General features: G+C 37.4%; 1 protein-coding gene across 2 annotated transcripts; it reads right to left on the bottom strand.

Moving 5' to 3' along the window:
- Nucleotides 1-1,850: 1,850 nt before the first annotated feature.
- On the bottom strand, nucleotides 1,851-230,622 carry EYA2 (EYA transcriptional coactivator and phosphatase 2). 2 transcript variants are annotated; one of them, XM_051976529.1, is made up of 16 exons: nucleotides 230,524-230,622; nucleotides 145,238-145,356; nucleotides 136,316-136,361; nucleotides 134,551-134,693; nucleotides 121,556-121,672; nucleotides 84,395-84,462; nucleotides 81,314-81,491; nucleotides 74,313-74,458; nucleotides 72,008-72,091; nucleotides 42,091-42,180; nucleotides 24,478-24,536; nucleotides 19,329-19,489; nucleotides 15,728-15,842; nucleotides 14,727-14,848; nucleotides 13,891-13,991; nucleotides 1,851-2,719 (listed from the first exon to the last, which is right to left on the bottom strand). In XM_051976529.1, exons 2-16 carry the CDS (start codon nucleotides 145,344-145,346, stop codon nucleotides 2,639-2,641), a joined length of 1,620 nt encoding a protein of 539 aa, XP_051832489.1. In that variant the 5' UTR covers nucleotides 145,347-145,356; nucleotides 230,524-230,622; the 3' UTR covers nucleotides 1,851-2,638. The 2 variants fall into 2 exon arrangements, with proteins under 2 accessions (XP_051832489.1, XP_051832490.1); XM_051976530.1 differs by lacking the exon at nucleotides 230,524-230,622 and adding an exon at nucleotides 229,664-230,418.
- Between the last annotated feature and the right edge of the window lie 5,483 nt (nucleotides 230,623-236,105).

The raw sequence follows: 236,105 nt of genomic DNA, 5'->3' as shown, positions 1-236,105 counted from the left end.
TTTGAGATCCCTCTCTCTGTTTCCTGCCCTAGAATTCCTCCATTTCTATGGTTATGGCTAATGCAGCCCGGAGAGTGAAAGCCTACAGAGGTGGAAGGCAGCGTGTCTTCAGCTCAGCAGAGCCCCTCTGAAACCTGGGTGGGCAGGGCGATCTCACAGGGGTAGCAGCCACTTGGGTGAGAGAGGACAGGGGCGGATGTGAACCAATGAGGCTCTTCCACACTAGCTCAGAAAAGTTGTGAAAAAATTCCGTTATGGTAAAATATTTAAGCGAGAGACTTTCCTTTTTTGAGCCTCAGTACCCTTAGGCAAAATGAAGGGAGTACACTGATCCCACCTGTTGGGTCTGGTGGTTGTGTGTAAACCAGGAGTCCCTACGGAGAGAAAGGGGAGCTGCTGGGATCGCTGGGTTATGTTGCCCCTTCCCAGGGTTCTCAGCAGAGTAGGTGCTGTGCTCTGTGAGCAAAGCAGACCTGGATTAGCTCAGAAGAAACGCAAGATGCGCAAAGTTAGAGAAGCCCCCCAATGTTCACATGGAGTGTTTGTGTTGGACCTGCGCAGAGCATTCTGAGCTGGTATTGGTCTGATCAGCCATGACTCTAACACGGAAATGTCACTCTCGTCATCTTTGAGAAAGAAGGACAACTAACCAACCAATCAGGGGCAGCCTCTCTCAGACTCCTAGGCAGGAGCCATTATGTCCCTTGCCAATCTTTCCCCCCAGCCCAATTACCGCCCCGCTCCCGTACCTTAGTACTCCTCCTTTTGTTTCATCAAAGAAATCTAAAACGTGGACAGCTAGAGATGTGCAAAGCCCTCTAATAACTAACCTGGGTGAAGTGCAAAGAGCCGTTTTAGAGAGGCTGCTTCAGGTATCTGTCATCAACCCTTTGGGAATGATATCTGTTTCAGAGTAAATTAGATTTGGCTCAGAGGCTTCTGCCTGAGTTAAAGAGGGGGATTAGATGGCTAGCTCATAATTTCATGGTGAAGGGGGGAAACTCATCTATCCCTTTCCTACAAATGCGCCCTTTCCCATGTCTCAAATTCCACCTTACTTTAGAGCTACATTTTATTGGTAGTAGATGGAAGGCCTCCCACAGAGTCGGAAAGTTCTCTGACATACTGACCACAGGCAAGTTATTTAATTTTTCATTATTCAAGGCAACCTAAAATTTCAGAGAAGATGGTGACTTGCATTGAGAAAGTATCTTACTCAAGACCCCCTGACTCAGATAAAATCACCAGGCCAGTCGCCATCCGCTAGGCAGACTAGGGCATAAGCTAAAGTTTGCCATAAATGCAAACTGCTCTCAGTCATTCCAAGCACTGGGTGAATAAACAACCCAACCTTCTCAGAGAGTTGATTCTGGTGATAGGATGAGGAAGAGGAAAGAGAAAGGGGAGGATAATGGCTCCCAAGCACCTTCTGTCCCACTCCCTAATCTTATCATGGTTGCCTTTTTTTTAATTGCTCCCCTCTCTTCTGCCAATCCTGGTCAACTGCCCAAGTGAAAACTCCCAAGTTTATTTTGAAAACAAAACAAAACATTTGAACCAGGGAATTCTTGTGTCAAAGTATTAGCGTGTGTTCTATCAAAGGGTCCCTACTCTTTTTCTCTCTAGGCTCACAGCTACATGCTCTTGTGTTTCCCTAAGTACTAGTCAACTGGTCACTCTTTCCCATGACTAATGCCAATGGGGTGCTACCTCCAGTCTTTTAACATAGATCTAGTCCTCCTGGGTCCCCCTGTGGATCAGCAGAAGTCAGACAGGTCTTGGGGTTCTTAAGGATCTCTGCTCCCCGAAAACCTCAAGCCTGAAGAAGGAACAAAGTACTTACTCTTACCTCAAAATGTAAACGTGGTTTTATTCAATGTCATTCAGTCTCACATGGTACAGCTTCCCCTCACCTTTTTCCTCCCCCCAACCCCAAAACAAAATGGCCACATAAGGCACCGTGCACTGTTCACACGTCATCAGGAGACTTTTCCAAGAACAAAAATAAGCTCTAGGTCTTCTTGATGACCCTGAATGTCCTCACTTACTAATTTACAAAGTGTGATTGTCCCTCAGAGTACAACTTGAAGAAGAGATCTCTTTAAGTTAGATCTGTAAGTCCCCACTCCCTCCCTAACCCCATCCCAAAGAGAGTTTAAAAAACAAAACCAGCAACAAAGAAATCCGCCATCACAGGTATGAGAGCATAATACCAGAGTAATGAGATTAGTTCATAAATTAAAAAAATTAGCCTGCCTGCTCCTCCTTATATCAATGATTTCTTGCTTCCCTTCAGTGAGTCCTGCAGAAGGTCCCGGTCATTGAGCCCCTATCAGTTTTGGGCCACATCCCTGCCTTTCACTTCCATCTTCATCCCCAAAGTCAGATCCTCCCCAGCTGCCTCTTGGAGGGCTCCCAGTTCAACCTTTGAGATGTAGCTTTGTCTCCTCCTCTCAGAGGTCCTTGGCTCCCAAGGAAGTGGTCCCCACTGCAGGGCAACTGCTCAGTCTCTGTTCCTTCCAAATCCTCAAAGTCTGAAGTGGGGAGGCAGGAAGAAAAGAGAGCTGCAGGGTCATGGGGTGGGAACTGTGCAGCCAAGCTCAGGGCCACTCCCGGGTAGGACCTCCCTGTGGCTCTGCTATAAGTATTCCAGCTCCAGGGCATGCCTCAGGGCCTCCAAGTCTGCATGGCAGGAGATTCTCCAAAAGGGCATGTTGTGCTGCAAAAGAACAACAGAAGAGCTCTGGTAGGTAGTACGGTACAGGACAGGAGCAGATGTTATCTTTTCCATTCTGCAATCTCTCATTCTGCAATGAGTTCGATGGAGTTCAAGGTCACTTGGACACAAGGTCACGATTCAATTTGGACTTTCTAACATTAATTCCAAGATTCTTTCTGTCACATCAAGCTACCATTCAAAATAATCCATACTTTATGCATTTAGGCCCCCAACATCCTTGCTCAATGTCTAAGGGAAACTGAAATCCTTGGGATGTAGAGATGACCGTGGATTTTTGTTGTCTACCATTCAAAAATAAGTTAAACTAAGTGCTTATCACTTCTCCACTAACAGTGCAGAGAGAGATTATCATTTGTGTAGGTGGTATTCTACCTATAAAGATGAAATCACGAATTGTTTCAAAATTTAAGTAATAAATTCTTCTTCTTTTCCCTTCTCCCATACCCTCAACACACATAAGGGTTGCCTCTGATCTTTATTAAAAGTAGTTCTTAGCCTCTTTCAAATCAAATGAATTTCAGACCTGGAAGGCAATAATTAATTATATCTAGGTTGAGAGCATGGAGTCAGAGGATGATAGAGTTAAGAGAAGATATCCTAGAACTCATCTGGGCAATCTCTTCATTTTACAGATGAGAAAACTGAGGTTTAAATGACTTGTCCAAGGCCATATAGATTGCAAAGCTGATATGTGAACCGTGGTCTTCTGACTCCAAATCTATGCTCTTTCCCCAGACTACAATGTCCTGATAACCATTCAACCCTTCAACCAAGGTCCAACAAAAGGGAAGTGACATGCCTAAAGCTATGAGTAAGGAAATAAACGCCTTTGGAGAACAGGTCAGTCATCCAGAACTGCCACCTATGGGGCAGGCTATCTTCAGACTCTGCTAGAGACAGCCCAGGACCCCAAATCCAAGAAAGAGCCTTGGGAACCATAATGTTCCCGAAGCACTGGCCCTGCTTTCAAGCATCACCAAAGACCCCCTCAAAACAGCAGAAGACCCAGAAAAGAAAATTCATGCCATCAAAGTTCTTCGCACTGCCAAATGACTCAAAATCAGAAACTGATATCAACTAATCAAACAATATTCATTAAAGTCTACTATAAGCCCAAGATGTGATTTTTATCAGTAGAAATGAGATTAAAGACGTTATTATCATGGCCTGCCTTGGAACCTTTTTGTCTTGTAGCTAAAATCTATTTTCTCATTGGAATTTGAGTTCTTTGAGAACAAGGACAGGCTTACTTTTCTCTTCATATCTCTGGAACTTGTCCAATGTTTTAAAATTTAATTTATTTTAAAAAAAATATTTTATTTTTTCCAACTACATGTAAAAACAATTTTTTAAGCATTCTTTTAAAAAAGATTTTGAGTTTCATTCCCCCTACCTGCATGAAAAGGCAAGTAATTTGATATAGATCATATATGTAGCATAGTCTTTTACACATAGTAAAAGTGTTTAATAAATGCTTTTTCATCCATCCATCTATTCATTTTTTGTACCAAATGGTTTTTGTATTCTATCACTCATTGATTTACTTCTAAGTCATTCTGGACAGAATTTACAAAGGTTAGAAAGAAACATCCTGTCTCCAGAAGGACAGACATAAAGATGGGGAAGAGGATGAGTAGTTCTTTACAAGGGGTGTGGGTGTGTGTGTGTGTGTGTGTGTGTGTGTGTGTGTGTGTGTGTGTGTGTTTTGGGGGATGTATGAGGGGAAAGATAGAAATTTAAATCATTAATGCAATTGTACAGCCAAGAGCCCAAGGACAGGACCACAATATAAGGAATTTAGAGGAGAGGCAGGTATAATCCTTCAAGGAGTGTACAAATCTAGGTGGGATTCTTTTTTTAAAATCTCTGATTTCTGATACAACAGGCTTGGATCATTATAATTCTAGATCCAGCCAGAAATATGTGAGGAACTGTAACTATCCCAGACGTGAAAAAAGCCAGGGCAGCTGTGTTGACGGGCCCTTTGGTTATTTTTTTCTGCCATGTGAAAAGGAGAACATAACCATTGCTGATGATATTAATAATAATAATAGGAGAAATAAGGCTAAAAAAGAACAGGGAGGCCCCCATAATCCTGACTGAAAACAAAGACAGGGTTAGCTCACTAAATGGCTTATGCCAAGCAAGCTGCTGGCCAGGCCCTGGGGACCAATGGACAGATGGAGCCTGCTGGGTCCTGAGCCGGAGGGGGGAGGGACAAGAAAGCATCCAGGCGTCATCACCCTCCCTGGAGACCTCCTCAAAACTTCCCTTAAAGAGGGATTTTTTTCTCTCTCACAAACACATACATCTATTTATTTATTTTTGGCAAGAGGTGACAGAGGGGAAGAGGGAAGCAGTGGGGCTGAGCAACCCCCTCGGCCTGAGAAGTGACACATTTTAGATGAGAGGCTGGAGCCCATCTAGAGAAAGAATGGGGAAGGAGATGCGAATGAAGGCACATTTGGATCGCGGACCAGATGACTCTTAAAGTCGCTAAAGCTTTTAAATCTGTGGTCTTTGAGAGACGGACCAATTTGGAGAAGAAGAGTTTTAGGCAAGGGATGATATTTGTCCTCAAATAGCAGAAATGTCACAGAGAAATGTTCTGTTTGTTTTCAGAAAGGAGAAAGAGTAAGTATCAGTGGGCGAGTAGAAGTTACAAGGAGAAAGATTTCATATCAACAGAAAGAAAAGCATCTTAATAATTATTTACAGCTGTCCCAAAGTGAAATTTTAGATTTTAGCTAGAATAAAGTAAATTTTAAGTTTGTATTGGGCAAGGGGCAGCCAGGAGGCGCAGTGGATAGAGCAACAAGCCTGGAGGCAGGAAGATTCATTTTTCTGATTTCAAATTCAACTTTAGACACTTGGCAGCTATGTAATCCTGGGCAATCCACTTCATCCTGTTTGCCTCAGTTTCCTCATCTGTAATATGAGATAAAGAAGGAGAAGGCAAATCACTCCTGTATTTTTGCCAAGAAAACACCAAATGGGGTCACAGAATTGGACATGACTGAACAATAACACATTTTTATAGTGCTTCTCTGTTTAGGAAATACTTCTTTTACAATTACTCTGTGAGATGAATAGAGTAACAATTCCCATTCTGCAGTGGAGAAATTAAGGTCAGACCATGATATTTGTTAGACCTCTCACTGCTACGTATGTGGCAGAGCTAAGAACTCAGACCCTGTTCTTCATGTCCACTGTTCTCACTGATAGCATTCTGCTCCTCCTTGTGCCATGAGGCAGCTAAATAGGTCAGTTTGGGGGCTGGAATTGGAAAGACCTGAATTCAAATTCAACCTCAGACACTTAGACAGGTCAACCTTTTAAAAATCTCATTTAGACTGGGGCTATCTTCTTAAAATGTCATTTGACCTTTGCCTGCTTCAGTTTCCTCCACTGTAAAAAGGGAACAACAAGCATCTTCCTCCTAGGGGCACTGGGAGGATCAAAGGAGAAACAATTGTGTATAGCACTTTGCAAACTTTAATGTTCATATACAAGCTCCTTATTATTATGGACTTAAATTTTTTCATGGACTTTTTTGTCCTCAGAACAATTAAAACAAGAAGCAGGTTGAGTAATTATCAGGAAGCTGGAGATGAGATTCAATCTTCAGGTATGTAAGTTGGACTAGTTGACTTTTATGTCCCTTCAAGCTCCTGATTTTTTTATCCCCTCCCAAGTAAAGCAATACTGCACTGTGCAAAGAATTTTAGATGTCACTTACTGTGTAAAGTCAGGCAAATCCCTTCCCCTCTGGATTCATGCTGTATCTTGTATTTGTTGTTCAGTCATTTCAATTGTCTGACTCTGTGACCTCATTTGGAGTTTTCCTGGCAGAGATGCTCTAATGGTTTGTCATTTTCTTCTCTAGCCCATTTTACAAATGAGGAAACTGGGGCAAATAGGGTTAAGTAACACCCAGGGTTACACAGCTAGTCAGCATCTGAGACCAGATTTGGACTCAGGAAGATGGACTCCAGGCCTGGCACTCTGTGCACTATGGTGCCATCTAATTTCCCTTTCATACTTTATTTTATCTCTAAAATTAGAGGAGGATTTTGGGACCTCTAATAACCTTTTTTTAGGCCTAAAACTGAATGTATAATCCCTCAGACAGTGGCACATGAAGTCTGGGGAAACCTGTTAGACTCATTTTCAACAGAAAGTTTTGTTTTTTTCTATCAAGAGATCGCATGTTTTCCAATACTGCTGATAATCCCAGTTTAGTTTGTAGGAAGAAATAAGAAATCCTTTTTTTTCCCCAGAGGGGAGCAACAACTGCAGTTTGGCCCCATCCAGATCTTTCCTGTTTGAACAGTGACTTAACTCTACAACAATCAGATAAATCCAGGGAATGCCGGCGAGGATGACGAATCGTGTGCTTATTAACTGCTATCCCCTTACCTCACCATGCTGTGTCTCATTAAATCCGGGGAAATGGCTTATGTGCCCTGAGAGGCTACTGGGGCCTGTGGCATATAGATGTGTCTAGGTATATATATTAACATGCAGGGCTATATATACATGTCTAAATGAAGGAAAACACAGAAACTGAGAAACAAGCAGTGCATATTACACCGAGCCTGGCTGTTTGTGAGAAGACTCTGGCTGGGGACCCAACTGAATAATAAAATCACTAATAAATGTTAATCCTTTTCCTTTGATTCAAATCATTCTCTCCAGTGGATACAGGTGGATACAGGGCAACAAAAACTAGAATGTTTTAAAGTCGAAGGGGCAGCCTGGAGGGAGCTCTTTCCCTCCACCCCTTGGGAAAAACATTTGCCATGGTTTGGCCAAGTTGACTATCTTTCTAGCGTCACAATGATGGTCCTGGAAGGATTCTAAAAAAGTTCTGGGTCAGTGGTGGGGTGGGTAGGAAAGACAGGAAAGGGGAGAAAGGGGGAAGGATCATACTTCCAATTTCTATTTAAATTCTGACTTGGTGGCCTGTCTCCTGTTAGGATTGCCTAACCAGATGCTGCTCGGGCTCTGAGCAAATGCTGATTTTTCTGGCTGCACTGAACCTCACCTCGCTTAAGTTCCTGCAAGGCAAATGTTCATTATTTTTCCTTTTTTCTTCTATACATCCACAGTGAGCTTTTGGACTTTGTGGATGGTTCACGCAGTGGTCTGAAATAAAGCCTGAAAGCAGAATGGGGAATGTGAGGTGAGGTTCTGTGATTCCTTCCCAGAAAGAAAACTTCCTATGTGTACCCTTCTGAGCTAAGAAATGGAGGTGACAAACTGTCATCTCCTCCCAGTAATGTCCATTTGGCCTTTATATTAATATTATTTTGATCCTAATAAGCCCAAGTAGATTCTAGATGAGACCAAGGAACTTTCCAGGAAGCATTATCCACAGAGGTCTGAATGCCATGCTGGACATGTATAATTATCACACTCCATTTCCCATTTCCATGCTTTTGCATGCAGTATCCTCCCATCCCTCCCCACATCTACCTCTCAGTTCTGCTCTAAAACCATCCCTAGCTGAGTCTTTTCTGACCCTCCCCCTCCCAACCACCTCATAATTATGCATAATTTGCATACACTTGAATTACTTGCTGAGTTTATCAATAAACTCATTAATGACTGCTGAGAGCACGGTATTAATCAGTCTGAGATGAAGGGGATCCATTCTTGGTTTGGATTCCTATTGGGGCGTAACTTATTGGGCTCACTCACAATGCAAAACTGTCTTTACTGTTAGAAAAATTGCCCAAAGTACAGGGATGCTTCTCTAACACAGGAAGAAAAGAGAAAATAGGCGCTGGTGTTGAGACTTTTTGAGAGGTTCAGGAGGGGAGTTGAGGGAAGCTTCCATATAGTCTCAATCTTTTCAGGGTTATAGGAAACAGAGTCATTTGCTAGAAATTCATTAAAATCTCTGGATATTTTTTTTTCACTTAAAAAAAGGAAAGAAAAATTGCCCAAAGATAATTCTTAGTGATGGTGGGTCAATATTGTTCTGTGTAGGTATAAGTGATAACTATATCTTTTTGTAGGAAGGGCTCTATGGCACAGTCAGTGCATGGGCATCTGGGCTCAGAGCCAGGAAGACACGAGTTCAAGTTTCAAGTTATTAGGCTCAAAATAATATTAACATAAAGGCTGAGTGGACATCACTGGGAGGAGATATGTGGCTGAGAAGGCCAATGTCCTGACTGCCCTTTTCCAAAAGCACAGTTTGTCACCTCCATTTCCTAGCTCAGAAGGGTCCACATAGGAAATTCTCTTTCTGGGAAGGAATCACAGAAGCCCACTTGCTTTCAGGCCTTGTTTCAGACCACTCTGCTGCATGCTGGCTGTATAACCTGGGCAAACTACTTAATTTTCTTTTAAGAATGTAAGCTGCTGGGAAGGTACTAGTAGAAGGGGTTTCCCATTTAGGAGTCCCTTCACACTAAAGAAATCACAGGTTCAGTCCTTTACCCTGGTCCTTTTCTTTAGGGCCTCCTAGTATAAACAAACATGACAAAAAGTGATTATCTATATGCCTTCTATCCATCCTTTCCCCGCTCATTCCCTCTCTCCCTCCTCAAGTGCTAGCTCCTCCATTAAGAGCAGGCAATCGAGTAGATGGACAGTTCTGTGCTCCTGGCCCTTCAGACTATTGTGACAACTCCAGGCTCCTCCAGGAAAACTACAATTCATCAATTCCAGTCAGTGAACACAGCCATTACGCAGTATTCCAATTAGAAAGCCATTTGAATTCCCCATTTAGAGATATTTCCTTGTTGTTGTTGGGGGTGGTGGTGAAGGTGGGCAGAGAAGAGGATGGAGAAAGCCCCTCCCTCTGCAGCCTTGGTTCCTTGATGGCTCTTGAACCTGGGCAGATTTATCACTTGTGGAGAGGGGGAGAAAAATGACCCACTAAAATTGAGATATTATCAATGCTGTCAGCAGAAACACTGCAAGCCTCTCTTCCTTTCCTCATATTTTATACAGCTCAGGTGTACAGCAGCTTGAACTAATGACTCCCATCAATCACAAGGCAATGGCAGCCCCTTGCAAGTAGCATTTCCTGGTAATGGGGCAAAGCGCTTCATTGGAGAGGCAGTGGAAGTAAAAAGGGCTCTTGGTGGAATCAAGGTTCTGTTGCCCTGCAGGATTTGCCCCCTGCTAGCAGTGGGGCTTTGATGCTGCTCCTGAAGCCCAGGTCTGGGACCAACTGCTCTGCTTTCACAATGTGTGTGTGTGTGTGTGTGTGTGTGTGTGTGTGTGTGTGTGTGTGTGTGAGAGAGAGAGAGAGAGAGAGAGAGAGAGAGAGAAGAGAGAGAGAGAGAGAGAGAGAATGAGAGTGTAGTGAGGGAGAAAAGGGGGGAGGGAGGGAAAGAAAAGAGAGGGAGGAGGAGAAAGGGGAAGGAAGAGAGGAAAAAGAGAGACAGAGACAGAAGAGGCTGATTTTTAGGGGTCTGTGATAGAACTTTCCCCACTCCAACATTTCACTTCCTATTTTCCTCTCTCCTAACCTCCCTACTCCAAAATATACACATTATCCCAACAGCCAAAATATGCCCCTTCCCACTGGGCCAGGGCAGCCTGGAACCCTCTCCCTGATGAGGTGTGTAACAAGCCAGAAACACCAAGAAATGAGCTTCAAAGTTTAAGAACATGGCCTTAATAGCCATAGATTTTTCTTAATGACCCACTATCAGCCAGGGATTTATTTATCCTAGCAATTCTTGCATGTATTTTAGAGAAGCTGTGAGCTTGAATGGGGAGAAAATTTCTGTTTTTATTTTCATTAAACTTTGTAACCCTGAATGCTTTTATTTTGTGCATTTACAAACATTACTCTGAGAAGGGGTCTTTAGCATCCACTAGATTTGACCAAAAGTCCTTGACACATACAAGGATGAGAATGTTTGCTTGCTCTGGATCCCATTGAATCTTGCAGATTTTTGGCTCTTCTTGTCTTTCAGAAAAACAACCACTATTACATTTAGTCCAAAGAAAGATTTTCTTTTGACTTCCTAAGACTATCCCTTCCAATCTGTCGAGCGAGTCTCATTTTAGGAGCCTTTGCTAAGGGCTTCACTTTTGGGACTGGGTTGCATTCTAATTTACTTTCTATTCATCAAATGCCATGAGTCTCCTCACATATACCCTTCTTGAGAGCAGGATTTCTCACTTGGGTATTGGTAACCCTGACAGAGCTTAATAAATGCCTGGTGACTGATGTAATAATTAAAGCCCTGCTTCCAGAGCTAACTTGACTCAGCTAATGATGGTGACCAGACCAGCCGCAGAATTAGCACAGAGAATTGTTCCAGAGGGCCTCTGAAGTTTTCCTTTTGAGGCAGTGATTTAGATAGCACAATGGATAGGAAGCTGGACCTGGAGTCAGGAAGACCCCTGAATTCCAATCTTGCCTCAAGTACTTAGTAGCTGTGTGATCCTTTTTAGCTTCTTTATCCTTCTCTGTAAAATGGGGACAATGGTAACTGCACTACCTACTGTAGAGGGTCATTACATAGAAAGTACTTTGCAAGCCTTAAAATGCTTTTCAGATACATGATATACTGGGCAATAATAATATTTCTAGTAGCTATAATATATAAAATATATTATAACATGTACATGTTATATACTATATATACGATAACAACAGTAGCATTTCTCTAGGCCTTAAATAATATTTTATTTTACAAATATTACTTCTGTAACAGTCTTGGGAAGCAAGTGGTATTATTTTTCCATTTAACTGATAACAAAACTGAGCCTGAAAGATATTAAATGACTTGCCTAAGGTCATACAATTAATGTCTGACATTGGATTTGAACTTAGGTCTTAGGGACCCCAGGTTCAGCATGTCATCTAGCTGCTTAAGAAAGGTAGAACTAGAGGCAGCTAGATGATGAAATGGATAGATTACTGTCCCTGGGGTCAGAAGGAGTTGAGTTCAAATCTGTGTGACCCTGGACAAGTCACTTAATCCTAACTACCTTGCCAAAAGAAAAAAAAAAGATTAAACAAAAAGAAAGGTAGAATTAGGAATCATGCTGGAAGAGAAGGAAATCAAGAGGAAGTACAGCTTTTGGAAAGAATGCTGCAAGGAGAGAATGAGTACTTAGGTTTCATTCTCAGTTCTGCTACTTGCTACCTGTGCAACCTGCCTATAGGTAGACAAGCTTCACTTTTCTTTCTCTGCATCTGGAAAAATGAAGATGTTAGAACAGATGAATAATTATGTCCCTATCCAGTTCTAAGCACACAAATTTTTGAGTGCAAAGGACATCTGTGGCTATCAATTACAATGCCCCATTATATAGATAAGGAATCGGGCCAGTGGAGGTCAATGGCTTACTTGGGGAAGTAGCAGAAGTGGACTCTGAGGATCCTAAGTATTAAATTCTGTCCCCAAAGGCAGACACAGGTGATCTGAGACTTGAACTAGACCCACTTCTGTTGAGTCAGGGGGGATATCTCTGTCTCTGTATGAGTGCACACAGGTAGTGAGAGGCTTTATCCCTACAGTTCTCACTGCAAAAAGTTGCCCAATCCAGGAATGAACGGGTTGCCTGGGTTCTTAGGCATGTGTAAGGGATTGTCCAGAGTAGGGAGAAGGGTGGGTACGTTCCCATGAGTTAAGGTGAACTCTGTTCCTTAAACTGGCACAGCCTCTTTTTGTTCTTGTTCAGTCATGTCCTACTCTCCATGACCCCTTTTGGGATTTTCTTGGCAAAGATACCGGAGTAGTCGGCCATTTCTTTCTCTAGCTCATTTTATAGATCAGGAACTAAGGCAAACATGGTTAAGGAACCTGCCCACTCATGCAGCTAGTGGTTCACCATTTCCTTCTCCAGCTCATTTTACAGATGAGGAAACTGAGGCAAACAAGGTTAAGTGACTTGCCCAGAATCACACAGCTAATAAGTATCTGAAGCTGGATTTGAATTCTGGGAAAGGAGCATTCCTGACTCCAGGCACACTATCCACTACGCCATGAAGCTGCCCTGAGCAGCCTCTTTATAATAACTTAATTCTCTATTTCCAGTGTTTCCCCAGTGCTGGCCCCTTTGGGCTATGCAAGCAAAGAGTCATTTCTTGTTTGGGATTTCCTTTATTTCAATAAACTGCCCATTGCAGGGAGCAGAGACTTGAAGGTGAAAAACAACCAGGCCTTGTTATTAAGCTCCATGGCATTGGCAGTAATATTTCCCAGCCTTGACTGGGGCAGGCAGAGGGAGGGGGAGACTTGGCTGTTATGGCTGAGACTCTGGGAATTCAGCTGTCGTTTTTTTTCCTTCTAAGAACTCGGCAGCCCCCCATATCTCCCTTACTTGGTAGTCTGAGATCACAGAAATGGGATTTTACTTTTTCATGAGCTTAATGCTGTCTTTATTAACTGGGAACAGTCCCTGGAACAAGTGATATATGAAAAGGAAGCCCACCCCCAACAAAGCAGAGCTGAGCTCTAGGGGGAGGCATTCCTCAACCAGACCAGTGGTTATCAGGGGAGGTGGCGGCCAGTGTCCTGGAGAAGGGATTTAGAATAGGAAATTACTCAGGATGCTTCAACGATTTACAAATGGGAAAAGAATGGTGAGCCAAGAGCCTGGGAAAGAGAGAGCCAAACCATGCCTGAGTGAGAGGAAGTCAGTGCAGTGAATGAAGTCTGAGCACACAGCCGAGGAGGAAAAGCCCCCCAACCCCATACAAACATATGCACACACATATATAATCAGAGACACAGCAATGAAAGGGACAGTAGAGTCCGACCTCCTCATTTTACAGTTGGGATTCAAGTCTAGGTTGCTTGACTTCAGACTCAGATTTCTTTCCACTATATGATGTTGTCCATCATTTTCCCCTAGACACAGACACACACACACTTTTTGTGTGATCCATGAATATCGTTTGCTCCTTCTTCTCCCTCTCCCCTTTTCCTTCTCTTTCTTCTCTCTCTCTCCTCTATCTGTCTGTCTGTCTGTCTCTCCATCTACCCCCTTCTCCCAACACACATCCACTCCCTCTTAGAGAGAAATAATAACAGCTGAATTCTCAGGGTCCCAATTATTCTGGTTGCGCCTCCTTCTTAAACGCCCTACGCCACTAAGGTCTGAGAAACATTACTGCCATGGAAGAGGGGTGAAATGTAGAGAAAAAGAAGATGTTTTACAAGTACCTTCTTGGCTCCTTGCTCTTCTTCCACACCGTCTCCTATTACAACATAGACCGCTTTCCTTCCAAACCTCTGCATTATCCTTTCAAAACAGCTCTCCTTTCCTGCAGACCAAGAAGTCAGTTAGTGCCAAGAATTGGACTTAGAGGCCTTTCCTTCTCCTACGCTGGGTGACAGCTCTTTCCTGGTTCTCCAGCTTCTGGAATGTTTGGGAGGGTCAGAATGAGCCCTGGACTATCTCACCCAGGTGGATGCACTACAATAGGGGCCTGTTTTCCTCTGCACTTGCCAGGCCTGAATTCTAGGCAGGACACCTTGGTTCTACTCCTACCTGCAGCTATGCTCACTGTGTGACCTTAGCCAAGGTATCTGGGCTCTAAAATGAGGCACTTGGACTTGCCCATCTCTAAGGCTCATTACACATAATGACAATCTTAGTCTGAGTCAATACAATAGGCTGAGAGGCAGGCATCCTGAATTTCATTCTCAAGTCATACCCCAGCCTGACAATCATCTCATCTCCTTGTTCTTCTGGCTCCCTAAGAGAGCAACTCACAGTCACCACTTTCTTGGCAGCGTGTACTGTCCTCCAGATCTACTCTGTACTACAAGTTCATAACAAATGTGACTTTTGGATACCAACAAATAACCCCCCCTAGAAAAATGGGTGAGGAATTAATTAGCAGTCTGTGTCTGACAGGAACAGAATCAGTCTTTTATCTCTGCCTTTAAGGAATCTCTAGTTTTTATCTCGTCCCCTTCCCTTAGCAATGCTATGCCAGGATGAGCTGCCTAGCACTTCTGTCACTGAGGAATCCTAACTTTCTGCTTGCTCTGACCTGTCTTGGTTGCACTGTAGATGTTCTCGATAGGAAAGACTGTGCCCAATCCGTACAGCAAGACTTTAGCTAGGGCAGGGATTAGCTGAGTGGTGGTAACCAGCACATTGACACAATTAGGCCTGGAAAATAAGCAAAAACAGGGGTTAAAAAAATCGAAGAGACCGAGACTGGATTATTGTCCACTGAAACATCAAGTCAAGGTGGGGAGAAGGGAGTAAGTACAGGGCATTCTGGAGAAGTACCCCCAAATATGAGGTTGAATATAGCCTGAGTAACAAGTTCTAGCATCTAGTGAGCCTGATGTTATAGGCTATTTGACATGGGGGTCAAGTGTGCTGGAGCCAGCTTGTATCAGCATGAAAGCTGATTAATAAATTGTTAGTATGAGCACTTAAACCCTGGAAATCAACAATGGTTACACATAACAGCCTGACTTTTTATTTTGTTGATTGTTTAGACTTAAGAAATTGATGGTAAAATTGTTAATAATGAAGATTAACCTTAAAAGTGAGTCTTAGACACATTTTTTACTGAAAATTGGTTTTTAAAACACTGACCAAGATACCTCTGGATCAGTCTAACACCAAGAGTATTTCAATCCTTCTAGATGTCTGGGATTTCATCAGTGCGATGCTTCCTCCACTGATGCACACTTTCATTCATTCATTTATTTATTTTTGCTAACAGGTTTTTGTCTTGTTGGGCATATACATGTATGTATATGCACAAGTACACAAACTCATAATTGCATATGTACATACAAGATACATACTCTCTTCATCTGCCTTCACTGGCTGACGGAATGGCTAAGAAAGTTAATTACCCAGCAGCCAAGCCAGCTCTTTCAGAATGAATGTCTCCAAACTTCGTTATTTCCAGCCTCTTATACATTCAGCTGGTCAAGTTCTAATCTAGGAGCTCTAATCCAGAGCTCTGAGGAAGCTCTGGAGGCATAAAGAACAGAGGAAGCCCTCTGGTCATTTTCCCACTGTACTTACCGGGAATGTATTAAATTCAATGCCTTGAGGGCATGTGTCAACCAGAGGTCTGTCAAGGCCTCAAGTTCTGCTCTTAGCTGTAGCCAAGTTTCTCTCTTGGGAGCTCCTATCAAACCTGGGGGCAAAGGGAAAAAAAAGGCACGGATGTCATTAATCATTTTGGGGAAACCCCAGGTTCTGGGGACAAGGGGAAACAGATTGGCCTGACCCTGAGAAGATTAAACAAAAATGAGCCCCAAAGTTCCTTTCAGCTTTATAGTGCTAAAATTCTATCCCTCTGCTCCTGGCTGCTCAACTTTCAGTCTCTAACTGAATTTTCCCATATTGGAGTCCAGTGGGACAAGGATGCTACTTTCTCTTTCAACCTTATGGACCTTATTCTCTGTGACTCATAACTATCCCATCTTCCTTTCTTTCTTTTTAAGATCATTTTTAATAGCTTTTTATTTACAAGATATATGCATGGGTAATTTTTCAGCATTGACAATCACAAAGCCTTTTATTCCAATTTTTCCTCTCCTTCCCCCCTCTCCCCCAGATGGCAGGTTGACCAATACATATAAAATATGTTAAAGTATAAGTTAAATACAATATAAGTATACATGTCCATACAGTTATTTTGCTGTACAAAAACAATCGGACTTTGAAATAGTGTACAATTAACCTGTGAAGTAAATAGAAAATGCAGGCGGACAAAAATAGGAGGATTGGGAATTCTATGTAGTGGTTCATAGTCTTCTCCCAGAGTTCTTTCGCTGGGCGTAGCTGGTTCAATTCATTACTGCTCTATTGGAACTGACTATCCCTTCTTTTTACAGAGCCATGGGATTTTGGAGTGAGAAGTATCCTTAGAGTCTAAATCTCCCTCTTCCCCCAATTTTTTACAAATGAGGAAACTAAGGATTGAGAGGCAAAATGATTTTGTTCAGGGTCGCATCGTGAATTTTATGGTAGAGCTAGGATTAAAATCCAGCCTCTCCTTATTCCAAAACTTAATTAGGCTGATTAAGTTCCTGCAGAACAGGGGCCATGCTGTGTTAACATTATAGATTTACCCACTCTTTCATTTTCCTGAAGATCTAAATTTGAGAGCAGTGAAGAGCTCATAGTCACATAATTAAGCCAAATCTTTTGAGCTCAGGTCCAGTGCTTCCAGTACACCATAATGTTTCCCTCTTGAACTCAATTTCCTTTGTGCTGTCTTAAGGCATTCTCTCCAAGGCTCTTACACAAAGTAGATACCTAGTACAAGTTGTAATGACTTGAGCCCCTACTGTTCCAGACATGCTCTCAGGCCTCCATTTCCTTGCCTACTCACCTACCCACCTAAAGTTTCTTCAAGTCTTTCTGCTTCTTGTCTTGGCCCTTTCCTTCTCTCCTTCCATCATACCTCTGACTCACTTCCTCCCAAAGGTGTGTTTTTAAGCCTCTTCTATTATTCTCCAGCACAGGCATACTTTCCTTTCTCCTCCCAGATGTCTGTTCCTTCTGATGTATGAAAACAGCCTGTCTTGCCCAGGGGCTCCCAGTGACCCACAGGAGCTTTCTCCTACTCTTGACCCCACTCCCCACTGCTGACACACTGGCCAGAATATAGGCCTGCCTGCTCAACTCTGCATCCCATCAGTTGTTAACAATACCCATGGCCCAAGAATGACACCTCTGGTAATTTCCCCTCAGCTTATGTGAAAATTAAGGGATGCTGACAGAGGCCCAGGGTATTTCCTGGAGCTTAGGGAACCTCCTGGGAGGACCCAGTGGTTCGAGGCAAAACAGTTCATGGCAACTAACAAATTCCAGAATCCTTCTCTCCACTCTCCTAGTCTATCCCCTCACCAGGATAGGAGCAGAGAGCTGGAAGGAGCCTGAAAGGTCATCTGGTCTATTTCCTATTCAAAGTATAGAGTATAAAGCCTCATCCATCCTCTTCTTAAACATCATTAAAGAACTCACTGAACAAATCCATTTCATTAGCAGGCATCTCTGATTGCCAGAAAGTTATAATAGATGCTTATTGATTGATTGGCTAGAACATTTACCACCCCCTTTGGCAATTCACTTAGTTTCATTTTGCCTTATCTGTAAAATGGGAGTGATAACTGTTCACACCTGCCAGGGTGGTTGTGGAGATAAAAAAAGGTAATAGTAATATTTATAATATGCTTTACCAACTTTAAAGCATTATCTAAGTGCTAGTTGTTATTGTTATTGTTTGATAAATGAGGAAAATGAAACTCTAAGAAGATAAAAGATTTATGCAAGCATGGTGGGATTCATCCAGGTCTTCTGATCACAGATCCAAAGGGTTTTTCACTAAACTTTGCTATCTTAAGCAATCCTCCTAGGATATGGTCTTAAGTCTCCTGCCACCCTCAGCTGGACTTCCTTGAGCTATTAATGTTCGTCCTAATACTCAGGACTCAGAATGGATAAAATATAAAGCGAAGTCTTTTAAAAACTTGGCCTTGCAGCCAAGGATAAGAATTCTCCAAGGTTGGCAAAAGTTCTATGATTCCAGCTGCATCTACATCTAGTTACTTGATTCATGTGTCTAAAACTGCCTCTATTCAGTCTCGTCATGTGGGGCTAACTGGCAGGGCTGGCTGAGAAGGTGGCACCATTTTCTCTCCCTAATCTATTGCTAATCCTGAAAAATCCACTATTCAAGTCTCATTCCTAGGATCATGGGATTTGAGAACCTTAGAGGTCATCTGGTTCAATGTCTTAATATCACAGATAAAGAAACTGAGGGAGGGAAAGTAGAGCACAAATGTATTAACTGATTTCAAGCCCAATTTTATCAGTTAGCATCTTTTGGTAAGGATAGATAAGTGCACATTTAGGGTCATTATACAACAAAGACTCCTCCCTTCTTGCAGTCTCTCTCAGCTCCCCACTCCAGGAGGATCAGGTTAATTTTTTGACTGAAAGATCATGCTGGGAACTTGATTGGCCTGAGGATATAAGGTCCAGACCATGAAAAGAAAGGTGTTTGATGGGTGAAAGACAAGTTTCTTTTGGAAAAGTTTTGGTGTTCCCTTCCTCAAATGTTTGATGTTTAAAATCAGCCAAACAGGTGATGATATTAGTTAGGTCTCCAGCCAAAAACATCCCTAAACATCATTAGGAAGTGGATTATAAGAAATTTCATGATAGATGTCCTGTAGAATCATCTATTGAGAATCTCCCTCTCTCTTAAATTTACTAGCCCAAAGGCTCCCTATGAATTGGGACAGTCCCATATCCAAACTCTGTCTTTCCCCCAGCACCTAGCATAGTGCTCTAGATCCAGTAAGTGCTTAATGAACATTTGCCAAATTTATGAATAATAAGGAAAGCTGGAACATCTCTTTTCTTATGAGAAACAACAAATCCTTTTAGTACTTTAAACTTTTCAAAGTAGCATTTTCACATACCTTTGGTCTTAATGTAAGGAAAGCAGAATAGATGATCTCTCCCCATTTAATAGAAGAAGAGACAGACTAAGAAGAGTGGATTGATTCCCAATATGAGTCAGTGGAAGAACAGATAGGATTGAATCTCCTCCTCCAAGTTTCTATCAAGGCAAACTGAGCCTCCCTCTAACCCCGGGTTCACTCACCCCCAACATTATTCTTGTATGTGTTGTACATCTCCTTCACTCGTCGATAGCGGAATGCCAACTTTCTCATCCAGTCGACTCCCCCATGAACTCCAGAGCCCAGACACAGGTTGGCCCCTGCCGCTGAACTATGAAAACCGTCTGCTGAGAAGTTATATGTACTGTGGAGAGGAAGGGGAAAGCACATGAGCTTGAGAGAGCAAAAAGAAGTGGAAAGGAGGTGAAGATGGAGATTAATGTGAACAGCCTCCAAAGGTCTGAAAAAGCTGAACTATGCCCCCAGTTCCTTGGCAATCTGATAGTCTATAAACCCCCTTCTCAGCATAAATGATTCTATGTTTTTAAATTATTGAAGGAAAGACTAAATTTTAGTTAGAAACTACTGAAAATAAAGATGTAATTTTTTTCTTTTCTCATCTAAGTCTTTTTCATTTCTTTTTTTCATCTACATTTTTAAATTTATGGAATGAGGAGTTTGCAAAATCTATTCATGGACCCTAAGTTAAGAAGTGGGCTCTAGGAACAATTAAGCAGGAAAAATGAAAATAACAATTAAGTTGCAGCTGTAGCTCTAAAGCGAGAAGGGAAGACTCTTCCCAAGAAGCAAGGAGTCTCTTTTCTTCTCTCCATTACCCTTGGGTTTATTTTTGTAAAGAGGACAATGTTCATTGTACCAGATTCTCTAGGGGATAAAAAATAATCTTTCCTTCATACCTTATTCTCCCATCAAGGTATAATGTGAGTGTAACAGATTTGGGGCCCAGAACCAATGATACAGCCCCTCCAGCTTAATTCCTTTCTTGCTCAAGAGGACGATCATGAATTTATTGAGCGTGAACAATGAAATCAGTTTCCCTGTGAAATTGGCGGACACTGGCTGGCAAGCAGCATGCATGCTCCTACCAACATTCCCTGCACATGGTTAGTGTTACTCTGAACAGAGACACAGACCTCTTGGCTGGAGCTTTCTCTGGGAAGAAGCCTTGGTGATGGATGTTAACAAGCCAAGGAACAGGCTGACATATGGCTGGTGGAGCAATGAGCTCGCTGTAGGGACACCTGAAGTCCAGAGTATGACAATTGGATATTTTAAACCAGTCACTGATTTTGCTCCTGGATATAAACTTTGGGTTTCTGAGACTACAGCAAAATCTAAGTCAAGGAGGTTAAAGGTGGATATGATGAAATCCAGAAGGAAAAGTTCTAAAGAGTGAGGTTAAATCATGGTTTTTGTTTTGTGATAATTACAGTCACAGAATGTCAGGGCCAGAAGGGACCTAGGAGGGCTCTTCTACGTGTTTGTGTCATGGACTACCCTACCCTGGGCAGTCTGATGGAGCCTGTAAGGTCTCCTTCCTAGAATAAGTTATAAAATACATCAGATTATAAAGAAAACCAATTATATTGAAATAAAATTATAATAAAGTTCTAATATTAAAGCTCCTCTACTTCTTGGTCTAACAATTTCCCCACCACACTACACTGCACTACATTGCCAAATAAGTTTTAAAAAGTAAAGCAAAAAGTAAGTTGTTTCTCCTCCTCCCTTCCACTAAACTCTGTGATGACTTTATAAATAAATAATGCTGTGAAGTGTGGCTTAACTAGACCATCAGGACAATACCTCCTCCTACCCACTCTTGCTCAATCCTCCTGTGGTATCTCTCACAATATGAGAAGAATCCTAATTCTTACAAACTACAAGGAGACTGTAAGAATAAGTTTAGCTTAAATCACAGATACTCCAAAAACTTAGTTTAACTAATGATTTCTAGTATCTTCACTTAACCCCCAGAGGCATTAACCAAGTATCCAGATTGATGGAGAAAGAATTTTGCCTCTCTTTGCTTATGGTAAGAATGGTAAAAAGTGAAAACAAAAGCAAAAAAACTAATCTAAGAAGAAAAGAACTTAGAGACTCTGAATAATTAGATCTTGCTGAATGTAATGGCAATAATGATAATAATAATAGGTAATATTTATATGTCTTATTATGAACTAAGCACTGTGCCTTTAAAATTAATCAAAATTTAATTAAAATATAAAAAACTAATTAAAAATATTTTAAAATAGCATTTTAAAAATATTCTCTCATTTGATCCTCACAACAACTCTGAGAGTTTGGTGCTATTATTATTCCCATTTTACAGATGAGGAAACTGAGGCAAACAGAGCCTAGAATCAGACAATGGTAATGGTTTGAGGTTGTATTTAAATTCAGATCTTCTTGATTATAGGCTCAGCCCTCTATCCACTGTGCCACTCAGGTGCCAAGATTATCAGATTAATGGGATGAGTGGCAACCAGAATAGTCATAAAATTTTATGAAATTTTAACTTAAATGAAAGAGATTCAAACATTGAAAAGAATCTTATTGGGGTGGGGAGAATGTCCTGTGCATTTCATAAATAACATAAATTATATTTTATTGGAAAATGGGTCATTAAATTGTGCTATGTACTTTAGAGAGGGCTGTGTTAAACTAAATCATTCATTAGAGATTAAATCAGATATTATATGGTATCCCCAAAGCCTTAGGGCAGTTCTAAGCTATTAGGTCCAAACTGTCCAAAGATTTTTGGAACATCCTGAACAAATAAAGCATTTTGCAAACTTAAAACCACTGCTATTGTTGCTACTGTTTTTAGTCTGAGACCTGCTTCTAATAACAACTACTTCTACTGTTGCTCCTAGTCTTCCTCCCATTTTATGGTGCTTTACTATTTACAAAGTGATTTCCACAGAACAACTCCATGAGGTAGGTGATTGTTGGAGAATTACCCACATTATACAGAAGAGGAAACAGATTCAGAAAGAAGGGATTCCTCCAAGTTCACAAGGCAGAACGAGGCCCCAAACACAAGTCTTCCAAAGCCAAGTCTTTGCTTTTCTTAAAAAGTACTTTGTCTATAACAGTTCTGGCAAATCCATACAAAGCAGGTATTATGACCCCCATTTTACAGATGAGGAGACTGTATGGAAAAGATGAATGTTTCTTTATTTAATTCTACAAGTTTGGAGGTCATTGGCTTGCTCAGTCCTTTTGGCATAGTGACCAGGTCTTATTTCTTGCCAGGTCTTAATTTTGGAAAGGCTGGTGTTGGAGAATAAATATTTGAAGGGTTGATTAAATTTTAGCTGGTAAGTCCTTGCATCACTTCTACATGTGGGGTCCTTTGCAAAGATTCACAGGGCCCTATGCCCATTGCTTTGCTTTCTTGGTGAAAATCATAAAATTCTTGATTGCCAGAGGTTTAAAGGGTTTCCCCATCACCTAGTATAACTCCTTCACTTTATATATGGGGAAATTGGGGCTCAGAATGGGAGAGTGACTTATCCAAGGTCACACAATAGGGGAAAATAGGATTAGAATCCAGTTCCCTGACTCAAGTTATTTCTACTACAGTATTCTGTAGGGAGAAGCAACCTAGAACTACACTCTACTTAATCATATAGGAAAGTCTCCCATGCTTAAACAGCTTGGGACCAAATCTACTTTGTAAGAAAACATTTAAGGCATGGGCTTGCAGAGGTTGGCTACATCTTGAATCTCTTAGCTGGTGGTGGCTGTAAAAAAAAAATTCTCTCCAACTTACTTCCCAGCAGCCTAGTTCTTCCATTTCTTTTACAGAGGTCTATAAACTATGACCTACTGTGGCCTACTTTTGTATGGAGATTTGGGGGCTAAGAATTTTTTCATATCATAAAATGAAGTTTTATTACATTTAGAAATGAAAATAAGCTATTCTTAGTTTGAGAGTGCACAAAAGAGGTAGGTAAGAATCTGGCTGGCAGATCATAATTTTCAAACTCTTCCTGATTTTGGATAAATTGCAAATTCAGTAATGTCTCTTTAAAGTTTTGGTTCAATTGTAACTGATGTTGGCATTAGTGAAGATAATGAAGAATGCTTCATTCTTATCCTTTAATATTGGGGATTTTAAATTTGGAATTTAAAAATCTGCCAATAAAGTTAAATCAGGAGAGCTATAGCAACCAATGAATTCTCAGGGCCATCCTGTCTATAACCCTTCACGGGGGCAGTACTAATTTTCTCAAAGCAGCTGTTGGTATAATACAGAAGAATACCTGAGTTCTAATCATGGCTTTGCTACTTACTAGCTGTATTCATAAGAGCACAGATATAGATCTGGAAAGGTTTTAGATTTAATCCATACCATTTTACAAATGAGGAAACTGAACAACAGCCAAAGGCACAGAGGTAAGTGGAAGAGTTGGGGGTTTGAATCCACGTTAACTCCAAGCTCAGAACTCTTTCTACTCTACCCATGCAACCACAGATAAGTCTTTTGAAACCTCAGTATTCTTATCTATAAAATTAAGATAGTACTTTATACTACCAACCTCAAAGAGATGTCATGAAGAAAGCACTGACGGGACTGTAATGCTCTATGGAAATATGAGTTACTGTTGTCACTATTATTATTATGGTTTTAAATCAACATTTCGATGTCCCTTTAACTGGTTTGATCATCCAATACTCTATGACCCAGGGACATGGACCTCTTTGCAATTCCTTTTTCAAGATAGTCCCTCCATTCTGGGCATTTTCTATGGCTCTCTCCCCTCCCTGGAATTCTTTCCCTTCTTATCTTCCTTCCTTGGTTTCCTTGGCTCCTTCTAGCCTCACCCAAATTCACAGAACCTGCAAGAAGCCCCTCCTAATCTACCTTAATTCTAGTGTTTTCTCTTTTTTGATTTTCTCTAATTTATCCTATATGTATCTTGTTTGTACACAGTTGCATACATATTGTCTCCTCCATTCAACTATGTGCTTCTTAAAAGCAGGGACTGTCTTTTGTCTTCCTTTGTATCCCCAGCATTTAGCATAATGTTTAGCACCCAGTAGGTGCTTAATTGACATTTGCTGACTGACTAAACTGAAGTACAAAAGTAATGTCAAGTAATGGTTCTTGGGAGGAGAGGGCCAGTAACAATCCTCCTGATTTCTAAGCTAGATGAGGCAGAAGTCATATTATTTTCTGTATGATCACAAAAGAAAGAGAAATAACACATTTCCAGATTACTGTCCTTATTTCCATCCCTACAGATTGCCTTTCAGGAACAAGGTGCACAATTAAGAGGGAGTGGGGAAGGGAGGAGGGATCTTTCCCCTCAGATTCCCCACCTCAAATCCTGGCCATTGTCATCCGACGAGACATCATCAACATGGATCTGGTCACAGTCCTGAGAAGCATTTGGCCAAAGAGAAGAGAGAAAAGGGATGGGGGAGAGTGGTAGGAAAAAAGGAAACAAGAAACATCACTTTTTAATTCGAGATAATTGTTGGGAGCAGGTTTCCTATGCTCTAATGACCATATTTGTGCCAATAACTGATATTAAGAAAGATACTAGGATTTTCACATAGGGCTTCTATTCCTAAGCAAATTCTTTGCTTTAGACAACAAGGTTACCAGGACCTGACTAGGTCTGTTGTGCAGAAGCCAGGATGGTCAGAGTCAGAATAACAGCCACATGGTGCTGTAGGAGGAGAGCCATGCAAACAGCAGGCTCAATCCCCAGCCAAGACTAAAGGGAGAAAGGATGGAGCCAAAATAAATTCATTCCATCTCTGTCCAACAGGCTGGCAGTGCTGAGTACGCATGCAGAATAAGAATGGTAGACCTCAGAGTCCTTGGCAATGCAACTGAATGTCACAATTTGAGGGCAATAAGGTGCGGGGAACACCTTGAGCTCTAAAGCAAGGAATCTCAGACTTTTTTTGTTCCCAGTGAGAAATAAAGGCTGACTAGTCTGTGTTACCATTTGCTTATGTAAGTATAAGTGTACCTTTCTATGGAATTGGAATCTTTGTTAGTATATACCCTTGCCAGTAGCTTTTAGAATAACAGCTTTGTTGAAAAGGACCTTATGCAAGAATGAATCAAGACATTATGGAAACAATGGAGTTAGAAGGAAATTTTAGGGTTCATTTTAATCCAGTTCCCTTACTTTACAGAAGAGGAAACCAAGAACCAGATACAATTTGCCTAAAATCACATGGGGAGTTGATGGCAAAGCTGGGACTAAAATCTTGATCTCTTATTGTCAGTTTAGGACTCGCCTCACTGAACCATGTTTCATTCACTGAAGTACTCACCTGGGGTATGTAAACTTGCTCTAGCATGATAGGACAAACTACCACATTGATGCTAGTAGCATCTATGAGATAGATGAATCCTACCTCCTCTTTGGATAGTTCACATAAGACCTTATCTGACATTTTCAATATTCCTTTGTATTTCCCACTTGTTCCCCTCTCTTTTTCATATTGCTTGTGATCTCATTGTCATAGTATTATTTCTGGTATTTTGTGAGTTCCGGTATAATTCTGTATGACATTTTAATAAAGCTGCAGGGCAGGATGCATCATAGGAGTGTAGATTTTAAACCCAAAAGAGATCTCAGAGGTCATCTAATCCAATTTCCTCATTTTATATGGGAGCAAACTATATCACAATATAGTTTCAAACAAATAAATCAAATGAATCACACAAATTCACACCAAAGTAATAAAGGAGAGAGATAGAATTTGAACCCACATCCTGTCTCCAAATCCAGCACCCTTTATAAGTATACCATGTTATCTGGCACCTTCTAGGAAATAAATTAACCATAGAAACAGACCTAAAAGGGAAGTAAATTGACAATCTCTGTTTTACCTGGATTAGTTAATAATAATTCACATGTCTACAGTGCTTTAAGGGTCTCAAATTATCTTATTCGGTACTCACAACAGTCCCATGAATTAAGTAATGTGTCTGGATATATGGCAGATGAGGAAATCAATGGAAATTCAACAATGGTTTAGTGACTTGGTCCAGGTCACATGGCAAGAAAATGGCAGCACTGGAGCAAAGAACCAATATCTCTTAACTCCAAAGACTAGCATCCTTTCTTTCTAGCACATTGTGCTTGCAGATAAATTCCCAAAGTCCTCCCATCCCTATCTTGCTCAGCTGTACCTTCCCCATGCACCATACCAAAACACTGCCAAGGCTCTCTGGGCATGGGCTAATTGGGTATCAGAACACCACAGTTCCCCATGTTCCACTTGAGCTCATCAATACTATTTATGTTCAGTGAAAAAAGAAATAGTAGAAACAGTAACTGAATGAATGGGCAGGCAAGGCCTGTAGCAATTATGTGCTCCAGATCTTATCTGTAGACTCCTTCTTTTTTCAAAGAATGCTTTTACCTCAAAAAAAGCCCTAAACCTTATTCTTCTCTTTCATTATGACATTATGATTTTTTTTGGATTTCTAGACATCACCCTCTTTTGTCCTTCATCTATCTGATGAGAAAACATCTTTTTTTAAGGGGATTTTTAAGGCTCACAATTTAGATTAGTAGATTAAAAGTCAAAGGATTTAGATTCAAATTATGGTCTGCTATCTATGAACTTAGTATGGGAAAATTACTTAACAACTTTGGGCTTCAGTTTCTTCAACTGTAAAATGATAGTCCCTTCTGAATCTAAAATCCATATCTTATGAAAAAAGTTCACACTACTGATTTTTGACTAAATTATGAAAATCTTATATCCAAAGAGACTAAATGGACAATTTTCCTCTTAGTCTACTTTGTCAATATGTACAAAATATGACTAACTATAAAGGGATAAAACTGAATTTAAAACCATAACATTAGAACTTAGCGATTTAATTGAGTGGAGCTTACTGAACAGTCACCATCCTGTGCATTCTTTTGACCAGGTTGCACAAAATACTCACCACATTTGTAAAATGGTCTTCAAGAACAAATTACCTAAGAAAGCCACTTGTTACTTTAAAGTCACACTTCATTAAAAAAAATAAAACACGAGTTTTACATCTTTTGAGTGGGAAGGAAGCCTAGAGATCATTTAGGTCAATACTCTAAGGGGGTGACATTGGAGCTTCTAGATGAAATGATTTGTCCAAAGTTGCATGGTGTTGAAACAAGAACCACAACACTCTAGACTCTTAATCTAGAGCTCTTTATTTCTATTATTTATCTTTTCTGAACATTAGTGGCCACTAAAGTCCTCTGATGAGAAGATCCCTATGCATCATGGTGGAGATGCAGGACAAGGGGGGGATTTGGGTTGCATTTCAGAGCAGCTCTACTTGTTTATTCCAGAAGGGGCCCTGAGTAACCAGTGGAATTATAGGTCAGTTTGCTCCACTCCAACACAGTATTGGATGGGGTCAAATTTTTCTCCTCTCCCCAAATCTATCTTAATGAATTTAAGCTCCTTTACCATCCTGGCTATCCCCTTGACATTACAGGTTGCTCATTGAGCAGATCACCCTCTTCCTCAACTCCTATGCCAGAAGCAAGGCTGGACCTAGGCCAGCCTTCAGGGGTAGGGCACAAAATAGAGCCCCCCTCAGCATTTCCTCTAATGCCCTTTGTTGATCCACAGAAAACTACAGTGGCAAGTTGAGTCCTGGTCCCTCATCTCTTGCTGTTATTGAAAATAGTATTTTAAAACCAACACTGATTTTACAGACCTTGGCTTTGCTGAAAATAAAATTAATAGCAGATTTCCCTTCAGCACATCACCCTGTCTGAAATTACAAAAACACTCCCCCATAGCAGTTGCAAGCTTAGAAAGCCACACTGGGATAATATTGTCCCAGCCTGCTTAGCTTCGTCTATACTGAGCCGTGTGTGATGTAAAGGCAAAGGCATCTGTGGAAGACCTGCTTTTCTCATTTGCGAGGGAATTGTTCTGGGCGCTAAAGTGTGACAACAGTAGCTATCACATTTCTGACTTAATAAAATACCGTGACACTTAGTGAGACACTACCTCATAGTCCACTGGCCGACCCTATCACATTACCTACTAAGCTACCCCAAGAAGCTAGGCAAAGCAAAAGTGGGAGGACTAGGTTTTACTGCTTGGGAAACCAGACTGATTTTTCATTTTCACAGAAACTAGCTTTTGAGACTTGAGTAAACTGAGGGGGTAATGGGAAGGAAGAGATGCAGAGGAATGTCCATTTAAGCTGAACTTGATGTTCTTAGAGATAACCCTGGAGTGTTTTTTCCTACTCTGCTTCAGCAGTCAGCAGGGCTCAGAATTATAAAATGTCAAAGCTGGAAGGGAAATTAGAATATAGAATATTATAGGTAGAAGGAACCTTAGAGCTGGAAGAGACTTTAGAACAGAAACGTGAGAACAGAAAGGGACTTTATATTCCATGTACTTCACCCTTTTGAAGGAACAAAAGAGATCTGAACAGCAGAATTGAGGAAGAAGTTCATTCTACATTTGTGTTGAAGGATGGAAGTGGAAGGCAGTGTAGACTGAATTTAGAGAACTAGTAATCTTAGTTTGCTTTAAATATATAGTGAATCAAATATAATACTGTGAAAGAAGTCCTGTAACTCCAAATCTAATACTTTTCCCATCATCCCATGGTGCTTTAGTTAAATGAAGATATACTTCTGATTCATGTGGGCATGATCCAAACATTTTAGTTGGATGCAAACATTCAAAAGCTAACACAACATTCTATGATGAGATCTGAACTGTGGGTGTTATAAGAATAACGTCTGCTTTCAAGGTCCTGACAATCTTATTAGGAAGACAAGAGTTGATACATGAAACAAATGCCCAGAAAAAGGAGAGATGAATATATGGAAGTATTTGAAAAGACCTTTCAGAGGAAATGAGACTTGAAGAAGTAAACAGGAGAAAAAAAGGATTACTGAGAGAGGGGAGCCTTTGCTCAGAGCCAAGGTATCAAACTCAGAACCAGATTAAAATGTATTTGGGAAATATTTAATAAAATAAATAAAATACAATAGAACATAGACAACATTATTTGGTCTTTCAAGTCAATATGTGGCCCATTGAGACAATTATGTATGGTTTAGTAGCCCTTGCTTCTGTTTGAGTTTGACATCACTGGCTTTGAGGAAGGTCACTTCCTGTTCAGGTGATGTAGGGTCATAGGATTTTGAACTAGAAAGAAATGAGGTGAAAATCAGATGAGATGATCAAAGTTTCAAAGTGCACAGACTCATGAATGGAATGGAGATAATCAGTGACTGAGTCACCAAATCCTTGAAGATGAGACATACTGGAGAAGGTTCTCCTTGAATCTTGAAAGACCTAGATGAAACAGATTTAAAAAGGGATTGTTTAGTTTAGTGGATGACAGGGTGAGGTAAGTTGGGAGTTATTGCCTTTGGGCATACATTATGGAGGTTATTCCTGTCTTCCACAGAATGCTCTTTGGCATTCCTGGTTGGAGAGAAAATGATGAGTATGATCCAAAGTGACATTTGGTAGGTGTTAGTGTCCTTGTAGAAATATGTATTATATCACGGTAGAAAGAACATTGGCTTCTGAAGTCAGAATACTTGGGTCCTGTTTCTGACAATTATTATCTTGTATGATATGTTAAACAAGTCATTCAAATCTCCTTGGACCTCAGTTTATTCATTTTAAAAACAAGAGACTTGAGAAAGATGACCTCTGAAGTTCCTTTCAAGTCCAAGTTTATGATACTAAGATTCATCCCCAGTGAATTTCTCTTGGCCATGAGTAGCAGCAACAGTTCCCATTGGGTATGGGGCACTAATACCATGAAGGAATATATAGCAGAAAGATTTGGCAAACAAAGCTGGCAATTCAGATTTTCAACTTCTGATACTCTATTGCTATTCTCTAGTTCACATGATTCTTTTAGAGAAAGATTGTATCTGTTAGTTTCTCTATCTTGCTATACCATGAAATGACCAGTCCTCTATGAGATGCTTAATTTGCCATAGTTTTCTATAGTAGGATCACATTCATGAGCTCTGATGATAAAAAAATAGATTGCAAGCTGCTTAAGAATGATGGCTTTGTGTTGTGCTAAAAGAAAAGAGAAAAAGACAGTTTAAGAGAGTTTTGGGAAGACTTGTATTAACTGATGCAGGATGAATCAGAACTAGAAGAATATTTTATACTATAATATCAATACAATAAAAATGAACAATTCTGAAAGACTGGATATAATCAATACCGTGATCAACCATGATTCAAGAGAACTGATAAAGAAAAACATTTTTTTATTCTTCCTTCCTTCCTTTCCACCAAGCATGTTGAAAATAAAAGGACTTAAGAAGTCTCTCCCCTCTTCAAAAATAATAAAAGACCAATGGCAAAACAAAGGATTTCTCTGGCTTAAGAAGTTATGCAGTTATAAATTTAAGAAAATATAAGAACTAGAGAGGTTCATGACCTTTCATCCAATTCTTCAAAGCATTATTGAAATCTAGCTCTTGATTCTTTAAAAAAAAAATCTCTTTTTGCTAGACAGAGGAATGGGTGAATTGATTTCAAAGGATCTTTTCTTGAACATATTCTAGCCATTCTGGTTTGGCCAACATATTACAATATTAACGAATCATAGTTAACATTTAGGTAGTGTCTACTATGTGCCAGATACTGTGCTAAACACTTTACAAATATGATTTCTTTTGATGCTCACAACCATGCTGAGTGAAAAGTGCTATTATTATTCCCATTTCATATATGAGGAAACTGAGGCTGACAGCAGTTAAGAGACTAGCCCAGGGTCACAAAGCTAGTAAGCATATAAGGCTGGATTTGAATTGAGGTCTTCCTGATTCCATGTCTGATGCTCTATCCACTCTGCCATCCAGCTGCTCCCAATATACAGGATACAATGTTGGACTTGGAGTCTGGAAGACTTTCACTTTTCACACTTATTTGTAATATGACCACTCAAATTAGATTTTGAGAGCCTCAGAATTTCTTAATCTGCCAAATGAAACTCATAAAACCTTTAGTACATACCTTACAGTATTATTGTTATACTCAAAGGAAATAAGGTATATAGTCTCCTTTATAGTACACTATGCTGCATAAATATCAATGATTATTATCTCAGAGTCTCATGAACGTTCCATGTTCATGTTTGTTTCTGTGCCTTTGCTCATGCTACTATAGAAATAGAAAACCAGGCATAAAGGTTAGTTTATTAATGTTTTCTAATTTTTTCCCATAAGGTCTGAGATGTTTCCCTCTACACATTTGGCACCTATTCTTTCTCTTAATACTTTGTGAACTATCTCTCAATGTCTTCATAACTGTGTCCCCTCCAACCCAGATTTTTATGACATTTGGTCCAATCAGGCTGCTTCTCCCATCTTTGTTTTCATCATAGTCATTTCAACTTTCTCTTTCTAAGATTGTGCTGTCAGGACCTAAGTGGGGCATTTATACTTTTGTGAATTAAAAACAGTTCATTAGGAGAATCTTTTGCAGAGCTTTTCCATTTTTGCTTATCTTCTTTTCATTTTTACATTTCCTTGGGATAATTTTGCTTAGTTAAGTCTCTGACCAATCTTTTTTGAATAATGAAAATTATTTATTAAGCCAATAATATGTGCTAGAAACTGTACGTTTATAAAACAGGGAAAGTCTCCACTTTAAATGAGCTTATCTTCAAATGAGAGAAACAATACATATAGGGAAATCATGGCCAGGAAAGAGGTTTTTGGAATAATTTCCCCAAGTCCTATAGCTTCCAACAATTCTACCTTTTCCAGGTTGTTATTTTCCTTTCTCTAAATTCCTCAGCAGCTTACAATCCACTGTATTCTACTTTTATATTTATACTTACCTGCATACAATTCTGTATTTTAGGTATTCTACATGTGTCAGTCTTGTTTCTTAATTAGAATGCGAACTCTTCTGGGGTATATGCGATGTGCTGGGCTTGCTATTAATATTTAGTCATATGACCTTGGGAAAATCATATTAATCTTTCAAAGCCAGTTTCCTCATCTGAAATGTGGACAATAATATTTGTACTATCTGCCTCTTAGGACTGTTGTTAAGGATCAAATGAGCTGTATAAATACACTTTATGAACCTTGAAGCTATTATCATACTCTTGCCTCTCCCCCACATGCTTGTCCTAGGGTGAACACAAAGAATAAGCTCACTAAATGTCTTTGTGATTATATGGGGGGAAATCTGTGAGTGATTCTACTTCTGTTACCTTGATAGAGGATAACTTTTATTAGTGGAAAATAAGTGGCATGCTTCAAACTTCATGGATATTTCCAGGATACCACACAGTACAGGTTAATGTCAGAAGACCTGGTTTGAATGAATGCTGTCACAGATGTGTTAGATAGTCTTAGGCAAATCATGTGTCCTATCTAAGGATAAGAAGGTTTGTGGATAATATTAGGGGCTTACATTAGATAATCTTTAGGATCTCTTTCATCTCTAAATCTTTTGATCCTAAAATCAGAATGTCTCTGTGTGGTAGGGTTTTAGAATTTTAGAGCAGAAGAGATCTAACAGAACATGTAATTCATCTCCTTAATTTCATAGAAGAGGAAAATGAAGCCCACAAAAGGGAAGTGTCTAGCTCAAGAGGAACTCAAACAGTATATCTGTAGAACAACAGTGAAGAGGTTCCTAAAGGTACTTGGGACTATCTTCTGGTGGTGTTTCCGCCTGATCTGTAATCAACGACAACAGTAATCCTGCCATTTGCTACCTGCCAAATCTTTGGCTGCAGTCAAAATGCCAAAGTTGTGGCTGAGCAGGTGCCAATTCTTTCCTGAGTAGCCACTTGAGGCCATTAATCCTGCTATCTTTTGCTCCCGGCTTGACTACAATCACTAAAGAAAAATAAAGGACGTTGTTGACAAATCTGCTTCTGGAAAATGACTCCCTTCAGGGGCTAGGCAAGCCAGTCTGCCTTCATTTTTCCTGTGAGATACATTTTTCAAATGAGCTTGTTGAATGCTTCCTCTACATTAATAGGATAACACATTACCCAGAAAGAAAATGCTAACACTTTTTTGCACTGTCAAAATGTTTAACTTTTCTGAAGGACGATAAAGATGTTTCACCTACCACTGGATAAACTGCTAGCCAGGCAGAAGCTCTTTGTAAGCAGACCAACATTGACGTGTGAAATATTATTCTTTTCAAAAACCCCTACAATCTGAAAATTAGACATTTAGCAGCAAGATCAGCATTAGGACAGCTGTGTCCTAATCTGATTTCAGAAGCAACTTGGTACAGTCACCTTCCTTTCCATACCATCTTTCCTACCAGATAGATATGGAGTACTTCAGCAAGTATGGGCAAGTTGGCCTTTTCTGAATGTGTCCCCTAATCTCACTGGTCAAAAAGCTGAAGGTTCACTTATCTGTCCTGTTCAGTTTTGTCTGGCCAAATTCAGATTTCAGCTCAAACCTCTTTCTTTCATGAAGTCTTTTCTGACTAACCCTATTAACTCCAAACATTCCATTAAGCATGTTCCCTTAGATATTAAATACTTAGATTTTTTGTCAACATTTTAATTTACAAGAGTCACCTTTTTAAGGTATTATAAAGTCTTGTCTAAATATTTGTCCTTTATTCCTATCAGGTGACATGATTCAGCTGCTTTGGTTTAGTGAATCAGAACTAAGGATTAAAAACAAGTCTGAGTCAAAAACACTCAGGCAAATCACCAAGCCAAGGGGACAGTTAGTGTCTGAGGCATTTAAAGACAATATGTATACACTAAACCACTGGTGAGGGTTTTTTGGTTTGTTTGTTTTAGTATAAATGGGAGTGAAATGATGGTTTTCTTTGGGTTTGCATTTACGTCTGTAGTTTTAAGGGAAGAACAAATTAATCAGGAGACCAGGGTGGGGTTCAAAGAGGGAACCAGTTCTAGTGAATAGGATTTGGGGCCAAAGACAAAGTCCAGGAATGGATTCCCAAACCAAAAATAGGAATGCAAAAAAAACCCCAAAACAAAACAAAACAAAAAAAAAAAAAACCAAAAAACCCAACAAAAAAACAACAGTCAAATTTACTAAATCTTAAGTCAGTGAAACAGGGATTGGAATAGAGTTGGGCCAGAGAGGCAAATTGCTCATCCTCAGGGTGAAGAGGATCTGAGAGTCTTCATATCTGTGCCTTTGTTGATGAGCTAATTTCTCCTCTGCCCTGTCTGTTACATAGGATTCTAAAAATTACTTATCTCATTCTTCTCTTTAAAACCCTCCCTACTCCCTTACTAACACTCCTAGGAGCTTTAGGCAGTATAAGGCAGAAGGAAGCAAAACATGATCCAGAGTCAAAGAATTTGAATCCCTTACTAACACCCCTAGGATCTTTGGGCATTATAAGGCAGAAGGAAGAAAAGACATGATCCAGAGTCAAAGATTTTGCAGTTTACTATCTCTGTGACTCTAGACAATCACATCTCTTTTTCTCTGGCTCTGGTGCTCTCATCTATAAAAGGAGTAGTTAAGGCTATGTGCCATTTACAGTGCCTTCCAGCCCTGTGATCATGAATTTTTCACCCTATTGGCCTCCCAGCTTCTAGATTACAGCTTGAAAGTTGAGGACTGAACATGGGGTCACTCATCTTCCACTTTCCCCTGCTAGTCTCTCTAGGATACTAGCACATGCCATCTCCAAGACTTGTTTTCTTTAAAAACATACCAATAAGGGTTGTTTGCACCAGCAGAGAAGATCCATCTGATGGCAGAGCATGTATACTAATTCAACCACAGGCTTACATTGTAGACCTTCAGAAAGCAGCAGTGATCATACAAACTGATCATTAATATTCCCAAACCAGAGAATCACTTTCAGTTTTCTCATCACAGCCTAATTTCTCTTCTTGACTCAATATATGTTTTCTGATCTGCAGGATACTTTTGTCTCTAAACAAAGAACCTGCTTCTCTCCCCCTTCCCCCCAGCTCCCCACAGAGATTCAAGCTGACTTGGAATGCTACAATGTTAAGATCTTACTTATTATTTTGGTCTGCCTGTCCTACTTTCGTGGCCATTTTGTGGATGAAGAAGCTGATGGCTAAGGAAATTAATTACTTAGGGTATCACACAGTGTATTAATGGTGGGAGAGAGAATGGAAATCATTTCTCTTGTTTTATTCTATTCAGAGGATCATAGGCTTAGATTTGGAAGGGATGTTAGAATCTAGTCAAAACACTGCTCATTTTACGAAGAAGAATCTGAGGAATCAGGGAGGTCAAGTCAATTGCCTGAGGTCACACAGGTACTTAAAAGCAGAATTTCAACAGAGGTTCTCTGATTCCAAATCTGCTGCTCCTTCCTCTGACTCACTGACTCCCACTCTGGGAATCATCAATAACTAAGTACAATGTGGCCGCTGAGGCTGCCTCTGGATACAGTTACTGTACCACTTGATGGTGCTACTGTCTCTCTCATCCAGAGAAGTTCAGAAAGGAAATCAGCCCAGACTTGTCTTTCTTCCTGTTCCTAATGAAACACAAAAAACTGCTCTACTAAGAAGACAAAATGCTCTGCTGAATCTGGAGACATTTCCCAGCTGGTAAGGGCTCTAGTTACTCCACTTGTAGAAACAAACTTTGTCCTACTAAATAGAGGATTTTTTTTTAAGATAGTCTAATGAAGTTGTTTCCTAATTTCTAATGGGGTTTTCTAGGGGTTAGAGGGTTTCCTTGAAGGTGGTTACATTTTCTAGAAACAACAGGGTCCAAGGGAGACATTGTGGACCCAGGAAGTGCACTCCTGAATTCTAATCAGAGGTATAGCTTCTGAATTCTAATTAGAGGTGCATGACAAGTGTATTCAACTGCCCTTCAGAAGATATAGATTTTAGTTTTGGCTCTATCAATTATTGGCTAGGTGAAATCCTAGTCTCAGTTTTTCCATCTTTAAAATAGAAGTGGTTGAGGAGAGATAATTGGATGACTAGGGTCCCATCCAGCTTTAACAATCTCTTCTAGTCTAGTTTCAGTGAACTCGTTCTGATACCAATGAAGGTCTGGTGCTTCTTAGATTAATATTTTTAAATGCATAAAATAAAATACATAGAACTGTCAAAGAAGTCAAGTTTATATTTAAATAGTTTTATCAAAATATTAAGATATTAAAATAAAAGTTCAGAAACTCCAGGTTAAGAATTCCTAGTCTAGGGTATCCCCCTGTAACATGGCAGAGGATAGCTCCCTTATGTTTTAGCAGGAAGCTATTGGAAAATGCTATAGAGAATGTTTCATTCCTTGGTGGCCAGACCTGTGCCAATGAAACTCCCTTCACTCTGGCAACAGAGCCATCACACTCAAGCATTTTCTTTCTGGCTGTCTCAGACTTGCCAGAGCCCAGGTCACCTCTATGCCATGAAGGAGAAGGCAATGGAATACTTGAGTACAGAAAAGAATGAACTGAAATCAATCAGTCTGCCAGCTAAATTAAAAAAAAAAGTGATATTTTTAAAAGTGATTTTCACTTTTCTTCTGTACCAGGGACATTCGGTCTCTTAACAGCTGAGCCAAAACAATGATTTGGGGGTTAAATTCCTTCATCTTTTCTGGCACTTCTTTGTTCCCAAACCGAGTAGCCAAAAATGAAACGGACACTATCCTTTCGAAGTCTGGAGAAACTAACTCTCCCATTTCCCTCAGTCATTCAAAATCAGACAGAAAGAGAAAGGGGACATTGCCAGTTGCAGGGGTATTAATTTGGGCAGATTCTGTCCCAGGATGTAAGCAGCAGGTGGGCAAGCTTTTGCTTCTGCCATACTATTAAACTTGCTGCTTATTACCTTCTCTCTCCACTTCATGTCCCTCTCTTCAGCTCGCTGATACCACTACCTTCAGCTTCCTTTTCCCTCTCCTAATCTATGTCCATCCTCAGATCCCCACTCCTCCCAAAAAAATTTCTTGGCACAATTGCATCTTATTGGGGCAGAATGTTCTTTTCAGAAAATCTTTCCTTCTTCCTTCTCTCTGTCCCTTGATTTCTGACTTTCAGGTTGGGGGCATGACTTCTTGTGGTTTAGTACTGTGCCTAGCACAGAGTAAGTGCTTAATAAATGCTGTTGACTGTCATTTGTGGCTGTGTTTTACACAGAGATGGGAGCTTAATGAAATCCCCAAACTAACTGCCTACATCAGAGCTGGAAGAGACTTCAAAGGTCATTTGATCCAATCACCTTATTTTATTTATTTTGCCCACTGAGGAGAAGTGATTTACCCATATAGTTAGTGGCAGATCCTATCCTAGACCTCGGGCCTCCTGACTTTTCCATTCAGTCCCCTCCTCCATCATACAACACTACTATCAGCCCCATCCATACCCATGAATATGGTCTTGATTTAAATCTCCCTTCCCAGGCTAGTATGCAAGGAGAAGCTACATGTGGCTCCCGTCTGAATTCCAATGGGGGCTACATGGCGCTGGTTGTGGATTGCTGGGCCTTAAAAAATGTGTTTTTCGTTGTGTATGTTTTAACTTTTAAATAACATTATGCGGTTTCAATTCTGTGTAGATGCCCCTAGGGCTTGTTGGCAGTGAGGACATTTTTTTTAAAGTTCAGAAAATAAAAACAAACAACCTTCACAGCACAGTACCAATAGCCAATCTGGACCTTTTAAAGAAGGTGTTTGAAATTCATTCTAAAGAGGAATTACAAAGTCCTCCTGTGACTACTTATACTTAATGGTCCCGGTTCTCTGGTTTACCTCTAAACTCCAAAAAGATCAACGATTTAATAGATGTGTCTTCATTGACTCTGTTGGCAATCTTTCCAAGGTCATTGAGGACTGCTGCAGTCGACTATCTAGTGATGCTCCTCTCTGCATTGTTAGACTAGTGCCTAGAAGATTGAAAGAAAGTCTGCGCTTGGCCTGCAGCCAAAATCTTCCTGGCTTGTTTGAGCCTGTTGCAACTTGGTTCTTTGCTGATATGGCCTGCAAGGAGTCAAGGTCACCTCTAAAGCCACAACAAGGCATCAGAGGAGGACTTCAGGTGAGAATCCATATCTTCCTTCAAGGCTCAGCACAAGAGATACCTCACCCAGAAATACTTTCCTGGTATTATTAGGTGCCAGTGCTTCTTCCTGAAATTATCTTTCATATTCTTTATATGTATGTTACATCTGTTTATGTGTGTAGATACTGTTTCCCCCATATGCTCCTTGGGATCAAGGGATAATTTCATTTTTTTATCTTTATAGATCCTTAGTATCTAATATAAAGCCTAGCATACAGTGGGTGATTAATAAATGTTTCTTGATTGATTGAATGCTTATTAGTATAGTAGTTAGACTACTGGATGCTTCTAACACTTCCTAGTTATGTGATGCTGGGCAAAGTACTTAACCTGTCTGATCTCAGGTTTCATATGTGTAAAAGAGGGATAAAGGATTGTGAGGTTCCAGTCTAATTTTATATATATATACACACACACATACATACATAGTAACACTTTGCAAAGCTTAAATTGCTATATAAATGTCACTGTTGTTAACAACAATATGGTAATAATATAGTATATTACAACTATAATTATAGTTATCAGCAGTTTGCCATTTGCAGAAGTTTTCCAGTTTATAGAATTTATTTTACTTAAACCTTACACTGAAAATTTAAGGTATATATTATCAGGATTATTATCCCCATTTTCTAGAGGAGGATTGAAGCAATTTGACCAAAGTTGCCCAGACTGTTAGTTGGCAGAATTGAAGGTCAGTTTTTTAACTGTCCATTTTCAAAGCAGGTTAGGTTGTTGGTTCAGGCCAGCACAAATATGAACTGAAGAAGCTTCTCTTTGCCTTGAGGTCAGAGGTCATGGTAGAGAGGTGGGAACCATTCTTTTCATTTTGTTTCTGGCATCTACTATAGTATCTGTTCAAAATGGGCACCCACTGAGCTCCAGGCTCATATGATTTGGCCCAAGAATGAATGAAGAACCTCTTCTCATCTCTCATGACCATAGATAGCTTTTCCATATTTGTAACTTGTGGTTTACAGGCCAACCTGAAAAGTCACCAACTTCCACACTTTACTGGTGTCAGGGGAAACTTTTCTGTCCAGAACCAGGCTTAGATAGATATTCCTTAGCTTCTTACCCTCCTGGGTAGGAGATACTGCACAAATTAAAACTCTCTCTTCCTAATATCCATAATGTGTAGCCCTAAGTGCAACCTGACTGTACCCTCCCTCTCTGTTTCTGCCATCTTTTTATTTGAAAAATAAAGTTTTTTTCCTTCCTCACAGGCATTTGAAAAAAAAAAACTATAATACTGTAATTATAGATGGTTCTTCCCTTTGCCTCCTGCCTAGAAAGGAATAGTTCTATAGGACCTAGAGCTAGAAAGGACTCAAGGGATACCCAGTTCCATCTGTTCATCTTAAACATTTGGGTATCAAAACCAAGAGACAAGAATGATTTGCCTGAGTAAGAAACAATGACTCTGGTCTTCTAATTCCATAACTAAATGCCTTTCCACTGCCCAAAGCTGCTCCTTTTATTCTGTTCTCTCAAATTCTTATCCATTCTCCAAGATGGGACGACGAGAATGTGTCAAAAGGAGGACTCAGCTTGGAGTCAAATCCCAGTGTCCAGCAATGTGTGTGTGCCCTAAGCAAGTCACTTTATTTATTTCCAGTGAAGTGGAAAGGGTTGGGCTGGGGACTCACAGCTTCTTGTCTTGGTTCTTTCCTGAACTTCTGTGGTCCTGACTAAGTAAGTCACTTCCCTTTTCTGGGTTTTTGTAAGTTCACTGACAAGATCAGAGAGGAGGGATTGAATTTAATAATCTCTAACAGGGGTCCTCAAACTATGGCCCATGGGCCAGATGCAGCAGTTGAGGACGTTTATCCCCCTCACCCAAGGCTATGAAGTTTCTTTATTTAAAGGCCCACAAAACAAAGTTTTTGTTTTTACTATAGTCCGGCCCTCCAACAGTCTGAGGGACAGTGAACTGGCCCCCTATTTAAAAAGTTTGAGGACCCCTGCAGTCTAAGGTCTTCTCTAGCTCCAGTTCCAGGGACTCTCTGTATATCAGTTTCCTTTTTGGAAAACAGGGGAAATTAGATCTATTCTTATAAGCTTGTAGGAAAAATTAAGAGAAATAATGTAGGTGAGAGAGCATTGTAGAATGTAAAGTACTGGACAGCAACAGAAGGATTATTGTGCTAAATCATCATATCACATCACCTTTACCACCATTCAATATCACCATTCAGCTCAAATTGTTCTTCCTCCAGGAAATCTCAAACTCATCACCAACAAAAATTCCCTGCTGCTGATCCAGATTAAAATGCAATAGGGAAATGTTTTGTAAAACAAATAAAAATACAATACATCACAATGTTAATTTGTGGCTTTCTAAGTCAATATTCTTCCTAAAGGGATAATTTCTATAAGAGTTTGATATCTTTGCTCTATGCCTCAATAAACTCTTCATCCTAGAAATGTCCCCCACAGTTGATGTTTTCTATATGCCATTTTGGCACACTTTTATGTTTAAACTAAAGGGATCTTAAATAAGGAAATTTATGTAAAATCATACAAATCTATATGATATATCTAAATAAATAGTTATTATATTATCTATAATCAGTAGTATAACAATCATCAAATATTTATAAAGTACTTTTCAGTTTACTAAGTGCTTTCCTTCCAACAAGCCCCTAACCTGGTGACTATGAAAATTATTATTCATTGAGATCTGAGAAGATGTCCCAAATCATAAAGCTAATAAGTATCTGAGGGAGGATTTGAATTCAGGATTTTTGATTCCAAGTTAGCACTCCAAGTCATGACTACTTTAAGCCCTTATTGCTTTTTCTTGAGCTCAACTGGTCACTAATGGGACCCTTGTCTCACCTTTTCTAACAGAACATAAATTATCAAGGAGCAATAGTATTCATTTTTGGTTACCCTGGAACACTGAACATACAAAGGACCTGCATGGAGTAGGGACTTAATAAGTATTTATTGAATGAAGTAATTAATCATACACTTCCTATGCTGCTCATTGTAACAGGAAGAACGTTGGACTTGGAGTCAGAAAAAACCAAGGTTCAAATTCTGTCTTCAATATTTATTAGACAAATAATTTAAATCCTATAATAATAGCTATGGGTATGCTTCACATGGCAATTGTGAGAATCAAATAAGATGAAAATACTTTCTAAATATAAAGTGCCATGCAAATGCAAATAAAAGTCAGTGGGTCTGTCTTATTTTAACCATCTCATATAATAATTCAGCCATATTACTTCTGGGATCTTGGGCAAGTTACTTATACTTCTTGGGCTTCAGTATTCCTAAAATAGGGAGATTAAACTAGATGGCTTCTGACATATCTTTCAACTCTGGAACTATTGTCTTCAGATCCCTATGCCTCACAAAAACTTAAGATTTTTACTGGGTGTTATCCTACCTTTATTTAAAAATCCTCTTTTCCTTTCTTCCCTATCACCCTATAACATTTCTCAGGGGTCAGACAGACTATAAGACTAATACGTTAAGTGAATATTTTTCTCTTTTTGTTCCTTGTTCTTGCCTATAGAACATGTTGTAGACAATAATGAAGACTTGTTTTTAAAAGCTTCCATCCTGGCCCCACAGCTAATTATTTCTGATCTGGGAGGATCTGCACTAATTTAGTTTAATAAACTTATTAAACAGCAAATTTCAGGAGGAAGAGCTATGTTGCTATTATTAGATTAGCTAGACTGCCCATTGACATTGATGCCTTGCACACCGGAGAGAGCCATTAATGGAACGAGGAAGTCCGGGAGATAATCTGGCAAAGTGTGTTTCCAATAAGCCATCCCTGGCTGTCATTAAGTGTCTTCTTGGGGGTCGCTGGCAAAAGTTTCAGGCCCCCCAAAAGCAGCATCTTTTCCCAAACCAGATGGAGGTGATTAAATATCCAAATATTAAATAGAATAAGCAGCTACCAACCTCCAGGTCATTAAAAAACAGATGTGTATCTGCAAGGTTGAAGATCATCTCTTCCATCATCAGGCCGATCCTCACTGAAGTGGTGGTATCCTATTAGAAAGAAGTGGGGGGGGGAGGGGGAGAAACACATATAATACACAGGTGGAGTCTTCAGCAATCTGAATTTTTTCCTTTCCCCCACTCCCTTCTGAAAGCTCATTTGTGGTTTCTCTTAATCTGCACGATTCAAGCATAGCCTAAACCAGTTTCCTGTCAGGATCAAAGTGATAATATTGTACAAGTTCTAGTGTCTCAGAACTGCTTTTTACCCTCCCCTTTTTTGTTTTCACTTTCTTTCTTTTTTTAAAAAAAATAACAGCTTTTTATTTGCTATTATATATGATAGCTATATGTAAAACATAACATTGTTATATATAATAGCTTCATGCAAAGATAGTTTTCAACATTCACTCCTGCGAAACCTCATGCATCAAATTTTTCTCCCTCCCCCAACATCCCTCCCTTAGACAGCAAGTAATCCAATATAGGTTAAACATGTGCAATTCTTCTAAATATATTTCCACATTTATCATGTTGCGCAAGAAAAATCAGATCAAAAAAGAAAAAAAAATGAGAAAGAAAAAAAGACAAGCAAACAACAAAAAAGGTGAAAATACTGTGTTGTGATTCACATTCAGTCCCCATTAGTCCCCTTTCTGGATGCAGATGGCTCTATCACAGTCTTTTGGAATTAAGTTACCACATTGTTGAAAAGAGCCACATCCATCACAGGTGAGCATTATATAATTTTGTTGTTGTTGAGTACAATGTTCTTCTGGTTCTACTCATTTCACTTAGCATCAGTTTATGTAAATCTCTCCATGCCTTTCTGACATCATGTTGATCGTTTCTTTTAAAACAATAATATTCCATAGTATTAATATACAACAACTTACTCAGCCATTCCCCAACTGATGGGCATCTACTCAGTTTCTAATTCCTTGCCACCACAAAAAGGCTGCTACAAACATTTTTGTACATGTTAACCCTTTCTTTTCATCCTCTTTGCTATCTGTATCTCTCCAAGAATGCTCTTGGCTTCTTACTTGCTCCCAAGAATGAAGCTGTCAAAGAATTTTTCATGAAAGAAAGCCCTTTTAACCAACCCTTTCCACAACCTCTTGTCATTCTTTATATCTTAAGATCAGATGATCACAAATTTAGATCTGGAAGGATTTAAATTCAACCTCCTCTTTTTTATTTTTTATATATTTATTTTTACAGATGAAGGAACTGAAATGTAAAAGAAGGGGTGATCTATCTAGTATCTGAGGCAGAATTTGTGTTTTTTTTTTTTAGGATATACATACATACATATATATATATGTATACATATGTATACATATATATATATATATATATATATATATATATATATATATACACATATATACATATATATATATATATATATATAGACAGAATCCATGCCTGGGTAATTTTTTTACAGCATTATCCCTTGTACTCACTTCTGCTCCGATTTTTCCCTTCCCCCCCTTCACTCCCTCCCCCAGATGGCAAGCAGTTCTTTACATGTTAAATAGGTTACAGTATAACCTAGATACAATATATATGTGCAGAAACGAACAGTTCTCTTGTTGCACAGGGAGAATTGGATTCAGAAGGTATAAATAACCCGGGAAGAATAACAAAAATGCAAGCAGTTTATATTCATTTCCCAGTGTTCTTTCTTTGGGTGTAGCTGCTTCTGTCCATCCTTGATCAATTGAAACTGAATTAGCTCTCTTTATTGAAGAGATCCACCTGAGGTAGAATTTGAATGTAGGTTTTCCTGATTCCAAGGCCAAATTCACTCATTGTACAACCTAGCTTATGTGGTTTTACTCAACTCAACAAGGACACAAGACGTGCAGAGCACACTGTAAGTCTCTGGGTAATTCAAAGGAAAGATAAATCAAAAAGTTCCTGCCCTCAAGGAGTTTACATATTAATTTAGGGATGCAACATGTTCATATATAAGAAAACACAAGATAAACAGAGGAAGAAGAACTACTGAGTGGTGGTTGGGGTGGGGAGGAGAAAGATTCTGAATAGGGGATGTACAAACCGAGCTGAGTCTTAAAGGAAGCTGAATGAAATGGGAGGCAGTGATATTGTCATTCCAAGTGAATCATCTCCTTTATCATGCTCTCTCTTCCCCATTCAATCCCTCTCTTCCTAGGTCCTGGTTTTTCCCCCTCTTCAAATATATGTGTAAACTTGATTTCACACACTTAGGCTGCAAAGAAGCATCTCCAGAGGATACCTATTATACAAAAGACCACATGTAGACAAATACAGGCAGAGCTTGTATTCATCCTGACTTCTTCTAGTCCAAAAGTGGGGAGAAAAGAGAAGGAAAAAGGGAAATGAAGAAAGTTTTTGTTATTGGGAAAAGGTTCTAGGCCCTGGAAAAAGATCATCTGTATTCCGGGGAAAGGTCTGAGAGCATTTTAACAAAGAAGAGCAGTTCTTACCCTGGTACCCATGAAATTTTTTAAAAGTAAGTTTTAAAGAATATAATTCTTTATAATATAATTGCTCTCCCTAGTAATCTTGTATATTTTATTCTGTGCATTTAAAAACATGATTCTAAGAAGGAATTTATAGAGCTCACCAGACTCCCAAAGGAGTCCTTGACACACAAAAAAGATTAATACATCCTGCGTTAGAGAATCAAACCAATTATCCTTTCCTCAAGCACAATTTCTTTTGGATGAGTGCATGTACCTGTAAATATTCCCCTTACCCATATCCAGCAGAATACTTCTTGGGTGTTTTCTAGCCCAGGACTTTTTGCCAAAAGGGACAGAGGAAAATTAACACAGGCCAGTGGAAAGCATATTTCAGTGTGGATTCTAAGATTTGGGTTTGGTTCCTGCCTTTGCTTTGTCAGCAGCATAGATTTGTGCTATTTACTTCCTCTGTATGAGCCTCAATTTTCTTCCTGCTCTGCAAAATAGGAATAATATCTTGAATTTTCTACTTTTCAAGATTGTTGTAAGGAAAATACTCTGAAAAGATCAAAGCACTGGAGAAACATGAGTTATTATGGCAATGGTAATGACAAAAAAGTCAAGGAATGAGATGGATTTTTTCCTAGGAATAAAACTAAACTCTAAAAGCCAAGCCTAGAGTCATGAAAATTCATATTTGTGAGTCCAAGTCTCTGGCCTAAGATACTTCCTAACTATGTGACTCTGGGCAAGTCACTTAATTCTATTTGCCTCCGTTTTCTCATTTGTAAATTGAGCAGGAGAAGGAAATGGCAGACCACTTCAGTATCTTTGTCAAGAAAACCCCAAATTGGGTCATAAAGAATCAGACATGACTGAAAAATGTCCAAACACAATCACCACCCACAAAAGTAAATTCCAGTTTGAGTACTGGGTGCAGTTCATACACTTAATCAAACTTCCCAGACCTGCTTCATTTCTGGTCGTATAATGGTCACTGATACTATGAACAAAAATAGTTTATAGAGTGAATTCCTCATAGCCCTGTGAAGTAAGGCAGAGTGGATATTATCATCTTCATTTTCCAGGTGAGGAAGCTGAAGCTCAGAAATTAAGGGACTTTCTGATTTTTATATGTAGCATCAAGAGACCATAAACTCAGATTTTAGAAACCCTTTAAAGGAAGGGACCTTTAAACCAGAGAAAAACAAGGTAATGAAAAGTTAAATGACTTGCCAAAGTCACACAGTCGGTAGGTATCTGAGGCAGGAGCTAAATCTAAATCTTCATCACTCAATATCCAGTGGAGTCTATTGTATTATCGAGTGGTTCTTTCACTTTATGATCTGAGGACTTGGAAATCCTGCAGGTCCTTGAGTAAGCATCGATTAAATGCTTACTATGTTGCCAGACATAGAAGTAAGGATTCAAAGACAGACATGGAATGCTCCTCTTCCTTAAAAAGCTTACATTCTATGAATGCTTTTTAAAAAACTTGTTATATAATTTCCTGATAGCTCAAATCTTCCCCTACCCTCCCAAAAAACTTCTCCTGACAAATCAGTACAATTAAGCAAAAAAGTCACACTGGACATGTGTGACAGCACATATCTCATTTCCTACCTGAGGCAGCTAGATGCCCACAGAAGATAGAGTGTTACAATTCAGGAAGGCTTGAATTCAAATCCTATCTCAGACACTTACCAGCTGGGTGATACCAGGTAAGTCACTTAACCTTTAGCTGCCTCAATTACATCATCTGTAAAATTGGGATAATCTCATCTACTTCTCAGGGTTGTTATGAGGACAAATTGGGATGACACGGGGTGTGTCAAAAATCTTCATGCAGTTTCAAGCTCTAATAATTTAAATAGTTTATTGAACGGAGACATTTGAGACTCCCTGCATTTGTAAAACACTTTAGTATTATAGGAGCAGAAAGAATCTGAACTGGGGCAAAAGGTAGAGATCATAAAGGAAGGAATCCATGTCAGGAACCAAGAACAGACCAAACAAAGGTGGGAGAGGACAAAGTGAGATAACCACCTAAAATGCCTTCAGAGAAGACCTACAATAAAGGCACAAGTTTCACTTTTCACTGGTGGCCAGGCATGCATGGCCTGTAATAGTGCCCAGAGTACACAGCTGCCCACTGTTGAAAAAGATCCCTAATGTAGTTCTTTAGTTTGATAAATGGACAGTTCACAAACCTCTGTCCTGACCTTAGATAAATTGACCATATAGTTCTAAGGGAGATAATCCTCTCTCTGATCTAGTACTTGTCCTAGTCAAATAAAAATTAAAATAACATCCTTCTGCATTTTTTTCCCTATGATTAATGAATGGAAGATAATTTTCACTACCCCCACTCTAGAAAAAAAATCAACATTATCCCCCAACTCAAGCCTGTTTTTCCAGCACCCTTAAACATCACAAACCGTATTTCAACAAACCTAGCCTAGGAGCCAAGAATCAGAAGCCGCAAGAATGGTTTAAGATGCCACTCACATGAAAACTATTTTCTTAATCATTAAATATTTTTCAGCTACAAAAAAATTGCAGTGGTTAATTTCATAAGATGAACCAACAGAGCTTGATTGCCATCCATCCCCCCTCTCTTTTTAAACCAATTTAAACCAGAACAGAGCTAGGAAGAGAATTTCCACAACAGGCTTTAATTTGTAATTCATCCTTCCAAGGATGGGGGGAAAGCTCATCTTTGTTTTGCCTGAGTGCATGTGGGTGGCTCTCTCCCAGGGAAGGTATAAATCATGCTAAGACATTGTAGATTTGGTAGACTTTCCTCTAATTTTCTGCAGATTTCTGCAGAGTCCTGTTTTTGCAATGGTATGGTCAGTAATGCATTAGTGTAAGAGGGCTAACTAGAAAGCCCAATTGCTGAGAGCGGAGTTCATCTCAATCAACCTTCATGGCAGATGCTGCTGACATGAACGGCATACTGCACACTAACCTAATTATTACGCATTCTTTCTAAAGTTCTCTTTAATTAAAGGAGAATGGCTGTGGCCTCTACCATATGGACCATGCCAAGACTCTGAATCGAGAAAAGGGTACATGATGGTGTAACATGTGGTTTGGTAGAGTAGAGAAGTTGTAGCTAAGTATTTGGTGACTGAAAGGATTCAAAGGGGGAAAGATATTTTCTCAATTTGTTTTTGTTTTTAAAAAACCTCATACAAAGCAAAAAATTTTAACACATAAAATGAGTGATTTCTAAAAGCTTTAAGTGTTTTCTTTATCTCTTTTGAAAAAAGAATGCTTTTCTGAAAAATTTCAATACAGCTGTAGCAGTGTCCCAGTTCTTCCATTTATTAACCTACTACTCTATGCTGCAATTTTCTTATATGTAAAATGTCTTCCCTTCTATTGCTAAATCTTGTAATCCCTTATAAGCATCATGTCTGGAAGGCAACTACATGGGGCAGTAGGTAGAATGAGTGTCTCATATTTTCTTGCTGTGTCATCCTGGGCAAGCCACTTAACTTGTCTGTTCAGTTTTCTAATCTGTAAAATGGGATAGCACTTACCTCCTGGGGTTGTAATGAGGAACAAATGAGATAATAATTGTAAATCACTTAACAGTAACTGACACATAGTAAATGTTAGATAAGTGCTAACTACTATTATGAGACAAAAGGAAAAAGGAAACAAAAAAAGATTTGTGGATTTTACAGATAGCTCAAATTCTGATCATGTTATAAATTTGTACCATAAAACAGATAGGTTAGAGAAAAATTATTAGTTCTTGCATATTAGGCCTAGAATGTGCCTGAGAACAACATAAAACTTAAAATATTAGAACTGGAAAGGATCTTAGGACCTAGAATATCAGAAATGGAAGAGATCTTAGGAGATAAAAAGGCCAATACTTTTATGTTACAGTTAAGGAAACAGACTGAGACAGGAGGTGACTTGTTCTGTTGTATTGGGTTGTTGATGAAAATCCACAGCAAACTTCCATATGTTGTAAAAACGGGAGTCTGTCCTCCTCTTCCTCTATTAAAACCTCCTTTTGATGTTTCACTTAGGCATGAAGATTATACTGAGTTCTCAAAAGCTAAATCACCAGAGCATGAGCTTTATTCTATCCTACCAAGCTGAGAAGACTTCAAGTACAAGCAGCTTGGCAACCAAACTGATCTGTCATCCAGATTAACTCAATTTATTCTGGGATTGTCCATGGGATGATGACTCTCTTGGCTGCGGCAACTTTTGAAGATGATCCATCAAGTCACAGAAGGGTTGTGGTTGGAATGGGTTGGACAAGCATCCACACGATGAAATAATGGATCTCTGAGTATGAATGTATTGTTATTATAATTATCCAGCTCAGACAGTTGTGTGTGGGCACAGGTGGGACTTAGACTTTGATTGCCTGGACTTAATCCAAGGACAATTTTATCCTATCATGCTGGCTTTCTTAGAATTTATTAATCAAAAAAAAAGTTTCCTATTTTGCCAAGACATTCGCTGTGGGATAGCTTCCTTGGTAATTTATACATATATACATTACACGTACACATGTATAAATATACATAAATGAGACACAGCATGTTCTAGTAGATAGAGATCTGGCCTTGGAACAAGGAGAACCTGGATTTAAGTCCTATCTCTGAAGGTAACTTTGGACAAGTCATTTAATATCTCAATATACTATGTCACTCATGTCAAACTCAAGGGGCACAAAAACCATTATCAACTTTATGTTCTATTGTATTTTTATTTATTTTGTTAAACATTTTTTCTTTCTATATTCTTTTCTAAGCAACACTGTAAAATTACAGGCATCAGTGTGCATTGATAGGTAGGGAGTTCTCTATTTTAGTGACATTATAGGCATAGGTCTAGTCTGTGTGTGTGTGTGTGTGTGTGTGTGTGTGTGTGTGTGTGTGTCTGTCTATTTTTTTCCTTTTTGTCTCTTTCTCCCTCCCTCTGTTTGTCTCTGATTTTTTTCTATTTTTCTTCCCCACCAACATCCATCCTCTCTTCCTTCTGTCTCTCTTCTCAATCTTCTCTCCAGTTTCTCTGTTTCTTCCCATCCATCCAGGTATATATGTATCAATCATTATTCAGTTGTTTCCCAAAATGTGATTTACACATCACCTTTCAGGGACAGAGAAACATGGCATAGTTTAAAGAACTATAAAGAACTGGCCACAGAACCAGGAAGACCTGGGTTCAAGTCTTGCCTCTATCCTAGAACAGCTATAACCCAGACAAGTCATTTAAACTCTCAGTGCTTTAGGTAAGACTCCCAGATTTTTAAGTTGGAGAAAAGAAATCCCACTTGCAAAGGTAAAGGACAGTTTCTTTTGTCTCCTCTTTTCTGGAAGGTCTCTATAACACTGAAATATCACAGGTCTTGGCCCTGTCCCTTTTAGGGAAATACCTATTGTGTTCAGTGAGGTGTGTTGCTATTCTATCTCAAGATAAGCACAGACTAGGATTGCTTTTTTCTTTCTTTTTCCTTCTCCGGCCACCTCCCTCCATTCTAGTTACATGATCCTAGTATTTGGGTCCTCTAGGAAGTTCTAGTTGAAGGGAATTGGGCCAATTGAGACTTTGCTGTACAGATGAATTGAGCCTGAGGCTCCCTTACATGCAGTCTTGAGATGGCCAAGGAAGCCTGAAGCTCTCTCAGAAACATGCAATTCTAAGCAAATATCCTCAGACTTTTATGACATCCAATTGTCCTTAATGGAGCTAAGTTGTTCCATTCATGTTTGGAATCACTGGTAGTAAAAGCCAGACAGGCAGCTTCTAATCAGGCATCTTTAACCCACCCCAAGTCAACAGCTTATACTTCTTTAAGCTTGTATAGTTTACAAATGCTTTCTCCTCAACATCTCTGTGAGGCTTGTAATGAAAGCAGTGTAATCCTGGTTGGTCTTTTTGCTTCCCATTTCTCCCCACTCCCATCTATCCTCCACTTTGCTGCCGAAGTGCAGGTATCTTCCTATTGGATAAATGCCAGTGGTTCCTTGTTACCTCCAGGATGACATAGAAGATTCTGACATTTAAATCATTTCCTAACGTGGTTCCTTTCTACTTTCCAGACTTCTTTATATTTCCCTCTGTCTACTCTCTGATTCAGCAGCAGTTGCCACCTTGCTGTTCCTTAAACATGACACTTTATTTCCTGACTCTGACCATCCCCATACTTGGGACACCTGGCTTTCTTCAAGACTCAGCTCAAATTCCACTTTCTGCAGAATGCCCTTCCGGGTCTTCACTGCCACCCCTTTTATCCTTGACTCTTTGCCTTCCCTTGGAGACTGCCTTTCACTTTCCCTGCATATACCTTGTATATATGTTTTTTTTTTTTTTGCATGTTGTCTACACCACTAAAATGTAAGCTCTTTGTGGGCAAGGATGATTTTTTTTTGGTCTTTCTCTGTATCCAGTGCTTTACTTAAGAAATGCTTGACTATGTTGTTTTAGGAACTAAAGTCTTAAACTGTCATATAGCTGAGTCAAAACTTGAATCCAGATCTTTTCATTCCCAGTTCTGTGGCTCTTTTTCAAACAAAGACTTCAATTTAACATGAAAGAAACCTATCTAAAGCAAGGACTTTGATAGAACCAAACCAACACCCAAATACTATGCTTATAATTTCTTTGGGAAAATATTATGAATGAGAGCTGGCATAAGGATCCTCAGGATTGCATATGTAAAACAGGGGAGGGGGAAAGGGAAGGGATCTGCAACCTAGGCCTTAAAGCTAAGACTTGTTCTTATGTTAAAACAACCCTTTTATTTAATAAAGGGTTATTTAATAAAATTATTTAATAATGTGAAAACCCCCTATCATATCTGTATACAGGCAGAGGGCAGCCTTTGTTGACCTCTGAACAAGATGATCTCTGAGGTTCCAAGTAGCTCTAAGACTTTTTGATAAAAACAGCTGCATATCCTATAACATCTTTGGTTACTCGAATCCGTTTTATTAAGAGATAATCTCTCTATACTACTGCTTTATAGAAATAAGATCCAAATAGGTTTTAATTTCCTTTATAAAAAAAATCATTCTATTCCTTGTTATCAATTGTTATCCAATTTCTTTTGAAAATGCATTCTTATCACATATATGGTTTATTCCTCCCATCTGCCACTGAGTGCAAAAATGCACTTAATTTAAATTTAATTTTTTCCCTTGTACTTTAAGTAAAACTGAAAGAAAGAACCCAATGGGGCACGATGTGTGAGTGAAAAAACAATGTTTGGAAATAGTGTGCATTTTCAGCTACTATGGATAGATGTCTTCTACTACTCAAAATAAATTGTGCATTGCACCAGAATGGCTGATACAAAATGAGGTCTGTGTGCAGACTCATTAACATCATTAGTGTTTTATTTATACTTTTAAAATTTGGTTAGACTATTGCTTGGAAGTGATAACAACAATAACAACAACAATAATAATAGCTGACATTTATATATAGAACTTTTTGGTTTGTAAAGTCCCTATTATCTCATTTAATCATCAGCCTGTGAAGTAAGCCCCACTTCATCTTTGGACAGCTGACGTCACAAAGGTTTTCTCTTGTCCTTGCAGGGTTTTTCACTCCCTCTTCAGAAATAATTGAGATTTTCTGCATGGTGATTCTTTGGAGTTCTGTCTTCTATTTGCAATATATAGTAATCATCCCTTCTGGTTCATTTATTAGTCATTCACAAATATTTGGTAAGTGCTCACTACATGGAAAGCAATACAATGTGGGAGACACTGAGCTCTTTTCACTTTGCTTCTCAGCCTTATTTCATCTGCTTTGAAGGACTCAAATGTTTTTTCTTTCCCTCTTCTCATTAGATTGCTTTGAAATACAAATCATTATTATATTGCCTGACTGAATAGGAAAATAAGACTGATGTAAAGGAAAGAATCCTAGGTTTTCGAGTCAGGAGGCTTAATTACTTTATTTCCTTTTCTGATCCAGCCTTTCAATCTTCCTTCCTTCCTGCAATTGGGATAGATTGACTTGTCCAAAGCCACATAGTTAGTAAATCTTTGAGGCTGAATTTGAACTCAGGTCCTCCTATTTCCAAAGCTGGTTCTCTCCACTGTGCCCCCTAGCTGTCCCTGAATCTTAGTTTCAACCTCTGTAAAATGGAGGTAGGTATGAGACTAGATTATCTCAAAATTTCCCCCCAGCCCTTATTGTAACATCCTATATTCTAAGGTCCCTCCTAGCTTTAACATTCAATGGTGCTATGAATCTGTTATTTTTAATCAAAGACTCAAAGAATGATAGATTTAGAGCTTTGAAGTCCATCAAGCCCTCTGTCTTCTTTCACCATATTAAACATTTTGGCTTAAAGTATACATAGGTGAAGTAGGTTCAGAACTCCCCATATTATTTTGGAAGATCTACCATTATTTTGGTAGATGATTAGCAAAAAACTGATTCCTAAGCAGTAGCAATTTGAAGCCCCCATGCGCGTGTGCATATAAATACAAATACACACAATCTCTCTCTCTCTCTCTCTCTCTAAGACAAATGAACTGTCAAAAGACCTAAATTTAATGAACAAGTCCTTATTCTATTATAAAATGTTTTGTAAACTTTAGGAACCTATATTTTTAGGAGCAGGATTTTTGTAATCTCTAGGCCTTCCAAGGTTTTCAACGTAATATTCAATTAATTTATCCATGCCCTCTATAAATTAGACTAATGAACTTTTCCAGCCTTTCCCTTCAATTACTCTGGTCCAGCTCAACTTGACTATTTAAAATCACATCATGGAGAGTTAAAAGAGTATTTATAAGACACCTGATCCAAGCCCTTCCTTTTATACAGGAAGGAATTGAACCCCAGAGCAATGAAATGATTTGCCAGTCACTAGATGGTAAAGAGATAGCATTTGAATCCAAGTCTTCTGATTCCAAATGAATTGAATTTATGTTCTATACCTTCATTCTTCCAGCTGGTTCTAGAACTGGACACTTTTCCTGACTCTTCATTTGCTAAGTCATTTCCTTTTCCTGAAATACCCATTTTTTTCTTTTGCCAACTGAAATTCTACTCCTACAAAACTTAATCTCAAATCCTGCTTCCTCTCTAAAACCTTTGGTGATAATCATGAGATCATAGTACTTCAGAGGCTGTCTCGTCAAACTCCCTTAATATACAGATGAGGAAACTGTAAGTTAAGCTTTAGAGGTAAGATCTGAACCTAGTCTGACTCATAAAACCATTTACTTAGTTTTCTAATAGCAATCTTTGTCTCTCTCCTCTCCCCCTCTCCTTGTTATATATCAACAAGTCTTATTCTTATCAGATTATAATCTCATAGATAAATATTGACTGAATGAATAATAATGTAAAGTGCTAGATCTGCAGTCAGAGCACCTGAGTTTTGATACCTGCCACTTGTCTGCCTTTGGGCAAGTCATTTAACCTCTAGAAAATGAATGAATGAATGAATGAATGTGGGAATTAATTAAAAAGCTGCACAGGTACTTGCTGGGGATATCTTAAGAATCCTTAATTGAGGGGGGAGGCTCTATGAACTTAATTTTATTTTTGCTTACTATTTCAAAATAATTAGTTGCCTTTGATTACTACATATTTTATTTTATACATTTAAAACCAACATTCTGAGGAAGTCCATAAGTATTACCACACTGCCAAAGAGATCCATGAAACAAACAAAAAAAATTAAAGAACCTCTGGCTTATCTCTATGATCTCTTTCACCTCAAAAACTGCCATTCCATAATTTGTAGCAGCGCTTGCTGTCATTCCTCCTCCCTCTCCCTATTAGTTTGCTTTGTCAATTCAGGTCTCTAAGGCTCTGGGGAAGACTATATTTAGAGATAATTCCTACTTCTTTAAATCTTTAAAACTTATAGGAATTATCTAGTTATTTAAGGTTAATTACTTAGCTTGTTGAGGGATAATTGCTGGGGGCTATGGAGTATGTGTGGGTCTAATGCAAAAAGCAATAAAGAACAACTGAGTCTAAGGAGTCAGTTTCCAACACTGATTTTACCCCCTCCCCTTCTGAGACTCCTTTTTCACTAAACAAAGGTTAAGCCAGCCCATTCTGATTTTTTTTTTAACTTTCAGACTTCAAATTTCCAGTTTCACCACTTCATTGCTGCTTGTAAGCATCACACTCTCCAGTTGACTGGATCTTCACAGATGCCAGCTGCTACCCGATGGAAAGTTGAAAGGGAGAAGAAGAGACAGACGTTCCCCTTGGCAGCCTCTCAACCACCAATCATTTTCTTCCATCTCTGGATCTGGACTGCTAAGAACTCTAAAGCTTCTGCCTTTCAGGGACCCTGTTGGGGCTTGCAGACTTTTAAGCAAAGAGAAGAACTGACTACTCTTGAGATGTTTAACAAATAAAGACAGCCTGCATTTGTCTCCTTCTTTCTTCTGTGTCAATTACCTTGACATTCAAAACCCAAGGACAATGTGTTTCTACACCTCTTCAGAATTGGGATTTTAAGAAAGTAAATATACACATACATAAAACTCCTCACCATTCAAACTAATAAAATCTTCAAAAATCACTGCCAAGTAGCTGTTTACAGGCTGAACAAATAATTACTCTGCCACAAAGAAGAAAGTATTAATTAAAGCTATTCATTAAATCAGCCTCCTATTCTATGGGGTTTATCTATTGGAAGTGTCAGCCAGAGGTTAGAGACGGATTAACACACAACGGAGCATTTTGCCAGTGAAATCTCCTCCTTGTGGTTTGCTCTTAATAATAAAGTTGTCATTAAAAGAAAGAATTTAATGGTTTTAATTGGGTTTAATTACTTGGAAACTCCTGGAAAACAGATCAGTCTGTTAAAAAGGGGGGGGGGAATGTAAAGAAAGACAAGAAAATGAAGGTTGTGAAGAAAAAAGTCCAGAGCCACATGTTTTAACAGCAAAGTTCTGAAAGTTTCATTCTTCTGAGGTTTCGTCTATTAAAGGGAATATGAAGGCTGAAAATCACTTCCTAGCTTAGGACAGAATAAATAATGATGATTCAAAGTAACAGCAAATAGATCCCCTTGTACCTACCAAAAGATCTGCTGGCTAACACCATAGTAAATCCTTCTCTCACCACTGCTTGGCTAAAGCAGTCAAGCAGACTACAAATCTAAAAATCAGATGAGAATCAAAGGAAAAAGCTAGAGATATTTGAGGTCTTTTTCCTTTTGATGTTTTATGCAACTGACCTGTCTCCTAAATTTCCAATCCATTTCTGAAATTTCTTCCAGCTGAACTGTAAAGCATTTTACTATGACACAAATTCAGGGCAAAAATTTTTTAAAAAAGGAACTACTATTGAATATGATTTCAATGCATTAAGGTACATTTAGAGAGCAAAGGAGAAAAAAAAAGAAAATAGACCTTGGGGATGAAGGGTTTGGACTAGGTATTCTCAAAGGACCTTTCCATCTTTAACTTTCTGTATTATATATTCTAAAAGTTCATCCACTTCAAACACTGGTTAATCAAAGGTTTCTTTCCAGAAAGGTCCGTATGTAGTAAACTTCTAATTCTGAAACTGATTCTAAAACTAGTGACTTTATTAGGAAGCCAAATAAACTTTGATTTTTATTATGGCCAAGCTCTTCTATTGAGTCTACTATGACTTTAGAGTTTGCAAAGTTGTTGATTATAAATTATCTCGTTTGAGCCTCATTAGACAAAGCCCTGTGTTTCCTCTGACTATTGAGGGAACCACCATTCTCCCAATCAACCAAGCTGTCAATCCCAGCATCATCCTAAACTCTTCACTTTTGCTCTTTCCTCATATCTAATCAGTTGTCAAGTCCTTTTGATTCTACTACAACCTCTCTGACTTTCTTTCCTCTGATACCACCATGACCATAATGGCATAAGCCCTAATCATTTTGCTCCCAAACTACAATAATAGTTTTTTGGTTCATCTCCTTGTTTCACATCTCTACTCACTCTAGTCCATCCTCCTCTCAGCTGTCCTAAAGTACAGATCTGACCATATTAACTATAACTATCATTAGTCAATGTCATTTCACCCCATCTCCTTTCAGTAAACTCCAGGAATGGGCTCCCTGTTACCTCCAAAATCAAATATAAAATTTTGCTTGGCTTTTAAAGCCCTTTATAACTTTCCTACCTTCCTAGTCTTCTTACACTTAATTCTTTTCCACGTGTTCTATACTTTATGATACTTCCCTCTTTCCTGTTCCTCAAACCAAGACATTCCATTGTGCATTTTCTATATTTTCACTGGCTTTCTTTCATTCATAGAATGCTCTCCCTTTTCATCTCTGCCTCTGGTTTCCTTCAAGTTTCAGTTAAAAATTCTACTTTCTTCAAGAAGCTTTTCTTAATCTACCTTAATGCTGGCTAGTATCTTCCCCGCCAAGAAAGTCTCCAATTTATTCTGTATATTTCTCATTTAAGTTGTTTGCATGTTGTCTCCTCCTCTTGAGAACTCTGTAGCTTTTTCTTTGTAGCTCTAATATTTAACTCCTGCCTGGTTCTTTGGAGGCACTTAAGAAATGCTTGTTGATTTGATTTAACTTTGTGAGATGTTACTATTTTCATTTTACAAATAAGGAAACTGAGATTCAGTTAATAATTATCAGAGGCAGCACTTAAATCTGGGCTTTCCTGATCTCAAGTCTAGCAATCTATACACCATGCTCTACTGTCCGACATGTTCTTGGAAGTTTTTCGAAAGAAAACAAAAAACAACAATAAACTAATGATTTTTGTTCATGGTTAGGAAATGAGGCATTTGGTGTCAAGTCATCCCTCAGTGTCATTTAAGATTAGAGAGAACTATTTTAAAAACATTTTGAGATAGTACATCCTGGTGACAAGGATTAATGAGAGTTCTAGAGCTGCCCCAAAGCTGAAATACAAAGACAGAGCAGAATAGAAACAAAAATACTGTCCTCTTCTACAACAGAGGAAACATTCTCCTATTAAATGGATTCCGGAGCTTAAAAGGATCTAGTGGGATACTCTGGCAATCTGTTTGCCATGTGCCTTCTTGCTGTACTTTCCCCACATTTCCTGCATCTTGCTCTAGGAATCACCACTCAATCAAAATTGCCCTGGAAACTGTAACGAACAAGCCAATCAGCATCCTACGGGCTCCTTCTTACACTCTCCCCATAAAGGGCCACCACTTCCCCTATATATGAGAGTTCCCTGAAGGCAAGGACTGTTTTGTCTTTGCATGCAGTAAACAATAAGTTTCTACTTATTGTCAATAGTCAGAGATAAATTTAGGCTTGACATCAGAAAAGCTTGCTAACAATCATTATCGTCCCAAAGTAGTATGGGCTACCTCGGGATGTGGTATGTTCTCCCTCCTTGGATGCCTTCAAGAAGAGGTTGGATGTTTATTATGTTATAATGGAGACCTCTTTTGGATAGGGGTTGGACTAGATATTTGTTAGGTCTCTTTCAGCTCTAAATTCTGCAATTCTATGATGGTGTTTCCATAGCAAGGGCTTTATGCAGATGAAAACAAATCCTATTATTAATGTAGAGGCTTTAGATATGAAGATTAAAAAGTTACATAAATCATTGCTATTAAGAAGTTTCCATTTCATTCTATGGACACTGGGCTCTTCATCAGGAGCAGCAGCACCCAGAATTTCCTGTGTGCTTTCCATGTATAGGTTATGATGTTTGATGTTAGTGATACAAATATATGGTGTCTCTGTCCTTGAAGGACTTCCACTCTAGTTTAGAAATTAGCTAGTACAAAGCAATGCACACTATGTGCCAAATTAATGGCATAATAATGATGATATGGGGATAAGGTTTAGACTTGTGATTTCACTGATACAAGAAATTCCCTGATAAGGAACTCTCTACCAATGCAAGTTGGTCTCCTTTGCACAACTTATAGTCTTAGAGGGTTGCCTGGAACACTGAGGGGTTATGTGACTTGTCTAGGGTCACACAGTTTATATGAGTCAGAGATGGGATAAGGATCCAGATCTTTCTGGCTTGAAGGACAGATCTATCCATTATGTCATGTTGCCTTTTAAATGAAGATGATGATGCTCAAGTATAAAAAATATTTTTACACAAAATATAAAATATATTTTTAAATAGAAAAGAGTAATAGTAGGCTAGTGACTTGTGCTAGGATTATTTCTACTTGAATTCCACAGAAAAAGATGAGAAGATAATCAATAATAATCTGATATTTCTAAAATGCTTTAGGTTGCAAAATACTTTCCAAACATTATTTTATTGGAATTTCACAAAAAACCACCATGATTGTAAGTACTTGCAGGTATTAATATTCCCATGTGATAGATAAAGAAACTGACTCTAAGCTATTAAGGAATTGCTTATTGGCACACATAGGAAGCAGAGGGCAGGATCTGATGAACCCAGGCTTTCCAGACTAAGTCTAGCATTTTATCCATTTTATTTCTATGATTTTCAATTTGCACTTGAGAAATTTGGAAGAAGAAAGGATCGCTGAATTTTGCAGCAATCAGAGGAAGATTGAATGGGCATTAAAAGAAATAATGAAAAAAAGAATAGAGGACAATCCAAGTGTGGGGAATGGTGAGATCAAAGATATGATGATTGAAATAGGAATGGTGTATTTGGAGACTGAATAGATCAGTGATATGGAAACACTGGGTTCATTATCAAGGAGGGGATAAATCTAAAATAAGAACAATACATTGGGGGACAGACTAAATGACCCTGGATTCTAGGACAAGAGATTTGGCTTTTTTTGGAAGATGTCTCATAAAATGTACAATCTAGATAGTAGGGCTAACTACTAGAGATAGGAAGACTAGTAAAGAAATTATTACAAGTCTAAGCACAAGGTAATAAAGAACTAGAATAGAATAGGATATAAAGGGAGGGATGAATTGGAAATGTTGTGGCATTCCAGCATTATAGATCAAGGACAAGATCTTGTTCAATCAAAATTTGTGCCATTTATGCAATTTTAGCAATTAAGCTGAGCTTACAGTTAGCTTACCTGATTAGGGTCCAGATTAGGAAGAAATGGAACTTCAGTTTACCAATTGAGGAAATTTCCTGATGAGGAAACTGAGACCCTGAGAGCCTTACTCAAGGCTACACCAGACAGGTAGTATTAATCTTGGTTCTGGAAAAATGTTCAGTGTTTCTTTTCCTACTATACCAGATGAGGAAAGAAGAACTGTTTCTTTCTCAAAGATACTTTTAGGATGATATCTTACTTTAAGGTCAAACCCCAGATGTTTTCAGACAATACATTTATTAGTTAGATTTCTACTATTTTCACTGTGATTCCAGCCTAGAAACAAGGGACAGATAAGAGAAGCTCCTTGAAGCTCTCTGACTTTGCAATGAAAATGGGATGAAAATCCTTAAGTCAGATAGGAAATGCCAGGGGGGACAAAACATTTCCACTGTCAACATCAGACCCTAAAGCAGATCTGTTCCCATCCTCCTGCCATTAAGTAGGCAGACTGTGATACTATAACCACCCAATCTTCATGGGAATTCAAAATATCTTTGGGCAAAACCAAGAAATCTATTGTTCAAAAATAACTACCGTAAAAAAAAGTACAGGCAGGGAATGAGGGGGAGTGATAGGATGAGTGACAGCTTCTAAACCTGCTATTTAGGTACAACGGGGAATTATTTCAATTATTTAGGTATGCAAGTTGTAGGAGTTGATTTTTTTTAAATGATCATCATTATGACTGGCAAGCCCTATATTTACAGAACACAAAAGGGCTCCCAGCTCTACTAAAGGGCCAATTTGTTGCAGGGTTTTGATGGGAGATTAAAATCACTTTTATTAATCTTTAGAGGCCTTTTGACATTAATTGAAAGGTACAGAGTGGAAGAAAAACTTGGCAGAGGAAAACTAGGGTTCCAATTGGAATTTGTTAAATTAGTGAAAGGATAATTAGTAGTAATCTGGAGTTTTAGGATTACTCCCACCCCCAATCTACTGCAATAAGAAATTCTGCAGTTTCTTAAATGAGGTTTATCTCCCCTTTCCAAAAGAAAAGGGACAGGAGAAACCTGCCCTGAAAACAATAAAATGTCAAGGAGGGAACTCTGCCCCTTCTGCCCCAAACTGAAAGGGCTTCAGAGATGCTCTTTAAGCAAACTTTTAATGTACACCTGATGTGATGATCCAAAAACCATTTCCAAAATTTATTTTATGTTGGGAATAATCCTTTAATACTCCTAAATGCCAGGCATATATGCTCTGCTAGGAGAGCTCTTGGCTCACCTCAGCTCTACTAAAAGAGATTAAACCTATAAAGCTTCCCCATAGTATCTCTTCAGCCTACATGGGAGCCTTTAAGGTCTAGTCTCAGTTTTTTTTTTTGGCAAATTTCTCTTCTCCCTACCCCTGCAAGAAAAAAAAAAACCAATAAAAAATGACAAATACAGATGTCTACTTTCTGAACACTCACTGGAGATAATTAAACGATCAGCCTTATTAACCATGTTCTCCCTTCATTCCCACAAGAAAATAAGCATTGATACAAGGACCCGATTAAAAGATCCTTTCTTTTATTAAGGAAGCAGACAAACACTTTTATTTAGGCCAAATGAGAGAGTATGAGAAAAGTTTAAGTCCCAGGTTTAACCCCCAGTGGGTAAAAAAAAATCTCCAACTTCCTCAGAAAATCCTTTCCAAATTGTATTCATCTTGACTTAATCCACATCTACTGAGTGAATTAGGCTGTATTTATTTTGAAAATCTATTTTATAGAGTTCCAAGGACTCTGTTTTCCTTAGGAAGGGCTCATTCTACATTTCAGAGCTGGATGCCGCAAGAAGGTCTCAGACCAGGCCTCTGAAGGCCTTTAAAGTCCCAAGGTGCCCAGCACACATGACTAACAAAATGTAAATAAACACAGCTGAGCCAGGAAGAAATTGGAAGGTTTTCTCATTAAAGAAATAAAATAAACAGATGTCCTTAAGCACTTTGGCTCGTGTGTGTCAAAGGAATGGAAAACTCTTAGATGTCTGAATGGCAGGAATGATATAGAGCCACATCTCAGGCTGAAAAAGGGGGGAAAAGGGTCTGTGGCACTTTGAATTAACTAATAGTCCTCAAGGGAGCGCACTTGTGATTTGAACCTTAGCAACTTCTACAAATAGTTTTTAACTGCGAGGTAATAAAACGGGGTTTTATTCCTTCTCAGTTTGTAAAGTAGTAAAGGACAGGCTAAGCCATTAGGAGCATGAATCACCAATGGACCTGATTGAATCCTGATGGCATGTTTTTGGGTACTGGATTAAGGAATCAGAGGAGGACTTGGGTAATACATCCATCAGGCAATGGGGAAAGGAATGCAGTGGGGCAGAGGCAGCTAACTCAGAAGCTTAGCAAAGGTGTAGCCAAGTTCTCTATGACCAGAACCTCTTGCATCTGAATTTGCAGGCACAGCTCCTTAAAAAAAGGCAAATTAGGCAAATTTTACAAACCAAATCCAGTTTTTTTATTATACAGCTTGAGCAGTGACTGGCCCTGTTCCATTCTTGTAACAACCATAGAACCAAAGAAATGAAGGTGTAAATTTAGACTTGGGAGTACCTGATTCTTTTCTACAAAGGAACTAGCCAATGAGTTGGAAAACTTACTGGGTCAGCAAGGCTGTGGAATGGGTTTATTATATGTAAGAACTTTCTTTGGACTCAGCTTCCTCATCTATAAAATGAAGGGGTTGGACTGGGCACAGTGGATGATGTAAACAATGCTTTGTATACAGGAGGTGCTTAATCAGTGTTTATTGGATGACTAAAACAATGTATAAAAAAAGGCCATACTTTGGAGAAACCGTCTAGTTTGAGAGAAAGCCACATATAAAGAATGGTAGCAATATGGCAGCCAGTGTTAAGAGCTGGATAAGTAGTCCAGACAATAAGAGATATAGAAATTCATGGGAGGGGGAGATCACTGTTGAAATTGAAGGAAATGTAAGATTTAGATATACACCAAAAAATGGAGAAAACACTCTAGCTGAGAGACTGACCTATGTAAAGGTGGAAAATGAAAGCTGGGTGATGGGATCAATGAACAGACCAGTCCAATTAAAGGACATGGCTTGTACAAGGGAAGAAAAAAAGGAATCAAGAGTAAAGAAACCAAAAGATGAGTAGATGATAGAAAACTAGGATAATTCTAAAATATTTCTTTGCTAATGGAAAAAAAATCGTAGTGTGAAGGCATGACTCAAAATTCATTTATGTTTGACTCAAATAATAAAAGAATTCCCCCTAAAGGATGAACAGTTCTAATAGTTTTTTCTGTAAATGGAGCACCCATAACAGTTTCATGCATAAGGTAGTTGTTCCATATGGAAAAGGCATTTATATTAACAAAGATAACATTTCTTTTGTGAACAATAAATTATTTTTGCCAGAATAAGTTTTGAGAATGTATTTCTGTCACATGTAATTCACAAAAATAGGAAAATCAAGAGCTGACTGAAGAGAAAAAAGAAGTGATAAATAACTCACTGCCCATATAATGAAATTTTTATTGAAATTGCATATAAAGTCCACTTTGTTGGATCAACCTCCTTGAAAGGGGAAGAGCTACTCTTCATTTCTCAAAAGTTTTAAGAGCGTAGTGGTTGTGGTAGTACTAATGGTAGTTGCTATCTGTGGCCTTGGGAAGAAAAACAAGACATCAGACAAATCTCTCTCCCAAAACGGGACTGGACCATGATACCCCCGGACCATCTTTTCACTTTTGGCACAACGGCCTTCACATGCAAGTATAGAAAGCCTCCATTCCTATAGCTATTGATTACTAAGTTTTTCTCCAACTTCCTTTTGAAAAGCCATTATGCTCTCTTTGAACCCATACTAACCCATGATGTCTCAGAACTCCTCTCCTCTTTGTCCTTCCATTCAAGTGTCTCCCCTATTTTTATATATTGCCTTTCCTTACTAAAACTTAACTTCCTGAAGACAAGTACTATCTTTCTTCTTTTACTTGATTTGTATTCCTAAGGACTTAACACATTGCCTTGCATACTGTAAGTGCTTAATAATTGCTTTATCTCTCTATTAGCAATACCCATGAACTTCCAGGAAGGGAATGTATAAACCAATTCTGAGATTAGCCAAATTGGGTTCCAGATCAACTGGTTGATCTTAATTGGTTAGAAAGGTCTGACCTATTGGGGAAAATTAAACAAACAAACAAATTGGGGGCTGGCAATTGGGAAATGTAACTTTGGGTCTTATGTATACCACTGACTGGAAGTACTAACTGACATAAATGGAAAGATTTGGAACTCAGGTTTTAAATCCTGACTTTACTTTGCTTTAAAGCATGATCTAAGACAGACTACTTAACTCTTTGGGCCTCAGTTTCCCCATCAGTGAATACAAAAGCAGTCCTCTAAAATCTAGTTCTAAACCTAAAATACTAGGACAAACTCCCTTTTCCTGTATCACCTATGGTACCTTATTGTCAGTTATAAATTGAGAATAACAAAATTTTAGATCTAGAAGGGCTTTTAGAGATTATCTAATTTAATCTTCCTATCCTACAGATAAAAAGTGAAGTTATTTGTTTAAACACTTGGCAGAGGGCAGATAATGATCCAGGTATGATTCCCAAATTCATATGTGAAAAACTTTACTTTGAGGAGAGGAAGATTTAATGCTAGAAGAAAAAACACTCAAATGCCTCCTTTTTACTAACCTGACCTTTACTCTCCCTCAAAGACATGAAGTAGGTCAAGTGAAGAAATTAAATGGTAATTTTCTAACAAAAGTGGAATTTGGGGAATGGGTTCCAATTAAACCTTCTGGGTTTTGCTATCACGTCTCAACACCAGAAAGGCAACTATTCTCACATTCTAAGGTGCTATCTACTTAGTATGCCTTCTCCATTCTCAGCCTCCAACTCTGTGAGAAATTCTCAGAATGCCATTAACAGTCACTGCTGTTCAAATTTTCATCTTTGTAAGATTCCCAAATACAGCATCTGATTTTTCTATTACCTTTCCCATGAATCTCCTGATTGCCAGAAATGTTCATTGACCTTTTCCTTATGATCCTGGAACATGGTCATTTTTTTTTGAAGATAACATCTTATATTTGGAAATCATCTTTCAATATGGCATGTGGTATACTGGAAAATAGAACTGGGCCAGGAGTCAAGGGCTCAGGAATCTTGTTCTGGCTATGCCACTAATTTATGTGACCTTTCTCAGAGTGACTTCTCTTGGACTCTGTTTTCCCTTTTATAAAAGGAGTGGGTTAGACTCGACTAGAAGTGTCTAACACAGGGCTCAAAGGCTACATATATAGCCTACAACTTCTGACTGTGGCCTGAATGAGATTAAAATATAATCAAGAAATATTTAACAAAATAAATAAAAATAATAAAACCTAATTACACTTTAAAGCCAAGTCAATATATGGCCAACAGTGACCCTTAAGTATGGACTAATGGTCTCCATCTGAGTCTGACATCACTGGACTAAATGATCTTACTGTTTCAGTATTTTATGAATCTATAGTTTAAGCAATATTGGGTAATATTGCCTTGCTAGTTTATGTTTTAAATTTATTATCTGTCAACTTATTTTTTTTAATAGAAGTACTTTGTTTCATCCCAACATTTAAAAAATTTGTTTTGCTTCCTAATTGATTTTCAAGAAGTCAGATTTACATCTAGTCTTATCTTTAAGATTTTCTTTGCTCTAGGAAGATATATAATATCTTAGTAGGGAAGAAGTAGGAAGAAACCATTTTTTTTGGTTAAAGGTTTGGAAATGCTTAAATAACCCAAGCACATACAGAAAGGCATTTAACAACAGCAGAAATTTTTTAAAAAGCAGAAAATTCAATATGCAGTGAATGAAAAATATCAAAAGCCACACCAATATCTAAAGTATTAAAAAAAAAAGCATGGAAAAATGCCAATTATTTGAAATCTTCAATAGATACACAAATTAATTCCCCACAAAAAAATAGAAAAACGTATATCCAGTTGATTGGCCCTCCCGGAGACATTTCCAAATATCTTTGGAATATTTGGCCTTAAACTAGACTCCTTTGGGAAGAAATATTTGGGGACACAGATTAATATAGTTCTGCCTAAGAGTCAATTATAAAATTAGGGAGAAAACACATACTTTCAATAGATATCAGGTAATACTTTTAATTTTGATTGTTTCTCTATAAAAAGGGGAGGACAGAATCCCTCCCTCTTCCCCATAGGACTGCCCTTCTTTCTGCTGGTAGAATCAGGCAGTTACTACCCCTAACCCTTTTCACAGATGACTTGCATACATTTAACAGAGCTTATTATTTACTAGTTAGAGGATATCCCAGATAGCCAAATCATAACTAGTACTGGTCAAGTAGGGCTTTGCCCCAGAGTACTGATATGGAAGCTGGGGCAGAATCCTCTCTGTGGCAGTGCCTGTCCTCAAGTTTTGCCTCAGAATCCTACTTAGGACCATGTTGTCCTGTGGCATAATTGTCTTGGAAGGGTAGAGGCAGATGAATATTTTGGTACTCAAAATAATCCTATGAAGGAAGTAAAACAATTACTATTCACATTTTACTGACAAAGAAATAGCCACTGGAGGGGTTCATCGTGAGGTTGAATGACCTCAGGGATATTACAGATTAGATTCTTGTTCAAGTACAATTAGGTGATCTCTGAGGGTCTTTCCACCTAATATTTAAAGGCCTCAGAAGGTTAAACAATTTGTCCAAGATCTCAAAGCTACTAATTAATCAAGCTCCCAGCTCAGTTTTTCTTTCCATGAAGCATGTCTCTTTTTGTCTCAGATGTGACAGCAATCTAGCTAGAGTCAGGAAACTTTCATGAGAACCAAAGCTCTGGAAAATGTTCAGCTCAATTTTAATTAGGCATTAGAGGAAATTTTTCTTATAAAAAACGTGAATCCAGGCAATCAATGTCAGGCTAAAATGGTTTCCAAATTGTTGGTTTGCGTTGTGAAAATGTGAACAATTTTTTGAAAAGGCAGTGGTTTCTCTCAAGCTGGCATGCTAAGTGACAGGATGGACATCTCACATTGCCTGTATCAATCCTGGAATGCTTCTCCCAGGAGGAATTCAAATTGCTATCTTGCCAAGACATGTTTATTCTTCAAAGTTTATGTAGCTCAGTTTCTCCATAAAGCCTCTTTACCACTATAACCATGAGATCTACCAGTTCTATAAGCTAAGAGCCTTGGTTTTGGAGATAGCAACCTGTATTTGCGATCCAATTCTCTTACTTAATAATAATTTCCCCATTTGACCCTGGGCAATTAAGTTCCTTCCTCTGACTCAGTCTTTTTCTTTGAAAAATGGGAATAACACCACAGAGCTATTGTGTATGGATAGTAACAAAAATTTTGAGTTATTATTATTATTATTATTATTAGTAGTACTTCTAGCATTCATTATATAGTATGTGAAATTCTTTTATACTTTTATACTGTCAAAATTAGATTAAATTCAACTTTAAGCCCTTAATGGGCAAGGACCATATCTCAGAGTATTCTATCTTTCCCTGTTCTCCCTCTCAACTCTATCCAACCCTTGCTGCCCAAAAGAATGACTGAGACAAGTAGTCTACATTTCTATAACATTTAACTGTACTTTCTTCACAATAACTCTGTGAAGTAAAGGAGGTAATGATTCTCATTTTGCAGATGGGGAAATTAAGGTTCAGACAGTTAAGATGATTTATCCAACCTCACCCTACTTAAATAAGTGGTAGAGCTAAGAACTCCATGGTCATTACACTTCCCACTGATACCACTTGGTTCTTTGTGTTATGAGGCAGCTAAAGGACACAGTGGACAAAGCACTGAATATGGAGTTAGGAAGACCTGAATTCAAATTCAGCCTTAGACACTTGTTAGCTGTGTGACTCTGGGTAAGTCTGCTTGCTTCATACTCAGTTGTAAAATGGGGATATTAATAATACCTCAATCTCTCAGAGTTGGTGTAAATATCAAATTAGATAATTATAAAATGTTTAGCACAATGTCTAGTATATACTGAGTGCTTAATAAATGGTTTCTTCTTTTCTTCCACTGTCCAAAGTCACTCTAACAAGAATGGTGAGGTGGAGAGAGAGCCTAAGCTCCCATTCTGTGGACCAAATCCTCAGCCAGGACAATAGGCTCCCAAAGATTTTCTCTATAGTAAATACTCTGCCTCTTCAATCTCAAGAGGATCCTGAAGAACAGGTTTTGGAAGTTGTCTGGAGGAGCACAAGATTTCAGCAGAGACCCAAAGAGGCTTGGCTTTCCCTAAGTATACTCTAAAATTTTCCTGCTGAGAGATGAGGGGAAGAGATTCTTCTCTTTTCATTTTCTCTCTCCAAGACCCTTCCTACTCCCACCCTATGTTTTGGTGAAAATGAGGATCTCCAAACTCATTAAGTATTAGGGGAGAAGTTTTGTTGATATGAAAACTCAGCTGAGGAATTTTTTTTTGTCGCCATAGGAATGGGGAAAAATTCTCTGGAAAATATATCTGTCCTAACAGGCTTTTCTGGGGACTTAGTCTTCAATATCCTGTTTTAATCTCTCAACAACTTAGCTGATTGCCTACCATGTTCCTCAAGGATGCTGGGCAGCAATAGACTCTTTAAAGGTAGCACCACTGGTACTTAGGAGTTTTCTTGGCAAAGATGCTGGAATGGTTTACCATTTCCTTCTCTAGCTCATTTTACAGATGAGGAAACTAAGGTAAACAGAGCTAAGTGATTTGAGCTAAGTGATTTGCCCAGGGTCTCATAAATAAGTGTCTGAAGTCAGACTGAATTCATGAAGATGAGTCTTTCCACTTCCAAGCCTAGCATTCTATCCACTGTGCTACCTAGCTGCCTGTAACGTATAGCAGGTGCCTAAATCTTTCACTAGGTGATTGATGCTGATATGTAAGACCATTCTACAGTGCCCAAAGAAATCACAGGATGTCACGAAGATCTTAGAGAGAGATCATCTGATTCTATAGGGAATCTTAGCAAATTTTTTCTAATGCCTATTCTGCATCAATCCTATTGCAATTTAATACAATACACCCCAAATTTTTAGAACACTTTTATATAGAATCACTTATAAAATACATTTTGTAAATATTATGCCCCACCAGCAGAAATGATAGGAAATCTCAAAAATAGAGAGGTTGGAGATACACACACACACACATAACTGGCTTTGGAGTCAGGCAGACCAAATTCCACTTTTAACATATATTGACTATATGACCTAGGTAACTCACCTATTTCTCAGTGTCCTAGATAACTCACTGAGACTATTCAGATACAGAGCACTGTAAAGCTCTACTAGGGGAGAGTATTTTCTCACTGACAGCTCCTTATCAGTGAGATCACAGGACTTGAATCCTTCCCACAGCTTTGATGCTCCCATCTATTTCAACTATCAATCAGGAAACATTTATTAAGTGCCCATTATGTTCCAAGCACTGTTATACAAAAAGAGTCAAAAGGCATACTCTCCCCCAAAAGATCTTATAATCTAATGGATAACAATAGATGGTAACCTCAATAAAATCTAGTTGCACTTGGAGGCAACCTGGATGTGCTCTAAAAACAAAACAAAACAAACCCCAAACAAATGGAATTTAGGAGACTAGAATCCTAACCCCCACTTTGTCATTTGCTAGCCACTTTGTGCTGGTTAGTCACATCCCTTCCTAGGCTTCAGTTTCCTTCTCTGTAAAACTGGATGATCTCTAATGGGTCCTCTCTAGTTTTAAAATCCAGTGATTTTATGAACTGTGCTCCTTCTAACAACAGTTAACTTGGTGAATCAGAAATAAGATTTGTAGACTTGTCTATCCCATCTCCTTGGACTGAACTGTCCTTGACACTAGGCCTGGGCCAGCAACAGTTATCTTAACTTTTGTCTCTTCCCTGGACTTTGATGACTTTGGAGGAGAGTGTGAGGCTGATAATTGAGCTCTATCTCAATTAAATTCAATTCACGCGCAAGTTAAGATATCACAAGCATCAGCAACAACAACAATAAAGTTCTAGACTAAGCTGCCTCCAAGTAGAAGACAAATCCTTTATCCAGGTTTGTGTTTACATCTCAGAATCTGATATTGTTTCAAGATTCTGTAGCTACCTCAGCAGGCAGGGTCACTGGCTGAGTTCACTGACCATATTATGTGGACATGTGGTAGATCGAGTAGTCAAGATTCAAAGTAGGTCACAGCTAAGATTCCAAACAGACCACGAATTCACAGCCCAGGGATCTGGGAAATCCCCAAGGGGAGATCCATGACCACAGAGTGTCAGAAATAGATTCACAAGCACTTTTGGCCAGGAGAGCCACAAAATGACCCCAAGGCCGACTCTTCATCTTGCAGAAAAAGCTAATGAGGGAGTGGAAAGAAGAGTCTCATAATGGGAAAGAGCCAAAGATGGATCCAAGAATATCTTATAGTTCTCCCTCAAGGACTCAACTTTTTTTCAGTTCTTCATTACTTGTCCCTTCAGCACGTACATTCAATCAATCAAACAGCAAGCACTGATTGCCCTTAAGGGGCTTACAGTCCAGTTTGAGAAATGAAGAGAAAGACTACTAATGTTGCAAGGCAGCCTATGATTAATGGCCAAATGTGCTATAAAGATAGGAGTTTGGAGAAGGGAGAGGTTGCTGTGGGCAGGAATAAATGGGGAAGGATTCATGGAGGAGGTGGGACTGAGCTAGATTGTTCAGGGAAGACACTGGATATCCAGAGCACATTGAGTAGAACTTACTATATTTTTCCCCCCTGAGAATAGGGATTGTTTCATTTTTGTAGCTGTTACACCAATGCCTGACTCATAGTAGGTATTTAACAAAGGCTTGATGATTGATTCTTTTCATAAGAGTTCATAAGAAGCCTGGTCTGAGTTCATCTAGTTTAAGCCTTCATTAAGGGAACAGGGGTAACTAGTAGTTTAGTAGATAGAAGGCTGGGCCTGGAATCAGGAGGATCTGGAATCAGGAGGACCTGAGTTCAAATTCAAATTCAAATACTAGTTTGTGATCCAGGGCAAGTCACTTAAGTCAGTTTGCTTCAGTTTCCTTATCTGTGTAATGAACTGGAGAAGGAAACGACAAACCATTCCAATATCTTTGCCAAGGCAATGCAAATCAAAGAATCAAAAGTGACTGATTCAACAATGTAAACAACAACAACAAGGGAATGAAGGTCCACTGACTTGCCAAAGGTCACTCAGTGATTTAGTGGCAAAGTTAGGACTAGAAACTAGGTCTCCTGGCCCCTAGATTCCAGTGATCTTTTCCATTATACTGTTTTCTACAGTTGGCACATGGACTGTCCATCTGCTGCAGAATGTTTCGAGTCCATTGTTTTCAGCCAAGTTAGATTCTCACCTGAACAGACTACAGTTCAGAAGTGAGTACTGGATTTCTAGGAGGCACTGCTAGACATATTAACAGAATTCCATCTCAGCAACAGATTTCTACACCACCAACACCATTTTTATATCCTTTACAACATAATGGCAGACAATAAATCTATCTTGCTAATTATACATCCAGCTTGTTAGGACCCTCGTAAAACATGTCCAGCTGCAAAAGCTATGAGATGATGTCAAATCATATTCCTGTTCTCTAAACAGAAACAGGATTATTTTCCAGTTTCTGATGAAGCTACGGTGTTCTAACCCATATGTGGAAACAGCTGCCAAACAGGTCACCCACCTCTAATGAGACGATAACAGCATTGTCTTTCCCTTATTCCCTCCCACCTATTAAGAATACAGATGTTTCTTCAGCCAGTATTCCATTTAAATAAAATCTATGGAACTAACTAAAAGAACTTGTCAAGGTAAGGTTTCTTAACAGCCATATATATTTTGCATCATTACATCTATTTCTATGTTTTCCTGGGTATTCATTTGTTTTTAAGGTGTTCACCCAGATTTCTAATTTGATGTTTCTCTAGAATGAGTTGTGGATAAAGCATCTGTAAAACTGTCATTAAGATATTGGGCAGCCAACAATGTTTCCCTCTTCTTTCAAAAAAAATATAGAAGAAAAGGAAGCTCATTTGTCTGAGATTCTTTAGGTAAACAATAGCCAGTATGTTACATTATTTCAAGCTAGGATAATCCCTTTTTGGCCACAAAGTTACCCTATTTTTCCTTGGAGAAAGACAGTTAAAGAATAACAGTGCTATGTCCTATGGAGCAATAGTTGAACGACACACAAACTTTTAAAGAAAAGGAGATGGAGACAATAGGAAAGCAAACTAATTTGATTTTCATATGTTAGAGGAAAATTCCAGAGGAGTTTTTAAAGAATTTGGTCTGACCAGAATAGACAGCATCTGTCTGAGAAGCTGCCATATTAACTGCCCCCACAGTTCTCAATGCAATTTGGCTGGACAAACATTAATGTTAAAAAAGATGAACAGGCTTACCTTTCCATACCGAGATGCAAAAGTTCCCGTGAGTAAGGAGTGAAAAATAATTATTGTCTCATCCAAGTCCCACACGAACACACGCTGTGATGAAAGAAATTAAGCAAATGGAGACAAATTGGCTCACATCTTCAAGTTTATGGGAATTCATTCTAGTGGAGGTGGGGAGGAGGAGGCATAGAGGAACTTATTGAGTTACCAATAAGTAACATAACATTTAAGGCACACAGATCATGTATCTAGTCTGAAATACCCCACCTAAATACATATATATTTCAAAACATCAACAGGTCAGTGAGTCACAATTGTTAACCTTTAGTTCTCCATGCTATCAATCATATGTCTGTGCCCCTGTTTTCCTGATATGCACAGAAAAGTCCGCAAGAAGAGGCACCTACTACAACAATAAATTACCAGAAAGAACTGCAGAATAAAGTCAGGTCCTTATATATTCAGAAGATAAAAAATGGTACCTGTTCTAAACTTTTTGGAAATCGGTATTTTGGGTTTCTTTTTTAATTGCTGTTTTGACATTTCCTTTGTATGAATAGTGTGGTATCCAGAGGATTGAAAAAAGAAGTCACACTTAGATTTTATAGGATTAGGACTTAGACCCATGGATGGAGTTAGAAGGGATCTTAGAAATTACTCAGTTAAATACCCTCATTTTCCAGATAAGAAAAACTGAGATCTAATGAGAGGAAGTTGATTTGCTCAAGGGGGCATGCAGCAAGTTAGTGGCAGAACTGGGACTCAGAACTTAGGTTTCCTAGTCTTTGAATCTGAAGGATCATAAATTTCCTTTGATGTCTGGTAAAAGAAGCAGTCAAGCTCAAACTGATAGTAATGTGAATTTCAGATTATTAAAAAAATAAAACTCTAATCATCAATTTATATTTAGTAGAGACTGGATTCACACACAGTGGAGAGTACATGAGACTTAGAGTTCAAGAAACTGGGTTTGAATATGGAATCAACTGTTTCATTACCTGTGTGATCTGGAAGTAGTCACTTCCCACTTTTAGGTCTTAGTTCTCTCATCAGTAAGATATATAAGTAAAATATAAATGTTCTATGAGATTTCTTCCAAATCTAATATTCTATGTTTCTCATATTTTTCTCTCTTTCAAATCTTTTTCATCCAACACCTTTTCTTCCTTTATGTAATTTCTTTCCTGAGAGCAATTGTCATTATTTCTTCTAAACAGGAAAGGAATGATAAGAATAGCTAAAGAAATGTAAAATAGGTAAATTCTCTTTAGCTTTAATACACAGAATTAAAATACTATCCCTTTCTATTTGTTTGTTCTTATTGGGTTTTCAAAAGTTCCACTCAGAAAGGGATCATTACTCAAGGCTGCAAAGTTGATCAATACCATATTATAATCTCTCCTTTTCTTTTTTCCTCTCTCTTGATCAAAGAATCTGTTATCCTACTCACCTTGTCCCACAAAAGTGGGATGCAGTAGGAGAGATATTGCCATCATAAGTCCAATGTCCTAAGCTACTACACAATAATAATAATAATGTAATGGAACTTCATAGCATGAACTGAGACTCAGTCAATATTGTTTGTAGAAACCAATAAAAAAGGCACATTTGAATGAGACAATAGTTATCCTCACAAAAGTAACATAAATAGAACCTAGATTGATGGATTTTCTAAACTACTCTTTGTAATTGTGGACTTTAGTACTTATCTTTAGCCATCACCATCTCCCTTTCTCCCATTACATCAACTGTCACATTGAAAGTTGACATTTCTGACAAGTGTTCTTATCCAAATATGCCACATGGTAGAAAATATCAGCATATGGCCAATAATCCCTGAGATAGTTTATGTATTTGAGAATACATCTTAAAATAATAACAGTGACAGAAATATAAGAGATATTAAGTGAGCTCTACTCCAATCTTCTTCATTTAGGCAAGTGAATAATTAAACCATCCAGGAAAGAGATTTTTCTACTTTATTTTTGAACATCTCCAGCCTGAGAGATAACAATCTCCATTGTTTATCCTTTTTAAAATATCTAACATTAAGTTTTTCTTTTTGTTAAACTGAAATATCTCCTTTTTAAAATCATAAATCCATTTCCTTTTCACTTTGTCCCTCATGGATGCTGCAATTATCTAGTCTTTCTTGTTGACAACCTCCATGTGTCTGAAATTGATCAACCATGAACCATGGTTTGATTTGAACCATGAACAAAATCTAAGTCTATTAGTGCCATAAAATAGTATAGTCCCCTAGCAATGCCTCCTGATTGGATTCACTAATTCAGGGAGAATGATCTTGTGTTACCTCAATTTCATTATCCACTGTAGGGGAGGGGTCATTACTTCGTTTTGATCGGCCACGAAGCTTTCCATCAGAGCCCCGATGTTGCCTGTCTGTGTCTCCATCTTTTGCTGGTGTTGAAGGTCCATTGTGTGTACTGTACTCGAGTACTGCAAGAAAAGAGAGGTCAAGTCAAGAGCTTGGCCATTAATTTTATCTCACAGAACTACTTACACGAAGAATATAAACTGTGAAAAAATGTCCCTGGGAGTACAGGAATAGCTTCTTGAAGACTGACTTTCCCAGAATTTTCCCCAAAGGTCTTCTTTTCTTTTCTATTGCCAACTGTTTATCCAAAACTGAATCTGTATATCTCTCTAGATTTTATTGGGTCTCATGAAATAATCCCAGTTCTGCTACTTATCCCCTTTGTGACCTTGGGCAAGTTCTTTCTGGGTTTTACTTATGAAATGAAGAGGTTGAAAGCCTGATGATCCCTATAGTACCTTCTAATAACAAACCTTAGGATATTTGAGCTGAGTCACTTTGCTCACATAAAGTTGAATGGAAGAACATAATTAGATCTTTGTGACTAAAGTTTTCTGTCTTCCATATATCCATCTTGTTTCATTTTACTTTTATATATAATTACTTAATGGGAACAGAAATACCAATAAGAACCAGGCCCCTGATTTTGTTAGTATATGAAATTCCAAGAGGGAAAACTTCCTCTCTCAATAGTGGCCCCTTTCTCTGCAACTGAGAGTCTTGCAGAGCTGCATAGACCACTAAAAAGTTAAGTAACTAGTCCAGAATCACACAGCTAGTATGTGTCAGAGGTGGCATTTGAAGCTGAATCCTCCAGGTTTCAAGTCTGGCTATTTTAGATATTAAAACATCATATCATCTTAAATGAATTAAGGGAAGTAACATTTTTTTCAGCATTTGGTCCAATGATTTGTTCAGAAAGGGTTTGGGAGAGCAGTATATTCAAATTCATGGAGATATTTCTAGTAGGGATGTGACAGTAAGCAAGAGAGAAAGGAAAAAAAAACTCTTTTAGAAGAAACTTTACAGTTTGACTGCAGAATGCATTCCCTGCTGCAAAAGGCTGTTCCTTTATTTATCCTGCTAAGTGGAAGCCCCTATCTAATGCTAGGTATTCAGGGTATAAGGATTGGAGGGTTTTTTTTTAAGTGTACATACATAGGTACATACCCACATACATTTCTATCATATTCATTTAAAATTATTTATTTTAGCATTAAAATTAATTTATTTTAAAATTGAATTACAAATGTTCTCTCTCCTTCCAGTCCCTCCCCCACTCATTGAGAAGGTAAGCAATATGATACCTATTACACATGTGAAAATATGCAAAACATTTCTATTATTACCCATATTTTTTTTAAAAAGCAAGAAAAATAAAAACAAAGTGAAAAAATACTTTAATCTGCATTCAGAATTTATCAGTTCCCTTTCTGGAGGTGGAGGACATTTTTCATCATAAGTCCTTTGGAATTTCTGTGGATCATTTAATTGATCAGAGTGGCTAAGTATAAAGATTGCCTCAAAACAGACCTTGTTTATTATAATCTTATAATTTAATGGGCAGCAGCGAGAGTGCTTAGCATATTAAGTATCTAAGTACCATGCAGCTGTGCTAGAGATACAGAGACAAAAATGAAGGCATTCTGGTCCTCAGAGAGCATAGTTTTCTGGTAGAAGGGCCCTCTACCTAATTTTTTTGTAAAAGGAATCCCTTTCACAGTCCAGTGACAATGGGCCCCTGTCAAAGAAGAATACTTTTACTCAATTCAAGAAAATGATAAATTTTAGTTACAGACTTATGAAAATAAAGATTTTTTCCCCCTCAATCAAATTGATGGATTCTTTGAAACTTATGCATGGACCCAAGTTAGCGCACCCCTATCAGGAAGACATACATATATGAGAATGACAAGGCAATCTGAGGTAGGAAAGAATACTAACTCCTAGGGGATGAACAAAAAAAAGAAGGAAAGGCTTCACAGATGAGCTAGTAGGAGCTAGTCTGAAGGAAGTTGAAGGTTCTAAGAGTCAGTTGAGAAGGAATGCATTTCCAGGCAAGAGAGATAGGGTATATAAATGGGAGAGGGAATGCCCAGTTCATGAACAACTTAGTAGGCCAGTTTGGCTACAACACGAAAGCAAGTAATATAAATTAAATCTAGAAAGTCAATTTTTTTCTAGTGGTGACAAAGTATTTATTTTATGACAAGTACTGTTTTTCATCAGTTTACTTTTTTTTTAAATGACATTCTCCTGTCACCTATTTGTCCAAAAGTTTTACATATTCACAATAATTACTGTACATGTTTCTCATACCAAAATCATTTTTGCTGCAGCATATATACAATATCTTGCATCGAGACAGCACAGAAATCAAGTTAAAAAGCATTTCAGGGACTAAATTTCATTACACAAAATGAGTATTAAAATTGTAATTGTCAACTTCTTCTGTTATCCACACACAAAGACTTTTTTTTCCTCTAGCGCTGATTTTTTTTTTTTTTTTACCTGAGAAAGCCAGAATTTAAAATCCCAGAGTGAATAGTTTGTAATTTATGCTAGAGGGAGCCATAGAAAGTTTTTGTGACTGGGGAGGAACATAGTCAGATTTTTTTTTTTGGAGAAAGATAATTTTGGCATTTTGTGGAGGACAGATGGAGAATGGGGAAGATTGAAATTAGAGAGACCAATTAGGAAACTATTGTAACAGTTCAGGTGAAAGGTAATAAGGCATTGAAATAAAACCATGCAAGTAAAAGGGGAGGTGTATGAGTCAGTTCAAGTTTTAACCATTGCTTCTCTAGATCTGTCCCACTGCCACACCCTTAGAACTTCTGGGCTTTTCTATCCACTGAATTACTGACTTTATGTATTGCCTCTCCCAATTAAAGTCTGAGCTCCTTGAGAGCAAGGGCTGTCTAGCCTTTTCTTTTGTGGCACTAGCACTTGGGCATTCATTCATTCTTCCCATCTGTAATCTTTCAATCATATGCTTGAATAAACTTCTTAAGAAGCTTCTTTCTAAAATCTTTCTTTCAGTTCACTAACTTTTGAATAGCAATCTAAGTTCCTTAGCTTGACATGTACAATTAATCTTTCTTAACCTTGTATTAGTCTATTTTCCAGATTTCTCTTACAGTAATTCCCTTTATATACTCTTTCTCTGGTCATTCTAGATTACTAGCTGTCCCTCATCCATGTCCCACATTTTCTATGCTAATATATTTGCTCACATCATTATCTCTAGAAATTTTTGTTTTCTTTCTCCTTCCTTTTAACCCACCCTCACCAAATTTCACCTGCTGAAAATTCTTCCAAACCTTGATAAACATCTATCCTTCCATGAAGCCTTCTCTGATGATTTCTTTAAAATGAGAACATATCAGAAGGTCTTTTCCTTTCTCTGAGCCTGACCTTCCACATATCTCTTGATTTGTATCTTAAGTATTTATACACTATTTTCTATTACAGCATGCATGTGTGAGTATGTGTGTATGTGTGTTGATGTGTATGTGTCTTTTCTCCATATTAGATTAACTAAAAGATTTCTAAGGCAGTGACTATTTAATTTTTGCTCTGCTGTCCTTATATTGTACCTACCTTCCTTCTTTCCTTCATTTTTTTTTTTTTTTTTTTTTGCTGAGGCAACTGGGATTAAGTGAGTTGTCCAGGGTCACACAGCTAGGAAATGTTAAATGTCTGATATCAGATTTCAACTCAGGTCCTCCTGACTTCAGGACTGGTGCTCTATCCACTGCACCACCTAGTTGCCCCTTATACTGTACTTTTCACATGGTAGATATTTAATAAATGTTTGTTGAATTGAAACAAGAAAATCCTTCAACTCCTTTTAGAGATTTTGTGATCATACTTTTTAAAAAAACCCCAAATATTAGTTTTGAGTAATGTCAGATGTTCAGGTTTTGTACTCTAAATCAGCAGACCATCCAATTGAAGTATGCTGCAATCAGCTGCAAATTGTGTGGTATTTTATATAAATGTTATCACATGCCAATGAAAACTACAGTGGGGAGGGGAAGAATAACATCTGAATATCGTATTCGACCAATAAAAGGAGGATAATGATCTGTCAGTAATGCTATAAACCATTTGCGTCTTCAGAACTTCGAAACTAACCACTCAAGGAGATTCTGGATAATTTTAAAAGTACTGGAGCTTTTTATGAGAAATTTCTAAGAGACACTAACTCTCTGTGTATATGTGTGTTTTAAAATAGACAGACAAGAGGGCTGAAGAAATAATAAGAAAGCTCAGCTATAAATGACTTAATTATCCATGCCATTAGATTTTATGTACATTTGTTAGATGCACAGTAAAAGCCATCCCAACCACTTATCTTGGTGTCACACAATCATAGAAAAATGGGAAACAGAGGAAGACAATTCCAAAAAATTCATCAAAGGAACATATTGTTCTTTTCTGTTATGTTGGAAGTCATTCCCAGTTAAGCCACATTCTTATGTGCCTTTATCATCAAGGCCTGAGGTTTATATATTATTGGATTGGGAATAGAATGCTAACTGATGATTGTTCTCTTCCTTTACATTCGTTGACACATTAATTTTCTCATTGATTTCCTAGTCTTTTTTTCTCTCTGAAAAAATATTTTTTGGAGATACTAAAATATAAAAAATTGAGTACCAGTGAAAATCCAGCTTTCTTGAACTATGAAATGAAAATGAGGAAAAGGACCATCTTTGAACATTTGAAATATAGAGACCTGGACCAACAGTTAAAAACTTCTGGACTCAAGATCTAACTCTGCTACTGCCTAACTGAGTGACCTTAGGTAAACAAACCAGCTCCATTAAGCCTCAGTACATTTGGGATGGTGATAATATTTGTTCTGCTAATCTTGGACTACTGTGAGGATGAAATAAAAGTACATGTGAAAGAACTTTGTAAACTTTAAAATACAGAATAAATGTAAGGAATATTATTCTGATTAAAAGATATATAAATACACAACTCTATTATTAATATTTTTTTTGACCACAGGCAAACTATTACTTTATTCTACTGTTCCAGGCTCTAAACCTCATTAAGAAATAGAACTCATGAATGAGTCAATTTATGTAGTATTCAAGGGAACTCATAAACTATTGGTTCTCTCATTATATCTGAAAGATGAAATCACCCTTGCTGGTGGTAAAAGTAGAAGATGAAATCAATTTTCCAAAGCCACTAAGAATTCTACTCAGGAAGGAAGCAGATATTAGAGGTGATCCACATTACCAATCCATCAATTTGTTAAGGGAATATTAAGGACCTGCCTTCATACCTGATGTTGTGGGATACAAAACAAATAATGGGGATGGTGGTGCAAGAGAGGGAGAACATCATTGTCCTCAAGGGGCTTATCAGCTTATGGAGCTAAAGAATATAAGATGGCGCCTAATCAAAAGGTTGTGAGATTATACTGTCTAAACTAAAAGACGCTGGGAGTTCAAAGAAGGAATGAACTGAACATAGTTATATTAGTGGTGTAGATAATAGTGCTTCAGAAAATTGTGGAAGAACTCTGAAGGTTATAGAAAGACTGGCAATCAAAAATTCCTCACAATATTTTTTAAAAATAAAGCTTTTAAGCCACCAAAAGCACATGATTTTAGCAACCATCAATATTTCATTAAAGAGATGCTACTTTTAAGGGACTTTACTCCTTATATGAGAGAGAAAAGATATGATTTCAAAAAAACTTAATTACATATGGGAGCTCAGCATTTAAAACAATAAACTATAAATATTTCAAAATACTGTTTAGAGAAAAAGAGAATAGTTGGGGAAATATTAATTACTCATGGAAAAGTTGAGTTAATATAATAAAACAATGACACTTTCTAAATTAATTCAATTATTCAGTATCTTTCCTCTTACTACATACTCTAGCATTCCTTCATTCTTGTGCCAGGTGATCTCATACCTAAGGCTTTCCTTTCTCTTTCACTATCACTTCCCTACATCTCTGCCTATTGAAACCCTACTTATACTTCAAAGCTCAGCTTAACTAACAACCTCCTCCAGGAAGACTCCTGATTCTCTCAGTCAATGACAATAATAGACATTTATATTTATATAATGCTTTAATACTTGCAAAGTGCTTTTCTCCTAAGAACTCTATGAAGTAGGCAGTACTGAACTGAAATGAGATAATGTAAGTAAAAGCCTTGCAAACTTTTAAGCACTTACTATGTATTATTGTTATTTGTATGTCAGTTCTTAAAGGGCAATTGTTTCATCTTATTTATCTTTGTACCCCTTCCCTGACGCATCGCCCCCCCCCCCAATCCATGGAGTAGAATATAAGCCATATAGTAGGTGTTGATATAAATTTATTTTATTACATACCTTCATACTTGATCCTCTTAGAAATTCTATGAGGATTTGTAGGAAATATAGGAAGTTTATTTGATGAATGAGTAAATGCTAAGGGAAATAGGAATGGAGAAAAAATGGCAAACCACTGTAGTGTCTTTGCCAAGAAAACCCCATGGACAGTATTGGCTTGCTAATTGTTCAGAGGGTCAAGAAGATTTGGACATGCCTGAATGACTGAACAACAACAAAAGAAAAAGAGAATCGAGATGTTTTCGTTTTTAAATTAAAATAAAATCTGGAATCTAAATTCTCATTTCAGCTCTATGCATTGAGGGCAGGCTCTGTATCTTTCATTTGCTGTGTGCCAAGAACAGTGCCATGAACAGCTACAATGGTCTACTAAATACCCATGAGAATAGCTTGGTGTAATGGGTACAGCACTTGGGTTCAGGAAAACTTGGTTTCAAATCTCATCAGACTCCACCAGTGTGACCCTGGGCTAAATGACTTCACTTCCCCATTTCCTTGTCTGTAAAATAAAGGGGCTGATCATGATAATCTCTAAGATCCCTTCCAGATTTCAATCTATGAGTCTGTCAACTCTACTCTTCCTTTTCATGATACAGTATACTTACCAGAAAGTGACTCTGAGCTCTGACTGGTAACATTGTGTGAAGACTCCTGAAGTGCATATGTGGATGTGGAAAGAGGTGAAGGACTGATGCTGTTGGCAGACACATATGGAGAGTTGTAGGAAGAGCTGTAATACTGGGAGTATTGGCTCTGAGTAAAGCCTGGGTAGGATGGATATTCCTTAGAAAACATAAAAAGACAAAGGTAGGAAATAAAACATCATTTCTTACCCTCCCATTACCCTTCCATTTCAGCCATGATTTGGGGTCTAGAGAATGAGAAGAGTCACAAAATTGCATAGTTGGAACTAAATTTGATGTTTACTTTGTACAGACTCTATGCAAATAATGAATACTCCATGTGAATCATGAGCTGGTCATACAACATCCCTGATAAGTGGTAACCAGACCCGCTTCTGCTTGAAGGAAGAAGGCTCTAGAATGTACTATCCCATAAGGCAAATTCATTTTACTTTTCAAGGCTCTAGGTTTAAAAAAAAATCAGAGATTTAGGAGGGAAAGATTTACTGAGGAACTATCAGGACATAATGGAATACAGCAAATGAATGATTGCTTTTTGTTTAATTATATATTTGATTTACACTTGAAAACCTAAATTGAAGCAAAAAAATACATGAGCAAAGCTAGTGTTAGGAGTGGGAGTAGGCACTGATGTTTGTTGTAGTTATGAAAAATTTTAAAACTATCTTTAGTTACAACAGCAGTGCTCACTAATCTCCATACTCTCTTTGTGGGTGTTAATATAATACCCTTGAACACATCTCTAACAAGAGAGATAGGACATATTCTCCCATATTATTTCATGTGGTTCTCCACAATTGGAATTTCATGAAGAATACTGCTTATGTTATTCATCATTTTTTGTTATGTTTTGCCAAAGGATTTATGTAATTAAAATCCCCCACATTATTTATTTATAACATCCTTTTCTTTTCAAATTTTGAGTTCCAAATTTTATCCCTTCCTATCATCCTTCTCCTTTTAATTGAGAAGGCAAGCAAAATGATATTAATTATACATGTAAAATCATGCAAAACATTTCGATATTAGCCATATTGTAAAGAAAGAAAAAAGGGGAAAAAAAGCAAGAAAATCATACTTTTATTTCCATTCAGAGTTCATTAATTCTCTTGCTAGAGATGCATAGTATTTTTTCATGAGTTCTTCGGAATTGAATTGAAACATTGTATTAATCAGAATAGTCAAGTCTTTCCCAGTTGAAGGTCATTACAACATTGCTATTACTCTGCACAAAGATCTCCTAGTTCTTTTCACTTCACTTTGCATCAGTTCATATAGCTCTTGCTATGCTTTTTAATCTATTTAATTTAAATTTTCTTTTTCTTATGACCTAGAAACCACCTCCTTGTAATTGTAAAATTATAAATTTAAATTTAGAATTGTAAAATTACAAAAATACAATCCTTGTAAAAAACCCAGTGATTTCAGTTCTGTTCTCTAAAGCTAAATGAAATAAGTTTGACCAAAAATGTCAATGATATGCCTTAATATACTAAGAGCCATCTCCTTCCCTTGCAACAAAACCTTCTCTTCTCTGGGCTAACCATCACTAGTTCCTATAGACACTTTTTATATGGTATGCTTCTTTGTTCTCCCACTATCTTAGCTGTCTTTTCTTTATTGATCCTACTAAAATACTGTGTTCAGTCAATCTCAATGAAATTGAATCATCTCAATTAGTGAACTGATAAGGAAAAACTTACTCTCAGTAAAAGACTAGTACTGTTGTTTGTGGAATGTAGTATAAACAGTCAGAGGCAACAGCACAATATAAATAGGAAAGACAAGACTGTTCCTTTTGGAGTTGGATTGGTGGACTTAGGTTCAAATATTTAATACTATGTGGCTTTGGTAGTCTCCTGATTTCATTCATAAAACTGAGGGGATTGTACTAGTGGGCCTTCAAGATCTCTGGTTCAATATCTTATGAGATGAAGTTGCTAATGTGGGATGGCTTTGTTTTTTCTTTGTTTCAAGGAAAATGACTATTGTCAACAAACTTAAAAATAGTAAAATATTGTTGATGGGACCAGAGTTTAGAGCGACAGAACATATAAAGCAATTTTCAGAGATAGCTTTTACTTCCCTTTAATTTTAGAGCAAAAGGCCTTTAGAGATCTTTTGGTTCAATTTCCCAGACTGATAGATTAGGAAACTAAGAATCAGAAAGAAAAAAAAATTTGCTTGTTCCTTTAATATTATGTCCAGCTATGGGTTTGGTAGTCTTTGAAACCTCATTTACAGATGGCAAACACACTTCAATCCTTTTATAACATTCTGGGGATACCTATTTGGGAAGTGGGAAATGTCCACTCTTTGCCAGGCACTGTGCTAAATGCTTTACACATATTATCTTGTTTGATTTTCACAATAACCCTAAAAGCAATAATCCTATTATTGTCTCCAATTTACAGTTGAGGAAACTGAGGCAAACAGAAGTTAAATAAATTGTCCGTGGTCAAAAGCTACTAAGTGTCAGGTCTTCCTAACTTCAGTCCCAAAACTCTATCCAATGTACCCTATAGCCTCCTCAGCTAGAGTGTTACTCAATGCAGGGAGGGCTAACACTTGATAATGCAGCCAAAGCCATTTATTATTAGGATTTAATTGGATTCATCAAGTGTGTTTAATAATGGAAAGAATGCTAACTTGGAGTCAGGAGACCTAGATTTGAATCTCATCATTGACATTTATTAGCTTTGTTATAATTTCTGATAAGTTATAATTTCTCAGTTTCAGCTTCTTCATCTGTCAAATGGGGATTACCTGTCTTAGCCAAAGAGAAATAACTTTGCTAAACAAGGTTTATTACAAGGATAATTTGTAAAGTGCCACACAAAATGAGAGTGAGGATTGTGATAATATTTCTAGCATTAAGCTCTAACCCAAATCATAGCCAAATCCAAGCAAAAATAAAAAGAGCATATGAAAAAATTATTTAAGACTGTACCAGTAGTTTGCCCAAATGCTGATTTTAAGCTAATATTTTGCTTTAATAAGGAAAAAGATGCCCCCTCCAATCTATCACTAATGGCTCTGTACCTGATGCATGGTTCCAAATCCTGCTGAGTTGGTTAAGCCATTTGCCCCTTGATAAATCCCTGAGGCACCTGCAGAAAGGAAAAAGATATACACTGATATTAGATTTCTTATCCTGTGGGAGAAGGAATAGGAGATAGGGACAAGAAGAACTCATCACATTAAGTGATGGGCAATAATCAGGTAGCCAGTGTAGACTTTTGGGGCATGTGGGTTTTGAAATGTTACTGCTTTTTGTAGAGTTAGTTCTGATTTCTGCCTATAAAATGAAAGGCAATAAATCACCCAAGCAAGGGGCCTACTTATAACACAAGGACTAGGATAGGACAATATATCACGTATTGAAAGGCATTTTAAAAACAACCATTAAGCCCAGTCAAAATAAAAGCCCATAAGAGAACTGAGAAAAAGCAGATCCAGCCTCAGCTGGGAAACAAGGCACCCGGCCAGTCAGCTTTTTATTCTATTTTTTTAAGGTAATTTCAAGATTTTTGCAACTTCCCCCTAGATGTGTAGTTATGTGCATAAAAATTGGAAATTCTGGCATATTAACATCTGAAATGACAGCAACTGAGGGAGTTAGATGAAATATAAGATGATTCACAGGAAAATATTAAGACCTAAATTGTAATCTATGCTCTACCATGAACTTATTATGTGACCTTGGGCAAACTATATTCTCCTTCCTGAACAGTTAATCAACTGTTAATACTTCAGTGGACATTCATAATTGAAGAATATCCACAGGAAGGTTATTAAGATAGTGAAAGTTAAAAGAACTAGGAATGTTTAACCTAGAGAAGAGAAGATATGTGTATGAGGGGAGGAAAGGTCATGATATTTGTCTTTAAAAGGGCTGTCATATGGAAGAGATTAGACTTGTTTTGTGAGGTTAGGAAAAACTTCCTAACCTAGTTATCAAAGAGTAGAATGTATTGCTTTGAGAAGTAGCGGATCCTTTATCATTTAAGGTCTTTAAGTAGAGAGTAAGTAAGTGCTCACTTGTGAGAAGATTAGCTTCTTGAGGGCAAGAAAAGTTCCTTTTTTTTTTTTTTTTAAAATCTTTGGGTACCCATTACCTAGAAATACCTGGCCATAGTAAGTAATTTTATTTTTACTTACATAGTAAGTAATCTATTCATCTCATAAATTCTTTTTAGCGGCTCCTCTAGATCAAAAAAATTCATGAGTACCAGTGATGATGCCTTCCTCTCATTCTCCTAAAATACCCGATTTCTCCTCTCCTTTTCTATTTCCTGGATGATGCTTTTTAAAATTATTTTTTTCTATTTTCAAACTTTTTTTTTCCAGTTTCTCCTACTAGAAAAAAAAAACCCAAAATCCTTGTAATGGTATGTACGGTGAAGCAGTACAAATTTCCATATTGGCCATGTCCAAAAATATATCTCATTCTACATATTAGCTTATCACCTTTGCCAGTTAGACAGATAGCATTCTTTATTATCAGTTCTCTATAATCATGACTAATTATTGTGGTAAATCTTTCAAAATTGTGATTTTTAAAAAAATAATGTTATCTACATTACCACAACTTATTCAGTCATTCCAACTGATGAGCATCTACTCTTTTTCAGTTATTTGTGACCACAAAAAGAGCTGCTACAAACATTTTTTTTTTTGCACATTGTAGGTCCTTTCCCTCCTTTATGATTTTCTTGGGATATAGACTCAGCAATGGCACTGCTGGGTCAAAGGGTATGCACAGTTTTATAACCTTTTGGACATAGTTTCAAATTGCTCTCCAGAATGGTTGGATTATTTCACACCACCAACAATGTATCAATGTCCCAGTTTTCCCACATCCCCTCCAACATTTATCATTATCTTTTCCTGTCATCTTAGCCAATCTGAGAGGTGTGAGATAGTACCTCAGAATTATTTTAATTTGCATTTCTCTAATTAACAGTGATTTTCCTGTCTGTGGTTGTCAAAAGGCTAACTTTACAAATCCCAGACAAGTATTTATTAGATACTTGTTGTGTCCCCTTGCCACATGTAAGATACAAAATAAGCAAATTATCCTTGTCCTTTGGAAATCTATAATCTCAAATGAATATTTGTTTTGTTCAGTTGTGTTCAATTCAGTTCATGATCCCATGGGAGGTTTTCTTGGCCAAGATACTAAAGTGATTTCCCATTTCCTTTTCCAGCTCATTTTACAGATGAGGAAATGATGCAAGTAGGGTTAAGTGACTTGCCCAGTCACACAACCAGTAAGTTTCTGAGGTCAGACTTAAACTCATAAAGATGATCCTTCTGATTCCAAACCAGGCATTCTATTCACTGAATAGCTTACCTGAACAAATATTTACTGATATGAAATTATAAGATACTCATAGAATATAAATTAGAAATCATCACATATAACCCTCTCATTTTATAGATGGAGAAACTAAGACAAAGAGAAGGTAAAGATCTTGTCTCAGGTCACATGGGGAATCAGTGAGAAAGACAGTATCGCAACACAATTCTCTTTATTCCCATCCTTGGGTCTTTTCAATGTCACTATTATTATTTTAATCATTATCAGATCAGTAGGATTCCCGCTAACCTTTCCTATCAGGAAGGATATGGCCAAAAGATTTAAAAAATGTGGTAAGAAGGTACCTATATTTCTTGGCAAGTATCTGATGGTGGCTGCACATCCCATTCAAGTCAGAAGATTCTTCAGGAATAGAAGCTCCATCCACAGGTAATCTTCCTAGGGCTCAAACAGGAGCCCTGAACATGACACTGACTCCTCTCCTACTTCCTGGAATGAGCACTTCAAGTTGGGGGACAACCCACAGAATTCTTCCATTGTAACAAAGCATGCTGGGGGACCATACTACACTCTGTGGGTTGCCCAGGCATGTTGGCTAGAAGGAATGTGCCAGTCCCTTCAGTTCAAAGTTGGCTGGCTCTAGCCTAGTCACTATGGAAACTAGTTGCCCCCCCCTCCGCCTTTTTTTTTTTTTTTTTTTTGACAAAGCAGCGATCTTCCCATCTTGTTTCCTTGGGTCAGGGACCCAAAGAGAAGAGATGCAGATATGAACATGCCTTATCTGTTTCAATGACTCTTTCTGTCCTTTACTAGATTCATTTTCTTTCTAAAAGAAAGAAAAGGACCAGCTCTATTTAGAGCTGCTTAGCCAGGGTTTAGAAACAAATAATCCTCAGTGTCTTCACTTGGTATCCTTTCTCCAAAGTATCCTCTTGTTTGTTTTTATTTTAAGATGCTGGATTAGTTGGGGAATGGACAGCTGAACAAACTTCAGTTAGCCAAGTGCAGTCACAAAACACATGCAGTGAGAAATATATCTCGTGCCAAAGACAAACAAGGGGGTGGGGACAGAGGAGACAACCCCAGAACTAATTTGCCACCACATGTGGCCTTTTAAGCATTTTTTTTGAAAGAGGTCAGTCCACTGCTTTGAGGACTCTTCTGAATACCAAATACTGGCAACCCTCTTTATCTCCATCTATGTTTCTATCCCCCTTATGATGGGCAGAGTACACAAAAGGGGCTGGAGATTCTGAGGGCTGGTATTAAAGAAACCAATTCCTCAGATCCTAAAAACAAACAAAAATCACACTCTGGGTCCCAACAGACTGAATGACAGAAACTCAATTGCTGATTGATCCTCAGCTTTCTTATTTATAAAATAAGGAGACAAGACAAGACAGTCTCTCAGGATCCTTCTATTGTCATTAATTTATATTCTAAGGTATTTCCTTGCAGTTAGAAAATTCTATGATGAATTCACAGACTTCCTCTTTGAATACCGATTAGAAAAGTAAAGTTTAAAGCTTTGGGCAATTTAAGATCTTGTTCTCTCTCACAGATCTTGCTCTCGCCTTCTGCCTCCATCATTTGCTCTATGAGGCCTGGTTTAGAGCTACACAAGTGTCAAAGCTTCCTTGAAATACCAGAATTGTACTTGTAGTTGGGTAAACATTTCTTGCCCCTTCAAGTTCTATCTCCTTTTTTGTTCCTTCTAAATCTGTTTTCCCTTTGTATGCAATTTAGCAATCTAATACTATACAGGTTGGATAGAATCCTGAAGAAGTCTTTTCTAAACAGAGGGAAAAATAATAGAGCCCCATTGCTTACAGGCAAATACTAACAACTTTCTGAGAACACATACGGCTCTTGTATACTGATGCTGAAAACAATACGGATGGGAATTTTCGATCCTTCTACCCTGTCAGTTTGAAAAGATCCATCATCTTTTATTAAAGCTGTCAGGAGGGGGCCGGGGTCCCCCGGGGGGACACTCTATGTGTAAATTGGGAAGAGAACATGTTTATTGCGCCGATTCTTGCACATGATACTATGTCTTCCTGTTTTCCAAACGATTAGAGATAATTACATAAAAGACGAAGAACCTGCAATATTGGAATGAACTCACAGTGAACTTTGTACCAGCTGTGTAATCATAGAGGGCAACTTCACAGTCTCCTAGCAAATTCAAGACCAGATTCTACATGGTGGATTAAATAGCTCAAAAAATATCTATATTAAAAAAAAAAAAAGAGCAAATGAGCAGGCAAGCTTTAAGGAGGTAACTTTCCTTTCCGGGAAACTTGGCTTTAAAAGTTTCTTGCAACAGAATGTGCCCCAATTCTCTGCCAGGGTTATATGACTTGGTTTCTTTTTTTCCCTGTTTTTTCTTCACTTTGTAAATACTTAAGAGAAGGTGGCTGAGTCAGGGATTAGGAGGGGAGGCAAAGGAAAGAAGTGTTTATTAATCCTCTGGATTCATGCCTCCCTTGAATACAGGGTAACTGCCGTATTCAGTCTTTGTGGCCAGCCTTTCCCCTTTCCAAAAAGTATAATATAGTAGCAGTAAGCATGAAACATTTTGGGACACTTTCCAGAGGCCTGGAAGCTAAGTGGTGTAGTAGATAGAGAGCTAGACCTTAAAAAAAATCAAGAAGACCTGAGTTCAAATCTAGTCTCAGACACTTATTAGCTGTATGATGCTGAACAAGTCTCCTCAACTATTATTGGGGGATAATAATAGCACTACTCCACAGGATATCTAGGATCAAATGAGATAATATTTGTAAAAGTACTTAGTGCAGTTCTGGCACATAGTAGATGCTTAATAAATGCTTATTCAATTCCTCTTTCCCTTCCTCTATCCAATCCAATTATCCTGACCTATGTCTTGCCACTGGATCCAGAAGACTCTAGAGAGGAAGGCTGATGAATTTGCTCAGCCCTTCCTCATTTAAATCCAATTCACTTACAAGCCACCTTCCTGATATCATTGGTCCTCTGTGAGAAGGAAGGATGGACAACAACATGTGAGTAACAGCAATTGCCTCACTGGGGACCCAATTGGCCAATTTCAGTTGGGCAATACTGTTCCCTCCCTCTTTTCCTTCCTTCATCCACATGGGGAAGCATAACCTTACTTATGGATGCTCTGCCAAAAAGAATATAAATTTCTTGAAATAGCACTCTAAAAAACCAGACTTTGATAAAGCCCGTTGGGATTCAAATGGAGCTTCCTGACCATGCCTTAAACCTAAATCACTCTGACTCTTGTTGATTGGGGCAATAATAAACAGGTCACAGTCAAAGGCTCAGTTGGTTACTGTTTGGATTTTGTAGGCTCAGAGAGAATGTAAATAACAATTTTTTTCCTGTTCTGACCAGAAACCCTGAAGCACATCTTCCCTTCCAAGATTGATCCCCCCCCCTTTTCTTGAGTAGGTAAAAGAGGCCATTTTTTTTCTCATTTCTTACCCCTCGAATCACTGAATGGGTGTTGCTTCAAACAAACCGAGACCTGGGAAAGATCTTAGCTTAAAAAGGCCAAGGTCTCTCATTGTCAGGAGCCATCTGCAGTCATCTTGACCTATGTTTACCACTGGACCCCAATGACTCCGGAGGAGAGAGTGAGGCTGATGACTTTGCACAGTTGTGCCTCACTTAAATCCAATCCATGAGTATGTCAAGACAGTACCTTCCTGATATCATTGGTCCTCTTTGAGAACAACAACAACAGCTTCCATCAAAACCCAAACTGGCCTTTACTAGTACAATTGAAACTTCTGATGAACACAACTTCACAAAGTAGAATGGAAAACATTTAAACTCCTTTTGATTATATGTGTTTAACAGAGGGAGAGAAGTTTCACAGGTAATCTGAAAGAGAAGATACTTTTAAAATCATCTGTTTGGCTTTGGAATGACTTACATCAATTTTTCTCATTCATTCCATAAACAATTACAATAATAATAATAACAATTGACATTTATGCACTGCTTTGTCATTTACAAAATGATCTCTGAACAACTACTCTTCAAGGGAGGAAAGCTATATGTATTGTTCTTTTAACGCTGCAGATGAGTTAACTGAGGTAAATTAAGATAAATTACTTTCCAGGTTTGACATGGAAGCAAAGTCAGGATTAAAAACTCAGGTCTTTAAACTTCAAATTCAGCAATCTTTTGATTATACTCCAGCACAATTATTTACAGTCTTGGGCTCACAGTAGACATACAACAAACAATTACTGGTTGATTTTGCTTGAGTTTATAATATTCAAATGATTTGAGGATAGCAATATAATTCAATGCAATAAACATTTATTAGTGTCAGGAACTAGGCTAAAATGCTGGAGATTGAACTAAGAGAAAGCAACAAATCCTGTCTTCAAGGAACTTACAACAATACACAAAAGAAAGCTATAACAGTGAATATGTTGTAGCTGACAGATGGAAGGAGAAAGGTCTTCTAGCATTGTAATAGATTTCATAGAATTTTTCCTATCTGGGAGAGAACTGAGAGGGTATTTAGACCAATGCACTCATTCAACAGACTTCGAAACCAAAGTGCAGACAGGAGAACTGACTTTGTCTAAGGTCATAGGATGACTTGAACAGCTAAATGGCACAGCTAAGAGTACCCAGACTCAGGAAAACCTGAATTCAAATCTGTCCTTAGACACTTACTAGATGTGTGATTCCGGGCAAGTCAGTTAACTCTCTTTGTCTCAGTTTCCTCAAATGGTCAAATGATCTGGAGAAGGAAATAGCAAACCACTTCCGTGCGTTGGTCAAGAACTCCCCAAATGGATCACCAACAAACATGACTGAAAGGACTCAACAACAAATGACATAGGGCCTTAGCAGAGGTAGGACTAGAATTCAAGTATGCTAATTGCCAGTTCAGTGACCTTTCCATTATATTGTGATGTCTTTTTTGAACAATCTTTTTTGGAAATCTTCTTCATTTAGAATGCTTTCTTTTCATCTTACTCTTATTGTGATAATCAAGATTTATCGTAGTAAATATGTAGATAGGCAGAATAATTATTTTGGTGGAGAGAATACAGGAGAACTGGGCTCAAAGTCCATCTCAGACATTTGCCCTCATGGCAAATTACCAAAATTTGGGAGCACCAGCTTCCTCATCTGACCCAGAGGTAGTGAGAAAAAGAATAGGAAAAAACTTGACAATTATACACATGGGAGTTATTATTACTCCCCAGTTTCATGAAGGATGTGATGAACAGAGAAGGTAAGTGAATTATACAGGGACATGAAGCAAAGCAACAAAGAAAACTCCTTATCACCATCCTAAGCCTCAGCCTTGAGATGCTCATAGAGCTGTACTATAAGCATATCACTAACCATGTGATGTGGCAGTGCTTTTGGGAGGGCTGTGCTACCTAGTTTGCCTCAGACGCCTGCTTCTAACATCAGAAACACAAAATAAGTCTCCCAAATCTTCTCCATAGACAAGCCTGGGAGACATCTGCCTTTAATCACATCAACTGCTAAATGTCATGACAGCCTCATTCACAGGTAGCTTAATGAATATTTGATTGGTAATAAAACAATCTGAATGCTAGGAAAAGCCATTTCAGATACACTGGACTATATAAACCTTGTTCTGCCACGCAGGGTCACAGGCATACCATATTCTACATGTACATACCCAGATGAATAGTCACATACACAATGGAGACCAAGAACAGAGAGTCTGGGTCCCTCTTCGGTATGGGATGCCCTTCCAGTCATGTCCCTCCTATATAAGACCAGGCTGAGGAATATTCACATACTCTTTACTCCTCTCTCCCACTTCTGGTTTTTCCTTCTATGGCTCTCACTCACTTGTGTCTCACTGCATGTATCTGGATCAATTAGTCCATAGCCTGGTTGCAGTTATTTGACAGGTTCTCAGTTCATTCTCTCTCCTTTCTCAAAAAGTTATTAGCACCTGGATCACAGGCTTCTTCTCCACCTCAATCCCAATCACATCCCTACTTGTGAATTTCTAAACGCACATACATATACACATACAAACACAACACAACACACGCACATATATACATAAACACATTTATTTTCTCAAACCCTCGGCCTTTTAATTTCTCTGTCCCTTTGATTCCCATGGCTTGCACTTTGCCTCTATCTTATTTGTCCACATGGATAATCACACTTTTGATGGAGGAAGGAAGCAAAGGAAGAAAGAATGGGAGAGGACATCTAGAGGCTTTGAGATATCGAGTAGGGGAGGAGAGGGAGGCATCAAGAGAGCCTCTATTTTCCCAGCAGAAGTAGTCGGGGCCTCTTTTGAGCCCAGAATGTTAGAGGCTTGAGTAGAAAAGAGAAAGTCTGAAACATCTATTGAGTGGAGTTTAACTGAAAGTCAGAGAAGCATAAGAGGATTACTGTGTATCAGTGAAAGTCTGGGTAACATGATGAAAATACATATACATCAATTTCCAGTAGACTCAGTCAGTCTGGTTAAGTGATTTCTCCTCAGTGCTCAGTGACTTGTAAATGGGAGCAGACAGGGTAGCTGCTTACATTGGTACATTTTCAACTTGTGTTTTTGCCTCTCTTATAAAGGTCTGAAATTCCTTCCTCTGAACAAACCTCCTAAATGTCATCTCTCTTTCTTCTTTACTTCTCTTAAACCTATTCTTACCCCTCACTCTACTTGCTACTCACTCCCCCGTAAATCAATCAACAAGTATTTATAAAGGCCTACTATGTGCTAAGTACAAACATATCGAAGGATCCAAATTCAGAGAATAAAACAATCCCAACTCAGAAAGGCTTATATTTTAATAGAGGACTAGAGTGTGTGGATGTATATGTGTACATGCACATCATGCATGTATGCACACATATAAAATATAAAAATGTGTACATTACACATATGTATATAAATGTATGTAAATAAAATTAATAAAAACACACAAAGTGAATAAATGAAAAGTAATTGAGGTGGGAGGGCACTAGCAATTGGGAGGAAATCAAAAAAGAATTCATTGAGAAGACAGTGCCTAGAATATATCTAAAAGGAAAAGAAGGACTTTATAAGGGGGAAGGAACAAGGGGGTACATTCCAGGTATGGAGAACAATCAGTTCAAAGTCTCTTTCTCTCTCCACACACATAAATACACACGTACATATGCACACACACATGCATACACACATATGTATGTGTATACACACACACACACACACACTCTCTCTCTCTCTCTCTCTCTCAGTCCATTTTCCATACTCTAGGTTTACTTTTTTCCATTTGTAGTCTTGACCCCAAGGTGTCACTTTAATAAAATACTGGCATGTTGAAGTAAATAGAGCTGGCTTTGAAATCAGGAAAATTTGTATTCAAGTCTGACAAATACTGACACTACATCACTTGACCTTTTGATATCTTAGGCTATAATCTAAGACTATGAACCTTAGAACAAGGGTCCTCAAACTTTTTAAAATAGGGGGCCAGTTCACTGTCCCTCAGACTGTTGGAGAGCTGGACTAAAGTAAAAACAAAAACTTTGTTTTGTGGGCCTTTAAATAAAGAAACTTCACAGCCCTGGGTGAGGGGGAAAAACATCCTCAGCTGCTGCATCTGGCCCGTGGGCTGTAGTTTGAGGATTCCTGCTAGAACATGTGATAATCTGTATTGGGAGAGGGCATTTCTTCATCTGAGAGTCCCCAATAACAATGAAATCTCAGGAACAATCCCTATGTCTGGCCTTGTCTCCTAGTTCTATCACTCTTCTTGGCTTGCTAGATCCCAACTTTAAATGACTCTCAACAACCTCTCCTTGTACACCCATTTTCATTTTGTGGAAAACTGCTAAAGGACTCATACAACATTCTGACTGGGTCTACTACAAATTGATCCTTCAAGTTCAAGTTGGAAGCATCTAAGGTGGCACAGTAGATAAACTACTTGGCTTAGAATCAGGAAGACTCATCCTCATGGGTTCAAATCTAGCCTCAGACACTCATTAATTGTGTGACTCTGGGTGAATCAGTTTTTCCTCATCTGTGAAATAAGCTAGAAATGGAAATGGCAAACCACTCCAATATTTCTGCCAAGAAACCCCAATGGGGTTAATGAAGAATCAGACACAACTGAAAAATGACTCAGTAACAAAAACCTCAAGTTGATTCTCACTTATTCGTGGCAATCCTTTCCTTTTCTCTGGAGAACACTTTATTGCACTCTACATAGCAAATATTTCAGAGCCTTTTTCTCTTTAAGCTTCCTAAAAATCATACTTACAAGAGAATATAAACATCTTTTTTACAAGAAAATATGTTCTCCATCATAGGTTCTCCCTTTCTTTTTACCCTATACTTTGAAGCCCCTGACGTCACCTTCCATTCACTCTTCCTTTATTCTCTCTCTGGCACAGATAGGATTTTTATCCATGATAAGCCCAACTCCTCTAATTGTACCCTTGATCTTAAATCCTCTGGTAGCTTTCCTCTTCCATCATTAACATTTCTCCCTCCATTCATTATCTCCCTATTTTATTGGCTCTTCTTTGTTTCCCTCTACCACAAAACAACCTGAGTAAGTTTTCTTAGCCCTGTCTTCATCCAAATCAGTGGGAGGTTTCTTTCATCTTAAACACACACACACACACACACACACACACACACACACACACACATAAATTTGTCCCATTATCACATCAGGTTCTCATCCTCTCTCTCTTTCCTTTCGTAATCAAAAGTCTAGTATAAGCTATCTGTCCTAACTGCCCCTACTTCGTCATTTTCCCCTCACTTCTCAGCCTTCTGCAATAGTTTCTGACCTAATGACTTAACTGAAATTCCTCTCTACTGTTTGCTGTGATTGCTTTTCTCAGACCTCATTTTTCTTGATCATGTCCCTTCTAGATACTCACTTCTGTCTCAACTTTTGTCGTTCCCCATGTCTTAACCTTAAAGGAGGTGTTTACCAGGGCTTCTGTTCTGGCATCTTTTCTTTTTTCTCTCTCTACATCCTTTTTTTAGTGATCATATAAGATCCAATGCATTCAATTATTATCTCAATGCAAATGACTCCCAGATTTAATTATCTTGCTTGTCTCTTTCTTGAATTCTGATCTAAAACTTCCAGTTTTTGGCTAGACATTTCTACTTGGTATCTCATGCTTGGTATGTCCAAAACAATGGTCATAATCTTTTCTCCCTCTCCTTCCCTCAGTTCCCTAGTTCCACTGAGATCACTTGGCATCCTTTTGCTCACTCAGGTACATAATCTTAAAACCATCCTAAGTTCTTCACATTTTCCTTAACTCATTTATATTCAGTCATCTGTTAAGTCCTACTGATTCTTCCTTCTGATATCCATCCTCTTCTGTCTGCTCACATGACCAATTCAATTCAGGTCCTACTGGCCTCCCACTTGGGCTGTTTGTTGTAAGAGCTTCCAAATAAGTTTCCCTTTTTCAAGTTTTTTACCACTCCAATCCATCCTCCAAATAGTTGTCAAAATAACCTTGCTAAAATATGTAATTCCATTGCTTAAAAAGGAGGGATTCCCAATGACTACGGGTATAAAATATAAATACTTCTAGATTTATTTCATATTGTCATTACGCAGTTGTATTTTATCCTTTATGATTCCAAATAAGATTATCTTGGTAAAGATACTAGAATGATTTTCCACAACCTTCTCCTGTGAATTAAGGCAAACAAGTGGCCTAAGTCACATAGCGAATGAGTGTCTGAAGTCAGATAGTGTTCCAATCAGTTTTTCCTATACATACAAAATACTCCATTTTCCACTTCCATGTCTTTACAAAGACTGTCCCCCATGCTAGAATATGTTCTCTCCTCAATTCTATTTAGAATAGCTTTCTCAAAAGCTCAATTTAAGCACCATCTCTCCATGAGAACAGTACTGACTCTCTTCAAAGCTACTTGAAGTCAGTCTTTACAAGTATCCCAGATCCTAGCAGGGTATCTGGCACACAGTGGATCAATTATAAGTGATTGCTGATTGCCTGATTGGACTGTATGGATCATTCCCCAAGAAAGGTTCTCCCTTTTCTCTGTACCTCTTAGAATTTAGCTTCTTTCAAGGTTTTGCTCAAGTGACACGTCTTTACAAGTCCTTTTCTTTTGCCTCTCCCTCCTGAAGTTACTTTGTATTTACTCATTTGGGTGCATATTTTATCTCCCTCTCCCACAGTGGAATGTAAGTGGCTTCAATTTTAACCTTATGTTTTCAAGTCCCAGAAGAGGACCTCACTTATAGTATGTGCTTATTTAACATTTCCTGAATTAGACAAACTACCTTCTTAAACTGCCGTTGGTAGTCAAGGGCCTTTACAGAATCCTGGGACAATGCTAGAGATACGAAAGCCCCTTTACCATCTGACTATGCTGTGTTAGAATCTGACACAAATGGTGGCTTCTGAGCTCCCTACTCTGAATTCCTGAAATCACCTCCACTCCCACCCCACAATCCCCGGGACTTTCTGGAGAAAACCTTCTGTTCTTGATTCCTCTGAACATAGGCTACATATGTCTCTGGATCTTCTCTAGTCACACTGGAACTTGTTTGGTTGTGTTGGCAGTCCCCTTTTCTATAGTCTGTGAGTTCTGATTCTTTTTGAGCACTTCTAGAGAGAAATTCTAATTTCTCAATGGACTCCTTAATTATTATTTGCTCCAGTTGAGTACTATATACGGGTTTGATTATGTATCTGCACCTGCGCAGGCAACCATCTTGGCTGGATCATATATGACATTTTACATTTGCAAAACACTTTAGATGATCTCATTTGATTCATACAACAATCCTGTGAGGTAATTGCCATCAATATATTTATATAGTTGAAACTGAGGCTAAGAGATAATATAGATGAGAAAATTCCCATTTTCTAAGTGACAAAGCTAAGGCTAAAATTGATTAAGGACATGCCCAGAGGTGCACAGCTAACAAGTGCAAGATCAGGTCTTCTGGACTCCAAAGCCAGTGCTCTCTCCGCTATACCATCCAACTACTCTCTAATTTTGCCACTTCCTTTCCCCTCCTTCTATCCCCTCCCACCCAGTTATAGAACATATAGCCAAAGAACCTCCAAATGTGAAGGGAGCTCTGAGGTTATCTGCTCCAACAATACCTGAACAAGAATCTCTATTACAACATCCCAGGTGGTCATCCAGCCTCTGTTTGAAGAACTCTAATGAGAGAGTACTACTCCCTTTCTCTGAAGAAAGTATTTCATTAGCAGCTACACCCAGAGAAAGAACACTGGGAGATGAATATAAACTGCTTGCATTTTTGTTTTTCTTCCCGGGTTATTTATACCTTCTGAATTCAATTCTCCCTGTGCAACAAGAAAACTGTTCGGTTCTGCACACATATATTGTATCTAGGATATACTGTAACCCATTCAACATGTAAAGGACTGCTTGCCATCTGAGGGATGGGGTGGAGGGAGGGAGGGGAAAAATCGGAACAGAAGTGAATGCAAGGGATAATGCTGTAAAAAATTACCCTGGCATGCGTTCTATCAATGAAAAGTTATTTAAAAAATAAAATTAAAAAAATAAAATATATCAGAAAATAAAAAAATGAAAGTATTTCATTTACTCTTCCATACACCACTAAATAGTTTCAGTTCTAACATTCTATAATTCTAAAGTAACCACATGAAAGGGAGTCAACATCATGAAATAGTAAAAAAGTAGGCAAAAGAAATCACAAAATCTGGGATTATTAGACCTATTGATTAAAAAAAATCCCAAACTTCATTGATGTAAGTCAAAGGCTCTTTCTTCAGGATCTCTCAGTTCTTATGTCTTCATCCCTTAACTCTTTCATTCCAACATTAAGTAAAATATAAAACTTCACAGCCAGTGAGACATGGTATGGATTAACGATATATAAAACCATTGGGAAAATGGGAGGCAAATGGGAGGGAAATGGGTATCAGCTAGCAGGTCCAAGACACTGTATTGCTAAGCTCCAAAAGGAACGCTTATGAGTTCGTCATTGATGCCTGGCTCCAGAATAAGAAAAATAAGGCTAAGCCAAAAGATGCTAGAAACTTGCATTTGATGGGGAAGCAGAATGGTGAAGAATATAGGCAAAAGGAAGAGGAGATGGAATGAAGAATAGCAAAAGAAATTGCAGAATTTTGAGAGTTAGAAGGGACCACAGTAGTCTAAGCCATATCCAAAAGAATCCTCACAACAATGGTACAAACAATCACCCATCCAACGCTTGCAGGTCTCCTTAGGGGAGGAGCCCTCCATTCCAGTAAGTCCGTTCCACTTGTGAAAAGCTATGACTGGCAGGAAGTTTTCCTGATCTTAAGCCTAAAGTGGTTTCTCTATAAATGCTCCTGTTTTTGTCCTCTGGAGCCAAGCAGAACAAGTCTATTTCTTCCTTCACAGAAAAGCCCTTCAAATATTTGAGGAAAGCCATCAAGCCTTCCCCTTAATCTTTTCTACTCTAGGCTAAACATCTCCAATTCTTTCAAAGTCTTTTATCACCCTGGCAACCCTCCTCTGAATGCTTGCCAATTTATTCATATTCTTCTTAAATTATAATGTCAAGAATAGATGTCAAATTTTCAGATAAGATGGTATGAGGGGAAAATACACAAGGATTATTTGTAGTCTTAGAAGCTACACTTCTCTTAATGCAGCAACACAAGATTACTAGAGCTTTTTTGGCTGCTGCCTCACCCTGACATATTGAGCTTGCAATTTACTAAGACCTCAAAATCTTTTTTTTTCTCTTTCCAGACAAATGTTGTTTAACCATGCCTTTCTCTCAATCTCCCCTTGTTCTCTAAGACTGATTTTTAAAAATATAAGTGTAAGAATTTATATTTATCTCAATTGAATTTCATCTTATCAGATTTAGCCCAATGCTCTAGACTACCAAATTCTTCCTAGATGTCAACTCTGTTACCCAATGTGTTTTTAAATCTGAGCTTAGCATCATATGAAACTTTAATGCCTTCTATGCCTTTATTCATATAACTCATAAAAATATTAAATAACATGGGTTTAAGCACAGATCTGAAGGATGGGGTACTCCATGACATTGAATCATGGATAAATACTCAGAATGCAACTATTTAATGCATTCTAATTCCATTTAATCATCTTACGGTATAGTCCACTCCTCTCTATCTTATCCACAAGAATAGTATGAAATACTATTATGTTAGTTAAGTTTTGTTAAAATCTATATGATTCCTCTCATCTATCAAAGTAGCAAGCCTGTCAAAATGGAAATAAAGTTAGTCTAACAAGACCAATTTTTGATGAAGATTCATACAGACTTTTGGTATTCATCATCTTCCTTTCTAGATATTCTTTATGACTTCTTTTAGAATTCTCTCAGTAGCCTTTTTTATTAGACTGTGGCACACCATTTTAGTTATTCTCTTTTGTTAGGAACCTAGTTTTACTTTCATCTTCTGTATATATTTTTTTACAATCTAAATTTTATAAGATCTATGACAGAGGACAATTTAGTCAATTCTCATTTCCTCTTCTTCTTAGAAGCAAAAGAAAATGAATGATGGAATCTTGCTATTTGTGTGATACTTTTATTATAAAAATAGGATGAATGTCTTACATGTTTTATCACTGAAAATTTTTGATGGCGGCAGATGCCACTTTGTCAAAAAACGGAAAGATTTCATGGAGTGGGTAGAGACTGGACTAAATGACTCCTCAATTTTCTTACCAATTCAGCCCATTGATAAGAAAATAGAAATCAGAGCAAAAGAATATGATTTCAAATCTCAGCTCTTTTACTAGCTGTGTGACCTTGAATACACAATTTTCATTTTCTGTTCTCAGTTTCCTCATCTGAAAAATCAGAGTTGAGTCCAACTCAGATAACCTCTGGATTTCCTTCTATTTCTAAACTTATGAACCAATTAAATTAACATTTGTTATGTGTCTGCTATATACCAGACATTGTAATAGACACTGGAGCTATGAATGAAAAATGGCTCCTACACTTCAAAAGCTTATATTACATTCTAGTAAGAGTAACAGATGAGAACAGGACACAGAACATATAAACCATGTTCTATCCATATAAGGCCATTTGAGTAGGAAATGAGTACTGATGATTGTTGTTGCAGAAATACCACATGAACTGAGCCTTAAAATAAGCTAGGGATTCTATAGGATGGAGAGAGAAAGGGGTATAGAAATGGGTAGATGGAGAGAGAAAAAAGGAGGAAGAGGAAGTAAAGGAAATGGGGAGGGGGAGGAAAAGAATTCAAAAAGCAGCTTCATGTAAAGGCACTGGAGGTGGGCTACATAATGCTAAATTCAAAGAAGAACCATTAAGCCATTTTTGCTAGAATAAGGAGATTGTGAAGAGAGAGGGGGTCAAGGAAGAAATAAGAATATAAAGGTGGGTTTGCAGCCAGATCACACAGGAGTTTAAAGTTCCCAAACTGAGGAATCTGTATTTTTTTCCTGGAGGTAGTAGGGAACCTTTGAAATTTCTTGGGCAGGATTGTGATAGTCAGGCTTGTGCTTTAGGAACATTAGTTGGGCAGATGTATGAATGATCAACTGGAGAGGGAAGAGCTTGTTGTAGTAGTCTCAAAGCTATGGCAGGGACCATTTTTCACTATATCTTCGTGTCTCTATTCTTATTACAATATCTAGTGCATATAGCAGGGACATAATAAATGCTCATTTAATTGAATTTAGAAGTAGAAGGGAGTCCAGGTCATCTAGCCCAACCCTCTGTACAAATGAGGGAACTGAAGCCATAAAAGTGAAATAGTTAGGGTATCCAAGATCACACAGGTAATAAGGGGCACAGTTGTGATTTGAACTAGATTCTGTGATTTCAAGGTGAACTTTCTTGTCAATAGACTGAACTAGAGGGAATTGGGGAGAGGGATATCAAGTCTAGCCTCGGCTCACTCTATGAAACCTCCCTACATTTTGAAAAGAGGTGAACCAGGATGGTTTCATTCCAGATCATATCTCATGACTATTATTAATAGATTAGTTTCCCAAATTAGCCTCTGGTTTACCACTATCACCTAAAGTATTGGTAATTTCTTTGGTCAAATGGGATTCCCTTCTTCTTGTGCTGGGAAAGAGTGGTCTTTCATACCAAAGAGAGTTGGCATTTGGAACTCATTATCTTGGAAAATTTCAAGAGGATGGATGTCACTTCTTTAATTCACTTTTAGAGCTACCTAATTACAGATGAACTTGAACACAGCCAAAATGCAGAGATCATCCTTTCCATAGCTTCATTCTTGCCTTTGTATGTGCACAGATAGTTCCCCTAATTCCTTAATAGCATTTCAATTTTCTTAAGGCAAAAAAGAATCACCAGAAGAAGATTTGCTCAGTGCTTTGCCATTCACCTATTGCAATGATGAGTCACTTGGGTGATTGGTCTCTATAAGAGGCAATGGCCACTGGTAGAAAAAAACCATGCAAATGAAAATTTGCTTGAGGTCATATTCTAGGGACCACGGTAAATGGCCAACATCTGGTTTTTGACTGGGGTGGTCATCCAAAAAGTCTTTACAGTCTTTAGTCTAAAGTTTCCTGGTAATAAATATTACCTTCTCCAAATTGATACTTTTTCAGATAGAGAGGTCAAGTGCTCACCAAAGTGACCTCCCACAAGCAATACTCTAGTGCCTCATAAGGTTCCCAATCCTACAACATCTGCTGGCATTTACTGGGCAAGGAACCTAATAAAAAGTTACATTGTTGTCAGGCATTTCTACTGGATATCTTGGCTTGCTCAGAGAGAATATAAACTTAACCCATATGCCTACAGACTTATCTGTCTTAACTGTTTGCCATTAGGCGTAATGGTTCCATCCAGAGACCAGTAAATTCTCACTGGCTGGCCCATGTACACCAGAGACATAGAAAAATTCCCAGTAGTAACTCATTTAGGAGAGTACACTACTTCCCTTGTTTCCCCAGAATTTTCAGATCAAAGCCACCTTGTTTCCTTGGTCCTACAATTCATAATGCACTCCACGCTCACCTGATCTTTAAAAGCATCATGAAGTGTGTGGTACTGGACAGTTGCAATATCCAATAAACTCTTCTATTCCATATAGTTAAAAAAAAAAGAAATGATAATGACTTTTAAAGTGGTGATGGAGAGGCGGAAAGGTCACAGCAATCCAGATCTATGATTTCCACTACCTCTAGACTTGCAATATAGAATCGCAAATATTGATCTGAAAAAAATATTCTAGAAGTCATGTAGTTCAAATTCCCTCATTTTATAGATGAGGAAAACAAAAGCCCTGAAAAGTTCAATAACTTGCCTGAGGTTCCACAAGTGATAAGTGGCTGAGCTCAAATTAGAACTTGGGTCCTTAAAATCAAGGGGACATTGAATTTTCAGTATGAGCATTTACATCTTAGAAATGGGCAAAGCCTTGGTCTGTGATTTCACTGATCTCTGGACTTAAGAAGTAATAGAAAAAAAAGTTAATAGTGTTTTGTTACTGTTGTTTAGTTGTCTGACTTTCCGTGAACCCATTTAGGATTTTCTTGACAAAAAAACACACTGGAGTGGTTTGCCATTTCGTTCTCTAGCACATTTTATAGATGAGGAAACTGAGGCAGACAGATTTATCAGAGGTCGCACAGATAGAAAGTATCTGAGACAATATCGGAACTCATGAAGCTAAGTCTTCCTGATTCCAAGCCCAGTGCTCTATCTACTGTGCCAATCAGTTGCCCCTATTAATAACGCAGATTAAACTTAAATGTGTGCCGAGTGTAAATGCTCTCCCTATTCCTGCCTGGTTGCTGAATATTTGCTAGAGGACCCCTACTTGGAGTCCAACTCCTCTTCTCTCTTCACTGAACCAAACTGTCTCATCTAACTTAAGAATCTAGAGGTATAGAGAGAATAAAGTGGTTCATCCATGGTCTCACAGCTGTTATGGGTCAGAACCTGCATTTGAATGCAGATTCTCCCTGAATCCATTCACTATGCCAGGTTCCTATTAGTTATTGTCAGAGTTCAAAAGTTCCTGCATCTAATACTAATGTCACCTTGAAGTTAAGACAAATAAAAAACACCTCTCTTCTCATTGCTCTTCCTAAGGTGGATTCAGCTTCATTCTGTCTTACAGAGTCCTAACCAATAGCACAATCGTTCTTCTGAACAACTCAGCTCACTTCAATCCTCTGCACGTAGCCAGGAGCAGGTTTGATGCTGGCAAATCTTGCACAGGAGTGGCCCTGGGTTAGCATGCTCCAGATTATGGCTGTCCAGAGACAGGTTTCAAGCAGCGAAAAGGACAGCTCCTGATGAATCAAGCTGAGCTTTTAAACGGTTCTCAAAGATTGTGGTGAGATCTTAGAACCACTCCATCTTCAAAGCTCAGCCCCCATCTCTGCCCTTTAACAGGTCTGCATCCATCATTTCAGAAAAGGTGGTAACATGATTCCTGCAGGCCAAGAGGTCCATGACAGCTGCCATAACCCTGCAGTAGTGGCTCCCAACTAATGATAACAATAACAAAAGCTAGCATTTAGATAGTGCTTTAAGAGTTGCAAAGTGGGTCACATCAATTACTTCTTTTGATCCTCAGAACAATCTAATGAGGTAGGGAATTATCCTCAGATAAAGAAAATGGGGCACAGGAATTAATTCACTTGCTCTGGGACACCCAGCTAGAAAGTGTCTAGGCAGGACTTTAACTCAGCTCTTCCTGACTTTTAAGTCCAAAAGTTCATCCATTATGACACCTGGCTGCCTCAAAGTTGCCCTAAACTGAGTATCCCTCCCCTCCTCTGATTGACTCTAAACCTCTACCTCTCACCCCCACCAAACAAAGTTAAACACTGGCAGGATTTCGTGCTGCAAAGGAAAAGATCCTTTATTTTAAAGAATTTGGCTTCTCACAGGAAAAGACTCCACATGGTTCTCTTATGGTGGAAGAATTCCAACAGAGCTACATATATTTACTTTATCTACTTTTCCTAACTATTTCTTTTCTACTCATTTTAGAAATAGTATTTTGCAGCATGCAAGATCTTTTTATGAGGTCAAATTCATCCATTTTGTCTCTATTGATTTCCCTTATTTTACCGATGAAAATAAAAATGGCTCTCCTTTTTATAATTGAGACAAATTCATTATTCATTTTTTCCTAATGTTTTTGTGTTTTGAAAAATAGATTGCTTAAAGAATTCATTATGTTATTTGATGTGAGGTGTGGATCCAAACCCAATTTTGGGGGTCATAAAGCTATTCCAATTTTCCTAGCATCTTTTCTTAAATTTTATTCCTCAATGAATTTTTAAAGAATGGGTTTATCAAGCACCAATCTTTTACATTCACCATGACTTTCAGATATGACTTCAGATAAACCATGGACTACCACCTTTGAGAAACTTCTCAAAGCTAGCCTTCTAACCAGAGGAAGTGATAACTTCCCCAACACTGCACAAGCTGGTGTCTGCCTGAGCCCATCTTTCATGAAAGGGATGGCTTTCTACTTGGAGTAGTTTTTTTCCTCAAGACCGAGAGATGAGGGTTTTGCTTCATATGTTTAGTGTTGTGCTGGAAACACACATTCAAGTGTTTCTTTGAGCTTCCATTTCCCTGAAATAACCTTGCCAGGAAAAACAGAAACAGCTTGAAAATGTAGAGATTCATGTAGAAGCACTTTGTAGAGTTAAGTACAATATTCGCCCTCAAGCATGATGCTGTGATAAGATATGATGGGGATCAGGGGTAGCCATAGCTGGGTTGAGTTTTTATGCTTTCATGAAGAAACCATGAGTTCTTCTTGAAAAAGGGTCTCTCAGAACAATAATCACAGAATTCTAGAAATCTATTTCAATTATAGCATTCTGTTCCATGTTTCAAGTTCTTTATCGATGCAACGTGAGGCAAAATAGATGTACATGAGCCCAGATCAGAATTGCTGACTCTTAAGAGCTGGAAGAAACTTTAAATGTCAACTTGTCCTTCCCTTATCGCATGCATCTCCTAGCATAACATGGTTTGGCACATGGGCCAATTGTTCTGTGGCACGTAGACTGGTTACTGTCATCAAAATCCTCCCTCCCTGCTCTCTTCCCACACCCAACTATTTGGAACAGCTGCCAGCCAGAACAGGAATCAGCCACCACTTTATCCCACCACAAGAGTCAATCTTTTTCACCTATCACACTCTCCCCTCTAGCACAGTTGTTTGCATAACATTAGATTAGATTCCTTGAGAGCAAAACCTATGTTGTAGATCAACTACTTTTGTATTCCTACAGCTCAGCAAAAAGTAGGTGCTTAATATATGTTTGCTGAATTGAAATGATATATCCAGAATGCCCCTCTCCTTACCTTCCTCCATCTATTCCCATGAAGCACACAGAAGAAAAGGGATTAGAATATAAGCAAATCACACCGCAAAGCTTTCTGGTTTTGGTGTGTGTATATATACGTACATATATATATATATATATATGTATATATATACACACACACACACACATATACATACACACATACACACACACACACACACACACATATATATATATATACATACATACATATATAAAATGTTGGTATGAGTTGCCAGTTCACCATTTGAATACTAGAATATTTAATGTTTAAATAACATATACTCTAAGTCAAAGAATACGCAGTACTTTCATGTGAATAAATGTCACTTTGCTATATGTTAACAACAAATAGAGTTCAGACCTTTAACTGGGAGACAATGAGAAGCCGAGGGCACTTAGATAGCAGAGTGGATAGAGTTCTGAGACTGGAGTCAGGAAGAATCATCTTCCTGAGGTCAAGTCTGGCCTCAGACTTTTACTAGTTGTATGACCTGAGGCAAGTCACTTAACCCAGTTTGCCTCAGTTTCCTTATCTGTCAAATGAGCTTGAAGAAGGAAATGGCAAACCACTACAGTATTTTTTGGTCAAGAAAATCCCAAATGGGGTCACAGAGAATCGGACACAACCAAAACAAGTAAACAAGAATGGGAAGCATCAATAGTAACCTTGAGTTTAGATACTTAAGGCATTATTAACATTTTACAGATAGAGATTGAGTGACTTGCCCACAGTCCCATCAAAGGTGAGATTCAAGTTTTCTTGATTCTAGAATCCATAATTTTAGTTTTATCATTAATGAAAATCTATACAAAAGCAGCTTCAAAATAATTTTTGATGTGTTACGTTATAACCAAACAAATAGGAGGATATCTCTTGCTCATAGATTCATCAGGCAAATATAATAAGAACAGAATATTTCTCAAATTAAGAAATTTTACACCAATCATAACTTAAAATATAAAAAATTCCAGAAAAGGTTATTTCAGAAAATAAAATAAATTCATTATAAAATTCTTATAAAAATGGACAAGCAAGAATATCAAGAATAACTATGGAATAGAAAACTTGCTAAAGATACATAGCATTGATAAAACATTATTAAAGCACCAGTTATAACTACTGTTAAATGAGTAGAACAGAGAACTCAGAAATAGTGCCTGATGAATATAAAAAAAACACTGATGTTTGATAAACTCTATCCTATGAAAAAATGGGCAAAAGAGTTTGATAAAAACTGGAGTGGCTGTACAGGGTTAAAAAAAAGAGTTTGGATTCACACACCAAATACCATAAAAAATTCTTTAAGTGATCTAAAATTTTTACAAAGAAAAAAATTAGAAAAAATGAATAATCTACTTAAATTATAAGAGGGACCTTTTAATCAATAAAACAAGATAACTCAATGGAGCCTAATGAATCTGACTCTTTAAAGAGATTTTGTGTAACGTAAAACAATATTTCTAAAATTAGAAGAAAAGAAACAGATTGGTAAATTTTTATCAAGTAAACATATCAGAGGTCTGATACCCTAAATCAATAAGAAATAGACATTTTCTTACAAAAGTAATATGTAGTCCTAAAACATGAAAACTGTTACAAATCAAATAAAGGATTCTTAAACTGCCTAACAGTTAGGAAAAATGGAAACAAAGACAACCTTAAAACACTACCTTTTGCTTAATGGGATAGTAAAAATATTTTTAAAATAATAAATTTCAGTGTTGGCAGGACTCTTGGGAAAAATGTTTATTAAATTGTTGGTGTGTCTGTGGATTAATACCAACATTTTTAGAAGCAGTATAATAATATGTAGGCAGCAAGGTAGTGCAGAAGATAGACTCATCTTCCTGAATTCAAATATGACCCAAATACTTATTAGCTGTGTGACACTGGGCAAGTCACTTAACTCCATTTACTTCAGTTTTCTCATCTGTACAATGAGTGGGAGAAGAAAATGGCAAAACACTCCAATACCTTTGCCAAGAAAATCCCAAGTGGGGTCATGAAGAGTTAGATGCAAATGAAAATGATTGAACAACAAGAAAAATGGTAATATATAACATTAAGTCCCTGGAGTAGTAATATTTTTTGAGACTCAGCAATTCTCTGAGTTATTAGAGTTTCTATTTAGTTTCTAAACTAAATATTAAGTTTCTATTTAGAAATTGTAACAGGGAAAAAAAAGAAGATTCTTCCTACCAAAGTATTTATAGTTGTTTTATTTGTAATTAGCTCCCCCCAAAAACTGTAAACAACCTATCTAATATGCTTAACAATTGGAAACTAAGAGAACTGTGATTTGTTAACATAGTAGAATACCACTCAAAAGAAGTAAAATGAAGAAAGAGAGAAAGACTTAGATGAGGTTTAAAGACATGTGTATGTTAAAAAATGAGCAGAATCAAAACTGTAGACGCTCTGATGACCACTATTTTAAAAAAACATTTCAAACCCCACCCTTCCAAAAACAACAAAAGAAAAATCAACCCCTCTAAACTAACAAGAAAAAACTCAAAGATGACAGAACTTGGAAAGAGACACAGAACTAAATTGTTTTCTTTGCTAGTTTGCTGGATGTGAATTCTTTGCTTCCCTGATGAAAATAAATTTTGTCCCTTGCTTGATATATTTACTTGATTGTCTTTATTGATGGTTATTTCATTTATAAGAAGAATCAGTGTAGTGAAGAGAGAATGAATCTTGGAGTTCAAATTTTAATTTACACACATACTGGCTAATGGAACTTGAAAAAGTGACTTGATTTCTCCCTCAAGAACCCTGTAAGTTACAGAAAAAGTACAGATCCATTTAAGGACTTTCTGCATTCATTCCTTATGAGAAATGAAATTACAGATTTTATTTCTTAATACCTTCATTCTGAGATGTCTTAACTTTTAGACAGTGACTTTTGAGAGGTTATTTTTTTGTCTTTCTCTGCAAAATCTTTGGCAAATAGATGCTTAACAAATGCTTGTTGACTAATTTAATTCTCATCCTATTACATTTATAATTAAAATATATTAAAGCCCTGCATGAAACAACATCCCAGAACAGACTTCTATTTGTTCTTTGTTTCATCTCCTAGGTAGAAAGAATCAAACAGTCTCAACTCCTGGGTAGGGATCGAGCATATTGATAACCCAGGGGAATTTGGAGAATTAGGGATTTCCCATGCTTCCAAATAAGCTCAGTCTAACTGCACTGGCTGAAATGGGCCTAGTTACTCTGCTATCTTGTCTCCTCTGCAGGGTATACAACTCCCCTTCCCAACTTAAATCATAAGCCTAGAACAACCCTGCCCCTCTCTCCCCACCTCCCCCAGCAAACATCAAAGTCTCTCAGGCCACAGAAAGGGCAGCTAGGATGGCCATGAGCACAGCTCCCTCCAGGGGCTATGCTCCTCAATGAAACAACAGAAACCTGGGATAGAAAGACTCTCTTAATTTTATTTTTTTGGCTAGTTTTAAAACAATCAAGTCAATTTAGCACGGTCTGCTCCGGTGTTTTGAAATCTTTGAAAGAGAGATTGTGCTGATATGTGTGGGAGCAGGAGGGAAGGGGACCTTTATTTATACTGTAAAGAGTGAGATTTGACCCCTCCTGAAGGAGGCCTCCCCTTGCTGAACTTGCCAGGGTATGGAGCAGGCTCCTGCCGCCACAGTCTTAGACTGAGACTAATACAAGCCAGCTGGGAAGGGGGAGCCTTGACCTGCCCCTCCTGCCAGGGAGGTTTCAATTTTACAAAGCCGAGCGGTCTTGGGGACAGTGCGCCATGCACATTCTTTTGCCCTTTCACTGCTCAGCCCAGCCTTTTGATGACCCTATGCAGGTCACGGTGCATTTCCCGATGTCCCCCCGCCTTGGTGGGGGGCAGTGCCATGCTGTCTTTTGTAAGATTCCAGGACTGCCTGTCATTTCCTCTGATCCTTGGCAGCCGTAGCAGTCCAATTCTGGGTGCAGAAAACTGGTTTTTACAGAACCTACAAATATCTAGTGATAGGACCTCTGAGGGCATTTCCTAAATTTGGCCCCAGCCCCCCTAAAATAACAACAAAGAAGTTACCCTAGATATCTATGCGAGTCCAACTTTAAAAGTCTCTCTGTTTCATGGCCAAAGTAATCCTCTATCTTCCCTAGCCCCGTTCAACAAACATTTGGCAAGTAGCTGCTAGGTACAGAGTACTGACCCAGACTGATGGGAAAGGTATACAGAAAGGAAGACAAAGAAGTTGCTTTCAAGAGGTGTATGATTTACCAGGAAGATATGTATATATCTTATATATATCATATATATATATACACAAAAATAACTGAAATGTAAATTGGTAATTTGTCACAATGGGATGCACGAAGTCCAGAAATGCAAACAATCATCAAGATTAGAAACGAGGACATGTGATCTGGGGGAAAAGACCTTGGAAGATCATGGAAGAGACCTTGGCTACCACTCGGCCCACTCTTCCCACCTTATAGAGAAGAAAATTGAGCTCAAGAGATGGAAGTGATTTGCTACTCAGATAGAAAAATCAGAATTTAAACTTGGGTCTCTGATTTCCCCTTGCCATCTATACATCCAGAAGGCCTCTTTAGAGCAGAAGACAGAAACCCCAGCTGAGAATGCTGACAATTACCCACACAAAGGCCATTTTTGACACATTAAGAGGTTAAAAACAACAAGAACAACAAAACTCCAAACCCACCACGTCAAATTTGTCCTACACAGTTCTTCATCAGGACTATCTAACACCACAATCCTTCAGCAGGCTAGCAGGCAGCCCAATAACCCTTCAGCCCTTAATCATTGGTTCATCAGTTTGCCTTTGCCATGTTCTTTGATTAGAGGCATACAGAACTTCTCCTTGCCCATACTTGAAAGCCTGTCCAGTATGGAAGGACCTGTCAGAACACGCTCACCAAAGACAATGATTTTGAGAACCCAACATTTCTTCCACGTGACAAGGAAATTTCAGACTGTAATATCAGTCATGCCTTCTTGCAAAAGTGTATATGTAGTTATTCTGCATCTTTTCACAGTATTTTGCAAAAATACTTCCACGTACATTATTTCATCTGATCTTCACAAGTAGGAGGACAAGCATTCCTCAATTCCATTTACTATTATGAGGAAACAGGTTTGTGAATTTTATTTGAGCTGGGTCACAGAGTTAGTGAACAAGCTTAGGAATAGAATGCAGATGCCCTGATTCCTTTGCCAGTGCTGTTTTCAGTAAGCAGTCAATACTTTCATATTAGCGCTACTAATACAAAGTTGTTGGCTCACTTTAGAAGAATTATAAGTCTGGAAAAACTAGGTTCTAGTTGCAGTGTGCTGGTAAATGCTTAACAAGGGCTCTCCAGGAAAAAAAAAATGTATTCATGACACTTTCAAGTTTAATTTGCATTTTAACATTTTCTCCATCACTTTCTTAAGTCTAGATGATTAACAACAACAAAGCCAAATCAAGCCCTTGTTTACAGTATGAAGGTGAAAAAGCTCTTTACTGAAAATGTAACAATCATACAGGAGAGCATACCTCTAGTTCTATAGTCTGAGTTCTGTCATTAACCAATTACATCTCCACTGGTGAGATATTTCCCATGTCTGGAGCTCAAGTTCCTCCTCTTGTCAATTAAGGAAGCTGGGCTAAAGTAATCCCTCAGATCGCTTCTAGCTCTGAGATTCTATGTCTCTTAGTTTAAATTCAGTGCTCCAAATTCCATCCTATCAATCTGCACAAAGCAAACAGGTAACCTTAGGTATTTGCTACACTGTAATGGAAAAAAAAATAAGGAACTCAGCATACTTCCTCCAAACAGAAACAAAAATACATTCCCTGCTACCACAAGAACAATCAGAGCTAAGCTCTGTGCTGAATGAGACAAACACCGGAGAATGTGATATTCCCCACTTTGAATAAGCAGCATAAATTCAGTTCTATGCAATTTTTGCTTTTTGGATTGCAATGACATAGGCTGTCCACACAATTAATGATTCAGTAGCAGATCTAAGGTGTCAAGGAAGCTGAAAATTTCAGCTGCACCGATTTCCAAAAGTCTGGGAGAAATTGGGCCCCCAAGTTGACTCTCTCCCAAGGGAAACATTCCTTAAGGACCTGTCTTTCTCCCATACGACCATTTGCCAAAACCATGCCTGTGGATCTGAACCCCAATTTTTAGAATAGACCAGTGAAGCTTGGAGAATGGAAAAGTCTACCCACCAAATCTAACAGCTGTGAGGGCCTCAGGCTACAGTTTAGGCTGTTGTGCAATTGTGTTGGGCAGCCTGTCTCTTGGACAACAGAAAGCTGTGGTTGGAGAAACAGTGATCCAAGCATTGGCTTGCCTGCCTTGTCCACATGCCTGCCTGAAATTCTGGAAAGGAGTCTGGGCAGCCACTGTAGAAGTGAGCAAATAAACAAAAAAGTCCTCAGCATTCCTGACAAGTTGGTGCAATTAACAGAGAGGGAAATCTTGCTGTGTGATTAGAGATGAAACTCTTAATTCTCTCTTAGTTTCCTTCCCTATAAATCAGAGGGTTGGACTAGATGACTCCCAAAGGCTCTCCCAGATCTTCAAGTTTATAAATCTATGAATTTGGGTATTGACTGAGCTAGGAAAACAAGAGAGTATCAGACTTGAATAAATGGAAGAAGGAAATTAAAACAACAACAGAATAGTAGCAGTGTCTACAGGTAGGGGATTAGTGTTAGCAGATAGATGACTACCTGGAGACTGGGAAAATTATTCAATATGCAAATGAGATTGATAACGATCACATTTAAGCTGGGAGAATCTTGGGGAATTTTTCTATGGCTTCCATCTAGATGCAAGTGTTATTCTCAAGAACTACTTGAGTCTTAAAAAGAAAAAAAAATTGGGCTCATTTCTCTCTCTGACCCTCTTTCCAATAAAACTTTAGAAGCAGAACAAATTGCTTTACTGAAAGTGTGCAAATTATTTATCCTGTAACCTTGCCTGGGACCCATTTTAGGTTTCTCTCTGAGCTAGGCCCCAAGATGTGCATCTACACACAGAGTCCTTCTAATAAATACCTCTGAGCCTGGAGCTATGTTTTCCTCCTGCTCTGAACCCCTTAATTATCCTTTTCAATTACTGAGCAGAAGGGCATATTGCCCTAGAGGGCTTAGAACATGCTGCTCTCTCTCTCTCTCTTTTTTATCACTAGGGAATTATCATGGTGGGAGTGTGTGCCCTAAATCAGGTGCTGCATTTTTTTGCTTTTCAAAATTAATAGACAGTATCTTCCCCATCTCCAAAATGGTGGTAAAATAGCTCATTCATTTAATATATGTGTGTGTGTGTGTATTATTTTTTCTTTCCATAAAGAAACAAGTTATAGTTGCACAGCATATTTATTTAAAATATGAATAGGCTACTTTATCCTCATATGCACTTAAGTTTTAATTTATATTATATTTGTACCTGTTTACTTGTCTTAACTATGATGTTATATTGTGAACTTTATGAGGGAAGGGATCAGGCTTTATTTATGAGTGTTGTTCTATTTAGGGATGAACCCAGTGCATCATTGAGAGTAAGCATAACAAATCAGCTTTTTGTCAAAAGCTTTTTCTGCATTTATTGAGATTATCATATGATTTCTGTTAGTTTTGTTATTAATCAGGGCAATAGTTTTCCTGATATTGAACCAGCCCTGCATTCCTGATATAAATCTCACTTGGTCATAGTGTATTATCTTGCTGATAAGTTGCTATAACCTCTTCGCTAATATTTAATTATTTGCATCTTTATATAATATATTTATATAATTATTTGCATCAATATTGGTTGTAATTTTCTTTCTCTGTTTTGGTGCTTCCTGGTTTAGATATCAGTATCATATCTGTGACATAGAAAAACTTTAACAAATTAACTTTTAACATAATATATTCAGAATTATGTGCTAAATACCACCAAAATAGCTTTCCTTTTAGTCCTAGTGGCTATTATTGTGCTGACATGTAGGTTATAGGTTAGGGGGCAGACCTATGATGTCACTAATAAAGGGAACTCTGAAGAAACTCTACCAATGCAGGGTGGGACCATCTGTGCTAGATGGCACACAGTGGATACATCAGTGGGACTGTACTCAGAAAGACCAGATTTCAACTCTTACTTCAGATATATATAAGTTATGTGACCTTGGGCAAGTGGTTTGACTGCTGTTTTGCCTCAGTTTCTGCAGTTAAAATGGGGGTAATACAACATCTTCCTTGAGAGAGTCAAATGAGAGAATATTTGTAAATCACTTAATATAATATCTGGCACACAAAAGGTACTTTATAAATGCTTATTATCTTTCTTTCCTGCTCTCCAATCTTGTTGTTCAGAGAAATAAATTAACTTCCCCAGAGTTGTACAGTCAACGGATGTCAGAGATGGAACTTGGACCTAACTTTTCCCAGCATGGAGTTGGCTTTCTATCCACTAGGTACAAAGTAGATGCTAAATAAATGACTATTGATTAACTTGTTTTTTGCCTCAGATCTGAAAGCTGTTGATGGGTGTTAATGACATGTTTTCTACCACTTCTCTGACTACATAGACATATTTAGAGACAGATAAGACTTTAAAAATATCAAATTTTATTCTTCCATTTTACAAAAGATGACACCAAGATTTACAGAGACTAAATAATCTGCCTAAAACTGCTCTTCTCATTCTATCAAGCTGCCAGGGAACACAATATACAGGGGGTAGAACGCTGGAAAAGCCCACCTCACATAGTTACTAGCTAGGTGATCCTGAGTAAGTCACTACCTCTAGGCCTCAGTTAATGTTACTGTTTTCCCTCTAGAATGGTCTCCAATTTATTCTATTTTTTTATCTATATATTGTCCCTCCATTAGAAAGTGGGCTCTTTGAGAGTAGGGATTTTTTTTTTGGCCTTTTTTTTGTATCTTTAGTATTCAAGTACAATCCTTGGTACATAGGAGGTACTTAATATTGAGATTATTGATAATTGATAACACTGACAATTAATATTGATTAGCAGAATTAGGACTGGGGCACAAACCTCCACATTCTAAGTCTAAAGCCATTCTTATTATGCCAATGCAGACTGTCCCAAAAGTCTTAGTGGTTTTAAATGTTTAAAAGCTTTTAATATTACTAAATATTAAATTAAAAAATATTAAAAGGTCTTAATCCATTAAATTGCACCAAGACCTTTGGGACAGTCTATATATAATCTCTTATACATGTATATTGCTTTAGAGGTCACAAAGAACTTTTGCCTTATTTGATCATACAAACACTCCAACAAATCAGATACCTTTTTAAATATGAGGTACTGATCAAAATGTAAAGTTCTTTCTTCTCAGTCATATACTCACACCAGCCAGTCTTTCATTTGCCCACCTTAGCTTTCAAAAGCTAAGGGTTTGAAAATGAATCTAATCCCTTAGGCAGGGAAGACAGATAGGGAGACAACAAGTACTCAATATCAGGAGGGCAGCAGTACCCTATCCAGATGGTACCAGACATTTACACGTCTCTGTGGTCCTTGTAGCTGACAGATGTTTGGTGGGGGAAGGGAGGAGGAGGAAATACTTTGTTGCTCAGGCTCACAATTCTCTCTTCTTTTTTTTTTTGGGGGGGGCTTATTAAAGCATATAATTTATTATTCTAGAAAACCAGTTTTCATCTTATGAAACTCTGGCAGGATAATATATTGCAGATAACCTTTACTTCTAGGACCTTTAATTCAAGGCTGCTTTTCCTTCTCCCAAAATATCAACATGCTGCTTGTGTGACAATATCAACACAATTTGTGTGATATGTTGGTACCTCTATTATTATAATTATCTTCAATGAATCCCGATCAAATTACTTTAATGTGAACTTTATATACAAGTTCCTAACAAATATTTCATCTTAAAAAAATCAAACCTAAATCCATTTTAGGTGTCTCCCCCAAGCACTTCTTCCATACAGGTGGGTAAACTTTTTTAGTGTTCTTTCTACTACATCATGCTACTCTTTAACTATTTATTATCACCACCAGAGATCCAATTCTATGGCAGCAGCAACAGGTTCCGTAAAGTAATGCAATGTACAATTCTAGTCCTAAATCTGTTCCATAAAGCTCAGCAACTAGAAGCAATTATGGCTATAGCGTGCTGAATGTGGAGTCACAAGTACTGAGCTCAAATCTGATGTTAGCTGCCTGTATAACTGATAGTAAGTAACTGTACTTGAGTCTGTCTCAATTAGCTTCTCTGTAAAATGGGAATAATACTAGTACCTACTTCCCAGGGCTATTTTGAGAATAAAATGAGATAGTTGTAAAAGTGATTTCAAACTTTAAAATGCTATATAAATGCAGGCTGTGATGATAATTTTTACTATTAATCAACTTAATCAACTCTTTTATTAGAGCAGCTAGGTAGCACAATCAATCATGCTGTAGGCCTGGAGTCAGGAATTCAAATCCAGCCTCAGACATTTACTAGACACTAACAAGTCACTTAACTCTGTTTGCCTCAGTTTCCTCATTTGTAAAAATTGAGCTGAAGGAGGAAATAGTAAATCATACTAGTATCTCTGCCAAGAAAATCACAAATGGGGTTAAGAATCCAACACAACTAAAGTGGTGGTACAACAAAACTTTCTTATTGTATAAAAAAATTGTAGGTCTAGAAAAGGAAAATACTTACCCAAGATCACACTGCAAATTAGAGAAAGAATCAGGATGAAATATAGGTTCTCTGTCCAGTGGTCTTTCACTGCACTGCACCCAGTTATCTCCTTATGGCACTGACTATTGGAATTTATCCTAAGTTTTACCTGTCAGCAGAATTTTCAACTTGAAGGCTAATTTGATAATACTCCCCAAACCCACAGTTTCATCTTTTATCTACAGCTCATTATGGATAAGTCCTTTAATTGAGAAGTCCAGTTCTTTAACTGAGGATACCATTATGTACAAAGATTTTTTAAGTCCACTGTTAATTAGAATTCATCTTATCTAATTAACTCTTTATAGCGATCTAAGGTTTGCAAAGTACTTTCTTAATAATAACCCTATGAGACATGTAGTACAAGTATCATTATGCTCATTTTACAAATGGGGAAATGGAGGTTACCATGGCTAAAGTGATTTGTCACCATTATTAAATGGCAGAGTCAGGATTTAAACCCAGGTGTCTCATGATTCTAAGTCATATTCTTTCTTACTATCCCACATTCTCTATTTAAAAACTGACTCATCTGATTTCTTTGCTATGAAAGTCCTCAACTCAAATGCAGATATCCAAACTTATATTCTTAGCTCCAGAATTCCCTCTTGCTAATGAAAATTCCATTTTTGTTTGGTGGTGAAAGAGAAAAGGAATGGGGGAAGGATTTTCTAATAGGGAATATTAGAAAATATCCCCCAAATTCTCTATTTTCCACATCAGCTTTTTCATGTCTCCAACCACCCCCCCCAAAAAAAAACCAACCCCTTTTTTTTCTAGTATTAACCAGGCAAAGAACTTGGCTTTTAAAAGTCTCTTAGGGATTATTCTTAACTTAGCTCCCCTTTTGGCCCCTAAACACACACACACACACACACACACACACACCATACACATATACTTCAGCTGTTTCTGCCTATCATCTCCAGCTTTCTCTGCTGGAGAAATGACCAAATCATACTGTCACAGGAAGAACTACCACCCTGCCCCCTCTAGACAAAGGGGATTGAAAGTACCAAAGACAAATTCTTTAAGCAATGATTAAGAACCTACTATGCATACAGCATGGTGTTAGGTTCTCAAAGCACTCAAAGGTGAATAAGTATAGATCTAATACAGGGAAGACAGAAAGATTATTTCCTACTGAGTGAATTATGGAAAGTTCTATGAAAGAAATACTATTTGAACTGGGTCTTGAAGGCTGGATAGGATTTCAACAAGCAGTCATAGTGAGAGGGAGATAGGACATCCGAGGCAGAGGGTATGGAATAAAGAAAGGGGGGGGGAGATGGGGAATCTAAGGACCTCTTAAAGAAAGGCACATATGTAATTCCTCTTGGCTGAAGTACTGAATGTCTTGAAAAGTTAAGGCAGTGCCAGTTTGTACATGGACTTGATTGTCTAGGCAGTAGGAACCAGCTAAGCATAAGAGTAGGAGGGGAATAGATCAACAGGAAGTTTGACCAAGTATTGTGAGGAAAAAAACCAAGGAAAGGCAAGACTCAGAAAGGGAGAAATTTAAACCAAATATACCCAGAGAAACTGGCGAATAACCATGGGAAACCATGATGCTGCGCGTGATATTTGACTCTTAGGGAACAGCCTTAGAAAAGAGAGAGGGAGCTTATGACTGGTTAGAGAAAAAATTAAGTACACTGTTCTTCTAGGAAAAAAGAACATAATTCCATTTGATTCCTGAATTATGGAAGATGAGTTCTTAATTTAGGGCCTTTGAACTTGAAACTTTATTCCAAGAAAGGGTCCGTAGCTTTCACCAGATTGCCAAAGGGGTCCATGATAAAATAACAAGTTAAGGAGCGTGACTTAGGACAGAAGACCCAAATTTAAGTTTCTGCTCTGAGGGACCTTATGTAAGTCATTTAACCAAGACCTATCTTTCTGAGTTGCAAAAAGTGGATGGGAAATCCTGCACTACTGAATTCACAGGGCTTTGGGGATCAAATGCTATAATGTTGTACACTGGAATGATAGGGAATGACCTTAATGATAATCTAGTTGAAGTCTAATTTACAGAGGAAGAAAATGAGATCTTGGAGAGGGATAGGTGATTTGCTAAAAGTCACACAGCTGCTTTGTAACAGGACTAAGATTAGACCTTAGATTTTTTTATTTCTAGTGGAGAGAGGACTTAATTTGTAAATCAGGAAGAACCATGTTCAAATCCCACACCAGACACTGGCAAGTTGTGTGACAATAGGCAAATCACTGAGACTTCTCTCTGCCTCTGTTCCTTCATTTGTTAAGACAAGAATAATAGTATCTACTTTACAATATTATGAGGATCAAATGAAATAACACTTTGAAAACTTTAAAGCATTATATAAATGCTAGCTACTATTATTTTGTTAATATTAATTATTACTACAATCTCCTTTAGAAAATTGGGTGATAAGACACTTTTAATATAACGAATTTCCAACTGTTTCTGGAGCCTTTCAGCTACCATGGTGGAGTTAATTCAAATGCCATAATCCTTGAATCACCTCTCCTCTCCTTCGTCTTTTGTTCCTTGCAAAACAAATCCGTAAGAAGGGGCGGTCCCCACAATCCCAATTGCTCTGCCCTTAGTGCCTGTTCAGAAAAGGCAGCTGAGGAAAACGGGGCATATACATACATATATATTAACACATTCCTTTATAACACTTTAAGGTTTACAAAGCATCCACCCCCACGCCAACAATTCATGGAGATAGGTATCATGGACCCATTTTACAGATGAGAAAACCAAAGCTCAGAGGAGGTGAAAGGACTTATACAGGGGTTGAATACCTATCAGATTCAAAGTTTACACTCAGATCCTTTAACTCCAAAGTTAGTAATCTTTTTAATTCATCATGCTGCCTCAATACATATACCATTAAGGCTAAATAATCCATTAGGGTTAAAACTGGATACGGTTCTCAAGGGATAGAGTCTAGTCTGGAACTGATCTCTGCACAGGAAGAGATTTTGCTAGTCTGCCTATTTCACCAGAAGCACATGCATGATAGCTGTTATAATCTTAAAAGAAACAAAGCAAAATAAATCTCTTTATACATTTTGGATATATATAAAAAAATCACATTGAATTTCCATATTCTCTGTCTCTCTCCCTCTTCCTCCTTTCTCTGTCTGCCTCTGTCTTTCATAAACACACTCTTAACACAAACCTGCAAGCAAACGTGAAACAACGTACTGGTTTTTGATGCTTTGGCTTTTGTTTGTGGTAAACTATTAGGAGGAGAGGCCCTATCCAATCAAAAACATGCTACTTTACTAATAAATAAGCTGAAACGCCATTCTTTGCAATATCAATGACTTGAACAGTTTTATGCAGAGAAGCCTGGCGTGTAGGGGTAGGACAGGGGGATTAGGAGACCTGGGTTCCCAAGTTAGTTAGCACTGCTACCAGTGTATGATTAGGAGCAACTCCTTGTCCTGCACCAGCTGCTTCCTCATCTGTAGGGTGATGAAGCTAACATCCTTTCCACCTCTTACTTTCTATCTTCCAAATCCCTTTTTAGTTCTAGCAGTCAAAGATTCTGCCCCTAATTGTATAGCAAAAAGAAAACACACATTCCAACTTTATAAATGGAAGCTGATTTCCCCTCTCAACCAGAATTCCTGGCCTTCAAACCAAATCTCAATCCTTCTCCCTCCCCTGCCTTCTTCCTCACTTCCTTTATTCCTCCACCCCCCCTTTTTAAAATATAAGCTCAACATCTCCCATTCTGAAAAGGGAATAGTTTTGAGAGTTTATTTATCCTCTGGAACAACTTTAAAAAAAAAAAAGTTAATATGAAGCACATGTGCATGGTTTCTAAGAGTTCTGTGTTTTTTTTTTTTTTTAAATACTTAGGGAAGAATATATCCAGGCTTACAAAATGCCTGGGTTGTGTCAATAGCAGTTTATAGCCATTAGCATTAAGGCTGAATGTAGTTAATTGGGACACAGCGCAGCTGCTGCAGCAGCACAGGGGGATGCTTGGCCCACACTTCCTGATACAGTCACAGCCGTATAAAATCACCTGAAAAGTTCCCATGATCAATGTGGGAAACAGAGTAAAAAACTTCCCTGATTCTACAGGGGGCCATGGGGACCAGACTTTATCTTGGGACAGCTGCTTTCTGGAACAACCTGTTTTACCTTTCTTCTTATTATTTTTGAACTGTTGCAAGAAGTGCAGGAGAGAAAAGGAATAGTTAATGATTTGGAAAGAAAAGGAAGGGGAAGAGCCGGGGAAATAAAAGATAAGAAAGAATGGTATACTGAAAAACAGAACTGGCCTGGGAGTTTAGTCTGTGTTTTTTGTTTTTGTTTTCTATGCTCTCTCGAACATAGAAAGTAACTTGGTACCACAATGGATAGAGTGTTGGACATGGGAGACCTCAGGGAGATCTGAGTTCAAATCAGATCTTGCTAGCTCTGTAAATGGCAATAGAAGAGCACCTACTGATCAGCATTGCTGTGAGAATCAAATGAGACAATAGTTGCAAAGTGCTATGCCAACCTTGAAGTACTATATGAATGCTAGTGATTACCTGAAAAACGTTCCTTATCTTTTCGGTACCTCAATTTTCTCCATCTGTTAAATCCCTCATCTCCCTGGTTCCCTTCTGCTCAGAGATTCCCTGACTTTTATGCCTCAGAGATTGGCAGACCATTAGGTACAGGAAGAAAGAAATTGCAGACAAACCTTTCCTACTCCATGGTTCTGCCTAAGGCTGGGCCAAAATTAAAGTAGATTTATTGGTGCCTGAGGACAGTGGATTTAGCTGACTGACTGGAGACAAACCAAATGGGGTATTTCATCATCATACTGACCGTGCATCTGGTAGGTGTAAGGGGTCTGTCCTGTGGGTGGCGTTCCAAAACTTGAGCCGTAGCTGAGGAATCCACTCTGGCCAGGGGAATGGTTCAAACTGTCTTCTGTTTTGATACCTTTGCAGGGTGAGAAAAAAACAAATACCTGAGGATAAGTGGTTAGATGTGCTCCTTCCCAGTCATGAGGAAGCCTTTGAAATTCTACATATCAGGAAGGGTTTATTATAGGCTTTCAACAAGATAAAATTGATTTGGCCTTCCAGCAAATATTACTAATTTTTAAATCAATTTCAACTCTGACCGTGCTTATTAATGTCATACTTTATATCCTGCTCTAGGATTATGGGTGATTTATATTAAATGGCCTAATATTTTTTTATGAAGATGGTTCATTAGGAGTCTGGATGACAACATCAAGAATGTTATAAAGGGCATTCATAGGGGATGTGACCCTTTTAGTCAGAGATGGCTTAGGTCACCTTGTTTGTCCTTAGATTTAGTAATTCTTCTAACAAATATTTATTAAGCACCTATAATGTGGAAAGTCTAATTGCTGCCAGAAGTGGGGATATATTTTGAATCCACTGTAGGATGTGTGTGTGTTTTTAATCTGGGAGTAAGGGTTATTTTTAAATTGAGCCATCCACTTTTTTCCACCTGGACCCACTTGTGATCATTTTGAACTGTTGCAAGGAGTGGAGGAGAGAAAAGGAATATTTAATGATTTGGAAAGAAAAGGAAGGGGAAAAAGATGAGGAAAAAGAAGGTAAGAAACAATGGCACACTGGAAAACAGAACTGGCCTGGGAGTTTAGTCTGTGTTTTTTATTTTTGTTTTCTATGCTCTAACATAGAAGGTAACTTGGTACCACAATGGATAGAATGTTGGATATGGGAGATCTTAGGGAGATTTGAGTTCAAATTCTGCCCTCATTTGCAAGAAAAGTAGCTGAAAGAAAAGATTATATCTACAGTTTTAATAAAATTAACTGGATTACATAGGTACTGGGTCTCACTCTGGCTCTGTTTGCTTCAAGTACTAATAATATCACTACAGATCTCTGAATATGTTTATAAGACATACACATGAGATATTGAAAAAAAGGACACTGTCTAGTAGGAGCTACTAATCTGGCAAATAAAAAAAGCACAGCCTTTGGCAATATTATCCCTTTGAAAGAAGAATTTAAATCTTACACCAGAATTGTGAAGAAGATGAATACCCTAAGGTAGCTTGTGTGACATAACATTAATGGTCCATCTCCTTGCCCTCCAAAATGAGGCTACTTTTTTGTTGTGATGTTATCTAAAGGATAGGATTAGAATGCCAGTACAGGAAAGGTAGACCACAACGAATATGAGCAAACTTGTAAAATCTAGTCTTTATACAGTGCTTTAAGGTTTGCAAAATATTTGTTCTCCTCCTCACTCTCCTCCTCCCTCCTTTCCTCCCCACCCCTCTCTCTATGCGTATGTCTGTTGCTGTTGTTCAATTGTTTCAATTATGTCTGACTCTCCATGATCCTGTTTAGGTTTTCTCAGCTAAGATCCTGAAGTGGTTCACCATTTCCTTCTCTAACTCATTTTATAGATGAGGAAACTGAGATCAACGGGATTAAGTGACTTGCCCAGGGACATATAGTTATTAAGTGTCAGAGGCCAGATTTAAAGTCATAAGGATGAGTTTTCCTTATTTCAAGGCCAGAGCCCTACCCATTGTGCAATCTAGCTGCCCCTTATACTTATATTTACATATACATGTAGCTATGGCCAATACATATACGTATGTTTATTTATAATCTTATTTGATCTTCATACGAACTGTTCTTAATATCTTTAATTTACAGATGAAGAAACTGAGGCAGACAGAGATTAAAACAACTGGTCCAGTGACTGAGCTAGCAAACACCTGAGGCAGATCTGAACTCAGTTTGTCCTGTCTCCAAGTCTACTCTATTCACTACGCCACCTGGCTATCCTCAAACTTAGAAAAGATCATTTAGTTAAAGAGTTCCTAAACCTGGGGTTCACTAACTTTTTATAAAACATCTTGATAACTGGATTTCAACATAATTGTTTTCCATTATAACCCTATGCATTTTATGTTATACACTTAAAAATAATGTGAAAAGAACAGGTCCACCGTCTTTAACAGATTGTTAGAGGTGCTCCTGGCACCCACAAAATGGTTAAAAATCCCTAATACAGTGGAATCTTCTCGTTTTATAGAGAAATTGAGGTCTAGAGAGAAGACCTAATGCCCAAGGTGACCCAGTGTGTCAAGAAAGGAGTTAGTGCTAGAACCCAGGATCTCCTGTGTCAGATCTCTGAAAAGCATTGAGGAACTATTTTATCAGAAAATTCAGAGGGGAAAATAAAAGAAGAATGGAAAAAATAGTAGACAGTTTATCACTCCCTCCAAAGAAGACTTTAAAACTACCCATTTATATGTCTGCTTCCCAATTTGTAAAACATGGCCTACACATATCAAGAAAATCCTTAGAGAAAATAAGAAACGGCAGGCATTCAAAAACAACAACTTTCTCTAGCAGACCATACCTTTACAGTCAGATATATATCTTGTTGAGAGTAAAGAGAATACAAGATTTTCTATTAATTATTTATAAAAGGCATTTGACTCAATAGAATAAAACATAGCTTTAAAGGTTCTTTTCCAGAAAGAAGTCTCTTGTGTATGCTAAAATAATTGAGATATCTTGATAAATGCAATCAGACAGTCGCTTATGACAACAAAAGGCAAACAAGGCATAAGACAGGAAAATACATGATCCATAAAGCAGTTCACCACTGTCATGGATGATGTCCTGGGCAGGATCCAAATGAAGAGGGGGTCTAGTTAGATGGTGGGGTCTTCTTACTTGCACATAACATCACTGACTGCATTAAGCTCAGAATATCACGGTGCTCATCAATGAAATGTAGGAGTACACAAAAGGGGTCAAACTAACAATCAATCCAAGGAAAGAAATGGACTTTTAAAAATGCCAATTTCCCAGACTAGGATATGTTGTTGGATTCCTAGTCCCTCAAATTAATGTCTCTTCCATCAGACTGTAAGCTCCTAGAAAGCAGGGACTGTTCTTTATCTTTCTTTGTATCCATAGTGCTTGGCACACAGTAGCTGCATAATAAATGCTTGACTGATGGTCCTTGCATGACTTCCTGTACTTTTTCAGAACACTGCATTTTCCAAAGAATTAAAAATGTGACTGACTCGGTGGTCAATAGAGATGTATTATTGGTGTGAACAGACTATAGTTTATTTCTAATTGTGACCTACACAGAAGAAATTGCACAATGGATGTCACCCAGGAAATGTGAGATCAGAAAAGAAAGACTCATATTAAGAGATAATAGATGGATAGCTTGAGTACTATCAAAATGCAAAAAAAAGATCTGAGAGAGGGCCTTCCAACACATGAAATTGATCTTTTAGAGGTATCTGCTAGAGCTAACCTTAAAAGATCCCAAAGTGTGCATGATTAGGATCTGCCCTGATGGAAATATCACCACCACCACCACCATCACCATAACTGATACATTTTTATAGGGCATTAAGGCTTATAATGGACTTTTAAAATGTTATCTCATTTGATCCTCATAATGATCCTGAGAGGATGGAAGTATTATTATTATTCCCATTTTACAGATGGGGAAATTGAGGTATATAGTGGGACCACAGAACTAGTGTTTAAAGCCATATTGAACTTGTATCTGCCTATTATTAAGTCAGAATGAATGAAAAATAGTATGTAAAACTGCAAGACAACCAATCAGTAAAGAAAAGCAACACTCTTACTCACAGTTTCTAGATCTGTCTTTCTGTATGCCGAATTTCCAGGTATTACATTTTATGTTTAAAATTGAAAGGACCCTTCTAATATTCTATGAACCTTATTACAAAATCTTCCAGCTGTGATATTTTTCAAGGTTTTGTCCAGCTCTAACATTCTATGTGCCTTATGCAATGTCTCTGAGCTACATTTTATACTGTATATTCTAAGATTCATCCCAGATCTAGTTTTTTATGTATCTTATCAGATCCCTTCTAGCCCTGACATTTTGTATTGTATAGTCCAAGCTACCTTTCAAAACGAATATTCTAAGATTCTACAAAAATAAAATATTTTCTTAATCCTTGAGTTAACCAGAAAATGGAATTAAACCATTGGCCCCATTCTCTGAGTGTTTTGGTTACTCAAAGTTGTTGAAAGTATCAATTTCGCCAATGACAGCACAGGATTTAAGACTCAGAAGACTTGGTTTCCAGAGTTGGCTCTGCCACTTAGTAGATATATGATCATAAACAAATCACTTTTCCTCTTTAGATCTCAGCTTCCTCATCTGTGAAATGGGAAAAATAGCTCTCACACTGCTAATTTGAAAGAACTGCCATGATGAAAACATTTTGTAAAATTTAAAGATACAATTATGATTGGGGATTCCTTTCTTGTCCCACAGAACATTTAGAGACTCAAAGTAACAAGGCTAGAAAGACACCTTAAAGAAAAGTGTGGTCCATGCATGTGAAGACCGAGTTAGCACCTTGGATACCTTAAATTCAGCCAGAGTCAGGTTAAGCAAAAGTCCTTGGTCTTTATACTTGGTCTTTAGGGGTAGGAGTGAATTGGATGGACGTAGGATCTCCATGACTTCTTTTTTCCTCATCTACCACCAAAGTGACTCTGGCTTATCTTACTCCAGCCCCTAAACCTTCCCACAATTCTCTGTATACACCAAAATATTGAACTAGCACAGAATAGTGGGAAGGGCCATTTTCCAAGCATATGCTGATATTGTCCAATCGATAATTAGCCTTAAGTGCTCAATTGTCTGGCCTCTAGTGCATCAACTCAGAGTTTTAGCCTTTTACACATGCAAAGACCTGGAGCCAGGAGGTGGAGTACTGAATTTGGGAAGAGCAAGGGGGTCAATGGGACTTGAATATAAGCTACAGTATGTGAAAGGGAATAGTGTGAAATAAATATAAAAACATAATCCATGAGGCATTAAAGGCCAAGTTGAGAGCTTTATTTTGACATTAAAAGCAATAGGGACCATCAAAGACTTTTGATAGCTGGATCTAGTTATTCAGCAAAGTTTTAGGAAGGAAGAGAAGGAATTCCATTTTGAATATATTGAGTTTGAAATGCAATAAAGAAATCACTAGTAGTTGCATTGGAGGTGCTTGTTCAGGTGAATGGGAGGATCAGGAGCTAAGCGGTACAGAGCTGAAAACAGTGGGATGTGGATATCTGGAGAAAATATGGACAGTTTTTTCTATGAGTTTGGCTCTGAAAAAGAGAAGAAATTAATAGTTTAAACAAGACTAAGAGAGGAATAGAATTAAGTGAAGGGGTTTTTTTTCCCCTCAAGGAAGGGAAGGTCTTAGGTATATTTGCAGGAAGAAGAAAATAGGAAACAACAGCTTAGAAAAGGGTGGAAATGAATAAGAGGGGTATGATTAAGGAGGAGATGAGAGGAGATAGGATCAAAGAGCCAAGTAGAGAGCTTGGTAAAGAAAAAGGCCAGAGATTAGAGTGAAGAAGAAAAACAGAACATAATGAAGAGTTTTGAGGGGAAAAGGAGGTCATGGTTGATAGTCTTTTTTCTGTTAAGTCATAGACAAAGTCTTCAACTGGAAGAGAATAGAAAGAAGTCATTTGGGAAGCTTAAAGAGAAAAGATAAGCTCTGGAATAGCTGCTATAGAGAATGTAACATAAAGTCAATCAGAGAAAAGAGATCGCTCAACAGCAGTAAGGGCCCAACTGGCATTATTCCTCCACTCAATAACAAATTTATAATGGACTCAGCCCAGTTGTGTGACTTCCTTAGGGGTGTTTGGCAGTTGCCGAGTAGGCACAGAGAAGACAGATAATAGGGATAATCCAGGACTAAGACCCAGCAAAGCACAAACAATGGCAACAAACACTAGAGTAAGATTTATTATTAGAGTGTGTGGTGTAAAAGGTAGATCTAATTCCATTTCTTACCATGCTGCCATGAGACACATCACTTATCTGTTTCCCTTTCTGAACTTCTTTGGGGCATTCATATATTTTTAAAGTATTTCATTGATATTCGCTGTCCCTCTTCCTCTGTTCCAATGATTTTTGTTAATTATTTACTTCTCTGTTTTATGATCTTAGATTTCAAACACTAGTCTACTAAATGTCTTAGATTTAATTCTGGATTATTTATTGTCTAATTTATTTTTCTATCCATAATTACCATATATAATTTGAGATCTAGTGACACAAATCTTCCTTCCTCCTTTTCCTCCACCAGAATTCCCTTGATGACTTTGTCTGTCTACTTTTTCTCTATTTTATTGCTTAATTTTATTCTTTGAAGCAGCTCATTGACAATTTTATTACAGCAATTAAATGACAAATTTGGGTAGTGAGGAGTTTTTTGTATTGAATACAACTAGCCATGATGTTAGGTCTCCACTTCTTTAATTCTTCATTTATGTAGTTTATAGTTGTCATTATTATTAAGTCTTGAATATATCTAAATGGAAGTATAAATATCTGGTACATTTTTCTGTCTCCAGGCCTTGTCCTCTATTCACTGAGCCACCTAGATTCCTTTTTTTTTTTATTACACCCTTGATCTATGTGGGAAAGCCTCTGATGTGTCTCTATTACATAACTTTTTGATTTTAAAGAAAAAATTTTCATAATGTTAAGGAAAAATCCATCCATTCTACTTTTTTGTGACTTTAACATAAATACCAATCCACCTCCCATTTGACAAAATGAAAGTAATACCCAGGAAGAGGACATGACCAAGGTACTAAGTAGCACACAGGTTTCAAGGACTGCTCCAAAGCTCTTCCCAATATCCTGACCAAGAAACCCAAAGAATTCAATGTGGCAGATAAATAGAAGCATCTTAATAGATGCTTCTTATAAGAGGCTGATACTTAAAACTAGATGGATAGTGTTTTAATTCCATTTTGCTACCCATCAGATGTCCTAGGCAAAGAAAGGGTATTCACTTTCATTGATAGAAGAGCTCACCCAAGTTCCTTCATTGGTATTTCATTCTCACAAAAGCTATTTAAATAGAAGTGAAAGGAGGGAATTTAAATGTTCTTTTCAAAGTAGAAAGGAAGCATGATTCATAACAAAAGTTAGTATTTGTCCAGACAATGTTTAGAACCATAGAATCTTACAATAAGGAAATTTAGAAAGCATCTAATCCAATCCCCACCCAATGCAGTAATTCACCCTCCACCCTCTTAACCATACCTGACAGGCCTTCATCTAGCTTCTGCCCCAACACTTATAATAATGAGGAGCTCATTACTTCTCCAGATAAAAATCATATAATAGAAAAGAACTCTGAATTAGGAGCCAGGGGACCTATGTTCAAATGTTAAGTTTATTCTTGTTCTACTATTTGTTTTTGTTTTTTTTTACGTCGTAATCAACTCTCTGTGACCCCATTTAGTGTTTTCTTGGCAAAGATACTGGAGTGGTTTGCTATTTCCTAGGTTTCTTACAAGCTATTTGACTTTGTATAAGTTAATTTATTTCACTGGGCCTCTGTTTGCTCATCTGCAAAACGATGATAATATTTACAACTAGTTAATTCATTGGGGTAAGTGAGGATAAAATGAGACTGCACACATAAAATTATTTTCAGAAGTAAAGGGCCTACATATTAATATTAATTATTATTTATTCAGTTCTGCAATTTAATTTGGCTAGGCCATCAGTTTTTTTTTTTTTTTCTTTCTTCTTTTTTTTCCTGGTCCAAGGGGCAACATTTTATTGTAATTGTAACACTATTACCAGCAGACTAAATTCCAAGAGAATTTAGCAGTGTGCTAAGAGAAGAAGAGACCTTTATCCAGCTTTCTATCATTGACATGCTAGAGGTAGGGCCAGGTAGGCTATCAGTTATTAACCTAAGAGTTTGTGAACTTAAAAAAAACACCTGGATAATTGAATGTCAATTTAACTGTTCTGTAATCTCATGTCTTCATTTTATGCAATCAAAAACATCATTGTGAGATGAATTTCCTAGAAGTTACTAGACTGTCAAAGGGGTCAATAACACAAAAAGTTTAAGTATCCCTGGTCTACTGAATTCTAGGAAGGAAACTTTCTCTACCAAGGATTATTGGAAAATCATAGTAGTGGAGTCACTGAACCAATAATTATATATACATATGGATCTGTGAGTTACATATTGACTCAGAAAACCACATATTAACATTATCTATTTTTTCAAATATTTACCAATTACAATTTAACCTGATTTGGGCCACACTGAGTACAGTGGGCAGCAGGCAGTAGGTTTGATACCTTTCTTAGAGGACTGTCTGAGATACCGAAAAGTTAAGTAATTTGTCTAGGATCACACAGCCAGTATGCATCAGAGGAAGGAATTCTTGACTCCAAGTCTAATTCTCTATTCTATGATGCTTCTATATCAATCAGTCAATTTATTAAGTGCCTTCTCTATACCAGGCACTCCCTCCTGGATCACTGCCTTGTCACAGCAGAGAAACTTGCAAAACTCAACAAAACTATGCTTTGCTTCATGTTACATAAGATAGAAAGATCATAATGGAGAGTTCTGAGAAACGGAGATCTACTGGAGAAGGAAATAGCAAATACTCCATTATCTGTGCTAAGAACACCCCAAGGACAAACACGGTTCATGGGGCCATGAGGAGTTATATGTGACTTAATGACTAAATGTTAATGACAACGTATACTAGGCACTATGATAGGTGCTAGGGAAACAATTCTTGTCCTCAAGGAACTTTCATTCTACTTGAGTAGACAAAATGTGCCTTTTATGTAAAATAAATTAAAGGTGATTTTTGAAGGAGAGTATTATGGGAGGTACCAGCAGCTAGGAAGGCCTTCATGTGGAAGGTAGTGCTTGACTTGAATTTTATTCAGTAGAATTTACACTTTCCTAGTGGCTATGTTCCCAGTGCACATTCATAGAGTTAAAACAATTCATATAATTAATAAAATTTTTTTCTGTTTTTTGTTTGATATTCATTGTTGAAGTCTTCTTTATATTAAACTCAAACTTTACCCATATTTCCATAACTTTTAACCTGTTGATCTTTTTTTTTTAACTAACACATGAAATTAAATACCCAATATTTAATCTTCCTATATATGAGCCCTTCAAATATTTGAAGGCAACTGTAGACTCCTACTCTCCCACTCTCCTTCCACCAGTTTTTTCTTCTCAGGCTAAATATTCCAACTTTTTCCCATTGACCATTGGGTGACACAACTTGCAGGGATGTCATCACCTTGGTTCTCCTACTCCGACTGTGTTCCAATTTGTTAACGTAGTATCTAAAATATAGCCCCCAGATTTGAACTCATCTCTGCCTGCTGACCAAGGTAAGAATCCCCTGTACAATATCTCTGACAAGTTGTGATCCACCTTTTTGTTATACAGCATGTTCCAATGGAAAGAGGGCTGGTCCTGGGATCAAATGATCTAAGTATTTCTACTCCAGGCTGATTCTTGGCTTCCTTGGAGTTGCAGTAACCTCATTAGTAAAATGAAGGATTAGGGCATTTTAACTTTTTCTTTTTTTTGGTGTATCACGGAACCCTCTGGCAGTCTGGTGAATCTTACAGAACTCTTCTCAAAAATTTTTTTTTAAATTTCCTATTAGAAAAAATATTTACTTTCAGTTAAAAGTTAGTGAAAATACAAATGTAATTTTTTTCTTCATCCAAATTTGTGAACCACTTTCCCCTACTCTGAATTCATGAATCTCTTTGGGGCATTCATAAAGCTTAGGTTAAGAACCTCAGAAACTCACTAATCAGAAAGGCCATTAACTAACCATTGTAAGACATTTCTCATTGCAAGAAATCTCTTTTTACTTAGCTCAAGACCCAGTGATCTGTAGACATATTTGAAGTTGTTTTTTTGCATATCACATATACTTTAAAATATTTTTTCAATATAGTGCTTGCACTCTCCAAGTGAACTCTTAACCTATTACAATCCAGACTCAATTAATATTTGCAAGTGAGTAGACTCTCTGAAAAGCTCAATGCTATTGATAGTTCGAGAACTTTGCACCAAATTAATTTCCACACAATGCCATGTTTTGTCTAGAAATAGGACTAGTTTTATTTTTCTGTCTAAAGGCAAACTGCTACATTATTCTTGGTTGCCAGCCAAGGGGGGGATAGCTCATATATGATTATGTGTATGTGTGTATGTATATGTCTATATTTAATTTTTTAAATGATTTTTTTTCCTGCAAGAGGTAAAAAGAAAGGAAAAAAAAGACTATACACTCGTTATTCAAGATTTGGATATGTTATAAATAGTAAGACTAGGAAAAGCAGACGTTTACATAGCATGTTAAAGTTTGTGGCCATATTACCCACTCGAAAACTGTCAGAAACCCCAAATGCCCATGGGCTATATTTCCTAAGGGTCACATTTGAGCCCTTTCTTTGGAGTAAATATTAAAATATTGTCACCCCCATTTTTCAGATGAGGAAACAGCCTTAAAGAGATTAGATGTCTTGTCCACAGTCACACAAAAGTGTTGGGGATAAGATTTGACCTTAGATTTCTTCTGAATCTTTAATAGTTCTACTATAGCATGCTACTTCTTTGTATGTCTAACCCTAGAAGAGTGTTTATTAGCAAAAGGCCTTCTTTTTATTTTCTCTCCACACAAGGTCAAATGTTAGCTGAGGCCTTTATCATCTATCACTCCTAAGAGGGCTTCCCCCTTCATCCATCTTCCACAAGGCTAAAAAAATTATCTTCCTAAACCAGGTCTATTCTGGCCACATTACTCACTCAATCAAAAAATCTTCAGTAGCCCCCTATTGTCTGTGTGATAGAGTATAAATGCTTCATGCTTGGATTTTAAGTTCTGAACAACCTGGCTTCCATATTAAACATTATTCTCCTTAATTATATTCTCATGTAGTGTGTGTATGAGCCAAACCAAACCATGTAGCTTCCATCACCCATGTCTTCCATTCATTCACATCACTCCCCACATCTAGTATGAACTATCCTTTCAATATTGCTTCTGAATCCCTTTTCCTTTAAGTTTCAGCTCATGTGTCATCTTGTCTATGAAGCCTTCCCTGATTTCTCCAGTTTTAAGTTCTTCTCTTATTGGCTTTTATTTATTCATTGGTATACATGCAAGTCAGCTTGGCTAAAGTAGCAAGGCACCCTGGGAGAGGAGTGTATGCTGGGCAATTCAAACTATCACCAGCACCTTGACCCTCAGACCCTGACAGGGACAGCTCAGGATTCTGAACCTTGAAAACAGTAATGCTTCCAGTTCAGTGCAAGCATTCATCCTCTTGGGCATTTCCTGGTGGAAATGCAACCTGTCATCAATTCCTGGAGGGTCAAATCTACAGCCATCAATGACCCAGGAAAGAAAATTTTTGCTAACAATATCTTTGGCGTTGTCAAATGGTTCCAGACCATAAACTGATATGATTTTTATCAATGGAAGTGACATAAAAGAAAAGGCATTATCATAGGCAGCTTAGTGTTCAATGGATGGATTACCGACTGAAGGCAAAAATATCTGAATTCAAATCCAGCCTGAGACACTTACCAACTGTGTGAACAAGTTACTTAACCTCTGTTTGTCTCAGTTTCTTCAACTGTAATATAAGAATAACTCCTATCTACCAGAGCTGTTGTGAAGATCAAATGAGATAAATATTTATAAAGCACTTACCACAATACTGGCACATGGTAAAAATATATAAATGTTTACTAAAAGTAGTAGTAGTAGTAATAGTAGCTATACCCTATATATTATAGGACCTTTCCTTCCTATATATTATAGGAGCTGAAACTTAAAGGAAAAGAGATTCAGAAGCAATATTGAAAGGATAGTTCATACTAGATGTGGGGAGTGATGTGAATGAATGGAAGACATGGCTGATGGGTGAGAGAATAGCTACATGGTTTGGTTTGGCTCATACACACACTACATGAGAATATAACATTATTAAGGAGAATAATGTTAAATATGGAAGCCAGGTTGTTCAGAACTTAAAATCCAAGCATGAAGCATTTATACTCTATCACACAGGCAATAGGCTAAAATATTCCATTTTCATTATCTATTTTATTCAATTGTGGGCTCCTTAGAAGTAGGAACTGTCCTACTTCTCTATTTGGATTCTTAATACTGAGTACATACTAAGCATTTAAAAAATGCTATTTTCATTCACTCACTCATTCATTCACTGGCTCACTCCATTTTCATATTATAGTTCGATCCCTGTTCCTTGAGAGTAAGCTCTGTTTATGTTCTATCTCTATGGCCCGGGTGTCCTACTAAGAGCAATTCCTTGATAAATATGTGAATTACATTGAATTCAAAGATCCTTATCTTTTACATGGTCTTATGCATGGGTAATGATGAATGGAGAGCACTGGCATCTCTTTTCTAAAGATCAGTGTGTAGTCTAAAACCAATTCAGATTCTTCTCTCCAATAATCAAACTGTAGTCCAAATATTGTCATGAGAGAAGATTGATTATAAACTTCCATCATTCTGCATCTTCTTGAAGCATTAAAAACAAAATAAAGGAAGACATACCCCCAGGTTCTATTCTTAGCTTTGTCCCTTGTTAATTTGCAAAATGATATTGAGTAAGTAATTTTCTCCTATGGGGCTGATGGTCCTCATTTATAAAACGAGGAGGTTGGACTCAGTGATACTAGGGTATCTTCTACTCTGCAATTCTTCATTCTAAGAGTCTTTTCAGTTGATGGCGTCCAACTCGAGAATTCTATGAGAGGTAGAACTTGAGAGTTCTACAATTCTATGGGTCCTTCCAGTTCTGATATTCTAGGAAGTAAAGTTCCATTTGAGACCATCATTCTAAGTTATCCAAGAGTTGCCACCTAGAGATGTACAAAGCTGTTGTGAACAGGCAGGAAGACATAAAGACACAAGCATTACTCACTGTAGGAGGGTATTCCATAGGCTTGCGCTGGAGGAGGGTACGGTGAATAAGCCGTGGACTGCTGGATCCCTGTACTGTACTGAGTCTGTCCATAGGCTGCCATGGTGGGGAGAGACTGGACAGATACTATATGAGGATAACGTCTATACAGAAAAAGAGAAGATTATTTACACCAAATCACTATCACCACAAATTCATTCTACTCTCTAACTCTCTGAGTAAAATGAGCCTGTTCCTGGGATCCACATGACACCCTATCTTAGGTCTTGACTGAACAACAACATAAGACAGCTAGGTGGCTCATTGGATAGAGGCTGGATTTGAAGTCAAGAAGTTTAAATCTTTATAAGTTAAATCAGATACTAACTTGTATGACCCTGAGCAAGTCTCTTACTCCTATGTGCCTCAGTTTCCTTATCTGTAAAATGAGCTGAAGAAGGAAATGGCAAACCATTCTAGTATTTTTGTCAAGACCTCAAAGGGGTCATGGAGAGTTGAACAAAACTGGAAAACAATGGAATAGCTATCACTTCAACTCCCCTGACACTTCAATCCATCCTACACACAGTACCTCAGTCATTTTCTTTAAGTGGAGTCTGACCATGTATCTCCTATATTTTATCAACTCCAGTGGCTTCCTATTGACTGTAGGATAACTTGTAAACTTCTCTGTTCAGGTTTTAAAAACATCCCATGATCTGGCCTTAATCTATCTTTCCAGTCCTATGGGAGATATTCCATCCCTCTGGCACTTGTGAGGAAGACAGAAGGTCATTTTGATTGTACACAATCTTCCACCTTTCAGTGCTTTGCCTTTGCACTGGTCTTGCCACATTCCTGGAATGCATTCCCTCCTTACTTCTGCCTCACAGAGTGAGTCTCTTCCTTTAAGGCACAGCTCAAGCACTGTCTTCTGCAGGAAGCCCTACCTGAGCCTCCTAATTTCTGGTGCCCTGTTAAACTACTGAATATTTCATCACTTTGTATTTTTGTTGCCTTTATTTCTATACCCCACGAGAAGGCAGGCTTCAGCAGGAATTATTTCCTTGTATGTACTTGTAGATTTAGGATTTAGCACAGTGCCTGACATATTGTACAGGTTTAATAAATGGTTGTTGATTCCCAAAATAAATACAATTTAATTATTTGAGAGGAGAATATCAACAGCTGGGAAGATTAGGAAAGGTTTCATTTAGGATAAATGATTTTCCCAAGATCACACAGGTAATAAGTAACTCTTGATGCCAAGCTCAGCATGTATAATATACTTTAATGCCTCCCTCCCCCAAGTGTTTAATTCCAAAAGTGTTGTAATTAATAGCTTTGCCACTAATTCAGAGTGTAATCTTGGGTATGGACCTCAGTTTGCTTATCTGTAAAATCGGGGTGAGATTGGGTTGCAAGTAAAAATTCTGAGAGCAAGAGAGAGAGAGAGTGAGAGAGTGAGCGCGCGAGAGAATGAATATGTAAACACAGATTATGGTCTAATGACCAAAACTTACTAATAAGAGCCCACTGCTTTCCAGAAACTAAAATCTTCTTCTAAACGGACAGTCAGGTTTTTAAAAGCAAAAAGTTCTCAAACCTATGTATTTCAAAGAATTTATTTTCTGAAGCAAGGAATGGGACATAATCACACAATCGACAAGCATTTATAAAGTACCTACTATGTATAGGTACTGTACTCATCATGTTCATTAGCTGCAATGATGAAGTTGTCAATTTAAACATCAGGTTGCCCCCAAATTCAGCCAGTGCTACTCACCGTGAGAAGAGTGGAGGAACAATCTCTAAAGCTTGTTTGAAATTGCCTGGGGAGAGAAGAGAAAAGGAGACAGAAGAAAAATTTGATTAGTGTTTGTTGCCATCAATAATACATCATGCCAGCAAACTTAAGCTTCAATTTCACATCCTGACTAACTCCATGAAGAGAAACTTGAAATGAAGTTCTGAGGGGACTCCTCTATTTTTTTTTAAAGCTAGATTAGAGAAAAGAATTCTAGAGCCCTACTTTCTGCATCTTGAATCTGCTTGCAAATCTCTGGTTGTTTGATAATAGTGATAATTCAAATGGATATAAATTATGATCCTACCCCAAAAAGTCCAAATCCACCCCAGGGAGAAAGTTACAATCCTTTTTTTGGAGTAAGACAAGCATCTTTTTAGAGCTATGGAAAGTCACAATTGATTCTTATTCAATCCCTCATTCAGACATTTATTATTCAATTACATTTTTTATTAAAGATGTACTCACTCAATAACATGCTACATGCTCAGGAAAGGCAAAGCAGTTCCTGCCCTCAAATAGCTTACATTTTACTGAGGGTGAGCAACATGTACACAGATAATAAATGCAAGATAAACTCAAAGTAATTTGAATTTTGGATGCCAAAGACAAGAGGGAATCACTGGAGCTTCTTGAACAAAAGAGTGACAAGGTCAGATTGGTATTTTAGAGATACCATTGGCAGCTACGTGAAGGGTAAATTGATGATAGGAGGAACTGGAGACATGTAAACCAAATGACAAGGCTAGTATAATAGTTCAGAAAAGGGATTGATGGTGGTGGATAGAGACCTGAATTGAGGTCATGGTCACGGTAGTTGAGAGGCAAACAAAGATGTAGAGATTTTTGGAAAGTGGAACTAAAAAAACCTGGCGGGGAAAGAGAAACATGCACAAAAAGGAAAGAAAGAGAAAGACAAAGAAAGAGACCAAGAGAGAGAGACACACCTACCTACCTACCCACACACCACATATAGAGAAAAGGAAGGGAGGAAGGGAGGGGGACAGGTAACAGAACTTACTTATGTAGACTGAGGAAGCATCTGCATAGATATGACAATTACACAAGAGCTAAGTGTAAAGAGAAGAAAGAATGGTACCCAGAGTTTTCTCCTAATTTGAGGTCATAGTTCCTTCTCTAACAGACTTTTAAAAGAAATTCACAAAGTAGCCTATAAGCACTTACTAAGTATCTATGATATGCCAGGAACTAGGCTAAGTCTCAGAAATATAAAAAGAGACAAAAAACCAGTCCTTGTCCTCAAGAAGTTTACAGACTAATGAGGGAGACCATAAACAACTGTTTTTTTTTAAATATAACTTTTTATTGATAGAACCCATGCCAGGGTAATTTTTTACAACATTATCCCTTGCACTCACTTCTGTTCTGATTTTTCCCCTCCCTCCCTCCCTCCACCCCCTTTCCCTAGATGGCAAGCAGTCCTTTACATGTTGAATAGGATAAACAACTGTTAAACAAATTAATTGTATGAAAGATAAACTGGGAATAATCAACAGGGGGAAGGCACTAGAATGAAGAATTAGGGAAGGCTTCATGTATACAGGAAGTGGGATTTTAGTTGGGATTAAGGGAAGCTAGAGAGATCAGTATTCAGCATGGAAAAGAGAGAGCTTCTAAGCATGGGGGACAGTCAAAAGCTAAGAGATGTCTTGTTCATGTAATAGCCAGGAGGCTAGTGCTACTGGATCAGTGTATCCATCAGGGAATAAGGTGTAAGAATGGAAAATAGCCTAATTGCCTGCTGTTAATTATCTTTCCTTTCCTATAACATTGCTTATGTAGTTCTCTACATCTAAAAAATACTGCCCTTCCCAATATTTGGAAGCCAAATTCAAATATTCCCTCCTCTGGTAAGCTTTCCCTGATCCTATTCAGTCAGAATGGATCTTCCCACACCCACTTCCCCCAAACCTCAGGTTTTGAATACTACTTTCTACTTCCCATACAGTTTATTCTATTCTGGATTACAGTAATGTATATTTGTCTTTTTTGGAGGGAAAGGATTATATTAACCTCCTTTCAAATCAGGGAATTTAAATGAAGATCAATAAATAAATCTCAGGAGGATCTGTGAACTTGGGGAAAAAATCAAATTCTTATTTTGATAATATTTTGATTTCTTTGATAATCATATAACTTTTTTATTTTATATATTTAAATGCATTATTCTAGAATTGCACATGTTTAACATATATTGGATTGCTTGCTGTTTAGGGGAGGGGATAGAGGGAAGAAAAAAATTTGAAACACAAGGTTTTGCAAGGGGGAATGTTGAAAACTATCTCTGCATATGTTTTGAAAATAAAAAAAACTTTAAAAAATACATTATTCTAAGGGATAGGGTCAAAGACTTTACTAGACCAACTGAAAGGTCCATATGACAAAAAAGAATAAGAACAGCCATTCCAGATTATTAAGTACAAGGATATAATCATGCTTGATTATATTTTTTTGCAGGTGGAATTTGAGAGAAGTCTTAGAGTAAAGCTAGGAGTCAGATGAGGAGGAAAAACATTCCAGATATCAGTCTATATCCATCTTTAGTGAATTCTCTTGGTCCCTAAGTCTGTACCCTATGATGTCCTTTCTTAGGACTACAGAATGAAGAGTCTCATTATAATGCCCTATGTGTCATTATATAAAAAAGAACTTAGTCATACATAGCTTGGTGAATTAAACATTTGGAACATGTTTTATTTAATGAAATATGCAAATCTGCATAAAATGTACCTATCTGGAAATATTCCTATGGGCTCTGGTTAACTTGTAATTCCATAAATTTGGATTGAATTTTTTTCCATCAACCAAAATGAGTGATATGCAAATTTCATCATTTGTGGGGTTTTTTCTTACTCCTTTCTTCTCTCAGTTGGGTGGAAAAATTAGTGTCTCCTGCTTACTGTTGTCCTTATATATACTTTTGTAAAAGAATGATCTCTTCCTCTGTCACACTCCAATAAATTTAGCTGAGATTATACAAGAGAGAGGCATATTATACAAAAACCCTTTTTACCCTCTGTAGACTTCAGTATGAAATAATTTTGAGTAAGAATAAAATAAGTTTCAATATATTTTTATTGGTTCAACTTGAACAAACTTCCTTAAAAGAAGAGAAAACTTGACAAATGACTAATTGATAAAAGACACCCTCTATTTATTTCTGAAGTATTAAATTCAAAACTTTTTTTCTTCATCGGGGGAAGGAGAGAAGTAAAAGTGTAGATAACAATACTGTAACTAAGTTGCAAGTTGTATCTTTCAGGGTAAGTCATCTGAAACTTGGGTTTTCATTCCTAAATCAGTAGTATAGACCAGTGGCTGATATACAGCACTACAGATGTCTGAATTCTCACCCCAGGTCTTGTGGTGGATTCCCTATGTGGGGTCTTACTTAAGCCATTTAAATCTCTGCATCTCAATTTCCAATGCTCACATTCTTTTCCTCTCACAGGGGGATTAGCAAGCTAATGTTTGTGAAAGGGGGCCAAAAGTTGCCACCTAGAATGTGATGACTAATCTAAGTACTAGAGAAGGCTTCATGTAAACATGGCAAGGGATTACATTAATTTCAATTCAGATAATTTTACTGCAAGAAGATTTTTTGCTATGTCCCCTTCCCACAAATGCAGAAATACCACAAATCTTTCATCTCTTTTCTCTTTGCAGAGAAAAGGAATGTTCATGGCCAGAGACAGCTCTTCACTGTGGAAAAGAGGAATTTAACATAAGATATGGGCCATGATAATAAATAACAATAAACACCTCACTTTTTATAAGGTTTACGCAACATTTTTTTCCCCTCAGAATCCTGTGAGATGAGGATGGGAAGCTTGTCACACTACTAGTAAGGTAGATAAATTCTAGAGCTGGGGCTGTAACTCAGGCCCCCTTTCCCCATTCCGATTTATCCACAAGACCAGGATTTAAAGTCCTAATACTTAGAATTTCTGCCTTTTACTGATTACCTGTGTCACTTAATTACTTTTGTGATACTGGATAAGCAATTTTTCTTATTTAAAAATCAATCTTATGTAAACAAAGGAATTAAATCTCTAAGGTCCCTTCCAACTTAGAATCTATGCTTTTCTTATAACACATTGTCTCATTAAATAGGCAATAGTACGAAATGTGAAAGGGGTCCAACTCTGGCAGTCAGTTCTAGTTCAACCTTTTCCATCAATTATCTGTGAGATCTTGAGCAAGTGATTTCACTTCTGAACTCAGGTTCTAGAAGTATAAAAGTGAGGATAATAATAGTTGCCCTGACACCCTCATTGGGCTATTTTGAGTATCAGATGAGATAACTCGTGTTTAATTATCTTGAATATAAATTCAAGGCACTATTTTCAATGCTAACAGAGTTGACTGCAACATATTAAAATTTTTATTTACTTTTTTTGATGATTATAATATTAATAGGTACTCTCCTTCTCTTTCCTGTAGAAGTGAAGACTACAAATGTAGAATAGTCAGACTTAGTCGGTATATGGGTTAGTTTTTCTGAAATGTTCTTTTCCCCTTTTTGCCAAAGGATGGCTCTTTCCAGAGAAGTAGATAGGGATATATTCAGAAATGATAGTGACACAAAAACAAAAGGCTTTAATTTTTAAAAAAATTAAGAAGATAAAGCAAAGATAAAGAAAATATTAATGGATACTTCTTTTATTTTCAACATCATTTTCTTTAAAGAAAGGAATAGGAATTCTCTTCTAATGTAAGCGTTATAGTACTATCTTCTCCTCTACACCATCTGTTCCCCCAAAAAAAGTGATTAGCTCTGCAGAGAGAATATGGCAAGCACAGGATTTTTCCACAGGATAAGTCACTTATGAAAACTACAAACTCTTGGCTTAATGGTCTGAGGGGTGAAGGTGAGCAAAACAGACTTGCCATAGGCTTAGCTCTACTCAGACAAAACCCTGAACACTGTATAAAATAAGTGCAATGCATATTTGTTTATCAAATAAATGAAAATGCCATTCAATATCAAGATAGAATGTTAAAGACCTTAAAAAAAAACCAGAATGCTGATTATCTACTGGGAGCAGAAATTCACAACTCAGAAAAAACATCCAATATTCCTGTATTTGCTTCAGAAAAACAGCTGCTTTAAAAAAAAAAAAAAAGTTTGCCTCTGCTCTACTTAGTGTAATTAATCTTTCAAGGCTGCTAGCAGCAGCCAGGTCCTAGCTCAGCTCTCACCTTCAGTTTTACTTGACTACAGTTATCTCTACCTTCTCCAAACTGTCACAACTCATTGTGTTTCCTGTTCAATTCTGCCAGTTCTTTGAGGGAAAGGACCATCTCCGAATTTTAAAAATATATTGTACAGAATGCTGGCACACAGTGGGTACTCAGAACAATCCTTACTAAAGAAATGAATGAATACAGGATGAAAGGCAAAGGGAGAACTAGGCCAGCCAACAGTGGCTTAATTTGGCACTTAGTGAGCACACTGAAGTATAGAATTTCTCCTGCAGATTCAATGGAGCTTAGCTCCAATCTCACAAGGCACTGAAAGAAACTTGTTTACGTAATAGGATATTACCAGACTTGCCATCTCTGAATTTGGTAGCAACTTTCCCCACTATTTCAGAAAACCTTCACAGATTTTAGAATCTAAGACCCACTTATTTCAATGCAATAGAAATACAATATATTTCCTTCTCTATAAAATGAGGGGATTAATTAAATGATTCAAGTCCTTACAAGCTTTGTCATTCTGTGTTTTCACCCCTTTTGGCTCTATGGCTCCTCTGGATGAGAAGTCAGGAGTACTGATACTAATCATCAGGGTTAGGGCATTATGATTTTACCAAAGACCAAGTCTCATGCTCAAGTTTGACTGAATTGCACTTTAAGCTTTTCAAAATTTGAACTCAACAGAATCTTAGAGCTGAAGGAGCCCTTGACATATAGACTATAAGACCTAGAGGAACATTAGGGATAGTCTAATACAATTTCTTCATTTCATGGATCAGGAATCTGAGATGCAGAAAAGTTCCATGAATTGTTTTAGGCAGAGGTGTCAGACACATGGTGGGAGGCAACACTCCCAGTGGGACTGAATTAGATTAAAATATAATTGGGAAATATTTATTAAAATATTTAAGCAAAATAGAATAGGCTAATATGTGTTCTTCTAGGTCAATATGTGGCCCACAGGGATTCTTATGTAAAGTTTATTCCCCTGGTTCTATTTGAATTGGACAATACTAATCTAAGATTGTGGTATGTGTTTAACATAACAGTTTGACTAATTGAGATTAGAAATCAAATTAGAAGAAAAAAAGAAACTGGGGTTAGTTTCTGGTATGCCTATCTAGAAACCACTGTTGCTTCTTTTCTGAAAGCTAGTGCTCACTACGAAAGTATTTTGTGATTTATAGCATTCTGAAGGAAATATAGGTAGAACAGACAAGACTTGGCAACTATGGTTGGATGTGGGAAAGGCAAAAGAATCAGAATGAACTCATAGAGTTTTGGAGCTAGCGATGATATCAGTCCAATTTTTTCATTTTACTAGATGGAGAAACTGATGCCCAGAAAGGTGAAAAGACTTGCCACAAAGGTCACAGCCCTAGTAAGCAGAGGCAAGACTAGATACCAGAACTCCAAATTACAGTACAATGCTCCTTCAATTACATTCTGCTGCCTCTCATTGCTAGCAAACTAACAACCAATATGGTAAACATATTTTTCACCATTATCTATGATTCTCACTCACTGTGTTTGTTTCACTTAGGGGAGAGAAATAACAGTTAAAACAGTTTCTAATTTGCTTGCTCATAATTAATGTAACTCAAGTTTTTGAATAAGTTACAAGGAATTTTTTTGTGACTATGTCCATGAATCTTAGGCAGCTTATGATGTTTTATTCCACCAAGCTTTGGGGCAGGATCAAGAAGCTATTGGTTTTCTTTTTTTTTTTTTTCCAGAAAGGTTGTTCAACATATTTGTTCCACTGCCTTTACAACCCAAGACGAAGTTTTTTTCTATTCACAAATTGAATTTTTTTTTAAGTTCAACCCCATTATCCCCTGTCCCTTCCAAATGAAATGCTTAAATTCTGCCACTAATTAACTCTATTGTCGTTGTTCAGTAGTTCTTCGTGACTCACTTTGGAGTTTTCTTGAAAAAGATACTGAAGTAGTTTGTTTTTTCCTTCTCCAGCTTATTGCACAGATGAAGAAATGGAGGGAAACAGGATTAAATGATTTGCCCAGGATCACACAATTGGTGAATGTCTAAAACCAGATTTGAACTCAGCAAGATGAATCCAGGAAGACTCTAGGCCCACAGATTTTTCTACCATGGCACTTCCCTTCCCTTCAATCAACTCAATAATGTTCTATAAGGCACCTTCCTTCTCTAGGTTTTAATTGCTCTTTTTATAAAATGAAGGGGTTTGACTACATGAGGAGTTTTTCACTTTGTTTTTGTCATGGAACTTTTTGCCAGTTTAGCAAAGCCTATAGGTTCCTACTCTGAGTATTTTTAAATGCATAAAGTAATATCTATACATATAGTATTAAAAGAAAACCAATTTTACTGAATTACAGTCACCTTGGGCCAAGAACTCCTGGATTGGATGATTCCTAAGATTTTTTTCTACCTCTCATATATGAGTTCTGAAGGAATTTATCCACTTTAACATTTTATGTTCTATGGTCCATTTCAGACATTCTCTGATGATTCTTTTTTCCAACTTTTAAAAATAATCATGATTTTAAAAATAAATATTAGTATAGCAGGAAATAGTTCTCTTTTTTAAGATGAAACATGTGCCCATTCTTCTAAACATACTTCCACATTTATCATGCTACACAAGAAAAAGCAGATCAAAAAAGGAAAAAAAGATGAAATAAAAACAAACAAACAAACAACACAAAAAGGTGAAAATATTATGTTGTGATCCATATTCAGTTTCCATAGTCCTCTCTCTGGATGCAGACAGCTCTCTCCATCACAAGTTTGACACCTTTTTTACTTTTTTAACAGTCTCAATGACTTTGCTGAAGCCTTAATATATTAAATATATATTTCTAATAACTTAAGTTGACCACAAATGTGAATTTTAAAATGCTAGTCTTCCAGCCAACCTTGTTTTGTGGCATTCACATCCTATAAGCTGTAATCAAGCATAGTTAGCCACAGTGAGATAAGTGGGCTTTCACAACACCTCTACCAAATAGTTCTTACAAGGGGTTAAACCAGTGGTTAAACATAATAGCTTAATGCCTCTCGCTAACTTCTCTTCTAGCAGGAAGGCTGACAGATCCCAAACAGAGCAAACAATAGCTGGAATTGTACTAGCAAGAACTAGTTCCTCTGCATCATTTGCCAATAATTTTTTAAACAGATTTAACATTCCTGTGCTTCCTTGACTCAAGTTGATCTAGAAAACAAGAGGCAGACAAGCTTTTGTCCTGGGATGAAAAACTATAAGCAACAGAACTACTTGGATGAATAAACTAGGAGAGAACTGAGTGTACAGAATCAGTCTGTGATCTTGAGAATATGTACATTTGACTCTGGATATCATACTTAATGCTTAATTGCCATCTGTGGGCTAACAGTCACAAACTGCTACATGGTTTTGCCATTTAATATTCTGAATTATTTCTACCCAGAAGAAGAAATTTTTAAAAGGAGATTTGACCCCATTATTTAAATCTCTGGTGACTTTCAGAGGGTTCATCCTGACTTATGATCAGTGGATTGAGAGGGGAAACAGAAGTTGTCAGGCAGGCTGTGATTTGGAAAGGAAGTATTTTGGATGAGATCAGATTTTGGGACTGACCCACAACTCTGACACCCTCATTTGGGCCCATTAGTGACTGTTGGCATGAACAAACCACAAAGAGACCAGAGGCCTACCTCCTATGTCATGAGGAGACACGGTACCAATGTCAGAAAGATTAGGCGTCAGTCTATCAGAGGAATGGCTGTTTACAGTCAGACTGGGTGAGATCACCAGATCTAGCATTTCCTTGTACCTGAAGGAAAACAAAGGAAAAATGTAATTTAATTCATTAATTATGCATGCTTTACTAATGATTCCCATTTTTTCCCTAAGTGTATAAATATTAAAACTGATTACCTAAACCCTAGCTTCATATAAATTCTACATAATAAAAAATTCACTAAAGTTTTCATCAAAGGGAAATGATGAATTAAAATGAAGTGCTTGGGCCCCTTGAGAGTACACCCATTTGATTAAAGTTTTCCCCCCTCGTACTGTATTTTGCCACTAGAAAATTTACATTTCTGAGTCTTTTTAATGTATCTGGAACAAGAAGTAGGCAACACTTGAAACCAACACTTACTAAGAGAAGGAGGCAGATTGAGAGAGAGCAATCCCAATCAGAACCTAGAAGGGTCCAGTATTTAGATAGAACACTGGGGTAATTTCAATGCCAGGGGTGAAAAAACACAGGCTGCTATAATATGAAAAGTCACAAAAGAGGCTGACTTCCATAAGCTTTAGTAAGGTGACAAGATACAGTGGAAATACTGCTAGATTTAGGTGAGATGCCATTCATCCAACTCCAGGACTAGTATGAACCTTTCCTATCCACCCTCCTATTTGTCTGACCATTCATCATCCATGTAGTATCCCCCAGAATTTTTTTTAGGTTCTCTTCTATTATTTCTTTAGATATCTCATCAACTCTATAGAATTCAATGATCAATATGCAGGTATCTCCTAAATATACATAGCCAGCCCTGATCTCTCTCCTGAAACTCTAGTCTTACTACCTGCTGGGCATCTTTAGCTATCTGGTCCATGGAGAAAAAAGGAATAAGCAATTATTAAGCATGTACTATTTAGCAGACACTGTACTAGGCATTTATAAACACTCTCATTTGATCCTCTTAACAACACTGAGAGGTAGGTGTTGTTATTATTCCCAGTTTACAGATGAGGAAACTTGAGTTGAAGAGATCATAAGATATGTGTGTGTGAGCACACACACACACACACACACACACACACACACAGTCCCACAGGTGGTAAATGTTTGCAGTTAGATTAGAATTCAGGTTTTCCTGAATTGTTATGGACAATTCAAACTCAGTATTTCTAAAACAGAACTCATTATTTTTGTCTTAAAACCTGTTCTGCTTCCAAACTTCCTTATTTCTTTTGAGGGAATCTTAAGGTTTCAAACTCAATGTCATCTTTGTCTCTTTCTCCTTTCTCTCCTAAAATCCAATAAGTGGACTCGTCTAATTGATTCTTGTTGATTCCAGCTCTTCAACATCACTGGTATTCTTTAAATCTGCCTTGAAATTTACTCCCTGTGTGACCCTATGCCACTTAATCTTTCAGTTTTTTCACATATAAAATTAAGGAATTGGATGTGATGACTTCTATGATCTCTAAAATCCCTTTCATTTCTAAATCTATGTTGGCTTCTCAAGACTGCCCAGACAACAACCTTCCTCTAGTTCTTTGCTCTCTCTCCTCCATTATTGTAACAGTCTCATAATTGGTCTGCCTGTATCCTCTTTACTATTTATCCTCTATCCATCCTGCCAAATTGATTCTCTTAAAGTACAGGTTTGACCACATCACTCTTCTGCTTAAGAAACCCAGGGGTTCCTCATTAATTTTAGTTTAAAATACAAAGTCCTCTTTTTGTCATTAGAGCTCTTCACACTGGCTCCAATCCATCTTTCCAGGATGATTATATGTTATTCTCCCTTATATATTCTACAGTCCAGCCAAACTGGCCTGCTCACTGTTCCCAGTACACAACATTCTATCTCTTCTGGGCTTTGGTCCAGACTGTTTCCTGTGTCTAGGATGCTTTCTTTCCTCACCTCCATCTTGTGGAACCCTCTAGATGCCTTAAAAGGTTCAGCTCAAGTACCCCCCTCCCCCCAATAGGCCTTTTTGGATTTCTCCAGTTGTTAGTGGACATAGCCTTCTTGACAGTGTATTTGGAGGGTTATATATAGTCTATATTTATTTATCATTGAAAATACCATCCCTTCAAAGTAGAATGTGAGTTCTTTGAAGGAAAAATCTATCACTTTTGTGCCTGACACATAGTCGCACTTCATAAATACTCGTGGATTAAATGTTTGTTGCACAATGACTCACATTTCTATCTCACTTGAAAGTTTGCAAAGTACTCTATTTGGCAGAGAGTGGATAATTATCATTAGCATTTTACAGCTGAGGAAAATGAGGCACATAGACTTTAAATAATGTGCTAAGAGTCATACAATTAACAGTCATCAGAGTTGGAAGTAGACATGGATGTTGTAATTCTTTTTTTTCAGTGTACCAATTGTGAATCTCAGTTATGTACTGGATAAGCCTTGGCAGTACAACTTAGAAGAAGTATTAAAAATCAAAACTATTAGATATTAGATAGATTAAACATAGAAAAATTGATTTGTGAGGTAGGATGGGAACTAAAGATCCAGAACCAAATGAACAAAGCAGTATAATATTTGCTGAATCCAAAGATCTTAATTGTGGGATATTTAACATTTGACAAAAAAAAAATACTGATTAAATTGGAAAGTGATCTCGCAGAAATCAGGAATAAAACAATATTTTATATATTATAACTCCAACTAGATATATAATCTAAGTATAAAAAGTTACATCAAAATACAAATTAGAAGATTAGGAAAGAAGATATCTTTTACTTCTATGTATAGGGTAAGAGTTCCTGGCCAAAAAAAAAGGGTAAAGATCAGAGGAGATAAAATGGATAGTTTTGATTTTAAAACACTCAAAGTTTTTTATACAAACAAAATCAATGTAATTAAATTTAGAAGACAACTTAATTAGGGAAAAATTAGTTCAGCAACTTTTTCTGAAAAAGGACTGATATCTAAAATATTAAGAGAACTAAGTCAAAATATATAGCAACAACAGTTTCCCCCTAATATATAGATAATCAAAACACAAGCCTTCAACAACAATCTGAAAAAAATGCTTCAAATTTCTAATCATGAGAGAAATAAAAATTAAACCTTTAAAGTTTTACCTTACATCCATCAGATTAGCAAAGATGACAGTTGTTAGAGGGGACCTGGGAGGACGGACATATTAAACATTCACATAACTGATGGAGTTATGAATTGATTCAATCATTCTGGAAAGCAATTTGGAACTAACCCCCAAAAGTTATCAAACTTTGCATAGCCTTTCTTTGAGTAATGATACTACTAGGCATTTACTCCAAGAGATAAAGAGATTAAAAACCTATTGGTCATATCCCAAAAATATTCATAGCAGTTCTTTCTGTTGTAGAAAAGAACTGGACTACTCACCAGTTGGGGAATAGTTGAACAAATTACGCTATATGAATGAAATAGATTATTGTATCTTAAGAAATAATAAAAAAGAAATTTCCAAGAAACTTCAGAGAACTTTTATTATGTGGAGTGAAGTGATCAAACCAGGAGAATCTATACAATTTGCAACACTGTTACTAAAAATCAATTTTGAAAGACTTAAAAACTCTTCAATGTAATAAATAACTCTGACTCCAAAGGATCAATAATTAATTTCCTACCTCTTTATATAAAAATGATCAAAGTAAAAATGAGATCTACATTTTTAGATATAATCAACATGTGGGTTTATGTTGCTTAACTATATCAAGTTGTTATAAAGGAGAATTTTTTTTTTTTTTGGTTGAGGGTGATGGTGACAAGGGTGATAGGGATTTTCCTATCTTTTCCCAAAAGAAATCAATATATTTTTTGTTTTATTATATTTTTTCAATGAACAGAAATTTATTTTTCTTTTTCCCACTCTTTCCCTTACTGGGGTGGGGGGAGGGGAGGGAAGAAAATGTAATTGGTTTTCTTTGTAATCCAATATATTTTAAGCATTAAAAAAGAAACTAGGAACAAACACATAAGGCTGAGAAGGGATCCATAGTATTCATTGGAGGCCAAAAGGATTCATGATACAAAAAACATTTAAGAACACTTGGTCTAGAGTTTTCTTTTTTCTGCTCTGTCAGAATTTTTATATCAAGCTAATTTTTGTATCATAGAAACAATTTGATAAGCTCCTTTTCATTATTTTTGTAAATAGTTTATAAAATATTTGATGGAATTCACTTGTAAATCCTTCTGCCCTTTGTTTTTTTAATCCCTTTCATTCAATTTATGACTTGCTCAGTTTCTTTTTCTGAGATTCTGTTATTTACATACTATTTCATTTAATATTCATTCATTTCATTCTTTGTTAGTTTTGCTAACATAAAATGAGCAAAATAATTTCTAATAATTTCCTTTTTGTCTTCATTACTGAAAGTTATTTTTTCATTTTTATATTGGTAATTTGGTTTTCTTTTTTCTAAAAAGAAATCCAAAAACCCAGATTAGCAAACAACTCATTATTTTATCAGTTTTTTAAAAATTATTTCTCTTTTTAAAAAAAATTTATTATCCGCTTTGATTTTTCAGGATTTTTTGTGATTAACTAATTTTCTTGATTTGCTCTTTTTCTATTTTGTTTCTAATTCATTATTTATCTTTACTTTTGTTGCTAAAAATATTTGTGGATATAAATACTCCCCAAGAACTGTATTTGCTATGACCCCAAGTTTTTGTATTATTATTTTATCTTTGATGAAATCATCTACTGTTTCTATGATTTATTATTTGGCCTATCAATTCTTTAGGACTAAATTGTTGAGTTTACATTTAAGTAAGAATCATTTCTTCAAAGGTCCTTAATTGATTATATTTTATTGTTTTATGGTCAGTAAAGGATATGTTAAATATTTCTGCTTTTTTGTATTTTTAAATGAAGCTATCTACACTAGTGGATAGTGTAGCTAAGACAGAGATATATTCCTATGAATTACTATTTAGTAATCACCATATTTACCATATTAACTTTTGAAGTTCTGTTCAAAGCCTTCATTTTTTTTCTTATCTTTTTGTTAGATTAGTCTGGGCATGAGAGGAATATAAGAAGATCCCCAACTATTATAGTTTTGCTGTATATTTCTATTATAATTTGATTAACTAGTCCTTTAAGTAAATACTTATTGACTTCTTTTAAGGACTTAGATGTTATGTCAATCAGTGTATATGTAAACATTGCTATTATTTCACTGTCTATGGTATCTTTAAGCATAATAGTTTCCCTCTTTATCTCTTTTATACAAGTGTATTTTCATTATTGTCTTTTAAGAAATCATAGTTATTACCACTGTTGTTTTTTTTTTTTTTTTTTTTGTCCACAGGAAGAATAATAAATTCTTCTCTAGCCTCTTATTTTAACTCTATTCAAATCTTTGTTTCAAGTTTCTTATAAACAACATATTATTGGATTCCACTTTGTAAATCATCAGCTATCCTTTTTCCATTAAATGCTTAAGTTCATTTTATTCAGGCTACAGTTAAATGCTTTTTAATGATGTATTTCTCTCCATTCTAGCCTATTATATTTTTTCTACTCTTTATTCCCCACCCCTCTCTTATGGGGATGAAAGTAAGTTTAAGAGAAGAAACATGTTCATTGCTAATGATCTATAATCAAAGCAATCTGCTTCAACTCCACAATCTCCTTTCTCTTCCCTTTGCTTAGACACAGATCTCTGCTTCTTACAGTTTCTTTCTTTCCTTTTAATTCCTTCTTTGTAATCCATGTTGAAGTTTGTTTTGCTTCTCTCCTTGATTCTAGCTTCCCACTTAAACTTCTTTCTCCCCCTTTTCAATCCTTGCTGTTTCCCTTTGAGTTTAAAGTACTGTTATACCAAACTGCCTATGTGCATTCAGTTCAGCTAAAAGTGAACCCCTTCTTAGTATTGCTTCTTTATGTCTGTATACCCTAATTATGGACATAGTTGGCTCCCTTCCTTCTTCCTGATTTCTTTCCTTATGTGTTCCTTTTCACCTTTCTTTTCTCTTTGTTCTTAAGATTATCAAAACAAAACAAAGTCCCTTTGTTTGTTTTATTTAACTCCCTCTTTGACCCTTGAAGATATTAGAATTTTGAAGGAACTCTGCTTATTCTCTCCTATTAGAAAGTACTTCACCACTGTTTAGCTCCTTTCAATTGTTTGATTATATTCACCTTAAGTTTCTCTTGATGCCAATGTTTATAATTCAAAGTTTTACTGAGCTCTAGTATTTTCTTGAGGGCTACTTGTATGTTTTTTATTTTATTAAAGACCCATTTTACCCCTTGCAGAATTATACTCGGTTTTGGAGGGTAAATTATTTCTGGTTGAAAACTTTTGTTTGCTTTTTCAAATATACATTCCAAGATTTTCTCTTTATAATTAGTTGCTGCCAAATCTTGAGTGATTCTGACTAGTTCCTTTCTTTGAACTCTTTTCTGATGGCTTAAAATGTCTTTTCTTTAGCTGGAAACTCTGAATTTTAATTACATTTTATTTTTTCTTTAATTTTTATTCTAGTATTTTTTTTCTCATGGAGTAACTGAGTTTAATTTTCATAAAATTTATTATTTGGGTAAGACTTTCTACCTTTAGTCCTTCCATTTTTTTGAAGCCCTTATTTCACTGCTTATTTCTTGTTTCATTTCTTTTAGGTGTTCTTATATTATTTGTGGCTAAGCCATTTCCTACCTGGTCTTTGTCACTGGAGTGATCAGACCCTGTTTCTCTTTGACCTTGATATTCTAGACTACTGCCCCATTGGTTTCTACCAGTCTTAATGTGTCTTCAGTCAAGAGTCATTGTCCCTGTCCACAGTTCTGCTACTGACTTCTATCCACTCTCCACCCCCACCCTCTAGTCAAAGCACTTCTCTGAACTTCCATTCAAAGGTCCTACACAATAAAGGAGGTGCTGTTGCTGGCCCTTTCATCTATCTGAGTTTATATTATTTTTCCTAAGAGGATTCAATGAAGGAATTTACTGATATTTTTCTCTGGATTTTTTGACCATTATTTAATTTTGTGCTTCTTTGTTATTGATGGAGTATATGTAATAATCAAACTGTCTACTCATGAGATACATGCTGTGTATCTCAGTAGGAGAGTACCCTCCTTACAGGGCCTCTTTCACGTTTGTCTTTGTATCTGTAGTACCTTATACATGGTTGGCACTAAATAAATATTTCCTGAGTTTTTATGTCAAATCCAGTACTTTTTCTAACACATCATGACCATGTTGCCTTTCTCATAACATGTTGTCCTATAATTGAAGAAAGCAAATGAAATACATGAAAATCAAAAGCTCTTACAGAAATTCCAATGCATCATTTACTCTGTGGCCATGCTTATGTTAACAAAAACACTACAGCTCATTTTTAAATTAAAAAAAAGTCCTGACAGGACTGACTGTGTTTCCCTGCTCTACAACCTAATAACTAGTATATAGACAGAATAACCACATTTGTTTTGTCACAAGAACTGGGTAAAAAACAGCATCAGAGCAGATTCATCACCACTGTTGAAAAAAAAAAAAAGGCCCAAAGAACATACCTTATAAAATGTATATTAGTAGGCTCATTTTCTTATAGAGATGCCATCTGGTATAGTTTTTTTTTTTAAAGCAGTGAATCAATAATTAGAGATTCTAATCCTAGCCATTACCAACTAATTGTGTAGCCTTGAATAGAGGCAGACTGAGAAACTGTTTGGGGTTATTTGTATGTATTATAGACAGGGATAGTACAGTGGAAGGTACATGGATTTGGAATTTCTAACCTTAAGTCAGAGTAAGGTCTCTGGCTTTAAGAAGTAGAAATTATAGACTGAAAATTTAATTAGCCCTAAGATCACTAGTTGGCTGTGGGTACTCTATATTCCAAAGAGCTTGATACCTGGGACAAGGAATTATTTTTGCAGAGGAAAACCCAATTTTAAATAAGGATTAGAGACACAGGCAGATTCTTTCTATTCTCCCCCCTCCATCTCCACTCCTTTAATGGAGAAAAATCACTGAGCGTTCATCCTGCCTAAAGAATGAGAAGATCCATCATATTCATTCCTACTGGATATGAGGTTTCTACCTCTTTCTAAAAGTAGCTGTAGCCAAAAAACTTCAGGACTTTGTTTTAAAAATCATGTCAGAAGTCATCAGTGAAGAAGAGAAAACATTTCAGTTAAGTATTGACAAGAGAGAAGTTCTTTCTTGTTTTTATTTATTTTGTTAAATATTTCCTAAGTACATATTAATCTGGTTCAGTGGCTAGCACTCATAGCCATGGAACCTGTGGCCAAGTGTTTTTGACATTTCTGTCCTAAAAGACTTTTGCACCTCAGAGTATGGCTCTTTTCTGTAGAAAGTAAAGCAGCACACAGCTAAGACTCTGGGAACTAACAGATTCTTCTTGTAGACAAATGGCAGCTAAGGGTTTTCCCCTAATCTGACAAGCAGGTTGTAAATAGAAAGAGCTGCCTCTTTCACTGAGGCTCTGAAGATTAAGCCTTTGGGCTCTAAGCTCAAAGGAGATGATCAAAATTACACTTGCTCTTATGAGGGAAGGGGCTGCACTTAAGTTGAAGATTCTAACTATAACTAAAATTGGGGGCAGAAAAACGTCCCACCCAAGACCCCGGGTATCAGAGACATGATCTGGCCCCTCCACAGAATCTTTTTAAATGAGTTTGCGATTCTCATTGACGTTGTATGTATGTGTATTTATGGGAGAGTGTCTCTAGTTTATTGGAGATAAATGTTTTATTGTTACTTTTCCTACTTTGTCATTTCACTGAAGGCCTTTGTTTTAAATTAATTGTATTCTCTAGCTAATTAGTAAAAATAAACAGGCTAGAAGAGGTTTCTGAGCAGTGGATTTTTTTTGGGCGGGGGAATCGAAATGCACACCTCTTGAACGTGGGATACATTTTCACAGGGGAAGGGGAAGACATGTAAGAAGGGGCTGTTCCATATGCCAGACTACTTCATCTCTCTGGGTCTCACTACTCTCATATGTAAAATGAGAGGCTTGAACTACAGGATCTCCGAGGCCTCTTCCAGCTCTTAACATTCTGTGATACTTACATATATAAGAATCAATTTTATTATAAGCAGACAGAGTGATTTGTAATGGGTATCACCAGGAAGCCTTTGTTTCCTGTTGTGGCTTAAGGTGGAAAGCCAGGAACTCTTAAAAGTTTTGGGGAAGTTTTTCCTCTCTCTGCTGTAATCATCTGTAGAAGTAGGATTTGTTTTTTCCAAAAGGAGCAGGAGAAAGAAAACCTTTGAATCTGAAAGAAGTCTGAAAACATGGAAGTCCATTTTGAGCTGCCACTAGTGAAGAGGGAATATTTGAATTTCTTAAATGGCAGAGGGCAAGTTCTGAGTGCCTAACAATCTGTTCTGCATCATCACATAGACCCACAGACCTAGTGCTGTTTTTGGGCTAGGGTGCAACAGAAGCTGAGAAGAAAGAGTGAATTCAAAGGTCCCTTCACTCATTTTCTCTAAGCAGGCCCACCAAGCAGCTTGCACTGTGTATCAGGCTTGTCATCACCCCCATCCCCAGGGGCTATAGCATTAAGAGGACAGCCTCACTCTGGGACTGGAAAGCAGTGTTCCGGAGAAGCAGTAGGGAAGGGGACCAGGGGATGACAGCTGGGGGGAGGGGGAGGGGAAGAGGGAAGGGAGGATACAGTTGGGATACTTCAAAGGCTTCCACTGATGTGAATGGATCAAAAGCATATGGAGAGTGCAAGCTAGAGTCTGGGCAGCTTTCCTTTCTATTTACTTCTGAACACATTGTTCAGCTAACTCAGCTGTGGACAGCTCAGTGCTCAGAGATAAGCATAGGCCCATTCAGTAGTATAAAGGTAGCAGATGGCCTGTCAGTGACTGTAGATTAATAGGACTTTAGATGGAACACACTCAGATCACCCTCCAAAGTGGCATGAAATTCAAACCTGCTGGTTTTATATGGAAAGCAGAAATCTGGAGAGGTGGCTGCAGTACATACCTTGAAATTTCAAGTCTCCTCCCTCTTACAAAATATCCACATATAATAATAAATTACTGGTGAAAAAGAGGAATGAAAGAATGAGGAAGACTTCCCCCTCTCCTTTTCCCCCTACTCCATGATAATAACCTTCTTCCTCACACCCCACACAAAACTTTGTTCTCTAACTTTCTGATGCCCTTAAGATGTAATGTATATTGTAATAATCTATATTGGCATGTGGTTCCCATTCCAGACAAAAGCCCCATGAGTACAAGGATTTGGTCTTGTGACTTTCTTAACACTAAGCATGTTATTCTGAATTCAGTAAAATGTTTGTTGACTGATAATTGAGGATGCTATCCTTTTTATAATGTAAGCCATCTCCAGATCACCAAACCAGGTCATATTTCCCATTCCAGTGTGATGTCCACTAAGGTCATTTTGATATCAATATATCCCTTACTCCTTTATTCCTTGCAAATACTACTTTATTCCTGGAAAATATTGTCAAATGACTCCACCCTATGGATGAAATCATCATCCCTGTGACACTTACTTCCCTGGTTACCATTGCTTTCCTCTATTAGAAGCTAAGCCTCAGTTGCTTCCCCTGCAAAACAGAATTAATACTTGTATTAACTACTTAAAATTATTATAAGAGTTAGATGAGTTAGGTAAGTTAACATGAGAAAATAGCCTTAAAATCTAGACTCAAAAGTCTTGTAAAAATGAATGATGAAAATTTTCTTGACATAACTGGGGGAAAAGTAAAGTACTATTAAAAATTAAGGAACATGAAACTCAAAAAAAAAAAAAAAAAGACAACTTTGAAGGAAGAGAATGTCTTATTTTTGCATTTGTATTTTCAATATTAGGCACCATACCTGGCATCTAGTGAGCATTTAAGAAATATTTACTTAGCAATTTTTTAAAAATAGAAAAAAAACTGGTTCTAAAATATATGCCCAGGGGGAGTTATCGATTTTGTTTGTTTGTTTTTTAATCAGTGAAGAAAGGATAATGGAAATAGCTGATAATAGCTAACATGAATAAAGCCCTTAGTATGTGCCAGACATTGTGCTAAGCAATTTACAATTACTCTATCACTTGATTTTTATAACAACCCATGAATGAAATGGGAATTGTTAGTATTCCCATTTTATAGATAAAGAAACTGAGGCAAACAGAGAGGTAATTTGCACAGGATCCTATAGACAATAGGTATTTGAGCCAGATTTAAACAACCTTCCTATTTCCTCTTAAGACTCTTTCAAAGCCCACTTCTTTGAGGATATTGTAAAACAGAATATAAAACCCATTATGCTATTGTTTGGAGGACCTGCTATGAAATGAAAGGAAAAAAAGGAGTATATAAAAAACAACAATCCAGGAAAGAGCCTGGGCATACATAGAACTTGTAAAGAACTTAGAGGTCACTGAGTCTAACCACCTCATTTAACATCTGCAGTTGAGAGAACGCCCAGGATCATAGAGCTAGTAATATCTGAGATGGCACTTAAGCCCAAGCCTTACGGAATCCCAAGTTTGTGGCTTCTATCCATTAAATCTTGTTGTTTATAGTTTTCCCTATTGAAGGCCCAAAACGAGAAAAGGAAAAAAAAATCAGTGAACTAAAAAAGTTTCTGAGAGTTCTCATAAAAAGAATATTGTGTTGGACCAGTGACAGTCTCAATCTTGGTGAAGTAATAGCTTTCCTTCCATCTGATTTGGAGACTTAAAAAAAAAACAGTTTTTTTTTACCAGTACTATATGTAAGGTAAATATTTATTTTAAAATTACAATGGATTAAACCTCATTTGTGAAATTTCAAGACATCTCTTGGGTTAACTGAAAATGTTCTTGGATATTTTTAAACCAGATTTAGGGATCAGTGCACTAGATATCTCATGCTGAAACTCAACAGATATGGAAAACTAAGTCATTTCCATTCTTTCTTTCATAGAGTCATGCTTTTAGAACAGAAAGGGACAAAATTATTCATTTCTTTCATTTCATAAATGAGGAAAGTGAAGCTTAGAGAAGTAAATAGAGGGCTATATTTGGCCATGGGAAATACAAATTTAAATACTGCTTGAGACATTTATTAGCTTAGTGAACTTCTGAGTACATTACTTTGTTTTTTTGCACCTCAGTTTTACTTTTCTATAAAATGGGGTTAATAATAGTATCTGTCTCGAGGGGTCAAAGTATGAAGCACAGATAATCTTCATAAAGCACTTCGCAAACCTTAAAATAGTATCTAAAGCTATCATTATCATCACAAGGTCACACAAAGAGAGTTGGAGTTTAAATTCAACCTTCAACAGACTCTATCCTTCTTTCCACTAATCATCAAAGGAAAAAGCCAAACACATGGAACTCATCAAGTAAAAATTAACTAGGTAAGTGACATATTTTTTCTTTTGAAAATATAAGGTGGGAAGGAGCTAATTAATCTCAGTCACTAAAGAAAAAAAATAGGGGGGGAGACTCCAACCTAAGGATTTGTAAAATCCCTAGCATCCCCCAAAATACCCAACCTGGTGCCCAAACTAAGGTCCATATACACTTGACTTGAATTGCAAAGAAAGGGAAAGAAAAAAGACCTGAATTTCCAAAAAGGCCCTCCTAACTTTCCCATGATGAAGAATGACTTATAGTCAGGAGAGCTGGGTTCAAGTTCCAACTCCAACAATTACTGGCTATGAGACTAGTGGCAATTTATTTAACTTCTCCAAAGCTATTTCTGCATTTGTAAAAATGGGACAACCATCTCTACACTGGTTTCCAATAAGTCCCAATAGTTTAAAACTGTACTAAGACTTGTGAGATATCCTGTATAAAATATTATTATATATACTCCAAGTCTCATTGGGAAGACTTAGAGATAATCTTAGTTCTTAAGTGTTTAACATTTGACTGTGAGGTCAAATGAAGCACTGCATCTATAAAATTAGGAGGTTGGATTCTGTGACTTCTAAAGTCCCTGTCCAAATCTATATCTATCATTCTGTGACATGTAGTGAGGGGTATACCAATAAATGTTTAATTGATTCTTGAGGGCAAAAATGATATACAAGACCAATCAATCAATAAACATCTATTAAATACCTACTATCTGCCAGAAAACTTCACAGTTGGTTCCACATCTACAAGCTGTCTCCAGCAAACTCCTTTATCCCAATAATGCTAGACATTCTGAGGAAAACTTGGGAGGCAACTAGCTATCTATGAGATGACTTGATTCATCCCTGTACATGTGGCACTGCCCCCAGAGGAATGGTGGCTCTTTCATGGCCAATGTGTAGGTTTCATTTGACTATACTTGTTAGGAAGGTGGGTGTTTTTCTTTTTCCTGTGGTTAGAGTAGAGAAAAGGAAAGGAAAAAATGACTTTGTTGCCAAAAAGGAAGAAAAAAAATTAGTATCACTGAAGCATTTTTAAATGTACCAAAGATAACAAAGAGAAGTTCATGAGGGAAATACAGAGAAGCCAAGACAGCTTTGAAAGTAACAAATTGAATTTATTATAATCTTTTTAAAAAGCAAGTAATAAGTAAGATTTGATGTGGCACATATAATCTTCTGTTCTACATTGTATATAGAAATGTCCTTCTTGTGTTTATACTAAGAATAAAAAAAAACCTTAATAAAAAGAATATAAGCTCCTTGAAGGAAGGGACTGTTTTGTAGTTACTGGTTTTGTGTTTCCACTGCCCAAGCACAGTGATAAGTAACATGGTAAGTACAACAATAAATGACTTTTAAACTGAAATAAATGTGACTCAATCTTAAGAAATCTTCAATGTCTTTGATTTGCTCCTATGTCTTTAATTTATAGATATGAAAACTCTGTAATTCCCTATTTACTTATATTAGTACAGTGTCATTAGAACTAGATGCTATGTTTTTGATTTTCTTCCCGGGTTATTTTTACCTTTTGAATTCTCCCTGTGCAACAAGAGAACTGTTCGGTTCTGCAAACATATATTGTATCTAGGATATACTGTAACATATCTAACATATATAGGACTGCTTACCATCTAGGGGAGAGGGTGGAGGGAGGGAGGGAAAAAATTGAAACAGAAGCGAGTGCAAGGGATAATGTTGTAAAAAATTACCCTGGCATGGATTCTGTCAATATAAAGTTATTATTAAATAAAATAAATTAAAAAAAAGAACTAGATGCTATGGAATTGGGTAGTAAAGTGAAAATAATTTTCATATTTCCAGGAAAGATTCATCAACTTCACAAACCAAAGTGCACATCCATCTCTGACAGGAGAAAAAAGTCTCAAACCAGTTTCTATTCAGTCATATCCTGCTCTTTATTCAGGATCCCAATGGTTGGTTTTAAGTTGAAAAAAGTGACATGTTAGGGCAAATGCAATGGGGCTAAGAGAGAATTGGCTTTGATAATAATTTTCTCCCTGGCTGAAGACAGGACATTCAGAAACCAGTCCAAATGACATTATAGAGCATGGGTAAGCAAGAGAAGGATCTAGTCACAATTCCCAGGCTTTTCATTGACATAAGTTACAAAAACTGTAACTTTAGATGGAAGGAACATGAACCCAATTCTTCTATTGATACAGCTTCATTCATTTTGCACATTATACCTTCATAAATTCAGTGTTGTAACTGACCTACCTTAGTCATATGGTGACAAAGAATTCAGTACTTCTTGAAGCTCTGTGTCAACAGCACTAAAAATAGGCAGTGTTATATAAAGAAAAGAGCTGCAGATCTGGACTCCAAAGATTGTACTCTGACACTACTACTTATCACCTATGTGATCTTAAGCAAGTCATTTAACCTTTCTCACCTGCCCTTTCAGTTCTAAAATCTACAAGACTAGTAAATTCTTCCTTTTTAATTAGCTGAATATGGACATTTTTATTAGTATAAACTCTGGTCAGGAGTAAAAAATAATAGATATTAAACAGTTAAGGTATCATAGAGAATACAGTATCAGACCAAGTCAGGAAGATCTGAGTATGAATTATACTTCAGACACCTACTAGTTTTGTGATCCTGGATGAGTTACTTAACTTAGGTCTGACTTCATTACATTTGTAAAATTGATTTAAGAATAGTATGTTTCTCACAGCATTGTTGTGAAGATCAAATGATATATACACATATGTATACACACATATACACATATATGTGGTATGTGTAAATAAATATACATAGGTACATTCACACATACACACGTACACATAAACACTACATACAAAAAATATACACACCTACAAACATACATATATACATATCACTTTGTGAACTTTGAGATGCTATGATAGTTTTCATGATGATGGTGATGATAAACCTTTTTATCATCTTGACACTACTCTGCTCATCTCCTCCTCCCTACTAATACACATTTGCTCCGGGGCATTTCATTTGGCAAGATGTTTATTGCAGTATAGCTCTCCAACTAATTTTATACTATGAGTGCAGATCCTCATTGAATTCTACTTAGTGATGTGTAAGCCTGGACCACCCATTCACTGGTCCAGCTATCTCCTTAGAGTGCTCAAAAAAAAAAAAAAGGGTACATTAAATGCTACTAAACCAGGGGTTTCACAGTTTAATTGTAGAGAAATAAAAGGAAAAAATAACAGACCTCATAATCCCCAATCAATGCTCTCTGACCACCTCCTCCCCATAAAAAAATTCCCTAACCAAACAGTCAAATCATGGAATTGACTAAAGGCTGGGTAGCTACCCTTACCAATGCCTGCAGTTCAAAGAGGAAAATCAAGCCTTCTAAGATGTGGGAAGTTTCAAAGTAATGTTCTGAGAGAAGTGGGGCTCAAGTATGTGCTGAGAAACAAGATCTTCTTTGGTGCCAAAGGCATTTTGGCCTCAACTTTATAGTCACGGTTGTCAGCAACAATACATCCTTCTTTGGTGTTGCTGATATGAAGGCTGTTTGGAACCCCTCTGTTTTATGTTGCTAGTAGCTTCTCTCTCTTACCTGAACTGGAACCCATCTCCACTGACCTGGAACCAACTGTTAGAGCATGAGGAGCCTTGTTTAAAGTCATGCAGAAGAAGGGACTTTCTGACTGGAGGTTGGGGGGTGAAATGGTTAGTGAAAGGGAGTTTGGGAACATAAGAGCCAGTCAAGAGTCTTTACTCTGCTCAAATCCCCATTAGTCACTGACACTGCTTGACTCTTGCCAAACCGAGAGAAGCAGATGTTTTAAAGAGACCTCTTCTAATGATTTATGTCTTTTAATTACATTATTGTTATGAAAAAAAGTGTTAGCCATGAGGGGGATTTTTAATTTTTAAATGTCTCTTTCCCCATGACAGTTTTTATGTGGTGTCATTTTTGTGTTTTTATCTTTTGCAGTAACTCTTTTAAAAGAAAATGTCATTTAAATTTTGAAATCATTGAAAGTGATCCAAAAATGGAAGTTGTCAAAAAGATGGAAAGAGCCATGGATTTACAGTATGGGCCACAGTTTTATCCTCTATAAATGATGATGACAGACTAGAAGACCTCTGCATCTCCTGCAGCTGAGTACTATGAATTATGTAATATTCTTCTTCTTCTGACCTATTACCCCAATATCTCCTCCCCCAGGAGAGAAGGAAATCACATAATTAAGACACCCCAAAGGGAATCCTTTGGAGGGCTTCCAATATTTTCAAAATTATTGATAGCTATCTAGTAGAGACACTTTCCAGACGAAATGACCCTACAGTGTATGTCTAACATAGAAGTTATTCAACAGCTGTTGGATGGCTTAGAACAGCTGAAGTGTTCCACATTTGACAATAGAGAATGGTCAAATGGTAAGAAAGGGGCCAGTTTCAGGACTTCCCAAAGGTTTATATAGCACTCCACTCACTCACCAGGAGATTCAATTGTACTTTAAATGTGATCACTTCTGGGAGGAAAACCAAAGAGCTTTGTTCTCACTGAATAGAGAGAAAAATAGAAAAAAAAGTCAAGGATATTCCTTGTGATAGCAAGTTATTCCTGGGTAAGAAGAGTATTTTTTTTTCTTCATACTATTCCTTTTAGAAAAGTTTTAAGGATTTTCAGATCTAAAATACAACAATAGCCCTTTAGGAAGGCTACTGATATAGGGAGAGTGAGGAAATATCACACACTTTCTAAGAGAGATCATAAAGTCTTTATTGTTTTCATTCCAAATAACTTAAGGTTAACCCCTTCAGTTTTATCTTTTCCTTTGTGTCCGGCAGATATTAGGTGTTTCTTAACTGCTTAATAGCTGGGTAAAAGCAGAGATCATATTTTAATCACCTGTGTATCTCCCTCAAACTAGAGAGCTCTGTACATAGAAAGTATTTATAAATACTTATTAAATGAATGAAAGGCAGCCTAGTCTTTTGACTTTGGACTATTTATTACTTTATAGCAAAGACTTGGATGAAGGTATAGATGCCATACTTTTCAGATTTTCAGAAGATACAAAATGGAATGGAATGGTTAATAATGGAATGGCGATTAGGATGCTAAAAGCAGTTCTTCATTACATATAATATCAGACTTCTTCAATGTATTAATCAGTATTACTGACTCCACCCCCTCCCTTTCTCTTTTTTTTTTCTTTAAAACTTTTTTTTTTGTTACAAAGGATGAGTCTTTGAGAGGATAAAGGGACATAAGGTAAAATCTAGGTAAATAAAAATGTAGTCAATAAAAATCTATTTTTTAAAAAAGTTTCTCTAGCAAAGATCTTTGAGGTTTGGTGAACAACAAACTCATTATGACTCAGCAGCATGATATGGAAACCAAGAAAATTACAGCAAAAAAAGAATTACAAACAAGCTGAATTGTTTTGAAATTGAGACATGCCACATTTATTATAAATTTAAGAAAATAAGCTCTATAAAATAGAGACTCACCATGGCTAATATATAATCCCCTTATGTTCTATTAAAAATATTGAAATGGTTTGAGGATTTTGAAGGGTACTTGAATATAGAATTTTAAAAGTAATTTTTTTAAAAAGGAGAGAGAGAAAAAAGGTAACTTAGACTGCATTAAGAAAGACATCAAGTTCAAGACCAAAAGACGATTGTTCCATTGTATTCTTTCCCTAACTAGGTCACATCTGAAATATCATATTTAATTCTAGGCACCTCTTTTTAGGAAGGATACTGATAAATTGGAGAGAGTTCAGAGAAAGGCAATCAGAAGTTTCAAGTTCATTCTTTATAAAGATTAGTTGAAGAAAATGAAGATGATTAGCCTAAAAAAGAGAACATAATGGGGGTGGGGAGAGGGTTGAAATATGATAGCTATCGCATGAGTATTTATTTGAAGGACTATTATATAGAAAATAGATTGAACTTATTTTATGTAGTCCAAGAGGAAAAAACAACAAGAAGAAAATAGGGGAAGAAGTCGCAAAGGGAAACACTTAGACTTAGACACAAGAAAAGATGTCTCAGCAACTAAGGCTATCCAAAAGTAGAACGATTGACTGGGGAGATAAATTTATCTCATTGAAAATCTTCAAGAAAAGACCCTTATTAGGCCTATTGTAGAATGGATTATGGGTTCACTTAGATATGGTTTATACTCAATCTCTAAGGTCCCCTCTACTTCTGAAATTCTATTATTTGAACCACACTGCACCAAATCAATTTATAATCCTAAAATCCAAAGTTGAAAGAGACTCTAGAGAACTTCCTATCTAGATTTGGGAAGATATGAGTTGAAAATAAGTTTCCTTATTTGTAAAATGGAAATGATAATAGCATCTTTCTCCCAGGGTTTCTGTCAGGATCAAATGAGATAATGTATAAGGCTATAGAGATCTTAAAATGCTATATAAATGCCAATTGTGATTATTATTATGTAATCCAATTTCCTGTCTAATACATGAATTTCCTCTAAAGTATCTCTAATACAATCTATATTTAGTAGAGATTTGATCATAACCAATTGTTCATTTACCTTTTGCTTAGACATTTCCAGTGAACAAGATTATTCTATTGTTTGTCAACCCTGATTATTAAAAAGTTTTCTCTGAACTCTTATGACTTTATAACATTTTTACCCATTCACTGGGCCTACTTCTGCCAAACAAAACAAGTCTTTCATGAGTAATCATATTATAAAAATATGTTATTATATAAGTCTGACCTAACTGAAGTAATTCTGCAAAAATATGATAAAATATGTTACAGGGAACAGTAGTTCCATAGAAATCGAGTTTATGCACATGTCCCATAATAACTGCATTTATTTTATGTTGTTGTCATGAAACTCAAATAAAACAAAATTTGGAAAGCACTTTGCAAACCTTAAAGAGTTACATAAATGTTACCTATTGTTCTTATTTTTATTATTATTGTTGAGATGGATGGCATCATAGATGGAAAACCAAGACCAGTACCTCTGTGTATTGAGAACCCTAGCTTCACTGAACTTGAGACAGGAGAGAATCCCAGAGCAGCCGGAAAGTCCAACAAGGAAAAGTTTGCACCTGTGCATTCCATTCCAAGCAAAATAATCCTCCGTCACAGAGATACATGCACAGAATTGGCATTCTCTGCCCAAGCCCTGACACATAGAGCCTGTTGTGGGGGTTGGGGCAAAGAGTAGGTTGTGGTTGGCAGCCCCAAGAGGCTTTTATCCATGTGAGTCCTATCGATCAGAGTCCAAGCACCTGTGAGACAGACAGACAGACAGACACACACACACACACACACACACACACACACACACACAATTGTAGATGTGGTCCTGGCTGGAGCTTCTTTATACTATTTTTCTTCAGATCAACTTAAGGTGAGTAAAGGGTAAGTAGGACAAACAAGAGGTTAAGGATTCAGGAGGTCAGAAGATAAATTATGACAACGAAGATTCTATTTAAAACCAGCCAAGGCAGTAAATTTAACTTTATATTGGTAACTTGTGTGCAAAGTTTGGAAGTCTGCAAGTTATGCCCCAGAAAAAACTAGACGTCTGGCCAGAGGGTATTGGGCAAAATGGGCAAGAGTTAATAAGCACAAAATTACAGTATTTGCCTTACTTGTAAATTGTGTGTGCTGCTGGCATCACAGGCAAGTGGGCTGCCACATTTCTGGAGCACGTCTGCCAGCCAGCCTTCCAAGAACTCCAATGTCCCTAAATTACTTTCCATTATCAGGACATGCCAGGTATGGGGGAGTATAAGGGATATTCCCAACCAACCTTTTCTCATGTGCCTCATGAGCAAGTGATGCTGACTACATCGGAAGCAGAATTTGAAAAGCTCTGTCTTAGATTCTTGCAACCTCTTCTGTTTCTCAATGGTAACACAATCATATTTGATGAATACCTTGTGGTGGGTTTCCAAGAACATGTGGGCCAGGAAGGGCAAGCCTCCTTGGAGGGACATTTATGTCAATCTTTTTCAGAAAACCATTAAAATATTGGGAATCTCTGTAGAGCAGCTAGGTGGCTCGGTGGAAAGAGCATCGGGTCCAGAGTCAGGAAGGTCTAAGTTCAAATCCAGCCTGAGATATTTACCTATATACCTGGGCATGTCACTTAATCCTGTTTGTCTCAGGTTCCTCATCTGCCAAACAATTTTTAAATGAACTTGTGGAACACAACAGCAACAAAATCTCCTAATCTAGTACTACAAGAAATTATTCTAATGTTTGCCCTTTCTGATGTTCCTGTTGGATTTTAAGCTCTTTGAGGGCAGAACATATATATTTGTTTCACCTTTGTTTTCTAAAACAAAACCACACACAAAGTGATAGAATGCAGAGTGAGCAGATCTGGGCTGATTTTAATCTCAGTTCCAATACTTGCTAGCCATGTACCAATAAGCAAGTCACCTAACCCTTTGAGCCTCAGTTGTCTCCACTACATCCTGGAAATAATGTTAGGAAGGTGGGAGAGGGAAAGAGAAGAAACTTTTGTGTAGCACCTACTGCATTCTAGGCACCGTGCTAAGTACACATATTATCTCATTTGATCCTCACTACAATACAATAAAACAGGTAGTGATTTTTATCCCTATTTGGGTCACACTGCTAGGAAATGTTTGAAGCTGGTTTGAACTAGTGTATTCCTGATTCCAAGCCTGGCTATCTATCCAGTATACCATTTAGCTCCTTGCAGTATCAGTATTGTTATGAAGAAAGTGTTTCATAATCAGTAAAAGATTCAGAAATGAGCTATTTTGTAGTAGAACACATAAATATTTTTCTTGCCTTATAAACTGACACTTATTTTGTTTGATGATTTGAACCCATGTCTCTTGATTCCAAGTTTAAAACATTAAATGTCAATTTGTTTCTTAACCAATCAATAAACATAAAACACCTATTATGTGCCAAGGCACAGCATTAAGTCTTGGGAATATAAATAGAAGCACAATAGTCCCTGTTCTCAAGAAGTTCACAATCTCATGAGAGAATATGCAAAACAAATATAGACAAATCAAGCTATATACAAGAAAAAAAAGAAATAATTAACAGAAGAAATTAAAAGGGGTTGGGAAAGTCTTCCAACAAAAGATGACATCTTAATTGAAATTTAGACAAAGTCAAGAAGGCCAGCAGGCAGACTTGAAGAAGAGAGAACATTCCAGGTACTGGTGACAATCACAGAAAATGCCCCCCGTGCAAAAGATGGAGTGTTTTGTTCCTGGAACATCCAGAAGACCAGCGTTGTTAGATCAAAGAGTTTGTGTTAAGGAGCAAGATATAAAAATACTAGAAAGGCAGAACAGGACTAAGTTGTGAAGCTTAATAGAGAATTTTATATTTGATCCCGAGGATAAGGAGCCATAGTATAAGGTGGTGGCACTACAATCAGATCAATTAATTCTTGTGATTTAAAAAAAAATCCTATATTACTATCAGAATAACCTCCAAATCCAGAAGGCTTAGAGAATTGCTGCTCCTAAACTATCTGAGGAAAGAAGCTTCAGCTACTAACAGGCTGGCTCCAAACCCTATAGGAGCAGGAGGAATCAGGTGTTGGGAGCGAGAAGGAAACTGCTTTTAAAAATAACTTTATTTCAAGATAGTAATGATGCAAATAATTTACAAAAGACAAAATAAAAAGCTATATGAGGGAAAAGTCCCTTATTTTATACAGAGTTTATCAAATCCCAGAGTTCCTGCCAACTTCAAAGTGAGCTCAGGTGAATTTCTTGGAAATTGTAGAGAGAAAACAAGTCATTCCAAACTTCTGGGATTAAATAAATGAACTAGCAGGGGACAGTGAACAAGTGATCAAGACATGCTTATATAGATATAAGGGCAGAGAGAGACAGAGAATGAGACAGAATGAGAGAAAGAGAGAAACACCGAGACAGGAAATGAGAGACAGTGAGCTAGGGAGGCAGCAATAAACAATCAAAAAGCCCCAATTCTGGAATTAGATTCTGGGCTCACATCCTTCCTCTAAAGTTTGCTTCCTGTATGACCTCAGGCAAGTCAAATCTCTTAGGACCTCGTTTTCTTTACCTGTAAAATGAATAGGTTCGTTTCTTCCAGCTCAAGATCTATAGAAGACAGAGAAAGGCATACAGAGAAAACAAGTTTAAGACAGAAAGACAGAGACACACATACACATCTCTCTCTTCCTCCCTTCCTTCCCTTTTCTCTGTCCCTGTTCCCTTCTCTCTCTCATAATAGAGGGCAAATGAAAGACCCAGACCTCTGATTCAGCAACTTCTGTATAGTTAGGTTCTGATTTGTGAAAAGGTGACATGTATTTGATTTTTGCACTTTTTGAGATTGTAATTATGTAAAATATGTAAAACAAATTCCATCCCTATGAAACATGTAGTACAAATTTGAATAATTTATTCTTAATGAGATTCACACTAATTAGAACTTAGCTATACTTTCCCTCAAAATGGTTCTCCGTGATGGGGGTAGGGAAGGATAAAAAAGGAAGCTGGAGTAAAGCAAACGAGATGAGAATTTGTATGGGATCAAAGTTCTAACAGACAACGAATACAATAACTCAATTATTGTACAGTAGAGCAGAGGATTATACGGTACATGGCCACAGAGGTTTAATGTGATTAAGGAGGTCTGAAGGTCTTTGAGGTAAAGGAAGACACCCTGTTCCACCTAACTCTCCTCTGGCTACACACCCTGACAGGGAGCACAATACAAAGTAATTCACTCAAATCACTTATAAAATGGATTTGTTGGCTAAAAATAAGGCCCAAATTCCTTGGACTGGCTTTCAAAGACCCCCACAAACTACTTGCAGTTTATCACTCTAGCTTTTTTTGCATATTATTGCTTTTCACACTCCTCCAGTCAAAGTACAATTCCCCGAATACACTTGGATCTGTCCTGCACCCTGTGCTCTTGCTGTTTGTCTGCAGAGAATGATCTCTCATCTATCTCAAGCTGTTGAATTCCTCCCTATCATTCAGTATTTGACTTAGATTCCATCTTTCCCAGAAGGCTTTGCCTGATTCACTTTTGTAACCTCAGGCTGAAGCAATCAATTTCTCTTAACATTTTTTTTTTTTGGTGAAAGGCATTGCTCAGTAAATTCAAAATTTGGATGAGGAATCAGGAAAACTGATTTGGGTTCAAATTCTACGTCTCATACTTAATAGCAACATGATAATGGACAAGTAATTTGTTTTCAGTCTCCTGATCTGTAAAATGGGGGCAATATCTCTAGTACCTACCTCAGAGTGATTTTGAGCCTCAAGTGAGATAAGGTTTGTAAACCATTTTGCAAACTTTATCCAGTATTATAATACATGCTATTATTGGGATGGCCCACATGTTCTCATAAGTATTCTGTCTCCTCCATTAGATGATAAGCAACCTAGCAGTGTGCTAAGATCCACTTCTCTGTTTGCAGATGAAAGGTCCAACCTGGGACCTCACTTCTCCTAATCTAGGGCTAGAAAGACAGATCTAGGAGACTGCTTTAAATATATGAAACAACCTGGGATCTGTCCCAGACAGAACCAAGGCACGAAGGCATCAGAGTGGCCCAGGCCAGATTTGAAAATGGTGCTTGCTCTATGGGGACAACTTCTGGAGACTAGATCTTCACTGCAACACATAAGACCTGACTTCAAAGTACACACTATTTGACATCATTTGTAGAACATCATACTTAAAAAAGCAATTCTCCTTCTGCCTCACGTATTGCACCCAAGGTAAACAAGAACAAATCAATCAATATTTACAAATGTCTATGCTCACCACGTGTATTGTTGGATATTAGGGATGCAAGTACAAAGAATGAAAGAATCTCTAAGTGCATTTTATAATCTAGTGGGAGACACAAGAAATATATACAACTATATGTATACATTATATAGAATATATTTGGGTACATATATGTACATATATAATTTATGTGTAAATTATATATACAAAGTTGTATATACTGCTTGTCTCTCCCATCAGCAAAGACTCTACCAGCATCCTTGTTCTAACACTTCTCAGAGTCACTCTATTTACTGTGTGCCTCAGTGTCACAATGGCTAAAGCAACGGGCCTAAAGTCAGGAAAACTGAAATTTAGGTCCAGCTTCAAACAATTCCTCGATGTGTGATCCAGTTTAAATCATTTAATCTCTGCTTGTCTTAGTTTCCTTAACTCTAAAATGGAGCTAAAATAACAGCATCTACCTCACAGGGCTGTTGTGAAGATCAAATGAGATATGTAAAGGGCTTGGCACAGTGCCTAGCACACAACAGGCACTTAATACATGCTTATGCTCTTCCCCTCCTTTTTTTTTAAACAAATAGAGTCATGAAAAATTGGACATGACTGATGTTAGACATGTTACTAAATAACAGGAAGACCTAGCTAAGCTAAGCATGGAATAATATTCTATTCTATAGGAGAAGCACATTCCAAATATGTGAGACTACTTGTACAAACCCACAAAGGGTGAGAAACAGAATGTCATGTTCAGGGAACGGTTACTAGTTCAGTGACCTTCATCAGATGTTTTCATTTTCTCTTCACCATCAGAATTTTGTTCTTTGTGCACATGCATGCATGTGTATCTGTCAGGGTAGAGTGGAGAAATGTAGGAAGGAGAATCATATAAGACTGGAAAGATAGGTGGGAATCAGACTGAAGTTTGTATTTTATTTTGGAGGTGATAGGAAGCAGTTATAGTTTTGAGAATGAGGGAGGAGTGACATATTCTGGTGTATGCTTTATGAAGATCAATTTGGAAGTTGTCAAAGATCGTCTGTTAAGCATTGTTTAGGGAATTTTCAATCATAGTAATTACAGTTTGATCCCTCAGTACCACCAGTCAATAATCATTTATTCAGTGCCTGCTATGTGAATAATGGGGAATATTTTCCCTGCTTTTTTCTTACATATCAGGTTACAGATGCAAGGCAGTGTAGCAGAGAGAAAGGCCATGCACAGAATATATGCAAGCCCTACTCTGACATAACAGCAAGGTGACTATGGATAAGTCACTTAAATTTTCAGAGCTCCGGCACCTAATGTTAGAAACTGTAGAAAAGATGACTCTTTGTCACAGTAAATGGGGTTTCCAGCCTGCCAATTCCCTAAGCTGACAAAAAACAGCATCAAAAAAGTGAAGAGTTAAAATTATAAAGATGAGATATAGGGGCCACAAGGTGGATGGCTGAAGGTAGCGTGTTATAGTATAAAGCAGGTGTTCTTCACTTTTTTTGTGCCATGATCTGCCTCTCCACTCAGGCAGTTTGGTGAAAACTATGGACACCTTGGAATAATGTTTTTACAAGCATGAATTAAATTAATACATAGATTTACAAAGGAAATCGATTATGCTGATATATAGTCACAAAAATAGTTTTAAAAAACAAGTTCTATACACTTGGTTGAAAAGTCTTGGTATAGAAGAAAGAATACAGGATGGGGGCATCAAGAGGTTTGGATTCTGTTAGATCTTGGACGAATCAGTTCTCTCTGGGTCTTAGTTTAATAACCTGAATACTGAAAGGTTCAGCAACATGACTTTTTAAAAAAATTACCTTTTCAGCACAAAAGTTCCATGATTCTATAGGTAAATAACACATACCCTTTCCCTCAATCAATCACTTCATTTCCATCTATAAAGTACTGTCTGCAGAGTATTTGTGGGCCTCTGTACTTTGCTAGACACTGGAGCCCTCAGGGAATTTACAGCCTAAAAGGGGTAGGGTAAAACATATAAGATAAACATAATGCACAATTAGCCAAGAGAAATACTTTAGAACTGTGTAAAATAAAGTGCTGGGAGAAGTTTCACCATCAAATAAATGGCTGTCTAAACACAAATACTCCACCACATCATAAAGCCTGCTAGACAACAAGAGACTATGCTTTAAGAGGCAGTTCTGGGAGATAGACAGACCTTCTTTAAAACTTCCTGTAGTTAAGGAACTGAAAATGTCAGAGAAAGATAAGCAAGAGGACATGTTTGGGGAAACATTCCTGTTTTCTACTAACTACCTCCAGGTAAGCTACCCAGAAGATCTAACTCCAGCAAAATAAATAAGGCAGGTAGTGTCAGTGTATGTTAATTTTGGAATCCATAGGAAAACAGAGAAAGAATTAATGAAAGTGTCCTCTGATTTTCATTGACTAGAATCTGTTCAGACCAAATGGGTTAATAAGAGAAGACATTTGATGTTTAAAAAATAATTCTATTGACTACCCTCTTCAGGATAGGAGGACCTTTTACTCAAGGACCTCAAAGGCTCTCTGTGAGTTACAGGTAGAGAAGAAAAGAACCCTTGGGTTATAACTCGAGGTCACTTAGAAGGTCCATCAGTTCCAAGTCAGAAAAGTGTGACAGAAAAATGACAGAGAGGCAGCCAGCACCTCATAAGCAAAGAGGAGATTGTATCAGGGACAAGCCAACTAAAAGGGAATAAGCTGGCAACAGCAGATTTCTCATAGTATAGAAAAAGGTCTGAGAGAAACTTATCCTATTGTTCTTACCATGAATAGAGTTAGTTCTCATCTCATTTTACCTTTTGGTATCCCACCTATCATCACAGAGCTATAAAATGTGAAAGCTGGAAAGTCCAAAGCCATGCTGGTCATTTTAGAGATTCCATGATCTCATATTTAGAGATAGAATGGGAGCCTGGGAGGTCCCTAAGTCCAATTCTCACTTTACAGATGAGGAAACTACAGGTCAGAGATGAGAAAAGAATTGCCTATGATTACACAATTGTTAAGTTTCAAAGGCAAGTTTTGTATCCAGTTCTTCCTGCCTCCAAGTTCAGCGATCTATTCATTCTCACATGCTGGCTTGAAAGGGAAGAAAGTGAGTGGTCCATCCAAGGTCACACAGGTAAGAAGTAGCTTCTAACTCAGGTCTCCTGACTATCAAATCAGGATTTTTTCCATTAAGCTATCTTGTGCTACCTGCTCTTCAATCCACTGAATCTTAGGCTTCCCTTGAAACTCATCTGACCAGTTAGAGCTTTTTACCTTATATCAAGTGTGTGCTTCCCCAGCAATCCCCTATGTAGCCCCACTTTATGTGTTAGTTTCTCCCATTAAAAAGTAAGATACTTGAAGGTATGCATTTTCTAGCTTGTTTGTAAATACTGTCCCCATCTTCATTCTGTAAGATTCAATAGCTACTAGGCAACAACCATGTAAAAGCCTGTGTCATGCACTGAGAAAGATAAAAAAGTCACAGAATTTTAAAGGTAAAAGGAATCTCAACATCCAATGTAGGGAAAACAATTCCCACTATAATATCTAACAAATCATCATCCAGCCTTTGCTTAAGATTTCCTTCCACTGAAGGAAAACTTACCCTTCTGAGAGAGAGCCCTTTCTATTTTTAGACAGCTCTAATTAATAGGAAGATTTTTTTTGTTATGCTTTTTTAAAAGTCAAGCTCTATATCTGCCTCTTTGCAAATTCCAACTATTGCTCCTGGGTCTAACCTCTAAAGTAAAATAACACCAATCTAATGCCCTTTCCATAAAACAACCCTTCAAATATTCCAAAAAAGACATCTTGTCCTCTCCTCTACAAGCTACATGCCTAATTCTTTCAAGTGACCCTCATTTAAATGAATTCAATATCTTTTACCATTCTGGTGGCCCTACTTTGAAATCTTTCCAGGTTGACAATATCCTTCTTAAACTGTGGCACTCCAAACTAAACATTATGTTCCAGATAAATTCTAACCCAGGGCAGAGTAAAAGAGGATAATCACTTTCTTAACTCTGGAAAATATGCCTCTCTAAATCCAATCTAAGACTATATTACATTTTTGGGGGAGGGGTGCCTCATCACATTACCATGTCCTAATGAACTTATAGTACACTTAAACCTCCAGATACCTTTTCCCCCTGACAAACTGTTTTCTAACCTTGCTTTCTGAATTCCATCCCTGTGACCTTAATTTTTTGAACCCAAATACAAGGCTACATTTATTACCATTAAATTTCATGGTATTAGATTTAGCCCAATGCCTTAGCCTTTCAAGATCTTTTTAGGTTCTGGCTTTGTCACTGGATGTAGCAGTTGTCTATTCCAGCTTTGCTGAAGAAGAGCATGTTATTTATGCCTTTATCTAAGTCAGTTTTAAAAGTTTTATATAGCAAAAGATCAATCTTAGGTCCCTAGCACACTCCCCTACAGAACTTCTGCCAAGTTTATTAATATAAACTTTTATCAATATAAAAATAGCACTTTTTGAGTCCAACCATTCAAACAGTTTCACATTCATCTAAACATATTATTATCTAGTAGACATATCTCTAATTTGTAAAAATTGTATGAGATACTTTATCAAATACTTTGTGAGATATAAGACATTTGTACTGACATTACTTCTATGATCTACTAATTTAGTAACAAAAAAAAGGTAGTTTGAGAAAATTTGGTCTTGTTGAAGCTATTACAGATTGTTTTCTAGATGTTCATTAACCTCTTTCATGATTCATTCTAGAGTTTTATCAAAAATTCAAGTAGAGAATCTACCAAACTATACAGAAATTTGAACTGTTCTCTCCCATTCCTTAAAAAATAAACAGGACATTTGTCCTTTTTTTTTTAATCCTTTGGTACTTCTACAGATTTCTATTCTTTAAAATATCATTAACTCATCAACCATATCTCCTAGACAATGTCTAGACCTTCAAAGATATTATGATAGAGAAGGAAAGAGGACATATCCATCAATAACCATAATACAAAGATTAAGAACATAAGAGAGAAAAAGATAAGAACTAGACCTGTGATTTCATTGGTGTATTGAATAATAATAAAAATAAATAATAAAGTAAAAAAGTATGCAGCAGAGAACAAAAGAATAACCTACAAGGAAGTAAAGAAAAGATGGACACAATTTTTTCTACTATTATATATCTTTTTGGATAACTGAACTGGTAATTTATTGTTATATATTTTGAATCCTCCTTGTTGTTTTGCTGGTCACATGACAATGGTTTTTTTTGTTTGTTTGTTTTCCTTTACTGTTTTTCTTTTTTTTTAATTCTGATTTTTTAAAAAATAAATTTTTAAAAATGACTGGTGTTTATATAAAGCTTTATGGTTTACAAATAGTGCATATAACTTTGCAATAAATGTATATAAGAAGTAACAACATGCTGTCAGTCCTGAGTAGGGAGCTACCACTATGAGCTTGAATGAGAGAGAGAGAAAGAAAGAGAGAGAAGAGAGAGAGAAATAGAGAGAGAGAGTGTGTGTGTGAGAAAGAGAGAAAGACAGAGATAGAGACAGAGATAAATAGAAATATGGAGAGAGACAGAAAGAGAAACAGAGAGATACACAGAAAAAGACAGAGATAGAAAGAGACAAGAGACAGAGAGACAGAGACAGACAGAAAGCTCCATGGAGGAAGTGTTATCACTCCAAACGGCATCGTATTCTTGGTAGTGGAATTAGGTTTTCTCTTTGGCCCTGGAGTTGGGTATCTAGAAATGTGAATTTTAGGGAGTTTTCAATTTTACTGAATATCAACCCTGATTCCAGCAAACTATACTCTGGGAAGAATCAAGACTGCTATTTATTTACTATGTGATCTTAAACAAGTCACTTCCCTTTCTCTGAGCCAAATTTGCTTCATCAGTCAAATGAGAAGGATGGAGAAGATGATATCTCAAAAGTCCCTCCTAGCTCTGACATAATAGGATTTCTAAGACTGTGAGGGAATGCTTTCCCTCAGGGAGATGAAGCACTACAGGGGACCAGGAAGCAGTGGATATAGTCGAATTTGCTTCACATATATTGCTGGGTTTGTTGTGAGTCCTCATTATTTATATATAATCATTCCTGGAATCCAACAGCAAACACTGGGAGGTTTCCATGGGAAAGATTCTCAGAGAGCAATGTACCCAATTCTGCTATGGGGGAGGGAAAGGAGAGGTTACTCCCAGGAAAATAGTGAATGCAGCAGAGCCTAGCAGGCTTATCAGGAAATGCTTCTGTCCATGCTGGCACCAGTTTGACAGCATGGGGTGAAGTAACAGGGCCCCATCCAGGAAGGTAGAATCACAAATTGGAGTCCTTGGAAATGATTGAGTCCAACCTTTCCACTTTACAAAAAAGGAAAACTGCCTGAGAGGTGAAGTACTTTGAAGCCCCATGACTAGTAAGTGGCAGAACCAGAATTTGGCCCTGGGTCTAATGCCAGGATTATTTATGCTGAAATGCACTGCACAGACTGTCAGAGCTGGGAAAGATTTTAGAATTTAGAACAAAGAGTGTTAGTGCCAGAAGGAGCTTTAGGGACCATCTAAAAATCAATGCTCTATAGTTGAAGAACACGGTTCAGAGAGAGGAAATGACTTACTAAAGATAGCACAGTAAGTTTAATGGTAGATGAAAGTCTATAACCCAGATCTCTTGAATTCCAGTCCAATAGCAGCCAGGTTTGCCTCAGTACAGTGCTCCATACCTCAGATAGCTTCTTTCTTTGCAAGACATTCATATGGGGCTTTACCATTACAAAACACTAATGTGCAGTATCTTTTTTGAATCCTCACACACTGACTCTGTGGGATGTCACAAAACATCATTTTCATTTTAGAGATAAGGAAGATGTCATTTAAAGGATGAAGGAAGGAAGGTTCTACATGTATAAAAATATTCATAGCTGCTTTATTTATATGAATGAAAAACTGGAAAGAATTCTTATGTCTAACAACTGGGGAATGATTTAATAAAGTACAGTGTAATCATTTCTGCTATAATTTGATGTGTGCTTTCCTAAAAAATCACTGTATTATGTAAAATTTCACAATGAAAACCACAGAGTTTATGGGAAAATAGAGTTAGAGTCTTAAGGCTTAAAAACTTCATTAGAATTTTTTTTAAAAGACAGGAGTCTAATAAAAATAAAAGTGAGGTTTCATCTATGTTAAATGGCTAAGTAATATGTATAAATACTACAATAAATGTGTCTATAGCTTCAAGCTACTATTTGGTTGGATATAGAGAAGGAGATTTGGAAGGGGAGGGGGTGGAGGGAGGGAATAAACATTTATAAAGTATCTACTATGAGCCAAGAACTGTCTTAAGCATTTAAACGAATATGATCTCATTTGATTCTTATAACAACCTTGTGAAGTAGTTGCTATTAATAATCCCATTTTATAGTTGAGGAAATTTAGGCAGAGATTAAAGTGACTTGCCCAGGATCACACAAACAATAAATATCTGAATCATTTTAACTCAAGTCTTTCTGACTTCAGGCCCAGCACTGTAGACACCATATCACCAACTGACTCTATGCTGGCAAAGCTGACTCACAGGCAAGGACTAGGGCCAAGGTAGAGACTGTAGATTCATGATCCTCCATATGGAGGTGCATGTGGGACCAGTCCTCTTATTGCACTGGCAGGTATACAATAAATATGGCATTTTACTTTGAAAAAGACCTGAAGTTTGCTTGTAGAAGTGGGCATCAGAAGAGTTGCAGCTTCTGAAGAGGTACAATTTTCTACATTCCTGCTGCTTTTCATTGACTAAATCTTGTATAAGCAAACATGAAATTCATGTAATGCTTAAATTGTTTCTTAATAAATCAACTGTGTTGGAACAAATTCCCATTTTCTAAATAAGCCTCATAGCAGAACCGATCATTTATTCATAGGGATAGAGATAAGGACTGGAACTGTGATTTCATTGGTGTATAAAACGATAATAAAAATAACAATAGCTAGTATTTATATAATACTTTATGGTTTGCAAAACCAAGCCATTTACACAAATTATCCCATTTTATTCTTTCATAATTCTGGGAGGTTGGATGCTGTTTTTCTCTCCATATTATCGTTCAGGAAACTGAGGCAGAGGCAGAAAGAGGCCAGGTTTGAATTTAGGTCTTCTTAGCTCCAGTTTGAGCACTCTATCTCCTGTGCCATCCTCATGCCTAGGAAACTCCTTTTCTAACGATTGGCCAACTTCTCTGTACTTTATAGTCTTAAAGGTATATAAAGCACAGAGAAATTAAGGGATCACATAGCAGTATTTATCTGAGGTGTCACTAAAGGGTATGACAGGATTCCTGGCTTTGAAGCTGGCTCTCTACCCACCATGTCATGATGACACTATAAACATCAAATGTAAAGAATATAAGAAAATATAATGCAGGACAAAGTGAGCAGCCTAAGAATGCCATGTACACTGACTACAACTATTTTTTAAAAACAATTCAAATTCATTTCTTAGATATATACAAGTGAACTTGTAAGGAGAAACTGAGAAAATACATTATTATTTTTATTTTATTTAAAATAGTATTCTTATCTCAATTAAAGTAGAAATAATTTAAATTTTAGATTATATTTGGAGATTTACTCCCTATTCAATTTGAATGGTTATTAGTATTACAAAAAAAAAAAAGAACTTTACATGGAATTAAAAATAAAAAATAAAATAAAACTGAGGTTCATGAAGGGTGGTTACATAGCTTACCCAATGTTGGATAAGTAGAAAAGTTAGCAGAACTGGGATTTGATTTCAGAGTCTGCTGCCTTCCCCACTTGCTGCAAAGACCTCTACAAGGCCCTACAATAAAGGGCATGTATTAGATACACTATTGTTTTTGCATGGAGGTAACCTGGGCACACACATGCATACAATATACATTTAGCATGTGCTGAAGAAAGTTTGCCCTTGAGTGACATCACCTTCCAAAACATCTCAAAATACTTAACACATACAAACTGCAAGACGGTTGCTATGTGGTTGGAAGAACAAGATGGGGCAATAAAAGCTCCCACTGCTGACTGTCCTAAAATGCTCATCCTCAACAGAGGGTTTATTTACCTAAGAGGTTTTCTTTCAGTGGGCTTCCTTAAAGTACCATTTAATACAAACTTGTGGTCACTGAGCAATGAATAATTGCTAATTGTACATAGTTGGGGTAGGTTAGATTACTTACAATGGAACTTGAAGCCCCTTCCCAAAACTTGTAGGCTCGAAGACAAGTTCAGCAGTGGTTAAGGCCTACAGAAATTTCCAAATACTTTCCTCCCCTATAACTCTGAGTGGTCAGTCTCCTTATAATTTTTAGAACACAGAGTACAGTCCTAACTACCTCAATTTGTGGGAAGAACATGCATATTTAAAAAAAAAAAACATTCTCTTGGGATTGTCCAAAGTGAAGGAAACTTTCTCCCTTTGCCACTCCTTGCCTAGTAAATGCATCCATTCATTCATTTTTCTGTCAAATGAATCTAAAGAGACTGAATTCTCACCATTCTCAGATCAGATGCATCCAAATTGGGAGTCAGGTCAGTCAGGAAATACCTAGTGGTAAGTGGTAGTGAAGGAGTAATAGGAGGGTACCAGATTCCCAAACAGGAGGCCTGGGCCTGATATTGATTAGGGGCACAACTTTGAACAAATCACAAGAATTAGAGATGGAAGAGGCCTAGGAGAATATATAAACCATCTTTCTCTTTTCAGTGATGAGCAAACTGAAGCCCAGAGAGGGCAATTAATATTTCCACTCTCAACGTATAGTGAATAAAAATTTATTGAGTTAAAAAATAAAGAAGGGAATCAAGTAAATAATTAAATAGAAAGTCACCATAAGAGAGAGAAACTGGAACTGAAACTCTGGGTTCTCTGCTCTTTTTACTGTGGCAGAGTATGTCAGCCTCTGCTGTGGGTTCTTCATAGGCAAATGTGACAATGGCCTTTCTGAGTCAAGATCCCTGAATTCTGGTTGTAGCTCTGCCACATGACTGTAGAACCAAGAGCAAGTCAAATCTCCTCTACTGAAGAGTTTTCACTTCTACAGAAATAGTTGATCTAAATGATAATAACATTCACTTTCAACTAGAAGTTCTTAAATAAAATGGTGCATTCCCACACAAATGCTAGACAAGTAGGGTCCATACTATCAAATATTTGTTTTTTTTTTTAAAATCATTAGGTAAATGATAAATCACACTTGCTCCTTGGTAAGAAAAGGAGATAATCTACTCTATTTTGCTCTTATGATATTTCCTTTCCCAAGGGGCAAAAGCTCCAAAATTTCAAAATGATTATAATAATTTTTTCATGTAACTTTTAAATGTACCCTTCATCTTTCTTACAAAATTGCAATGAAAGTGATAATACAAACATTATTCTCATTTTTTTTACATGGCAATGTGTTTTACATGACCATACATATAACCGATTTCATTTTATTGCTTGCCTTGTTGAGGATTTGTCCAGACCAGAGAAGGAAAATGATGTGTCTTAAGTCAAAGAATATCATAGACAAGTGGGATTTGAGCACAGGTGTCTCTCATAATGTTTCTTCCATTACAGAAGAAAACACTTCCATGACCAGATTTTTTAAAGGTCCAAAAAATGATTCTGGTTTCTATTTACTGATACTTGACACAAAAAATCAGGCTAATGTTAAGTTGTGCTATAAAATTAGGAAAACAAAATTACTTTTTTTTTTTTTTTTACAACTCAGTGTATGGAGAAACTGATTATAATTATAATTTTATCTCTGAATTGTCTTTAAAAGAAACATCATCCTGCTGAGCTGACCAGAAATAGTGTTTTTAAAATGATGGTTTAAGTAAAGTGTCACTACTGTTCTTAGGATATTTAACTTCCTTTCAAAGCATCAGTAATTACAGAACATTAGAAGTGAAACAGACCTGAGAATACAGTGTCAGAACTGGAAGGCCTTTAATAACATTTAGTTCTAACCCTTCATTTTACACTTGGGGAGACTGAGGTGTACATAAGGGAGATTTTGTAGTAGAGCTTAGTTACACTTAGATCTTGTGACTCCCAGTTCACATGTTTGGGTTTTTTTTTTTTTTCCATTGTTTATTCTCCTGCCTCAAATCCCTATCCACTCAAATACACAAAAATTTTATCTAATCACAAGGAAGTTTTCAGTATTAGCTGGAAGTAAATGTTCAAGCTTTGATGGCAATGTGAAGCAACAGAAAGTGGGCTTTTCTTTTTCCATTCGGTGCCATGTAGCTCAGGTTTGAACTCCAGCTCTCCTACTTATTCTTTATGTGACCTTGGAAATGTTTCCGGAACTCAGTTATCTTACTTGTAAAATTATGGGGGTTGTACTTAAATAAATGTCACTAGATTTCTCCAAAGTCTTTTTCTGTCCTACTTTTTTTTAAAGCTTTTAAATTTATTTTTAACATTTTTTTTCAATTTTAAATTCTCTCCCTTCCTCCTTTCCCCCATCCACTGAGAAGGCAAGCAATAAAACGAAATCAGTTATATATATGGTCATGTAAAACACATTGCCACATTGAAAAAAAAAACCCAGTAAAAACAAAAAAAAAAAAGTGAAAAAATTATGTTTTAATTTGCACTTGGAATCCATCAGTTTTGTCTCTGAAAGAAGATAGCATTTTCATAGTAGCTCCTATGGAAGTATATTGCAATAAATGAATTTATTAGAGTAGCTAAGTCTTTCATAGTTGTTATTGCTGTTATTGTGTACGATGTTCTATTCACTTCACTTTACATCAGTTTTTTCAGATTTTTTTTCTGAAAGATCCTACAAGTCATTTCTCATAGCATATATAATAGTATTCCCTAACATTCACATATCACAAATTGTTCTGCCATTCTCCAATTGATAAGCATCCCCTCAATTTCCAATTTTTTGCCACCACAAAAAAAGAGGTCCTATAAATATTTTTGTAAATACAGGTCCCTTCTCCCTTTTCTTTGATCTCCTTGGGATTTGAGCTCTTTGCCTGTGTCCTATTTATATTAAGTGCCTACAAGGCTCAGGTCACTATTCCAGATGCTAAAGAGTTAAAGGCAAAAACAAAACAGCCCTGCCCTGAAGGAGCTTATATTCTTCTGGAGAAGTCCAAAGTTTTCTTGGACCACTGATCTCTGTCTCCTACTATAGTAGAAATTTAGATTTATTACCTGTGGGACCTTACCAATTCACTTAACCTCTTTGGGCTTCAGTTTCTTCATCTGTAAATTGGGGAGGGATTTTGATTAGGAAACTTCTAAGGTATCTTCCTGCTGCGAATCTGCAAATCTAACCTAACCACCTAACATGGGACTTACCACATGACTGATACTTACAAAATGCATATTGAATAAATGAAAAAAAATAAGGGACCAATGAATTTTGGAAGAAAAATTACAGCCAACAAAAGGAAAGAAAAGAAAGAAAAATACAAAAAACAAAATCCAAAAACAATCCTATCCCCCTTTTATTCTCAAACCAAGTACCAGGAAATCAATCTAAATCCATAAAATGTAAGCATGGGGCATTTCTACCTTGACCTTTTTGAAACTGGAGTTCAGAATTAGTAAATTACCTATTCTCTCTTCCCACCCCCAAATTAGGGCATACATCTGCCAAAAATTTCAAGCTCATAGAGAACTGGTTCAGATCTCCCCACTCCCCCGCCTGGGAATTTGTATTGCCTTTAATAACAGTAGGGCTTCTTCAAAACCATTTCCCCCCAGTTTCCAGTTAATAGGGCTGAGGCAGAGGCCCTGTGATTTACATTCCCCTGCCCAAGTTGTAGGTTGGACAGAGTACTCTGCAGAGGATGTGGCTTTTTTAAACCTTACCAACTTCAGGGAGGAGTATTGGCTATTTGTCTACTCATCATAACTCAGCAGAGTGAGGAAGAAGCAGAAGTCAGAACATTCACATTTAAACCCAGCTCTATCATAGATTACATATATAATCTTGGGTGAGACCTTTCTTCCTCTGGGTCTCAGTTTCCTCAAATGTGAAATATATGTGTCATTTACCTATGGAATTTTGTGAACTAAATTGGAATGGTCAGCTATTATTTTTATCTTGTAAAGTCCCTGTTTTGTTGTGTCTATGTATATGTGCAAGTGTTTTAAACAGCTGACTCATTTCTTTGACACACACTAGGTAAACAATATACTTTGGGAGTTGAGAGATAATACAGATCCATGTTCAGATTTTGGCTTCACTATTCCCATTGTAAGTAAATACTAAGCAAGTCTTTTGTCTGTGAACTGCAGGTCCAAATACGTTTGACTCTAGGAAAACACAGCTGTTCGGGCTGAGAAATAAGAGTCTAGGAACTATTTTCTTACTGCAGGTACTTTAGTTATCTGGGATTTTTGTCTCTTATTTCCTATCAAGGCTGTTCTTTAGAGATAGAGAAGTCACCAATCTGAAACCATCATAAGTCTAGAGAAAGCTTAATAGTTTCTAAGCACATAGTAGATATTTAAAATGTTTGTTGATTGATGATGGTGAATTTAGAGATGATATAATTTCTACCTTTTCATGTTATAGAGGAAAATGAGGTTGAGAGGTGGGAAACTGGTAGTGAGGAACAAAGTAGGAATTTAAGCTCAGTTACTCACACCTTAGAATTCAGTGTTCTTTTCACTATACCACATACATACAAAAGTACACAGTCATAGTGTCTGTATGTCTGTCTATCTCTCCCTTCTCAACAAGGCTAGGTTCATAACCTGTGGACATAGAACAAAACAAAACTAATTCCTTCCACAGTCTCATGAGCCAAATCTTGAAAAAACCAGCCAAAAAGATAAGTTTAAAAAAAAAAGGATATTTGAAAGGAATCTTCAAGAGGACAAGCATTTAATCCAGCTAATGTTTTTACTATGATCTCCTACCTATAGTTTCTATACCTCAGTCATCTACTTCAGAGAAAAGCTGGACTGGGTTTTTTAAATCTTGGGAGAGAAAATATAAAACATTCATTTTGAGTTTTGGATGATATGGAAAGAGCTCAGTGGACCTGGATTCAAATTTCATGACGAGTTCCTTAACTATATGAGGGTTAAGTCACTTGACTTCCTTTGATCTCAGTTTTCCCATCTGAAAAATGAGAGGTTTAGACTTAAGACTAGTTCTGAGGACTCTTTTGGTTCAAAGTCTATTGTTTTATAACCTCTGTTTCTTCATCTGTTAAAAATTGGGGGGGTTGAGGAAGGATGAAAATGATATAGTGAAAGGATATTGGACTTGGAGTCAGAAAAGAGATCCTGAATTCAAATACCCAAGTTCAAATCTCTGATATTTTTACTAGCAGCAAAATTCCAGACAAGTCATTTAACTTCATTGCATTTTAGTCTTCTTTGTAAATTGGGTGTAACAATATACCAAATACAATTTCTGCACCCTTTTCAAGGGACTGTGATAAGGAAAGCACTTTGTTAACCTGAAAATTTAAGTTTCATTATACAATCATTTTTTCTTTGTATATTGGAGAGTCAGTGAGGGTGGGTAAGAAATAGAGAGCCAACAAGAGCTTGGTTCAAATCCTGTTTCTAACAAATACTGGTTATGAGATCCTGGGCAAATAACTTAATCTCTCAATATTCTGGGGCAATTCTCTAATACCCTAATTTTTTTTTTAAGGTTTCAAGTTGCATTGGCAGTGGAAATTTCCTCATATGGGAGTTCCTATGCCAATCAAATCAGAAGTCGATTCCTATTCCTATGTTTAACAACAACAATAATAAAATAATAACAATAAGTGATAATAATAACATATATGTGTGTGTATATGTGTATAGCACTAACTACATGTCAGGCACTGTGCTAAATGCTTTACATTATCTCATTTGATTCTCATAACAACATTGGGAGATAGGTGCTTTATTATTACCCCCATTTTACAGATGATGGAATTGGGGGTAACAAGAGGTTAAATGATAGGCCCAGAGTCACACAACTAGTAACTGTCTGAGGCTAGATTTGAACTCAGGTCTTCCTGACTCTGTACCAGCAAGCTGCCCCCAGCAGAGTCATATTTGAACCCAGTTCCTCTAAATTTGTTGCCATTTCTTCTACATCATCTTGTCTCTCTGAAGAGGTAAAGATAGATCTGTTTGTATCTAAGATCTGTAACACCTAAGAAGAATGACATTGTGATTCTGAACTAGTTTGGAACAATGACGACAATGGAAATTATTCACTCTGGGAACTCTAAGGATATTTATTGCTCAATCATTTGCAGGCTGTGGTGATTGGGAAGCTCTAAAATTGCATTTTCCAAGAAGAGTAATCTTCCACTATCCTCTCAATTCTTCCATTCACTGTAATCAATTAGTGGAGCCTAAATACTTCATAGCTTGGAAAAAAGAATAATGCCAAGGATTGGATAAATTTCTATATAAGAATGTCTTATCAAGATAGGTTATCTGAGACAAGCCGCTTCATTTCTAACCAAATCTCTCAGGATTAAATGATTTGCACATGTAGCATTGGGGGACAGGTCTGGATAAAGGAACAAGAAGGATCTGTTGACCCCCTGATGCTATGAACTATTTCCCTTTACCCATTAAAGAATCTAGGCTGTTTATTGACTGGAGTTTATAAATGGTCTTTCACAGAGTACTCCATCAAACTTCCCAGTTTTCTCAACAGTTATATGAAAAGTTCATAGTCCCACACTATATACTGGAGTCCTTTCCCAAGCTCTAGGAATACTTGCATTTCAAAGTATGTAAATGAATTAAAATTTGGAATCAGTCGACAAACATTTATGAAGCAGATAATGTATTGTGTGAGACTGCTGGGTCAGACTACAGACACAAAGAGAAAAATGTCTCTGTTGCAAAGAGTCTTACATTTTATTGGGGAAAACATGTTCACATACATAAAAATATATGAAGCAACAAGGGGGGCACTAAGTATAGGGGAAGATGAGCTAGCTGACATGAGCTGAATTTAAGAAAATTAAGACGGTATATGATGGGATTGAGAAAAAAAATATGCAGACATGAGGGACCAGCAAAAGCAGCACAGAAAGGAGATACAACATGTATGAGGAGCTGCAAGAATAGATTGACTGGTCCATACAATATATGAAAGGGGAATGATTTATAATAGGGTAGAGCCAGCTATTTGCTGTAGAGGTAAAAGAAAACTGTTGGAGTTTACTGATCAGAGAATCAATATAATCAGATCTGTGTTGCAAAAAACTGTAGCTGTATCGAAACTGGTTTGTAGAGGAGACAAAGCAGGAAAGTCAATAAAAAGGGTATTGCAACAGTCTAAGTAAAAGGTGATAAGGGTATGAACAAGAATAGTGGCTGTGTGAAGAACACATGTGAAAGATGTGAAGATGATTTTTTCAACTAATTGGATGTGAGGAATGAGGGGGAGAAACTAAGGAGCCTAAACTGACTTTGAGGCTAAGAACTTGGGTGACTGGAGGAATGATAGTGTCCATCCTTCACAGTCAAGTTTAGAAGAAAAGTAGGTTTGGGAGGGGAAATAATGACTTTTGATATTGTATATACTGAGTTTTAGATGTTGATGGCCTATCCAATAGGAAATGTACATTAGGCAACTAATAATGTGAGAACCTGGAGCTCAAAAGATTAGAGTTGGATATATACACCTAGAAAATAAAATGAATTTATGTCTTTTGAATGAAAAAGAAAACAAAAAAAAATCCTTATTTTCTTAAAACCAAAGACCTTTGAGTACTCTTATTTTTAACAGGAGAACTAGGAAGAACAAGAAAAACAATAGGAGAAAATTTATTTCTAGTGCAATGAACAGAACGAACTGGAAAGGGAAAAAACAGAAAAACAGGACTAGAGCTTAAAAACTCAATAAAAAGCCTAGAATAAATTTCTTAAGCATCTTTTCTCATTGAAGACAGCTGTTCCCAATTAGCTGGTAAGTTAAAAAAATTTAAGAACTCCTACTCCAGACAAAAACCAAGTCTTCATTGAACTATGGCTTTGAAAGAGTTAAAAAAAAAAAAACTCCTTAATGCTGAAGTACAGATTTATCCATAAAAGGAGCTGAGTCATGGATTTTTTTCCTTTTCATTTTAGTTACTTTAATGAAGTATACTATCATACATTAACAAACAGTTTCCTATAAAATCCAGCCTTCTCTCTGCAGAAAGCATTTAAAACACCCAAAGTTTGCCATGCACAAGGCACTGGCATCTACTGGTATAATAGGAGAAAGATAAAGAATAACATAATGTAATTGGATTTGGGACACAGGGCAGTCAGACTCTGGGTTTATAAAAATTTTGACAAGTGGTCCTGCATCTTGTGTCTTGAGGTTCTGAATGAATCAGATGGTGTGTGGATGGGGTAAAAGGCTAGTCAAGGACACTCTTGTTTGGAACTGTTACCAATAGAGAAGAAGACTGAGCACTTAGCAAAGATCCAGAGAGTGACAAATGAAGGGATCAGAGGGAAAATAAAATTGACCTCTGAGGAAAGGACAGATGAAGCATAAGGAAGGGTAGGCTGAAAATTGTCCTGATCCCTTGTGAGAACTGCTATAAATGAAATGTTTTGAAAGGAAGGGCATGTATCCCACCTGTTCTCCAGCACCACAAAAAGAATTTGGAGAAAAAGGCTGAAACTGAAGTCTGAAAATAGGAATTTGAAGAATAGGCTGAAATTGAGTTTAACACTAAACTCAATGGGCATATGGGAAGAGTTAAATACTAGAACAGGCTATAGAAGAAACCTTTAGAGCCTTCATTCCTGCATGAATTTTCTAATAGCAACTAAATTTTGCAAATGTTTATTAAGCATTTACTATCTGCAAGATTCTGGGCTCAGAATCCAATGGGAAAGAACAATTTTACAAATAACTGATATCAGGGGATAATGAGATACATGCAAAGGAGAGGCCTAAGTCAAATACAATCAGACATTTGAGGAGGGAAAAATCACCTTCACTGAGAAGGAAATGGAAAAGTAGTGATGTCTTCATGGAAGAAGCTGCAAATGAATCAGTCTACCTGATAATATACATAAAACAATTCATTTTAAAAATATATTGATTTCCATATTCATGTAAAAATATAAGAATAGCATCAGAAAATTACTAGCTATATAACCTTGGGCAAGTGACCATTTCTGTCTCCATTTCCTCAACTGTTAAAATGGGGATCATAAAAGCACTTGAATCACAGGGCTGTTGTGGGGATAATAAAGAAAATATTAGGTAACTTGCCCAAGTTCCTACATCTAGTCAGTGGTAGAATCAGATCACCTAAATCAAAGTCTGCTGTCTTTTCCTCTCCTTTCCTATTTATATCATGCTGCTTTTTAAGAAAAGAAGTTTGTATTCTTTACATGGATTTATTTCCACATTCAGACAAGAACAAATACTGTTATTGGAGAGTTTAGTGGAGGGAGGATCCTATTTGAGTCAAGGTCATGTTTTCAGGATCTTTGTGGACAAAGAAGAGAGAAATATCTAAGCAAATGAACAAAAGGAAGGGTTAAAAAAAAAGAAAGAGAAAGAAATGAAGGTGTCTAACCTCTTGTGCTACATCCTGGAGTCAGATTGGACAGTTTTCAGTCACACTGACTTTAAAGCCCTGAGTTCACAGATCAAATGTGCTCCAGAAATATTAAAAACAACAGGAACAATGAAGAACAATAGACTAAAAAACTCCGAATTCATTTACTGGCAACATCTCACCGACTTTCAGGCTTCCTATGAGGAAAGTGCTCCATTACTTAGTAAAAGATGTCCTCCACCAACGTGCCACCTGATATTGCTGTCAGAACACTGGAACAGACAAGCAGATCCAGGAGAAGATGACTTTCTGAAGTGCAGATCTCCACCAGGGAGAATGTAACCATCCTTCTGAGAACATAAGTCTGGGGCAGCATCTTGTGGTTAGTTACTCACCCTTGTCACTCCAAAACAGTGTTATGGATGAGCAAGAAGCAGCACAGGATACGAGAGGGAGGAAGAGAGTTGAAGAAATGACCTAGGTCTGCATTATGAGTTTGGTAGTTATAGGGTGATTGAGGCAAACTGTTTTTACCTCTCTGGTTTTGGTTTCTTCATCTTTAAAATGACAGTGTTAGACTAGCTGATCGCAAGGTTAAAGTCCCTAGGATCCCTTTGACTCCTGCATTATCATTGGAAGAGGGTCCACTCACTGACTCATAGGCTTGAGGATCAAAAGAACTGGACATGAGGTACATCTTAGACAGCTCAGCATCTTTAGAGTCACTATGGCTTTATAGCAAATGCAGCCCAACTTTTGGTGAAGGGGGCATGAGTTTAGCTAATATGGGAAAAGGTAGAAGTTAACATTACTGTTTGATGTTTGATGGAAGAAGACTCAGATAGGCAACATTGTATCTAAAGATACAAAGCTGCAACAAAGATACAAAGAGGATATCTCTTTCTATGATTCTGTTTCTATCCTGGTCTTGCTTCAAAAAGTGATCAGATGCTTTCTTTCTTTCACCCACATGTAATATACAGACAAATATGTATACCATACATAGATCCACACTCCTATATATATACCCACATACAAGTGTGTATATATATATATACACACATATATATGCAAACATGCACACATTATACACATATACACATAAACCGGAATGCTAAAACTGAAAGTTTAGAACCTAGAACACAGAAGGGCTTTTCATGATAATTTATTTCAACCACTAGGCCAGGTGATAAGAGTAGATAAAATGCCAACGTTAAGAATAAAGAAGACCGGAGTTCAAATCTTGTCTCACACACTTATATGTAAATCTTAGACCTCTGTTTGCCTCAGTTTCCTCATCTTTAAAATGAGCTGAGGAAGGGAATGGCAACACACTTCAGTATCTTCACCATGAAAATCCCAAATGGGGTCATAAAGAGTTAGATACAACTCAACAACAACAATAAAATGAGGAAAATAATAGCACCTACCTCCTTATTGTAAGGATCAAATGGGAAAGAAATTATCAAGGACAATACCTAGAATACAGTAAGTATTATATAGATTTCATTTTATAGATAAGAAAAATGAGATCTAGATGGGGGAAATGACATATTCAATGACACATAGATAGTAATTAACAGAGCTGGGCTACTAGAATCCAGGTCTCCTATCTCTATTCAATGCTCCCAGGATACCTTATGTGTATTGCATGCACATGCATGTAGGTATTTACACATGTGTGCACAATCTCCAGGAACACTTGTGCATGTGTGTATATACAAATATACGTGTAAATCTTGCCACAAATGTTGAATAGGCAGCTAGAAATGAGGCACTTTCTTTGTGCAACACACCCAAATGGACTCAGTATGCAACGAGGTAGGAGAAAGTCCTGCAGCCTGTCCAAAATCATCAAATGCCTTAATGATTACTGGAGTCAAGTCATGAAAATTATAAACAAACTTGAGTTCCACAAGTCTCCAAAGAGTATTCAAGAATGTGAATTATGGTAATAACATTAATAATAACTTGTATTTATGCGGTGCTCAAAATGCTTTATAAACATTATTCAGTTAATCTTTATGAGTTCAGCAGAATGAGGGCATGATTATTCCCTTTGTACAGAACAGAAAAACTGAGGCATGGAGAGAATTACTGGTACTTCAAGTTTGGTGGAATGACTCATGTCATAACCCCCAGCTTTCTGGAAATCTCAATACCATCAATAGCACTGTTATAAGGATTCATTAATAAATATAGTGCCTGTCATAAAAGAGAGAGATTTATTCAACCAATCATTAAGGAGCTCCAAATAAGAACCCTCTAAGGCACCAGAAGACTGTCAAATGTTTTTTAGGGCTTGCAATTAACTTTTCTGCTACCTCAGTTTCTCCATTTGAAAAAAAAATGGAGCTACTAATAAAGAATTCTAATTATAAGAAGAAGAATTTGAGAAGTGCTCTGAAGATGCAAAATTAGAGGGAATAAATATAACATAATTATAACATTATTATCCCTCCATATAAAAAGAATCATGGAAAGCTTTACAGGAAGCAGTATGGTATCACTCTGTAACCAAAGGACCTGGCTTCAAATCCTTTCCCTGACACTGACTACCTATATAACTTGTTTGTTTGTGTTTGTTTTTGCATGGCAATTGGAAATAAGTGACTTGCCTAGGATCACATAGCTAGTAAGTGTTATGTGTCTGGGGTCATATGACCCCAGGATCATCTAGCTGCCCCAACCTGTTTGAGCTAGTTACCAAACTCCCTTGATCACAGTTTCCTCTCACATGTAAAAATGAAAGGGACCTCTGAGATCCCTCCTTATTCTAGAACTATAATCCTTTGATCCTAGGAATCTTGGAAATGGTTAGATGAAGAAAAGATACTGAAAAGTATGCTGGACAATCAGAAGAGTTGGATTTGAGTCTTGAGATCTTCTATTAACTTGATTGTGGCTATAAGCAGGTTGTTTCATTTTTTTGCAACCTTAGTTTCCCCATCTGTAAAATTAAAGTAGTTAAACTAGTTGATCTTTTAAATCCCTCCCATCTCTGACATTGTATTTTCTAAGGTCAGTCCAGCTCTATTATTCTGCTTTGGTGATTCTAGGAAGGCACTTCAGATTCTGCCTTTCATCTTCATGGTTAATGAGCTTTATTCTACTAATTTTTATTACTAGCTTATGATCCCTAGCCTTGTGAAGGGAACATGACCTCTAGCAGCATCACACAAATTCCCTGAAGAACTATGACAAAACCCCACCTACCCCAGCTTTTATGGCATCAATTCAGCTGCTTTCCCACTTCCTTGGGGCTGATCTCCACATGGCTGTGCCAAGAAGACTGGGGTAGAAGATGCATTTATTCAAGCCCAGAACCCACTTGGCATTCAAGAGCTCAGAGGCTCCAGCCTAACCTCAGGGGCTTTCAGTGTCCGAGTATGCTTACTTTTGGCAAATGAAAGCAGATTTCCTGCGCTTGAGAGAAAGCTCTTAAAAAAATTACCAAAACATTAAACTAAGAAAAAAAATTATTGAAGCTAAAAGCTCTGGGACATCAAACTGCTCTTTACAAAACAGCATGTTGATGAAATACGTGTAAATGAATCAAAAACACGTGGATTAAATTTCCCTTAAAATACACATGACTTTAAAAATTAGGAATGGGGGGAAGAAAGACTGGAGGCCAAATACATTCTCAGTTGCTCATTTGCATTTTATTTTAGTTTTTGTTTAGTCAGTCCCTAAATGCTTGGGAAAAAATATAGTTGAGAAGTAAGAAAGTTTGAACATGGCTGAGTCTGCCCAATCTTTTATCCTTCTTGCCTTGACCTCCTCTAGCCTTTCCAGAGTGCTCACTCACCAAGTCACAGTTCTTACATACCCTCCACACCAACACTCCTGTCATTTCATGGAGATCATGACCAGGATGAAATACTGCTTTTGGCTCCAACAATTCAACACTGCCTTGGAGTAAAATTTTGCCAAAATCCATATCTTCTGAAATTTGTGTTACTTCAGGGACTAGAATACCATCAGAACCTTATTAATGATCCAAGTATTAAGTCAAATACACAAAAAAGATACTATTTTTGGTGTTTTCTTTCTGAAATTCTCTTCAATTTATTCTGAATATTTCTTGTTTGTACATAGTTACATGTAATTATGGGAATTAGGTGGCACAGTGAATTGAAAGCCTGCCTCAGACATACTACTATTTGTGTTATCTTGGGCAAGTCACTTAAACAATTTTAGTCTTGGTTTCCTTACCTGTAAAAAGTGGATGATAATAGCACCCTACTTTAGAGGATTGTTTTGAGCATCAAATAGAACATTAATTTATGTAAAGCACTCTGTAAATTTTAAAGAATGATAAAAATATTAGCTTTTCTTATTTTCTAATCTAGTTCTTCATTTGTCAAGAGATTGAAGGTTAAAAAATCAAGACAGTGGAAGAGTCAGAAAGAGATCTAACCCAAATCTAATCGTCCCTTCAGTTCAAATGCCAAAGACCAAAGATGTGACAGAAATCTCCAAGTTGGCTTCTGTCATCTACAATCCTCTAAGTACAAAGCTGTGGGGAGCTCACAGATTTTTATAATTTATTTAATAGATGTTTTACACTTAAAGAAGAAAAATTTTTTGAAAGCAGAACACACAGGTGGTGAGACAGATGGTTCATCAGGAGATTGAGGAATTGGGAGGCAAAACCTTTCACCTCTAGGTCATTGGTTCAAATTCAAACAGGGTCAAGAGTGGCCAAGAGGCATCATTACCCTCTGACAGATGTTGGGTCTCTCCTGTGAAAGGTCTAGGATGGGCCTCAGGCTGGTCAGGAGTGGACAGCTGCCAAAATACTAATTACTATTAGCTATAATGCTACTTGGAGAATGGGCAGCCTAACTAACACTGCACTTATCTAATCATTTCTCCTCCTCTGCCCCTGGCAGACAGATGTCCTCACTGTCCCATACACATCAGGTTCATTATCCCTCAGTTCCTTTGCTCATGTTGCTCTTACCCAAAATGCCCTCACTCCTCTTCTCTGCCTTTCCAAATTCAACTTCTCTCTCAAGGCTAGTTCAAAAATCTCACTTCCTCTAAGAAATCTTTGCTGACTTTTCCAATCAATGTCAATTTTTCTCCTTCCTCACTGTACCATATACTTTGACTTATGGCGTATTCATGTTCAACCTGTTACTGAAAGGATCGTCTCATACTGTTTGCGTAGAGTTACATTCATGCCCTCTCTCCCTGAGAGAGAGAGATGGGAAATTTGATGGGCACATTCTGCTTCTGCTGGCTCTGTCATTATCAACACCATTATCAACACCAGGATCTGGGTAACAGTCAGATACTATCACATGGCTGAATAATGCAGAAGGTACTCATATAAATATTTATTTAATTGAATTAAAGATCTCAAGGTAGTGTGACAAAATGGATAGAATTATGGAATTGAAATTAGGAATCCTTGGGTTTAAATCCTCTGATACTGGTTTGTGACTGGTTTAACTCTTCTGAGCCCAGGCAATTCTCTAAAATAATGAAGTATAGACAGTTGTGTTTCCTGTCTGTTATCACAAGACATCAATCTATTTACATAGTAGAGTCAGATAAAGTGCTTTTGAGATTTAGTTCTTCTGTTCAAAAGCTGGGGGACCACAGGCTCATTACAACCTCTTAAAGACTCAAGTTTCCTACCTCTTAAAAAATGGGAAGGGTAGTATCTTGTCTCATAAGGTCACTGTGGGGAAACCACTACTTTGTAAAAGTAAAGACAAAAATGTCACTACTCTTATCTTTTTTTGACCTGGATCTGAAATGTCATCTGTGCAATGGCCTATCAATTAAGAAACTACCTTTACTAGTTTAGAATAGTAACTTTTCTACAACATATCTATTCTTATGAGATTGCCTAGGACAAATGAAGGTAAATGACTTGCCTAGTGCCCCACAATCAGGGTGTAATCAAGGGCAAAACCCGAAACCATAATATTCAGAGTCAGAAGCCTGGCCCTGTATCCATTGTGTCACAGAACTGTTTTTTTTCTATTACATAAGTCATAGTAGTACTTTAGTTAGCAATAATGTTACTTTAATAACAATTAGTCATAATAATGATTATAGTAATAGTAACGTGAAGTAGTATGACATAATGAATATAGAGGGCCCAGGACTAGAATATGAAAACCTGGATTCAAATGTCACCTCTGAGATAGGCTTGCTGTACTACCAATGGTAAAAAAAAAACAACAAAACCCATAAACCAAACACTTAGTTATCTAATCTACTCAGTGTTCCAAGGAACTCTTTAATATATTAAGTTATAGATGATTTGCCAATTTACATTGGTAGAAAGTATATCCACACATGGAGGAGTTTCCTATATGGAATAAAATAATTGGTCTGGATCTAGATCTCACCAAAAATCAAAATAATAATAATAATAATAAAAATTTGATGGCAACTCTTTTAGGCACATTACCTATATTATTCTCTATGCCTTTTTGTTAAGTGTAGGAAAATAGAAATCTTTGGAACTGTAAAGATCCATATGAATGTCAGTCATTATTAGTAGCATTAGGGTTATCAATCTGGCACTATTTCCTATGGAAAACATTTATTGTTAACAAGAATATATAAACAGCCAAGTAGAATAAGCAAATTCTGGTCCATGCGGGAATTAGTTTAACTGTCTTTCACAATCTTTCCAAATCAGATGAAATTTGACATTTCTGTTACTATCAATTCATTTCCAGTGCTTTATCGATTCTTTGCTTGATAGTGGATCATCCTAAATGAATGGGTCCCCCCTTATCATCATCAAAAAGATGGTTAAAATATGTGCAGATTTTGTTTTCTTTCTCATTTTTTTCCTTTCTGATATGGTTTTCCTTGTGCAGCATGATATTTGTGGAAATATGTATAGAGGAAGTATACATATTTAACATGTTGGATCACTTGCCAACTAGGGGAGTGGGTGAGGAAAAGGAAGGGGAAAAATTAGAACACAGGATTTTGTAGGGATGAATGTAAAAATTACCCATGTGTATATTTTGAAAATAAAAACCTATAATTTAAAAATCAATAAATAATTTTAAAAAAGTTTTAAAAAAATAAATACAATTTAAGAGTGCCCCCCCCAACATATGCAGATAATTAAGGACTTACCTTCCTTGGTACCACCAGTTGATATGCCTTTGTTTTTCCCTACTTATTGACCCTATTGTTCTATTGATACTGATTTTCTCTATATGAATGCAGGAAGTCAGCATTATATCACCATCTTTATTTATCAATACCTCCCAATTCCCAAGTGAAGCTAAAGAGGATCTAGTCTAATGCTGAAAGGACTAAATTTCATGACCACACCTAGGAATCCAAAATCTCTTCTTTCTTACCCTCTCATTAATGTTTTAAGCCCTCCTAAATATCATATGAAATAGCCCCAATTATGCCACTACCATCTCCAATCTGTATGCTAAGCTTTATTACTTTGTATGAAGAAAAACTTTTACAGATAATTGCCTTATTAACTCTCAAAAATATTCAGTGAGAAAAAAATCCAGTGAGGTAAGTCGAGTAAGTATTGGGATCCCCATTTTACAAGTAAGAAAGCTGAAATCGCAATTTAGTAAATAGAAGAGATGGGTTCTAGTCTTGGTTTAGCTAAGTCCCACAGTGCTTTTTCCATGATTCATTTCAATTAAGTCTTTCCTGAGAAACTCCTTCCTAGCACCACCCAAGGGAATCAGCCAGAGCTAGAATCCATGACTCTAATCCATGACTATTTCCAAGGTTTTATACTATTTTACTCTATATTTATAAATGCATCTCCCAGGAAAAAAACAACAACAACAACAAAAAAAAAAAACCCAAAAAACCAAACTCTTAATTATCTCAACCTTGGCTGATTTGATTCCTAGACCTTCAGCCTAAGCTTCCTGTCCCTTACTTCCTTATCATTCCTAATAACATTAGGGAGGCTGAGGCAGTCCCATGGACTTCCTTGCCATGAGTATATTCTGCCAAGAGCATGCAAAAATTTCTCCTTCTTTAAGAGAAGTTGTTTGCTGATACAGCAGGGGAACCTCTCTGGGATACAAAAATGTTTGGGCTGAAGCATTTTTTTGGCTGCACCTGATGGCTAAATGTGAAACTCTGAGGTAATGAATTTCTTGAACCTACTGCAAATTTAACAATAAATTCTACCTATATGCCTCACTCCTGTGAGGGATGGAGGGCTTCCAAGTTTTGCTAGATAGAAAATTTTACCTCCCTCCTTATTCCCGATTTAAGTCAGAAAACCTCAACTGACACAAAATGAAAATTTTTATAAAATAATTATAAATCATTTATTTTTTGCAAATGTACAAAATTTAGATGGCAATTTTTAACACCTCCCCCCCAACCATCCTCAGTGCCTTGTGTGGGGAGTAGGGCCCTGAAACCTGATCCATAGATGTCTATTCTTTTTATATACACAAAGGGATTTATTAGTTTGCAATCAGGCTGCCCAGGAGAAACGTTGTCTTTTTATTCACTGGGGATGACTATAATAAATTAAAACAGGTCCCCATTAGCCCTTAGTACTTAGTGAGCCACTTAAAATCACTTTGGATCCTGGCCTCCCCTGACCTTTTCACCTCCTCTCAGACATTACTACTTCCGGGACTGAGGCTGTGTTCAGCTTGAGAGCTTGGCTTTTGTGAATGGAGCCACAAATCATTCCACCCCTGGACGCTGGGTACTTGGGATGAAGGGAAACCCGAAGTCACAGCTTGAAGAGCTAGCTGGCAAAGCTGTTGAGCTTACAGACCACGAGCCGACAGCCATGTGGTCGGAATGACCCCCATTTGCCCTCAAAGTCAAGAAGAAGAAAGAAAAATGCATTTTCACATACTCTTGCTGAAATTTGGTAGTTTCCTCATGAGCACACAGCCACACTGAGGGCACTGGGATAAAATAATATTCACTCCATGTTCCTATAGTACTGCAATTTACAAAATCCTTTTATCTCAATCCTGAAAGGTACCATTTAAAAATATTTCTGGTCCCCACTTAATAGATGAGGGAAATGAAGTCATTTGTTCACAATACTTTAAAAGGCAGTGTTGATTCAAACACCATATCCTCTGTCATACACTGCCTACTTTCTCCATGCTGACAGTATAAGCTGCTGAATAGGGGAAGTTTGTGTTCTATACCTATTCATCTTCTGGCACTGCTACACCTTGGCTGTGCAGGGGCCTCTTTCTGTAGCCCAACTTCTCAAAGTCATGTCAGTCATGTCCCATACTCCATAATTACTTCTCTCTCTTCTCCTTAGCATTCCCATCAAGAGTCTTATTCCTTTAGTGTCTTGCTCTCTGCTAGCTAGGTGGAAAGAAATTAGTGTTAAAAACGATTTCTTAATGAGGTAGAGAAGAAGCATGGTGAGAAAACACCAGACTTAGAATGAGAAGAATTGAGTTTGAATTCCATTGCATAAACTTAAGTCATTCACTGTCTGAGCTTCAGCTTTCTCATCTCTAAAATTCTGATAATATTTTATCTCTCTCACTCCAAAGTCTGCTGTTTAAAAGTCACAGAATGTTGGTGTTGGAAAGGAGACTCAGAGATCTTTTACTCCAACTGTTTCATTTAAAGAAATCCATCCTCTCTCTTCCCCCAGCAATCTATCCATTGCTAGGAACAACAACAACAACAACAAACACAAAACACCAGCAGTTCAGTAAAACTAATGGAGATGTTATTTGAGTAACCATCTATGGGATGACTCCATATTCAACAGTCTTCTATAATAAGGAAAGAACATTTTATCTATCTAGTCTAAGCTTGGTCTTCATCATTACAAAGCCTCCAGTTCTTTTTTTAAAAACAACAACAACAACAACATATTTTATTGACATCTTTTGTTTTTGTATCAATGACATTTTCTGTTGTATTCTACCCCCCAACCCCTTTTTAGAGAGCCCAACTAGTCAACATAGAGAAACAAGCTGACAATCTATGCAGTGTTCCATACCCCTAGTCCCTCAGCTTGGCAAAGAGATTCATTCTCACTTTGGGGCCAAGCTTAGTTCTCATAATATTACAGAATTTGGCTATAGTTGTATTGCTATTGTTCTTCCCATTTATGTGGCTGTGATCACTGTGTATGTTGTTTTCCTCTGCTTACTTTACTCAGCAGCAGTTTCTAAGTTTTTCATGCTTCCTTGAATTTTTCATATCATTGTTTCTCATGGAACAATCTCCTATTACATTCATGTACAAAAATTTGTTTAGCCACTTCCCGCTTATGATCACACAGGTAAAGAAGGATTCAAAGTCAATGTGCAAGATGCTTTGTAAACTGTGCAGGAATACACACGCACACACACACACACACACACACACACACATATATATATATACATATATATATATATATATATATATATATATAGAGAGAGAGAGAGAGAGAGAGAGAGAGAGAGAGAGAGAGAGAGAGAGAGAGAATGATGATGAAAATGATCAATGACTCTTAGCAAGAGAATTAACATTTTGAGGAGGTGTTTTCTATGGCTAAATGAAAGACTCTCAAATGGTAGAATTTCAGGAAGTATGATAGACTGTGGGGAAATGTGTTACCAGCATTCCTCAGATTATGGCAGAGTGGAAAAAGTGCTGAGTTTGGAGTCAGAGAACTGGAATTGAAACCCTAGATTTACAATTTATTACCAGTGTGGCCTTGGGTAAGTTCATTTAATATTTCTGGGACTTGATTTCCTCATCTGTAAAATTTAGGAGTTGGACTATTTGATTTCTAAAGTTTCTTTCATCTCTAAGTCCACATTTCTATATATACTAAGCACCTGGAATACACTCACCATCTTCTAAGGACAACTTATTTTATACATCCAAGTGTCCTCTCCTGATATGATATAGTTGATAGTTAACAGAGATTATATGCAATTAAAAAGGAAACAGGGATGGCTGTTCTGGTTAACAGATAAGGTAAGAAAAGAAAACCAGACATAAAGGACATTTGACATGAAGGCTAAAGGAGGAAAGTTGGTTTATTAACAATTGAGGACAAAATTTGATTTTATATATACATCAGTGAATAGATATTTCTGCATTATCCTAATTTCAATTGCACTGAACCTGAAGAGAATTCACATTAACCAGAGGCCAACTATTCAGAATTTTTAGGTAACTAGAATCTATTCGGGAGTCTTTTTTTTTTTTTTTTTGGAAATGAATTGTGACTGAACAAGATGAGACTTGGATGGCAGAAGATTTTTTGAAAACACTCTAACCAAACACTTCTAAGGAAATTTCCTGAAGTCAGTACATATTCATCACGACTGTCTCCATTTTGAGGCCAGAGAGAGATAAGAATGAACCTATATGATCCCTTGGTATCTTTGACCATCAGAGGTTATAAACAATTCCAAGTCTTTCATGGATCCAGATTATAAAATTACATAACAGATTAGAGAGCTACACTGAGCTTTAGAGAATATCTCGTACCCAATTGCTCTCATTTTACAGAGGGCATTGAGACCCCAAGAGAGTACATCATTTGTCCAAGGTCAGAAAGGTAGTATGTAGTTAGCAATGGCAGGTTTCCAACGTGGGTCCTCCAACTCCAAATCCAGATTTTTTTGCACTGTACCATCCTCTAATAGTATAAATTTATAAATGAATTTATCTTAAAAATCTTAAAAAAGATATCTTATTATCTGCATTTTATAGATGATAGAACTGAGGCTGAGAGAGTAAGAGAACCTATTTCCTTCTTCCAATTCCAGTGTTCCAGCCAAGTGATCAGTCCATCAAGATGCTCAAGTAGCTTACTGTAGTACTGTTACTTTAATGGTAGTTGGCACTAAGAGCACATTTCAGGGTGCACTGCATCGTGGTACTTAGAACACTGTGTTCATACTATTTGCGGTCAAATGAATTAATCTCTTCCATGTGCAAACACATTTCCATAATTCTCCTGAGATTCCTATTGGTGGTGAAAGCAAGTGCTCATCAGGGTTTTCAGCTGCAGGGTTTTCAGGAAGGTACCAGAGCCAAATCCACTGAGCAGAGAGCTCCAGCACAACTTGTGTAACCTAAAGACCATTTCCTCTGCGGCCAATGAGAGCCACTGACATCACAAAGAGAAAAAAAAATCCCCTTTCAATCCAGGAACCAAGCAATCCTTTGGTCCCCAATGATGCTCACCTCACCCAAGCAAGCTAGAACTGCTGCTAAAAATTGCAAGTCTCATCATGTCTCCTAAATTACATAGTCTGCAAATAAGGACAGAAAGTTTATTGGTCTCACTTAAAAAAAGCTAATTCATTCTTCTGAGAAAATATATTAACTGGAAACAGGAAAAAAATGACAACAGTATTCTAGTATCAGCTTAAACATTTTAGTACCAGTCCAGGGTGGGTAAAGGGTTGCTAAAAGAAGACAAGTGGCTACTTGCAATATTGAATTAGAAGCCTTTCTAAGCAGCTTGTGAGATCATCTTCACAATAACAATAACTCTCAACTTAGGGTTCAGAGTTGGAAGTTCAAACTGTCATTTTACAGATGAAAAAAACTGAGGCCCAGAGAAATGACAAGATTTGCTATTAAGCAGCTGAGCTGGAATGAAACCCAAGTCGACTGACTCCAAATCCAAAGGAAAAGAAATGGGAAAGGAATTTAAGTCTTTCATATAATTTTTATGTATTGGTTTATTTTTGGAAGAAACCTTATGTGACCACTGAAGTTTCCCCTACACTGCAAACTCTTAAGGTTGCAAAAGCCACATCAACACTTCCCATATGAGCCAATTTCTCTCTCCAGATTCTCTTCTCATCCCCACTTTCTCCTGATTACCCAAAGTGTCTTCTCAAATAACAACAACTAGGATAAATTATAATTCTATGGTTGGACAAAGCACTTCTGGGAACTGGTATTATTTTCACTATTTTGCAGATAAGAAAACTGAGGCTGGACAAAGACTTATCACTTGCTTGAAATTAGAACAATTGCCAGTAGGTTGCAAAATCAGGATCTGAACCCAGATCTTGATTCTGTGTTTCCTGAACCCTTTCTACATATAGTAGCTGAATTTCTGGCTCTTATAATATGCCTTCTTTCTATTCTTACCACCTTAACTCATTATGGTTTTGTAATTTCTGACAACTCAGAATTTATTTTTTGTCTTACCATATCTCTGTCTCCTCAGGAGACATATAACTCCTTTGAGTTATATGTCATTTCCTCACTCATCTTGGTTCTGTCTTTCCTGGATTGTCCTTCTCTACTCTTACCAAAAGACAAGCTTGACCTTTTCCTCTTTTGAATCAAGATCCAGTTTCCCCAGACACAAATCTTAAGTGCTTTGGAATTAGTGAAATTTTAAGAGTAAAACTTTTTTTTTAATTCCTTCTAGCATTTGAGAAAATTTAATATGCTTCTCACTCCCCTTCCCCCCTCCATTCTTTGATTTGCAGTGGCAAAGTATTTCAGCCATGTATAAAGCCTAGCAACTCCCCAGGACTGCTCCAGACCAAGAGGAACAATGCTCTCATTTTTCCCTTTCTAACCAAGTTTACTCATTACGATAGTCTGCCCTTTCTAAAAGTAGCTGTTGGCAGGAGGCTGTGCATTTGGAGTAAGTAGCCTTGGTGGTAACCCAGAGCCAAGACACAATGTGTCCTTTTCAGAGAGGCAAGTTCTCTTCAGGAATCTGGGTTACTGAGTTACAGCAACCATCATCAACGTTGCGATCATTCTAAAATCCATTCCATACAACATCTGACACAGCATTTATCTCGATCCCCATGGGACGTATGAAGAAAGCAAGACCCAAAAACCGAACTGCTTTATTCTTGAATACAAAGTTAATGAATAGCAGAATTGGAAGTAACTTTAAAATTTCTAATCCAACGACATCTAAATGTGGATCCCTCTACAACATCTCTGGCAAGAGATATTAGAGATACCACTGGATTATCTCTTATGATGGGGAATTCATTTTTCCTTATATCCATGTGAAATATGATCTTTAGCAGCATCCACTCATGGTTCCTAGACCATGTAGAACAAATTTAATTTCTCCTCTCTACACAACAGATTCTGTAATGCCTGGAGAAAAGATTCCATGCCCTTCCTTCTTCAGGATAAATATAATCAGTTCCTTCAACTGATCCTATTTGGCATAATTTTGAATCCCTTCACCATCATTCTAACCCAGGCAATAAACACACACACATTTGTCAAAGTCCCCTTGACTCAAATATTCCAGATGTGGCACTGATGAGGTCAGAGAATAACTAGACAATTATCTCCCTTGTTCTAAATGTTTTGTTTCTCTGGATGCAGCCTGAGATTGTTTTAGCTTTCTTTGGTTTCTGGTCACAAACCCTGGGCACACATGCAACTTGAAGTTTTTATGAATCCCCAGGTTTCCTCCTCTCCTGCCCTATACTTGTAGAAGTTAGAAGACTTGAATCTCAAACCCCAGCAATCCCTGGAAAAAGAGGGACTCTTCACTATATCAAACCTGCTCACCTAAAAGCTAAACGTCAAAGGATCATCTGCTAAGAAAACAGTTCTTCCAAGTTCCATGGAAAGTCATGGCAGAGCCTTGGTGTTTGGCTCACGTCTCTCCTTGCTGCCATCCACTCTGTATACATCTAGCTGCCAAACTAATTTCTCAAGTGCATTTTTGTCTGACCCTGCCACTCTCCTTTTCAATAAACTTCAGCAGATTCCTAATATCTCTAGAATAAAATCTACTCTCCTCTATTTAGCTTTTAAAGTCCTTCACAATCTGACCCCAACCAATTTCCCCAGCTTCCACTGCATGTCATTTCCCCCTTCCTCTCTTCTGTGGTCTATCCAGACTTCCCTTCTCTCAGCTTTTCACATACAGTACCCTTTTTCTTCTTTGGGCCACTGTACGGGCTATCTTCCATCATTAGAAGGCCCTCTTTTCTTACTTCCATCTCATAGAATCCCTCCTTTCCTTAAGAATCAGTTCAAGTAGCATCTTCTATTCAAAGTCTTTCCAGATGCACAAGCACCAATTGATGTCTTCCTTCCCTAATTATATTATATTCACTACCTTGTATTTCTCTGCAATTTGCTCTCTATTTATTCTCCATATACTGAATTTACAAATGTACTTGCTGCTTTCCTGTAAGGATATCCCTTGAATCAGATCATGAGGGAATATGTATATAGAGCAAACATTTGAGGACTGTATAAATACTAGTGATTGAAGAAGAAGATGATGATAGAAAGAATAATCTTTATACAGGATCTATTATGTGTCAAGTAGGTTTTTAAAATATAGCACCTACTGTGTGCTTGGCACTTTTTGCAAATATTATCTCCTTTGATAGAGATGATGATGAAATTATCTTCCCAAGGTCATCCAGATAAAGAGACCACAGAGACTAAATCTAAACTCTTCTGATGACAAATTCTGGTGCTCTTTCCACTGATTTCAAACTGAACAATCTAGTTCACTTAACTTTCTCTGTGGCTCAGGCCAGTCCTCCCTGTGGGTGATAGAATACCATTTCCTCAAAGGCTGGCATAGAAAACAGCCCTGCGACATCAGAGTAGTTAATACAATGACATGGGGGAAAACACAACTCGAGTAAAGGGAGACACGCTTCCTTGCCTAAGATATAATCATTCCTTTCCTGCTAATTTGTCCACTGTGGGCTATGAGCTGAATTGCATTTATTTAATAGTCTCTGGCGTCCTATAACACAGTGCTCAGTGTAATAACTAGAGAGCCCCAAGAACCCTGAGGAACTTAAGGAGAGAAAATTCAGGACAAACAAAGCAACAATATGTAGCAACTGTGAACCTTTGGTGACCCCGAATTTTCCCCATCCCCAAGTCCTGAATGTTAAACAAACCCCCAGCTTAATAGTACCATGTTAGTCTCTACCAGGTTTTGGGGTATTTTTCAGGTTGCACCTATAACTGGATTGGAAGAATAACTTTTTTTTTGGTATTAGTGATTGAGGGTAGGTTGAGGAAATGAGCAGGTTATTCACCCTTACTGGAGCCATGGTCTCCCTCTATGAAGGGAACTAACTTTTCCTTCTCCTCTCCCTCTCTGAGTTCAAACCAGAGTAACCTTTTCTAGCTTTGTAACCCAAAAAGCGTTTTTTAAAAAGGAAGAAATATTAAATGACTTGTTCAAGATCACACAGGCCATAAAGTAAGTAGCAGATGAGGGATTCAAACCCATATCCTCTGATTCCAAATTCAGGCCACTGGTTACCAAATACCAAAAACCAAATATACCACTGGTTACTAGTCTTAGTTAGGTCATTAACTAGTGGTGTGACTTTGGGTATCTTCCTCTTTCTGGGCCCAAGTTTTTTTTTTTTTTAATAAAGGGATTACACTAAATGGTCTCCAAGGTCCCTTCTAGATCTGACATTCCATGAATATTACAAATAAAATGTTCTGGCAGGCAAACACTTAATGTGTCTGCCATGTGAAAAGTCATGCCTTCATAAGCTTAATAGAAGACACAGTTTTAGAGGAAAAACCCTTGTCCAACAGGTATTAAATGTTAGAAACACAGATACCCATGACTAGCTTATTCGTCAGAAGAGGTGTGATGTAGCTGAGAGAAGAGAACATTTCTGTTATGTAGAGATGAAAGCAACTTTTTATGAAAGAAGAACAGATAGGCTCATAGATTTGGGCTTGTAAGGGATCACAGAAGGCACATAGGCCAAGTCCCTCATTTTACAGAGGGGAAAACAGACTTAGAGAGATTTGGTGACTTGCTTTCAAGTGGGAAAGCCATGCTTTGTGACAGATAACAAAACTCAGAGTTAACGTGGTTATTCCATCCCATTTAGGGAAGTAGACCCACTTGTAATCCATCAGGATTGTAGGTTAGATTAAGAGAGCTTTGGCCACAGGTTCTAACCACATATGGATCATCTTGAAGAATCTCTCCCAGAAGATTCACAGTTTAAGTTTATCAAGGCATTGAATGACAGGCAGCCGGTAATAATAGGTAAAAATTTTAGTGTATGTGTGTCTTGTTTGATTCTGATTTCTGCCTTTTGTACTTTTGAAATTTCAGTATTATTGATAATTCCTGATTTCCTTACTTACCATAAAAGGGAAGAAAAGAATCTTGAGACCTTGGAGACAACTAGTCCCATGCACAGAGGCAGCGAGGTAGCTTAGTAGATAAAGTGCTAGACCTGAAGGAAAACCTAAGTTCAAATCTGTCCTTAGACAGGGCTCTTACACTACCTGTGTAAGCCTGGGTAAGGCACTAGATTTCTATTTACCTGAATCAGCTGGAGAAGGAAATGGAAAACCACTCAAATATCTTTGCCAGGAAAATCCCATGGAGAGCGTTCGGGTCCATGACCCATGCACAACTGAATGACTGAACAAGTCTCATGCACATATTTTACAGATGGAGATACTGATTCTGGTAAAGGGAAGGGACTTAAACGTTAATAGCAGAGCGTATGTAAGAATCCAAATTTCCTGACTCTGAGGTCTATTGCATCCTCAAGTCTTTAGCATCAGTGACATATTTACTATGTCTCATTCCCTTTGCCAAGGTACAATCTTGATGGATTACAAGTGGGTATGCTCTCCTACAAGGGACAAAATGTCCATGTTAACCCTCAGTTTTGCCATCTGCCACACAGAATGGCTTTCCCATCTGAAAGCAAGTCACCAAATCTCTCTAGGTCTGTTTTCTCCTCTGTAAAATGAAAGACTTGGTTTATGTACCTTCTGTAATTCCTTCCAAGCCCAAATCTATGAGTTTATCTGTTCTTCTTTCATTAAAAAAAGTCTTCTCAAACACAATAAAAGTACACATATCTATTGTTTAAAGGACACTAAGATTTACTGGCTTAAATTTATGGCAAGAGCCACACTCCATAAAGTCAGGGCTTGAATCATATAATTGCTTTCATATAACCATAATCAGAGGGGGTCCTATAAAACAAAAAGGCAGCGTGGTGTAAAAGGAAGAAAATTGGTTGTGAAGTCTGAGGCCCTAGGTTCAAATTCTACCTTCAATACTTACTTGCTATGTGAATTTGAGTAAGTAATTTCTTATTCAGTACCTCTGTTTTCTTATCTGTAAAATGGACAGAACATTTACAACTCAATAAACCTTAAAGAGCTACATAAATGCAAATTATCATTAAATTTAAAAATATCATCTATAGACACATACCTATTTATCATCCTTGCTCCTCCCCAGTAGGCATCAAACCAAGGAAAGAAAAAAATTATTAAAAAGCATTTTAACCATAGGAGAAACAGTACCATTTTAGGTAAAAAAAAAATTATGACATTAAGAAAATTCACTAAAAATTCTGCCATAGAGTACCACAATGAACACTGGCCTGAGGCAGGAGACCTGCAGTCTGCCCAATTCTCTTTACCTCAGCTTCCCCATCTACAAAATGACATTCTTGAAAATCTCTTCCAGTCTGAAAAATTCATAATTCTTTCTTATGCATAAATGTGGCCTTTTTCTCCTCTTTTAAAAAACTCAGAGTTTCTTATTTTCTAAGTAAAGTTTAATTTCCTTTGCCTGTCCTCCTCTCCAACCCAACACTATCCTACCTTTCTAATCCATATCTCACATGACTTCTCTCCATATACTCTACATTCCAGTCAAATGGGTTTAACTCTCATCCTTCTGAACATGTCCTATGCTTTCCTATTTCTATTCCTTCTGGCCAGAATGACCACTCTCCCCCTTCTTGGCCTGTTGAATTTATAGCCATTCTTTAAATTGCAACTCAAATGAAACTTCCTTTAGGAAGTTTTCAAATCCCTCATCTAAAAAATGACCTTAGATATTATTAGTATTATATATTGTAGCTATCTGTGTTTGTATCACAGAGCCATAAGGACAGCCACTATGTGTTACCTAAGTTTTGTAGCCCTCTCTGCCCCAGTTCCTTTTGTATCATAGTGCTCTGTATATACTAAGTGCTTAATATATGCTTTATGAATGGACAAATAGTCTGGGGGGGAAGTATCTGATTTTAAAAAAGTAAGTGGATCTGTGAGATCAGAGTAGGGCTAATTTGATACAATTTCAAATACCAAACATTCAAGGAGAATATTTTCATTTTGAAGGTGGCAAATGGTGTGTGTGTGTGTGTGTGTATTTGAATTATTTATGTTTAAATCACAAACTAAATAATGCAATGGAATGTCAGTGGGGGGAAAAATCGTGGCAGAACATAACCAATTCCTGTCTGGGGATTTGCTATTGAGGGAACACTAAGTTTTGCCTCCTCCAAATCACTACCTAAGGCAGAAGATTTTGAGCTGAGTGAGCTCTCTGGAGATCCAGAGTACAGTAACTGGCAGAAGACACAGCATCGTGGTAAATGCAGCGTAAACAGTGCTCTAGGCCCAGGAACCTCTGGCTCCAGTGGTGACACAGTACATAGAAAGGCTATAATATCTACCCATCATCCATTTGAAATAGCAAATTCAGAAAAAAAAAGACCAGCAACAGAGTGGAAAACAAGAGCTAGGCAAGTGAAGTGCTTGCCTTGGGTGTACAAAGCTGAGGGAGTACAGAAAAATATGTATCTACTATTATGCACCCTCAGGATGGGAGGGACAATTTTATATTCTCATATGTAGATACAAATATATAATTACAGCCCTACTCCAACAACCCACAAGTTCTTAAGTCAAGATATTCCACATGACCCTTCCATCTTGTGTTTCCCCAGGGCAGGTGAAGTCACTATAGACTGGGTGGCACAGTGTAAAGAACATTGGATTTGAAGTCTGAAGACAGGAATCTGAGATCTGGCAATGCCACTTACTAGCTGTGTACCCTTAGGCAAGGTATAATCTAAGTAGGAGCCTATTTCTGCTGCTGGAACTGTGCCTAGGCTACCCTGGTTGGTGAGTGAGTATTAACTCACCCAACCCACTATATATCTGGCTTGTCCCAGACCATGTTTCATATATAATCCTCCCTGAATTTTTTTTCTTTTGCAGAGCTGTGTATTCCAATCCCCCACTTTTTTGCTCTTGCAAGTGCATACTATTGTTTCTAGAAAAGACCTGACAATCCCCAGACAAAGCTCCCTTCCTCAACAATATCCTTAGAAAAGACACATCTTACTTTTTTACCTCCATCACCAGCACCTACATTCAGTAGGCACTTAATAAATGCTTTTGCATTCATTCATTCAGTGTAAAATGAGAATAACAACCCTTATGCTATCTCCCAAACTTGTAAGAGAAATACTTGGTGATTTTTCAAGTGCCCCAGAAATGTCAAGTATCATTATTTTTCTAATAAAACTAATCCCAACCTCCTGAGTCCCTCTACTTAATAACAACATATATTTATTAAGCATTTATGACATACCAGGCCCTGGGCTAGGCAATGGAGCTAAAGAATTCAATACTATTAAGAGCTTACATTGTATGCCCATCATTATGCCAGACATAGACAAAGCTGATAAAAGAAAAAATGAAAAACACTTAGTAAATACTTCCCATGTAGTAAGTAAGCACTGGGGATACAAATATAAAAACAGAACAGCACAATGGGAAGTTTTGAGGAAGGAAGAGAGGGAAAAATACTTCCTGCCCTTAAGGAGCCTATGATCCACTAGAAGATATAGAAGGAACATAAGTATTATGTAAAGTAAAATATCATGGGAGTCAAAAGAGTGTTTCAAGAAAATCAATGAAAGGGAGAACATTTTTATCTGAAACAGGAAGGAGACAGATTGTCAGGAAGGACACTGAGGAAAGGGGCACTTGAAGTAGGCCATGTAGAAAGGGAAGAATTCACACAGAGATGAAAAACGACTATTTTTTTAAACATGGGTGACAGCACATGCAAATAAATACATGGAGCCAAGAGAAGGCAAGTTTGAGACTAAAGAAAGAACTATAACTCGGAATTTTTGTAGCCATAATAAACAGCCCTAAACATACTGTCAGTAAGGAATAAGAATGGGACACCATCCATTGTAGAGGAGAGAGAGATCCAAAGAACAAATGGCTGCCCCACCTGGGGGAATTATGGAGCCTGTCTGAGTGACATCCTATGCATGAAGGAGAATGATGGAAAATAAAGCAGGAAGGTAGGTAGATGGTTAAGAAATGGTCTCTAATGAAACTTAAATCAAGAATGATAATACAAAATGTGACAAAAACTGAAGAGAAAAACACAGAAATGTAAGGAGGCAAAATACTGCCTTTAATTTATACTTAAGTATGCATTTATGTCATTAAGCTGTGACCTCAAGGATATGGATAGTTTCTCTTTTGCAGATTACCACCTAGCCATAGTTTCTCATTCTGTGTAACTGCTGTTCATGTTCCCATATAGCCTCTTCACCAAGGATGTATTTTTGATGTACTATATAGGATGTGGCATCTTTCCAAGGATGACCCACACACAAGAAGTGGTATAAGAGATATTGACAACATATAGAATTGGAAAAGGAGGTGGTGTGTTTGGAATCAAGAGCAAAAGAATAATTTGCTTTTAACTGCATTCCCAGCCTTTACTGCAGTGCCTAACACATAGTAAAGCCTTAACAAATGCTTGTTGATTGATTGAATGAAGATCTCTAAAGCAGGAGTTAATAGCTTCCCATGAGAATATATCTTGGTATTCAGTCAATTCAAAGTCAAGAAGTTGCTTCATTAGGATACTACAGAATTGGAAGGGCCCTCAAAAGTCATTTATAATCTAATCTCTCACATCATACAGAAATCCTCTAGAAAGCACTGTTGGCAAATGGTGATTCAATCTCTACTTGAATATTTCCAATAGTGGGAAGCTTAATCTCACAAAGTGTCACATTTCACAGTTAGATAGCTCTATTAGGAGGTCCCCTTAAAAAAAAAGTCAAAAAGTCTGCCTCTCTCTGATTTCTACCCACTATCCCTATCTCTCTTCCATGGGGTAATACAGAAAGTGAAATCTAAACAAGGGGCCAAAGAATCATTGCTGCTCTTGTTGTCCTCATAAGGAGTTCCTCAGAGCTTGTGATAAAAATTTTTCAGAGACCTTTCTGCTGAATTTTTCTTGGAGACCTAAAATGGGAGATAAGCTTATGATTTCTGGACAAATTGAACTATTTGTCATCTCCTATCTTTATCCCCTGAAATAGGCTTCCTACTCCCATTTCTGCCTACTGAAGATTTTTCTCTCCTTCAAGACTGGCTCAATCACTATATTGTTCATGAAGCTTTCTTTTCCCTGATTATCCAATCTGAAGGTAATTATCTCCTTCAAATTTATTTTTGTAGACTTTGGATTTCTTCTTTTAACTTATAATATTCTAACTTCTATTATAGTTACTTTGTGAACACGCCTTACCACCTTTACTCAAATAATAAATTTCATATCAGTAGGGATTGTATTTTATTCCACTTCTTATATTCCTCGTAGAATGTCTAGCATAGAACAGACTCAACAAATGTTTGTTGACTTTGTTATTGTCATTGCTATGAATTATAAGTACATCTGATTTCTGAAGTTGCCTCAAAGGCCAGAATGGTAACTTCTTTTAGGTTGGGCAACTAATTGGAAAAAAGGAAGTTGATGAAGGGAAAATTCTTTCTTCATCCAAAATGGCTATTGTGGTTAAGTTACATACACTCTTTGGTTTTTAAAAATCCTCCTAGAAGAGACTTACATAAACTGATGCTAAGTGAAATGAGTAGAACCAAGAGAACATTTTATATAGCAACAACAAGATTATGTGATGCTCAACTTTGATGGACTTGGTTCTTCTCAGCAATCAGGTGAGTCAGGCCATTTCTTATAGATTTGTGATGGAGAGAGCCATCTGCATCCAGGAAAAGAGCTGTGGGGACTGAATATGGATCACAACATAGTATTTTCACCTTTTTTATTGTTGTTTGCTTGCTTCTTTTTCGTTCTCATTTTCCCTCTTTTTTGACTGATTTTTCTTGAGCAGCATGATAAATGTGGAAATATATATATTGCACATATTTATACATATTTAACCTATATTGGATAGGGAAGGGAGGGGAAATAATTTGGAACACAAGGTTTTACAAGGGGGAATGTTGAAAACTATCTTGGAATGTATTTTGAAAATAAAAAGCTATTAAAAAAAAGAAAATAAAATGGATTTCCCCTTGGGGGGAAAAATACTCCTAGGAGTGATGTTATATTTCTATCTCAAAAGGAATGGAACCATTTAGAAACATGAACCATTAAGAGTGATAGAAAGTACAAGTGGAAGGTTAACCCAAGGATAATTTGGAGAATTCCAATTGATATAGATGGTCAATTTGAATAACCCAGGCCTGGAAATTCTCCTCCTTTTTCCCTACTACTTTCAACGACTATATAATTTATTCAAATCTCCAGACTTCTTATAGAGACCTAGTCTACATTATGGGCTTGATCTTCAAAGCTTTCTTTTTTCTTCAATGTCTGTACCCAGTGGAAAATATCACCCCAGTTCTCATAATACAAGCAGCCAAAGAGGTTTCTTGCCATACTAAACAGTGGCTGACAACTATTTCTGAAAGCTGTAACATTTTCACCACTTTTAAATCAGCACCATATGACCCATACTCCTCCTCTTCCTCCTCCTTCTCTTTCTCCTCTTCCTCCTCCTCCTCATTAAAAAAACCCAAAAGGGTAGATTAGAAAATCCCTCCCATTCCCCATGATTAGAGCCAATTTGGGGAAAGGTCTAGGAAATATAAAGAAATGAAACCTCTGATCACAGAAATCCCTGTCTCCCTTCTTCTCAAAGAGCCTTACTTTTCTCCCTGGAAACAATTTTTAGTGTCTTTTATAAATTTTTTTTTTCTGGTCATAAGGCACCAGGTTCCTTTGGGACCTAGTGCTTTTTTATTGAGATGATGATTCTCATTTGGCATTGAGTTGCTTAGGAGTTTTGTATTAAAAGTAATAACTATTTTTACCTTGGCCAGAAAGCGACAAAACACAGATCTCTTACTCTGTATTAGTTCTCTTTATTAAACTGGAAACAAAGTAGGTGGGGATGGGGGAAAAACACGTCAGAAAAAAAAATACTTGTCTATTTAGTACTTAAAATCAGGCAAAGGGTGCTTAAGAGTTTAATACAGTAGAAATAAAGGGATAAGAAAAATAAAAATCCTGCAACCAAAGCGAATGGATGGGTCTAGAACCCCATAGCTAATCAATCACTCACAGCTCAAATCTCATTTTGTTAGAAGGTCCACACTGTCTCCAACTTCTGTTACATGAAGTCTGAATTAGATACATTAGTCCCTATGTTTACTTACTCCTTTGTCTTGTTTAGGATCGTAAAATTCTTAGAGCAAAAAGGGCCCTTAGACTATAGGACATCAACATCAGAACTGGAAGATTCCTTAGAGACCACCTCACCAAATCCCCTCATTTTAGAGAGGAAGAAAATAATAACCGAGAGGGGAATTTATATTCCCAGGTTTATGTAGTAAGTTTAGTAGTCATCTTGGAGTTCATAAAGAGCATAAAGAGAAAAGGGATTTTTCTATTGCAACATGGTTTATAGATACAGCTCCTGCACCTTTCCTTGTCTTCTAAATTTCCTTCTTGAAACTCCTAGTGGAGCTCCAGGAAACTGATAACAACACTGTATTCCCATTAAAATATAAAGCACCATTACCACCACTACCAGGTCTTCACCATCTGTTGTCACAATCTGGGTAGCTGACTCTAAAGTCCTCGACAAATCCCACATTAGGGTGTATTCTCCCTTTGGGACAGTGTCTTCTTCATTTCACTCCTACTCTATGTTCAGCAAAGTTGAATTCCCAGTGTTATTTTGAGGTTTTATTTTTTGGGGGGATTGAGAGAACCCCTAACCCATGAGGTATAAGGAACTCAAAGTGAGGAAATCCTATCAATCAATGCAAACAAACATCTATTCTGCTATCTATAGTTTTAAAGTCTTCTGAAGCACCATGAGATTAAGTGACTTCAGTGGATCTCACAGACACTATGGTATCAGAAGTGGGGTTTCTGACTCTGAGGCAATTCTTTCTCTATCACACATTGCCTCTTTCTCAGTGATATATTTGCTAAAAATGCCCATGGTAATATCAAAAGAAATGACTTCTTTTTCATCTCTAGTACAGAACTTCTAATGAGATTTACTTCATAAAGGTTTATTTTTCCCTTTTCTCCTATGCCTTTTTTGTGGCATGGTAGAAACAACAGCACAGATTTGAAGTTCAAATCTAGATTTTGCTATGTATTAGAGGGGTGATTTTGACCAAATCACTTTATCCCTCAGGCCTTCCAAATTTACGTTTACTAATATACAAAATGAAGGGGTTAATAAAAGCAATTTCTAGCCTTGGTTTAAATATTACAGTCCTATGAAATGTACAGTAAAGTCCATACATATCATCTCCTATAACTGCTGTAGGAGACTTGATCAAATGGGATGTTTTAAGAATGAGCTAGCTAACCAGAACTTTGTTTCAACCTTTATTCATTGATCATTAGTCCTGAAAGAGATCTTTGAGATAATCTAGTCCAATTCCTTAATTTTGTAGTTGAGGAAGCTGAGGTGCAAGATGGGGAATGATTTGCTCAGTTATTCAAAAACAGAATCAGCATTAAAACCCATGTCTCTTTATATTCACCCCAATGCTCTTTTCATTGTACTGCAATACCTTTTTTAAATTAAATTTTTTCCTCAATAGTATTTTATTTTCCCCAATACACATAAAGATAGTTTTCAATATTCATTTTTATAAGATTGTGTGTTCCAAAATTTTCTCCCTCCCTTTCTTATCTCCCCCTAAGACAGCAAGCAATCTGATATAGGTTAAACATATAAATCCTTTTAAACATATTTCCATATTTGTCACATTGTGCAAGAAAAATCAGACCAAAAGGAAAAAAACAAGAGAAAGAAAAAGCAAACAACAAACAAAGGTGAAAATACTGTGCTTGGATTTACATTTGGTCTCTCAGGAATCCAGATCGTGTTTTCCATCCCAAATCTATCAAAATTTTCTTGAATCACTGCATAAAATGCCTTTTAAAAAGAAATTTTTTAGATATCCTATTCTACTTTCCTTAAATACAGAGCAGAAAACACTCCAAGAGGGATTTGAGTTGTTGGGAGTTTTTTAATTGTTCTTTTTTGGCTAAGTGAAGATCTTGGGGTTCCTCAAGAACTTCACAATTGATAAACACATTGTAAGCTCCTACTATGTGTCAGATTGCTATGCCTTCAGAAAATACAATGTTACTTCTAAATATCATTGACCTTTGACCAGGGTTCTAAAATGTTTTATCCTCTGAAAGTGGCTACTGAAACTAATCTATAATCATAGCTTTAAAAACAAACCATTGTTTGCCTTCTTTTTTAAAAAGTTAAGGATGAGAAGTTTGATAATCTAAAACCAGATGATCACATTTTATTGTAGTGCATGACAAAAAGAGTTTTAAACTTGGAAGGGCACTCTAAATAGTTAATAAGAACACTAGAATTCTTTGAAGCTGCCATTAAAAAAGAAAGCTGGCCTCAAAGCTAGCAAGACTTGGAGATTCAACTCCTATCTCTGGCACAGGATAGGATTCTAGGCAAACAAGTTAACCTCTTGGTGCTCTGGACAATTCTCTAAGACTATACAAGCTGCAGAGAAAGGACCAAACTGCATTAATGGATGTGCTTTTATCTGGGAATTCCTTGTACTAATAAACCACAGGTACAATCCCTACCTTTAAGAACAATACATTTTTACAGCATTTTAAGGTTTACAAAGTGCTTTCCTTACAACAGTTATGGGAGGCAAGTAATATTCAGTATTATCTTCATTCCACACATGGGAAACTGAAGCTCCAAGAGATTACACACACATACACCAAAAAAAAAAAAAAAAAAAAAAAAAAAAAAAAAAAAAAAGATTAGTTTTTGGTCAGAAAACTAGCAAGTGTTAAAGGCAGAATTCGATTCCCAAAGCTTTGTTACTCTGAGTTCTATGCTCTTTGCACTAAAAAATTCTGCTTCTACTATTACCAAGGCAACAATAAAGCATTACTTTGCCTTCGTTTTTTCAGCGGATAGGGGTTGTACCTAACTAAAAAGAAAATAATAAAATGGCTATCCTTTATTTGATTCTTAAAAGAAATAAACACACACACACACACACACACACACACACACACACACACACACACACGACAAAAGGGAACTTCTTCAGAAAGACAGCCAGGCATTTCCCTTAAGTATCTGGAATTAGATTCTCTTCCAATCATTTTCTGAAGAAATCAGTAAGAAAAGTAAATGTCCAATCCCTCTAGAAATTGTACTGAGTACAAGTGGCCTACCATGAAAAGGATGTGTAAAACGCACTCTGAGCAAGTCATTCTGCCCAAGCTGGTCAAAAAAACAAGGTATCACCAAAAGAACTTGGTTGACAGATGTTTTTAAAACTAATTTTGATTGTTTATTCAAGAAAAAGCCAGTTATTTGTTCTGTTATCAGCAAAAAAGAAATATTCACAACTTGTCAAGAAAAGGAAAAAAACCCCCACAAAAGTTTAAGCTTCTTTAAGACATAGATATTATAGAAATGTAAGAATAATTTTTTAAATTACCACTTTCAATACTACTTCATTGAGTTACTATGCTGTGACTGTTTTCTGAAGGGCCAGGATAATATTTCTTAGTCTTTGCTTTTAGATTAAAAACATTAATTTCATTTGAATAGTTTCTTTTCCAAAACTAGTTTTCTATCCCAAATGGTCTCTAGTAGAATAATCCAGGGATCTTTCTTTGACCCTGTGATATGTAACATAGTTTGCAATGGCTTCGATAAAGGCCTAGCTTCTGAAGCTAGGAAGGATGGTTAATGGATTGCATAATAGAGTCAGGTTCAAAAGGGATCTTGAAAAGCTAGTGCATTGGGTTTAATTTAATAATATACATTATATACTTATAAATGCATACATACATATTTTTATATGTTATATATAAAATAATTTATTCAATAAGATATAGTCTCACACTTGTATTAAAAAAAGCAACTCCATAAATACAGGATGGAGGAATATGCTTCGGTAGCAGTTGTTTTAAGAGAAACTTGATGATTTTAATGTGCTACAAGTTCAATATGAGTCAGCAGCATAATATGGAAGATAAAAAACAAATGGGATCTCTCTATGCAGCCTAGAGCTCTTAGAAAAAGATACAATTGATTAATGCATTGTACTCCACTCTAGTCAGATCACCTGGAATATGTTCATTTCTGAGAACCAAGAACACTAACAAAAAGGATATCAACTGAATTGAAAAATGTCCAAGGGGAGGATCCAGATGAGAAGGGCCTGATGTCCATATTAGAGCAGGATTAGTTGAAAGAATTGGACACAATTTTTTAAATATGAAAAAACACAGGGAAGGTCATATAATTGTCTCCAAATATTTGATGAGTTGGGGTAAGACTTATTTATTCTATGTATTTCCTGAAGTTAAAACTGGGAACTATGGCTGGAAGTTACAAAGAGGCAAATTTAGGCTGGTGGGGAGGGAGGGAGTCCTAAGGGGAAGTCCTAATTATTAGTGCTGTCTGAAGTGGAATGGACTGCCTTGAAAGGAGATAGGTGGTAGATTCTTTCTCCTCAGAGATCTTTAAGGAGAGGCTGGACAACCATTTGTCATGTGCCTAAGAGTAGCAACTTCTTTTGTGTATTTATGAACTGAACTAAATGGCTGCTGAGACAGCTCTGGCAACTCTCAAATTCCATGATTCTTGTCATATAGCCTTTACATTTTAGGGGGAATCTGTTTATTCAAGAGCCAGAAGCATGAGACTCAACCACCAAGAACACATATTAGAAAAACAAAATGGCAGAGATGGAAGGGACTTTAGTGATTTATCTCTTCCAATATTTTTATTTTGCAGATATGGAAAACTAAGCCTGAAATAAGGAGGTATCATATTTCATAGAGCATCAGGTCTGGAGTCAGGAAGACTCATCTTCCTGAATTCAAACCCAGCCTCAGTCTCCCTAATTGTGTGACTCTGGGCAAGTCATTTAACCCTGTTTTTTTCAGTTTCCTCAACTGTCAAATGAACTGGAGAAGGAAATGGTAAACCATTCCATTATTTTAAGAAAACCTGGGATGGGGTCATGAAGCATCAGACACAACTGAAAAATGACTGAATAATAACAACAAAGGTAGGACCAGGAAAAACCCATTTCCTAAAGCCCAATGTTCTTTTCGGCAGTGTTAAAAAATAGAAAAAAGTTCATGATTTGAATATGGCAAAGAGTGTAAAAGTCTTCAGAGATGAAACAGTGATGAAGACTGAGAAACCCAGGCTATCAGAACTGGAATTTTCTCTCTGGGTGGGCAGAGTTGGAAGGGGGTTGCCTGGAAAAGGTGCCTTTGGCAGTCTTCTGGTAGGGGTCATAGGAGAAAGTGAGCAGCAATCTTTTATTTTTCTTTATAAAATTATTAAAGCCAGTTGGGTGTGAGAGACCTCAGTTTTTCATATATTAATTCCCTTTTATTTTAATAAGGAAAAGCTAATTTCAAAGAGAGCTCCATGACTGTGTTCAAGTTAACTGTTCTATCACAATGTTCCCATTGTAAACCAAAGGACTTCTTGGCCTTTAAACTTCAGTTATAAAAATTTGGTTTGAGCTCAAAGTTTGGCATGAATAGAGTTATTTTAATTTCACTTATTGAATATTTTTTAAAAATCTGTTTGGCTTTTAAAAATTTTGTTCTTTTTTTTTTTAGATGAATATTTACCAATGTGGAATGCAGGGAGTGGGGTGGGAGCGAGGGACTTTTCAGAAAGAGGACTCATATGGATACCACCCAAAGGGTACCAATTTGCTTAGACTATATTTGCCTGTTTCCTAGATTGAAAACTGCTGAATAAGGCCAACTGGTCAGTTTACAAGTCTTTACTATGTATTAAATCCTAACTATGGTCAGACACAGTACTAACTACAAGAGGTATAAAGAAAGGTGCAAAAAAAAAATTCCTGCCGTCATATTCTAATGGGGGAGAAGAAAGCTCTATGTATATACAAGAAAAACTGTGTAGATAGAAGTTAATTTCAACAAAAAGAGAATAACTGATAAAGATCCTTGCAGAAGATGAGATTTGAGGAGGTTAAAATGGGGAGGTGAAGAGGGAAAATAAGACCCCTTAATGCAGAGCTTCCTTTTCTATCATAATCTCCTGTCTCTTTACAATCAAGTATAATTGTAGGCATATAGTATACAGCACAGAGAGCAATGGACCAGGAGTCATGAGATTGGATTAATTTCATCCCTAATATTTGTTAGTTGTGTGTATACTTTGAACAAGCTACTTCTCCTCTCTGAAGCCCAGTTTTCTAATCTGTAAAATAAAGGAGAATAATACTTGCACTACATACTTCATTGAGGAATTCTGATGAAATAATTATGAGAAAGTCAAGTCAAGAAGTTTTTATTAAGTGCTTTCAGTGTGCCAGGCACAGTGCTAAGTATTGGAGAAAACTGTTATGCAAATGACAGTGGCAATTTTTATAGAATCACAGAGTTTAAGTCTGGAAGTGACTTCCTTTTGTAAAATAGGAAAACTGACATTTCAGGGGTCCTCAAACTACGGCCCATGGGCCAGATGCAGCATCTGAGCATGATTATCCCCCTCACTCAGGGCTATGAAGTTTCTTTATTTAAAGGCCCACAAAACAAAGTTTTTGTTTTTACATAGTCTGGCCCTCCAACAGTCTGAGGGACAGTGAACTACCTCCTATTTAAAAAATTTGAGGACCCCTAGGCTAAGTGATCTCTCAGCCAGTCAATAGCCACGTATCAAGCACTAATAATGCATCAGACAACACACATTGGGGATGCAATAGAAGGCAAAAGACAGTGTTCTTGCCCAATGTCACACAATTAATGAATGACAGATCTTGTTAGAGCAGTTACTATTATAAATCTCATTTAATTCAACTTTAATAATACTGAAATGAGTGATAATACTGACAACCTGAAATGAAGTTCTCTTTTATACTATCTAAACAAAACAGAAAGCTGCTTTCTGTTACTTTAAAATTACTTTGGCAACATAAATGGCAACGTTTTTTCTTTTGAATAAAAAATGCGCCAATTACAAAGTATCTATCAAGAAACCTAGTTCAAGTTGACTGGGTAGTACCTCATCCCCTACATCCTGACCTCAACCAGCACCATGAAGTTGTTTCTCTTGGGAAAGACACAAAGACAAATAACTTAGCCCCCTGAAGGTCAGTTTTCCTGTTACATGTTAATCTACAGACAAGATAGGGGTTTGAAAATCAGCTTGATTATGTATGATCTGTGAAACTGTGGACAAGTCACAACTTTCATGTGCCTCAGTTTCTGTGAAATGAAGAGAATACCAATATGGTCCATCTCACAGGGTTGAGACTCAAATAAAACCACAACTGTTAAGCAAAAATCTTACACAAATGTTTGCTATTGTTGTTAACAGCATCTCTGAATCTACTCAACCTCTATCTTCCTATCCCCAAACCATGTGGAAAATTTTGGGGAAAATTTTTTTTAATTCCTCCTGATAAAAACTTAATTGAATAAGTTTATGGAATGTTAGTAATGAAAGATAATTTCAGAACCATCTATTTCAAACTTTCATTTTGCAGAAAAGGAAAGCTGGTGGTCAGTGACTCACTGAAGACCATATGGAAACAAAAGTAAGATATACATCAAGGTCTTCTACCCCTAGGAAATACTATTCCACACTGCTTATTCCCAGGGTTCAAGCTTTATCTGTGGATGACACCCAAATGATCCTCGTCATTGCCTACCTCAGTTTCCTTATCTGTCAAATGGACAAAATAATAGCATCTACACCCTCCCTCCCCTTTCTCCCCCCCTCTCCCCCCCCGTCTTATGAAGATCAAAAAAAGCAATATGTGTAAAATACTTTGCAAACCTTAAAGTACTATATAAATATTAACTATTACAAGGTCTACCTATACTTCACTGCTCAAATCAAATACTACATCCTCTGTGAGGGCCTGCCACATTCTCCATTATATAGCACTGTGAGGCAGCAGGGAGAGTGGAAAGAACATTTAATATAGACTCAGAAGAACCAGGTTCAGATCCTATATCACCTTGAAAAAGTCTTGAAAATAGGGAGCTACTTCCCTTCCAGGGTTGTTTGGAAAATGTGGGAAGGAAGGGGCAGGGCTAAAAGGAAAGAAGAAAGGAATAATCATGGACTATTTGCTAGCTACTGGGTTAAGAACATTACAATTGTCTGGTATATCAATGTAATTTATTTAGATCACTGCTTATCTACCTTTATCATCCATTTTACAGGATGATTGTGAATCATATTTCCCTCAAGAGAAGGTAAGATTCAAGAAAAAGAGACCCTGGTTTTTCTCTGAGAAGCAAACTGATTCTACTATGTCCCAATTTTGGTTGATGCCTGGAACCACCTCTCAGTTCATCAGAACAGATCTGAAAAGGTAAGTACCAGCTCTTAAGTGAGGACGGGGATATTAAAAAATCTCCAGGTTAGTATTATTTTAGGATGTTCTGTACTAAAGGCATAAGAAGGTGACCAACAAATGTCCTATTAATGGAGTCTATAAGATCAAGCATAGGAACTCAACTCTCATAGAAGGATTGGCTTGAGCATTTAAGGGAAAAAGCCAAATTCCCTCTCTAACTCAGAGTGAAAAAAAAAAAAACCCAAAACAGCAAAATTTCCCAGAAAAAGGGTTATTTCCAAAATCATGTACAGAAGACACACACAAACAACACAGAGGAGGGGGGAAATAGGGAGCAGTCTGACATGCCTCCTCTCTGGATGCAAACCGCTAAAAAGTCATTCTATTCCCCCAAAGCCCACTCCTGTGTCTCTTCCCCAGTTGTCTTTCTTGTGGGTGCCTGAGTAATCCTGGAGGAATTTCCAATGTTTAATACATTTGCTGAGTTGAAGAAATTCCTTCTTCTCCTTCTCTCCCTACCCCAACAATTAACTCCACATCATAGTGAGCAGTCTATTTACCAAGATGGCAACAACATAGCCTTTACCCATCATTGGCAGGATATAAATGATCTCTCCTATTCTATTCTTCTTTATTGGATGCTGCCAAGACTCTGCCCATTAAACTGTTTACAATGAAAGGCAGCAAGTCACAACATGTTATGGCACATGACCCTGTCTAGTCAGCAAATTGGAGAAAATCTAACAGAAGACAATTCTCTCCCTCTGCCTCATCCTTCACTTAGTCTTGGTAAGGCTAGATAAAAGAGGGAACTCAGAGGAATTCAGACAGCCACCAGACATAGAATAGAAGGTACTAGAATTGGATACAGCAAGTCCTGAGTTCCAATCTGTGAACTCTAACACTCATGTATGGCATGCCATAACTATAGTGGTACCATGGAAAAAGTCCTGCATCAGAGAATTTGGTGTCAGAGAATCTAGTAATAAGTTCTGACTCTGGTGTGGAACAAACTGTGATCTTGGGTATGTCACTTCCCTTTTCTGGGCCTCAGTTTCCCATTTTATAGATGGGATTGGATTTGAAGGTATCTTAAGGTGTCTTCAAACTCTAAAAGCTATGACATTGTATTTTCTAAGGTCTTTTTTATCACTAAGTTTTAGGGCATTTTCTCTACTCTCACTGTCCTTCCTCTGACATCTAAGTTTCCACTCTAGAAAATGACAACAAGCATATTTACATTATCTACTTTCAGGGCTATAATAGGGAAAGGATCTTGTAAAATTGGAGCAGAAAAAACACCTCCTGCATTGTTTCCTTATAATCAAACTATTACAAATAAAGTAGGATTAGGTCATTGCTCTGGGAGAGGAAATAATCCCTTACCATTTCACCCCAAAATCTTCTTTCACTTATGCGGCATTTGAGTAAATGATCTAAGAGAGGCCTTTATTCAGGCCTTAGAATGGTGAGATCTCAATAGACTATGTCAGACTTAAATCACTAGCAGAGTAAACTCAAAAACCTTATAGAAAAAGAAGAAACAAAATAGGTACCCACTATTTGGGAAATGGATGAACAAATTATAAATGTAGAAGAATATTAAAATATCACAAAAACAATGAATAGGAAGAATTTAGAGAAGGATAAACAGATCCTTAGGAATGAGAAAAAATGAAGAAAATAGAACTAAGAAGATATTCATTATGACTATGAAAATGTAAATATAACATTAGAAAGTAGCCAACAACCAATGAACTTGAAGAAAAATGAACGTGGAACAAAAGAAATAAGAAAATGTACCTTTTATATTATAGTGGAGAAATAGGGACTATGGATGTAGAATATGGCATGTAATGTTAGATGTTTGTTTTGGCTTGTTTTGCTTTGCTTAAATGTTTTTCTTTTGTTACAAAGAAAGGTTCAATGTTAAGGAAAAATAACCATAAGTGGAAACAAGAATAAATTTATATGAAAATTAATAAAACTTAGGTAGTTGTGGTAAAATGGAAAAAGCACTAGGATTTATAATCAGAAGATCTGAATTCAAATCCTGATTCAGCAATTTAAGAGACTTAGATTGTCACTTCCCTTTACTTGAGCTCAGTTTCCCCATCTGTAAAAAATCAAGGAGAGTGAATTAGATGATCTCAAAAGATTTCTTTCAATATTCTAAAACTGATGATTCGAATCGCTAAAGGCTGGGGCTCTTTAGTGCAATTTAATTACTAAAGGGCTCTTCACCTGCATTTCAATTTTTCAGAATCGAAACCAAATCCCCAAACTCTCTCTATCTAATCTGGCCTTGATTCTCTTTCTGCAGGGTGGCTAACAATCTTTAGAAGCCCCCTTTCTGCACCTACATCACCAAAAATGTCAGTCACACAGACAGGAAGTTGGGCCTGGCTGAGGTCATTCCCCTGGGGCTCCTGCAGTTTGCGGTGGGTTAGTGGTGGTGGTGGTTTCAGTCTTGCTTTTTTGGTGACCTTAGAAGTGCTTATTTATGCATTTAAAGCCCATGATCTAATACTTTCTGGTTTGGCTGCTTTCTTCATAATAGCAGCCTGTAAAAAAAGCATTGGAGAATTCCCCATGTTTTCTCATTTTGGGTCAAAAAAATAAACTGCCATCTATACGGCATTAAATAATGCCCACACGATGTGTTGGAATATGTTGCTCCAGCAGCAAAAAAGCAATTTGGAGATATTTGGTAACTTGGGGGTCCGCTAATCAGTCGCAGTCACTTTTCGATAGAAGTTGAAGAGTAACATTCTAAGCTCGTGTTAAAGCAATTTAAAAAAAATGCTGGATTTGTTCATGTTTTCCCCATTTCTTCACAGAAGAGTCAATGTTTTCAACATCCTTTCCCTCTGTAATTTTCCTATTGGCACGGCCACATCTGACCATGAAACCCCACGTAGGTATGTTACAGAAACAGTGATTGTTGAAACAGACGCGAGTCTCTGGCATGAGCTTCTCTCCTTTACAAAATTAAAATGCCTTTTCAGTTCATAGACTGTAATGTACTTTAGAGATGAATACAAAAAGGAGTAACTGACACTCGCAGACGAAATGAGAAAGGAGTAGATTGTCTCATTTATGTATCATTCTGCCTCCCCTTTTCCCTTCACATGAAGGTAGAATGTTGCACATTTGCCCTTTCATTATGGGGAAATAATTTCATTTTGTACTTAGTTTCTTTAGCTAAATTCACAAAAAAGATAATCCCCTATGGAACACTCCACATACTTCATGCATTTCATTTTTTAAAAAATACCCAAGATTGGTGCGGGTGCTCATTCTGTTAATATAAAGTGAACCATATGACATCATTTCATAAGTTTCTATGACTAAAAAAAAATCCTTTAGCTGGTGGCCAAGCTGGGGTTGAGATACGATAGACAGATGTATATGGACCGGGGATAGGCAACGAACCTATGATTTCATTAAACAAAATTCCTGGATGCTGAAAACTCCCTTTTCCAATGCAAGTCAGTCTCTACAGCCATGAGCATGGAGCTGGAACATGACAAAAACAGATCCTGAACTCGGTTCCCGGATCAGAGGCTAGCTCTCTATCCATTATGCTATTGAGTTATAAACATATTTACTGGGTACAAAAGAAAAATTAAAAGAACTATCATTTAAAGCATATATAGAGGAAAATTAATTCCTTAAACAAAAGCTTTTATAGTCACCTATATCAGATGAATTGCTTGTAAAATGTTTTAGTAGCAAATAAAATAATAATCCTTTTTGTGTTGCCCAGTTAGGGAGCCTCCCCCATAACCAAGCAATAAAATAAACAATAAACAGCAACAATTAGTTTTTCAGACCGCTAAAATCCAGATCTTTTGTGGATTCAGAACTGATCAAAGCTCCAGATTCAGATTTCTAATACATCACGTTTTTATCTAGATACAGACTTTTCAGAGGTAATTAAAGGTGATATTAGTGTTTACTGAGATGTATCTGTGGGCAATGAGATATTCATAATAATTAACTGTCCTTCACAAAAGAACTCCTATTAACATCATACCATCAACATTAATATTTAAACATACACACCATCCCTAAACTCTTAGGTTTAGAATATCTTATATTTAATTCATAAAGAAATTGTTCAATTTTCTATGCCAGCTATTAATTATTTTTTTATTAAATTATTTTTGAATTCCTCTTAAGATGCTATTCTCAATGACATATATAAATTATATCAAAATGCCTAACATCTTTGGAAGAGGGAAGGGGAGGGAAGGAGAAAAATTTGCTCAAAATCTTGTAAAAATGAATACTAAAATATTTCTTGACATGTAACTGAGGGGAAAAATACTATTTATTAAAAAAAAAGATGCTATGCAATGTAATGATAGACACTGCAACACAAATCCTACTGCAAACTATTATCCTTCCATGCAAACTTGGCATTTCTTCCCCCTATGTACAGTCTATGGCCTCCCACTTAGCCTCTCTCCTGATATCTAAATTATTAAATGTGTGTGGCCAATTTAAATTTGTACCAATTTTTTCATGGAAGAAACAAGTGAAAATATCAGGTATCACCAAATATCTTTCCAAGAAAACATTCCAAATGTACTCTGACTTACGGATAAGGGACAACACCCCTATTATCTAAATGCTTGTTTTTGTTTTCTTCTGTTAACAAATTTCACTAGTGAAGCTTAGGAGAAAAACTGTCTTTGCTTTTTACATCTTTCTTAATTAAAACAGTACATATAGAGCTATTGAGAGTAAAAGCACCAAATATCCTATATCGGCTTGTTGCACAAAGAGCTCACAACCATCTTTTTTTCCCCCAAAACAATTTAAATGAGAGTAAACAATGAGTGAACAAAAGCAATGAATGGATAAGATGATAAGTAAGCCAGAGGTTATAGAGAAAGAATTCAGACCAGAGTTTTTCAGTTTCCTTTTTTCTCTAAACATAATATTCTTCTTACTTTAAAAATATTTTCATCAGCACATGAAGATTATAAAACAAGTTACTCCTTAAGACTCAACAGAATTGTGAGCTATTATTACTCAGCTCTGTTCCATTAAAAGAGGGCAAGGATGGATTCCCAGGGTCAGTCCCCAGTGAGCAGCTATTGTCAATCACCAGGATGTCACTGCTATGAAGTCCCACCTAATTGAAGGGGGCTTAGCCCCACCCTAAACCAGGGTGTTGGTTAAACACCATTAAAAGAGTTAAGATCTGCAAATAAAGAAAATGAGGCATTGTCTTAAGTGAATTAAGGTAGCCACTGGCCAATTATTTCCTGTTCCCTGCTAACAACGGCAACAGACAAAAGGAACCATTTTGGAAAGACTTGTTATGGGATGGAGAAGGATGGAAGGGGGATGTGAATGTGCTTTTTCTGTCAACAGTTCAGTGTTTTCACAGCTCAGTGTCCTTACTGGGGTTAAACACTTGGCAAGGAGTGAGGTAGGGGGATGTGGATAAAGAAAAAAGTTTGTTCTGCCACCAGAGAGAACTGTCCTGGCAGCACCCTCTTGTTGAGTTTTTCTGCCTTGGGAGTTATTGACTATTGGAGCACTTAAGCCCAGCAACACTAGAGATAAAGAGAAACCACATTAGTTATGCACTACCCTGCTTTTAAAAAGGACTCTCCAATTTTTCTTTCCTTTTTGTAGAAAGGTTAATGCCAATAGAAAGTACTAAGTTAGGGGTCTTTGTTTAATCTCCCAAATCCAGTTGGGAAACATAATTCCTCTCCTTCCCTATGTACTGTTCCATTTTTCATAATGTAGAAATAATGGGCTGTGCTGCCAGAACCAGCAGGCGCTGTTATCTATATTTGTAATGTTTTAACTATACATTTTAATAATAATCCAATAATAACCACAGCTCATATTTCTAAAAGGCCTCAGGAGTTACATAGTGCTTGTTCCATAAACTCCCTGTGAGATGGGGAGTGTTGGAATCATTATCTTTTTTTTTTTTTTTAACAAATGGGGAAACTGAGATTTATACCAACTATTTTTCTTTACTGATGATCTCCTCTCCATGTGCTATGCAGTATAATCATACATTGCAACACAAAAAATTGTCACAATCTCCTTCTCTTCTTGTAAATTTTATTTTATTTTAATTTTTGCTCTTTGATCAAAGCCACTCAGGCAGGATGTGTTCTGATTCCAAGTCTGGTGCTATTGCCATGACATTTCACTGCTTTTTCATGTCGTGTACCCCAGAGAAAAGACTGTATGGGTAGTTCTCTATATAAAATATTTCATTGCTGAGGGCTTTCGTTTGCCCACTAGGAAAAGGTAGTATGTATGCATGGAAATAGTATTGAAAACCTAGATTTGTTTTGGGCTATGTTGCTTACTATCTGTTGAAGCTGGGCAGTTCATTTCTCCTCTCTCAAGTTCCTCAACACTAAATTAAAGGGATTGGACTGCATGATCTCTAAAGTAGCTCAAAGTCCTATGATCCCAATTGTATGCCACCCCTTCCCCCTATCACTTAACCTCCCCCAAACAACAACACTTCACATCTCTCATTTTCTCATGACTACAGAGAGCATTTTTTCCACTACTCAGAGTCATCATAATCTGCAATCAATTCCACACATTAAGCATAACAACCTGTGACTTTATTATACAAGGAGTTTATGGTGAGGCTAATTAGCGTCTAACTGGGCACTCCAGCTGAGGACACCTAAAAAACATCTGGCAGCAGAAGCCTGGTGAAGGGGTGGGGAGAGTCGGTTCACAGGGCCACGAAATCCCATCAGAGCTAGTTCCAGTCAGATCTTAGCAAAACTTGTCTCTTGTCTTTGACCAAAGTTATCTTTGGAAAGGTAACTGAAAAAATAAGGAAACTGGCTTCTTCTTTGCCAGAAAGGACAGATTTTGTAGTTGGGAGCACATGCCTTTTAAAATGAACACAAGTTGAGTGTGTACATTTTACACAGATCCACTTGTGTCTACACAAGGACACGCTCACCCTAGATTGCAAGCACACCCATTTTTAAAAAAATGCATTTTGCAAATGGTATTTTCAGTCTTCCAATAATAGCTTGATTTGACTCATTAATTCTCTTGAATATGGTTAACAATCCCTCAGCAGTTAAAACAACAGAAATAATGCCAAATATTGCCAACATCATAGCTTTAGTAGTTGGCCAAATGAGAATGATATAATAAGCTCCCAAACTAAGACATTTTGTGAACGAACTCTTTATAAGTCATTCAGACAGGAGATTATGAAATTTAAAGAAGATAAAATTTACCCCAGACATGTTGATTTCCTTTAGTAAGTTAATAGTTAGAATTATGTGTACATACATATACACATAGTTAGAAAAATGTGTATATACCATGTGTCCCAAAAGTCTTAGTGCAGTTAAAAATCACACTTAGTTATTTGGGTCATCCTGTATATATGGAAATGTCAAATGGTCTTCCATGTATGTATACAAATATATATAGGCAAGAAAAGCTCAAGGAGAGGTAAATAAAGAAAACTCTTATCTAGTCACGTATAAAATATTATAACAAAGCTATTTTTAAAATTCTAAATTAAATGAGGAATTAAAAATGTTTCAGAAAATATTAATTACTGTAATATCTCATTTCTTTCTTTCCTTTTTTCCCCTGGCTGTTCTGGGAATCTTCTCATGATTTCATATAGGGTTTTACTTAGGATCTATCTTAAAGAATTTTTAAATCTAGTACTTGCTATAGCAAAAAGCTAATTGTAGTTGCTTTCAAAGAAAACCCAAATCTGCCTTTAGTGGCCATCCAAATTAAGTATCATCTTTTTTGGATCAGAAACCAAATAAAGCTGTATATCTAAAAACTCAGGTACTCTTGCAATATAGGGGTAGGGGGTGGCACCAAAAGGAAACCTGGGAATGGGAAGGGAAGAGAGTAAAGATTAAAAAATAGCCAAAAAATCTTAATAATAGCAGCTTATATTTGTACTGGATTTACAGATTAGAGAAAGATTAACAAAAACAGAGGAAATGATGGTTTGAGAAAAGTTTTTGAATGTAGATTATTTCAAAACAGGGAAGCAGAGTTTCCTGCATCCAGTATAGAACTGCTTTGAACCTTGTTCAAATGTACTCCCAGCCCATTTGTTAGTTACAATGTTAGAGAATTAAATGTTTGCAAGGGCCTATTAATAAATTTTAAGCAAATCCAAAACATTTTCTTGGCTGCACAATGTTATTTAACAATGAAAATTTCAGTAGAGGAGAAATATACTATTACATGAATGGAATATTAAAAAAAAAAAAAACACAGCAATTGTACCCTGGGCAATAATTTCCTTTGGAAGGTATTCCCTAACTCAGACATAATTTAACACTCAAAAGCTGATTTGATGTTTGTAAATCACTCTCAAATTCCCCTAAGCCTTAAGAACAGCTCTGGATGCAGGTTTGGTATTAACTCATTTCACTGCATCAGGTAATTAAACGTCACTGAAACAGTTGTGATTTATATAGAAGTACTGCAATTTTTTTGTTGTTGTTAAAAAGGTAATTAAAGATTATGTGGCAGTTCTCAACATTGTGTTCATAAAATTCAGCATGAGTTTTATTTTCAGATTCCCAAACCCGCATGGTCAGTTTCACCTCTTTCAAGACGGAGACCCTACGAACTGCCCTAACAATTCATCAACTGAAAAGGAGTTATGGACTCTGGGGGTGCAAGTGCTTTAACCCCAAGGCTGTTTTTGCTGTTTTGCTTCAGCAGTAAGTAGTTGGTTTGAGAAGTAGTTATCCGACCTTTGGCACTTATGTATTTGCACTTAAATAACTTCTGTAGCACTATATTATTTATTTTGGGCAGGAAAAACAAAAACAAAACTTCACGAGCTAAAACCAACAAACAAGATTTTGGATCGTGGCATAAAATCCCATTCTTTGTTTTCTTCAGTTCAACAATAATAAATTTCAAAAAGAAACAAATACACACACCAACCCAGTGTTTTTAATAAGCACCTCTCGTCACCAGGTTCTGCGTAACAAATACCAATTATTTTGGGGTCCCATTCTCGGCCGGAGAAGGAAATAATAAAGTGGCGATTAGGGCAACAATCTGACACCCCTAAAAGGGTCAAGGGAAGAAGCGTCACTAGTTAGGACACCACTGCCCTCGGCTTTTTCAATACAAAGCGAGTTTCAAAGAGGAAAGAACGTCTGCTTGTCTGCTGACTCCTAGGAGTTAGCAGAGTCAACTCGTCTTAGCATCTCCCCGGCCCCCGCCTGGCAGGCAGGCTTTGGTCTCCGCAAACTCACCTTAAACGTGCCGGTCCTCCTCCGGCAGCGGGTGCGGACTCAGCCCGCTCTCCTCTCTGTCCTCAGCAGTCTCCGGGCGCAGGAAGGTTTCCGCACCTGGCGCCTGTCAGCACTCGGCCGCCAGTCGGATCAGGGGCAGCGTCCTACAATGTTCCCTCCCTCTCTTGCTAGCCCAGCACTTGTCCACTCTCTCCTCAGCCCAGCAATGACGCGGCTCTGGCCACCTGGGCCAGGTTTGCCCCGGTTTATCCCTGTCCGCAGAGGTGACTGAGTAATCTCGGGAATCTGCGGCGCAGCGGTTCCTCAGCAAAGCCCCAAGTGCTGGGGGAGCAGTCCCGCAGCCCCACAGGCCGCGCTCCCCCGGACCAACACCGTTCCTCTGCACCAGACCCAAGGCGAGCCCGTTCCCGGATCTCCAAGGCACTGGCGGAGCGCGAAGGTCGGGCAGAGCGCCCAGCTAGTCTTGCTCACTCGACTCCCCCAGCCCGCGCACTCAGTCCCCTTGGGTCAATCAGTCCAGAAGACAGCGCGCACGGGCAGCTCCGCGCCTCTGTAGACGCAGCCTGTCAATGGCCTCTGAAGCAGCCTCCGTAACCCCGCTGGAGGCGTTGGAGGGCGCTCGCAGGGACAGCGTTTTGTTTTGTTTTTTAGAGGAGAAGCACCCTTACTCGACTGGGGTGCGAGGTCTGGGAAGCCGGAGAAGTTAGCCCTCTAGCCTGCGACCCACGACCCTTCGTCTCCCAGTTTAGTTACTTACTCTGTTCTACCTCCCCAACCCGAGGCCAGCGTGCGCCCGTGGGAGGCGTGTGTGTGTGTGAGAATGCGCGCGAGGGGGAAAGGGTGATGGTCTCTGTACTCACCACGGGCTGCTGGAAAGAAGCTCCCACGTACCCGGGCCGAGCCTGCGGGCGGCTGCGGAGGCGCTAGTGGCCGAGCGATTCCCCTTCCCCCCAATCCCCCGCCGTCCTTTCCTCCAGTCTCTTCTTGTTTCCCCCTCCTCCCCTCGGGTTGCGGCTCTCTAGGCCCCCAGGCGAGGTGGGGTGGGGCGGGGCGAGGCCCGCGTGCGAGGTGAAAGGGTCGCGGGGAACTGGGACACTCAGGGGCGCGCGGCGCCTCGAGGAGGATCCGGGCTGCAGCGAGTTCGCGGAGAGGAGCGGGTATCGGACTGAGGCAGCTGCTGCTTAGAGATTTCCTTCGCTTAACCCCGAGCACGCCTGGGGAGGGGAGGTTCTCGGCCCCCTCCTCCTTACACACCCACCGTCGGTTCCCTGCCTGCACTCTGCCCTCGCGCCTAGTTCTTCCCGGTGGGGAGCACCGCACCCAGACGCAGAGGCACTTATTCTCGGAACCTCCCCACTGTTGGGACTCCGCCGTACCGCGTTCTCTCTCTCCCTCCACCCTCGTAAAGACTCCCTCTGAAGGAGACATCTACTTGGGGATATATTCTGCAATCCAGACACTAGTTTACAGGGAAACTTTTAAGGGAGCATGGGGTACTGCAAAGAATAATGGGCTTGGAGTAAAAAACTCGGGTTCACACCCCAGCGCAATGACAGACTGCAGTCAAATCTGTTTTACTTCTCAGTCTCAGTTTCCTCATTGGGAAGAGTGATGGATGAGGGGACCTGGTTCATATCCTAACTTCCACTTATTACCTGTATGATCTAAGTCATATAGCCTTTCTAGACCTTTTCAGTTCCTCAACTGAAGAAGGAGAGGGCTGGAAGAGCTGGTCTATAAAGTCCCTTCCAGCTTTCAATCTCTTATGTTTTGTAAAAATGGGGCAGCAATACTTGAAGCACTAATCCTTGTTCCCCCGTTCTAAACAACAGGCCAAAACATTCTATCCTATCCTGAGACATTCCCTTCAATAACCCATCAAATCCAACAATACTCCCATCCTATAGAATTGTCTCATATTTTGGCAGGTACTTTACATTTAAAAGAAAAACAAAACAGGATAAAAAACCAAAACAAAATAAGATCAACACAAACCAGATCTTTGTGAACATGTTAATGAATTACAAGATAGCCTCATTTTTTCAGACCATAACTGTACCATTTATGAACTAAAAAGTACCTTATTGTATTGAAAGGGTTAATAGCTTCCCCAAACCAGTTTACTCACCTAGCCAATTCTGGCCCATTATCTCAATTAATCCTGATTGTTTAGTATATCCCTGAGAGGGAAGCAGAAGGCAGGTGGTGCTTACTAATTTTAGTTGCTCTTGTAAATGGAGATAAAGGACTCATCCAAAGGCATTTAGCAAAGTTAGAACTGAGGAAGAATCAAGTCACCTAATTCTCATCCAAGAGCATTAAAATTCAGCCATGTATCTGTGACTGTTGCTCATTTCTCTATCCTTTCTGGCCTCCAGGCTCCCTTACCTTCATTACCTGGTACAAACCTTGAAGTGGCTTGCAAAAGCTTCCCAGGGAAAACTCAAAATGCCAGACTTGGATATAGAGTTTCCAAGGAATCCGGCAACAGTTTCCATTCTAAGGAAAAGTGCAAGAAATTCCATTTCCTAGACATTTTGGGAGATCAGATTTGTTCTATTCACAGACCTTAAAGTCTACAAAAAACTTCTAGTGCAAGACCATGGTTCACATACACACAAATATCTCACAGACATGTGCAATCCTCTAGTAGATTCATATTCTCCAAGCCCAATTTTTTCCACTTTGCTAAACACACACAATTTACACCCTAAAGATCTCCATATTCAGTTAATGAGTCACTTCATTCACACACATACACACAGAGTACAATTGCAAAAGAACAACTCCCATAAAACACACATAACTCCTGCAAAACTCACCACATATTAAGCACACACATATATTATGCAAATATATGTATGTATCTAAAGTGGAACATGACACAGAGAAAAATTAAACTGCATGAAAATGTTTAAGCATGTAGTTTATGTTAAGGCTAAAATACCATTTCTAAGGCTAAAAGCTTAAAGCTAAATAAACACTTGTACTTTCTGCATTGTAATAGTCACAAACAAACAATATTTATATAGCTAACATACACAGAAAACATGTCTATATATTGTCATTTTCTCTCACTAATTTCTGTTTCTTTTACTGACTTCCAGAAATAAGAGATTAAGATAGTTTTTAGGAAGCTCCCAGAGGCTTCAAATAAGCTTTCCTCTGGGTGTGTCTTTCTCTGTCTCAATCTTTTCTTCTTGTTCTCTTTGGCCCCGTTTGCTGATCAATTCTAAAATCCTCATACTAGAACAACATTATTATTTCATCTTCCCAGCAGGCTCAGCCATAAAAATCTTTCAACTCTACTCTAACTTGAAATTCATTTATACAACCCATATCATAACAATTAAACCAAGCAGAGCGAGCCACTTCTCTAACCCTAAGAATTCATTTCCCCTGTTCTATTCTCCTCCTAAAGATCTGTCAGTTGTGGTTTTTGTTGTCTCTGGGAGGAACTTTAGATATGATGACGACCTCCAATTCCTCCTCCTTTCCCAACACTCTCCCTTTCTTTTGCTGTCTCCCAACTAAGCCAGTATCTTTGATGGAGTGATAATTAAGCTGGTCCTATGTTTGTGTGACTTAAAACAGACGACGCCACAGGAAAGAGCACTGGGAAACCAACAGCAACAACATTCCCCTGCATAAATCCAGGTTTCCACACTCATCACATGTTTATTATTCACCTAAGCAACCGGAATGTCTCCCTGGTCCCTCCATTTGGGGCTCTGTCATTGAGGAATTAACAACAGACATGGGAAGGTGTGTTTTTTTAAACTGGCCTAAGGAGAAGAAAGGTCATTTGTTATAGAGGCTGAGGATCAAATTTAAAGCATGGAGCTTCTTGGTGTGGTTCTTTCCCTCCTCCCCTTCCCTCTCCCCCTCAATCCCTCCCTCCCCCCCAGTCTCCAAACAGTATAATACAAACAATGCTAAACTGTTAAACAAATGTGAACATTGAGAGGAAAGCAAGACCAGAACATCCACAAGCATTACTCTTGGCTCTTGAAGCAAATGTTTGCATCTAGAGCTTCTCTCAAGAAGAGAGATTGGTTTGACTGTGTGAAGGAACAGGGGTGACTATAGTCACACCTCTTTTATTGGGCATGGAAAGGTGATGATCCCAAGAACTGAGTTTTCTAGGTAACTGAGGCTTTCCTATTTAAAGCACCAATCTGCTGTTTTTTCAATGATATAATTACTGTGAGATATCTATATACTGGGGGAAGTGACTGAATAAATCATCTCACATGAATATAATGTTTATCCCATAAGAAATAATATATAGCAAGAATTGAGAGAAATATAGGATGATTTTAATTAACTGATATTGAATGAAGAAAGCAGAAGTAAGAGATCACAATAACTGCGGTAATAAGAGCAAAAAGGACACTAAAAGATAGCTGAACTCAGGTAATAGATACCCTTATATTGACTGTACAATGTCCAGTCTTGATTCGAGAGTTTAGAGGATAAACATATTCCCCTTCTCTTTATAGAGACAAGCAGTGCTTTACATGTTAACAGTCACTGCATAGGTTGACAGAATTGTATAAAATGATTTTATTTATGAATGATAATTTACAAAGTAATTTAAAATTTGCAAAGTGATTTCTACATATTTTCTTACTTGAGTTCAAAACAACCTGTGGCTGGGTTATTATCATTCCCATTTTATAGGAGAGGAAACTAAGGGCAAAGGGAATGCAAATAACTTACTCATTATCACAGAGTTGGTAAATGTTTGAGGCATTATTTGGATCCACATCTTCCCGATTTCAAATTCAACGTGCTAATCCACTATACTGTTTAATTGTTGTTATGTCTTGTGATAATAAAGTATTTTGGCTAGAAGGTGAGGGAAGAAAGACAAGATATTGAAAAGTTATTGCGACATCAATAAAACTTTTCTTTAGTTGTATTGATATCGTATTTCTTATATCATTATAGTTAATCCAAATAATTTTCCTTTTTCCCCTTCAAGAGAATTATCCTATGTGACACAGTATTTTTAGAGAGGAAAAAAAATTCATCATTGATCAATACACAGAAAAAAAAAACTGGAAACATGTGCAATGTATAACACCTGTAGCTCTCCTACCATCAGGACAGAATCATTTTGGGGTGTCTTCTCATATTTCTTCACCTGAGTTCTACTTAGTCTTTATAACTTTATTATATTTACTTTTGATTTTTGGTCCTTACATTTACATTGTTGTAGTTATTGTGAGCAGCTAGGTGATACAGTGGTTAGAGTGTTGCACCTGAAATCAGGAAGCCTCATTTTGTGAATTCAAATATGGCCTTAGAATTGATCCTGAGTAAGTCACTTGACTGTTTGCCTCAGTTTCCTTATCTGAAAAATTACCTGGAAAAAGAAATTGCAAATTATACTAGTTTATTTGGCAAGAAAACTCTAGATGGGGTCACAAAGAGTATTTATCACATACATTATTTCTTATAGGACAGTAATATTTCACTGCCTTCATCATAATTCATTTAGCCATTCCTCTTTTGGGTATTGACTTTGTTCCCATTCTTAGCTAATATAAAAAATGTTGCTTCAAATATTTTGGAATATATGGGAATTGTCTTCTTGTTGATGGCTTCTGTGGGGTATAAGCCTAGCAATGAAATCTTTGGTTCAAAGACTGGACATTTTAATCACTTTATTTGCACAATTCCAAATTGTAATGGGCTGAAGCTCGAGTTGATACACTGAGGTCCCAAGCACATGAGGCTAAATAGTAATTGGACCACACTCTATTAATATATATGCTTGGAGAAAGAATGGCCCCTGCCCACTCTTTGTGTTGTATAGGAAATAACGATTTTGGTGGGTGGAGGCAGAGGGGCAGAGAGAGAAGCGGAAAGAGAGACTGCTGGCTGGCTTCTTGTTGCAGCTGCTCACATTGCTAATCCCCCTTCACCTCAAAAAGAATAAAGATTGAAGATTTTCCCTTAACCTGAAGTTCTGACTCCAGCTGATTTTAAAATATGCGGTCATCACACCAAATTGCTTTCTGAAATATTTGTACCATTCCAAAGCTTCACCAACAATGTATTAATATGTCTAGCGAGTGTTGGCTTTGCTCAGGGAAGACTAGTACCTCTAGTGTAAGAGTTGTTGAACACTTTTCAGGGTTGCTTTCTATCTTGTGGTGTCCATCTGATTCACCCAGATCTCATCTGTGGCTCCAAGAAGCTGTAGCACATACAATGAACATATCCAGTAAACTATTTTAGCAGATAGACTAAACTATATGGAGGGTAATCGAGGGGAACTCAAACCTTTTAGTGAAATAGGGGGTTGTTTACTACAAGCATGTGAAGACTTCCTCTCACAGATTGGGTAGATGAGAAAAATTTTTTTCAATAACCACCAAGGCAGCAGAAATAAACTCTGTGTAGTACTTAGAGCCCATCCCTGAACATCAAA

Source organism: Antechinus flavipes, chromosome 2 (assembly GCF_016432865.1).
Source record: "Antechinus flavipes isolate AdamAnt ecotype Samford, QLD, Australia chromosome 2, AdamAnt_v2, whole genome shotgun sequence".
NCBI lineage: Eukaryota > Metazoa > Chordata > Mammalia > Dasyuromorphia > Dasyuridae > Antechinus > Antechinus flavipes.
This window is presented reverse-complemented; position numbering and strand designations above follow the sequence as displayed.

Coding starts and splice junctions, on each gene's coding strand:
- EYA2 (XM_051976529.1), bottom strand. CDS start 145,346: ATGCTAGATCTGGTGATCTCACCCAGTCTGACTGTAAACAGCCATTCC. Junction 15,843..19,328: donor ATACAAGAATAATGTTGGGG/GTGAGTGAACCC, acceptor CTTTGCCCCCAG/GTTTGATAGGAGCTCCCAAG. Junction 2,720..13,890: donor AAGAGCAAGGAGCCAAGAAG/GTACTTGTAAAA, acceptor GTTCTTTTGCAG/CACAACATGCCCTTTTGGAG.